Source organism: Molothrus ater, chromosome 1 (genome assembly GCF_012460135.2).
Source record: "Molothrus ater isolate BHLD 08-10-18 breed brown headed cowbird chromosome 1, BPBGC_Mater_1.1, whole genome shotgun sequence".
Classification (NCBI taxonomy): domain Eukaryota; kingdom Metazoa; phylum Chordata; class Aves; order Passeriformes; family Icteridae; genus Molothrus; species Molothrus ater.
The window spans coordinates 136,077,302-136,321,094 of NC_050478.2; the positions used below are offsets into that span (position 1 = coordinate 136,077,302).

General features: G+C 41.1%; 1 protein-coding gene and 1 long non-coding RNA gene across 2 annotated transcripts; one reads left to right on the forward strand and one right to left on the reverse strand.

Annotated features, from left to right (window-relative positions):
- Nucleotides 1-32,134: 32,134 nt before the first annotated feature.
- Nucleotides 32,135-35,316, reverse strand: LOC129046610 (uncharacterized). Its single transcript, XR_008508229.1, has 3 exons — nucleotides 35,141-35,316; nucleotides 33,471-35,035; nucleotides 32,135-32,456 (listed from the first exon to the last, which is right to left on the reverse strand). It is a non-coding gene; the product is annotated as an uncharacterized LOC129046610 (long non-coding RNA).
- Nucleotides 35,317-62,176: 26,860 nt separating this feature from the next.
- SAMD12 (sterile alpha motif domain containing 12) lies at nucleotides 62,177-237,429 on the forward strand. The gene is made up of 5 exons (XM_036398564.2): nucleotides 62,177-62,293; nucleotides 80,117-80,292; nucleotides 106,381-106,510; nucleotides 143,887-144,027; nucleotides 228,514-237,429. Exons 1-5 carry the CDS (start codon nucleotides 62,281-62,283, stop codon nucleotides 228,534-228,536), a joined length of 483 nt encoding a protein of 160 aa, XP_036254457.1. The 5' UTR covers nucleotides 62,177-62,280; the 3' UTR covers nucleotides 228,537-237,429.
- Nucleotides 237,430-243,793: the final 6,364 nt, after the last annotated feature.

Genomic DNA, 243,793 nt, shown 5'->3' on the forward strand with positions numbered 1-243,793 from the left:
GAGGGGTCTTTTTTGAACACTAGTGTAAATTGTATTTTCCAGATCAACTTTTGTGCATCTTGCCTTCAGGCTGTACTATTCCAGTTACTGACAAACTGCTGGTTTTCCCCTCACCAAATCTGTGATTTAGAAAGACAGAAGCACTTCTGATTCCCCTCCACATGAAGAAATGTCTTGTTTCAAGAAGTCAGGAGTGAGTTATGAGCCTGTGGAGTTTTGCAGCCACTGTGTATTAGAAATAACAACTAATTACAAAACTGAAAAGCGAAACATAATTACTAAGGAAGAGTATTTAAATGTCACCATAGTTTATTTTGACAGATGAGCCTGTCTTGAAAAGAAGGGATTTCCCAGAGGAGAAATAAAGATTCTCAGGTTATTTTTTGATCTAAAGGCAATTTCTATACTTTTCTTTTCATCATCTCCTTTAAAAGGAACCATGATGCAGCGAGGCACAGAGTTAGGGGTGGAATGAACATTAAAGGCTCTTGTCACTGCAACAAGACACTGGAAACCTATGATTTTTTTTGCTGTTTTTCCTGGCAATAGTGTGATAGGATTGAAAGCAAATTTGGGCCCTGATGGATGACAACTGCGGCTCCAAGAGAAAAAATAGGGATGATTTCAGAAAGCCTTTCTATAACATCAAGCAAGGACTACATACACCAGGGTTCAGGGGTGCACTTCCAAGTATTCTGACTAAGAGGGAAAAAAAAGGAAAAAAAATGGAAACAAGAAAGCCATCACTGTGCAGTACCTGGGAGATGTTAGTCACCCTGGCTACTTCTTGTACATGAAAGTGAAGGTAACAACTTTGCTTTGGTGATGTCTGCAGTCATTTCTGTAGCTGAAATATGTGCTTTCGCATGTGTCTATCTGATGCTGGCTGCGTGAGTTATTCAAGTTTTTATGAAATGCAGGTGATCACTCCCAGCTGTGTGCTGTGCCCCTAACTTCAATGCTTTTCTGGGAAATGATCTTGAAATGACACTCAACCATAAACACACAGCATTTATTTAATTATTTTAGGGACCTGAAGTTGTTTATAGGCCGTTTCATGTCTTGGTTAAACTAGTATGTGTTGCAACACTAAAGTCATCTGATTGAAATATCCATCCTTAAACACCCACCAAAACAGAACTATCTGCCACTCCTAGATGCCACAGAGCAGCTCTCCCAAGACAGTTCACAGAAGTAAAGCTGGTAATTTCATATATGCTTCATAAATCCTCTCATATATCTTGCTCAAGTTAATAAGAATATTTCTGACACTCTCTAAGCATTGTCCTTCCTTCTCTCTCCCTTTCTCTTTTTTTTAACTTTCAAGTTTCTCTCCTTTTACAGTCTTATTTTGGTTGCAGGCACCCATTTCCTTCATGTTCAATTTAGGTACGGGCCACTTTCCCAGAACTAAAATGAAGGCATGAGTCAGGAAAATGGCATGCAGAATGTGAGCACTGGTGAGGAGTTGACACTCTCCATGACTACAAGTGAAGCCTTTATTATCACCATGACAAGCCAGTTCAGATTTACCATTAAGGCAGCTTTATTTTGGCATAGGAGAAAATAATCAGTCAGTTCTTAAATTGAGTTCAACTTTATAGACTAACACAGTGAGTAAAAAAATTGTCTCTTCATTTGGGCCAGACATGGAAGGACCATTCATCTGGGTAGTACAGGTCTCTTATAGAGCCTTGTTTAACTTTTAGGCTTCCTTCAGAACATCTGGAAATTTGTGGGATTGACTTCAGCACTGTTTTCAGCCTCAGGACAAATGAGGCCATTTTCCTTGCATGAGGCTACCTCACATGATATTCACCTCTGCTGCCTGGATGAGTTCATTGCCCAGTCTCCAAAGCCAGAGCAGCAGAGAAGTGTGCACCCATATTTCATCCTACTGCACAAAGAAGAGAACCTGGCATGCTTTAAAAGTACCATTGGTTCTGCATCCCACAAGTATCCTCCTCTGGTGATTTGTTTTCTCTGTGGGATATTTTTATTTTTCTTGCATTAACCATATCACTGGGTCCAACATGGGCCTGATGGCCATTTCTGTGAAGTGCAGTAGTGGCAAATGTTGGAATTATATCAATGAAACAAAACTGCAATTTCTAAGGAAGCTGAGAAATGTGTGCATGCAAGTGCTTAGGGGCTGAACTGCTTTTTCAACCCATCATGGAGTAATATGTATCCCATTGAAATTCAATTACAAGGAGTGAGCATACATTTTAAAAAAATAAAAGAAAACCTAATTCTTTTTCCAAATCCATTTGCTTATTTACTAAAACAAATGGGTAAAACTATCATCAGGAAAACACTGCTACATGACCATTGCCTGAAGTGTATTCTTACCACTGTATCATAATTCCCTTTCTTTCCATTCCTTAAAAGTTCATTCAGTTCTAACTTCTACAGTAATGTTTATCTAGGGTACCTAATTATATAGTGCAACCTGCATCTGGAGTGCTGGTTCAAGGTTATTATAGTTCTCCACAGACATAACAAAAATATTATTTTAAACTTATCCATTGAGGAAAAATGGCTGCATTTTACCACTGATAGGAGTATATGAATGTAAAATAAAATCATTGGTACATAACAGTGTTGTCTGTTCAGATTAATTTTCTCCATGACACTTGCTGTCACAAAGTATCTCCTTTTTGTTTCTGCTGCAGACATAAGATCTTTTAAACTAAACTTAAAATAAATAAATTAGATGTATAAAATGATGGATTATAGTGATAGGCAAATAAGAAAGGTGAATTTTTTGGATGCTTGTCAGTACATATTCCTTGTTGGGTAGATTTGATAAGATTAATGAAATATGAATAATGGAGTAGAATAATAATTTGATAGTTTCTCAGTACTCAGTATCTGAAAAAGAACTTCTATTTGATCTATACCATACTGATTATATGCAGAGCACCATTACTTTTACTACAAAGAAGAAAACTTTCTTTGGCAACAGTAGAAGGAAAGTGGGTAGATAAAACAAACTCTTTAATTCATATGTCCTTACTCATAGGTTTCCCGTCAAGCATGGTTTCTTCTTTATTTAGAATCAATACTAAGTAAGGAAAGGATAAATATATAAATCGCAAAACTCTTTCTGTGGGTGTATTGGTAGCCAAAGTAAATTGCCTGAGGTTTGGAGAGACCATGGGCTTGTTCTGTATTTGCTCTAAAATTCAGAAGTAATGAAGAAATATTTTGCTTCAATCCCTAGAATGAGGCCCACGAGCTCTGCTGGAGCACTGGCCATGTTTATAACATGCAGCATTCCCGACAGCAATGCTCACTCCCATAGCATCCATGGCCTCTGTGGAAAGGGTGAGGTCTCACACACAGCCAAAAATGGGAAGTCACGAGGCTTTGGCTGGAGCCCAGATATCATTTCTGCCATGCCAAGCATGTGCAAGGCAGGAACACTATAGGACCATCTCCTAAGGGGTTTAGAGTGTGGAAGTCTCATCTTGCTACCTCAGGTAGCTATTCAAGTGCAAAGGTAAAAATAGTCCTTTAAAGCCAGCAATGACTTTAGATAAGGAATGTGATTAAAGTTCTTTTACTGACAGTGGACTGAATTAATTGTACTCATACCAGCCCCCCCCCAACGCCACCAAAAAAAAATCACTGCTACCAGGAAAGTCACTTCTATTTTGTCCATGTCAGTGCCCTTATGTGAAATGGATGCAGTAAAAAGCCCAGGTGATGATGTGATAGAGTTGTGAAAATTCAGATTTTTGGCATATCCTAAGAACTCCAGAAAAAAAGTTAAGCAAGAAGTATAGAAACTCTGATATTTTAAATAATGCTTCTGGTTAGTTGCTCAGGTAAGGCAGTCTTCAGATAATGAAGTCAGTTGGGAGAAATCATAAGTTTATTAAAGGTATGATTTAATGCTACTTGAAAGCTCCTGGGGCTTTATATGTGTGCCAATATTTTTTATTCCTCTTAATGATCAGAAAGAACTTTCACTTTTATTTGGGTAAAAATAGTATCAATATTAAAATAAGTTTGGGAACATGGAATTGATACTTCAAGGTATTTGAAGTAAAGTACGTTTAAAAAATAAGGAAGTATGAAATACATGTGTATGACATAGCTACTCCTCCCTTCCTTTAAAATCAGGCATGTTCACTCAACCATTCATGCAGATAAGCCAGGTCAAGTCACTGCAGAAAACTCCTTCACCATTCATAAAAGGTTTTAACACGAGAGGTTAAATATCACTTCAAAACATCTCAGTGTAGCCATCTGACTGGTTGCTTAGCAAAAATTGTCAGAAATGGATCAGTATCCTAAAGAATTATTGCTTGCATTATGTTAATGTACTGTTTGATCAGTCTTCCTTCCTTCCTTCCTTCCTTCCTTCCTTCCTTCCTTCCTTCCTTCCTTCCTTCCTTCCTTCCTTCCTTCCTTCCTTCCTTCCTTCCTTCCTTCCTTCCTTCCTTCCTTCCTTCCTTCCTTCCTTCCTTCCTTCCTTCCTTCCTTCCTTCCTTCCTTCCTTCCTTCCTTCCTTCCTTCCTTCCTTCCTTCCTTCCTTCCTTCCTTCCTTCCTTCCTTCCTTCCTTCCTTCCTTCCTTCCTTCCTTCCTTCCTTCCTCCCTCCCTCCCTCCCTCCCTCCCTCCCTCCCTCCCTCCCTCCCTCCCTTCCTTCCTTCCTTCCTTCCTTCTTGCATTCTGAAAATGGTAGAAAAATCATCTGAGCACTCAGGATGACCATGAGGCTTTACGGGGTCAGCTCCAAAGGAAATCAAATTGCTTTGAAGAACTTTCAAATTTTGGATAAAATTACCTGGATGCCAACCTACATGTTTAGATGTGGGGCAGATGAAAATTACTGTCACAGGAGATGTGAAAGGTCAAACAATGAGACAATGCACTCCTTGTGCTTGTGTCCAACAATGACAAAAACAGGTAACATAAAGGGGATTATCTGGGATTACAGGCTGCCAGCACCGATGAAGTGTTTTTGTTGCATATCTATCCATAACTAAAAACATAGTTCAATTTTCATAAAGTTGGTCCTTATGCATGTACAAAACATTCAAATAAACGTATTTCTGGAGTCATTTGGTTTCAGGGGAACTAACACTGAATTCACAGAATAATTTCTTTAGGAGAAAAAATGTGAGTATTAGAATGGAGACGACATGAAAGCAGTATTAGGGGTAGCTGGGACAGAGAAGTGAGTGGCTCAGATCTTAGGTGACAAACGTTCAACAATTTGATTGCAAGATTTTGGAAGAAGGTTGCAAAAAAATCTCAGCCAAGATATCTTATGGAACAAACACAAGAAAAAAAAAGGTCATCATTCTAGAGTGGAAATTCTGAAAGATGGTGACATATCCAATCTTGTTTTCATTGTTTATTTCAACCTTTAGAAATATTCTAAGTATTTACACTACAGCCCACTGTACACAGAACAGGGCAAATAATAAGTATGACCATGTTTAGTCTAAAATAATACTAAGAGGGGTCTCTTTTTTGACATTTAAGACCACCCCCCAACCCCTTAAAAGCCCCACGGGTCATAAGAACAAAAAACAAAGAGAAAAGTAGGAAGAGTTTGCAGCAGCAAGATTGGCAGGCAAAGGGAAGGTGCTGGCATGGGTCTCTTCAAGCCTGGGACAGAGTAAGTGGATTTCTTGGAGCTGAGGAAGTGCCTTATTAGAAATGCCAGGAAAGGAAAGAAATGTTGCAGCCCAGACACAGAGAATGGCTCGTGGACACAGGCCAGACTGGAGCAGATAGGATGCAGGAGCTAGGGATGAATTTGTGAGTGTGAAGTGATACATGAAAGAAAACATTTCAGGCTGTTAGTCAGAAAAAGGTGGGAGAATTTCACCCCCGCCAAATAAATCATAGGAGACCTTGCGGTGAGATCATTATTTACCTAGAGGGTGTGGAAGGACCTCAACCAAGCAGGGTGCTTTCAGCCTGGGGCTCCATCCACAGAAAGACTGCCACAAAGTTGAGCGGTGAAAGCAGCCAAGCTGAGGCCAGACAGGTTCAAATTTGATAAAATTGCTTAAATCCAGAGATACCCCGCTTTTTTTCCAGACTTTCAACAAAGCTATTACAGAGGTGATTGTGAGAACTGGCAAACTGCTGCTATGACATGAAACTCTTGCTGAGCCCAAGTGAAAGGAAAATAGCAATTAAAATTTTTTAAAATCCTTTCTTCCACTCACGGTAGAGAAATAAGGGAAAGCTGAAGTAATCAATCCAATGCAGTACAATATCAAGAGTTCCTCTTAGTCTGAGAGAAAGCTCTACAATTCGTACACTGCATAGCCATCAGGATTTTTTAAATTACAAGGAAAATGGTTTTTCATATAAGATTTGCACATGAGATAAATGTTCACATGACATCAAAATACTCCCAACTACACTGGAAGGCTAAAATTAATTGCTTATTGTCTGAGCTCACAGAGCTTTTCCAGGCCTTCCTGCCATGCCAGCAGAGTGCAATAGATATAATTTTTTTTTTTTTTGAGAGTTGCACTTCGTTGTCTGTCTGGCAGGTTTTAGAGTGCATTCCCTTATTGTCCTTTTCACACCTACCATCAAAAGCTCCTGAAGACCATCACTGAACTCCAGTGAGAACAAAGGAAAAAGAAAAAAAGGAAAGGGATGAAATACCAGCCTTTTGTTTTCTGTGTTTTTCTATTTCCAATAATATCAAAATATGTGAGAATCATTTGTTCCAAAGAAGAAGTAATGTAAATGATTAATTTTGTTCTACTTCAAGCTAGAGGACAATGGGATTACCGTGGAAAATTTGTCCCAGTTCTTTGTTTTTTCTTGAGTTCCACTAGCAAAAACTAAAAACATATTGGAATTTGGTTTTTTCAATTTCAAATGCTTGAGAAGTTTTCACTCAGAAAACACAACTCAAACCATAAAGCATGTGGGTACACTGGCAACCTGTTTGGGTTTTAATGAGCATTGTGTATATTTTTACTGGGGACAAAGAAGTTCCTGTGTTTTTTTTCCAATATACCATGGCTTTAGTGGGATTCAAATGTGAAATGAAACCATAGTGTTAACCAAGAGGATACTAAGATGATAGTGTTCTTCGGTTGTTCCCAGCACTAATACCCACTTGAAAGCAGTTAGGAGACCTTATTTCCTTTTCAGGGGGTTTATTTTAGCATTTGAAATATGGTAGATAGCATAATTGGATTTTAAATATCTGATCCAAATTTATTTCAGGGGACTGAGTCAAAACAAATACAAATTCAAGTTTGTGCAGTGTATCTAAAAACTGGCAGCACATGCGTTTCAGGACCACACCAATTACAGCACTTCACTTATTTCTGAAATAGTTGACTGCAGATTATTTCTATCTGAAACCTGGTCCCACACTCTCAGGCTTAGTTGCGGATTTGTGTTTGTTCTATTATTCAATCATATTATAAAATGAACCACATTTTCCAATAGCTACTTCATGTTCCCTATTTAATTTTTAATTGTGGCGTTTCTTCAAACATCAGTTCTCCCACAGGATTTCGGTTCTGGACTTTTGCAAGCCACTAAAAATTAGGAATTCTTGAAGTTTGTAATCTGAGCTCTCTTTAAGTCCACATACCAAATTCTTATCCAAAACCATGTCAAAGAAGCCAGAACCAACCATACCACTTCCTAGGTCTGAGTTGCATAACAAATAGGTCTGAACTCTCCCAAAAAATAACATAGGTCTCCTGGGTGACTGTGTTTTTAACACACAGAGAGTTATCTCAATATCCAAAGAAGTATCTATTGTCTTACATCATGTAAAGATGAGCCTTTTGTCAATGTATCTGGTTTTTACTCCTGTATTTTAAATAATCTGACTTCCTGTGATCTGATGGCTTTATTTGTCCCTCAAATACAGAAAGAAAAAGATTTTTGTGATGACTGACAGGGTCGTTTTCGTCAGCTAAACCACCTTTTAATCTTTGTTTTAATTTCTGAGTGTCCAAAACTACTATGGGAGGATGCTTCTCCTCCCATACCCATACACAGTCTTAAGGACCCTCCTCTGCCCTGTGTTGCAACCTCTAAGACATCCTACGCTCTCTCAGAGAAGTATATGGGTCTTTCAATGTGGTCCTAAAGAATTCGCAGAAATACCTCAGGCTAGTAATTCAGCTTTCTGAGGAAAAAGACAGATCATTATTACATGCGAAGAGAACAATCAATCATCATTTTCTGGTGGAATAAGAAAAAAACTGCTGGTGAGGATGAGGTTGCTGCCATACGACTTATGGTGGCTGGGATCCAAGCAATCACCACATCTCAAGCAGGTTAAAAAGTACAGGCACCTCAGCTACACCTTCCATCACCATTCGGTTTGTAGCTTCTTGATGCACCACTAAAAATATAAAATTTTATTTTTCTTCTTTGTTGTAAAACACTTTGAGTAGAAATAGTTCTTTTCCCTAAAGTCTCCTGAAGGCTTTTTGTTCTGGGACCAAGGTAATGAGGCTGTCACTGGGTTGCATTTCAAATTGACTCCAGACTAAGATGCAAAGCCAGCCTCAGGTGCTGCTGGAGACGCAGCAGACAGATCACAGAGTCACAGAATACACTAGGCTGGAAAAAAACCTTTGGGATCACCAAGTCCAACCTATGACCTAACACCTCCTCATCAATTAAACCATGGCACTGAGTGCCATGTCCAGCCTTTTTTGAAACAGGTCCAGGGACAGTGACTGCACCACCTCCCTGGACAGATGACTCCAGTGCCCAATCAGTCTTTCAGTGAAGAATTTTTTTCCTGATATGAGATAAGAAGCTGCAGCCTCTTCCAACTGCCACCAACCACTGTTGGTTCAAGGGTCCTGTAACCCACTGAGCAGCATGTGGAGGCATGTAAGGAGCTCTGAGGTGGTGGCAGTGCTGCCCATCTCCAGTGTCTTTGAGCCTACTGTTCTGCATGTTTCTGCCAGGTTCTTGCCATAATCCCTGCTGTGTCATGCATGGAGCCCATGTTTTGGTGATATCCCCTGCATCCAGGTTGGGCAGTACTCGTGAACACTTAAAGAAGAGAAACTGGGGAGATTTGATGAAGCTCTAATATCCATCTAACCTGGTCCATATTGCAAAACAAAAGCAAGCTCAGTTTTTGCTGAGCAAACTGAGTTTGCAGTTCATGTTTCCATACAGCACTTGAAACCCTTAGTCTGTATCTCCACTACTTTCCTATATTACAGTTACAGGCATCTTAAATTTCCCTTCTGTCACACAGTTGCTCACAAAGCTTGCCTCCCAACAGTACAGATCATTCCTGCCTCTATTAGGCCAGGAATCCTCAGATCTTTCAGGAAGGTCAGTCAGAGCAAGATGAGACTGTGTGTTTTGCTTTCATGTCCAGTAAAAGGCCAGGTGCATTTCTTCCTACACTGTAATGAAGAATCTGGTATCTAAAGGAAAGGCCTGGGATAAATACCTTTTTTTCCCATTGAAAAATATCTCTTTTGGGATCTGTAGTCCACAAACAGCAGGTGAATAAATGTGTCTATAAGGCATGAATGAAACATCTCAGAATATAAAAAAATTCTATGTCCATTAATCTCAGCAGCAAGAAAACCCATTTGCATGTCCTGCTCCCTCAGACAGGAATCTGTAGAGTCCCTTGGCTTGGGAGGGTCATATGAAAAGTTTGTAAATGGAAGAAGTACAAAGGAAAAGCAAGAAAACTGCTGAGTATAGAGAAACACAGTTAAGGGTAGACGTACACTCTGGTTCAGCAGTTAGTTCATAAGCTTTTAATACATAGCTCCATTCAAGCCTCAGCAGTCTTCACAATCTTCAGTATATTTATGACTCCTCATCAGAAGAGTATTACAGCAACCTCCTTTTGGGTGGCCAAAATGTTGATTATTGTTACAGGTTTGCATCTGGCAGAAAAAGTCCTATGTACTTTGACATGACCATAAAAATTGGTTCTGGACCGAGTTACTCCTGGAGAGTCCAGGTATGCAGCTGGAATATGATGAATGCTGTATTTCACCATGCTACAAGAGTCAGCTATGCTTTCTCAAGGAGGAGTGCTGGTAAATTCTGCCAACCCTTCTGGCTGCCTTCCCTATTCAATTCCTCCTATCTGGCATGAGTTGTGAGACCTCAGCCAAGGCTTAAGCTTCTCAAAGTGGTCTATCACTCATCATCCATGTCAGAAATGACAGTGATGTAGGAACTAAAAGTCATCAGTGAATTGGATACACCAAAGTCAACATCCCTTCATAATCTGTCATATAAATGTCTTCACACAAAAGCTAAGCTAGAAACAACAGGAAATAAGTTAATTGGGGAATACAAATTATATAGGTCCCAGCTAATCTCCTCTCCCAAAAGAAAGACTGGAGCTGCAGACCATTATCACAGGTACTTTCCTAAGATTTCCTTATGTTTACAGATAGTCACAGTAATTCTGTGTGAGCTTCCAAACACTGGTACAATGCCACACACTATAATAGGACAGTATAAACTAGTGCTTAGTAAGATTGTTCCACCATGGAGTGCACCAGACACAGCATCTGGGCTGTGTCCAGATGGGCAAGGGAGGGATTGTCCTGCTTTGCTCCTCACTGCGGCAGCCTCACCTTGAGTCCTGGGCACAGTTTTGGGCACCACATTATTGAAAAGACTTTAAAGTATTGGAGAGCATCCTGAGAAGGGCCACGAGGGTGGTGAAGGGTCTTGAGGGGAAGCCTTATCAGGGGCAGCTGCCGTCACTTTGCTCAGCCTGGAGAAGAGGAGACTGAGGGGAGACCTCATTGTGATCTTCAACATCTCATCAGGTGAAGGTCAGGTACTGATGCCTTCACTCTCATAACCAGTGACAGGATCCAAGGGAATGGCATGCAGTTATATCATAGGGAAGTTTAAGTTAGATATTAGGAGAAGTTTTTTCACCCAGAGAGTGGCTGAGCACTGAAACAGGCTCCCCAGGGAAGTGGTCACAGCATCGAGCCTGCCAGATTTCAACAAGTGAATTCTTGGGGTGTTCTGTGCAGGACCAGGAGCTGAACTCAATGATCCTAATGGGTCCCTTTCCAACTTAGAATACTCTATGATTCTTTGGTTATTCTCTTTTTAATTATCTACAGTTCCTGATGATTTCTATGTACATATCTATATCTGGTTGAAAATGTAGAAAATGAAAGCAGGAAAGTGGATTCCAAGTAGAGCCATTCTGCAAGCAGCTACACAGAAGCACATTAAATTATGATTACAGCTGGTATCTGTAATTTTGATGCTTCTTAGCCTCTAATAAGCTGTCTTGCAGCAAGCTTTCTTTATATGAAGGCGGGGGTATGGTGTTTGCAATTTTTAAGGTTCTTTGAAAATCCAGCAAAATCCTCTCCTCTATTCCTATATGTGGAATCTTATTGATAGCATGGACCATTGGCAGGGCTGATACTTCTACCCAGAGAAAGTAAGACCAGACAGTCACCTTCTGAGTGGGCCAGCTTTCTAAGGGAGCATGAGATACAGCCTGAAATTTACAGATACTTTTGACATGAAGACAGACCAAGTCTCAGCTATTGGGTGTATTTCAAGTCTTCATGGTCACAAATCATGTGTGCCAATTTACAAGTCTTTCCTTTCTTGTTTTTCTTTTCTCCCTTCACACATTCATGACCTTTTTTGCTTTATTCCCTCTAATCCTTTCTTATTACAAAGCTTCTTTTTCCTGTCTGTCTGCATGGGAAGTCCCATACACAAACATTATTCAGCATAACACTAAACCTCTGTTCCCATCCACTCTCCCCTGTTTCTGCTTCTTCTTCCAATTTCATTATTCTTTTCTTCTCTGTGCATGAACCTGGCTCTACACCCAGCCTCACCAAATTAGATTTGAATCTAGTGAATCTGCTTTCCACTCACTTTTTTCATCACCTAGAGTTCTGTTTTCAATCTTTCCCTTCCTCCAACCAGTTCTCACAAACTGCCATTCCTAATACTCTCTTTAGGCTGCTCAGTCATCTCTCCCTAAGTCTCTCTTCATACAGACTGATTTCTCATCTGCTTTGCTCTCTTTTGTAACTGGCTCTTCATTCCTACAGTGTCTAAAGGTGACCTATGTCCTTGCACTTACTTTTCTTTATGGCCTTTCAGATGGACAGCAGAAATGTCTTTATCCCTGTCTTTGTTCTGTTCTGATATTGCCAGTCTTACCAGTTTTTTATATAGCCCATTCCTTCTTACTGGTTTTAGATTATGGTCTCCTTATCCAACAAGTTTATCCATTTATTTTCTTTTTAACAAAGTCTACCAGCTTTTATGCTTTTCCAGCTTAAACTCTTTGTCTTCCCTGGACATATATCTGAGATCTTGGTCTTTTCTCACCTGGACTGAAGAGAGATGGTCTCTTGCTCTCTGTGGACCTGGCAGTGCATGGGCACAGGAGGCACCAGTCACAAGCCTTGCTGCAACTTTTAAAAGCATCTGCAAGGAAATTCTGGGTTGGTTAGAATGCAGAAGGCATAAATTACTCTGTGGAGATAATGCAGTTGGCCTGCAAAAGGTAGCACATGCTCAGGACAGACAGAAATTTTGAGAAATTCATCTGCCAAAGTCTGCCATATTACTAAAGAATAGGGTTTAAAACTCAGCCAAATATGGGCAAGTGCTTATGTGTCTGGCACCAGGGGGCCTCCAGCCTGCCAGCCTCCAAGTCAAAGCCTGGAGTGGCTAGCATTTCCAAAAAGGAATTCTTACAACCAATTCATTAACATTGGCAAAACAATGTCTTTTTTCATAATCTTTTTTCTGGGAAATAGTATAACCATTTTTGTTGAAACTTTCCAAAAAAAATTGAAACATAGGCAGACACCCAGCATAAAAATTCACAAAGTTATAAATAACCAGAATAGGAATTTATAATTAAAAGCATTGAACAAATTTGCAGTATTGGGTAGCATAGTATGGATAACAATTATTTTCACCAAAAATGCTGCTCAGGGAGCACAGCTAAAATGCATGCAAACATGGAACAGGGATATGTCTGCAATATTGTGTTTCCAAAGGGTTTATAACCCAAATTTTAGACAACAGAACACAAATAGATCCAGAGACATGGAGAGTGCAGAAAAACAATAAGAAAATCCTACTCAGTGTGACTGGCAAGTCATCCCAAGTTACCATCAGTCTATGTATTTCCCACTTACCATTTGGAAAAATAAGAGCCTTTAAAGAAAGTGAGGCTTGATCAGAGGACAATGAGGTAGTTCTGAAGATACTTACAGAGGCATAGGGTCAGGATAGGAAGAAGTATGGAAGAATTTAAGTGATAGTTCTCAGTCATGCTGAGGACGTGTGGGACAATGACATCCAGCAGTAAGAAAGAGCCAGTAGGTAGAGGGACAGGGGACTGAAAAACAAACTAGTCAAGGATGGCACCCAAGGACTCATCCTAATTATTGGGATTTCCACATGGGAGCATCCCTGTGACTAGAGGGGATTGTATGACTTAAGGACTATAATTTCTCTTTCACTTTCTTGTGAGGGAACTGTCTGCTTCCCTCTGAAGATCCTATTTCTTTGTCCCTCAAGGGAGATTGGTTGGAGGTAAAATAAAGCCCGTCTGTAGCTCTAATTAAAGTGGGTTCTTTTGGGATAGAAGTGACCTTATCAGCTTGCCTCCGAAGCCATCCTAACCCATGCTGTTCAGCAGGGCTGCCGCGGCGCTCAGCTCGGCCCTTAGCGGCGGGGGCCGGCGGCGGGTGCCGATGTTGGACCGGCAGGGACGCCGGGCCGGGTCACGCTGCGAGCGGCCCTCGGGCCAGCGGGAGCGGCCCGGACACCGGCAGGCTGCAACGGGGAAGCCGAACGGAGCGCGGGGAGAATCCTGCGGGAAAGATCCGGCGGGACCGAGGGGAGCGCGGTGAGGATCGTGACGGACGGGACCGAGGGGAGCGCGGGGAGGATCCTGAGGGACGGGACCGCGCTGAAGCGGGAGCGCGCGGCGCGAGCGCCATCTGCTGGGCGGGGGGCGGCGCGCGGGGGCTCTGCGCCGCCTTAACGTGGGCCTGACACCGCCTGCCCTGTGACATGTGCCCGACACAGCCCCAAAACGTGTGCCTGACACCGCCTGCCCTGTGACATGTGCCCGACACCGCCCCAAAACATGTGCCTGACACCGCCTGCCCTGTGACATGTGCCCGACACAGCCCCAAAACGTGTGCCTGACACCGCCTGCCCTGTGACATGTGCCCAACACCGCCCCAAAACATGTGCCTGACACCGCCTGCCCTGTGACATGTGCCCGACACAGCCCCAAAACGTGTGCCTGACACCGCCTGCCCTGTGACATGTGCCCGACACCGCCCCAAAACGTGTGCCTGACACCGCCTGCCCTGTGACATGTGCCCGACACCGCCCCAAAATGTGTGCCTGACACCGCCTGCCCTGTGACATGTGCCCAACACTGCCCTGTGCCATGTGCCTGACACCGCCTGCCCTGTGACATGTGCCCAACACCGCTACCTAGCATGTGCCTGGAACATTGTTGGAATAATGATGCACACTCGTGGGATTTGCAATCTTTGTACTAGATTGATTTCAGACTAAAGTTGCACCAAAAAAAAAAAAAAAAAGGAAAGGAAAGGAAAAGTTGGCAAGTGGTAAAATATCCCACTGAGATTTTAAAGACTCTTACCCATGATTAACTACTTTCTTAAAGCCATTCAATGGCTCACTTCTGAAACCTTACCCTTCAGTTCCTTCTCCATACAGAAGACAAGTACCCAAACATCCACTTGCAATCCTCTTTGAAGCACCTTTTGGATGATACATGAATGGTGGTTTCAGACCATTTGTAATGATCTTGCTCTTCATCAGAGTCTCTGGATGCATCCTTCCACCATACTTTGAGATAAAATTGTGTTGCAGATCACTGGCAAAAAGAAACCAAGACAGCAGAGATGAAACTGGGAGCTTAAGGCAAAGGATAAAAACTGGTCCTCACCTTGGTGCGACATTCCTTCTCAGTAATAGAAATTAAAGCCAGCATGTAAAAGCTTCCTTTTTCTGTTTTACTCTGCTTTTTGTTTTGTTTTAAATAACGAGGTAGCCATTATGGCTACAGCTAACACAGTCAGGGGTTAGGGTTGGCAGAGTATGAACACTGTCACTAACTGCCTGCTCTGGGTCTGCCCATTTCCAACTTCAGTAATGCAGTTTGAACTGCCTACACTCTGGGTCCTAGCAGCAATATCCCTACCTTTAGTGAGTCTGCACACCTAGAAATATGAAGGTTGGAAACCTTTCAAATGGATGTAAAAATTCACCCTGTTTCACCCTGAAACACAAGGTTGCTCTTCTCTTTCAAAACATGTCCTTCTGAAATCTTACATGGAAGGCATTATCCAAATGATAAACAGGGTGAATTAACCTAGACTTCATCCTTGGAGAGAACCAGATCAATTATTTCTTGTTAGGAATAGAATGTTTTCTTGCATTTGTCCAGCTGCTCAGTGGTTTTGTCAACTTTGCTATGTTTAGCCCAAGGCTATGGGCATAGGTGAGTGTAGGGGCAGCAGTGCACTGCTTGGTTCAGTTGAGTGCACTCTGACCTGCTAACTAGGTACAAGGACACTCTCTACAGATACTTGCAAGGCCAGTTTTGAAGATAAAACCCTACTCAGAAAAATAAAAAACTGCCACTAATCTCTATGAGACTGTGTCTCCTCAACACTGGTGCAATCAACTAATTCGAATTTCTTCATTGCTGAGAACATTTTAATATTGTCCTGTAGGGAGAATGATATTTCTACTCTACATCTTGCTTGCACTTCTCCTTAAGAAATAATTGATCTGTCTCTTCCTTCTCTTCCCCTTTCTTCCCTTTTCTGTGTGTGTTAAGGTAGTCTACCAAGTTTATTGTGAATTACCATAAATAGTAATGTTATAGGAACCTTTCTAATTGTCTTAATCCTGGTGCCCAGGACTCCCTGTATGCACTCAGCACATACATTGACCCAAAGAGATTAGTCTAAACTGGATGTAGTGCATCTTTCAACATTTTTTTTATTAAAAACACCACAAGCTATTGTGGACCATTCCTGGAGCTGACAGGGGTGGCTTTGGGTGGTAACTCCTACCACGGTAAGGAGAAATCTGGGAGGAAGAAGCCATCCTGATGCTCAATGCTCTGCATTTTTGACTACTTTGAAGCATTAAGCAACCTGACAGCTTGTCCATAATTAAAGGATTTACTAAGATAGGTCTGTGATCGAGTGACTGCAATGATGAGATGCAGCAGCACTTTTTCTTTCTGCTATCATTTATATTAACTCCCCGAGGAAAATCACTCGTGCTAATTAGGACTTGTAAGTCTAAATGCCAATATGTAACTGCAAGGTAGAGAGGAAGAAGCTCTTCAGGAATGATTTCTTTCCTGTACAGAAGAACACACAGCAAAACATTTATGTAAAAGGTTAGTCAGGAGACAACGAAAGGCAGGAAACATTAATCATTTTTAAAATATATTTGATAACATTTATCTGTTGCAGAATAAATTTTAGACATTGCCTCTTCTTGAATAAACATTTGTTATTTGTTCATTTCAAAATATCCTGCAGTACAGCTGAGTCGCTGTTGTTGATATCAATGGAGAAGGGAAAGCAAAAGAAGAAGGTAGAAGACATTTTGACTAATTCCAATGCTAAAGGTTGGACATTCAAGAAGACAGAGATTTGCTTTTTTTAATCTCCCTGAACTCTTACCTTTCCATGCAACTGAGATATAAAATAAATTACTTAAGAATAGTGAGATAAAAATAATTTCCAGTAAACTGCATTTTCATTAAGTGGTTGGTTAGATATTGATGTTTAAACAACTGTAGAAAGAAAATCAATAATGAATGCAGCAGTTTTGAGGAAAGTTTTTAAAAATAGCATTTCCTTTAATGTCCATGGTGAAGGAAAAAAAATCAGTGATATTATTACCTGTCTAAAATAGCCAACCTATAGCTAATTTCTTTCGTTTGATTAAATATGATCTTGAACAAGTTATTTTTTACTTTGTTTGATATGACATAGCTTCAAATCAGTATTTATAGAGTGTGACAGCCAAGAATTGGATGTACTGATTAAAACCAGCAGCAACTTAGGCCCAGGAAACAGGGTGAACTATAAAGTGCACAGACCCCTAAAAGCTATGCAACACAATATTATCCTACAGATTTGGAAAAAACTGAGACCTGCAGATTACTTGCAACATTTTAATGCAAAGACTCATGCAACTAGAACAAATGTTCCTTTAGTGTTATGAAAATTGGGATATAGCTTTCTTGAAACATACCTGACATCCATGAGTCTGTTCCTCATGCCCACCCTTCACTGCCCACTGAATCCAGGCTCTCACCTGGGTTAGTCTTAGCCATTAATTTTCTCCAGTCAAGCATACAAAACCCACTGACCCCAGCTTGGATATGCTTTAACTCAAGATAAATTTAACACAGGGAAGAACCTGCTGATATAGTTATAGAGACTGGGAAAATCCTAGTGTGTCTCAGCAGATAACACACTTGGACACTCAAGGAATGCAAAGCCAGCCAGGTAATAGTAATATATGTTGTACTTAGTTGTCCATTTTAATGCGGGTTAAACTAGATTCTCAAAACTAGGTATCTGTCATACAAGGAAGAGCTAAAGCTTGCTCTCATCTTCTGCCTGAAAATCATGCATTGTGCAACACTGCAAGAAAGGACTATGTTAGGAGATTTGATTCTCAAGAAAAATACAGGTTTGAGGACTGTATATATTTGTAGCTATGACCTAACAAACCTATAACTTGCCAGATAGGAGTTTGTAATAACAATTTGGGCCCTAGCAAAGTGGTAACTTCCAGTTGAAACTATTTAGTAACAAATATTTTCTTGGCAAAATCAAAGCATTTTATGGTAAAAATAACAACTCCATGAAAAATAGAATTGTTTTTCTACTGAGGAGAAATGAAAATGAAGTATTTGGTTTCAGGTTTACTTGGATAAAATTGTTTTGTTCACCAACAGCATGTTCCAGCATCCATGCCCAGGACTCACAGCTGCCAAAGTGCAAGCAGCAGTTCTGGTCATGGATGCCAGAACTCTGTCCCAGAGCAGAAGGGAGGTGTTTAATTCCACAGAGCAAGCACAGTGTTGAACATGGTGTTCTCAATGTTGTTCCTGTTGTCTAGCTTGTGGTCTCTCAACCTCCTTCCTCCTCTATCCCATGCTAACAATCCTGTTCTGGGATTTTGTGCTCTTCCCAGCCCAAGTGCTCCAGCAACGCCCTTGGGTTTCTGAATTCCTCCCAGTGAACGGGGCTTTCCTTCCCAGTTTGCATCCAAATCCCCTGATCTTTCCATTCTGTTTACTTACCCCAGGTTTTAATCTAACATTTTTTTCTCTTGCTCAATTTCCTGCTTGCACTTCTCCTCTTTCCTTGGCTGGTGCTCTATTCAGTGCCCTCTGGGCATAGTTATTTCCTCATTCTACTGACTAATCCTGCACCCATCTTTGTGCCACTGGAGAGCTTCACCCCGTGTATGTATGCACATGCCTTCTTCCAGGTCATCACTACACACTGAAGGCAGTCTAGCTGGAAATACTAATTCTGGGTAACTGAAGCTGGGGTTCAGTCTATCAGAACTTACAGGACAGAAGAGTCCTGTAAGAGAGACTCTTAAAGAGAGAGCTGATAGCAGGAAAGGGAAAGACCGGAGAACAAAATATCTCTCAAAAATACAGAGGAGAAAAAGTTGGAAAAACAGTAGTGAGAAAATAATCCGTTTCAAACTGACTTTGAAACAATGGCATGAAAATTCAAAGTAAAAAAAAATACTTCCAACTTCCAAAATGACAAGACCTTTTCTACTGGAGAGCCCATTGGTCTTTAGGATGTACACCCTTTTAATTAGCTTGAGAGTCCCTGTTTTAGGAAGACATTAAAGATTTCTGAAGGTCTTTCTGTGCTCACATAAAGTTATTGTTGCCAAAATAATATCTTATATACAAACTATTGTCAGCAGGAGAATTTTCAGCCTGCAGCAAATGTGGAAAATTTAATCTAGTTTAACCCTCTGCACTGGGACTGGCCTAATTCCAGTGGCTATGCATTTGTGGTGGGTTAAAATGCACACACAGCTGCTGTGATGAGGATGACATGGAGTGCATCACCCCATGATTTACCATTTCCAGGGATGTGTTTCAGAGAGTCTACAGGCACCTTGTCCAGGCCTTCTAGACTCAGTGGTAACTTTTTCCTTCATGTGATTAGTCCTCAGGATCAGTCCCTGCAATGACAAAAGAGGCCACTTTCTGTCTAATTATCCCCTTGCCAAAATATACTTAATATCTTCTCATTGCAAATGTGAAATCACTGGGAAGGGAGATTGCTTCCAGTGCTGAGGTGATTGATATCACTAAATGATTTCTGCACACTTGCACTCTGCAGCACTGTGCTGTCGATACAGGTCAATAACAGACTTATCACAAAATAAATAAATGATATGTGCCTGTGATAAGCTGCAGCTCCAGTCTTAAGTGGAGCAAGTAATTACAGAGGAAAACAATTTCTCCTTTTGATGGTTTTTAAGAGCACAAAGGATAAGTCAACTTTGGCACTGCTGATTTAGCAGGAATCTGGTGGACCTCAGTAGAGGAGAAATATTATCCCTCCTGCCTCGGGGTTGGTGGTAGAATTTTAACAAGGAGTTCCTAAGAGACACCTCAAAGCACATCACTGCATGTAATTCATTAGCTCAGCTGCACCTGAGGTCTTGGATTTTCTGGACAAGGTGGGCTTCTGCAAAATGACTATAAAAAAATAGAGACCAGGTTCAAGCACAGATCTCCAGAGAAGTCCAGATGGCTATTGTAAAAATGCAATCAAAAAAGGCCTCTGGCCTTGATCATTTGTAGACTGATTTTAATAAGAATTATCAGAGCATTTTCTCTTCCAAATTGTGAGAGGATTTTTCAGTACAAAAATAACAATCTGTCACTCAATTAAAATTTGTTTATGCCACAAACCACAGGGAACTCGGATGATGAAAGACAGAAAGGTTGTCATTGACAACCCAATTTGTCAATTTTATTCTTTTGGATTAGTTTATTCTCTTATCTTTTCTCTAGCATCTTTTAAAATATTTGTCTAAATATTACAATAGCTGTGGGAAGGTTGGAGAAAGAATAAGTTTAACTAGATTTGAGGAAGTCAGGTCTGAGCAATCAACAGTTCAGTCGTGGTTGGCCAAAGATACAATTTCAAAAATCTTAGCAGGTGCAAAGTGATGCTACATGGGGAGGTGGTACAAGTCTATTGCAAGTCTGAACGCTTCCTAATGAGCACACGGGTAAAATTTGGAGGATATCAAGTAACAAGTGTAGGCATATCTTTTGAGAAAAAGTTGCACAGGAGATTATTTTCTAAGGCTTGGGCACACTGTGGCCAGCAAGAACACTCTTAACCAAAATAAAAGGATTAATAATTAATGTCTTATCTTTCACAATGTATAATTAAACTGTGACACTCATTTTTACAAAATATTGAGACCAAGAGTTTAACGGCATTAAAAGAAAGATTCTATCTTGCAAGGATAATACTAAATCAAATGGGGTGGAAAAAAATTCAGGTAATACACAACCTCCCTGCTGCAGGCAGAGACATCTACTAATTAATAATAAGACAAATATTCCTCTTGGTAGGTTATTCTGTAAGTGATCACCACCATGAGGAGATTCCTGATACCCTCTCTTTCTGCCAAGAGCAAACTCCCTGAGACAATGACCACACCAGCAAACCACCAGTGCATGCCTGGGTGCCCACTACTTGAAAGGACTTCATCTAAAGAAGGGCCCATCAAAATTACTGTGACTTTAAGAGAAGAACACTGTCTCAAGCATGACCAGGAAATTACCTTCAGTTCTTGAATTGCCTGTTTTGTCTGAAAAACTAACATTTTATTCTAAAAAGGACCAAACAAGATGGGTAACCACTGTTAGGGGAATGGGATAAACAGTGCAAGGGATCTTGCCTCTACAAGGGGGCTAGCACAGAAAGAGACAGAGTACTCAAGTCTCTGAAGTGTTAATTCAGACACACACACATACAGACAAATTGTTCTTTAGCTTCTTCCACTGTCACCCATAAGAAATTTGAGGTCATCTGAAAAGGCAGTGTTTTGCTTCAGATTGTCATAAAACATTCATTCTATGGGAACAAAGAAATTATCAGTGAAATTTTATGTACAGAAAGCATTGTGCAAAGGTGGACTCCCACAAACAATGGCAAAGGGAGAAGAAAACAGTCACAGTACATAAAATTGTGCTTTTGTTAAAAGCATCTTATTCTGAAAACCAAAATAGCAGACCAAAACATAATTTATTCAGGCATAAAAAAATTAAACAAAATTTAAAATGGAAAATTCCAGTGAAATATTTCCTTTAGCTCTGTGCACAGTTATGCTCCCACATAAGGGGACTAGTAATGAAGACTACAAAGGAACATGCTGAGCAGGATGCATCAAATCAGTCTATGAGACCTGGTCTCATTTGCTACTCTTGATCCATTGACTTCTCACATGAATACAACTCCTCCCTGATGCCCAGGATCCTATCATGCTTCTAATTTACTTAGACTCCAGTTTCATATTTCCCCTATGATAACAGCATTATACTAAATCCCAGGGATTGCAGTTTTAGCACGAGGCTCACTGTGGAGCTGCCTGGGAGATGAAATTGTGACAAGTAGGGCAGGAAGCTTCACTGAAGGATGAGACACTGCAGGTGAGAATAAAAGCAAGGCCAGCAGCTACAGCTGGGAGGAGGACATTCAATGGGCCACAGAGCATCATAGGTGAGGGTGTTAAATTGGTTGCTAAGTGGGTTAAGAGAGAAACTCCCCTCTCCCATCCAGCACAGCCAAGGTGGAAGAATGAAGCAGCTGCCTACCAAAGACTGCTTTCCTCAGAGGCTTTCAGCACTGCCCATGAGAAAGGCAGGAGTGTGGGCTTGCTGCAGTGTCCAGTGCCATCCAGCCCCAAGTTCAGAGGAAATACAGCTGTCTTTTCAGGATGTGCAGAGTTTGGGTTACATCCATCAGCTCCATGCAGATATCTCACATCCATCCCTGATGTTCAGGCACCCAGACTGAGCCCTGAAATCCATCGACTGAAATAGGAGCTCAGACACCTAAATTTAGATGCAAATGTCATTTTCTAGAGATGCAACTGGAACCTTTAATGTGTTATCTGTGGCTGAGTGTTAACTGCTCTGTGATTAGAGGATATATGATGGTAACATAGTAAATCCTTGCAAACCAGAGTGCAGGATCTCAAATGTCTTCACATTTTTGTGAAGAGGAACTGTAAATATTTGGTCTGTAAATGAGATTCTGGAAAAAGAAATTACAGTGCTGCTAAATATATCCTTTTAATCTTATCCTGTGAATCTCAGAAGACCTGAGTTGGCAGCGTTTTCTCAGTCAGAATTTCCTCTGCTGTTCAAGGGATGATGTACCATGGCTGCGAGTACCAGTGTGGGCAGAGTGGGAAGGAGAGGTGAGCTCTTCCCATAGGCATGGAGCAAACCCAATGAGCATGACATTCCATCCATGCAATGATCTGGGCCTCCCTGCTCCCTTTGGTCAAGGGGAATCTGCTCCCACCCTACAATGCTGCAGAGCCAAACTTTTTCTGCATCCTCTTCACAAGTTAATGGAGCACAAGGAATTGTATTACATTAACCTCTGTGCTCATACAAGGGAGAAGGAAAGACTTGCTTCGTTCTTCCTGGCTGCACAGGTCCAATGACATCCTTGCCCTGGGGTGCTGTCTTGGCTTGAATAAACCCTGAATAAGCATGGACAGATCCGACTCAAACTACTACTACTTAAAACATTTTTTAAAGGGTTAATCAACAGTCTGAAAATCCCACATCAAAGACATAAGGCTATACATATGGAATAATGCAGAATGTTTCATTTTCAGATGGATTTGCTCCGTTCTATTTAAATTCTGTGACCTTCAGGAAATCAAGTTAGTTCTAGCTTTTAGTTTATAGATTTTGTGTTTGGTATTCAAGGTTAACTTCTTGCTTGATTAGACACAGGCGAATTCTTGCTACTGCAGAACTATAGTGGAAATGTAGCCCTATACTGTATTTAGTCAGAAATGTCAAGAACCTAGTAGTTATCTACAAAGAACTCATTTTGTCTTCCATTAGCAGCATTAAAGTAAATTTAGTACTGGTTTTTTTTCATGTTGCAGAACATAAAATTGTCATAAAGTGGAACACATGAGATGATTTGAAGATCACCATCCCTATTTACACAAGGAGTACCATTCTATTGTTAATTCATTATCACTATCAGTACAGAAAGAGCAAATGAAAGTTCAAGCAATTTGGAAAAATATTTGCCAGCTAAAGGAGCCCTGCAAACTATCCTGGTAACACTGTAAACATATGCTAAAAATCCCAGAAGCTTGAACAAAATAAAATTCATACTATGTGGCGCACAAAAACAAAAGAAAATAATCCAAATGCACAGGAGAAAGTCAGGTTCAGAAAAATGGTGTTGTGTTTGCCCTTGATTAGTTGCTTAAGATGCACTGGTGCTGGCAGAAGCTGGCTTGTCCAGACAGCTGCCTGTGCCTGCACAGAGTCTTGTAGGGACATGGCACATGTCCTTTGGCCACCTAATAGCTGCCATGGTTTGTGAGACACCTTTTGCAAATGCAGTGTCAGACACAAGTCTGCACCTCCTGAGATTATGAGGTGCTCCAGATGAGAGCTGCTGTACCTGAAGCTGGCTGCTCCCAGGGGCTGCCAAAGCTGAAAGTAGTCTCAGGTCCAGTTTAAGAAAGTAAATGCTCAAGGCTGTTTTCAGGATGCTTCAGATCTCATTTGCCTTGGTAGCAGGGTGTGACAGGGCTCTCTCTTCTAGGAGAGGGCCATTGCTGTGTCTGCTGATGGGCAGTGACATGAAGCCAGGCCAGAAGAAATGGGTGAAGGTGTTGGGCCAGGCAGTGAGTGCCACCCATGGGCTGGGAGGGCAGCCCTTGAAGAGGGTCTAGTATTGCCCTGGCAGGTATCATTACCTTGCCCTAGAAACATTTCCCAAGACCTTGCCTATGAATTGGTCTCCATTGTATAATTGTGTCAGCATTTCCAGGGAAGTATTACTGTTATACAGCTGTTTCATGCTCCCAGCTCCAGTGTGAGCATCAGCTTCAAGTCAGACCTTTGCCTTACAATGTTTGATTTACAAATATTACTGACTTTATATCTGAGTGAAGAGAGACAAATTTAGTTTGCAGTCAAAGTAAACACCTTTGAAATGACCTTGGCTAGTGCATGGCTGTTATGCATCAGTTTGAAGTGAGCTTGACAAGAGAATACACACTGGCTGCTTCTTTTGATGCACAGTTCAAGTGAAGACTTGAGAGCTTGTTGACTGGGAACATTCAGATATGGATCAGGGAAAGAATGTTTTCACATGCAGTTTCCTCCTTCACCTTTTCTTTACTTCCTTTAATATCATTTCCAGCTATTTCCCCAAGACATTGGCAATAGTACTTGCTACATGGCAAAGAAACCCTATTTAGAGTTTTTACAAGCCATTCTAGACACATATTCAGAAGGTACTTTGATGCTACAGGAATACTACTATTTTTCTTCACTTACTAAGTCAGGATTCAACCAGCTCTTTTATTTTTAGAAGTTGCCAGTGCAAAAGAATAAAGAAATATAGTTTAATGCCTTGGTATTTGAAGATATCTGATCTTGCAGCATTGCTGCTTAGGTATATAGTGTGCTGAAATTTCAGCAAGATAGATAAAAAGTATTCTTTGTAGGGAAGGTCCTAAAATTGTCATCAGAATTTCAACAGCCCTCATAGCTGTCTGTTTGGGCATGCAAGGGATCTTGAGACTCACTTTGCTTTTTGAGGAAGATAAGGAAGGAAAATGTCATGTAGAACTCCATTGTGGTGTGGCTGTCCAGAAAATATCTGTAGCTCAAAATTGTCTGCAAGTGTCAGGGGGACCAAATAACATGCTTTTGATACCATATCTGAGACTGTCCTGCACCCACTGGAGGTGGTCATCAGTGGGGTTGGGTAGGCTGTAGGCTCTGAGATGTGAAGTACATTGCTCTCCTAAGACTTGTTCTGCCACTGTCTGTGGACACACCTGGTGCAACTGTTCCCTTTTCCTTGTACTACCTTGCCCAACAATGCCCTTCCCATCACTAAAGATATGATTATCTCTCAACTGTGGTGATTGAGGGATTTTTCCCCATTCTGGGGACTGAAGGTCTGCTAGATGAGATCCACCCTTGCAAGCACCAGGAAGCACAGGCTGCTCCAGAGCAGATTGCAGAGGAAATGTAACCTGGTTATGTTGTACCCTGGATAAAGTTAACTTAGTGTTGCTTCTGGGCTACTGTAACCAGCATTGGCCTCCTCACAATGCCCAGGAAAGCTGAACCTGCCTGTATTAAATCACTGTGCTGCTCTTGGAGGTGGGCACAGCTTGTGCTCTGCTGAAAGCTGACAGCATGAATGGGGCCCTGACTGGGAGGGAGTGTTTGCACAAACTCCTGTAGGGCTGGCTGGGCCTCATGGCACTACATTTGGTGAGCAAAACGTACAGTCCTGCTGCTGAATTGCAGCAGGGAGTAGTCCTCTAGAGCACTGTGAAGATCCAGCAGAAGAAATACACCAAAACCCCTTGAGATGTGGAGGCTTCTCCCACTGGGCCATATTTATCATTACCTGTTGAAGGACCATCTCCCCATCATGGAGGGTTGTCTTCTCCCCTGGGCAGCTGTCATGCACAAAGAACAGCCACCTTCCTCCTGCCTGCCCATGACTCCCTTCTGAAAGCAGTATCATACACAGTAGTTTGCAAGCAAATAAATCAAATCATTCTTTCATTGTAATCGGTGACAACTGTGTTGAACATGCCAGTATTGCAGGTAAAACAAAGCATCAGCTTCCTATCTTAGAGCTGTCTTAAATGATGGGCAGGTGCTTTCAACCAGCATCAGCACAAGCTCATGCCACCATTCAGAACTGAGGGACACTCAAAATAGGAACATGTGTGTTGGTGATCCTAAAGAAGAAATATCTGAGTAAAGAGAGGACTAGGAGTAAAAAAGCTCAAAGTGATACAGTATGCACAAGAAAGTCCAGACACAGAGTCAGGATTAAATGCCTGGATTTCTGAAAAGCCTAAAGAAGGACCAAGATTTGGGGCTAAAAGCTAACAAAAAAGGAGCACAAGAAGACACATTATGCTGTATCATTTAATCCTTTTGGGAAAAGAAGCAGGATTCTGAGATCAAATTTGCCAATGAGAATATTTCATGGCATTGCCTAATCCATTGACCAAAACTTTTTGGAGCATTAGCTTACAGTTGGTGGCCTATCATGTATGTTTCCTGGATGGCCCAATCTACTAATTTTATGCCTGGGAGCTCAATTGCATCCTGTTTAAAACATGACACTCAGCTCTTAGATCCAAGTGATTACTGGATGATTCATATAAATGTTAACATGTATATAGAGGTGAGGGCTTTCCTTTCCCCACAGAAGGCTGCAAAATAAATCATAGATGCTAATATCGATGCCTTGGAAATGAAAGCTAAAGTAAACTGTCAATGAGACTTATGTAATTGGTTCCAATAATTTTGTTTTGAAGAGAACTCAACTCAAACTCTTAGCATCAGCCAGCTGGCATGCAAAAAGTCTGTAAATATTAAAAGTTTTCTTTGGCAAGAATACCAAAATATTACTGGTATCTCTGGCATGTAATTCAAATAAAAATGAAGTCAACTGTAAATGTTAACAAACCTTAAATAGCCCTGATATCTACTAAATGGAGAGTTTCATTATGCCAGGCTGACATGGCCTCAAGTAGTGCTTGAATCATAAGGACTGTGTTGGGTGATTCCTGGGTAGGTGCATGAAGTGTTTAATGAGGCATGTTTTCTTAGGCAGCTTGGTACCTTGCCTTTTATGTGGCTGGCTCTGCAGTGATAATCCCCCTCCCCTCTGGCTCCTTCTGCAGCAAGCCCCAGGCTGGACTGCTGCATAGCCTAGTGAGGTTCTCCTCTTTCTGGTCCTTGATATTTGAGACATCTCGAGCCTTTTGCATAAGACTAAAAGCACATGTGCCTTCAGAGAAGGTCAGCACAGCAGCACTTGCACTGAATGCTGATGCTGTGGACGCACTGAGGATTTCTGGACATGCAGTGGCCCTTGATGGACATGTCCAGCCTGATCTATGAGCACTTGTGCGACTCCTTAGTGCACGGGAAGAGGCCCAGACATTCAGGGAAGGATTTCAATTAGAAATCCTGTAGAAATACAGCAGTTGCTAAATTATGTGTGGAGAAGAATTGAGAAAGATATTTCTGGAGGAGGCTGACTACCCAGTAGCCTTATCCATTCCTGATTCCTGGAAAACATGTCTCATGCAGCCAAGTAAGGATGTTGTGCTGGTTACCTTCACTTGTATTGATTAGGCCTGCTATGTTTGCAAAGATGGCAGGTGGCCCATTAATGCACAGGTCATTTGTCTAGTCTGAACTTTAGAACAAGCTTCAAAACACTTCTTGAAGCTTGTTTCCCAAAGATCCCTGCCAGTGGGAAGGAAAACCAGGAAATCTGATGGCTGCTGGCAGCCTGGGCTGTGATGTGCATTTCCTCATCAGCCCCAAATCTGCCAAATTATTTGGAATTGCCCCTTGGGTCAGCTGGGATCAGCTGTCTTGGCTGTGTCCCCTCCCAACTCCTTCTGCACCCTCAGCCTCCTCACTGGTGGGGTGGGATGAGAGGCAGAAAAGATTTAATGCTGTGTAAGCCCTGCTCAGCAGTAACAAACACATCCCTGAACTATCAACACTCTTTTCAGCACAAATCCAAAGCATAGCCTCATACCAGCTACTATGAAGAAAATCAACTCTATCCCTGCCAAAACAGAACAGTCTGGAACTGAGAACCATCGAGCTAATAAAAGCATGGAGATGCCCCTTTGTTAGTGAGCCCAGAGACTGTGGCACTGTGGCTCATTGCATATGCTCCAACACACAAGCAGCTACATCTGTGCAGCAACCTGGCAAACCCCAGCAGAACTCCCCATGGCACAGCACTTAGCCTGGGAAGACCAAGACCTGCAGGATCTTTAATTTAATTTTTACAGCTCTGTGGCATGGAATGATGAATCCAGCAGAAATTGCAATTTTGTATTGTTGAAAAATAAAAAAAAATACCCATTAAGCAGAAAGAATACATTGTCAGGCACAATTATTTTTGGATAAAAAGCAACAGGAGTTGGTGTAAGAAGTACATTTTTCCCGTCTTTTCAACTTGGCAAAGGGTTAGGTATATATAATACAATATTCCATGGTTCTGGAGAACAACCTGAGCAGTATGGCATCATATTTTTCAAGGCTATATAATGAAAGAGGCCAAAACTGTGTCTAGATTATTTTTCTGCAAGTGAGTAATGTGGAAGATAATAAAATATTTATGTTACATAACGGGAACCCTCTGGTTATGCTTTATTTTTGGAAATGTTAAAAAAAAAAAAGCCAGGGTTTCTCTGAAATGAGCATTTACTAACTTAATGGGAAATGCAGTGTGGATTTAGCAGAAGCCATGAGCAAAGCAGCAGACTGAAGTATCAAGTGGAGTGCTCTGGAGTTCTCTTGCATTGTACTTGCTGCAAGCCCCTGTCACATGGAGGATTATATGCTTACCACATTTGCCAGGAGGGCAGTTTTTCTCTGTGTCTCCACACAAATGTGTGTCTCATGTATGCTCCTAAGGCTTTTGACTGAGATGGGGTGTGTTTCCAGCCTGCATTACCAGTGAGTAGTTTACATCTGCCAGGGAGCAATACAAGAGAGGGAAACCAAGCTCTGAGCTACTGGAGATGCCCACACTTTCCAAACAGGGTTGGAGGCTGGTTTTGTTGAACTGCTGCAAATGAGGAGGTGCAGGATCACCTGCTGCTGGTGATGTTGAGTGCTTGTCTCTCCCATAGTTAACCCTCTGAGTGCAAAATAGGTTTTGAAATGTTCTCTGATAACACCACATCTTTGCAGGCATACTTGGCCTTTTCCAAAATGATGCAAAAATACCACAGAAAGATAAATACAATACCATACCATGCCATTATCTACCTCTAGACAGGATATTTTCCTAGGTAAGAGCTCAGGCATCCTGCTGATAAATTTGACAAGTGAACAAATGCAGAAAAAAAAAAAAGAAGGAAGGACCTCTTAGTGGAGAAAAGGTTGGTAGAGAGCCTGAGCCGCAAAATTGCAACTCTGTTGGTGATCAGGTTAGGGAGATTGGACAGGCCTGTGTCATGTTACTGATCTTATTTATTCAATTAACAGTACTGAAATCAAAACAGCCTAATTATTTGTTACAAAAAAGGCTATGTGAGACTCAGTGTTTTTAGCACTGGCAGGATTTTTTCACCCCTACTTTAGCAACTGTTTGTCTGAGGACTGCTTGCGCCAGCCTGTGACTGGCCACACTGGCGCTGGTCATTCGGAAATTCAGATTTTGCATCTTCATCTTGCCAAGTCTGTCATGCTGGGTACTGATAGCCAGGCTGTGCAGAGCTGCTTTCAGGGACAAAATTGGATAATGGTGAATAGACAAGGATCGTTGGTGACTGCTCAAGATTTATATTAGGTTTTCCTCCCATTCATCTGTGAAAATGTGTTCCCCAAAGCTGATGGAGACAATGTGGTTTCTTCTACAGCTCCTGTGTTAGAATTCAAAATATGGGGAAGAAGAGTGATTGGGGCAGGAGGTTTTTATGGAGCCCTACAGAGTTTGTGCTCACTATCATCTGGAGAAGGTGCTGTTGATTTTCTGCTTATTCTCTGAGATCTGGGAGAAGGAAAAATGTCTGCTGTAACGCAGTGTTACACAAGCAACACAATACAAAGCGAACATCAGCTTGGATCAGGACAGTATGAGGTTCCCTGAGTCCATGAGGAGCAGTAAGATCAATATCATTATCTGCTATTGCAGATGAACTATTATTAGAGATGAAACTCAGAAAATTCACTGCCCCTGGCTGTTGGCAGATGGAGGGTGTGTGGCAGTACGGGGACAGAGATAAGCCAGGACAGGACAGGGATAAGCCATCAGCTGCTCTGCTGATGGGAGCCATCACCCCACATACCCTCACTTCAGTGCAGTTACTGAACTCACTGTGGCAGTGTCCCATGCAAATGTTTCAAAGGCTGGTGGAACAAAAAAAACCCCAAGTATTTGACAAGGACAGAGGCACAGGGAGGAATGGAAAATTCTTACTAACATATCAGGATGCCACAAATCATGCAACAATTGAAAAGTTGGGGGGGCAAGCTGCAAAAGTGATTAGTAGCATACAGAGTACAAGGGTATTTAACTGTTAGATTCAGCTTTCTAAACAGTTCAAAGGCTGCTAGGCATCTGTGTGGCCATGACTATGTTGTTTTCTGATAAGGATATCAGTGTTTGAAGAAGGATTAAGGAAATGTGATAGCAAGATCCTACTTTGCATCTGCTACTACAATTCTGGGCTGTTGAGGAGAGAGCCCCACTCTATCCAAATACATAGTGCACCACATGTAGGAAACATATACTTAATTGGCAGGTAAGAGACAACTCAAAAGATCTCCAAGCAGCTGAATTTCCTTCTAGAATTTCCAAACAATGCAAAATCAGAACAGCTTGGGCATGTTCTATCCTTTCCCCAGCTTTCTGCCCATTGCCAGTGCTTTCTATTTAAGACCATTCATGTCCCAGTTCAGCCAGGGCTCTCTGTGCTCCTGTATCAGCAATGTGCCAGTGTATGGCTTGAGCTTTACACAATTAAAAGTTTAAGAGGTTTGTGATACAGAAGGCAAGTTCCTAAATCAAATGAAATATTCTTCATTTGCTTCAGACTGTACAATAATTTGTTCCAAATTTCATGCTCTCCATTGGTCCAATTTACACAAACTCACAGTAATTAGCTGAAGAGATTCTTTTAAATTTACAAAAGCAATCATTCTCTGCGTTAGCTTGATGCTATGCCCAACTCCCTCTGAATAGACTTTAATGACACAGTAACCATGGTTACAGAATATAAAATATGCAGCCACGAAGTAAGGAAATGTAACAGTGTAATACAATTTTCTCTGGAAAATAAAGGGGTTTGGCATATTTGCATTAATTAGGACATCACATTAAGTATTTCATGTTTGCATTCTTTATGAAAATAAAAGTCATAACAGGCAAAGTGATTTTTGAATTCTATTCAGTGGCATACAGTACCGTTGGGAAAGCATTTTCCCCAATAAAATGGGACAATTTAATTGGACATCTATAAGTGCCATTCTGGTAAATTGAAGTTATAGCCTGTTGGAAACAAGCTGAGAGATCCACTGCAACTGGAGCAGCCATATGTCACAGAGCTCAGGCTTTTAATCTGAGTGGCCACTGGGAGGAAGCAGCTAAACCCCTCACCTGCAGAGCCCAGCAGGTAACAGGAAATCTGTGAAGCAGCACAGGAAACCAGCAGTGGCTGCATTGTGTTTCCAGGCATTCTGCTTTCCTGCTGCTATTTGCTATTGCATCTGCTTAACTGGTATAAAATAATCTATAGCACACAAATCAAGACTGCTGCTAAATGATAATCTGTATATTTGAAAGCTGCAGCCCCTGCCATCAATGCTTCATGTATCACACGACCCTCTTGCATGGGGCTGAGGATCCTGAGATCTCTCTTCTCCTGACAATATGCCTCTGCAGCAGACTTCTCTGTACTGGTGGGCTAGATATAATCTACAGCATTTTATCCCTCCAACTCACACCTTCAACATCTCTATTTGGAAAAGGGGGGAGGATGGCCATCTCAGAGCAAAGGGAGAGGCAAATGCAGCCCTGCTCTATGTTTTGCTCTAGCTGTGTTTCATGCTACCATATGCATGAAAAATGTTACAGGTTGGGCGCATCCTCCATCTCTAGTTTGAAATTGTGGAGATAATTTGAACCAACTTAGCTGGTTAGCTGTGACTGAAACTCAAAATTTTACTTCCAACTGAGATGCTACCTGCTGCTCTGTCCTGTCCAGGGGACAACTTCAGAGTGGTCCTAATGAGCCCATTTCTTTCGTTGTAGTTTCAGCAGAGATGCCATAATGACTGGCAAACAGCCTTGAAGTGACAGTTTTTATCAATACAAAGACAGTTACTTTATTTTTTCTTGAAGCATTCATCAAATGACATTAGATTAATATATTTATGTAATCTGGTCTCTTCATGACAAACTGATTGCAAGAGAAAAGATTAAATTAATTGAGAAACATTGATTATGAGCAGGTCATTTAGTTCTTGCCTCAAGCAAACCTCTTCCTTATGAGCTAGGCATGGAAAGATGCTCTGAGTTCAGCTGTACCTCTTGTTCTCCCAGCTGCAGCCTAGTGAAGGAATCACAAAGGAAGGAAGATTAACCTTAGAAAATATAAAAGGATGAAAGGTTGGTGAAAATCCTTCAGTTCCATTTAGGTCAGGCTGGCATTCAGCAACTACTTCTGTCCAATTAGGCAACTGGAGCGAATCTGCTTTTTGTCCCCATATTGTGCAACGTTATTGCAGAAACAGAAGTGGAAGATAACATTTTTATTTCAGTTTCAAAATACAGATATAATGAGATTCCATTTAGGGAAATGACACTAGGTCTCTCCTTTTTTTTGCTAGCATTTTATCTTTTTTTGTTTGTCTTTGATTATTTTCCCACCATCCAGAGAAGATCACATAGAAAATGCAATTAAGATTGACATGTATATGTTCTTTAAAATCTTGGACTCAATTTCTGAGATATATATTTTGTTGGTGCAGAAGGGACAAAAAGAGCAGGACTCCTTTCTGAATCTTCTGTGTGTTGAAAGGATTAATGAAATAGAGTCACAGGATGGTTTGGGTTGGAAGGAACCTTAAAGATCATCTACTTCCAACATCCCTGACATGGGCAGGTGTACCCTTCTCTAGACCAGGTTACTCAGAGCCCCATCCAACCAGGCCTTGAACATGTCAGGGGATGGGGCATCTACCACTTCTCTGGAAAACTTGTTCCAATATCTCACCATCCTCACAGGAAAGAATATCTTCTTTATTTCCAAACTAAATATACCCTCTTTCAGTTTAAAGCTATTCCCCCTGTTTGATCACAATATGTGCTCATAAAAAGTCCCTCTCCTGCTTTCTTGTAGCCCCTTGCTGTACTAGAAGCACTGGAAGGTGCTGTAAGTTCTCCCAGAACCTTCTCTTCTCCATGCTGAACAGCCCAAATTTTATGAGCCTGCCTTCAAAGGAGAGGTGCTCCAGCCCTTTGATCATACTTGTAGCCCTCCTCAGGACGTTTTCCAACAGGTACAAGTCCTTCTTACATTTGGGACCCTGGAACTGGATGAGTGCTGCAGGTGGGAACTCACCAGAATGGAGTAGAGGGGCAGAATCCCCTCCCTTGTCCTGCTGGTCACACTGCTTTTGATGAAGCTGGGGACACAATTGGCTTTCCGGGCTACAGGTGCACATCATGATGAGTTTCTCATTCACCAGCATCCCCAAGTCCTTATCTTCAGGGCTGTTCTCAATACACTCTCTTCCCAGCCTGTATTTGTGCTTGAGATTGCTCTGATGCAAGTGCAGCACCTTGTACTTGGACTTGTTGAACTTCATGAGGTTCACACAGCCCCAGCTCTCAAGCCTGCCCAGGTCCCTCTGGATTTCTCCTCACAGCACAGTGCATCTCCTTAAGATATTTGCAAAGCACTTGTCCCTGTGGGATCAAAATTAAACATCAGAAGAGCAAATGAATAACTATTTTCTACTGTATACTTCCAAAGAAAAAGAAGGACTAAGTAGAGCACCAGTTCCAAACTTCATTCTAGGTTTGAGCTCATTTCTAGCAAAAAGCACTATGGACAACCATCTTCCTTCCTCCCTTTCTTTAATTAACATTAAATCATCAAAGAAATCAAAGGACATTATTTGAGAAAGTAATGACTGTGTCCTGGTCTACCTAGTGTCATTTTGATAAAAAGCATGGTAAAATCCTAATCTTCATTGAGTCAATGCAAATATTAGCATTGATTTAAATGTTTTTCTTTTCATGTGAAACACAGACTCAACACTCTCTTCAACACTGACACTTGACATAAGTACTCCCTGACTACTGGTCAGCCAGCCAGAACTGTCAGAGGACCAGAGCTCATGGTGGTCAGGAGTTCATGGCCCTTCTGAAGTCTCAGTGACACCCTGATGGTGGTTTCTGCCCTGTCAGTTCTGTGTCCACCTGTCCTGGTTCAGTTCTGCATCTTGTAGAGAGTGGTGGCAGACACCTCCCACCCCTGTCTTATCCAGACACAGCACTGACATGCCCTGCTCACTGAACAACGTGTCCTCAAACCTCATTCTGGTGTTCCCAATAATTCAAACCTACTAAAAATAGATGTCATTTTAAAGAGTAATTACACACCATTATGATCCTTTGAAACTGAATAAGTATATCAAATTATAGCAAAAAAGGGCAAAGATATAGAACTGTGAGCCCCTTCTTATTTTTTACTGCTATATTTTTGAGCTATACATTTCTGTATGCACTGACTTCTGTACCCAATGGCAACTTATGGTATCATATGGTACCATGGTTTCTTCTCCAGTCCCACTTCCATGCAAAAATGTCAGCTAGACACATCTCAGAAGCTGGCTGAAGACTAGTACATGTTGTTTGATCACAATAATGTATGATACCTGTGTTTTATGGTCAAAACCAGTACTGACCTGATCCAGGAACATCTCCTGATTTAGGGCTGCCCCACAGGAACTGACCCATGGCATTACTGGGGAGAACCTGAGAAGATCAGCTGATGCAGTATATACATCACATCCAGACCTGCAGTGGTGCTTAGGTTCTCCCTCTTCCCCAGCTCATGTTAACTGTGTTTATGCTTTTCTGGGTTTTTAAATAACTGTGCTGGTAGATCTTTTTCAGTTGCTTGGAATAAAGAAAGTCTTTGCTTAAAATTGCTGCATTGCAACATCGCTACTCCCAGCTATTAAACATCCCACGGCACGAAACGCCGAGTCCACACAGGCCTACCTCAGCAAGTGTTCCAGTCAAGCACAACATGAGTCATCTTCTGAGCTTCAGCTGGATGACTTGGGAGGAATTTGCAGGTGTGTGTTTGTTTGGATTACAAGGAGACTTATTTCAAGTAGAGACAGAATGTTTCACTCCTGCTCCTCAGTCTCAAATGCACAATTATATTTGTCACTCCTGTCAACAAACATTTGTAAACTAAAAATAATGAGTTAAATATATGCACTTTATTACACTGCTCTGGAAGCCATTTCTGCTTACAACTTGAATTTCAGTTCTTGGCTGTCTCCTTTCTTTGGGAGACAGCACTCTCACTGTGCCATTGGAAAGAAAGATCTGTCCTTCTCCCCCCACCCATTTTCAGTTTATGCACCCTTACTTTCAAACTTCATATTCAGAGAAGAGCAACATCTTCTAAAAGTCCAAAGAGTTTGTAGACAGCCTTGGGAAAACTGGCTTGGGCAGTTTTTCAGGGCAAATTTGTGAGACCTCATTTTCCACCAGTGGAAGTTACATGCAAGCAAATGACAGCCTAACCAGGACCCTGTCAGGTTAAACAAACATGCTCATCCTTTCCAGCACAGGCTTTCTGTTTGCTCTGTGTCTGTTTTGCTGGACAGCTCAGACTCTTCTGAAATAATTGTCTCATTATGTATACAGGATACAATTTGTAAACTGCATTCTGTCATCTCACAAGTAAATTATCCCCAAACAGCTACTGAACAGTGAGTGAGAACACAGTCTGGCACATCTATTTTGCATGATTTTTGGAACAAGCAGTATCTACATGTAATCGTTGCCATTCAGGTAGTAAGGTCAAGGTCAAATCCTTTGCATTGCCTGATCTCTTCCAAAGGCTGTGCAGAAGGGGTGCAATCATTATTCAGCATCACCTAACAAGGCATCCAAATATTTTTATGAAAATCAGATCAGATCTGATTATTTACAAGATCTCTCCAGTGGCCTTTCACATGGTGCATGTGAGACAGGTAAAAAGAGAGGTGAAATGGGCAAAGTAGGAAAAGTGTCTATAGAAAACAAGGCCAAATAAGAAGGAAAAAAAGATAATTAGGTGAATGTTAACTAAGGATTCAAAATGGCATAAATATATAAAAATTCAAGTGAAAAAAATAGAAGTGAACAAGCACAGGATGCAAATATCATAAATTAAATAATCTCAGATGATTGTTATTATAGACAGCTGTCTTCTCTTCAGCAGATGCTGCAAGAATTTTCCTTCTGAAATTGGCTGACTGCAATTTAATTATACTTCAAGCATACAACAAAGTGTCACAAGTGGAAATAGAATATACAATTATTTTCATTTTTCTTAATTAAAGCAAAATTGCATTCGATTTATACTCTTTTTTCTTTTCTGTAACACTTACAAAAAAGATAGTCAAAATGATTGGACCTTTTTGTCTTTCATTGTATCTTCCCTTCTCAAAGAAGATAATTTGCCCCTAGGTGATTTAAGTGTTTGATCGATTAGGAATCCAAGATGTAAAAACACACAAGAACTTCATTAACAGAACAGAATGAAAATGAAGGAATTTAGTTATGATTTTTCTGAAATGGACAGTGCTAGCAAGTGGTTCACAGGCTGTAGCAGGAGTGCTGCATCTTTAATAAATGACAGCTGTACAATCTCAGGAGTCATACAGGAATATATCATTTTGCTCTGAGACACTGGTTCCACCTATCCAATTTTCTTAATGGCTCTGATAAGCCATTAAGACCTTCCCCCCATCCAGTCCTGCTCATCAAAAAATGTCACTGAGCTCCCATCACACACTACAACATGGCATGGGAAAATGTGTGGGCATCCTCTGCTCTTCTCTCATGGTGCCTAAGGCAGATATACTCTGATTGTGCGACTTGTCACCAGCTCAGTGCACATGTCACTGTTGGGAGGAAAGGGTTAAAACCAGAAGATTTGACAAAGAGGATGTAATAGCTTCTCTCAAACTGACCTTGCAGCTGGGAATGCTAAGAATGTCAGTGTGAGAAAACTCTGTTTTATGGCTAGTATTGTTCTTCCTCTGCCTGTTTTGAGAGGTGGAATTCCTGTGTGGAGATAAGTCTCAGAGATACACTTGAGCTTCCTGCTGGGGCTGGGGAAGGGGAGAAAGAGAGAGGGAGAGAGAAGAAAGAGAGAGGGATCCTAAAGACAGAGCCTTGTGGTAAATAGTGCGTGTGAGAAGCCCTTTGGAGCAGGCAGTACCAACGCCTCTGCTCCACTGCTGTGTGCAAGGATGAACTGAGCCTCCCCACGTGTCTCTGCTGTCCAACGCTGTTAGCCAGGTAATGAAAAACCCCAATCTTTGTATCTCAGCTGCAGTTCGGGGTCACCGTGGTTACCTGGGTGGTTGATTCACACAGTCACACTGGCACCGGGTGCCCATTAAAATTAAACTCTCAAGGGAAAGTAATTTTAATTTGTTGTTTCTTTTTGCCTTTACTTGCTTTCTTAACACTTTTTTTTTTCTTAGGACATATCCGTTTAGGATAGCACTAATGGTTCTTGATTCTATCTAGACCACTGCTGTTGAAGAAAGGGGTTTTTTGACAAACTAGAAGGCTAGGGTGAATCTCCTGCTACTTTGAGGGCTGTGCACATTGCAAAGCCATGGTGAAAGTGTTCTGGCTCTCACAGGTGCTGCCAACAAGAGCAATGTGCAGCTGCAGAGATGCTTGAGTGATGCTCTTCATTACAGCCCGTGCTACAAAAGCCAAACTCCTGTTGCTGAATCTCTGAATCTGCTGAATCTCTGCCATGGAGCTATTAGGGGTAATGATAAGAAAATTTTTTCTTTTCTTTTACTTTTCTTGATATCCCTCCACCATCCTGAGATATTTCTGATCAAGGATGGTATGTAGGAGGAATAAAAGGAGAAAGCTCAGGAAATCTTTTTGTACCAAGCACCACTAGAAAAACACTTGCAGAAGATAATTTCTTTCAGCAGAAGACACATGATCTAGAAATAATGATTTGTGGTGCAGACTGTGCGCATAGTTATGCAGAAAGAAAGAAAATTTTACAAATGAAGGAATGAAACTCTACTACTGTGGGAATAATGGAAAACTCCAAGGAGACATTAACTCTGCCTGCAAGAGGTGGCAGACACTTAGCATGCTGAAAAGCATTTCTATATTATTCTAAAGGAGCAGCAAAAATACTGAAAAAATAAGCAAAGGGAATTGAAGATTAACTTTGACATGCAATATTCATAGCCAGAGAAAATAGCTATTATTATTTATGTAGGAAAGATAGACAATATAGGATTCTTGTGGACATCCAGCAATTTGTCTAATAATGAGAACTAATTTCAATCTTGTTCTAATCATAGACAAAATAAATCCAAATATTTCTAATACTCAGATGAAAAAAAATTGAGCAAACAACAGAACAACCTATTTCACACATATACACCTCCTTCTGTATCCTTGTCTCCAAGGACTGAAAAGATTTTGGTTTGTGACCCAGCAATCCAGCTGTATTTGGAGCTGTCCCTGGAGAGAGCCTGAGCAGCCTGGGGTCACCCAAGGTCACCCCAGGCTGAGCACTCCATCCTGCCAGGCTCCTCTCGGGCACTGTGGAGCCAGCAGGCTGGAGATCAGTGCTGGAGGGGCACAGCTCAACCAAGGAGTCTGGATCACAGAGAAGCAGCAGAAAGAAGATGGCTAGAGTCTAGATTCCTGGGTCATTCTGTTTAATGTCCACAGTCTTTTTTTTCTTTTCTTAAGAATTTGGAGTTGAAAATTGGCTGAAGCCACTTGCATTATTCCTCTTCGGTGTTGGTTTTTTATTCTGTTTTTTGTTTGGTTGTTTTGTTGGGGTTTTTTTTGCAACATCAGTATTTTCATTTAGAGAGAAATCTTTACCTGGTGAACCCTAATTAAATGTGAAAGTTGGTTTATTTGGATGAGTAATCAATACAGATGCAGGAATCTGGGAGTGTTGCAGATGATCACACCATGAGGCAGCTTTGGGAATCCCAACTGCTCAGGATGATGTAGTTTTAGGATAGTGCTAATCCTGTGATCAACAATTCCTACCTTTGTGCAATTTGCATGCTTCTAAAAATCAATATTGTTGTTGAGGGACATTGTTTCCTTGAGGGAGACATGCCAGGTATGTGGCTGAGATGCTAAAAGGTGCTGGTGTTTTGCATCTGGGTGACAGGACATGATGTACACTTCAGCACTCACATAGGTAAAGAGATGCCAAAGATGAAAAATTTAGGGCTGGATGAACTCCTATCAGAAAGTTGATTTGTACCTGAAATTGTTTTTCCACTCTTCCATGGAAATATTCAGTGACAAGCATTGGTTGGACAGCAGAAGGAATACAAAATGTGGAGAGATCAGAGATATCAATATTAAATATGTGTCTTCTGTGTATCAGGAATTGAAATTAACTAGTTCTGCTCAAAGGGAGGGAGTAAATCACCATTTCTGTTTGGGGTTTTATTAAATGCAATTTAAGGCCACAATGAAAACTCTTGAACGCTAGAAATGAAGACTGGCAAAGGCACACTTCGTAGGTAAAGACTGTCCCTGCTGCACTCATGCTGGCCCTTGGGTGAGCCGCTGAGAGTGAAGCTCTTGTGAAAATCAAGTCACTTTGTTGGGTGCTTGAAACAAAGTTTTCCTTTCAAATCTTCGTTTTATGCCTAAGTGTGTGATAGATGAGAATATGGCTAAACATCCTTCCCATATAAGGACTCTCTGAAAACATGCCAGAGGGGTTCAGGCAATTTTTTAATAGATTGGTATCTATATCACAAAAACCACAAAAAAAGTTTGATCATTTGATTTACTTAGAGCAACATGACTATGTAGTAAAATGGCTACTCCATCTGAAACCATTTGTTACTAGAGAAGGCCATCTATCCTGAAATGAAGAGATACTGTGAGAGTGAAAAATTTACAGAAAAATTTTAATAGAAAATGCACAGTATTTTATAATAAAAATCACAGGTGATAGCATTTTATGCCAAACAAAACCCAATATTTATGTTAAAGCTTGAGAAAAAATCTACTTAGTAAGCCCTTTTGTTATATGTGCTACAAAATTAAACACTGACTATTGTACAACAAACTAATACAGGCTTATAGCAACAGCAGGGCTAGAAAAGTTCTCTAAAATTAGTGACATTTTGACTGTAAAAAGACAATAATGCAAGGCTATGGTTAAGCCAGAATATCTTTGGGAAAACCTCTGTGGTAGAGGAAGCACTACAAATACAGGATAAGAAAGGATAAGGGATTTCCTTTGAAAAGGCATTTTTAAACAACAGTATCAATTAAGTTATTTATAAAACAACAAGTGAAATAACTAATAGTGCAAATTGTATCAAATTCTTGACTTTCCCAACATCAGTTGATTGGAAACTACTAGCAAAGGTTAGAACAGGGTAGAACACTGATTTCTTTGATAAATGTTCCATGAAGGACCAGGAAGCAGTGGTGATATGGACTCTATTTCAGTGGGTGTGAAGCTCTTGTAGAAAATGTGGCTGTAAAAATAACTATGGATAGGTTACGTTCTTCATGTTAAATTGCAATATGAACAAATGCAAATTCGTAACTAAATTAGAGAACCAGGCTTTCCAATGGAAAAAAACCCACCATATGACATAATAAAACTTAGGATGTAGGAAATTACTGTTCCACACCACTTAAAGGACTGGAATGTCAACTGGCAAGTCCAGTTGAAGGCACTTGGTGAAACCATAAATGTTGTCTGAGAGGCTGCAAATGTAGTACAGATATCTTCAGAGAAGGACAAAAACATGATTCTGAGCAACACCAGGCCTTTCAATGTAACTTTTACTGTGCAAAATTTTAGAACAGATTTTGGAGGAATGCATAAGGAAGAGCAGATTGGCAATACAAAGTAGACTAAATTGCAGCATAATTTTGTTAAAGATAACTCAAGACAGATTAATATTTTTATTTCATTTAATGTCAAATCAGTGAGTTACTACATAGAAGTGTACAGCAGATATAATCTAGATAGGTTTATGTGTTCATTACAACACTTTTTAAGTTGAAGAAATGGGGGATTAATGTGAAATGGATAAAGAGCTGTTTAAGGGGAAAAAATTGCCCTAAATCATATTTTGGAAGGAGTTATTAGGCTGACAGTGGTTACTAACTCAATGTTCAGTATTGGGAGCTATGCTCGTCATATTAATGGCCAAGGAGACAGAATCAAATTATTTGCTAATGGAATTTACAGATGACACAAAGTTGGGAGATATTATGAACAGCAAGAGAGTCACACAAGAAAACCTTTCTGCAGAAGACACTGAAATACTTTGGAATATAGTGTTCTATTCTCACCTATGCTGAAGAAAAGAAAAGCAAAGCAAAACAAAACCAAACTAAATTGGAATAAGAACACAGAAGGCTTTGGAAAATGGAGTTTTCATTTTATAGGGAAAAATGAAGATTAGGGTTTATTTAGTTTAGGCAAATGAAAGTTTGAAGAGGATTGACAGTTCCTTATAATCAGGGGAAATTGTTAAAAAGGGAGAAGAAGTCCTTACATGAATTAAAAATGCTGGTCTAATATCAAAGGTATAAAACAATAATGGGTATTTATTAGCCAAGAAATTTAGAAGATGACTTCTAAACATTCAAAAAATTAAATTCAGGAGGAGTTTTCAAAAATAAAAAGGTGGTGAGAGCCAGAGTCTGAATTTATTTTAAGATGGAACCTGGCAAATGAATGGAACTGTTGTTTGGCAGTCTAAGATGCCTCACTAAAAACTGAAGTCTTTGGTATATATGTATTAATATTTGGTACTGGAATTTTGGGATCTTCAAGAGACTATGAAGGATGGCTTGCTGGTTGCTTGCATCATATTTACACTGTATCTGCACGACATACATGTTTTTCTATATTTAGATTTAGATTATTTAGATTTAGATTTATTAATATTTTATTTATTTATGAGGGTCATTCTTAGCAGAAGAAAGGAAAATGCTGTTATCCTTGATAAATATCATCCAACTTCTGCAGTAGAATGAATGGGAAATGCGATTATTTCATGTTTTCATGAAACTCTGGATGTTGAACAATCTAAGAGAACGTAAATGGAAGACAGTGGTGGTTCTAGTGTCATTAAATTCTTAGGTGATTGATTGATATATTCTGTTCCAATCCTCAGTGGTAAAACAAATGTCAGATTTGGAGTCATAGTGGTGGTCTAGGGAAATTGAAGTATTGCTCTTTCTTTTGTTTTCTCTGCAACATATGGTAGTAGAACACTTCCTAGTATAAAGTAAGAATTTTATTTACTATTTGCCTTCCAGGGACACTGATGAGTTCTTGGAATTCTTCCATTTCTCCTATGGTCCATTATAATGGAGCTCATTCTTTCTCTAATATAGGCTTAAAGTTTAAGATGCTGGGATGCATTCTTATACTTAGGCTATAGCCTGATGCAGATTAGGAATTTCACAAATTAACCGCTGTTACATGGTTTTCCCAACTGGAAAAAACAGAACTGAATGACCCCTGTGGGTCATTATTATTATTATTATTATTATTATTATTATTATTATTATTATTATTATTATTATTATTATTATTATTATTATTATTATTATTATTATTATTTTCTTATTCTTTATTATTATTAATTCTTATAAATTATTATTATATTTGTTTCTTTGCCCACTTCTGTAATTGGACAGATGTTCAGTCAATAATAAGGGGGACAGGTAGATGGGTTAATCACTTTTGTTGCCCTCTGCTGGATTTTCTCCAAGAGCTCTGTGTCTCTCAAGTCCTGAGGAAACCAGAACTGGAGACAGCTCTCCAGAAGTGCCTCACCAGAGCTGGGTTGAGGGTCAGGACCACCTCCCCTGACCGGCTGGCAATGCTCATCCTGATGCATCCCAGGATAGCATTGGCTGGCCCATGGACAGCTGGTTGTCCAGCAGGACCCCCAGGTCCTTCTCCTCAGAGCTGCTTCCAGCAGATCAGCCTTTGGGCTGCTCTTGTGCCTGGGGTTATTCCTCCCAGAGAAGCATCCTGCAGCTGTGTTTGTTGAATTTCAGACAGTTCTTCTCTGCCCATCTCCCCAGCCTGTCAAGATCTTCTGAAGGGTTCACAGCACTCTGGGGTATTGGCCACTCCTCCCAGATTTGTGTCACCAGTGAACTTGCTGAGGAACCATCTGCCCCTTCATTAAAGTCATTGATAAATAACTTGAAGGATACTAGGCCCAGTATTGAACTTTGGGGGAAACCACTATTGAGAGGCCTCCAAATAGACCCTGCATCACTGATTACAATTGAAACAAAGTAAAATATAATAATAATAATAATAATGATGATTATAATAATAATAATACCAGTAGTAGTGATAATACTACTAATAATAATTGTGATTAAGAGGAGATGGAGATAGGGAGAGAAACCCCAAGAAATGTAAATGATGCACAATATGGTTGCTCACCCCTCCTCCCACCTGATGCCCAGCCTGTCCCCCAGAAGCAACTGGCCCCTTCCAGGTAATTCCCCCAGTTTATACACTGGGCAAGACATTCTGCAATATGGACTATCCCTTTGGCCAGTTTAGGTCAGCAGTCCAGGCCATGCTCCCTCCCAGCTTCTGGTGCAGCTCCTCACAGGCAGAGCATGACACACTGAAAAGTCCTTGACTCAGGACTCGGCAACAACCAAAACATCAGGGTGTTATCAACACTCTCCCACTGAATCCAAAACACAGCCCTGTACCAGCTACTACAAAACAATGATATCTATCCCAGCTGAGACCAGGACAGCTTGCCACACTAGGCACTTTCCATTCTGTATTTTCAGATACAGTCTCCAGTTGTTCTTTGTCCCCAGACCTGTAATCATCAGTGCTCTTAGCATGAAACCCACAGCCACAGGCCAGATGGGTGTGGTGAGATGGGGACCATTGAGCCTAGTTGCACGCCAAGACTCTTCACAGCTTTAATTACTACTGTATATAGGCTATATCCATGCAGATATTTGCTGATATGATTAGTGAGAAAAACAATAATAGAAAGGTTAACAAAACTGGTCATGATGCTCATGTTATTATTATTGAAGTGGACAATTGAGAGGACAGATGTCCCAGTCCTACTTATCTTAGAAATTGTTAATAGCTGCTGGCAGTATTTCAGGACCAACCAGCTGAACAAAATTCAGTATCTTTGCCCTCCTATCATATTTTATACTCCCAAATATTTGTTCCAGTAAACAAATTATTGGGTTTTACAAACATCTATTTTATAGAATAGGTCGTCTTCTGCCCACAGGAGAAGGAGGTGAACTTTGTGCTTCCCTAAGAGTCCATGAAGATTTTTGCTGGAGAAGTCAGGAGCATAGTTTCTCTGAATTTTACACTATTTTTATCAGCAGGAGATGATATGCTCTGCCAAACCCATTTTCATGTAAATCCAAAAGCCTAAAGGCAGAGATTTACAGGGGACTCTGTGAAAGCAACTTTGCAATACTTGCCTGGTTCTGTACTTTATTAGCTTCTGCAGGAAATGCAGCTCATAGGTACTGCAGTACTAAACTAAATAATGGACTTAATAACATAGCAAAATATATTCAGAGCTTTATGATGCAAAATATATAAGATTATTTCAAAGACAGGACAATCTGAGTCTCTGGAGAAAACCAAATGTAATTAAAATTATTTCTACTCCAAAAATTCACCCCTCATTACAAAAGTTGTCATGGACTATTCCCAATGTAATTTTTATTCACAGTTAGAGATATTAGCCTTCCTGAAAACTGTGTTATCTTATAGCATAGTGTAGGCCTTGCCTTGAGTGAAAGACAAATAGGAAGTAGATGCTAGATTGTGTCAGGTGACTTTCAGTCTCCACATTTTCATGTTCTTGGCAGGAAAATGTAGTATTTGCTGATGCAGAGATGAGAGACAATCCCATGTGTCTTCAGAGTGCAATTATTTGGTATTTAAGGAAGTTATTAAACATATGTGGAAAACACTATGTAAGAAACAAAGGAATCTAGTCATTAAAAGTGATGTCTGCTAAACAAAATCCTCAGATTTCTTACCTAAATGGGAACGCTTTATGGTGTGGAATCAGGGCCAACAACAGCAGGCCCTTTTATTTGACCTTTCATTCATTTACATTTTATTTTCTTAATTTAAATATTCAGAGAAAATGAGAATTAATTTAGTAGATTCATAGGGAATGTGAAAATAAAATATATAAAAGTATATGCTTTTCGCTGTTATAATGAAAGACTTTTGCTGAGGAAGAAATGTGTGTATACCTTTTACTTGGGCAGGTTACTTAGCCAGCAGTAGGTAGAGACACCACATGATACAAAAATACAGCTTTACAAACACTCACTCCTCCACAAATAATACATTGAAAATGCTTCCTCTGGGTGACAGGAACAAGATCATGATTTATCTAAAAGGGGACTAGAAAAGGAGATGTTGATACAGCAGGGAAGAGCTACAAGGCAATAATTACAAAACAGTTGATACAACTATAATTGATATATTTAAAAATACTTCGCCTCAGGGAACTCTGAATAAGCTTGAGATAGACATATGGCTGTCTCTAAAAAACAAAACAAAAAAGTCAAGTTTGTTATTTCTAGAAAAGGCCAACAGGTTTAGGTTTTTGATGCATAGCTGAAAAAGTGAACTATATCCAAATGTACTAAAAATACAGTATATTAATGCAGAGTGATGTCACAGAGCTCCTCGATGGCAACTCACTGAAGAACTGGCAACAATCCAGCAGCAAATGTAAATGTAGACATTAGCAAAAAGATTTGGCAGAGATCAAACGGGATTTCTATTTTCTTGTTCCCCAGCCAATCCTGTCCTGCCAACCACCTGCTCTCAAATTCTGCATTTCCTGACCATTGTCATTTCACTGCTAAGTAATGAGTAAGCACTGTTTGCAACCACCTGTACAATTTTTCAGTGAAACCCACAAAATTGCTTCCCCCTTTCCACTTCTCCCTCATTCTCCACAGAACAATATGAAAAGACACTCCATCACCTGTACTGACAAATGACTCTCACAGACACTGCAGCCCAGTAAGCACTTTGTGCTTCTACACTCCCAGTACTTCCATCCTCTTCTCCTTTTTGGAGGAAGAGTGTGAGTGTGAAAGAATAGCAAATGAGAGCCCTCCACTATGATTAGAATCAGCTGCCTTCACTAACAAGCAGCATCCTTCAGATCAAAAGGATGGAAGCAAATGTTGTCTGGGCTCATTCAGCTTCTTGTGGAGAGCCAAACATCCTCTTGCAGGAGGATCAGAGCCTATGTTACTTTGTGTTTTACTGTAGCCTTCTAATAACTGCCACTGGACATACAAATCAGATAATCTAGGAAGAGAAGATAGCCCAGCAGTTTCAGTTCTATGAGATGGAAAATACTCATCTACCAAAAAAAGATGCAGTTGGTGTTCCCCTTGTGAAGGGCATTGATCAGGCACCCCTGGGCAGCAAGGGAAGGAAAGACCCTTCCTCCTGACTGCCCTGTCTCTGGGTGCTTATTGTTAGACTTCTTCTGTCATGCAATTGCTGTGACCATGCTACATCATACTTTTATACATTTAGAAGAAACACTGTAAAACCTGGACAAGATGCCCAATGATTTAGAAAAAACATCAGAGCACATGCACCATTTCTCCAAAGTCTGAGAAATTCTTGGATTTGTGAACATTTGAAAAATAGATACTTACAATACATAACATTAATCTTTCAACAGAGAAAAAGACACATTCTCTTTGTGCATTAAGCTGGAATGAAGGAAAGAGGCTTCAATCCCTTTTCTTGGTGATGAATGTGATTTGGTATTGGGGCTGTTAGAGAACCTGCTGCTTCATGCATTGCTGCTTCTATGGCAAGTGGGTACAGGTGAGCTTGCAAATGTGGCACATGAAACACTGAAAGATCTGCTTGCAGAAGAGTGTCTCAGCTTTGCTGCAGAGAGCTCATACTGCCTGAACAAGATGTGACATGAAAGAACACCAGAGTCATTGCCATCCAGAGCAAACTGATGACAGCACAACTAAGTGGGCAGGTGATTCACAGCTCACACTGTTCAAGCTGTAAGAACAGTACATGTTCTTACATGTAAGCAGTAAGGCTTACAGCATGGCCAAGAGAAAATCATAATACTGCAGACACAGCCCCCAAGCTCTGGGGAAAACAGAGGCACAGCAGGAACCAGAATGCTGCCAGCATCTCAGAAAATCTTCTTTGCATGACTTCACATTCTTATGAAGAAAATTTAATGGTAACACTGCAAAAAACTGGTACTGACATGCTTGGGTGACACATCAGTTAATGTCTGGCATTAGCACAGAAGCAAACTCAAATGCAATGAAGACACAACACCATGCCAGCGTTTCTGTTGTCATCAGGCAGACAAGAGGTCTATTTAATTAACATTGGAATTGCTTACTTGGAAATATCTAAGACTTGCTCAGTTTGTGTGTAGTTTGTTGCCTGAAGATGAAATTCCCAAGTGTGGTTGTTTGCACGTAGATGTGCTGGTGGGTGTGATTTGGGTGCCTGCTGAATTCTCTACTAGAAAAGCACATAGGTATAGGTCCAGGACTACCACAATAAATATGCAAACATGTAACAGGAACTGCACTTCTTCACCATGAGATGTTAATGCAATGCAGAGCCCAGTTATTCATTATGAGCCACAGATGAAGGAAATTCTGCTGAAGGTTTTGTACACAGACATAAAATTTAGCCTAATCAGATACCATATGACAGAAGTTACTTTAACAATAGGTTACAGCAAGAGATGATCAATCAGAAAGACTTGTGAATAACAAAATACGATCTGCAATGACAACAAAGTCATAGAGCGCCTGAGGCTCTATGATGAGGCCTCTGTGAAACAGGGTTTTGGTCTGCAGAGCTTGCAGGCCTGAGAGGGTTATTTAGGAAACTCTATGGTACAAAAATATATTTCAAATTGAATGAGTAAAGCCAAAATATAATGGTGTTCATGGCAAAGGGCTCCAGATGCTGCTGCTTCACCATACACTCTCACAAGCACCAGACAGAACCCAGGGTTTTGAGAGACAGTGGAAGGGTAAAATCAGGAAAAAGAGTAGGAACTGGAAAGTGTCTGTATAACAATTTAAACTGTATAAAATCATCATTATCATCACTATTATCACCATTGTCACCATTATCACTATTGACAATTCCTTTCTGTGTAAAATAATTTTTTAGTAGTTTTTCCTTTTTTTGCAATACTTAAATCTGAGCCATTAGTGATTCTTAAATGAATCTATTAAGATTTCTATTGTAAAAACATACATTCCTGACTTTACATAAAAGGTGTGTTTCCTCTTTGTCCGTAGACAAGCATTTAAATTTAACTGCACAGCCTTCCGGGACAATTGTTTGAATGCTTCTCAGAAATGGTGTCTATGTTTTTCCTTAAATTGTCTAGAATCCAGTACTACTTCGATGCAATTTTAATTTTATTGTATTTTATTTTATTTCTTTAATTTACTCAGAAGGAATACAGAAGAACAAGCAGTAGAGGCACCAATCACTTTGTCCTGCACCAACTCAGCATTATAGAAGATGAACTTTGCCAGATAACACTTCAGATGGAGAGAGTCATCTTTTCTTACGAATATAATTTTTCCAGCAGGACAAGAATTAAACCTTGACATTACAAATAGTTTGCAGTATCAAAGTTTAGAACTGCCAGAAAAATAGCAGGCAAACTGTTTTTCAGGCTTATTTCTTCCATATTGTTAAAGAAACTTTGTCCTTAACTCTGCAGCACAACACTCATTTCATTTTGTGCTACTGCAGCTCTGATTCCTGACGCCTCATACTATGAAGTCAGAGCTCTGCTCACTTGAGCCCTTTGGGATAATAGTAAGGCCACTATATTTGATGCAAGAATACTTAATAAAACCAAGAGAGAGCATATTGCTCTTGAAAGACTCGTGTACATAAAAATAGAGAAACTGCCCCTCAAGCCATAGATGTGAACAGCATACAGATTATTTTCTTCTGAGAACAATAGAGGGATTCAAATGAACAGAGATATAAAATAGCTAATGGTCAGTGAGATGACTTGGATTTACAGGCATAAATGCAGATCTTCACTGAAATAAAAAGCCCCTCAGAAACTGAACACAGGACAGATGTTTCACCCATCTTTATTTTTACTAGGTCTCTGAACAATGAAACCTAATTGTTGACAGAACTGGCATTGCTATCGCAATTATTTGAAAGAGAGTCCTTATCACATCTGATTCCACAGAAGTTAAGTGGCTTTCTGGCAATAAGATAGCTTAGCAACCTAAACATTATCATTAAATTGATACACAGAATATCTACAGTTGGCTCATGCTACACCTCAACTCATTTTCAGAAGAAAAACCTGACAGTGGAGCGTGTATTGGATTCTCCATTTGAATGAATATGAAATATTTAATTACTTACAGAGTTCCTAAGAAGCCAATAGTGACCAATATGCCCCTTTTATGGTGTGACTGACTTAAAATGTTCATCAAGGCATGGTTAACATGATGGGCCTATGAGCTGATGCACCACTGAAATGTGGCTCTGCTCTCCTCTGGGTAGGAAAGGACCAGAAATGGCTCTAAGGTCACAGGACACACCTGCTACCACAGCTCACTTTTCTTTCTGCTGTTTTCAGCCAGGAAGAAAATCTCAGAGAATCAACATCTGACCAAGGAACAGAAGTCACCATCTTAGGATGTGAATTTCTTCTAAAGGAAGGAAAGCATGATGCAGGGGCACCATTGGAAGCTTACATTCAGGAACCCAGAGAACCTGAGAATGTCAGTAGAATTTGGAAAGAAATTATTTTCAGGAAAGCAGGAAGGTCTTCACTGGAGACTTTCTAAAAGCTTTTTATGGCATAATGGCAAGAGGCATGTTAAGATGTGGCTTGCCAAACATTTTTGAAAGACCTATTCAGCCCTCAGTCAGTGAAAGAGTCGTTCCTTCTGACATGGGGTGAACTCTCCATGGGGCTGAAGGTCACCACAGGGCAGCACTGATAGCTCTTTTGGAGACCCTATTGTTGTGCATGGCTTGCACAACAAAAGGGTAGTTTTAATTTTGTGGAAAATGCCATGTATTTGCTCATTGGTGAGAGCTGCAGTACTTTTCTCACACCATATTGCTGTGTACTGCATTTTCTTTCTGATACAGTGTCATCAGATAAGAAAAGAGATTTGTAAAACAGATACACCAGTGAGCATCACCCATGTTGTAGTAGGAATCTTGCATCTACATTCTGCAGCTAATAGGTATTTAGCTCTAAAGGCTTTTTAGTGTAGTTCTGGTATAGGCAGAGGTGAAATACAGAATAAAGGCCTTAAAATTTGAATTAAAAAGACTTAAGAATTCACTTGGAGTATAAACTGCAGCAGCAACAGAGGAGCAGTTCAGAGCACAAAGGAAAAATGAAGCAGTCTTATGATAGAAACAGAAGGAGGCAGATGGCAATTAGGTGTCAGTAAGTTCTCATTAAAAGTGGATGGTTTCCAGACTCAGTTAAAAGAAAACTCTTTGAAAACATTTTTTGGAGCAGTAGAAATAAAAAAGAAATATTAAACCTCTTACAAGGCGGTTGTGTATTACAAAATATTTTGTTTTCATTTTTATTTGGGAAAAGAGTGAAAAAGTTATCTGTGGAATCTGTAGTTCTGTCACATAACTCAGGTGTGTTCAAATTAGTAGAAAAAAGGCAATAAAGTGGAAAAATAAGAGCATAACTAAAAGATTGTTCTTTGCTTTCTTCCTGTGTCTTAAAAATAATGAAGTCATTATAACTGACATTCCTAAAAATAACCTGAAGTAGCAATCTTGTAGAGAAAACACAGATTTCTCACCTGAAAGACATAAAGCTAAAGACTCCTATTATCCTCAACAAATAATGCTGTGAGAGCTGTTAGGCTCAGAGCATGGTTGCTTACTGTCCTCAAAAATCACATCAGTAATGTGACACCAGCTCAGGCTACTATTCCTTCAGCTACGTGAGTTGAACCAAGAGCATCCACATGGCTGGCTGCAGTTTGTTCCTGGTCTGCACACAGAATGTGCTCATCAGGGCTGAGCACGGCTCAGAACTGTGTCCCTGTGCACTGTGACCTCCAGTGGGTCTGGCTGTGGCCCCACTGAATGCAGGCTGGGCACTGCATGGCCTGCAGCTCCCCTGTCCTGTGTGCTGGGAGGGGCACGGGGTGACGGGCTGAAGGCTACCAGAACCTTCTGAGGGCTACCAGCAGCTTCTGAAGGCCACCAGCACCTCCCACAGGGGGTGAAGGAGGAGAGAACTGAGCAGTTCCCAGCCCTCTGTTGTTCCTGGCAGGCATTTCTGTGCAGCTGGGACAACAAACAGCAAGTACAGAACACTGGGCATAGCCTGTGCCCCAGGGCCCAGGAGGACAGTCACACAGCCTCTGCTGCTCAGTAGGACACTGGACTGTGATGGAAAAGTCTACCACAATGCCATAGTCTGTAGTCATAGATGTCACTGAAAGAATCTCAAAGGACACCAAACACTTGTGTTTAGACAGCTGAGTTGATGCTGGAACCTCTGCGCACTAGAGTCACAAACACCACTTGAATTTCTGGGCTTACTGCATGTTTCAGAGCTTCTCCATTGCAATGTGTCAGAGAAGGGCACTTGGGGACACCTTCTGGCTTTGGTACAGCTGCATAATGTCTGCAAGGGCACTTAAGCAGTGTACTCAGCCTGCAGTGCTGCTTGGCACTGCTGTCTTCCATGATCTCCCTTGTCCTCTCCCCCAAGGCTTTTCAGCAGCTCACACAAAGCCACTTGCCAAGAGGGGCACAAAATAACTTAAAACTTATTTTCTACTTATCTTTAGGATGGCAAAATCCAACTTTACAATAGAATGGAGTTTTGCAGTTACTATAAAATGCTGGGCTAAGGAAGCAAAATGTCAGGGATTGCAGGAGGTTTCACAGTCATACAGATGGAAATGGAAGAACTTCATGTTCTCTCACTAATTACACTGAAGGAACCTCCTCCCCTGTCCCCAAATAGACCCTGTTCACCTCCAAATAACCTTGAGGACAGAAAGAGACAGCGGGCATCTTTGGGCACAGGGAATCTGGGGCCCAGAGAGCTGGAGGGACAGCTCCAAAGGGCCTTGGTGATCTGGGTTTGTTGCTTCTGCTGCTGGGCAATAATGGGAAAGGTGCATTTCCTCCCAGAAACCAACACCTCTCACATCCCAATTCCTGCTCGGACAGCAGCAGTGCCTAAGCTGCTCACATGGCCATGTGCTGTTCCCCAATCCAGTCTTTTCTCCTGCTAGAACAGGGAAATGAGTATCACTAGGCATTATTTGGGCTATTTATATGACCCCAGCAGTCTGTGACCTATCCTTGGAACTGACAGCAAGACCCATGTACAGCCAATTCAGCCAGTGTGAACAGAGATTTCTGTTCTCCTGAGCTGTGGGTCAACTAACCTGTTCTGGATACTTCACTTGAATCCTCCTCTACCTTCTATGCCAACCTAATCTAAATCAACTCCATCTACTTTCCTGGAATAATGCTTTGTGTATGTGAGAAAGTAGGAATTGAGGACTTGGCACTCTGAAAGATTGTCTTCATTTGCAATCATTAGTTCAACTTAATACACCTGAATGACTTCATTTGTACTTAGCCTAGCTTTAGGGAGCACTGGCATTCAGGAAGCACCACTCCAGCTACTGGAGTGATTTGATTAGCAGTGCTGAGTGATTAGATTAGCAGAGTGCCTGGACAGACTGTTAATTACTTATTGTCATTCCAGCTGATGTATCCCCACAGCACCAGCAGCTCATGTATTTGCATAGACAAAACCTGAGCATGCTTATACTCCATGGTTTGTAATTCACTGCCTTGCCTGCAGCCAGTGCTTCTGGTCCCTCAGCTTACATATCAGAGGTCTGTACCAGCTGCAAACTTTATTGTTAGCCTGGACTGGGATCATTGCATGGTGTCAGCAAGAGAAACTATTGGTTCTTTGTCATCACTCCAGCAGAGGCCTATTTCAGATTCTCTGGGTAATGCTGTTTCTGGAGTGATGTTTCTTGGCATGCAAAAGTGCCTCATTGCAGAATACTATAGTTTTTTTGATGCTGTTACAAATGGTAGTTTTTACCATCTCTGAAGTTCTCCTATATTCCAATTATGGCAAAAAAAGCTTCCTAGGAAATAACCCTAGCTTTAAGTTTGGGGTTCCAGAGACATATGTGCTCACATTCTATTTGTGATCATTTCTCTTCAAGGAAAAATGAAAATAAAGTGAGTAGGAAGTGAAAGTAAGATTTCTCTCTGTGAACCTGGTCTCCTGTTTAAGCTCATTGGTCACCTGGGCTGCTGAAGGCAAGCAAATTCAAAAGGCAGCATTCAAAAAAATGCTGCTTTTCCTCCCTTTGGTGTCTTCTAGGAAATGCAGCCTGAGTGCTTGATGCTTTTGTAACTAAAGTTCAGTGAGATGGAAACAGACCTATGCTGCTGCTCCTCTGCCAAGAAATAGCAGACATTATGTTTCTCCATATGGAGCAGCGCTCTGAATTATTGTGGAATTCCCTTTCTATTAAAAAGCAAACCAAAATAGCCTGTTCAGAAATAATTGAAAGATTTTTAGGAATGTGGAAGAGGTGTTTTCCAAGATGCCAAAGACAATTTAATGTTCTATTAGATTATTATAAATTCCCTTGTCCCTACAGGTAGTAAAAGCATTTAATGTACAAAGGTAAAACATAAAGTAATGCTCTCATAAGGAAAAGTAGCATAAGAAAAAGTAGCTTTGCCCTGCTCCTAGCAGCTGATTTTTGCACAGTAAAAGCATAAAATCCTGCAATACTGGACCTACACCTCCTCTGCACTGGGAATTTCACTATATGAGGTGTGAGGCAATGAAAAATCAGGGCCATAATATCCTACTGAGCTTCTGAGTCATCTTATTGCACTGAAGTAAAAGCACTTTAGAAAATACAAGCCATCTGTGATGTTAAATGCAATTATCTGATTTGCCTTAATAAATGCTCAGAAATCACTGCCATCCACTTCAATTTTTCAACACCATTCTGAGTCATCCATAAACAGGTAAAGGTCATTGTGCTCAGACCTTATCAACTCTGATTATTATTAAGTTATTATTTTCTGCAATAACACAACTGCTTCCCTCCAAATCCAGCACATAAGAGACCTTAAAAGGAGATGTAATTTTTTTAGCTCTGTCCTGGTTTCAGCTTCAGCCATGACAGCTCTGACATTCAGAGGCTCACACTAGGTATATTACATTGAAATCAACACAGTATTGGCTATTTCTTATAGCTTCTTTCTACTGGCATCAAGGTAAGTGACAAACATTACTGTTGTTAAAGGTCAGAGCCCAAGCTCTGTATTTCAGATTCCTCATGACTGGAGCTTCTGTACATCAGAAATTATCCAGATATTTCCCTCTTCTATTTGCACAATAATCCTGCCCAAGTGTGAAAGGGGCACTGTGATTGAACCAATTATATATTCTGGTTATAAGAGCCTAATGCTCAGGATGTGGCAGCCCCATTGGGCACACACAGATCATGATCTAGGCAGGCTCTGTACAGATGCACCAGTCCCACACTGCACAGGTTCATGTATTTCTTGTCAGGTAGACCTAGAAGAGCTATGGTGCTACCTAAAGCTTTACTTCTTAGAAGTTATTTACACCTGCAACAAAAGTCACAAGTATGAATTTAAAAGCTATGCTGCATAAGTGTAAAAGTTTACAACTGGTGATCAAGAAAAGCTGCATGTGTTACCCAAATCTGAGCACACTGAGCACAAACATCAGTGTACACCTTATCAGTGTCTAATATGTGAGTGTAGCAGGAGTGGTTTGAATGCTCAACCAGTAAAAAACATTATAGTAGCTCCACTGCAGACCTTGTCCAGGTTCCTCAAAACAGCAGAGAAGAAAATTGCTATAACCAGCAGGAGATGCTGCCCAAGCATGCAGAGGTGGTGTTAGAAATACCAAAGCCCACCTGGGGATTTATCTGCATGAAGGACAACAAGAAGAGCTCTACATCTATGTTAAGAGGAAGACTGGGGAAAAATATAGGCCTCCTACTGAACAGGTAACAGGCTATAGTGACCAAGTACATCAAAAAAGCCAATGTACTCAATGCCTTCTTCACTTCATCTTTACTTGTAGGACCAGCCTTCAGGAATGACAAGACCCTAGGAGCTGTGAGAACTGGCACAAGGAACACAGATCCTGGGGTGGATGAGGAATAAGTCAGGGAACATTTAAACATACTGGATTTATATAAACTCACAGGGCTTGATGGTTTGCACCTGTCAAGTGCTGAGGGAGCTGGCAAACACCAGAGCAAGATGACTCCCAATTATCTTTGAAAGCTCATGGCAATTTGGGAAGATTCCTGATGACTGGAACAGAGCAAATCTGGACAACTACAGGTCAGTTGGCCTTGCCTTGATCCCTGTGAAGGAGAAACTAATATGGGAAACCATTTCCTGTATTTAGGACAGGAATGCCACTGTACTGGAATCCATGGTCAAAAATAGATTTGCACAAGGGAAATCAAGCCTGACTTGACATTCCTGACCTGACAGCCTCCTATGAAGAAATGACTGGCTTTCAGTTCTGTGTCCAATAACACTGTCTTAGAAAACTGATAAAGTACAGGCTAGGTAAGTGGTTGGTGAAGTGGCCCAGAACTGGCTGATAGGCTGAGCTCAGAGGATTGTGATCAGCAGCACAAAGCCCATTGGGAAGGCAGACATGAGTGGTCTACTTCAGGCGTTCATACTGGAGCCATTACAGTTCTGTCATTAATGAACTGGGATGATGGAACAGTGGGCACCTTCACCAAGAGTGATGATATTCTCAAACTGCGAAGAGTGGCTGATACACAGGATGGTTATGCTGCCATTCAGAGGAGTCTGGACATGCTGGAGAGTGTCCACTGAGGACCATGAAGATGATTAAGTAGTACCATCTTCAGGAGTACCTCTTATTCAAGAAGAGGCTAGGAGAGAGGGGCCTATTCAGTTCATAGAGGAAAAGTCTTTGGGGGCATCTTATAACTGTGTATAAATACCTGATGGTGGGGAGTAAAGAATGTGGAAACAGATTCCTCTCAGCAGTGTCTCAGAAACAAGGCAATGGCCACAAACTGAAATACAGAAAATTCCATTTAAATGAGAAAAAGAAACTGAGGAGAGATCAAACACTGGAGCTAGTTGCCCAGAAAGGCTGTGCAGTATCCACCCTTGGCAACACTCAAACCAAAATAGACATGACCCTGAGCAACCTGCTCTAGTTTCCCCTGCTCTGAGCACAGGTTTAAATTAGATGAGCCCTAGAGCTGCCTTCCACCACCAATGGCTCTGTTATTCAGTACTTGCAGGTTACTTACACCACTGAATTGTTCCAGGCCACATCAAGTTGCAGTTCAGCAAACAACAGCATTAGTCAGGAGTGTTTAAACAAGTTACTCAACTGTTTGCCAACTGGTCACATGGACCTGCTATAGTAGACTGCTCCTCTAGTTCTTTTTAAATACACATCCTCTATTAAGTATGGTTCTTCCATTTTTTATGAGGAACTCTTATGTGGTAGGGTTCAGTGATTCACACTCTCCAATCATGAGCAAGGAGGGCACTCAATGTGTTACTTTTCTCTGCAGGAAAGGGACACAAACACTTTTCAGGAGAGCACAAATCTCATTCACTGCATTTAGATCTCCAGTACCAACTAACATGTCTGAGGCTATCACTGAAACAGCCAAACTCTGCATCAGTGACACAAGCCTCTCTTGCTCCCACCTCACACCACGCAATTCCTCGTGCTACCACACTGTTTGGGCAGCCACCGGTGAATAAGAACAGGGAACTCATGGGTGTAGCACTCAACAGGCTTTGCACTAGATTTTAGAAGAAAGGAAGGCTTTCGAGGGTAATGATAGCAGGAAGGTAAATCCACCACTTTAGATAGAAGTGCTAGTCCAGGGCAGCTAAAGGCATTCATGAGATCACAGCATGATTCAGGGTAAAAGGAAGCACAAGAGGTCTGTAGCCCAATCTCCTGCTCCAAGCAGGATCAGGTGCAAGATCCGAGCAGGTTGTTTATGGCTTTGTGCCCGTGGGGGCTTGGGAATCACCAAGGATGGTGGCTGCAAAGCTTTTCTGACCACCAACCTGCTCCTAAAAATTACTGTCCACCAGGTGAAAAAGGGTTTCCTTATACACAGCCTGAACCTCTTTTTTCAGTCCATGCCCAGTTTCTCCCAGCCTTGCCCCATACATGAGTGGAAAAGCCTGACTCAAAAAGCTGCCATGTGAGGCAGTCACAGCTGTGGTCTCTGCCTGCAGCCCTGCTGCTGCTTTTGGACTCTACTGCTGGGAGAGTTGTCACAAACTTGCTTTGAGAGGAGAATCTGTGGCATGTTTCCGCATTTGTATAAAAATTATCTGTAGTTTACCATAAAGCAATGAATGGAATAACCCATCAAAATATTTGATGATAGCAAAAGTCAGTACCATTCTTTGTGCATAAGACATAGGTATTATTGAAAAGTGGAATTAACTTAACACTTATAACAGGAGTGACTTTTTTATATAGTGCTCTCTGCCTCAGACATGTACAGATCATATTAACTCACCCACTTCCCTTCCCTGATCTTCTATCAAATGAAATGAAACACAAAAAATTCTATGAATCTTCTGGGTATTTTAACATTCACATACCATTTTTTCCTTGAAATTGAGGGCAGGGAACATGATTCTTGAAGAATATTTTAATTTATTTTAAAAAAATAAATTATTAACTGAAAAAAAAATCAGAGAAAACACCAGATAATGCTACAGTAATGATAAAACACACCTTCCAGACATCTTGTGATTTTTTTCAGTCTCCTACAAATCCCTACATGCACTTTCTGTAGTATTATGGATTATCATGCAAAATATTTTTGACAATTAGGAAATGTAGATGTGTAATATTAGCAATACTCAAAGTATATTCCAGCAACAGTATAAACAAAGAATATTAATTATGTAATTAGACTATTACACTAGTAAAACCTGAATTTCATTGCCTTAGTACATATTACATATAGTTTAAACATGTTCATCTATATTTTCCTTGCCTAATAGCTCTTCTGAAGTCATTCTCAGACACCAGAACACTCCTTCTGAACATTAACCCTTACACTTTGATATCTACCATACCTTGGGTCATTTTGTGGTAGTAAGCCTGGATCTACGCTAGCATAAGAATCTGTTTCCATGGATCAGAGCATGGGACTTACACCAAAAGTCTATTTCTTCCCTTTTCTCAGTATATGCTTACATGGTTAAAAAATTTAATTAAAAAACCAAACAAACCTAACACCTATGCACCCAACATTTTCTCCCTGTGCCTTTCATGTATTTGCATGAGTCTCAGCAGGTTTCTTAGGAAATGCCACTTCCTAGAGAAAAAAAGAGAATCCAGAGAAACCCCACACCCTCCTCCTTTCATTTCAGATCTGACACCCATTATTCCCCAGGCTCTTTTTTTCAGCTATGTGGCTGACTCTGTCAAAGGAAAGGGAATCAGAAGGGAATTTTCTACTCACTGCTTCCACACCTGAATTTCCACCTACCCCCTTCACTGTGGTGCCCACAAAACTTTCTTGTTTTTCATTAGCAAACAAGTGCAGCTCCTGGCCTAGGGTGTGTGCTGAGAGTGTGTGTGAACCATCTACAGCCCTTCCCTTTTCTTGTTCCCTCCACCTACAGCCCTCCGTACTGGCAGAGGCACTGCAGTGGAAAGCCCCACTTCTCCTTCCCCATCAGTATCAAACCTGTGTAGTCCTACACATGTTCCTCCCACACCTTCTCCCTATCTCAACATACTTCTCATCAGTTACCTTTGAAATACACACCCATTTCGATGTATTCCTTCCCAGGAATATGCAAGGCAATATAAGAGTCCAGTTACTCAAATTTTAGGCAGATGGTGTGGTCCTGTTTCTGTCATACTTGAGTTTGATGACAAACTTTGAATGGTTTTTATCTCACCATCACAGTTTAGGCCCACTCAGCTAAGCAAATCACAGCCAAAAATATTCAGACACGGCTGTGCTGCTCTTCACTGCCAGAGACACGTGGTGCCTGACTCGGGGTCAACGATTTTCAGATGTTTCTTAAACAGTTCTCTGTGCGTGTGGTTTGGGCACCAAAAATAATCATGTTTTAAAATCTTGGGGCACAATGATGTGGCAGAAGTACCTCATTAACAAGATCATCAGATGAAGATGAGTGAGAATTTCAGTGTTTTACAGAATAGACTTGGGAGTACAAGGGGTTGCCTAAAGATAAATGACTGTTGAATTCCTGAAAGGTGAAAGGGGAATAAAGAGAGAAAAATGAAGATGGATGATGTGAAGTGTACAAGTCTAACATCTCGTTTAGACTTCAGAACTCTTGCAGTAGGGCAATGCTGTTGATGGACATTCATCAACTCTACTTTCATCTGATGTTAGCTGGCAGAAGTCCTATTCAGAAATAATTAGAATGGCTAAGGAGCCTCTGGTCAGTATTGCTTTTTCATCTGGTGACCCAGGGCAAAGTACACAGCAAACTGACTGTGGCTGTGACAAACCAAGTCTGTTTAAAGGAAGTTTGCTACACTTATAAGAGAAAGTTTAGAAGAAATCTCTCTGAAGTGAGGCAAGGTAAAATGAGAAGCAAGGAAACAAGGCAGAGACAGCAAGAAACAGCTCTTTCTGAGCCAAGAAATACAGTCTTTTTCTACAGTATAATTTAGCAGGGTGTTTTAAGAAAGTTAGCTCACTCTCACCTCATGCTTCTGAAAGCTCTTCTCAAAACATATTGTACTTTACCATAGATTAATTAAATCAATTCACGCACCCCCTTGAATCAATTCACAGGCTCTTTTTTCTAATGAACAACATACACTAAATTACAATTTGTCTAGTTTTGACCAGAATTTGTTAAGTTTCTGATGGTTTTAGTTACTGTTAAATATTACATTTCACTAGCTATGAGGTACCACACACTACACCTTTTAACATCTGTCATGCCTTATTTGCTATCTAGTCACAGCCATAATTTTGCTGTTCTTCAGCAGGCATGAAGTTGTAATTAAAGACTACAGGACTGTTTAAAGGGCTTAGTAAAATTGATTAAATGATCCCCCATCACCGGGGATGTCCTCTGGGTCCAGAGCTGAAATGTAGTTACCAGTCAGAAATTCAGCATACTAATGGGGATAGGACTCCAGTGCTCCATGTCCATGCCACATTTAGTTCTGAGCCTTGATTTATTCCCTCTATGGCTCCCAACTCATTCCACACAAGAAAGCACTGCTTCACATATGCATTAGCCAGGTAATTACTCCAACATATCTCCAGATATTGTCACAGTCAAATAAATGACGAATATTTGAATACATGAGCTTAATACAAAATGTTATCAAAAATCACAGAAGCTTATTATGCATTGAAGGCTGTACGTGTGTATTACATATATTTGAAAACTGGGATATCTATGAATAAAAAACTGGGATATCCTATTTTCTCCACAGAAAGCATGTGAACATCAGTCTATTCTGCCAGCATATGGATCAGGTGTGTGACTGTACTGCACTCGGGAGCACCAGCATATCCTCTCAATTGTTTTACTTCTAATGCACTGTGAATGTGCCTATCACTTTGCAAACACATGAACAACAAGGCTGCTGCTCCAGGACACTTGCACAACATCTGGACTCATGTTCAACACAAATGCTCATAGTTCAGGTGTTTATGAGAGCAAACAACAAGTCAGGTCTTCAGGGCAAAGTTGGTAATTAGAAGGCTTATGGAAAAAGTTGGGCTTCAAGACATTTCTTATAGGCTCTGAGTTTCCTTCATAAAATAAATGAAGACCCAATTTTTAATTAATTTAAATATTTCAAAGATGTCAAAATTCCTGGGGTTTGTGCTCATATTATGAATATACAACATGCATATTCCCTTGCATATTGTATATTCTTGCACTCTTAATTTGAGGTTTGTTTTGCAAAAATAACCTGTCACAAATAACACTTATTAGCCACAATAGCCACTACTAACAAAAAGAACATGTAGCACTGTTTTCATGCTCTGTCTGGGTTTGCCCTTTTATACTCAGTCCCTTTGCTGTTATTCTCTTGATTTTAATGATGTAACTTTGGTGAGTAGAGTAACTCACAGACTGTTTCTGAGTAGTTAATATTTACTGATACACTTAAAATGAAAAAATGTCAACTTCTGAATGGAAAAAAAAATCTTCAAAATCTTTCTGATATCTCAAACTAAAACTGAGAAGTGCACAAGCCCACAGCTGTCTCCCAGGACAGATCCCGAGGACGGCAGGCTGTCTGGTGTAAGATTTCTGGGCACCTGAAGCAATGGCTCTGCTACTGTGTCCCTGATCTCCTTCGTTTTTGGGATTTGTTGTAGGACCTGTCAGAGTGGGTAAGATGGACAAAAGCTGAGGGCCTGACTCGAGGCTGAGGTGCTGACCGATAGCTCCCGGTGCTGTGTGCGCCTTTTTCTTTCCCTGCGGACAAACTCCTCCGGCCGGCCAGGGAGTGCGGTGGGGTGGGACGGGGACAGGTCGGGCTTATCCTGCAGCCGTCAGCCTGTCTGAGATCCTGAAATCCTGGAGAGAAACATCCCGGAGCTGTGAAATGAAGCTTCCTGGGGCAGGGTGCCCTCGCTGTCCCTCTCCCCCACAAGCCCCGTGGGGGTCCGCAGCCCCGCCGCCTCTCTCAGCCCACGGCCGGCCCCCGTGCTGCCCTCCGTGCCGCCGGGGACAGGGGAGGCGCCCCGGGGCCCCGCCGGCGGCAGGGAACGCGGGTGCCTGGCCGGGCGCCCGTTTCCCGGGACTACGTTTCCCAGAGATCCGCGGCGCGGCCCCGCCCGCTGTCAGCGAGCGCTGCAGGTTGATCGCCGCGGCTGCAGATGAGCGGAGCCCGCGCGGGCGGGGGGGCGGCCGGGGCAGCGCCGCCGGGGCCGGGTCGGCGGCCGGCGCACTATGCGAGGCCGGGAGGATGGCGGTGGAAGGTAAGGGCTTCGCGTCCCCTGCCCGCCGCCCCCGGGGTCCCTCCCCTGTCTCCTCCCCCGGGCACTCACCTGCGCCGTGGCGGGGCCGCCCCGGCCCGGCCGGGTCCGGCGGGACAGCGGCGTCCGCCGGCGGGGCCACTGTGCCGCCCGCTGCCTCGGCCTCGCCGCGGGGCATCCCCGGCCCCCGCGCACCTCGGCCCGCCCGCCCGCAGCGCCGCGGCTGCCCCGGGCCAGGTGCCGTGGAGCCGGGCCGCGGCTGCCGCCCCCGCCCGCGGAGGAGTGGGCGGCAGGGGCTGCCCGGAGGCTTCGCTCGGCAACTTCCCGCCGGGCCCGGAGGTGCCGCCTCTCCCGGCAAGGGCGGCCGACCTGCGCCGCCTCGCTCCGGAGCGGCCCCGGCCCCGCGCTCAGCCCGGGCGCCTCCCCCGCCCCGCCGCCGGTCGCTCTCCCGCGGGCGCCGAGGCGCCGCCGTCCCTCGCTGCTGTCCGGATCCCCGAAGTGCCCCCAGACCGCGATGCCCACGAAGCTCCAGCGTGCCCCGCATGGGCGCAGAGCTGTGCTCGGCCCCTCCTTCCCTGAGAGGGATGGAGAAGCCAAAGGGCCGAGATGCTCAGCTCCTGGGCAGCCGGGAGCTGTGAGGTGTTCACGAGGTGCCTGGCTCCTGGGGAAGTACCCCGGTAAATGAGGCGATAGCTACCAAGCCCTTGACAGGTGGATGCTTTGCTAGGTCTTCAGTAAATGCTGGGCTCCCCTCAGCCTTCTAACACTGGCTGTGTGTTCCCTTTCCATTGGATCTTTTGGGAAGTTGGAGAAGACAGGTGTATGAGAAAAGGCAAATCTGCCTTCCTGCTGTCTGCTTCCAAGATTCACTCGGTGTTCTAGTGCTTTAGACTGAGGCAGTGACAGTCCTGGGTTTGCGCCTCATCTTGTTTTATTCGGCGCCCTTGAGAAAATTTAAGAATCCTGTGTAAAACCAGCCATCTGACCTCTTCTCCTGTGCTTAATTTAGTGTCTCCTGTGCTTAATTTAGTGTATGACAGTATTTTTGTGTGTTCATCTTGTGACTACCATGAGTTTTGTTTCTCAGTTATGCTGAAATCTTCAGTTCCATCAGATACGCTTGCTTTATTGCTGAAAATCATGCTGTAGCTGTCTTTTGCTGAATACCCAAGTGAGCAGTACAAAAGATGGTCCAGCAAAAACTTAAACGTCCTGGAAGCAATGGGGAGCTTAACATCCCTGAAAAACAGCTTCCTGTGCAAATTCAAATAAAGATAAGCAAGACCACTGTGTCTCAAAAGGTGTCTGTCAACATCCCAAATTGTTCATCCTAAGTGCAAACCTCTCCCTAAGGCAAGCATTTGTTAGGCACAAGCTGCTTTACTGAATGGCAGTTTTGAAGACTGGAATGATACAAAGAAGGAATGTAGTGGTCCTGAATAAAAGCATTGCTTTGGTGGCAAAAGCATAATGACATGAACTGGGCATGCGTGCCCGGTAGTGGGTAAGTAAGTAAATGAAATGGACTGCCATGCACCAGATGGTTCATATGCCAGCAGCAACCCCTGTTTCAGTGTGCTCACTAATGTCATCCTACTTTATTTACTTGAAGTCTTTCTCAGTCTGTTTGCTAGATCTTTTCAGGTCTGTAATAATTCCTGTCATATCTGCAGTGCCCTCCATCTGAGAATCTCTAAAAGCTTTGTAAATATTAATGAAGGAAAGCTCTGCTAAAGCTTTGGGAAGCAGTGCCTTTCCCTTCTCCTGAGATGGAATTTTTTCTTTAACTCCTTCTTCCCATTTCCTTCCCCCAGGATGCATCCTGCTGTGGTGTGTCAGAACAGGCATTCTTGTCTCTGTGTTCTGCATTCCTCCCATTTTGTTTTTTTCTCCCTCAACTTTCTTGCCTTTGCATGATTCTGTTGCCCTCACACTAACACAGCACTCTGACTATTTCAGCACAAGTAGCCATGTGGCTGTGACTGCTTTGTGTGTTTATAGTGCATTCACATTTCAGGCCTTTTATTATCCATCATTTTATGTTGGAGCCATGTTTCCTTGTGTGATTGTGCTTAAAAGCTTGCTTTTCTCTTAATGCACCTAGGGCCTTGTTGGAGCCCTAGGTGTGAGCTGTGTTCTGTTCCTGAACTGTGACTTTTGGCAAGGAACATTATGAAGCTGTGGCATTACAGCTTCTGTTTGGAAAGCTGAGAGGTTACATGTTCCTCATGACTCCAGTCATCACATTGTACAGACCCTGCTTTAGTCTAAAGTAGAGTTGCCATTGAATCTTCTAAATAGATACTTTGGAGAAAAATGTCCTGGACTCAGGAAGAGCAGACACTTGGGATTTTTTTGTTTTCTGTTTGTTTGATTTGTTTGTTTTCTTTGGAAGCATGCCTTCCTGGTTTGCAGCTTGTGATCTTGAGAATATAACCTGCTGTACAACAGTTTTGGAAGCTTGGAAATAAGGTTTAAACTGAGGTTGTCTGGCCTTCCAGTCTCTGCAGTAGTCAGCTGGGAGCCTGGCTAGGATGGACTTCCTGGGCTTTCTTTATAGAGTGATGCAAGGCCTTTGAATGGTTGGGCCAGCTGGCTTCTTGTGCAGACTTGGGGGTGGCTCTGGGATGCAGCTGGGGGAGTGGGAAGGTCTCTGGGGCACAGGGGAGGCAGGGATTCTGCAGCACGGGAGTTCCTGGCTGGAGCCAACATCCTGCCCCACCAGCTCCACCAGGGCTATTGTTCTATGGAAACTGCCTGTTTGTCAGCTTCAGCCATGAACCCAGAGTCTTTGTTTTGTTTTTCCTTTCAGAAATGCTCTGCGTGGCTAAGGTGAAAATATTTTGCAGCTTACACTTTTTGGAAAGTCTTTGAAAAATTTATTATATCTAAAAATGCTGAAATCTTCCTCAAATCTGATTATTTTAAAGCTGTCTTAGCATGGTGTGCTGGGGTTTAGCAATGTCAACAAATGTCCATCTGTTTACTTCAGGAAAATACCCAAACTTTTTTACTGGGATAGCTGACAGTGGTAGACTTGCATATATGAAGTAGGAATTTGGAGAATACTGCAGTTCTTTGCCAGTTATATATAATATATTCTTTAGTGTCCCAAAAGAGTTTATGGGGACTGGGAGGTCCTTTGGGCTGTATAATGCCAGTGCTTCCAGACTGATGAAAGGGTTGGTGTGTGTGTATGAGGAAAGTGAGTTTGCACTCCTTAATATGAGCCCGTTGAGATGGCAGCACTGCCAAGGTAAGTCTATTTTTAGACTCAACAGTTTTGACAATGTTCCTTTAAGTGTTTTTTCTCCTTCTAGTAAGAATGAAAGAACTAGGTCAGAGCCAGTAGAAAAAGGCTTTTGATCTCTGCAACAGTGTTCTCTTTTTTTTTTTCCTTTTCAGTTTGCTCTTGTGCAGCAGAGGTAAAGGGGAAAAGAGAGAAATGGTGATTTCTTCCCCCCCCCCCCCCCCCCCCCCAGTGTTTATTGCACAGGAAGGTGAGAGACTGACAGCACCCATCAGATGATGTCTACATGCAGGTGATCCCACACAGTTCTGTTGGATCCCCTGCAGCTCTGATCTGTGGTGTTTTTGAGATTCCTTTGCAAAGAAAAGTGCTAATTATTTCATGGAGTTCTTTCATGGTAAGTGTTTAATGAAATTTGGTCTAACACCTTTCTTGCTGTGTATAGGCTTTGGAAAGTGCCACATAGATTTGTTGCAGGTTTCCTCCTGGAAGTTTATGTAAACTTCCAGTCTCCTATGGCTCTGGATCTTCCTATGGGATAGTAGGTTTTACTAAGAAGTGGAGCCTTGCTGACATAAAATGACAATGACTGGCCTTACCCCTTGGTAATCCTTAAGGAGACTAAGACTCAAAGGAGGTTAGGGTGTTCTGTGGAATGGCATCCAGGTTGACTGCTGCAGACCTGGAGTTATTTGCAGCTTGTAACCAACTTCTATCAGAGTGATCCTGTGGATTTCAACTATGTGGTGTACCTTGGTTGAACGCCTGCAGTGCCTAGCAACTCCATGGATATTGAATGCTGCCATGTGTTTCTTCAGAGACTTGAAATATGGTGAGCTCATAGATGTGCTATGCTAACTCTGCCAAGAATGTCAAAGCAAGTTCAGGATCACCCAGAGGACAGCTTTGAAGCAGCTTTCAGTGTAGGTACCTATCATGCTGTTCCAGGGCGTGCCCAAAAGTACAACTCTTCTGACAGGTATTCAGTTACTCAACTTCGCCTTATTCCTACACCCACTTTGAGCTCAGACTGGATATGTCTCCATATCTGAGTTTCCAGGGAATGTGATCCAGTAGATGGTGTTTCAGCACACTTACTTGCCTATGGAGTAAAGAAGTAACAAGCCCTGTGATTCAAAAATAGCACATGTTTCTGTCATGTTTTTGGTATCTTCGGTAATTTCTAACCACTTCTTAGCCTGAGGGATTCAGACATGTGGCTTGGAAATAGCTGCCAGTTGGAAGCAGGACTGAGAGAGACAACTCATTTCAACTCTCCAGGTGAAACAGTCACATTGGGTCATAGTAGAGGAGATAGATAACACCAATGCTGGAGGTGTATTGGACAGTGAGGCATGAGATCTGAACATCAGCCTTTAGTCTTGAGTTCTGTGTGTCACTTTCTGACCATTTTTTGCAAAAATGCATCAGCAATTATGGGATGCTAAAATGGAAGATACATCTCTCATCCACATTCAAGTGGCAGCCTCCTTGTTGGGCTGTAGCATCTACCCCTTTATTTCTTGCTCAACAACAGCTCTACCTCCCACCCACCTCCACATTGTGCATACAGCTTCGTGGCTGCGTGTGCTTCTCTGCTTTGAACCACTGTTTAGAGCTTTCCAGTCTCTGTTGCTGCATTTGAAGGGGGGACTGTGAGCTGAAGTTCAGAAGGTGCACTCCATTGTGGGGGTTGGAGGCCCCAAAATGAAGCTGTAGCAACAAAGAATCGCCCTGCAATGGAGGGTCTTTGTGTGTATTCAGCTTGAGCGAAGGGTGGATATTATGGAACTTATGGGATCATTTTACCCTCCCTGAATCAAGGTACCAAGTATAGACTTGATGTGATGCTTTGTTCCTTTGGATGAAATTTGGTTGTAGGATAAGAGTGTTTCTTGAAACTCAGAAGTACTTCATATCATCCAGTTTAGATACAGTTCCTTGAGTGTTTGACCTTACCCTTTAAAGTACATGGAAGACTTAGAAGCTCAAGGAGGACATTGATTAATATAAATTTACTGGTTCAGTACAATTGAATACCATCCTAAGGTTAAAACTTGTCCAGTGGTGGCAATATGAATGCAAATGGAAGGAGTTATGCTTTGAAAGTTTGTGTGCTTTCTCCACCAAGAAGGGAATGCAAGTGAGCAAATGACAAGAGTTAGACTTTGGATGCATTTCCTAATGTACTACTGGAAAGTATTGACAAAACCTGTAGTGACATTGTAAGAGCTCATGTTTACTGCTTAATTGGAAACTGTAAAGTAGAACTTTTCTTAAGGGTTTTTGGAGGGTTTTTTTTTGTTCTTCTGTTATGTCCAAGCATGGCAGGCAACATCCAAGGAGGTTGTGTAGCTTTATTCCTCTTGTGTACAGCTAAGTGTGTGAGGCCAAGACAAGCTGCTCAGAGCCAGTCTCTGGTGCTTCCCAGTATTGCTGTGTCACAAGGGCTGTGGCAGGAGAACAGCAGGGACAGGCTCAGAGCAAGGCACTGCAGCTGGATGGTGTCAGAGTTGCAGGCTGGTGCTGGTTGTTGAGTTGATAAGCATGGAGAGCTTTCTGTCCAAAGCATCTTCTGTGCAGGCTTGCTGGTGGGTGCAGAACTCGGTGTCTGTAGAGCACTGTAAGTTTTACTTTTGCCCATTGGTCTCTGAAAGTAATACAGCTAGTTTGCAGAGGTAGTAGAGCTGTTAAAAGGCTGCTTTTCAGTTCACTCAGTATTGAGTCTGTGGGTCTGTTAGGATAGTGTGCCTGGTTTTGGAGCCAATTTTCTCTGTTGTCCTGACTGAGACAGCTTTACCTTCTTGTGCCCTGTTTTGTCTCTTGACTTGTCTCTTCTTATGTCCAGACTGTGTGATCTCTAATGCAATGCTCCTTTCTGTGAGCAAGAGATACTCAGAGTTTAAAACTGAGCAATGATGTTGTTGGGTATTTCTCATGAAAGCTGTAGCCTTTGAATGGGTACAGGTATTTACCCTTGCAGATTAACAATTGAACAGCTCAGCCCTCAATTATCTGCTCAAAACATGCAGAGAATGTAGAGGGAGTAGTTCTGGAAGGTGCCAAAGGCAAAAGAGCTAAAAAATGGAGTAATTTTGAGGACTTCTGAAACTGTCTGGTTGGTGCTGGTCAAAATAGCAAATAAGATCTCAAGAACTATGAGGAGAGCTCTGAACAAGGCAAGGAGAGCTCTGAACAATGTTTCTGTATCATTGCATATTGCTCTTGTATTGTCAATGCTCCCTGCAGCTTTTGCTTGCCACACCCTAAAAGAAGGAGAGGACTGGAAAAATAGGGAAAAAACAAGTCAGCTGGTCAGAGACATGGTGTGTTCTCTGAAGGCAGGTTACAGATACTATCATTCTTTAGCTTGGAAAAGAATGGGCAGGTTACAAAGAATCTGAATCTTTAGCTTGGAAAAGAGATGACCATGGAGAGAATCCTTAGGTCTTGATGAATGGTGTGGAGAAGGTGGAAAAAGGAACTAGGTCACAAGGCAGAACAATGAAGCTGTGGGGTTTTGTGCTTTAAATTAAAAAAGGAAATAGTTTTTCATATAATACAAGAGTTCCCCAAGTGCACTTTTAACCTTGGGGGTCATTCCTAATGTGCCAAGGCTGGATCACTTCATGTACGCCCTGCTCTCAGGCTGTTCCTTAAGCAGTGGCATAAAGGGCTAAACTTCTAGTCTGACCCAACTTGATGACTTTTATGACAAAGTCATAAAGGACACACATCTGCTGTGTGTCCAGAACAATTCTACTCATCACAAGAATTTGATTTGCATTGAGTAGTTGAGAGGGAAATTTGGTCAGGACAATCCAGAAACAGAGGAGATGGGGAATTAGGCACTGAGTTATAAAAAATATTAACAAGCAGGATCATGATGCATAAGATATGTCACTTTCTTTTTCTTAGTTTATAAGAACTGATACTGCTCTGGAAGAGGAACTGTGTGCCATGTCTGGTCAATGGGATTTGGGGAAGGAGAGGCCTGGTATTAGGCTACAACTGTAGAAATGCCATCTGGAAAATACTGATTCTCCACAGCAGGTAGGGTTGGAAACACCTGTACTGACCTCTCTAAATGAGGTGAAATATGGTCTGAGAGAGACATTCAGGAAAACCTGAAGCAGATTAGTTCTGCAGATGTCAGCCTTAGTGGCTTCTGCCTTGAGTAGGTTTTATGTTCCCTTACCTTTGCAAAGGATTGTCCTTCTCTCTCCAGAAGTGTCCAGTTGCAAAAGGACTACAGAAGGAGTGAGGCAGTTGCTGTGAATAGCTGCATGTTCTGTGTGCAGCATAAGGTAAAGTCGGCATTAAAGAGCAGCTTCATTACCCGAAACAGTAAGAATTCAGCCTAGTTTGTGCTCCTGGATGAAACAAGGAGGTGTGCAGGGTCTGAACTTGGGCTGAAGTGAACCCTGCATTCAATTACAGGATCTAATATACTTGCAGGGAGTATGTGATTGACAGAAATAAGAGTGTGAGGAAGACAGTGTGGATTTTAGCTGGTCTTTAGTGCAGCCCTATCCATCTCTATATGATGTGCTAGCTCCTGTTCTTCAGCTGAACATTCAGGTTATTACTTCCCTCCTTTCCTCCACTCATTTGCTCACCTCTGCCCTGTCTTTGTGGCTCTTTTTAACAAAAAAAATATTTTCTTCCCCCAGAGGGGATTTTGCTTGAGTTGATTTTTTTCTCTGCAAATAACCTAGTAAAAAGCAAGAAAGAGACTTTTAATAATGCTGTTTCATAAACATAAAGAAAGAGAATTGTAATGTGCATCAATAGAGGCTTTCTCTCAGATTGTCCTCTGCATGCTCTTGGCTGATGGTTTGTTGCTACACAAATCATCTGGGGTACTAGAGTGAGTAGGATACAGTGGTATGAGCAAGCAGTAGGAGGTGAAGAATTTTACTGGGGGAAGGAAAGAAGGCATTTCCAGGCTCTTCAGTTAAGTGTACCAAGGAAGGGATATCCTTGAACAGTAATAAAGGAGGTAACTTTTAGGCAGTTGAGAGAAAGCCAGGACTGAGAACAGAAGTCAACTGCCAGATTTCAAACTAGTTATGCTAGTGAGGATGAATAAAGATATTTTCCTTTGCATTTTGTTGACTGTGCCTCATTCATGGGACAAGAAATAAAGCCCAGATCCACAGCTAAATTGCAGCCATTTTTGTGCCACATGTTCAGCAGACACCGGCTTTCATGAGTAGGGCAAAGGCAGAGATCTGTGCTGCATGTGTGGGACAGTGCATCTCTGATGCCATAATAAGGACTTAACCTGTTTGTCTCTGAGCTGTTCTTTGTGTGCTGGATAGGCTTGTTAGCATTTAAAAACGTTTTTTGATGTCATGTTGGCTGAGTACAGAATTGAACAGTAGTGTTGTTAGGACTTGAGAAGAGGCAGTCTCAGAAATGTAGCTTGTGGTGAAGCGTGACTATCCAGCTTCCTAATCAGTGACTACAAGACAAGTTTATTCCAAGATCAGTGGCACTAATGCAGACTCATTGCATACCCAGGTGTGTTATTACTCTTTTTTATCTCTCCATTTTCTCTGCAAAATCCTTAGGGCAACAGTGGTACCTGGTTTGGAGTTTGCCTAAGTTGGTTGCTGACTGACAGTTGTAATAACATGATGAATTCTTTTCTTTGTGAGAGAAAATTATTCAAGGTCTCTGCCTCTCTATCTACGAACAGATTTTCTTTGTTTTTCGTTCATACAATCCTTATCTGTTATAGAACCCTCTTTAATGCAACTTTGTGCAACTCACAATCTTGAAATCCAGACTTTCTTACTATTAAAGAGAATCTCTGTAGATGCTTGCACAAGCCTTCTTATTGACTTACTAGTTTGCAAAACAAATGACCAACTATTTTGTATTTTAATCCCTTGCTTAAATGGTTTTCTCGTGTGCAGGTGAAACATATTACTTACTGACCTTTACTACATTGTTCACTAAGATCCATTTTGCTCTAAGTTAATTGCATAGTTCTCTTAGTCCCCTTATGTGTCAGTATTCTCCTGTTCATCTATACCTGTACAGGATTTGTGGTAACCTGGCCTTATTTATTCACTAGATAGGTTCATTTTTCAATGAGTCTCCTTTGCTAGCGTGAATTCAAGAGCTGCTTGTACCAAGTGTACTTTTATTAAAATGAGAAAATGCTTCAGAAATAATTTTGCTCTCCAGTCACTGTGTCAGCTTTTTATAATGAAATCTTGTTGCTGTTATAAAGGCTGAACTTGCATTACTGAGACACCAAGGTCTGTCTAGCATAGCGATGACATGCAGTCTGCCTCCTGAAGAGCAGGTGTAAAAGAAACTGTTTACAGCATTTGCTAAAGTCTGTAAGATAAGAGATGGTAAGTGGATATTACCATACATAAAATAAATAGTTTCCAGTAGGAAAACTGTAAAAAAAGGAATAAGGAAGTTTTTTAGCTGAAGAAACTTAATTACATACCTATCCTGGTTGGGTGAGGGTCCCAGAAGGCAAACTCAACCCATAGAAGAAGAGAATTTCTTATTCTGGGCTTAGTGTTTCGGTTTTTTAAAGAGCTAAGGGGTCTCTTCTCTCTACACTCGAGATTTTTTTTGGCCTTCAATCGAATTATGAGTTTAGTTTGATTCTAGATATGAAAGTGCTGAGTTACTCATTTGGATTTCTTGATATATTTCTATCATTGTACAATACTTTATACCATCTTACAGCTAAAGTTTGTTAGAGAGATATATGTGTAGTAGCTTGTCTCTGAAAACATACTTTTTCTGTGTTCTTCCTTGGCTTTAGTTTTGTGTATTTTTTAATTATTTCTGGAGAGAGTGAGTGGCTTAGAGTAGTAATTGGCTTGATACCATGGGATGACTACCCCATTGTTCAGCTAGAGATGTTCAGGGATAGTTGGCTCAGGAATGCCATTACCTTAAGTTTTCTTGCTAATAATAATTCTAAAGAGGTAAAAAGGCAAAAGCCTGACAAGTCACAGTTAAAAATCAAAATGGATGCTTTTCCTCTGAACACTTTATCCACTTCTGCCTCTATCCACTTTTTACACCTGTGTCCCCTTTGCTCTGCCCTTCCTGCCCTCTTGATCTGGCTCAATGTCCACTCCTTGCTGCTGAGCTGTCACCCATCCTGCCCAGCTGTTGGGCATGTCCCACTGCTTTAACAAAGACTTGGTTGTAAAATCCATATCTTGTAAGAAGCTGGGTTTTTGTTTAATTGATTAATGATTAGTAGTCATTATAACAAGAGGCTAGAAAGACAAGTAGCTCCCTGGAGGGACCTGCAGGTACAGGTGTGTGTCTGTCTGCCAAGCCTTGCTGCCTGTGTCTGTCTCAGCTTTGTGTGCAGAGCTCCAGGTACAGCTCATCAGCAGCAGCAGTTCACAGTGCTATATACTGGCCCCAGCTCAATACTGGCCTCCCTTTTGGCACAGCCTGTTTGGAATTGCTTGATGCTGCTTTTTGATGCTGACCAGCAGAAGCAGATAGCTAGACCCTAATATTACTTCAGTTAAGTACTTTGGGATTTCAGCCTTACAGGAGGTTTGTGATAAATTCATGCGACCTGTACTGAAGTAGAAAAGGTCCTGACTGATTTGCTGGGCTTCTTTGCTCTGTGTGAGTGCTGCTGATTTGGTGGCCATTAGACAGACAGGTTTGAAGAACAGAGTGGGCAAAATCTTGAATTTACTTGCTCAGCAGGTTGCCAGCAGTATTTACTAGGCTGCAACATGAGCAGCAGATTGTATTTATGTGAAACTTTGCATTTTCAGCTGGTTCCAAGTGATGTGTTGGGGGAACTGTGCAAATTTACATTAGGTGAAGAGAGGACTATATGGAGAAGTACTTCTGGTAGGCAAAAGCCAGACAGTTTCTTAAAACTAGAAGCTGATTGATGAGGCAGATGAACCATCCATAGGAGTTACAGAAACTCATTACTATGGAAAAAATTTCTGCTAGACAAAGTAGTCAAAATAGTCTTAAATTTTATAGTAAAAATTAAAGCCATCTTTATTTGCTGTTTTTAATCTTGTTTGTTACTATTGTAGAAGTAGTAGTAACTGCTCAGGTCAGATATTTTGAAAATAATTCCATGTTTGCTAGGGATATGCAGAGCTGCTAATGAAGTATAAGCTTCTTGAAATACAAGAAGGGCTTTGCAGTGCAGATCCATCTTGCTCATTTGGTCAGTGTGAGGAGGCATCTCAATCTGAGCAAGACTTCAGTGTTTTCAGTGTGAATATCTCCTCTCTGATCAATCCAGGTAAAGCAGGTTGTGAGTAAAGGCAAGCAAAAAGCCTCAGGGATTCTGTCTGACTGCTCTGGATTGAAAAGCCTCTGGAAGTGTATAGAACTCTCATTGAAAATGCTGACTGCAAAATTTGATGTGATTGGAGGTTTGATTTACTTTTGACAAAGAAATGGGCAGCGATGGAAGGAACAAGTCCAGTGAGAGCTGTTGTCCAAAGGTGTTTTTCCCTAGAAATACTTGATAAATCTTTGTGACTACTGAAATGACTGAAAAGATATTTGGACCCTTTCTATAAGGTCCCTGCTATGTCCAACCCGAGTTTGTTAATGTTCAAGCTGTGGAATGGATGAACTTTTGTCTGTCCTTTTCAACAATGTGACATTTTATGGTGGGAGTAGTAGGTGGATTGTATGGACTTACCTCTTAGCATTGTGCAGCTAGTCCGTGGAATGAATACATAAAATGGAGCTTGCAAGGTTGCCAGTATTTGACACATGAAAGTTTTGTAAGGATTGTTAGAGCTTGGGTGGGTATCTCCTGTGCCTGCTTTTTGTCTCTGAATAGCAAAAGCTAGCATATGACTATGATGCACACAGAACAGGGCACATGAGTAAGAAGATGCTATTTTTACTCGATCACTTTTTAGAATAGAACAATTGTTATTGCATGTAACTCAAGTACTTGCCAAATATGCTTTAATGTAGCCTTAATTGATCTGCTTAAAGTTTTAAGCAGCCAGCAGTATTCCCACTGAAACACATAGTTATGAAAGGTTTGACACAGTAGGCAGTGAGTGCACAGAGGTAGTGATTGATCATAGATTTATCTGCTAAGCCTTGAGCCTACAGATGGAGAGACAAAGACTTTCCATCTGCCCATGCAAAACTTTGGATATATCAAGGCTGTGTTCTGAAGAGTGCCTTCAGGCTTTTTTCCAGACAGGATTCACAGAGTACCCTCTAGGAAAAGACAAGGCTTGCCCCAGATGCCAGTAACTTGCGATGGCTCTTGGTGACTTCTGTGTACCATCAAGCATGCTCAGACAAGCTGTCTCTTGGCTGCTTGCCATCTGGGAGGCAGGCAGGCATGGGAGGAAGGTAGCTGGGGGGGCAGAGCATTCTTACTGCCCTGTGAGCTCTTTTTTGAAACTGCGTGTGCACCCTGGAGAGATCTGTGTGGGCATGGAACTGGCTCACGTGTATGGGCCAGCTTCTGCAGGGCAACAAATTATCTTGCTCTGTATACATGGAAAAGACTTGAGTTTGTCTTCCACCATATATAAAAAGTACTTAGTGTATTGCATCCTAGTTTTTTAGGACAGATGTAGGGTAGTTTTTTCCATTTTAGATGCTCTGCTAACTCTTTTTCTCACAGAGCTTTTCACTCTCATAAGTTGGAAGATCTCAGCAGTCTTTTTAGATGCTGAAAAAGTGGATATTAGATTCAGCTTTACCATTCAGTTAGGAGTACAAGAGCACTTAAGTACCTTTGTTTTAAATAATAGTTTGTTTCATAAATGTAATCTTTGGATCTATGTTATTGTGTCTGCCAGCACCATTCATTATGTGCTTGTTGTTGTGCAGTCAGAGCTCTACAGAACATCCACCCTCCTTCCTCAAAAGGAAACAAGTTCCCACCACAGAAAGCTTTCAATACAAGTTGAACAGTTGTTGGGGGATCATGAAGAGAGAATAATCAGCTGAGGTGGGGTTTTCAGCAGGGAAAGGAGAATATAAGTGATCTGAATCTGGATGAAGGGTTGTATTACTGAGATATAGATGATATATGAACATTGAGATTGTATGGAAGAATATTGGAAGAAGTTCTGTTTCAAAATCTAATGATACTGCTGATAGTGGTATTAGGCTGATACTGTGAGCTGATTTAGAGGGTGTTTGTTGTCTTGATGTACTGTTAAAATTTGGGACTGATCAGGTGGATGCAGTTTGGTGGAATGAAGAGGTGCTGAGGCAGCAGGGATATTGTCAAAGGAGCAGTGTGGGAGAATGGTCTGAAAGCAGAGGGCAGGATGAGCTAGTGTTAGCCAGTACCAGAGTAAAGAGGAGTAATGGTCTGAACAATATTTTAGCCAGAAACTACTTTGTCTGGAGAAAGATTTTTTTCCAGATGAATGCCATTAAGTCCTAAAAGAAATTTAAGATGTGTCAGCTAAGAGTCAGAGAGCATGGGCTGTGGTGAAGTTAGTGATTTGTGATTATTTTCTAAGAGCTGTTTTGACTCAGCTCTATGGGGTGTTAACTCTGGGTGCTGTCAGCCCACCAAGCCCCATTAGGTTTGATAGTTGGTCCTGGGTTTTGAGCTGACCTTATCTAGATAAAATTATATAAGATGTAGATTTAAGAAGAGAATAAATTATTGACCAAACATTGACCTCTTTCGCTGCCTTTAACAAATCCTGAAAGGGAACCATTTTGATTTGTATTGACATTTAAAAGGAGGCAAGAACTCCACCTGTCTGCCACAAAGATGGATCTATGTACTCTGTGTGGTAACAGGAAATAACAGACCCACACAAGGAAATATTCCTTGCTCCTATTCTCTGTGTAGCTGAGGGTTGGAGGTAGCACTAGAAGAAAATAATAGAGCTGGCTACCTAAAGATGTATTGTGATAAAGAAAGAGAAACTTGGCCAAGTGACTGAGATACTTATTCTTCTTAAGAGATAAATACCCCTAGAAAAAAGTTCTCTTTCCCCACTTCCCTCCCCCACCCTTCAATATTAGCAACTCTGGAAAAGTCCCCTAGGACAGCCTGTGTTTCTTTTAACCACAGGTTAAATTCTTTTTCTTTTAACCAGGTCAATTCTTTTCAATTAAAAGGCAGTGGGCATCTCTGTTATTGCTAGCAGCCTCTTCCATTTTTTCTCTTTTGTATCCTGAAGGAGCCCAGTAAAAGGCATTGCTGAAAAAGCACTAGCATTCATTACTCTTGAATGCATGATGGGCTAAGAGTCAAGCAGCATCTTGCCAAGTGACTTATTTCATTTTTAAGCCATCCAGGTGCTTATAGATTTATAAAACCATTGAAGTTGGAAAAGAGCTTTAAAATCAAGTCCTGCCCTTAACCCAGTGCTGACAAGTCCACCACTAAACCATGTCCTCAAGTGCCATGTCTAAATGTTTTTTAAAATACTTTCAAGGATGTTGACTGCCCCACTTCTGTGGGCAGCCTGTTCCAATGCCTGACAACCATTTCTTCCATGAAGAAATCTTTCCTAATACCTGATCTAAACTTCCCCTAGCCCAGCTTGAGGACTTTTCCTCTGATCCTGTCACTGTTACCTGGGGGAAGAGACCAACCCCACCTGGCTGCAGCCTCCTTTCAGGGAGCTGGAGAGAGTGACAAGGTCTCCCCTGGGCCTCCTTTTCTTCAGGCCAAACACCCCCAGCTCCCTCAGCTGCTCCTCCTCAGACTTGTGCTCCAGACCCTTCCCCAGCTCTGTTGCCCTTCTCTGGACACACTCCAGCCCCTCAATGTCCTTCTGGTACTGGGGCCCAGAACTGGACACAGCACTTGAGGTGTGGCCTCACCAGTGCTGAGTACAGGGGGACAATCTCTGTCCTGGTCCTGCTGGCCACACTGTTTCTGATCCAGGCCAGGATGCCATTGGCCCTCTTGGCCACCTGGGCACACACTGGCTCATGTTCAGTCACTGCTGACCAGCATCCCCAGGTCCTTTCCCAAGGGCAGCTCTCCAGCCACTGTTCCCCAGCCTGCAGGGCTACATGGGGTTGCTGTGACCCAAGTGCAGGACCCAGCACTTGGCCTTGTTGAACCTCACACCACTGGCCTTGGACCGACACTCCTGACTGTCCAGATCCCTCTGTAGAGCCCTCCTACCTTCCAGCAGTGTGATCAGCACTCCCGACCAACTTGGTGTCATCTGCAAACTTTCTGAGGGTACCATTGATCCCCTCATCCAGACTGGTGATAGATATTAAATAGAACTGGCTGTGGGGAACACCACTTGTGACCAGTCACCAGCTTGATATAACTCCATTCACTACCACTCTCTGGGCCTGGCCGCTCAGCCAGGTTTTTGCCCAGTGAACAGTACCCCAATCCAAGCCATGAAAAGCCATTTCTCCAAGAGAAGGCTGTGGGAGACAGTATCAAAGTCGAGGTAGACAATGTCCACAGCCTTTCCCTCATCCACCAAGTGTGTCATGTGGCTGTACATAGGAGGAGGTAAGGTTAGTCATCATGCTGCCTGTTATCAAAACCTGTATCATTTGCTGCCTCTAATGCATGGTAAATTAGTGCCATAACCCAGAAGGGTCTCCTTGTTGATGCCATGCAACCCTTCTCCCTAATCTCTATTGTTTGGGAGCATTTGGAAGGGAGGAGTTGCAATTCACAGGAGACTTGCTGCTGGCATTGTTCTTCCAGACAGTTTTAAGTTCTACTGCGCTACCTAATTTCTTTTTGGTGAGCACTGGAACTGGGCTGACAGCCAAAAACTGCCTGCTTCTGAATGTTGCTGTAGTGTATTAGGGTTTCAAAGATGTCTCTAGGAGTTTTCCTATTCAGCTAGGGAAGATCCTGGCAGAAGACAGTTGGAGGATTTTTATGGATTGCATCCGATACCAAATGTGTTTTTACTGCTGGTCAGCCCTTGCTGGAGCAGGGTGTGCTAGGAGGGGAGTACTTTAACAGGTCGGTTATGATACATTTACATTTTTTGTACAGGGGGGAATTAATTAGGTTACTAACAGAACAGTTTTTATTCTCAGTGTGCTGTGAAAATAGTCTTGGTGGATCACATCTATCTTTCTGTGGTCTGGAGGACAGGCAGAGTTGTTAGTAGTTGTTTCCTTTGGGTAGGTTAATATGATCTAGAGGAGCTAGATAATAGTAGGTGGATATAATCTAGGAGAGAGAATTTTTTTGGTGTCTTGAGGCACACTGATGTAAATGTAAACCACAGAATCAAATTTCTTTTTCAGTTCCCACAGGAGGTGTTCCTGTCCTTGGCTTGCAGATGTAGGTATTGTAGTAGTTGCAGAGATCACTTATCTTTTAGAAATATTTGGATGTTTTTAAAGATCTCAAGGCAAAATGGTCAACATTTTGGCCTCTGCTTTAATTCTGTACCAATGAATTCTTGTAATTTAGACTCAAAGTTTTCAATTAAGACTCTAGGATTTAAGCTGAAGAGATTTTCAAAAGGTGCTGAAGTTAAATAATCCTTTGCTTTCACAGGCAGCTTGAGCCAGTTTCCTGTGAGAGGCCTTCAAGGGCTGATCTGTAGCTGGTAGAAACTGGTAGTTCTTCCCCAGCTCCCCATCCTTTGCTTCTAAGTCAAGCAAGAGTAAAAGGGCAGCTTTTGTTTTGGCTGTACATTGTAGTTTAGGTTTCTATTCAGATCTGTCAAACATTGCACCACAGTATCTGAGCAAAGTTCTTTTGTACACAGGGGAAGTTGGGACCATTAATTACAAGTAGTGCTAAAAGTAGCCCAGTTGTGCAGGAACATAAATGCAAAAGTCAGTCACATAAAGGGGAAGTTATCTGAGTATCCACACATTTTTAAAATCACTACTATATGTGTGAGTGCTGAAACTGTGAAAATTTGGGCAGAAAGCAAGCTACTGCCATAGTTCTAAAAGGGCATTTCTTTTGTATGGTTTACATTTGTTTTATTTTTTTTCTCTGGATGCTTTCCTTATTCTGCTGTCGTTAGTCCCTACCTCATTATATACTCCTAGGGAGTACATCTCTCTTGCTTGTTAGGATGGTGTAGGTGGTAACTTGCAGTGGTACAAAGGACTGAAGGAGAAATAATCAGCTGGATAAGTCATTACTCTGTGCAGAGACTGACTTGCTGATTTTTTTGTGCATGGCTTACTTATCCCACATTCTTCAAGACCTAGAATGTTGTAGGAATTGAAAATGTAATAGAAAAACTTCAACTTGTTTGCCTAGAACAGAATAAAATGTATGGTTGGATGATGAACATTTAATAAAAGCTCTAAGTTGAGGGTCTTGGATGCTCCAGTGAATTCAGCAGAGCACCGTTCTGCATGGTAGCCTGCACTAAATAAATTTATACAGTGCTGCATTCCTCTCTTTTTCTTTCTCAAATATCTCACCTTGAATCCACATCAAAGTACAGATGGTTCATTTGCTGTGGTCTGACACAGCTCTGGTTACCGCATGGCACTTCTCAGTAGTTCGTGCTAAATGTTTGAACCGTTGGGTTCTTCTTTCCTAAAGCAATGTTTCCTAAAGCAACGTTTCTCATCTTTTTTCCCAGCTCTAAAACAATGTTTCTCCTATTTTTTCCCAGCTATCCATTGCAATCTGAATCCAAATGGTATTGATCACCCTGTCCCCACAGAAGGCATCAACCTGCAGCTTGAAGGCGAAGGAGTTGATTCGCTGGCGGTTAAGAACACCGGTACTCCCAAAGGGCCCGACTCAAAAGACACACCCAAGAGACAAGTGGAGCCAGAAATATCTAAGGTAGGTAGAATTGCCTTCTTATTTATTTTGGTGAGTCTTTAAGAATCCAGGCTTCTTGAAGTCCTGGTGTCTGCTTAAAAAGCATTTTTCATCCTGTTAAAGACATATAAAGGTGTAAAAATAGCAGTCAGTCTGAGGAAGTGGGTGTTAGAGAAGCAAGGTACTGCTGTGGAGTTGTAGCATACACACATCTTGGATATTCCACTATTCTGTTTTTCTCTAAATGAAGATAATTAAAGTAATGGGATCTCTCTTTTTCAGACACTGTGGAGACTTTTTCCAAATGACTTGGGTAACAAGCAGAAGGGGCACAGAAATGTTTTTCTTGAGGTTATTTTTTAGTTTGTTTGTTTGCATATTTTTTTTTCTCGAGTCAGGTAAAGGAGGAGAAAAGTTCTATGGATATATGAATAAGTGGATTTTTATATGGGTGACTGATTTTAATAATCTGTCAACTCATTTTAGGTAAAATACCAGGCCAGTTCTTCCATGTCTGATATGACAGTGAGCAAACGTAGTTTAGAGATGAGTTCCTGAAAACAAACATATCTGTTCTTACTCATAAGCTTTTACTTCTTGTATGAGTGCAGCAGACATGACTACCAAGTGCAAGTGAATGTGTGTACTCAAGATACTTTGGTATAGGACAGTAATTTGTCATATTAGATACATTTTTAACTGGAATCACAGAATATTCTGAGTTGGAAAGGATCCCACAAGGATCATCAAATCCAGCTCCTAAGTGGATGGCCCGTACAGGGATTGAACCCACAAGCTTGGCATTACTAGCACTAGGCTCTAACCAAGGAAGCTCAGAGTCAAAAGACAGATAAGAGAATGTTATAAAATAATTGGGAAACATTCTTTAAAAGCCTTATCAGTATTTTTGATTCTTAAAGGCCTAAAACCAGGAGTTTGGGGGTAATTTCTGCAGAGTGGAAAATTGAGTCTTTATTGAATCTGACACTTTGAGAGTTATTAGAGCAAATAAAATGAGTGTCTTTTTTTCTAACAGGTTCAAAAAGGCAATAGAAATTATTTCAATGACTGAACAAATAGGAGTATTTCCTACTGCCAACAGTAGAATAAACTTAAAAAATAATACACATATGATTGTGATGTATGTCACTTTTGGAATAAAATAGTATTAAATGTTTTGAGCTATTTCCTTGACAATTAAGGTTTGGTATGAATTCTCCATTCTATTTTTTATCTAAAATATCTAGTTTAAAGTTATTACAACTTAACTCATTTCATTCTGACTTAATGCATCAAACTAGATCCTTCATTACAGGCTTGCAGCAATTAAAAAACCTCTGCTACCTGCAATCTGTTTGGTGGCCATTTATCAACCACCTTGCTGATTTGTCATGAACCCTTGGAGAACAGGTTTGTGGTTACTGATTTGAAATACCCATTTGGTAACAAGACCACCAGATTTTGGATGGGTTTTGAGACAAAGCTCAGCAAATAAGGCATTTGCCCAGCTGTTCACAAAGGCAAGCTAACCCTGCTCATGTTTCAACATCAGCAGATGAAAATCTGCCCTGTATTGAAGGCTGAGGAGGTGTGGTAAACTTGGAAACCATACAAGCTTGGGAGTGAAGAAACTAAATGGTGCAGTAGGGCTCCCAACTGAGAATGGGCTTGTGTGTAGCTGACATGGAATACAGTCATATCAAAGTTGTCTTTGCTTGCAAAAAACTTATCCTAATGAAAAATCAGAGTGAAATACATCAGTGACTTAATGTAAGCAAGCCTGCTGTCACTGTCTGAGCTGTGATTGTTGGACTGATGAATATAAAACAGGCTGTCCTTGCTGGAGATGGCTGGGGAAGAGGGGAAGTGTGGTGCTCTCAAAGTACTGAAATCCAGTATTTGTTTTCCACATATGATTGCAGTAGCTTTATTTAGAAAACTGGGCATGATTCAGATTTAAAAACAAACAAACAAACTGATTTTTTGCTTAATGGAATAAGCTTAACATAGTAGCATCAAGCAAATGGATTGGACTATTTTTCTAAATTTATTGCTGCCTTGTTAGTAACTTTGTCTTTTATGTGTGTATTAATTTAGTGATGTTTTTCATCTGGATTCATGTTATAGCTTGAGGTGACCTGTCTTTTCTGGCTTGCTCTGCCTTAAATTTAAATATTGGTTTGCTTTGTCCTCTAAAATGTGAGTATGGAGTTGACTTCAGCTTGTGTAGCTTTAAGAGTTAAATTAAGCTGCCATTAGGAAACTTCATCCATGCAATCATATATGTACAGTGGAAAGAGGAGCAGGAATTCAGGAAAGTTTTGTAAATAAAACATTGTGAACAGAGCCATTTGTTTTATATTTCCATTGCACAGTTGTTTTTAAAAGGATTTCTTTGCAGTCCTGTATATTCAAATAATATCAACACACACCTCATATTCACAGTAGTGAGACCTGTGTTGCACAAAGCAGTGCAATGTATTGAATATAATTTAAGATGCCTCCTAGGCTCTTGTTCCTGCTTTCAGCTTTCTAATTTGTCATCAAGATCACTTCCAGCACTTTAAACATCTGGTTTTGCTGTCCAAAGAAACAAACAAAATCTCCTTTCTAATGAAGTGTGTCCTTTCTTTTCTGTCCTCAGCTATGGAATTAAAGAACAGTAGTAACTTGTGGCTTACAGACAGATTTAAAGTTCCTTTTTATGCAGCTACTGTAATGTAAATATGGGAGTACAAGTGTTTGTTTCTATATTTGGGATGCACACAACAGAAAGCATAGCTCCAGTGAAGGATCACTCATTTATAAGTTCCTGATGAATATGGAATTTAGTATTTATAGGCTGACTGAGGTAAAATTATAATGGAAAATGGAACAATGATCTTAGTCTCCCTCAGCTGGTTCCCTAAGGAACCACCTTGTTACAAATATGAGCAAGTCCAAAACTAGCAAGATTATTCATAGCTAAACTAATGCCTATAATCTAGTCAGACTCTGATAATCTTCAGGATAGAATACAAATTAAGGAACAGATATTAACTGTAAAAATGCTTCATTTTTTATTTATATATCAATATACATATTTTCTTGGTCAGTAACTGATTTTTCAGCATTCCTGGTATATAAAAACAATTCAGGCAGTTGAGTGGTCACTTTCACAGAGCAGTAAAAGCCACTGGAGAAAGCAAGGATGGTTTTTAATATGCATTTTAAAATATAAATTATTTCTTTACCACCTATGTTTAAGCACTGTTATGTGTGTTTTCTGGAATTCTTACCTTTTTCATTGAAATGTTACTTCTGGCTCTTATGTCTCATCTGTTTGGTTTTAATTCCATAGTCACAGAGCAGAGTTCTGTTAAAAACAAGCTAACAAAGGTTTTGCTATACTTTTGGAATCCTGTACTTCTCTGAGTATAGGCAGCTTTTTTAAGGAGATTCAGAAAATGATCTCTTAAACCAGTATTGACTTTTATCAAGTCCTCCCCCATGATGCACTCACAAAGCCTTGTTGATGGTGGGTGTGAGACTCAAATCTGGGCTCTTGCTCATTAGGAGGTTATTTATTCAGGGAGTTTTCTTTCCTGAGTAAGGTGTGCATACCTGGTGACACATTTTGTCTCATTATGTAGTAGCAGCAATTGCAAATAATAAAGGCTTTTTAATGGCAACTACTGCTGTTAGGCTTTTTATGTTGTGTTAGCAATTGCAGTTTTTTTTTTTTTATTTGACTCGAGAGAAATTAACAGTCCTTTAAAATGGTCACGAAAACTATGAAAAGAAACTGGTAAAAGAAGTGAGAAGCTTTTATCTTGTCTTCTGTTGATAAGTGCTATATAGACATCAGTAGACTATGTTTTGTTGCAGTGTAGCTCATTAGTTCTTTTGGTTGCTTCTGCTTTCTAAAAAAAAAACCCTTTTTTAAAAATTATATAGAACAACACTGAAGGGCTGACTGAACTCAGTACCAAGAGGATAAGAATTCATCTCAGCTTACTGGGCTCAGTTCAGGACTGACTGGGGTAGAAACAGCTCCTCTGGCTTCCCTGGCAGGGATATGCTCTGCTCAGCAAGTGGGAGGGGTGGAGGGTGTCAAATGTGTGGTGAAAAGTTGAAGCACAGAAGAGTAAGGATTTTAAGTAATAAAGGTGTTACAGAATTCCTAGAAATATTAAAATTTTGTCAGTTATTTAAATAAAAAAAAAAAGTCTTGGTACTGTTCTCTAAAAAGAGACTAGGAAAAGTAATTTTCCAGAAGAATTCTCCAGTTTTTAAATCCGTGGCTTCTGCTTCACAGTGTTTATCCCTTTTGGTCAAGCTTATCAAATGGGTTGGATGAGAAAGACCATGTTAGGCCAGTCTGGGTGAGGCTCTAAGCAATCTGATCCTGTGCCAGGGGGCTGGAACTGGATCATAATGGTCCCTTCCAACCCAAACCATTCTATATCCCCTCCCCACACTTTTTTTTTTAACCTTTATTTGCAGTTGAGAAACACCAATGCCCACTGAACTGGGGCAATGAGGTTTTACCATTTTGAGTTGTCTTCCTATTATCTTCCCCTTTGAAGAAGATAATAGGAAGTCTCTTGTGAGACTTCTGGTGGCCACAGGATATGGGAAAAAGAACCAGATTAGACTGATTGAAGCAACATTTTTCTGTTGAAGTGAAGGTTCAGCAAAACCCCAGCTGGGCTGTTCAGTTCATCCAGATTTTACTTTAAAATTTTATGTCAGGGCGTTTGAATTACAGATCTCTGTGTGTTTCTGAGTAAGGTACTGACCCTGGATTGGGAAATGTTACTTTACTGATAGATAGTTTGCTTTTCTTAGCTTACTTTTGTGGAGAAGCAGTTAACAGATTTCCACTGTCCACATCAGACCACCACAATGAAAGTCAATTTTTTCCCTCTCCCACTCTGACTGTGATAGTGACAAAACACCACTTACTGCATTGGGTCTTCTTTACGACTAACAAAAATGGGCACAGAATCTCAGTGTAGAATATATCTGAAGTGGGCTTAAAAACATTTGGTAAATGTTACTATCACATAGCTGAAATAATACACTTCAGGATAATGTGCCTTTCTAGTGTCTCATTCTGTGATTATTAGTAGTACACAATAATTACTGTGCCTGCTTCTATCTTAATATTCAATGCACTTTTCATGTGTTGCATTGTTATAAGTATGCATGTAAATTGGGGGCTGAAATGTTTGATGTGTATGCATCCCTTCCTCTCTCAGCCTGTCATTCACAATTGTGACCTCTGGCTGATGCCTGAAGTTTCAGAACCATGCAGTGAGCAAGCCTCTGATCCTGAGCTGTGAAACAGCAGTGCTGGGTGACTTTGTGCATTTCAAGTCACTGAGAGTGATATTTTGTTTATCATTCTGGGATTTCACTGGAGAGAATGAAGTGCTGAGGTAACCCTACCTGTACTGCAAAATACAGCTGCTTAGTTCAGAATCCACACTCTCACAACCAAGAAAAACAAGAAACATCTCTCTCTGTTGGGGTCCTCTAAGCCAGCTTACCACAGGAGGACAAATGTCTGATTCAAAATCCCAGTACATTCTTGTTGTAGCATGATTTTTGCCATTGCTGTATCATCCATTCTTGCTATAAATAGTTTAATTTGAAGGCCCACATTTTTACAGCAAGGTTTCTCCATTCAGCATAAAAGATCTGGTTTCTCCTGTTCATTCTGTTCACAATGATTGCATGCCTGGGGATTCTGAAAAATGTCATCTCCTCTGCTGACAGCATCCATTTGGAAGTTGGAGATCTTGACAAGTTAGTGGGTTGTGCTCTGTCCAGGACAGTGAGGGAAGGGCAGGTGGAAAGGACCATTTGTGTCCTTCTCCTTTGCCCCTCATCTCAAAGTGGGACTGTTTTCCTATTGGTTTTCTCCCCACAGGAAATCAAAATAATAAACTCAGACTAATTCTTAGCTCTTAGGTGATATAAGAACAGGTGAAGTTTATTCACAAAGACACTGTTGATTGACCTTCTGAACAAAAGGCCTTTATGAAGTTCACCTGTACAAGCACACTCCCTTTACGACTTCAGTCCATCAGGCTATACTAGGAAGAAGAATTTGTTAGGATTTTACAGCTGGATTTTTTAACAGCTGGACTGCTACTTTCAGAAACAAATCAAGGATGAAAACATTTTGGATAGTTGCATGCACACAGGTGCTTGCACGTGGAGGACATCGAGGTGTTGGCCCCTGGGAAGCGCTGCAGTCTGTGACCCTGAGGTGTGCTCGGGGCTGCACAAGCACTCAGCAAGGAGGTGGCTGCTGCTGCAGAGACACAGTCCTTGTACAGGGCTGCCTTGAGCAGATGGTTACAAAGAGGCAGCTGACAGAGCATAAGGAGGGAAGTGTAGTCTGATCTGGCTCCTGTTGTCCTGTGAAAACTATCAATGTGAAATTTGTGTTCTTTCCCATTGCACTAGTGTGAAAAGGAGCAGCAATTGCAGTACATATTAGCAAACATAAGCAGTAAAAAGCTGTGGTAGTGCTCTAGAAATAAGTGGGATGTTTAATACTAGAGACACATGTAGATACAGACACCTTATTTAAAACAACTCCACTTCGGGGAAAAAGAAATGTAGATAAAAAGATGGAGTGGCTTTTAGAGGAAAAAGCCATTCCATACAGCATGTGGATGCATATTGTACTTACAGTGCCAGTTCTGCTGCTTGCCTCATTGTGAAGCTGTTTCACAAGCCATCCAAACCCTCTGCTTCCACTTTGAAGCTACTTTAAGGGCTTCAAAAATAAAGCAGTATTTTAATGACACAGCTGCCTTGTTGGGGATGGAAAATATAGAACTCCCTGGTCAAGAAAATAATAGCATTATGATTAGAGGGATTACAAAATGTACTATGGAAGCAATTTAGCCTTTAAAATGGAAAATGCTCCACTGCTGACACTACAGGTCTGTGAATGGTGTATTTCACCTGAGTTATAACTCATAAATATAATATAATAAAATAAGATATTTTATTAATCTGCCTCATGTGTTTGCTGGCAGTTGCTGTAGTCACTAGAGAATCATAGAACCATTTGTTTTGGAAGCAACCATAAAGATGATCTTGTTCCAGCCACCCTGGCATGGGAAGGGACACCTTTCACTGGACCAGGTTGCTCAGAGCTCCATCCAGCCTGGCCTTGAACGCTTCCAGAGATGGGGCATCCACAGCTTCTCTGGGTAACCTGTGCCAGTGCCTCATCACCCTCACAGTCAGGAATTTTTTCTAATATCTAAACCTATTTTTCTTTCAGTTGGAAGCCATTCTTCCTTCTCCTGTCACTACATGTCCTTCTAAAAAGTGTCCTCCATCTTCCTTGGAGGCTCCTTTCAGATACTGGAAAGCTGCAATTAGGTCACCCAGAGCCTTTTCTTCAGGCTGAATAATCCCAATTCTCCCAGCCTTTCCTCACAGGAGAGGTGCTCCATCCTGCTAATCATCTTGGTGACCTCCTCTGGGCTCACTTCAACTGCTCCATGTCCTTCTGTGCTGGGGACCCCAGAGCTGGATGCTGCACTGCAGGTGGGGCCTCACTAGAGTGGAGTAGAGGGGGAGAGACACCTCCAGCGTCCTCTACAAGTGGGAATTTTTGTCCTTTCCATTTCAAAAAATAACATAATTGTGGAGAACTGGGAGTGAGAAGTGTCATAGTCACAAAAGGAGTGTGGGACTGCAGTAGTCTTGATAATGTGTGGAAGGAGTTTCTTGGGTTATCACCACCAAGAAGGGGAAGAATGTCATTAGAAGAGCCTGGAAAAGGGTGGCCTGGGGCAGCATGAGGTCTGTCTTTCCCTGAGTTTCTGTGGGTAGAGTTCAGTTTGCTGATGAAGGCAAATTAAATTACATGTCTGTGTGTAAGCTAGGTATGTAAACTCCTCCTACATTTGGTGCAATCTAGTCAGCATGCTCACAGGAGCAAGAGAGGGATCAGGCTCAGTCTGAAGTGAGTGCTGCTCACCTGAAGCTGTCTGCATTTTGGGGATTGTTTTGACACTTGAGTTTAGGTGTTTGGATCTCAAACTTGGTTCTTTCCTCTCCCTTACTGTCTAACCAGCTTTGCATTTGCTATTGCAGTGGTTATCCATGTCTGATGGTATAGTAGAGGAAATGTATTGTACTTGAATATCTGTATAGAGGCTTTGCCCCGGGAGGTCCCGGTTGTCCTTGATGGGCTGCAGCTGTGACCAATGAAGATAACTGGGATAAAAGAGGGTGGGTTAGCAGGTCAGGGAGAGGCTTGGAGGAGCTCTGAACTAAGAAAGAGGCTGTGCAGTGAAGATCTGCAGCCATAAGAACACACCAAGGAGGTATGGGACTTTAGAAATTTGATAACAACAGTATGGGACTCTAGAAATAGAACAGCAACATGATGGAGGTGTAACCTTGTGCTGGGAGAAGCTGTTTCAGAAGCTGCACTTACCTCGAAAATCATACTTGGAACAATTAGAATAGACTGCTCACATATATATGGTTGTGTTCAAAATTATATTCTGGCAAGCAAATACCATGTAATCTGAAAAAAGCGTCTTACCTTTTAGATTAAAAACAAATTATTGGAGTGTGTGTGTTTCATTTTTACCCTCTTAGTTTAATTGGTCTTGGACTTTTAGAAGGCTGTTGCTCCTCTCTAGAAGTGAAGCTCTTGCTGTCTGGCTCAGTTTACCCAAATATAGAAGAATGTTGATAACTAGGACTAGTTAAAACTATTGTTTCAGTAGAAATCTGAGATATGGACTGAATTTTCTAACAAAATTTCAAACCTGATATATGGAATAAATTTGCTAACAAAATTTTGTCTTGTACATGTACATTTGATTTATTGTTCAGGTCAGGCTATCTGAGAGTAACAAATGCAGCAGCACATTTGCTGCTGTTCCCGTTCTTCTCCATGGGACAGATTCTCAAGCTGTTTTCCATGGTGGGTAGTGTTAGAGGCTTGCACTGGTGCTTTCTCATGCCTCTGGTTTTGACTGGAAGTATTTGGTGGATGGAGACTGAAGTAAACTGGTGTTTTGCTCTGAGGGGCCTCTAGGCACTGCACAAATGCCAACAGTAATGACCTCTGATGTCAAGGGAGGATTTTCAATATTCTCTCGTGTCATACTTTTCAAATACCAGGGTTTTTTTAGGTGTTTATGAATGTGGACTTCATTCAGAAGTGTTTTGGTTTTATCTGAATTCTACAGTCAGCTGCAGATTATTGTGTTGCTGCTGTACCACTGCAGGGAGCAGGGAAACAACTCTCAAAGTTTAAAGCGTGCATTTTCTATAATGCTGTGTACCATCCGTGGGGCAAGCAGAAGATAAGATAAATGTTGTGTTTAATGAGATTCTTCCCTTTTTAGTTTTTTTTACCAACTCATTTGTAAATAGCATGGGGTTTCCTTGGTTGTAATGCCATTAAGTGAAACTTTGATACAGTGATTCAGCCTGGGGATGGCCTGAAGTGCCTGTGTCCTACTTCCAGCACTTTTGTGCTTCTAGTAATGTTGATGGTGTGCTTTTACATTGTCATTAGCTGCTCTTGGAATTCGCAGGGTTAGTTCAAAAATGAGAATGATGTCCAAGTATGACAGAGTCTTGAACTGAAAGAAGCATTGCAACTGCTCAGTGAGAGGGCAGCTGGAGTGAGGAAGCAGTACAATAGCATGTTTCTTTGAATTTGGGAGGTGCTAATGTGCAACTGAGACCTTTGGCACTTTTGGTGAGGAAATTTTCTTGTCTGACCATCCAAGAGCCACTCTGGGAGTCACACTAGCACGACCTGGGCTGGGTCTGAGGCCCCTTCCCAGCCGCTGAGATGGTCAGACCAGGTTTCCTTACTGCCTCTACCCTGTCTTTTCCACAGTAGAATCTCAGACATGTGGATACTTAAAATAATTTCATCATTGTGCAATAACAAAATAACAACTTGAGCTGCTGCCTCTTAGGAAGGAGCCCGAACAAAGGAAACCCTGGGCTTCTGTATCCTTATGATACAGAGGAAGGTCTGGGCTCTTCCTGCTGAGTCACTGGCTCCTGCTGTGGCTCTGAGTCACCTGGCTGGTGCCACAGGTCCCTGGGCCCTTTGCTATGCAAAGGGTGGGTGCCAGGTCTCAGCCTCTCTCCTGCCACCCAGAGCTCAGTCTGCAGCTCTCACTGCAGCTGCTCACCAAGCTACCTGTACTGAGTGTATTCCTGAGCACTTGGAAAAGACAAATACTGTTGGTGATAGTGGCATGAAACATCACAAGTAAATTTCCTTTTGGAGATTAGGGCATGTGTATCCAATTCTATCAACAAATCAACAGTTTAAGAAGAGAAAAGAGATTACATTTTAGGTTTTTTACTTACTTTAGCTTTTGAACTGTCTCTTGTTCTGTTTTTGCAAAGCTGTGATGCTTTCCTATTCTCTGAATATTCCAGCTGCCCTCTTCAGTCTGCCACCCCTGTCACACTGTACAGATTGACACATAGCCATCTCCTGCCTGCCACTTCAGTCTCCACTTTACCTGCTGATTCTGTCACCCCTAAAGCCTTGATGAGGAATGTCTTTCCCCTCCCTAGCTGATGAGTGTCTTTTGTCAGGGTTAGATACAGCAGTTAAGGCTAATGTAATACTCAGTTTTGCTTTGCAAACTGTTGCCTGAAATGGGAGATGCTGATCCTCATCCCTGTGGTGCAGTGCTACTGAGCCCCACCACCTATGCCTGATTCAGAATGAATAACCAGCAGAATGTGTTGGGGCTTCCCAGCTGTCTGTGAGTGTGCAGTGGGAGAGGCTCAGCGTGGGTTCCGAGAGACAGCTGTGCCCATCTCATGTCCCTCAGCAGCTCTCAGATGTGACCCTTCTTGCAATCTCAAGAGCTGCAACAGTAGGAGCAGTGAGAGTGTGCAGCCCTGGCTGCTGGGAACTCTTTGGGTTACAGGAAGTGGTTATATAGTAGCCATTTTTGCTAATGTAAATATTTAATTTCCTGCTTACACAACTGCTAGCAGTCACTAAATGGTCTGGAACATCAATTCTTCCATCTCCCTTACCTCCTAGTTCTTTACCCAGAGATCAGAGTTATTACTGGTAGGGGCTGTTGCCAGAAGATTTACTTGGTAGAATGAATATTTCGAATTCTACCAATGTGTAGGAATTAATATTGTGATGAGGCATCAAGCTGCACTTCTGGGGTTAAATGTGTCTTTAATATGCATATCTAAATATAGAAAACCTTCAGCACTGAACAAGGTAGAGATACTGCATATCTTGAGGCCTTTTTTCTATCTTTAACAAAGAAAATCTCGTAAGTGGGTATTATGTTCTGCCAATTTTCCTTTTTCCTCTAATGTCTGTAAGTGCATCCATCAACTTTGCTGACCTAGACACCCTCTACTTTTTTTTGCCTTTTTTTCCTTGCTTTAAACAGAAGCATGACAATAGAGTCTGTACCTAATGGTTTTAGAACTGCTATTAATCCATCTTTCATTCAAGGCTGATTGCTTTCATTCTTAGCAGCATGCTTTAGATTGTGAAAGATGTTGTGAATGTCTTTTCATTATTAAAGGGCAGATGTGATTCAACTTCAGCACACCTATGCTGAAAATACAGTCTTCTATCTAAATAAAGCTTGTAATAGGTTTGAAGATGTCTTTTTAAATAAACAATATTCTTATTGTTCATTTAAAAATACATCTTCAAACCTAGAGTAGAAAAAGATTTTCTGGAGGTAAAGGCTATCACAACAGTATGTTCTCCTTTAGATATGACTGTCTCAAACTTACTTTTCTTTTAGTAAGTTGGAACTTTTGCATTTTTTTTAGGTTTGTCCTGAAGAGCAAATAGCTTGTCAGATTTGTCAACGTTTCAGCATTAGGTGGTAATATGTGAAGTCGATGAGGAAAACTGAGACAGGATGAAAAATGAGCTAACCTGCAAGTGTACTAAACCTTCCTGAAGCCTTTATTGTTGGCTGTAGAAGAAGATTCTGAAGTGCTTGTTAAGGTTTATGCTTATTTAACTGTCACCATGGATTTCTTTTTCTGTGGGGAAGGCTACTTTGTGGCTTGCAAACTGTAGTTAATGGTCCATAGTGACTGGTAGCAGATAATTTTGGAAAGTTTTTTTGCCTGAATAATTATCAGCTCTGTTTTTCCTATTTCATGTTCCCTTACTCTCTCCTGAAATAATTTAGTATTGGAAGGTCTTAAGTTTTAAAGAATATTTTCTAATAGGAAGAAAAAAAAAAAAAGAGCAGTGCCAAATAAAATGCTTAGATCAGGTAAGTGTTCAGCATGCTGATTAAACTGTCAAATTCAGATGAAATTCAGTTAGTTGTGTACATCCATTGTACCTACTGTGCCTTCTGCTTTTTGCTGTGTAGAAAACAGTATAAGATAGTACCTACCTGATAGTACCTGTTTGGTTTTAGTTGTGACTTTGTTTTGGTTTGGATTTTTTCCTGTTGATCTTTTATTCCCTTTGTGGGAAAAAACCCCACACCAGAGTGCATGCTATTATTGCTCTACAATATTTTATGCAAAATGTGATTTCTGAAACCACAAAATAAACTGAACAGATGAAATTGAATTTAAAAATTAAGCTAGCTTCTCTATGTGAGGCACAGTGATGACAAAACTGGGTCATTGTTGATGAAATTCTTATTTAACTCCTTTCTGCATGTTCATCACCTTCTTCCTCTCAGAACCGTCTCCCCTGGTTAGGTTTTTGTTCTGGATTTGTGGATTGTTGTGTTGTCATGTGTTGCCACAAACCCGCTTCCCTTCAGCATCTAACAAAGGCTTCTACAAGACTGGAGAGGAGACATCATGCACAGGAAGTGTGTCCTAGCTGAACTAAGCTGATGATGGAGCACCCCATTTAATGATGTAGCACATTTCAGTCCCCAGCCCCTACTGTCTCTCATTTTACTGAGTTGGCAGCTCAGTTCTGACTTCAGTGAGTTGATCAGTTTTTCACCCACCTGAATGATCAGTGAATTTTGGTAGAAAAGTTACTCTGATTTCCTATTTTTATGCTCTTGAAGCATATATATATAAAGGATTTAGCTCTCAGACTGTTGCGGTGCAAATCTCACATGGTAATTGCAACACTGCTAGCAAGTACTTTCAAATGATGTGCCAGAGTACTTCAGTGCATCTTTACTGTGTTTTATGCCTGTGTTTAGAAGTGATCAAGATGTTAGATAGCATTCCTAGAGGTTATTTCTGAGAATATTAGCCAAGAGAGTTTTTTGAAATTGATAATATTTTCTTGTCTGTCAGGAAACGGCCTTTTCCTATGTGCATCTGCTAATATTTTTGTGTAATAAAATAATAAAAGGTTGTAGTACTGTGTTTAAAGAAATAAAACAGCAGCAGGATAAAAGTGAGGAAGAAACATCCATCTCCATGTAATCTTCTCCATGAGAACATAGAAGGATATTTCATTGCATGAAGTAAGCCTTTAAAGGAGGTTGTTGCTTCTCCTCCAGGGACAGTTCAAATGTTTTTGACTTAAGTGTGGAAAACCCTTGTTGACTAAGGAGGTTTTGGAAATGTCCTCATAAACAGCTGGTGATAACATGTTAATTTATAATTGTAAGGTGGTGATATAGCAGCTGTGTACAAGAGGTGATCATCTCCATGTGGGAATCTTCAATCACAAGGTGAAATGGGAAAGAAATGGGAAAGTGTGCTACTGCATCTTGGAGCAGTTGGGCTCTGGTGAGCCACGAGCAGGAGAACAGCTTAAATGTATTAGGGGAGACAGGGCAGGTGAGAAAATGTGAAAAGTACTGACACACCTGTAAGAGAAAGGTGAATTCCTAAAAGCTGAAACACAATGGAATGCAGTGCCTTGCAGAACTCCCTGGGGCTGTCAAAGTGCTGCCTGTCAGTAGATGGTGCTCTTTATATCAGCTATTTACTGTTGCTGCCTGTGTTTGGCCATGTTTTCATCTAAAAGGTCTGATAACATTCTTTAACAGTTCATTTCTCTGAATTCTGATGCATGGGAGATTAGAAAATTGAGTCTTTTGAGGGACTGCCAAAACAAATAAAATTAAAAAAGTGTTTTCTAGGTGACTTTGAAGCATCCTCCATCCTTGAATTTTTTCAACGACTTTTGCTTGTGTTTGTGTACTGTTTTGAATTTGGACAAATTCAGAAGCTTTCAGCATAAAACCCTTGAACAGACATTGTGGATTCGAGAATATATAGCAGACTAATTCAATTTGGCAACTGACCTGTAAAACACTGCAATAACATGGTCTAAAATAAAATTGCAAAGCAGATTTGTCAAGCCATTTGCGATTTTTAAGTTTTCTTTTGCATGTTTACTTTGTAGTTTTACCTGCTGTTTCTGGATAGATAGGAATAAGTTTATTTTTAAATGTAATGCTTCTTAGAAGGGTCTTAAATGAATCAGTGCAACTGAGAGTTTTACCTGGAGTCATTTATGCATCAGTAATTGGATGGATATAAAAACCTGCATAAAAATGAAGTTTCCTTATTAATGTGGTTGGAGTATTATTGGACCTGTCTGTATATTTTATTATTCAGAAAATATGCCAGCTTTGAAGGAAAATATGTTAAATGTGTTAATTGTTCAAAAATATCACTTGTCAAAGGCTGCTGTTGAGACAAAAGCCCTGATCTGGGCAGCAGAACAGCATGGCAGACCTAATGGAAAATTTGTAATGTTTAAAGTTGTGTGTCTTTATGCTGTTGTCTTACAGAACATCAGCTACTTAGCCAAGAGTTAAATTCTGGCTTATGAGATGTATTTGCCCCTGGAGTGAGTCTTGAGAACTGCCTGCTGTTCACTGCCTGAGCTACTGGTCTTTGTGCAAACAGAAACTGAAGGATTAGTGTGAATTTTTCATGTAATCTTAAATTGCGATCAAATGGTCCAGGAAAGAGAAGGGAACTCAGTTTCTTTCAGAAATCTAATTAAAATACTTCCAGTTCTTATTTAGGGCAAGTTTGTCCTCCCTGGACATTAATTTAGTTATCCCTTCACAATCTCTCTCCAGAAAAGATACATATGCAGTCAACACATTACAGCAGATGAATATTGTTCCTTATTATGCTTAAGCTACCTTCCTTTAGCCCTTGTCTCAATTTCACCTCCTTATGACATAAGTTCCTCATATTGCGGTCAGGTGGGCATAATGTTTTTATTAAAAACCGTAGTGCCACATTTCTGTGTTGTCACATCTCACAGGTGTCTTCTCCAGGAAGATGTTGCTGGGACATATTTGGGATATTTTGGGCATATTTGGGTTTTATTTTTTAATGATACCTGAAACTGAAAATGCAGATCTTCACTGGCATTCCTGATCTGCTTAGTCTCCATGTGGTGCCTGCTGGATGTTCCTGGGAACATCCCATTTTCCCATGTGGGCTCATTTTAACACCAGAGGAAGTCAAACTCCAGATGAGCCATTCCCCATCCAGTAAAAGAGGGGCACAAAAGGAGAGACCATGGGTCTCCTACAGCAATTTGCTAAAAGCCCAAAGCAATGGAATTAGACATGCACAGTAACAACAGTATTAATAGCAAAAGGGCCTGGGCTTTGTAGATCCCAGTGTGGGGGTAAAAGGGTATTGTAGTGCTAAAGTTATTTTTTGTGAATATAGGACTTCATAAGGATGATAAGTGAATACAGGAATTCCCTTTTTAGGGATAGAAGATTAGTTTCTCAAAAGTAATTAGCAATAAATTACATTGACATCAGAAGTGCTCTGCTTCTTTTGAAAAATAAGTGATGGATCTGCCTTGTAGATAATTTATTTGAGAAATCCATTATGACCTTCTATACACAGGCATTGCAATGCTCTTGCATGAATCAGATGGTTGGGCTAATCTGACTCTTCTGTCAACATCTGCCTTTTTTCCTCCTATTTTTGCTGGATGTCTTCTTGGGGAAGCAAGAGATTGACCTGTCAAGTCAGGCTCAGACCTTTTCCTACTTGTACTTATGTGCTATAAAGTTGTTCTCCTCAAAATGTATTTGGCTCAAGAAAACATAGTTAAGAGTCAACTGGCAAAGATACCTAGAAAACTTTGATTGCCGCTAGGGTCTAAAATGCCTTGGCTGCTGCACCTGCCTTCTGCATATGAATGAGCCTATCCATAAAGACTGGAAGTTGGCATGGAAAGGTTATCCTGCTTCTTACAGTGCAAGCCTCTTAATTGGCACATCTGCTGGAAGCAAAGGTGCCAAAAATGTGATTCACTTGGAAGGAGTAGGCCTTGTAAGAAAGCCTGTCATTTAATAGGGATTAAGATCCTCTCAGGATACTGGATGTTCTTCTTGTACAAATGTAGTGTTGTTGAGCTAATGGTGGAATTAACCTCACTACTTGCTAACACTGAAGTAACAGCTCTTATAGCTCTTCTCTTATAGAAATGCTTCACGGTGTGTTTAAGATGAAAAAATGGACCATATACCTCTGATATACAGCAGCTGTTAAAAAATGCACAGTGTTGAGTATCTTCTCAACAGAATACTGTAATTATAAATGGCAGGAATGAGGTGTGGCCAGTGCTGCCCAGATTCATTATGCCAGGGAAATTCCATTAGTAAATCCCCCAAATAAAAAATAATAAAAATTGCCAGTATTATTAATGACAGCTCCCCAGAGAAAGGTAATACTGCCTCAGCAAAAGCAATATTATGCCACTGATGTGTAATTCTTTTATAAGCATGTCACCAAAAACAACATAACCCCTACTGACACTCTTAACTACATGTTTCTGAGGTCAGGCTTAGCCTGTATTTGAACCATCTTTTGATTTGAATACCCTGAACATTTTGTTTCTACCAATGTTACCTGAAATCTCTGGAAAAACTAGGGTACTGCTCTGTACAACCTCTTTTTTCCCCTCCCCCCATTACAGACCTATTTGTATTGTAGTTGAATCCCTAGTAAAGAAAATTATTTTTATAAGTCTTAGAAAATTCTGCTATTAATCTACACATAATAATTTTAATTGCCACATTTCAGTTCATAGTCATGATAATATGGATTATGTGAATATGAAACAAGTGCATTTAAGACTGTCATGGTCCTGTCTAATTCTTCTCATTTCAGGGCAGCTTGTTTTGTGATTTGTACTGCTAACAATTGGTCATTCAGCTGTGCTTGAAAGGGTACAGATAAATGACTGAAGAACTGTAGATAAGGTATCATCAAATACATGTGCTTATTAGTCAGATGTAGCCTTATGATTTACAAAACAAATACAGGCTGACCAGCTGCCTTTACTCTTTTTGCTGAATTTACAAGTGTAAATTCAGGACTTTTTTCTGTCCTTCAGATCTCTACATTTTTAGCTCTTGGTTTTAGCTGCTTATTTTTCTATAAGTAAGTAAGTCTATAAGGCAATAAGATTTTCGTGTATTATCTCTAAGTTTGTGCTAATTAAAAATTTTCCAATCAAGTTTGGCCAGTGTATTTTGTATTTTAGGTAATAAATTCTTCTGTGTGACCATCTTTAAATAAGTGTGTGAGAAATTCTGAGAAAATCAGTGTACCTACTTATATACTTGTTTTGTATTTATTTTAATAGAATTCCTGATCAGCAGTCTTGGTTTAGTTCAACTGTCGATACAGCTGCCTAAGCTGTAACTTGCAGAGGTGCCAGAATTGGTTTAAAAAAAGAAAAAAGTGGGAATGGAGACTCATTTGTAATTGTCAATTTTGTAGTACAGGTAGATTTTGTGTAGTTTCATTTCTTTTAATTTTTATTTTAATCTAGACATGGAGAAAATATTTTTTACAAGTACTGAACTTCCTCAGAATTGGAATTTCAGTTGCTGTGAAAGTATTTCAGGATTTAGGAGAATCTGTTGCGAAATAGGGAGCTACATTTTATCACCATTTTATTTATTACATATTCCTGTTTGCTTTCCAGTATGTATCTGAATGGATTTGAACTTACAGCTCCATCAAGATGGGGCACTCCCCTGTGGCTAATCTATGTCTGAAGAGAATATTCTGTGATGAAAACTTATGCCATGATTCTTCTTCACAGTGTGTGTAGTTCTTAGTCCTTGAGGCAGGATAAAAAATGAGCTGACCTGCAAGTTGTGTGTGCCATGTGGAGGACGAATGCCTCAAATTTTTATTTTTTGCTGAGGTGGAAGGTCAAGTGCAGTAAAAAACATGTGCTAGTAGTAAAGTTATTTACTTGTTGTAAATTACTATTAATCCAACACCACTAACTAAGATTCATTCTGTTTCTTCTTTGGCTGAATAGTTTTAGCAAACAGGCTAGAGAAGGTCAAGGAGGAACCTTTTTTCTTTATAGCTGTACAAGGCTGGTTAGTTGGGCACCTGCAGTGGAAGCAGAAATTGTCTGTTCTCCAGATCTGTGCAGGATACAGAGTAAGTTTCTGTTTGTAAAACAAGAAGGATTTGTATTTATTTGTGAAGACTCTAATCTGTTCTATAAGATAGTGGTGGTCAGAGCCAGATTTGGACAGGTTTGAATGGTCTGAGGTAGAGAAGGGGAATCAGAACCACATGAAAGAAATGTCAAAGAACTGACATACCTGTGAGGTAGCAACGCTCACCTCAACAGAGCAACTCTTCCTCTCTTCCTTTTTTGTTTTCTCAGCAAATATCCAAAAGCAAATATTTAATTTTTGGACTGGAAGGAATCCACTGTGGTGAGTGAAAGGCTCTTAAATTTGACAAGATTAAAAATACAGGTTTTTTTACATGAAGTGAATTTTAAAACATTATATGCTTTGATTTGGATTTGGAGGTCAAAACCTAAAATTGATGGTGCTCCTGCTCCTACTTTTGATTTTATTGTTGGCCTGTCTGTCCCAGTTGTGGCTTTCAGGATTTTTGATAGCAATTAGAATGATGTTAGGCTTTTGACAATGCTGAGGAGTGCTCAGTCTTCTCCTTTTTCATTCTGACATTTCAGTTCTTCACAGTTTGCTGATAGTGCCACTGCCATTTATATCAACACCTGCATCTGCCAGTCATGATTCTTGCTTTCAGAGTGGGATATTTCATGGAAAGAGAGAGCTCTCAGGGGAAATGTGTCACATTGTTTTTCTTTGCCTGTTGTTTTGGTTCTGTCTTTATCCAGATCAGGATAAAGCTCAGTGATATTATTTGGACACCTTTAGCATTTCCTATTGGTGGTTATACATGCAACAGCCTTCAGAGGGACTTCACTCCCTCTTACCAACTCCTCACTTTTCAGATGAGTCTCATATTTCATAATTTGTTTCTCCTCTCCTCTCTGTTTGTAGTACACCTGTTTGTGGCACTGGTACAGAAGGTGCTGGATTGGGTCAGTCCTGCTGCTGCTTGAAAGCCAGGGAAAGCCTCCCTCTTTGTTCAGTCTTTGAACAAGTGGTGGTGCTACATGGATTTGGGTTTCTGCTTGTGCAGAGCTGACTTCAAACACCACCAGGGGATTGTCTTGGCAGGGACAGCCCTTTATAGTCTACTGGAGGCAATAAAAAGCAGCTGCTGAGTGAGTTGGGCCTTGGTGGTGTGCAAAGATGGAGAGACTCAGGAAGAGACAGCAGGCAGTGAACCGCTGCCTGCTCATGTAGGAGGGAGCCTTGTAGCAGTGGCATTTTTTCTCTCCTTTTCCTTCAGGAAGAGGAAGGATAGGAACAGAAAATCTACTTTACAGTACTTTTTACACTTTTCTCCTACCTTCCATGAGTTCCCTGCCAGTCTCCAGTCTTTCCCCTATGTGATCCTTTCTGGAGATGGCTGTCCTGGTCCTGTTCACAGCTCAGAGCCCTGAGCTGCTGCTGCCCCAGTGTCCTCATCTCCTTCTCTAACTTTCTTCTTTCCCCCCCAGTACCAGAAGACTGTCACCATCTGTTCAGTGTCTGGATTTCGGATCCAATTCAAGTTTTATACATTCAGTCTTTTATCAGCAATCTTTTTAACATTCAATCTTATAAAAGACAAGCTGTCTTACAGTATTTTTGTAGTTTGTTTGTTTTGTAAAAAACACATTTCCTTTGGTTTGTTGTTTTCATGTCTTCTTAGTATTAAAATTCTCGGCAACATAGATGGGAACCCAATACAATGGATATTTCAGTGGTTTTATGGCATTTCTTATTACTGTAATTTTCTTCTGTCTTTGCTGGAAAAATCTGTAAGTATAAACTATCTGACTTTCTGAGAAAGTGTATTTCTAAACCAAAATGTACCCTTTCCAGATTTTTCAATATTTTAAGATAACACATTCACAAGTGTGGTTCATTTTTTTTCCTGGATGTAAAGCCACATTTATGTTAGCCATTGATTCTGAATTCTGTATAAGCAGTTTAATGTTGGAGAAGTAATTTGGAATACATGATATTTTCTCAGCTTTAGAAATATAACTCAAGCATGTTTCAAAAGAAAATCATGTTTTTGAAGTTCTTACTTGGCATTGCTGTTCCTGCTGCTTCTTGTCATAAAATGATGAAGATTATGCTGTTAGCCTTGCTTCTGGAGCAGCCTGAAAGATTTCATAACTTAGATCACTCCTGGAGCTGTGTAGTAAAGTTCCCTGCTTTATGTATCTGTGTCAGATAAACATAAAATTTTTATTTTTATAATTTTTAAATATATCATTGACCATTTGTAGTTTGCTTGCAGGAGGCATTATGTTTTGGTTTAAGAAAATTCTCTACTTGATGTATGAAACAATCCCATTTCTTTTCTTCCAGTCTCTTCCTCTGAGCACAGACATGTCAATGGTTTTCTGACCCATTTTAATGTTTCCTGCCCCAGCTGACTCTCTATTATTCTTGTGACAGCCACCCATACTGCTCTCTCTGTCCCTGCTAGGTCACAATGACCTTACTGCTTCTTTCTTTTGCCTGTCTCATATTGCCCCTCACAACCGAGTCCCCTTTTCCCTCAAACTGCCTGACTGGGCTGACATAATGGTTCAGCATTGAGCAGTTGTGTCTGAAGCACAGCTGGAAGAACCCACACTGCTGGTCTAGTAACTTGTGGTGCTTCTCCTTGTAGCCTTGCCTTGCTTGTGTTCTGTCGTATTTTCACCTGGAATAGACTTGATTTTCTTCTTGGTCACTGGTACAGTGCTGTGTTTTGGATTCAGTAAGAGAATAATGTTGATAACACATGGATGTTCTGGTAGTTGCTAAGCTGTGCTTGCCCTGAGTCAAGGACTCTTCAGTGTTTCATTCCTTGCCTATGAGAAGCTGTAGCAGAAGCTGGGGGAGAGCATGGCCAGGACAGGAGACCCAAACTGGTACGTTCCATAGGATATCCTTTGTTACCATGAAAACCTGGATTTTCATTTTTTTGTGATTTTTCATAGGAAAACCTGGATGGGTGTTGGCCAGCATGCTGGTTTCATCTAGGGTAGAGTTCATTTTCTTCACAGTGGCTAGTATGGGGCTATGTTTTGGATTTGTGCTGAACACAAAGTTGATAATATAGAGATGTTTTTGTTATTGCTTAGCAGGGCTTGCACAGAGCTAAGGCCTTTTCTACTTTTCATATGGTCATGGTGGTGAGGAAATTGGGGGAGGCTGGGAGGTGACACAGCCAGAGCAGGTGACCCAAACTGGCCTAAGGGAAATTCCAGACCATATGACATCATGCTCAGGATATAAAGTGGGGGGAAGAAAGGACAAGGGAGGATTTTTGGAGTGATGGTGTTTGTCTTCCTAAGTCTCTGTTACATGTGATGGGGCCCTGATCTCCTGGAGATGGCTGAACACCTGCCTGCTAGTGGGAAGCAGTGAAATTAATTCCTTGTTTTCCTTTGCTCATGTGTGTGGCTTTTGTTTTCCCTATTCAATTGTCTTTATCTCAACCCATGAGTTTTCTGGCTTTTACCCTTCTGATTCTGTCCCTGACCCCACTGATGGGAGAGGGAGTGAGCAGCTGCCTGGGGCTTGGCTACTGGCTGGGGTTAACCCATGACAGCCAGAAGGAGCCAAGCCCTGGGGATGGGCTGGGTATTGCTGAGCAGGTGGTGAGCAGCTGTACTGGGCATCACTTGTTTTACTGTGGGGTTATTTTCTTTCTCTTTCTTCCCTTCCTTTTAATCACTATCACTAGTATCATCATTATTATCATTGCTACTATAAACATTAGTACAATTATATTTTACTTTGTTTTACTTATTAAACTCTTCTTATACCAGCCCATGAGTTTAACTTTTTTAATCTGGTTCTTCTCCCCATCCCACTGGGGGAGCAAGTGAGTGAGCAGCTGTGTGTTATTTACCTGCTGGCAGAGTCTAAACCATTGCAGTCCTTTGGCCAACACGGCTGTAACAAAATTGGTTCTGCTTTGTCTTTTTCTAGTTAAACTGAAAACCCCAGAGCAGAATCTCTCAACATGTATATTGGAGCAGAATCTGCTCCAATAATGCTTTCAGCAGTGCCTTTTTTATCCATCTGTTTCATAAAAGAAACAGTGGGGTCTGACTTTGGGTAAATTTGAATGTAAATACGCATTGACCATGCTTACGTGTCAGGATCAGTATGTTGGCAAACCAGATGTTACAAACAGTATGAGACAGCCTTATTCCAGTGAACCTGCAGCCCTGTTTGACTGGGCACCCTCATCTCCACAATCCCTGACTTTTGTAATCTGAGCAGGTTTGTAAATACACAACATGTTAGAGTTGGAGAAGCACTTTCAGATAGCTTGTCTCAAAGTATGTGGGGTAGTTTAAATTATGAGATTGAATCCTTCATCACTCAAAAATACAGAGGCCCTTTCTTTCTGGAGTAAAATATGATAAATAAAGACAAAGAAATTCTGGTGAATAAATTGACCTTCAAAGCTGGCAGGCTTGGTAAATTGCACCTGGAAGGCTGAAGAGATAACTTGTCCATCATTGCTTAGGAAGAGCAGGGCTTGGTAGCTGATGCTATTCTGAATACTAAAATACACTCTCTAGTAATGCACAGGCTGTAAGTTTTAGTTGTTTATTTATTTATTCTTGAGTTAGTTATGTTGAGTACTGTCTTCCCTGCACCATGGAACAAAGAGAGCATGAAATTTTGTCAAGTAGTAAATATGTTTTTTTCTTCTTCTTGGCAGTCATTTTTATATTTTGCAGATACACGTAACAAAAGCTGGGGTTGGGCAGTCTAGAAGAAAAAGTTTGTCACAAAATCCTGAAGAAACAGGTTTTCCTTCAAATATACAAGAAAAGACCAAAATACTGTAGACTTTTATTCTCATTACATCTATATCTGGCACAAGACTTGGCATAGCATTTGGCAAGATGAAAACTATTACAGAGTTGCCAGCAAAGGGTGATCTTAGGATTAGTTTATGTCAGGAAAATTAAAAGGAAGGCCAGATCAAAGGTATTTTTTAAAATACATTATTTTATTTTAATAAATTTGGGCCTATTCTTTGACTGAGCTAAGAAACAGAAATACAGTAAAACATACTATGTTTTTCACCTGTCTGGGTAGTTCATACGTAGTTAATGGCAGGGGTATCTTTTAGTAGGCATGCTTTGGGTACGGGTAATTTTCTTTGGTTTACTGGGAGGTTTTTTGTATGAGATCTAGCCTTCAGAGCAGGAAAGAAACTAAGAAATGAATTTTGTGGGAGGAAGGTGTATTTTTAGGAGCCTTTCATTTGGAGCATCTGGTTAGAAAATATTTTGGGTATGATGTTCCAAAAATGAAAGTGAAGACATACTTTTGCACCATTCCTTTAAACCCCCTTTATTCCTCTAACTCATCAAGTCCTTCAAAATTTGACAATAAAAAATGTTAGGTTTCATTTTCTATGTAAAAATGTCCTCTTTGGACTGTAGTTGTAAGTTTAAATGTTTCTAACACAGTTCCAAACATTGAAGAAGTCAGCATGTATGCTTTCTGTGCAGGGATCTGTATTGGCATGGCATAAAAGCTACATTTGAAACCATCTTTCAGTTCTGTAGGCACAGAGGGATGTGTTAAATTTGTACTGTAATTGTTAATAACTTGGATAATATTGCTGAACTGAAAAGAACAGCCTCTTGATTTAAACAAACAATGGCACTGCTTGTGTACTTTCAGCTAGGAATAAATAAATTTTAAGTCCATAGCTAGCTGTATATATTTGTATACAAATATTTATCATTTAAGTATTTTTGGAATGTACCAAAAATCTATTAACCATTTATTTTCAAGGGCTGACAGACTTTTCTCTAGTCTTCAAAAATTCTAATGCAAAAAAAAAAAAAATCTTTAAGCAGTAACACATATAAAGATAAGACAGTGAAGTTTTGAGCCTGTAGCTCAGGGATTTCTATGGATCAGACAGACTGCTTGTGTCACATGGCTAATTTTGCTTTTTTATTTCTTTGATGTAATTTGAGGAGGACACCCATTTATATCTGCGTGTAACAAAAATTCAGCAAACTGTTTGCTTAATATTGGACTCTTCATTGAAACTCAGTTAAATAGCAGTGATGAGAAGACCAGAGAAGTTTGAGGGCCCTTTGATCTCTTGGGTTGCATGAGGAGCTGGGAGTTCTGGGGCAGCTGCTCTCCTTGCAGAGGCTGTGCCTTCTCCAGACCAGTGTGGGCTCCTGTGTGTGTAGAAGACTGATGAGCTGCTCAGAAAGGGCAGTGCTAGGGCAAGTGCTGTCCTGGTTTTTGTGCACCCTCAGCACCTCTGGAAGTTTCTGTTTCTGTGAAGACTAAGTCTGTCAGTCAAGCTTCTGTATTTTGGTGGGTGGCAGCAGCAGCAGAGACTGATTCTTTGGGGTGGTTCTGTGCATTATTATTATACCTCTAAATATGGATGATGCCTATTAGCATGTTTGAAACAGGATTCATGTTTCTGATGAGTTTATTTTTCTTCAGACCGAAAAAGGCTGAGCTAGGGGATGTGCATTGTATTATATATTCAATCATGATTTTCCTACTGTTTCTTCAACTTTTACACAGGCAATAAAAAGGAGATAGGGACAACTGGGCATGAGAAATTCAAGGCACATTTGCCTGCTGGATTTTTAGGTCTGCCATAATCCCTGGCCCTAACTTACTATCTTTGCATGACGTACTTTATGGACTTAATAGGACATGCAAAGCAGTAGCTTAAAATTGCTTTGGTATTTCGGGCTTCTAGTAATGAAAAATTTGAAAGCAACTTTGTGAAAGTCTGTCTGACAAAGTGCATCTGAGCAAATGCTGGGATAAACCCTGCCTGGTGACATTGAGGGAGTCTGCAATGAGTCCTAATGGAGAAGATGGGTTGAGATGACATTCCCCTTCACCTCAAATTTGTGCAGAGAAACTTCTCTTGAAACTTTTTCACCACCAGGGAGCTAGCTGGAGGATAGTATTCTGCATGCATAGCATTGAAACAGACACTTTGATTTTATTCCCTAGACTCATTCCTTGACAAAATACGAAGTAAATGTATACATTGATGTTCACATCCACTTACATCAGCAGTGTCCAGTGAAACATTTATTGTTGGTAATACATGGTGATTGTAGAAAAGTTAAAGTTATAAAGGAAACAGAAAAACTATAGCTGCTTGTGAACATCATTAAAATTAGGAATTTTGTCAGCTGAAATGTTCAGTATGAATCAATATCACCAGCTCCATGTCCATTGGTGTGTAGTCTCCTCTTCTCAGACAAAGCAGTCTTCAGGCTTGTTGGCACTACAGGCCTTTGTTGCAAGATCTTCTGTCGTTTGGTTGAGGACCATGCCTGGCCAGAGGGTACTCCTGGTCTTCTGTGATTATATCCAAACTGGGGCACAAATGTGCAGCTCTCCTGTGAGTTTGAACTATTCAAATTGTGCATCTGTTATCTTTTGGCTGTAGTCATTGGTCACTCTTAACACTATTTATTGAAGTGCAGTATGGTTCTGTGATGCAAGGAATATGAAGCAATGGAAAGTAATGTTAAAGAACCTTCCACTGTGTGTGATTCCTGTGTGATGTATTTGAACAGCAGGGTCTTGTGGAATGGGCTGGCTATTACTGGACATCTGTCAGAGCAGCTCCTGTTTTGCATTTAGTATTTTAATATCATAAATGGAAATGACAGATTAATATTTCTGAAATTTGTGTGCAGACTAAACATCATTTCTGTTCTTCATTCTTTGCCCCTAGTCTGGAACTGTGAAGCTGACTAAGCCTGTGGCGTTATGGACCCAGCAGGATGTCTGCAAATGGCTGAAGAAACATTGCCCTAATCAGTATCAAATCTACAGTGAGTCATTCAAACAGCATGACATAACTGGTAAAGTATGCATTATCAGCAATATTTTACTGACTTAAAACGTGGGGAATTGTTTTACTTTGCTGTTAATAGATTGTAACTGTGCACTGAGGGCTTTTTGTTGAATGTGTGACTAGAGAGTTACACGGTTTAGAGCCAAGGGAGTATTCCAGCTTTCATAGGATATGGTAAGTGATATCCTCATTTCTTTAAAAGACAGTTTCAGATAATTCAGGGTCAATATAATAAGGAAAGAAATCAGTCTGTATGTAAGTAAAGGCCTCACCCTGTTCACTCAAAATAAAAAAAACAAAACCTGACCATAAAGAAACATCCTATGAGGCAAATGTAATTTATGTAAATTTTCTCTTTCATTGAGATGTTTGACCTTGAATACATATTCTTCTTTTTTGTGCCTCTGCCCACTCTTTAAAAAAAAAAAAAAAAAATCTTTGTGTTCCTAATATGTAGGGTAGGAAGTGATCCCAACTGAGCCCCTCCCTTAGCCTGAAGCAGGATCAGTACAGCAAGTTCATTTCTGACAGATGTTTGTCTAGCTTTGTTCTGGAAATCTTGCAATGAAGCAGATTTTCGCATCTCTCTATTCCAGTATTTTATGGTTCTTAAAGTCAGTATTTTCCTAGGATCAATCTAAAATCAATCTGAACTATTATTTCCAGCCAAAACCCCTGATTTCTGTCCAAAATGTGCCTTGAGTACAGCCAGCCACTCTTTTGTACAGTCTTTCCTTCGCTGTATAGGGTGCTGCTTCTCAGCTGCACGTACTTTCCTTGCCTAGTCTAAAAAATATGTCTTTATTCTATCATGGTTACTCAACAAATACACATAGGACCTCCAAACCTTCAAAACCGGGTCTCTTTTCTTAAAAGAATATATTGAATGCAAAATTGTATTGTCTTCTTATTTACTTTAGAATTGATATCGATCCTGTTGATCTGCTTGACTTGTTAACTCCTACTCAGTTTGCTGTAGTTGTCTTTTGGCTGTTCACTTTAATTGGCATGAGTTTAGCAAATATAACTTGGGAGTTAAATAGCATTTTTGCTCATATACCAAATAGCAATTAATCTGTAATTAATTGTAAGTTTAATATGGAACACTGATTTGCTCTCTGCAGTGGTGGTATACAAAACTGGAAATTGGCATTCTGCCATTTAATGTTAAGCAGGAATTTGAGTTTCACATACAAATCTCAGTCTTAACAATGTGTTGTTAACTGATGTGTGTTTCAGTCACTGTCTGATCACATACACATGTACTTGTGTTGTTTCCAATTTTGCCTTCATTCCTGTTGCTATTTTCTTATAATGTGTGAATGATTGCAAATATGAGAAACTGCCCATAGTTGTTTACTATGTAGCCATGAGTACATGTACACAAATGTAAGAGGTGGTTTGCTAAGTGTTAAGGTTTCGTACATGACCATTGTGCCCATTTCCTCTCAGTCACCATCTGTTGAATGCAGTCTGTGTCTCCACCCATGTGTACAGAGCTGACTGCATCCAGAGCACTACCAGAGGAAAATGAAGCTATTTTAAAATATTTTCTAGTACTGCTTTACTATATTCTCTTTCTAGAATTAAGGCACTGTGAAATGAAGTTGAAAGGAAGACATTTTCATTTCAGCATAAACACTGATGGAGACTGTGGAATTGCATTGCAGAGGTGCAAAACTTTGAACTTTATAGACCTCTATGAAAAAGAGGAATTGAGATCACTCTTTCTTACTTTACACAAAAGAGGTATAAGGGAAAATATTGGTATGAGTGTTAGAAAATAAATCTGCAGGAAAGAACTTCAATTCAGCAACTACCAAAGAAAAAACACAATCAATATCTGTACAGATTTTATAAAAGTATATTGTGATAATATTGTGAGTGGAATCATTAACTCAGGAGGATATTTCCAGTGCTGTTGGTCCCCATGACTCTGATTATTTGAAATCTAATAAAGGGAAAGAACAGAGGATTTGTGGCTCAGAAAAAGTAGAGCATAGAAGGACCATGGAAACTAATGTGAAGATTAAGCCAAGGTAGTGTAACTGTTCCCAGATATGGCTGTGGAAAATTGATGTGATTGATGAAAATCTCAGGAATTAATGTGACTTTACAGGCTGTTTTGATATGGAAAAATATGATGGAAAAGTTCTTGAAGAAAGTGACACAAAAATGATATTTAAACTTTATTTGAAGATAAAATCTAAGGCATGGTCATAAGCCAGGAAAATAATCTTGAGCAAACATATCTAACAGTTGTTAATATAGATATTGAGAAGTGTGGCTTGTACTTGAGACTCTTGCTGATTAAAGTTTATTGAGTTGTGGACAAAGATGAAACCAAAACTATCATTTCCTTTGTGGAGATTTATACCTTTTTACTACTTCTGACAAAGAGCAGCTGCAGATGTAAAAGAAAAAAATCTTCATCTGGAAACTTACCTAATAAGAAAAAAGATCTTCATATTAACAGTGATGTGGAGGACATCATGGGGTGGGCAGAGTGTACTCTCATCAGATTTGCAGATGACAGCAAATGGTGGGTACCAGTCTATAGATTCAAGCAGGGACAATCCATAGGGATCTAGGCATGGGGACCAGACACTGGCAGGAATGCATCAGTAGGACCCTTATGAAATTCAACAAGGACAATTGTAAAGTTGTGCTGCTGGGAAGGCTGAGGCTCTTGCACCCTGCTGAAACTGGAGCTGACTGGCTGGGAAGTGGCTCTAGTGAAGAGGACCTTGATAGTCAGGGAGACAAAATGAGCCAGTGTTGTCCCTTGCAGCAAAGAATGCTGTCACTATCAACAGGAACATAGTAACCTGATCAAGAGTAGTCATTATTCCCTTTACTCTGTACTTCTTAGACTACAGTTCTTAGATCTCCGGTGCAAGTCAGGGTGAGGGCTGCAAAGATGCCCAGGGCTGGAGCTCTTGCTGTGCGACCAGTGGATTGAAGGAGCTGGGCTTGTTCAGTCTGGGGGAGAGGCAGCTTGCCAGCATGGGATGGGGGCACTAGCAGCAGCTCCCACTATACAGGAGGATTTGTCAAAAAGATGGAACCCTGACCCTTTGCAGTGATGTATGAGAGATATGAGGCTGAGGCTGAAAATAAGGAGAAGCTTTCTTCCCCTTTTAGGACTTGGAAGCTTTGGAATGGGTTGCTCAGATTCTGTTCTGGGAAGGTTTCAAGCCCCAGCTAGGTAAAACCTTGAGAAACCCAATTTGATCTCATAGCTGACCTTGTTTTAAGCTGGAGGTTGGACTAGAAATCTGCTGGGGTCCCTTCCAATCTGAATTCTTCTATGGTCCTGTGATTTGCTTACTGAGTGCTTATTGAGCACCAGCAGTGAAATGCATTTTGCAGCCAGTTAGGGTAAATTAAATATGGAATAGTCTAATAAGAAATGGTAAGACTTTTTAATACATGAAGTCCTTGGATTCAGGGAGTGGAGCATTGACTTACTCAGCAACAGGTGAGATGTATTTTAAGGTGCTGAACCCAAAGACAGAGCAGAAAGAATATGAAGCAGTAATACTGAGCAAGATCTAAGGGCACCTGGCAGGAATCAGCAGTGGTGGGAAAAATAAGAAAAGGGAAGAAAAAAAAATGATGGTGGCCTGTACAACAAAGAAGGCAATGCCGTGGTAGGGTCATGTCACTAGAGGCTCTACAACAGGTGTTGGCATTTACAACAGTATGAGGAGACATAAAAAGTTGCATTGACCTGCCAGTTTTTATACTGGTATATTCCTGGAGATAAAAATGAGAAATAGACCTGGCTCTGTGTGCATTTGTGACTTTGAATTTGCTGGGCAGCAGTACTTTTAGATGACTGGTGAATTCTAGAGAGATGAGTTCTTTGATGGTCTTGTCCCATACCATTGAAGCAAATAAGGATTTTTCCAATGTCTCAGCATTAAAGCATTAATAGGAACAAGACTGGGCGTAGAATGATTAAGGAATAACTATTTGGGGATAAATAACTATGGGGGGGGGGGGGGGGGGGAGGAAGGAAGGGAGGGAGGGAGGGAAGAAAGAAGGAAGGCCTGCCTCATGTTTTGGTTTTACACCATGTTCCTCAGTGTGCAACTGCACGTCTTCAGAGTAAGAGTTTTTAATGCTATGATCATTAAACAAACCTCATTCTGTCAAAGTAATGCCCAAGAGGTACCTTGGTCCAATTGAAGAAATTTGATAGGAGATACTTGAAAGGACTCAAACCTTTTAAAATTAAAATTTTAAGAAGGAAAGGAACAGCACTCAAGAAAATCTCATTTTAGTTTTAGAAGAGACCAGAACTTCTGAATATTCATTAAATACCAAATGGCACCTTAGAAAATGAAATATGAATTGATACTGAAAACCTGCTGCAAATAGTCTTAAAATCTGCTAATTTTAGATCTTCTAAAGATGCTTGCATTAAATGAGCTTTATTGACATAAATAAGCTTTATGCCATGAAATTCATATAAAAATCATGCTTTCAAAATTAGCATTGATTAATTTTTTTCGCTTCAGTAATATATTTATAGATGTTAGTGTTTATCATATCAGATGAAATGTTCAAGTTATTTAGTGTTTTAATGAAGAGATAGTCTCATGGTTTAAGATACTACACTGGAATTTGGAGATATCGTGTCTCTATTTCAGTTTACTCTGGAAATACACTGGAAGTTTACTTAGGGAGCATACTGAATCCTCAGGGTCTAAATTATTCTCTCTCTGTAGAGAGAAAGGGTTTTTTTAAATTAAATTGTTCCCAGATATCTTTCCAATTTTTAGAACACATATAATATATTTCTGCCCTTTATTTCATGGGCCTCAGGTGAGATGAAAGGTATACAGTGGACTGCAGGGGGCCCGTGTTTCGTTCCTGGCTCCAGGGCAGGAAGGGTGACCAAAAGTAGGTGGGTTTACTCACTGTGGTGAGACCTCATGAATATATTCATCCTTTGCCATATGTTTTGGTTGATGTACAACAGAGATAAAGATTCCAGTGTTGTTAAATCTGTTGTGATATGTGTATAAAAGATACTATTTGAGTCAATAGTAAGCCTTCCTCTTAACAGGTCTGTTCAATTTGGACCAACTTCTGCTCACTTCCTGACCTTCCCTGGGCAAGTGATTCCAACATTATCTTTCATCCTTCCATTATTGATGAGTATTACACTCACTCAAAATATCTCTTGTGCCAATGACACAACACACTTCATGTGAGGCCTGATGCAAGAAGCCAAATGAGGTCTTCTGTAAAGTGGCCTTTTAGGTGTCCCCCAGCTGTTTCCTGACACCAGTCCCTCGAGTCTTCTCACAGATCCTGCTGTTGTTACACTGCAGAAGACTACATAAACCAGCACCTTTTCTTAGATTATCTTATTGGACATTGTTTTATTGTCCCTTAAAACTGTCACAGCCTACCCTTTAGGTTGTTATTGCTAGAGGTGTGTTTATGATCAGGTGTGGGGCTGATACCAAGAAGAGAAGGTCCTGGGTCAATGTGTTGTAGGAAAAGTACTCAAGCCTCCTTTAAAATATTTTTAAGTTTCTCTTTGCTTGGTTCCAAACTGTAGCAAGTTTTGAGCATTCTTCAGCACTGTCATATATCTCAGAAAGAACTTTCATTGTGTCTAAATTGAGGGTATTTCCAATAAAGTATTAGTTACCTTTCTTGTTTTGCGTGTGACAGTCTCTTCAGCACAACAGATGTCTTCTGCCAAGCAGTGTTAGTCTGATGGTGGAGAGCAGAAGCAACTTTCATCTCCAGCCATCTCTGGGCAGCCCTTCCCTTCTCTGTGGTGCAAAGTGTAAACCAGCCTTACCCTCAGTCCTTATTTATGCCACTTTTCCATGCTCTTTTTGTGAGGTCTTAACACCAGTGTTGGTTGGTGGGCTGTCAAATCAATCCTGACTACATCCATCTGCAGTTTAAAAAATAAAATTAAATCATGGCTTCACCCTGGAGAGAGCTTTTATTCTGCTGTCTTGGTAAGGTCAGGCCTATTTGCAGCATTCTTTGTGGAGCTGTGATGCTTGTGTTGGAAAATGTGAGGGACTGTAGAGTTTTCCCTGTTTCATACTTGGCTGCTCTCAAATTTTTAACATGTGGAACACATCAAAGAGTGAGTGTCGGGATAAGGCTTCTGTTTGCATAATATATGGCAACTGTTCTTTTTGCATGGAAGATATCAGAAATATATTAATGTGCTGCTGTGTTTATATAGCATAGAATTGAAAAGTTGGAAAAGTAGAAATCTTTTTCAATATTCAGCCTCCTACTGACATAGAAAATTTTGTGTGAAAGTAATCTTTTCTCATGTCTCAGCAGTGGTTTCTGGGTCTGTCTTTTCAGTCAGGTGTTAGCTCATAAAACATACAGCAAAATTCCACAGCATGAGACAAAGCTGTGGTGGCTGCTGAGAGATCTGGTTTGGCCAGGAAGGCTCACCTACAGTTGAGAAGGGGGCAGTGAGGCATTCAAACACTTCATGGGAATTGTAATTTAAGTATTAATATAGTTGATTATTTTCTGATCAATTGTCTTTTCTGTGATAAATAATCTGTAGAGTTCATCAATTAGTAATGAAATAGATATTTTTTTCGCCTCTGTGCACAAACCAGTGGGGGGGGAGTGTTTGGTGCTCTTATTTGTTACATAAAATTCTGTGTGGAAGAAGTGATAATATAATCTGTTCTGTTTGGTAGAAAAGGGAACTTGATAAAGGGCAATGGAAGCATTTTTGGCCTTGTTTGTCAATGATGTTAAATTCCATGTCTGCTAAATTCAGAATGAAGTTTCCATGCTCCTAGTCCATTATCAGATGTGAGATCTGCTGTGCAAGTAGCTGATGAATGTTTTGCACAGTTTCCTGTCTTAGTGGATATTTTTTGGGTCAAGCAGCTTTTCTTTAGTATGCTCTATCCACTTTACCTGGAAGATCTCTGATGGTCTCAGTAAAGAGTTGCTCTACAGCATATTCAGAAGTGAATTTTATTCTAGCTGCCCCTTTTCCATCCCTTCAGTATTCAGTAAAGCTGTGCTAGCCAGATTTGCTGTAGCTGTTACTCCTGCCTGATGTAGAACACAGAATCCAAATCATTTTTGAACTGAAAAGCATAATTCCAGTCCTTCAGCTTCAGATCTGAAATTCCCTGTCAATTTAGCACAGATGAGTTCTTCTGTACTCTTAGAGTATGAACATTTAGGAGAGAGAAGAAAAAGGTATCTTGCTCTTCATTTGAAGCAGTGTTTAATTGTTCCTTGGTACTTACTCTTCATATGCTGTCAGATGGGGAATTAATGTTTCTTAATTATACATGCAATGATAATGGGATTATTCCTTCCCTCTAACACAAGGGTTTTCTCATTTTTAATTTAATCTTGTTATATTTACTTTAGGTTTTGTTTCTAACTAGAGATCATACCATGTTTTACTGTACTCCTTGGAAAGATCTTTGTGGTACAGTCTTATAAACCTGATCCACTGTATTCTCTACAGAACACTGATTCACATCAATATCATGTACAATGCACTGCCAAAAACTCTCACCATGGCAGCCAGTTTCAAAATCAATTTCTGTTCCTTACTCAGAAGAGATCTAAAAATGTGAATTAGGGTGAGATATGGAAAAGTGTATCAAATGTCTTAGCAAAACCTATTTCAGGAATTCTCAAACTATATTGTAAAGCTTTGTGATATTTCCTAGTTTGCTGATAAGGCTGCACAGTGTATCTACAAGAAGAACTGAACACTGATTGTGATCCACTGACAGAGCCAAAAAGCTTAAGAGCCGCTGATGTAGCCTTTGGGTGCTTACCCATCTATCTTAGGTAAGTCAGGCATCCACCTTCAGTGGGATTTGTAAAACCAAGGGTAAGAGGGTGAATTACTGAAGTAGTAAGTGGAGAGGAAATTATTACCTTCAAGCAGATGAGTTTAGTGGACTTAATATAGCTAAGAGAAGATGTTATGAAAACAACCCTTCTATGTTCACCTTATTTCCTTTGTTCATCTTTTGTTTTGTGACCCTTCTCATGCTCTTCATGAAGCCTGCTTTTTATCAACTATTTTGTCTTTAGCTGCTTTACAGGAATATTGATTACTTTATTAGAAGTTCTAACATTTTGGCCAATATCAAAGCTCTAGCTTCTTATTTTATTTCTTAGGATGTTTTTTTCTATGTTTTTGGATCTATCACTAACTGTTAGTTAGAATTCTCATTTCCCATCAAGCCAGGCTTCTCTGCAACACTTCAGAAGTTTTAGATCCCATTCTGGTGTACTAGGAAAAGAAATGGGAGATATTGCAGGGTCTCCTTTCAGTCCTTTCAGGTAACTTTTGCTATTGTTTAGGAAGAAATATTTCTTGCTTTTGCTGTGCAACTGTGACATCAATTTTATGGCTCAGTTGTAGGTAAGGAAAACTTAGATGAGGTAAACTAAACTGATTAAGTGGAGGAGTTGTTAGAAGACCATACAGTTCTCATTTTGAAAAAGTGAATTAATTTGCTGCTTAGTGGGTGTGTGTTTGTGATATCAGTGAGCAGCTAGAGCTGATTCTTTCTATTTCAGCTTGTTACTTGCCAGCGTGAACTATTCACGATACAGGGATTTAGTTTTAGTGTAGTCTTATAATTATTTGGTAGTGTTCCTCAGTCTGATAACACATGCAGCCTAACGGTGAAATGCAGAAGGAAGCTCCTGATATCTGAACCTGGATGAAGCCATGGCTGAGAGTTTGACTTCTATTTTGAACAAGGAAGAATTTCTTCACTGAAAGGGGGTGGTCTGCCATTGGAATAAGCTGTGCAGGGAGGTGTTGGAATCCACCCCCAGAAACGTCCAAGAAATGTCTGGACATGACATTTAGTGCTGAATGGTTTCGTTGACATGGTGGTGTTGTTTGGCCAAAGACTGGACTTGATCTTGGAGGTCTTTTCCAGCCTTAATGATTCTGTGATTCTAAGTGTGTATTTAATCTCTCTCATCCAGTTGGTCTGCAATATCCTGTGTTCCTTCTCTCACCTCTGACTTGCTGTTGCCTCCAGATGCCCTCCACCAATTATGCTGTGATTTCAGCTTCTCATTGGTCTCTGGTTTATAATATATATGTAGACAATGACTCTGCTCTTGCACCGAGTCTGTGACAACTGGATTAACCACCTCTGTCCCAGCCCTATGTTCTCAGCTGTGTTCGTTTCCTCTGCTGAGAGTCTAGGCACGGCCTGCAGGAATTGGGCTGGCTTCTGCAGCTGCCCTGTCCCGAGTTCCCCCGCTGTGGCTGGGCAAACAGCCCCTGCAGCCCTGGGGCCATCCCCGCAGTGCCTCAGCCCCTCGGAGCCCCTGCAGCCCTGGGGCCATCCGCGCAGCGCCTCAGCCCCTCGGAGCCCCTGCAGCCCTGGGGCCATCCCCGCAGTGCCTCAGCCCCTCGGAGCCCCTGCAGCCCTGGGGCCATCCCCGCAGTGCCTCAGCCCCTCGGAGCCCCTGCAGCCCTGGGGCCATCCCCGCAGTGCCTCAGCCCCTCGGAGCCCCTGCAGCCCTGGGGCCATCCCCGCAGTGCCTCAGCCCCTCGGAGCCCCTGCAGCCCTGGGGCCATCCCTGCAGTGCCTCAACCCCTCGGAGCCCCTGGGGCCATCCCCGCAGTGCCTCAGACCCTGGGCGGCTCCGGGCTGGTGTCGGACAGAGCTGGGGCTGCCCGTGGCGAAGCCGCGCCTTTCGCCTCTTGCCGTGCACGGCCCGCGACCGCCTGCAGGGGGCGCCTCCGCACCGGGAACGGCCCGCGCGGGCTCCGCAACGTGCGGGAGCTGAGGGAGCCGCGGCTCCGGCTCGATCCCGGGGCGGTCCTGGAGGAATCCGGCGTTCGTGCAGCCCCGCGCAGTCGTGACCGCTGCGCTCGGGAGGGTCCCCTCACCCGAAGCCTCCCCGCTCCGCTAATGAGCTTGTCAGCGCCTGGTTTGTCGTGTCCCTCCTTCATTCTGCTTCTGGAAATAGCCCAGCCAGCTGAGACTTTTGCAGAGAGCAAAGAGACTGGAGAAGAAAAGATTTCTTCCTTCTCTACCTCTCCCATATTACAATAAAAATAAAATCCAGAGGTGTTCTGGGTTTTTTTTTTTCTCTTTTCTTTTTGGTTGCTGAAGTGCTAAAGCAGCTGCCCTCTACTAGTTGGGGTTTGCCAAAGGAATAGCTTTCACTAAAAAGAAGTGCCTCTTGGTGCTCCAGTAGAAATTGTTTGATTTAATAAAGTTAATTGAACAGGTTGAAAGTCTGACAGGGTCCAGGGCGGTGCACCTGACCCCAAGCTTCATCCTTGTTATAGCAGAATGCACAGTGCAGGGAGGTCACAAATACCTGGCTCTTCAGTAAACATGTAAGGACCCAGCTCCAGAATTTTCCTGTAGAGTCTGTGAAAGAAGCGCTTTTCTTTTTGAAAAAAATATAAAATAAGGCTGGATTCCATCCAAGCCCTTTACTGTATTGATGAATTGATTTTCTTCCCTTCACCCAGCAAGGATCTGCACACCCTGAGAAGTGTTTATCTGATTCCTCAGGTCCTAGTGGTGACCAGCACTGAACTGATGCAGAAGAAGGCTTCCTGTCCTTCTGTGGGCATCCAGACAAATGCTTGCTGCTCAGAAAGAGGAATCCACTGTGAGAAACTTGTATCTTTTAATTGATTCTGTTACCTGTGAACCGAAACCCCACACTTGGAGATGTGAATCTACTGCCACACATAGCCTTATGATTGGTCTGAAGCATGTACATGTGGATTTAGCTGTGTACCTTTTTAACAAGGTGGACTAAAGACATGGCTCCTTAAGAAACCCACAACAGAGCACAGTCTTCTCTCCCCTGAGGTTTCATTAATGAGCCCTAAAGTACTTATTAGAGGCAAATTCTTGTTATACAGCAATCAACATTAAGTGTTTGGCCTCAGATAAAACTTGAGGCCTCCTATTCTGATGGCTTCTTGTTAACTACAGCTACTATCTAACTTAATCTAATGTATGAGTGCTTTTATTTGATAGCTGTGTTGCTGCTGAAAATCAGGCACTCTGTTCTTCAGTGGCTGCAGTCTGCTGTGGATTTTAGTCTTTCTTTAGTCTTGATTTTAGTCTTTTAAGCCTGCAGAAAAGGATGGGGGAAAAACCCACAAACAAACCCACAAAAATTAAAAGAAAAAAACCAACAAACCAAAGAAGACCAAAAATCATGTCAAAGCATGAGCTGTCCCACAGAATTTTTCGAATCTCAAGGGCCTGCAATCCATCAGGCTGTGCAGACCTTACCCTGCTTCCCAGTATTTCTGCTTGAAGCATGAGGAATTTGTGCCTGTCAGGTTGGTAAGAGAAGCCTCCAAGTTCCACAGACAAAAGTGTTGCTTCTTAATCACTGAATAAAAAACCCAAATGCTCTCCCAAGGGGAATTTGAGGTTTTGTTCAGTTTTGTGAAATGCTGAACAATGTTGCCCTTGAGGAAATGCGTATCTTTTGTCAGTGTGCCATGTGTTTGAGACAAGCTGTCAATGTAATCCCAGTGCTGTCAGCTGTACTGACAGGGCACCTGCATTGCACAGGGCCTGGTGACATTGTGCTGTGATTACAGGGAGGTCTTTTACTCAAATGTTTGATCCTCAAAAGAAGTTTATGTGTATAAACCCCAGTCAGTCTCTCTGCAGGTTCTGTTGGGTGCAGGGAATTGCCAAATTGAGATTATTTACCTGTTTGCGGGTCAAAATCACCAGACTCTGTAACTGTTTTGGTTAGAAGTGTCCTTTTGAAACCATCTAGTCCAACCCCCTTGCTCAAGCAGGTAAAACAAGAATAGATTGTCCAGGAGCGTGTCCAGTTGGGTTTTGTATGTTGGCACAGTTGTTCTATTTAATCAAGGTTTTCCTTGACTGCAACTTTGAAGGTACAATTTTTAATGTTTGTTTTTCATAGGTTATGTAGATTTTATCTTACATACTTGTTCTTGATCTAAATATAACATCTCAGAACCTGAAGATGGATTAATAAGATTATTCAAAAAACAGTGCCAAATGTGCAATGATCCCAAATGGCCTGTAAGGAAATGCTGTGTGTTCCAAATTTTTGCTGCTGTTTTAAGGTATAAACACTGTCTGGAGAAATGCCAGGAATGTGGCAATCTGTTATGAACATATCAAACCTATGAAGCACTGCAATCCAATCTGCTGTCAAGCTCTAGTTGAAGTGCCATGCAAAATTGCTCGTGTCCATTGGTTTATGGATGCTCTGTGCATATAGATAAAGCTTGTCATATATTGGCTTATCAAAAACAAACAAAAGACAGCTTGATTGTGATGAATGTCACCTGTAACCATTATCCTAGGCTAATCTACTGCTGAATTTGCCATCCACAGATGTGTGCAGCCCTTTTTTATGTCCCATTAAGCCATATGCAGACCCACCTCATAGTGACTCATTCTGAGTCTGTCTTATGGAGAAAGCTTCTTTCTGTTAATAAATGATGGTCTGTGATTTTTTTATTACTCTCAACACAAGGAGCTACAGACCTGTTAGCCTCTCGCCAGTTCTGCCAAAAGAATGGAACAGTTAATTTGGGTTTCTGTCAACAAAGAATTGCATTGTATAGGTAATACCAGTTATCTTGATGCTCAGCCTGTCAAACTAACCTGGCACATTTTTCTTTCTTTCTTTTGTTTTTTGGGTTTTTTTTTTCCATTGGCGAGGGTATAAGTTTAGTATTTAACAGCTACCATGCAGAATATATGCCTTTTTCTGCCCTGAAAACATACAGCTTAGGATCACATGACATCTTAATTAAACATGTGCCTTTAATTCTGTATGCTGCTTGCTGGAATGAGGCTGGTCCATTGACAGATGCCTGTACACAGTAGAGAGACACTAATGAAAAGGGCCTTTATTGGTGTCCCCTGGTTTGGCTGGTTGTGCAGCATTGTTCAGCCTTTCTGTGTTGGTTGCCTAAGTGTAGCAGTTGATGTGGCAGCAAACAATCAGCAGGGTGTGTTAATGGTACAGGTGTGGTATAAATAATCCAGCTAAATGGAAATCCCTTTATCCTGCAGGTACAGCCTCTTCTCCCTTGGAAAGCAGGCTGTCAAGGAAAAAAATGAGTTGGGAGTTAGTGTAGGTAGACAGATTATATGTACTCTAAATGAAAAGCTAATGGGACTGATGTAATCTCTTGTTATAAAAGTTGAATTGAATAGCAGGGATTGTTGTAATGTACACAGGTCAGGCTGCCTAAATCTACAAGGATGCTGTGTCCAGTTGTGATGTTTTAATTCTAAGAGTAGCATAGAAGTAGATAGAAAGCAGAGCACAGCCTTTTCCCAAGCCTGGAAGGTGAGCCTTGTCATGTTACAGGAGATGAAGCTGCTGAAAGGAAGGTTGATAGGTGACTTGATAACTGGATATAGGGGCTTAGCAGGACAACAGTCTGTGTTCAAAAGCTGAAATTGGAAGCTTGAGTGATTCAGTAATCGGAAGATGAATCCTGGCTTTGCAGGTCATTCAGCACTGGAAGTACTTATTAGGAAAAAGGGTGGACTTTGACAAATTCAAGTTTTCAAAAGGTGAGAAAGGTGGGTGGAAAAATACATGGTAAGCATGTGTATGTGCAGTACCCAGGCTGCATGGTTACAGGGACCCTTCAGAAGAAGTATCAGCAATCTCTAGATTCCATTAGACTCTGCAACCTCATTTTGTGAATTTGGGTTGAGGATGGTTTGTATTTGCAGTTTTATTTTTCTGTTTCTTGTGAGTCTATGCCTTTAGAAGCAAACACCTCTCTGAAGCTCACATGAGCCTTGAATTAGACACCCAACATAGCAGAAGAAACTAGTTAGCAAACTACAGGTAAAACAATCTACCAATTGTTCTTTCTGTGCTCTACACATGTTTTTTCCTCCTTGTTCAATCAGTATGTCAGACTAGGTCTAGGGTAAAACATCTGATACACAAGCACTTCAGGCTGAATGTGAGCAGTCCTGCATGCTCCTGGATACAGCCCTGTTGTAACCATCACGTTTGGAGTAGGTACTTGTACTTAGGGAGCTGTGTGGTATTTTCCTGACAGCTCTCTCCTATGGTTTAAATCTCTTATATTTTTCTGTGTTTGTCCAGAGAGCAAGCTGGGCTAGATACACATACTTTGGAAAATCCAAATCTGAGATTTGAGGTTCTTGTCTGTCTTCTCTTTGAATTCCCCTGTGACTTGCATTTGCAAATATATCAGATGTGATGTGCAAAGATGATGCCTGTAAACAGTCTTATGAACCCAGCTGGATGCTGATGCATGCTCACATACCTGCCATTCCTTTAATTCTCTGCTTAGGCATCATTTCTGTACAAGCTTGTTAATACCATCTGTTTTCCATATCTATGTACACATTATTCTTAGAGCAAGAATAATGTGTACATAGTTTTGCTGAAGCTGCATGTGATGCTCTTTTGCTAGGACAGGTACCAGAACTTGCAGTCTGGTAGGAGACTCTGACTTCTTGAGCTGTTGCTTAGGAATTTCTTTACATTTGTCACTTTAGAAGTGACACTTGGACTGTCCTAAAAAAGGATAATGAAAAATAACTATTGAAGACCATTTCTTCTGAAAGCACAACCCTTTGAGTATGTTTTCTGATTCAGAAATGTGTGGCCATCAAATAATGTAGATCAGATCGACAGAAGGATTTTAGCCATGGAACTATCTTTGACCTCCATATGCTACATGCAGTATTGCCATACTGTGTTGCTGGGATGGGACTTAGAGCTGCAAAGTGCAGACATCAAATCAATCTGACAGAAAGCAAGGTTCACACTGGCTGTGTATGTTACATTTTTAGGCAAGAGTATATTCTCCTTGTGCAAATGCTTTTGCTTTTTTTTCTGGGTTCACAGCTTCTTTTGGTTTAAATAGAGTATATAATCTCAGGGTTTGAGATTTTGCAAAAGCTCTTGAGGTGTTCAGATTGTGAAGTTTGGGTGTTCTCTGATGTCTGTTCAGAATAGTTCAATGACTGTATGCTTCCAAGAGATTTTACTTTGGTGTGTCAATTTTCTTTAACAAAAGCAGAAACAGTTACCTACTCAGGTCAGAGAATCATCCATAAAACTGTCCAAGATTTTTTCTTGGTGATAAGGCTAAATCTTAAACTACTGCATAAATTGTTCAAGGAGAAATGGAATCATCTGAGAGTCTGATTTCCTGGACCTCGTAATTTTACATCTGCACTACTGCAGCATGGCACAGCTTTGCCTGAGCCCAGCTCTCAGGCAGGAAGGATCACATGGAGTATTCATGAGCAGTCTTCTCTCTGGGCTGTGAGTGAGGTGGAGCTTTGAGGCAGTGGTCTGTGATACTGCACTGGAGAATACATTCTTCAATGCTGGTGCACCTGCAGACTGCAGCTTCAACTTAAAATGTTGAACTGCATCGATTCCCACATTGCTCATTATCAGAGCTGAATTCGCTGGAGCTGTCCCTGACTGCTTACAGTGATTACAGATGTAGGTGATGGTTTCCAGTCTTCTACAGGGACCAGTCACTGGAGGGCAATGAGGGCTTTATTTTGCTAATGAATTTCACAGCAATTGGCTGACAGTAGAGGAAGTATTGAGAGTCTTCTGTTTCAGATACTGATTAATATCTATTTAAAGCTCTGAAAATTCAGGGTCTAACTGGGACCTTCCAGTGGTTTTTTTTTGTCCTAGACTTAGGGTTTTTTTTTTTTTTTTCTGTTTTGACACTTTCTGTCCTTCTGTTGAACAATCTTCCTTTCCAGTAGTGGGAACCTTTAGAAGTACAGACACGACAGTTCTCTCATTGTATCCAGCTCCACAAAGGCACTACCTGGCTTGGATGACTCTGTTCCTAAGCTTGGGGCTGGAGCTTGCACAGTCTCTTGAAATGACTCTTTGAGTGGGTCTGTTGAGTGGTTGCAGACTGAAATGCTTTGAAGGTTCTAACATGAGCAAATTTACATTGATCTTGTGCTGAAGACAGCACATTGGCACAAAGGCTTACTATCACGTTGTACTTTCCAGTTTGAAACTGTGGGGTATTTTTCTTCTTCCCAATAGTTACTTAATTCTTTTAACTGAACTGCAAGTATTTTCCCTGACCTTGTATTGAAAATCATTGAAATTTTGGTAACAATAATTAAGCCTTAAAAAATCAGTTTGGTACAAATAACTGACATGGAAATTTTCAGCCTCAGTGGTTGAAGTTCAGCAACACTTGATGATTATGAATGGTGTCAAGCAGCTATAATCATAGTCATCAACACCTGTGCTGTATGTGTGTACCAAAACATATATTTGGTCTCCTTTGTAAGGAATATATGTAGTGGCTCATTGTTGCAAGTCTTTCTATTTGGCTGCATTGCACATTTCTGTCTGTAAAGGGAATGTGTGTTTAGAGAGACTTGCTATTCTGTGGATCAAGTGTATACTTTTATGGAAGCTTTCATTTTCTTCTCATATTGCTGTATTTAACACTGAGTTTTTCAAACTAGAAATGCACTATCATTCCTTATGTAGAAAATAATTAGCAGTAAATTGTATTTCTTATGCATAACATGTTGTATATGCATGTTTTTCTGTGCAATGATTTTCATGGATTCTCTCTCAAAACGAAGCGTACATGGGTTTTCAAATCTGTTCCATCTGCATCTTTAAAGCAGTGGCGTAGCTGTAGGTATGAGTGTGCTACATCAGGCTGAGGATGTATCTAGAGTAGAATCTTCTCTGTCCAAAGGTAATGCTTATGAAGGAGTGTGAGTATGGGGCAAGCATATTTCCTGCTAATACCCTCCTGCTTTCCAACAGTTTGAACACATTATTAATTTGAACACATTATGCTTCGAACCTCTATGGTAATATGTATGAGTTAAGGACATGGAACCTGGAAGCTGACATTTCCTGATTGCTGAGATCTGAGCAGTGCAGCCTTCACATTGACTTTGTTTGTGCTGGTGGTGATGTTATGTACTAGAAGAGAGGAATATTTAAAGATGCAAGGGAGTAATAAGAGTATTAAAAAAAATGCAAACTAAACACAAAAACAAACAAAAACCCACCAGGCTGATGAATTAGAAAACTGTGTGCCCCTTGAGCTTGTTGTTTTCGTTGCTATTTAGTCAGTATTTAAGTTTAAAATTTTATTTTCTGGATTCGTTGGTGGCACATATACTCTTATGTCCAGAAAATTCCCTGAACGAGCTAAAAATGCAATGAAAATGCTCCTGTGAATCTCTTTCACTTTTCATACATGATCCAGGTTTGTGGTGCTTGATTCATAAAATAGTTTTGGTTGCAAGAGTCCCTTAAAGGTCATCCCATAAGGATCCCAAAAGTCCAACCCTCCCTGCCATGGCCAGGGACACCCTCAACTAGATGAGGTTGGTCAATGCCCTGTCTCCCTTGACCTTGAATGTTTCCAGGAATGGGGCATCTCTCTGGGCAACCTGTTCCACTGTTTCACCACCCTCACTGAAAAAATGTCCTCCTTATATCTAGTCTGAATCTATCCTCCTTTAGGTTAAAAACCAGGCCTCACTAAAAAGTTTGACCCTGTCTTTCTTATAGGCTCCCTTTAAGTACTGAAAGGCAGCAATAAGGTCTCCCTGGAGCCTTCTCTTCTACAGTCTGAGCAACCACAGATTGAGATATTTCTGTCAGCATTGATGGAAGTTAGCTTTGAAGAACTTGCAGTATTTACTTACAGATCCCTACTGCTGCAATACAGTTCTGACCTTCAGAGACACCACTTCTGAAGAGCTCACAGAGCCTTTTTATTTTGTTGAATTTGATGAATGATGCCTGGCTTTCATTTCCCTGACAGACTGTTTATTTTCACCAGGTGTGTGCTTCAGGGCTGACTGTTTGTTTTTCTCCTTTATTAGAGAGATAGTTAGTTGTCAGTAAAATAACAATTACAGTATCTGCCCATTTATTGCCTGTTCTGGAATGCCAGATGTCAGAATACATCTTACAGAAAGAAGATGGAAACTTTATCTCTTTTTAGTCATAGTAGTCTTGAAAATATAAGGCAAAGTAGAATATGGCTTTTTTACATTCCATCTGAGTGAATCCTTCAGTAGTAAGCAACTATTTGCATACTCTTTATGTAAGCAAGCTCTAGCTAAACAGCCTCCACTAAATCTTGTGCAGTCTATTGCTGACTTGCAAGAATTGCTGGGAACTGTTACACCAATATGATCATCCATCTGGCAGAAAAACGCTGTAAACTGCAGTGCCATTAACACTTTTGTATAGCAAAAGCTTTGATGTGCTGGATCCATTCTGTACCTCAATGAATTATCCACAGTAAAAGAACAGTATGAGCAATTGTAGTCTGAAACACTCTCTTGTACAAACCTGCAGTTATAATTGGTAGTGAGAGACTGTGGGAAGCAGTATCTTTCAATGCTATCTCTCAAAAATATATCAAAATGATTAAACTAATTTCCCAAAGAATTTGAGGACTTGCTAATACTAGACCAATATTTGATTTAAAAAAAAAAAAACAAGCATGCAGCTTGCTGGTTTTCAATAATTAATGGCTTTCTTGAGTGCAGAAAAGTGAATTTGCCAAATTTGACCTTGGACCAAAATCAAAACTAGACTATTGAACTTGTTTTGTTTTATGTAAACCAGAGCGACGAGTCATGTAATTGTCCTCTGTAGGAGGTTATTGAGAAGTCCTTAAATTTTTTGCAATTGCAGTGGCCCAACATGGACAACAAATTAATTTAACTCAACTTCAAATTGTTTTGCACTAGCAAGCCCTGTGACTAAACTTTGAGTGTCATCTGGTTGTCAGCCCACACTGGAAGTGGATTAACTTGGACGTGGGTTGGATTTGCCCTCCACAAAGTAGGCGTGGATGCCCTTGTGTCCTCTTGCAATTCTTGCAAGCATACTAAGTGTTCTGAGTAGCTCCTTACAACTCACACAGCCAGGAATGCAGTAGCTCAGTGCAGACTGTTGTGCTCTCTCCTGCACCAGGGGCATCAAGGCAGGATTTCATCTCCACTTTTAAATATTGTTGTACAACTGTGGCCATCCCATGCAATTCAAGTTTGTGGGGAGGTAACATGTCTTTGTGCTTATTGGTCCCAGTCATGCCTCAGACAACTGTATTGTGGTCATGTACTGGAAATGCTCAGTGTAACTGACCCCTGGAGAGGGGAACTTTATCTTTACCAGGTGTCAGGCAGAAGTTTAACAGAGCTATAAAGTCAGGAGTCAGGCAGGTTCTGAACAAGGAGGCAGCCAGGGCTCTCTGCCTTTGTAAAATGGAATAGCTGTGGTCACACTGTATTGACTATTGCCTCTCAACAATACAGGGAGAGGTGTGATGCTCTAACATAAAAATCTTCTGCATCTCTTGTTAGAGGTGCCATATTAATTTCAAACCTTGTGGTAGTGTGAATAATATAACTCTTAGGCAAACCCATGTGCTGCTGCAATGTGGAGTCATAGAAATCTTTAGTGAGCCCAAGTTAGAGCAAGAAAAGCTTGGACTGCAGCTCTCTACCTCAACCAATAATGCTTCCAATTCCTGTAAGTATTTAAGACTATGTAGAAATAGAACTTAATGGAAGGAGAAATTATGTACTTAGAGCCTTCCTGCCACACCCCTGCTGGACTGAATGTATCATTTAGAGGTGATACAAATTCTTTATTCTTCTTTTAGAGTGATAAGAAAGCTCAGAAAAGTTATACTTGTCTTTCCACTGTGTGGGTTTTTACCACAGTCCAAAAATAATAATAAAGGATAAAAAATAACAGTATCACCTGATTGAAAGATTCTTAAGAAAGGTACTGGAGACAGCTCATGTGCTTTTTTTTTTTTGTTGTAGAGTCAGTGTGAGAATATAGAAATGCAATTGATGGAGAAATAATTTAGCCTCCTTAAGCAAATGCTGTTCCAGCTTTGGACAGCCTTAGGACTCTGCAATAAAAATGTTTTAATGTGAACAACTGTGGTATTCACAACTATTGAGGTTTTATTATTAAAAATAATAAGTAATATACTAACCTGTCATTTTATTTGTCATTTGATGGTTTTATACTCTTCTCTTTCTATTTTGAAGCACAACTGTCATAATATCCAAGCAGGCCCTATAACAAAAAAGAGAATAATTATGTGAAAATAACTTTGTACATCAGAGTTCATTAAAGTTGAAGCTGTACAATATGAATGAGAGAGTGAATGCCTCAGTTACGAGTAACACTTTGTATGAGTTCATACTCAGGTGGGTAAGTGTTGTCCTGGTTTTGGCTGGGATAAAGTTAATTTCCTTTTTCACTGGTATATTGCTATGATTTTGTTTCATGTGTGGGTAATGTTGGTTACACACTGATGTTTTGGTTGTTGCTTAGCAATGCATGCCCAGAGTCAAGGACTTTTGAGGGGCTCAAGCTCTGCCCTTGAGGATTTGCACAGTGAGATGGGAGGGAGCATGGCCAGGACAGCCATGAACTGGCCATAGGGATATTCCATACCATAGCACATCATGCCCAGTATATAAAGTGGGGAAATTGGCCAGGAGGGGCCAATTGCTGCTGGGCAATGAGGTGGGGGGGATTGGTCAGCGAGTGGGGAGCAACTGCAGTGAGCATCACCTGTTTTCCTGTTACAATTACTGTCATCAGTAGTAGTAGTAGTAGTATATTTTACTATTATTAGTATTATTAGATTTTACTTTGTTTAAATTATTAAATCATTGTTGTCTAAACCTGTGAGGCTTTTTCCTTTTCCTGCCATACCACAGCTGTGTGGTGCTGAGCTGCCAGCTGGGGTTAAACCATGACAGTGTATATGGAGCAACATTTTACTTTATCACACAAGTAAAATTTCTTATCTAAGAACATGGATTTCCCATTAACCCCTCCTGGATTTGAAATAGCAGTCTCTCTCTCTCTCTTTTTAAAATCACTTCATTTCATAGTGCCTGTTTCATGTAACTGAGATGATCTGATACTGCTTGTTGAAGTGCAGGTCTCTCGCTTTCAGAAAACTCTTGATTGCATTGCTGAAGTCAGCCATAGCAAGAAACATTTCTATGTTAAGAGTCTGGTTAGCTGCTCTCTAAAAAGCCATTTTCTCTAATTGTTCTGGGACTTCTTAAGGCAGACTTGAATTGATTCTCTTTTCTGGCCAAGGGTTCAGTGGAAGGTTTTGCAAACTTGGGGAGTGCATTGAATGCCTGGCAGTCCCGAAATGCTGCAAGTCCATACTGATCTCAGGAGATGTTCCTCTCTCTGTAGATGCAAATGTTCTTCTTGTCAGCATGTCTGTGGGTGTAAGTCAGGATCTTTAAAAAGTCCCAGCATTGTGGTACTTTTTAACCTCTTTCATCACCTCTCCAGGTGATCAGTGTTGCTTTAAATCTTATGAAAATATCTGTGGTGAATCTAAAAACTTTGAGTGGAAAAAGGCAACATTTCTTATTAACAGCTTTGTACCATTTAGGAGCACTGAGAGAACAAACCATTAGGAGCTGTCTTTGTATTTACCACTTTTGTGACAACAGAGTAGTTTTACTGTCACTTACAGCAGTCCTGTAGCAGGTTTGCTGTTACCCAGCCACTCTGTAACAGGAGGAGGCTCTTGGCTGGCAAAGAGGAGGTTCTTTCCAGTACTGGGGAAGTTACTTAGCAGAAAGTATTCAGTCTGCAGGGTTGTAGGAAGGTGATTAACTTTGATTATATAGTGTTTATCCCAAGACTGGAAGGATATCCCAATAATTACTGTGCTTAGGTAAAGACCAAAACCTGGTGACTGTCTCTAGAAGTAACAGATTTTTGTCAGTCTTCCTTTCCCAGACCTTTTACTGTCCTTGCTGAAAAGCTGTTCCTGTAGAGACTGTGCCAGTGATATAATTGTACTTATGGGTGGGAGGAAACCAATGGCATTTTTCCATGTGTCCTGACAGTGCTTGAGAAACAGTGCTGGCTTAGAGGTCAGGATTGCAGAAGACATTAAGGGTGTTCCAAGAATTATGAGTGAACTGACATAGGCACACCCTACAACTATAATTAATGATCCCTGTGAATCAGGCAGGATATATGTGTAAAAATCCTTGACAGCTCTTCTGACTTGTGCAATGTAATATGCAGCATGTCGCCCTTCAGAAGTAATCCAAAATTGGACCTGACATTACTGTTTTTTGGGCTCTTTTTCACACATTGTCTCTTACAGGACTTCACAGAAGTAGCATTCCTTGAAGAAATGTTGCTTTCTTCAAACACAGTATCCCAGTCATTTACGCCTCTTCTCTTTCTCCCTCTCATTTCCGGTATTTGAAAATGTTGGAACAACTTTTTAATAAGTAAGATCTGACACAAGGCCTAAAGCCAGAAGAATTCTTAAAATGCCTAGAGGTGAAAATTAAATCTAAATAAAATTGCTACCATCATAAAAAACTTAACCAGACATCTCTTTTCCAGTGCTTTTCATCATTTTCCCTGTTGAGAGAACCAAGTCATTTAAAAGCTTAGAACAGGTAGAAAGAAAAGGTGAAAAACAGCAGAGGAAATCCTTTCCAACTGCTCTGGCTTGTGCCAATGGACACATAGAATTCATGAGGAAGGAGGTAGTTTTGTCTCTCCTCTGACCTCTGATTTCTGAGAAATCAGTTTATACTTGTACTTTTCAGGAAGACTGAATCCTGGAAGTCTTCTTGTCTTTTAAGATTGAACAAACCCTTATGCAGCAGATGTACTATTTTAGTAGAGCTGGTTGGGTTTTGACAAGAGAACTTCTGGCTCTGTAATGTTGCCATGTTCATGTCAGTGGGGTTTCTCAAACATCATTTGACACTGAGGCTAATAATAAGCAATTACAACAACTTGTGCCCATGCTGCTAGAGGTTCTTACTCCTAAGGATAGGATGGTTGTGTTATGCCATTTGTGGAAAATAGCCCCCAGTCTCTGCTCATTCCTGAAATATACCTGGAAGTTTCTGAGGAACTGTTAGGTGGCCCAGGTCAGTGGGCCATGAAATCTCAGGGGTGATTTGATAGTACAAACAACTGAGTTCCAGCAGCTGAACCTTGGTGGCAGTGGTTAATTTAATGGTGTGGACAGCAGTGGAGAATGGATGTTCTTGGAACCACATGCAGTCCTCTTTTCAGAATGGGTGACATGAGATGACCTTCAAAGGGCTGAAAAATCCCACGTTTTACAAGCCAAATAGACTCCATCCTTCTGCTCTTCTAAACTTGCTACTTACAGCATTTTCTTGAGAGAAATCCAATATCTGGATGCTGCTGCTGAGGGATTCTGTAGGTGGTGTACACTTGTATCTAAACAATTTTGAGGGTAGGTAGGTATTTTTTCACCTGACTCCTTGGTTTGCACATTTCAATTGAATACATCGATACACAAAGTATGTAAGACTCTTGGATTCAGTACCTGCTAGTTGTGACCTTGCTAACTCTCTCGAAGTTCGGGCTGCCTGATTTGCTGCTCTGTACCTTCATGGAATAGAATCACAGTCACTGTGGTTAGAAGGGGCTCTGAAGGTCATCTTCCCAACTCCTGCTCAAAGCAGGGCCCACTAGAGCAGATTGTCCAGAGCTGTGTCCTGTCAGCTGTATCTCCAAGAATGGAAACTCAGCAACTTTTCAGAACCTTTGTTCCAGTGTTCAAGCACACTCAAAAAAGGTTCTTTACAATTAAATGGAATTTCCTTTGTTTCAGTTTGCGGCCATTGTCTCTTTATTCCTTCTATTAGGTGTTTACATATGTTGGAAGGCTCTCCCTGAGCCTTCTCTCTTCCTGTCTGAGCAATCTCAACTCTCTCAGCCTTTCCTTACCTTACAAATGCCCCAATCTATTAATCATCTTTGTGGTCTTTTGTTGATCTTGCTCCAGTATGTCTGTGTCTCTCTTATACTGGGGATTCCAGAACAGGACAAAGCATTCCAGGTGTGGCCTCATCAGGGTCATGTTGAAGCTAAGGATCACCTCCTTGGACCTGCTGGAAATACTATGTCCTACTGCAGCCCAGGAAAGTCTAGAATTCTCAGTAACCAGGGTTCCAACAGCTGACCTTCTTGGCTGAAAGGGCACATTTCTGGCTTACATACAGCTTGGTATTCACCAGGATCCCAGGTCTTTTCTTGCTCACTGAATAAAGAAAATGTTTCTTACACCATTATGAATGGATCTTATGTGATCTGATCCTTATCATTTAAGTAGAACACGGCTGCTGAGACCAGATACAAGGTCCTGAGGCCATGACTGGGAGTACCTATGTCTTGCTGTATGATGCAGAAAGAATCTTGGCTTGCCCATTTTCAAAGGTCATCAGAAAATAGCTTGGGAGTAGACAGGAAATAACTTGATTTAGATCAGCTTCTTATGCAACTGTGCCAAAGGATTTGTAATTGATACTTCAATCTATAGACAGCTGTGATCCTACATACCATCCAGCTGATTTAATTCAGGGGTATTTACAGGAATTCATACTGTCAGTGCTCACATGTGTCTTACCAGGGGAGCTTTGTAGTTGAGAAAAGTGCAGGAAAGAACTTGTTTCAGTGGGAAGAAAACAGAAAAAAGCTGGTGAGGAAAACCAAGCAAAATGGGTATCACAAAGGTGACACAAAGGAGAACATTACAAAGAAATATAAGTGAATTGAGTGAAGAGTATTTACATATCTGGATATTTGATTTATAATTTTAATTATGCACTGGAAGATGAAGTAAGTTATTTAATAATATCTGTTGTCACTTTTTTGGTTTATATTGATGCTCTTCAGCTCTTGATATCTGAATATTGTTACATGCTGGAGTTTCACAAGACGTGTCTACAACCCAGGAAAGAGAGTTAAGCCTAAATGTTTATTTATAACAAAGAAACAAGAAATTGTCTTTTGTGCATAATCAAAATCACATTTGAAACTAACCCTAAAATGATTTGGCTTTTGTATTGAAGACTGAGTGCAAGCTAATGAATGGAGATGAAGATAAACAATTTAGTACTTGACTGAGGATTCAATTTGTGGCTCAGTACTCAAAAAACATTCTCTAGACTCTTGTGGTTTAGGAAAGTTTTTCCAGGCTGGAAATGATGTTTTCCTCCTCTGTTTTCTTTGTATGTGTGTGTGTAAACCAGTGGAAAAATTATGATGTATAATTGTGTCTGAGCACTGATACGAGTGACAGCACCTTCATTCAACCTGTCGGAATAGTCCCTCTCTGCATGAGTAAAGCATCTCACCCTGCGCTTAACCAGTGTGTCACTGGTTCCTAGTGCATATTCTGTGAGTGAAAGAACTGTGCTTAAACACTGTGACATCTGCTCAGGGTGTGTGAGGGTGAGATCTGCTCATCTCCTGGGTGAGGGTTAGTCTGCAGTGTTACTGTAGGAAATTTCCATGATGATCGTTTCCAGAATTCTCCTCTATAAAAATTAACACCGGCAAATTGCCAATAAGGGTTATAATACATTCACTAGCCACAGTTGTTGCTTTTTCTCTAATCTGATTTTATAGGTTGATTAGTGTTTGTTCAACTCAGTGCCTCTTTAAAGAAAGACTTAAAGGTGGATCATGTCATGCATTCAAATGTGTCCTCTCCATTTATTCTTTCTGAAAACAAGGTGTAACTGAAGATTCATACATAATACAGTGATTTAATGTTTGCTGTTCTGTCTGAAAGGAAAAATTTAATTTATAGTAGAAATAAAACCCACTGAAGCTATCAGAAAGCCAATATAATATAAAGCAGAAAAACACCCCATATTACCTGAGGTTTGGGAATTTACTGGTACTTGTTTGATTTATATAAATTTCCTTGTCTTCCTTCTACTTTTTCCCACGCTTTTTTCCCAAGGCCTTTTTGAACGGTAGATCTCATGCAGAGATAAAGAGCTCTCCACTACTGCTGCCTCCCTCTTGTACAGACACCAATAAACTGAGCTCCTCTGAATACTCTCTTCCAAAAACTCCATTTCAAGACCACAAGGACCTGAGAATCACCCATTTCACTGCTAGGCGGTTCTGATTGTGAATTAGCTTCATCTTTTAACTAGTGTTTCATTTTAATTAGTTTGGGTTTACCTTGCAGCACTTTTTTCTTGTTTTGCCCCTTCCTGCTAAATCAAATCACATTGGAAATGGCAGAATTTTCTGCCATTTTAAAATGTTGATGAAATTCCTATCACAAGCAGCTCTAAGTATTGCTATAGTCACTGGAAGCCATCCACTGACCTTAGGCTCAGCTGTAGCTAAAATTAGTCAACTTTGTTTTTGTTAATTAGTTGCTAAATCACAAGCTTTTGGGGAATGAGAGAGTATTTTGTCCCAAGCTCTTTTTTAGACATCTGCTGCTGGACAGCCAGTGAGTGACACACACAGATCCCCTTATGCCTAACTCAGGTCCTAGGTGTGATGCTCTGGATGGAAAAATGAACTCCTAAAATATGATCCAGATTAGTCCCTTTTGTGGTTTCTGAAAAAGCCTGGAGGCACCTGACCATCTTGTTTCCCTTTTTATTTTAGCCATGGATTTACCTCAGTGCCTGCAGCTGATTCTTTATGCATGCCCAACATTTTCCCAATCTGAGCAGGAAAGCAGAAGGGAAAATAAGTCTGGCTTCCCCTTTAGACTGAGGGCTTTCAAATCCTCCTCCAAACCATCCACCTGCCAGGGCAGTTGGCCCTTTCTCTAGCATGTAGGAAAGGGAGGGCTGGGGTGGGTTCTCTGTGTCTGGTCTTGGAAAGAGGCAGGGAGCTGGCAGAGCTTGGAGCCCTTGCACCCTGCACAGAGATTGCCAAGTGCATCACAGGAAGGTCAGTGCAGCCCCACCTCAGCAGGACCTGGGCCAGCCCCCTGCCTGGAGCAGGAGCTGGGCATGTTCTGCTGGAAGTTTGAAGATGACCTGTCTCCATCTTTTTGGAAGAGCTCCCTTGCTCCTAGCTATAGCAGTTATTTTATTTAAAAAGTTCCCACAACATTTTCCCGCACTTTGTAGTGGAAAACAAGCTTTTATTTTGCTTGGGAGAATGAGACCCAAAGCTAGAGCCAGGGGCTGGGCTGCATGTTCCTTCTGGGCCACAGTGCTGGGCTGCAGCCTCTGGTAAGGCTCCTGCACATTAGTTTTGGATCATTATTATTAATATTATTGTTGAGCCAGATTCTGGAGGTACAGAATACAGAGTTTAAAAAATAAGGTCTGGCTTCTGTTACAGGGATGAGTTGCTTAAAAAGTAGCTACAATCATTTGTTGCTTAGGTATCTGGGTTTTTTTTCTGATCCAAAATGACTGTCTCACAGTGTTCTACAGGTCAAGTGTAACTATTAAATAGGAGGAATACACCAGCCAAATAAAATCCTTATGTCCTGATTCTCCTCACAGCTACAGTAATAAAAGCTGGAAGAAATGCAAAGTTTGGTGTACTACTGAGCCAGCAGTGCAACAACAGGTTAGTGCCTGTGTCTGTAAGACTGTGCATATAATTGAGTAGAGGTAACTTTTACAAGTGGAAATGTATTTTTCCCTAGGTTATAAAATGGGCAGTATAGACAGTAAGTTCAAGGCATATCAGAGGTGATGTGTGCCACCTGACGTGTGCCAGGCTTCTAATTCAAGTCCCCAAAGAGCAATGCTAGAGCAAAACATGCATCTGGAGAGATGTGGCTGGTTCCTCCTTCAGGTTAGGAGAGTTGAAACAGTCTACAGTGCTTAACCTGCATGTTGCTTTTAATTTTCCATTTTTATTAGTATGAATTATTAACCACATGAATATTAACAAAAAAACTTTCTCAATTTTATTTTTATTTTAAAAATGAGGGATTAAGCTGGTATGGGTGTGGAAGACAGCATCACTGCAAGCTGCTTGGAGATAACATTGTGGAACAGGAGAGACCTAGGGATAGAGACTGGGAAGTGTTTTAATACTGTATGTACCTCAGCATTGGGATATGAAATCTTATTTTAATATTTAATAACATTTTAATTTTTCTCTTTTTCTTTTAAACAAAGCAGTGATTAGAAAATCTTATTAGCAAATGTAAGTTCTCAAATTCTGGAGTGCTGCTGGAGCTTTGATGGCCCACAGACCTTCTGCAATGCAGTACAGTAAGCTGTCTGCTCACATTATGTCGGTCCTCTGTGCTTCCCACTAGTTTGGCATTAAAAGAAACTCAGAAAATGAATTAAACATGTTTCAAAGACTTCTTCTTTGTGTAGGTTTTTGCCTAAATGCTGTGTGGCAGTTAGAGTAATCAGGAGGAAGAGGGGCTGGCTGTCCCCAGCAGAATGAGTCAGATGGTCCCCAAGACCGCCTTGCGAGGCGTGACTGTGGTGGGTTGATCTTCACCTGACACCAGGTGCCCCCCAAGTCTCTCCTCTCCTCCCCTCAGCAAGGCGGGGGAAGGAAATAAGATGGAAAAAACCTCGTAGGCTGAGATACAGGCAGTTTACTAAAATAAAATGTGACACTCAGGCAAAGGAAAAACCCCAAAGATTTAATTCTCTACATCCCATCAGGAAGTGATGTCTGGTGACTTCCTGGGAAGCAGGACTTCAGCACATGTAGGGGTTGTTCTGGAAGGCAAACATATTGAAATAATGAAGATACTCCTTTCCTCTTCTTATTTCTTAGCTTTTATGTCTGAGCATATGTCATGTGATATGGAATATCACTTTACTCAGTTTGTGTCAGCTGTCCTGGTTTTGTCCTTTCCCAAGATTTTGCCCATCCCATGCCTGCTGGTGTGGGGGGAGATGTTGGAAAGGCAGCGTGGATGCTGTGGGAGGGAGCACTGCTCAGCAATAGCCAAAACACTGTGTTCTCAGTGGCTTCCCAGCTGCTGCCACAAAGCACAGGCTCTGAGGGCTGCTGAGGGGAAAATGAGCTCTGCCTCAGCCAGACCCAATGCTTGAAAACAATGAAGGATTTTGCTTATAAATGGATTGTCTTCTGTGTGATGTCAGGGATTTCCCAATTCCACTTGGGCTAGTCACTTCAAGAATGAGTGTTGGGGTCTTTTAGTGTGTATGTTTGTTTATGGTTTTCTTGTGGTAATAAATGATCCCTTTTTTCTGCAAGAAATCTGAATTTTGTAAGGTCTGCTATTAGGAGTTACAGCAAAAGTTCTTGTTTGAGTTTGCTTTAAAGACTTCAGTCAAAGTCTAATGCTTTCCAAATCATCTTTCTCTTTCCTAATCTGTTCTGTGTAGAAGCTGTACATTATAATATAGGAATGTATGTTTACTCCTGAATAAATTTACAAGACTCTTGCCAGCAAGAATGATCTAATGTGATTTTTAAAAAATTAATAAAGAAAGGGGATATATAGTGCATAATGTGATGCACAGGGAGCAACATTATATTAACAAGGAATTGAAGAACTGCATGTCCTGCTGATGCTGAACAAAACCAAATGTGTTGACAGATTCACTCACTCCATCATGAACAGGAAAGACCTTGGGGATGTTTATTTGAATAGGGGCACCATAAATCTAGCACACAGGTACCAACAAACAATAGTCCTAGGGTTTTTTCCTAAAATATACGATGTGCAATATAATAAAAGCTCATTATTATATGTCAGTATTATGTCTGTATATAGCTGTCGATAATATATAATTTTGTATGTTCAGGAAGTAGGGTGGCAGATGTATGTACAACAAGCAATGTTGATTTACAGACTGCCTGCTAAAGGTTTACATTTATCCTTAATTTACTTTGTGGGTCCTATTGGGTCCTTCCTGAGAGCACTAAAAATGGTTGTCTCACATTTTACAGTATGCTTGAAAAGTGCTGTAATATGATTTGTGCCTGAATTTATATTTCAGAAGGGAATTCAAGTTATTACTATTTCCTCCTATTAAAATCATCAGGTGCTGAATATGTTCATCTGAAAAACAGGACCATCTAATAGTCTTTTACTCAAGACTTGTAAGAAATCAATATAGTTCCCATCAGTACAGTAAATTACCAACTGAACCACTTCCAGTAATCATGATACACAGTCTCTCATTAACCCTTTCCCTTCTCTGTAATGAGATTTTTATTCTAATATTGTTTTAGAATAAAGATATTTTTAATATATCTGTAAATCATTAGACACTAGAGTAATTAATACATTAATTTAAAAAAAAATATAACTAAGGCTCTTAAGTATCTCTAGCAGTTCTGCTTAAGACTTTCATTGATGATCTGGACAAAAGGACTGAGGGCATTTTTGGTAAGTTTGCAGACAACACCAGGTTGGGTGGGAGTGTTGATCTGCTGGTGGGCAGGAAGGCTCTACAGAGGGATCTGGACAGGCTGGGTTGGTGCCCCAAGCCCAAATGTATGGTTCAACAAGGCAGAGTGCCAGGTCCTGCACATGGGTTACAACAACCCTAGCAGAGAAGATTTATATTGGATATTAGGAAAAGCTTCTTGCCAAAAATCCCTGGAATAGGCTGCCTAGGGAAGTGGTGGAGTCACCAACCCTGGAGGTATTTAAGAGGCATGTGGCTGTGCCTCTTAGGGCATGGTTTAGGGTTGGTCTTGACAGTGATGGGTTAATAGTTGATCTGAAAGGCTTTTTCCAGCCTAAATGACTCTGTGATATAAGGATGTGTGATCCCACGGTGTATGCAATTAAAAACTTATTGGAAATGTGTGGGTAAGTCAAGGAGCAGGAATTGCTTGCTTTCGTTATGGCAGGAGTTGGGAGTCAGGAGAATTTCACTTCTGGAGAAGGATGGTTGTCTTCAGTTAATTTTCAACCTGGACTCTTGAGCTACTTGGCTGGAAGTACCAGGGACAAAGAAGGATACTTTTAAATTGCAGTTCCTAAATTGAATATTCCAGGTCCATGCTCTGTTAACTCACTGTCTTTCAGTATTCTTACATGACTTCACCATTACTGCAGGTTTTTTGGTTTTGCTCAGTAGCATAAATCCAGTGTGGTTGTGACTGAGCTGATGGATGTGCCTGAGCCTGTGTCAGGAGCACAGCAGCCTCAGAGAGAGGCCTGGGGAGAAGCAGCTGGGGGCAGCTACCTGGGAGACATCCCTGGGAAGAGGCAAGGAGGACTGAGTGTCAGAAAGACATCTCCTAATTGAAATTTCAGAGGCCGTCGTTGAACAGGAGATACATAGCAAAAAGGACTGTATCAGAATTAAGAGAATAGAAAATGACAGTGGTAGATGGTAGAATATAGAGGGAATTGGGAAAGGCAGCACCAAGGTGAGAGGAAGTTACATCAAACTAAGTAATCTGAATTAAATACCACACCAGGTTGGGTGGGAGTGTTGATCTGCTGGTGGGCAGGAAGGCTCTACAGAGAGATCTGGACAGGCTGGGTTGGTGCCCCAAGCCCAAATGTATGGTTCAACAAGGCAACATGCAACACTTGACACATGCAACACTGACATCTTAGTAAGTTTGTCAGAAATAAATTTAGAAAGAAAGCCATGTTTTGGCTGTTGCTAGTTTTATATTTGATAATGCAGCTAAGTTAAAGATTCTGTTGAGTTACTTTTCTTTCATATTCTGTTCATTCTTGTGGTTCGGAAGTGTGGAGGAAGGAAAGATGGGATGGTGCAAAAAACTGAGACCTGAGAAGGGCTTTATGGAAATAAACTTGTTTCATTGTAGATTTATTGGCAGAAATAAAAATAGTCATTACTTCATCTTGTCAGAAGTATAAACAGACATCATGTTGAAACAAGGGATGCAGATAATATTCAGAAAGTGCCTTTGTTTACATAGCTGCTTCTTTGAGTTTGATCAGATGTTTATTGACCAATATTACAGTGTTTTCATTGAGAAACTCTATTATAGAATGGGTGTCATCCAGATCCAGCAAATAATGAGTGAGAAAGAGACAGAGAATCATCTTTGATGGTACTAACAAATAAAAGTGGGTCCAAAGCTAGTTTGATACATGAGCAAATTGACACCTGAGCCTTCCTGTAGCCAGGTTTCCTGTGCTTCCCCTGTAGATAAACTGGAGACATGGGCTTCTTCCATTCATGTGTCTTACAAGAAGGTAATTCCTATGGCCTCATGGAGGTTTACTGATTTTGTTAACAGGATGAGAAAGTACAAGAATGCTGGCTCAGATGTTGGAGAACTTCCTCAGCAGGAGATCTTTAATATTCTTCAAGGTTAAATAGTCTTCTCTGCTTCTCCTAGTCCCTATCATTAGAAACTATTGTTCCTTCTTCTTTATTTCTGTACCAGAATAGTTTGTGTCTCCTGTCTATTTTAGCTGGTCTCCAGCTGAGATTCTTTCATCACATCAGAAGTACCAGTAGGTGCCAGTGGCAATTTTGGGAGCTGCTTAGGCTGGCAGCTGCTCTTATGCTAGCAGGTAGATCAATGAGGTGTTTGCTGCTATGGTAAGTCTGATGAAAAATGAATCCATTTTTACTTTTAAAGCAAGTAAGTCTTCCCTGATTGGTGACATATTAGATACCTGAAGGGGGACAAAGAGGATGGTAATGCAAGTTGCAGTTTACCAAGAGTCTGCATTAGTCTTAGGGCTAAAATGATTAGTAAGACAAATCAGATCTAGCTGCCTTTGCAGGAAGAGCTGTAGTTTTGCCACAAGGCATTGATGACAAAGTGGCTAATGTGTCTGGTTGACTAGTGATGAGACAGGCATGAGAAGGAGAGACGGGGTCTTAAATTCTCATGGGAAAAGCAGAAAATGTGGGACTGTAGAAGATCTGATAGGTTATCCAGAGAAGCATCATGAAGTTATACAAAGTTTGCTCTGAAAATTTGATTGATTTCTGGTTTGTGCTGTTTCTTTTGAAAGATATTTCTGAACTCAGCATCTTCAGTTGTAATCACACCCATTTGTTCTCTTTTCAAATCAGTTCCCTAATATAGTCAGGGATTATATGTATTTTATATATATAGTATATATATTCAGTCTAATAGTTCTTCTCTTTTCCCAGTGTTCATCTCCCCCCACTGCCATCATGAGGCTAGTCTCATTCTGTAGATGATTATTCTATTTCTGCCTCCTCTCACAATTTTGCCATTCCTCACTATGAAATCATAGCCTCTGTCTCTGCCCATTCTTGTTTGCATTCTTTCCTGAGTATATAATGAGAGTTTTATACTTGTGTCTCACCAGCACCTGAACAATGATGTTTATGCCTGTGTCTCTGTCATGGAAATTTCTTACGAGATATGTCCAAGGCAGTCAAGAGAAGCCAACAATCACCCTGTTTAAGCAAGAGGAAAGCTGTGATCAGACTATTTCATGTAAACACAAAAGCACCACGTTTGAAAAACTAGAGAAACACACTGTTATCTATTAACTAAGAATAAAATGGCATTTACAGCATTTAAGTATAAACTTGAAACATTTTTCATCTTACATAATTAGGGGCTTAGTAAATCTCATTTCCCTGTTTTTTCAGGTTTTACAAGTAAGTAAAGTGAACATCTTGTCTTGATGTTCAGTATAGGTACAAGATCAAGATCAGGTATACCTTTCATACTGTACTTGGAAGACAAGGTCACCTGTCTTGGCCATATTTCACACCATCATTTGTTCCCACTTGTGGTTTATTATTTTCATCAGCTTTAAATTACTCATAGTTTTCATCAGGGTTTTGTGTCATATCAGCCTCTCACTGCTTTCTGCTCTTGTTTCCCTGTATTTCTTCAGTTCTTTCCACTTGTTAAATAAGCCCTTTCTTACCTGGCCCTTTGCCTCCATTGCAAGTGTTCTTTCAAGGCTTCTTGTGAGGTGTCCCTCTGTGTGTCTGTACACTGGCACTTGGGGGAAGAGCAGTAGGATATAGCAGTGCAGGGAGGGCTGAGCATTTCTCATTAGGTACAGCAGTGTGTGCTGCCTTCCTTGCTCAAGGGCCAATGCCAGCCCCATTGGACCAGTGCTTATACTCATGCTAATGTTCTGTGGCATGCAATGTTTCTCCCTCCATTCAGATTTTCATCTAATCCCAGCTTGATTCAATGAGATCTGTAGCAGCTAAGTCATATTAGAAAAAATTAGGCCATCAATCTATTATTAAGCTGGAAAGTGTTTTATATTTTGTGTTTGCCCTCAGGGTAGCTCAGAACCTTCCACGGCAGATCTGCCCTGAGTATGAGAGGGCTGGGGTTTAGGTGTTAAAAGACGTGTGCAGATACTGAGGGAGTTGTGGAGTTTTGTTTAAAACATTTGGTTTCCAGCCTTCCAGCTAGCCTGAACCACGGCCTAGGTGTTTGTCACTGGGACCCTTATGGTTCTCTTAGTTTAGGTGCTTTTGAAAAAAATGTTCTGTTTGAAAAAAATGTTCCTGCTGGGCAGGTAACTATTACATCTAAGAGGTAGTGTCTGTTCTGTAGTGTTGGGAAATTTTCCTGCAATGGTAGTTAAGTTTATTCTACTTGTGTCTGAGCAAAGATCAGTGTATACTCTTAGAAATATTCTGCTTTTGATAATATATCTGCACTCTGAAAATTAAAAATCTACCCCCAATTTTTACTGTATAGCTGTCTCTCTGTTTAACCATGTTGATAAAATGCTTGATAAAATGGCCATCTTTTGTGTATTCTTAATAATTTCCTTTGTTAATCTCAGCTTTTTAAAAGAAAATAGGTATTTAGATCAAGATCCTTCATGCAGGTTAGTTCACAGAACAGATGATGTTGGAAGGCATCACTGGCAATCATCTACTCAAAGCAGGGACAAGTCCAGCTCAGGACCCTGTCAAACAGATTTTGAATGCTTCCAAAGACAGAGACTCCACAAATTCTCTGGACAGTTGGCTTCAATGTTCAATAACACAGAGTTCTTAGCACAAAATGATTACTCTTTCAGATATGCATAATACACAAAGCAAGACAGGGAAGCATCCAAAAGCATTAGCTGATTGTCAGGATCTTGGCCTTAGTGACTAATTGGCTTTAGTGACTGGTCCAGGCACTAAAAATATCTTTTCAAAGGCATGATTTAGTGTCAGAATGAAAATTATTCCACTTGTGACTTGGATGTTGTTCTTCTAAGTGTTGAGGGGGGAGAAGGTATGAGAAGGATTGAATTTTCACGATCAGGTCCCTTAGTGCATTCTTGAAATGCCACATTTGGATGTTTGCTTTCTCACCTCATCACTGCCTGAACATGTCACTTTGGATTTGGTGTAAGAAAGAGTTAATTTAAGGCAATTTGTGCAAGCTGCTACAGAGAGTATGAGTCAATAGCATCATGCTTTGAGCCTAAGCAGCAGAAGAGCTGACATGCCAAGAGTTGAAAAGAGACATTTCTGTTTTGTGCACACTCAACTTCCAAAGGCAGTGGCTGGGGTAGAAAAACGATTTGAATATGAACTAAAGAGTTGCCCAGAGGAAGGAAAGAGTAATGACTGTATCTATGGCCAAAAAGAGGTGGAGGGCACTGGATGAGATGCATGGTCTCTGTCTGTCCTTTCATATTACTGTTGCTGACTCACTGCCCTAAGATGACAGGTGTTGGCACTCTTTAAACTGGTTTCTTGTGTTTTTATTTGCTTTCAGTTGCTAATTTGACATTACAGACCATACTCTTGAACTGTTGTACATCCTCTATAAATTGCTTTAAGATATTTTAGCGTGATAAGACAATATAAAAATTGAAGTCATTATTGCTGCCTTTATCACCAGGAGAATTGGACAGCTGGCATTGATCTGCAAGAGACTTAATTTCAATAGTTTGTAATTACATTAACCCTTAGAATTCTTCTTGTCTGTGATTTCAAAGAAAGGTTTCCTAGTCAAAAGGTCATCCTTTGTAGTGTGTAGTGTTTGAGAGATGCAGAAGGGCTGAACATCTATGAATGCTGTCATTTTTATCTGATCAATAAGATCTTGCTTTATTAATAGTAATATCCCAGTATTTTACATTGTGTTATATCAAGATCCTGTGGAACTGCTTGTGAGTGAAATATAGCAGTTTGTGAAAGGCATGCTGCTAACTCCTTGGTTTAGGGCAGATATTCTGTGCCCCTTTAAATTTTTGGCATTTATCTTAAATTTTTTAATTAAAATAATTAGAAAAATTCTCTACTCCTTGCTAGTTTGCAAGGAAAGACATTGAATAAGGGCCTTATCTTGCTGTGTTGAGTAACACTTTCTAATGAGCTAAATTGTACCATTCATCCAAAAGCCACAGTAATGGTAGCACAGAGGCTGCTGTGTTGCAGAGGGAATAACTTGTTCTTTGCTATCTTCTCCTGGTTTCAGAATAAGGCCTGAGAAGTCAAAGAAGGGGTTTTTCATAATTAAAAAACAGAGGAGGTAAAAAGTTGAACCTGTTTAAAAAAGTGAACCAAACAGGTCATTTTCAAGGTAGTATCCATGTAGCTCCAGTTTGATTTGTTTTCATTGGCCAGGGCACCTTTAGATAGCAAATGTGCACAGTGGTAATCAAGAGTCAGTAGGGGGCTGCACAACACTCCTCCCTGTACTGCCCCACAGCAGTGGGCAAGACCAAAGAAAGTAAGTTTTCATTTTCTTCCTAGGGCAAAATTCTGCTTGATGCTTTGGTTCTCTGCTTGGTTCAAATAATTCCTTACTGTTGGCTCAGCCAGTGTACAGCCTTGCTCCTGTTTATTTATAGCATAGCCATGCCCAAAAGATGGAGTCAGAGTTCCACTAGCAAAATCGTAGATTGTTTGATTTTTTTTAACATCTACAATCTGCCTGGGGCTGTGTTTCAACATTAACCTAACACTAAAGATAAGTCACAAACTGGGAGTGAATGCCTGCAAAGACCATAGGCAGATGGTTTTTATAGTCAGACAAAATATTTTTTGGGAGTGTTTTAGATATAATTGATAGAAATCTCTGGGGGTTTTTTTTCCAATTTTGCTGTGATAGTTTGCTGTTAAGAGGGATTTGGAAGGCTGAACCATGTAGTACAGAACCATCCTGGGAAATGGTGCTGATAAACTATAGACATATCTGAATTGCAACAATATTTGTCCCTGATAAAACTTAAATTGATTTAATTTGTAAAACCCACAGTCATTGGTTTTCACTCATTTCTTGACATGATGTTTGAAAATAGCTGAGAGTCTATTTAGGCACCTATGTCAGTTGTAGATTTACAGGGGTTGTCCTACCCATGGGAAAACAACTGGCCCTTAAGAACAGCAACTGGCTGTCTAAAATGGCACAAGATTCCTCTATCTCACAAAGTACCAAAACAATACAGAAAAACAATAGAAAAAGGAGGAATAGCACATAGGTCTCTAACAGTAAGGGAGTACCTAACAGATGGAACAATGTCTGCTCAGAATAAGGTATTTCAGGGCTGAGAATTTTTTTCTGTAGTGAATTACCATGTCAGAATGAGCTTATTGCACTAATGGAAATTCTTGGGTGATTTTTGTTCTTGGCTTTTTCTTCCAGGCCGTGCTTTGCTGAGACTTACTGACAAAAAGCTTGAACGAATGGGCATTGCCCAGGAAAGCCTGAGACAGCACATTCTGCAGCAAGTCCTTCAGCTGAAGGTGAGAGAAGAAGTCCGAAACCTCCAGCTGCTTACACAAGGTATGGAAAATATGGACAGTTACTGAGATCACATTGGGGAAGTTTGCCTGAGGGCAAAAAAGGTGACTTGATGTTCTTCTACAAGAAATGATGCATGAAAATGTCTCATAGATTCCACATGCTTTCCAAGGGGGGATCAAAAAGTAAAATAATGCATAAATAAATAGAGATGGTCAGCTGCCTGTTTTGTGTGATGAATAGGCTCCATCTACAATCTGATGGTGGTCCTTCCTAAGTGTCTGCTTACTAAGATGAAAATAATTATGTATAAAGGGCATAGATGGAAGACTTTATTGTCTTTAAAAGCATTGTCCAATTTGCATTAATTGTTTACTTTCAGTGTTAGATGAAACACAGTGTTAGGTGAAACAGTGTCATTTCTGTCACCTGTTTTATGGTAAGAGCTGTCAGTGGAAAATTACCTGTTAGACTGTTTTTTGCAGATGGCTGATTCCTTCTTCATGTTGAAATAATTGTATTGACTTGAATAGAGTTGCTTCTAATTTTTGCTGCTAAGAAAAAACAAAGCTGGGTTTAATATTAAGTCTAGATTAGAAGACAGAGAAGAAGGAGTAACAAAAAAGGTTACATATATTTTCCAAATGAGGTTTAGATGTTTGATGATGACTTTTGGTGTTAGCTCTCTAGTAATGGCTGTGCTAACATGAAAGAAAAGCAGTTATTGTGGCAATACTGTAAAGGAACATTTAGACATCCTCTACTATATATCTGCAATACTTTATGTTAAATGTTGTTTGGTAGTCCAATGGGATAGCATAAACCACATACTTCTGTGGTGTTTTGGTTCAGTGCCTGTTGTATGTCACACTGTATGAAAAAAGCAGAGTTCCTCAGTACATGCAGTGTATTTTTAACAAAATGTCCTTCACACATTACATTATGTTCCTAATTAAGCCTTGCTCACTGTGCTCACAGGGAAAACTTTGATTAGTTGAATAAGCTGCATTTTATCTCAAAGAGCTGAAGTCTCAACTGAATTGTTTCTTCAGGCTTGGTGTCTTGTGGATTGTGATGCAGTTTTAGGGTTCCTTTGTTTTTCCATGAGCTGTTAATAGAAGCTCACCTCATCTTCTGTCATGTCATGCTGAAGCATGAATGTCTTCCCCAGATGTTAAGAACTCTTCTTTTTCCCTTTATCCACTCATCCATTATTCCTACATCCTTTTCTTCAGTGTGGGCCAGGTTCTCTCTTCCACTGCATCTAGAATATTACTTGAGAGTTTGATGGACTGTGAAGTTCTGGTCATCCCCCATCACTGTTATGGGCCTGCTTATGGAAGTTGGGATTTGATTGATACGGGATGGAGACAATGAAGACAATGAAGACACATTAGCTATAAATTTGGATCAGTTGATCACTGCTGTCCAGAGAGATTCCTGCATAGACTTGTATGTGACATTGAGAACTATATATTTCCTGTGATGTAAATTGCTTCTCTCTGGTTCCCCTCTGGACACGTAACTGATGTATGACTTGAGCTCACTCAGGCAGCAGTGACTCCCATTTCAAGGAATTCAGGGCAGCATCCTTTGAGGCTGCATTCTTTGCCCATGCAGTTGAGGATGCAAATTTGGACTTTGGTAAGAGAAGGAATAAACATGTGCTGGGCTGTGAAGGGCAGATCAGCCCTGGATGCATGGATGTGGTTTAATGCAGTGTCTGTGTAGAGGGAATGTTCTCACGTACTCTGATCCCATAAAGGCAGGACATCTTGTGCTTTGTGAAAGGCAGCACAGGCTTGACAAAAAGCTGGAGGTCTGCAGCTCTGGCTGTCTTCCCCACAAAGGTGTTGACCATTGTGCTGCACTTCAGAGCCACTCCAATATATCCTTGGGGAAATGGCTCAGTCTGAGAACTTCTGTCAGAAGAGTTTATTCCTTGCTTTGCTGGGGTCTGTACAGTGTAACCATGTGAGCCAGTGCCCACTGATGGTGCTAGGGTGGGTCAGATCACAGGGACAAAACAGGCTGCATTCAAAGCTGTGGTTTTTAGGGTTGGGTGGCCACTGGTGTGACCACCAGCCACAACAGCTTGTGGTTGCCCTGAGTTCCAGAGCTCAGCTGGGAATGGCTGTGTGAGGGAGCAAGAGCTCTCTGTCCTTGCAGGGAAGAAAACAGTGACACTAATCCAAACTCATATCAGTAAAACAATACACAAATACCATTTTAATAAACAAATCTGTGAATGGACCTGATGGACTGTAAAACCTCTTGTCTCAAAGCCAATGATCTTCATATGCTATTGGTCCACCAAGGATAATATGAAAACAGCTATCTCCCAGGTGAATAAAAACAGAGTGCTTAAGCAGACTCTTTCTTTTAAAAAGCTTGGGGAACCAAAACTGTTTACTTTCATCTTCTTAAATGGAGCTGAAGTTAGGAGCAGAACAACAGTTTATAAGAACATTCCCCTGTGAAGCAAGGCTGTGTTAATTGTTTGATTCCAGGGTGGGGGAACAGTGAGTGACAGGATGACAGCAGTACTCTCGTCTCTTATCACTTATTTACACCAAGCTGGAGTGTGTGTCCACTGAAAGTTCTTGATGGAAGTACAAAGGTTAAGATATTATTTCTCAACCACAGTACAACTTGTAAAGCTCTTGGTATGTCAGTTGTTCTCCAAAAGTGGTTCTGTCCCCTTTCCCAGTTTCTCCAAACTGTGTCCACTCATATTCTTATTATGATTTATATGTTCCTAATCCAAGTTGTTACTGGAATAGCTTTCTGTAACTGTTTTTTTTGTTTTGTTTAACACTTAGGGAACATTTTCCTGTGAAAAGCTGTTTCTGCCTTTTGGAAATTGCACTCACAAAGTTCAGATCACACTGTAGCTATTACTATGCTGTGCCTTGCTGTCCTCCAGAAAGAGGGGGAAAAAAGCCCTCTGTCTCTCAGTGCACAGCTCAGGAGATTGTTAGGTGAAAGAATCTGTTAAAACCCATTTCTGAATTAATGTAGCACACAAGCTGGGTTGCAAGAAATGAGGTCCTAATTCAGAACCCATTGATGTCAGCAAAAAGACTTCCACTGACTTTAGTACATACCCCAGTTGAAGCTGGATCGAACAGGGAAAGTTTTAAAAAAGCATTATATAATAGTTACAAGATATTTTAAGTGGCTTTGTGTCCTGTTGTCTGCAGAGAAAGTTAACCTCATTTTAAAAACTCAATAGCATTCTTTTCTACTTCTGTTTCAGAAAGTGACTTAAAACCATTTCATTCTTCTTCATTCAAGACACACCATCCAGTCTCTTAAAGCCAGAATAGTACGTGATTTTGTAATTGAAGTCTTGTCTTGAGTTTTAGGAAGACTTTTCTTTGGAGCAAGAGCTGCTTGATTGCCTGATTGAGGCTATTATTGGTAGAAACACTATTCCAGCCTCCACTAGGATAGAAGGGCACAGGCCCAACTACTGATTTGTGCTTTTTTCCCAGACTTAGTGATGTTGAGGAACTAATTTGACGAAATATCTTCCAACGTTTCTTGGGGAGAGCTGCACACTGTTGGAAACACCATTATTATACTGTTATCACTGTAAGCCTGAGTTGAAAGATCATTTTTTTATAAAAAGCCTTACATAACTACACAGAAAAGGAAGAAGTTATTCTGAGATTTTTCAATGTGAGTCCTGCTTTGGGCTAGCAGAGAAGAGACTGTCCTCAAAGTGGTACAACAGTGCTCCGTGTGTTTCTCTGCAAAGTATCCACAGACAGCAATCTGCTCATAGGGCTGAGCTTGAGAAGCATTTTTGGATTTGGATTAAATGATAAGCTGCATTTACAATGATGTTAGGCCCCTTTCTAAGTTCCTCTCTGAGTTTCATATAGGACAGAAGTGCTACTTGAATATACTGCCAGGACAGTATTTCTCCTCCTAGCAAAACATGTTAGAATGAATCTTTGTGCTTCATTCAAAATCATCTCAGCAGTTGATACCCATTGAAATTATTTCTTGACTAAGTTTTCTGCTCATCCTGCACTGACGCTCAGTTACTGAAATACAAATGTGCCCAATGGGAGTCACAGTAACACTGATTCCCTCCCTCCCTCCCTCCCTCCCTCCCTCCCTCCCTCCCTCCCTCCCTCCCTCCCATTTCCAACATAGTCCTATTCAATACCTGTTAAGGTACCCTAGCACTGTATTCTTCCAGGAGGGATATTAGAGGGCCTTCAGAGTTGCATCTCATCTGCATCTAAATTCGGGAGTGATGTATCCTAACAATAAAGAAATCAGGCAAAAAATGCCATAAGGCTTCCATGGATAAATGAGGAGCTCCTGGGCAAACTCAAACACAAAAAGGAAGCCTTACAGAGACTAGAAGCAAGAACAGGTTGCCTGGGAGAAATGCAGAGAAAGAGAGAAGCAGGAATCAGGTTAGGAAAGCTGAATCTCTGATAGAATTAAAGCTGGCCAGAGATATCAGCAGCAACAGGAAAATCTTCTATAGGTGCACCAGTGATAAAAGGAAGACTAGGGTGAATGTGAGTCTTCTCTGGAAGAATATGGGAGATATGGTTACCCAGGACATGGAGAAAGCTGAGGTACTCAACAAATTTTTTGCCTCAATTTTCACTGGCAAGTTCTCCAGCCATAGAGGGCAAAGGCAGGGGCTGGGAGAATGAAAAACCAGTTGTAGGAGATCAGGATCAAGTACATCTAAGGACCCTGAAGGTGCACAAGTCTATGGGACCTGATGAGGTGTATCCACAGGTCCCAAAGGACAGATGAAGTGGCAGTGCCACTATCCATTGTATTTGAGAAGTTGTGGCAGTCCAGTCAAGTTCCAGTGATGGGAACCTTAATTTTTAAAAACGGAATAAAGGAAGACTGGGGAAACTACTGGGTGGTCAGTCTCACCTCTGTGCCCAGCAAGATCATGGAACAGATGTTAAAGAAACTTTTCTGTCTGACCATTCTCAGGCAGTCCCACTCTTGCTACCAGAGATTTCAGGGCTGGAAGCAAAGCCCCTCCACAGTGGCTGGCTCCAGGCTGATGTGTGCACAGCTTGACTCCCTACACACACACACACCACTCTCACAGGCAAACAAGGTTTGCTTACCAGCTCAGCCCAGGGTTTCCCATAGCAGAGTCTCAGACCTCAGAATTCTTTAAATAGCTTTATCATGGTGCAGCAACAAAATAACAGCTCAAGCTGCTGCTTTGGAACAAAGGAAACCCTGGGCTTCTGTATCCTTATGATACAGAGGAAGGTCTGGGCTCTTCCTGCTGAGTCACTGGCTCCTGCTGTGGCTCTGAGTCACCTGGCTGGTGCCACAGGTTCCTGGGCCCTTTGCTATGCAAAGGGTGGGTGCCAGGTCTCAGCCTCTCTCCTGCCACCCAGAGCTCAGTCTGCAGCTCTCACTGCAGCAGCTCACCAAGCTACCTGTACTGAGTGTATTCCTGAGCACAGATCCTTCTAGAAACTGTGCTGAGGCACACAGGAGGTAAGCAGGTTTGATGGCCTTCTATGATGGGGTTGCAGGGCTGATGGGTAAGGAAAGTGCAACTGGTATATCTAACTGGACTTGTGCAAAGCATTTGAGACTGTCCCACATGACATCCTTTTCTTTAAATTGGAGAGACATAGGATGGATGGATGGATGGATGGATGGATGGATGGATGGATGGATGGATGGATGGATGGATGGATGGATGGATGGATGGATGGACATGGTTTTGATGGGTTACTCAGATAGATAAGGAATTGGCTGGATGGTTACACTGAAAGATAAGTGGTCAATGGCTCAATGTCCCAAGTGGAGACCAGTGGTGAGTGTCATTCATCAGGGCTTGGCATTGGGACTGGCACTGTTTGACATCTTTGTCAGTGGCATGGACAGTGGGATCCAGTGCACCCTCAGCCATAGGCACCAAGCTATGTGGTGCTGTTGGCACTCTGGAGGGAAGGGATGCCATCTAGGGAGGCCTGGTCAGGGTGGAAAGGTGGGCCCATGCAATCCTCATGATGTTCAGTGAGGCCAAATGCAAGGTCCTGCACCTGGGTTGGGACAATCCAAAGCATAAATGCAGGTTGGGAGGAGCATGGATTGGAAGCAACCCTGGGGAGAAGGGCTTGGAGTGTTGGTTAATGAGATGCCCAACGTGAACTGGCAATGTGTACTTGTGGCCCAGAGAGCCAAACATGTCCTGGGCTGCATCAAAAGCAGTGTGACCAGCAGGCCAAGGAAGGTGATTCTGTCCTCTGCTTTGCTCTCATGAGACCCCACCTGCAGTGCTGCATCCAGCTCTGGGGCCCTGGAGAAGAAGGACATGGACCCGTTGGAGTGAGTACAGATGAGGACCATGCAGATGATCAGAGGGATGGAGCACCTCTTCTGTGGAGACAGGCTGTGAGAGTTGGGATTGCTCAGCCTGGAAAGGTTCTGGGGAGACACGACCTTACAGCAGCCTTCTATAGTACCTAAAGGTGACCTACAAGGAGTTGGAGAGGGACTTTTCAAAGGATGGGACAAGGAGTAGTGGCTTCAAACTGAAAGATGGTAGGTTTAGATAGGATATAAGGAAGAAATTCTTTATGTGTAGGTGGTGAGGCACTGGAACAGGCTGCCCCGAGAAGCTGTGGCTGCCTCATCCCTGGAAGTGTTCAATGCCAGATTGGAACCTGGTCTAGTGCAAGTTGTCCCTGCCTATGTCAGGAGTGTTGGAACTGGATGACCTTTAAGGTTCCTTCAAATCTAAAATATTCTGTGATTCTATAACTGAGCTAACTAACAAGTGATCTAGTGTTGGGTCATTGGCTGGGTTTTAGAGGATCTTTGTAACAGAAACATTGCCTTCAGAATGTGCGTGGTGAGTAAGTCAGGACCATGAAACCCTCCTTAAAGAAGTGTCTAACTAGGATTTTGACAGCATTATCAGCCTGTTAGTACTAAAGGCAGGCTTGATGAAAATATGGCATGGAACCCTCCCAGTCTATCAGAAACATGATGCCACTTCCTTTTCTCCCTATCTTCTTTGTCCATATGGATATCAAACCTGGGAGGAACCTGAGCACTGTCATACCAGGTTTCATCACTACATGTGAGATTTATTGTCATTTTCCATAATCAAAACTTTAAAGTACTAGACTCAGTCCTATCTTCTGATTTCCCACATAATAAGACCTTTCCTTTCCTGCTGTGGTGGCTCCAGTAAACAGCATGAATGATTTGGAGTTACACAACTGGCTGAAAAGGGGCTTGAGTGGTCAGAAATTTTGAGAACTTGCCAAGCACAGGACTAGAAGGTCAACAAGTTAAGAGAAAGCAATTGCAGCTTGCTGTCCCCCTCCTGTAGACTTTATGGATCCTGTGGTATCTGAACTGTTATTGCCTACTGTCCTTCAGGTTCCTTGAAGAAATGTTACTTGAGATCAGCACATTTCTTTGTCCCCCCTGCAAAGAAGTGCATTCTGTGTAGTACATTCTGGACTCAAGGTTTTGGCATCCAAGGAACCTTGGTTTCATACACCTGTGGTGTTTCAAGGCTTGCAGCATTTGAAATCTTGACTGTCTATCTTCTTACCAGACATCACTTCTTTTGTTTTCATTTTTCTGATCTTATCTTTTTCTTTCACCTAACCCTTAAGCTTCCAGCTAGTCAGGAAGGGCCTTTCTTCCTGAAGCACAGCGTACTATGCAACTGTTTCTTGCATATGCTGAATACATGGCATCTGTCTAAGGCACATAAAAAAATACTTGCTCTTTCAGAAGAGCTCCAGCAAGCTTAATTCCCAGCCAGTTTCCTTTGGTCTGCACTCCTAGTATGCTCCAAAATGTCTGAGAGACCTTGTGAGTTGAGCACAAAGTGTATCATGAAAGCACTGTCAGAAATTACCCAATAACAGTAGTTTATCCCTTGTCAGAGCAAGAAAACTGTGTTCCAGAACTCAGCATGCTAAATTGCCTGATTACAGGTAAAGAAATCTTAACCTTCTTCTCAATATGGGTTTATTTTCACTAAATGTCCATATCCCTTTTACTCCTTTCTATTGTATGTCCTTTTTTCCTGTACAATTGTAGGAATCATTGCACTTGTTCTTAACACTGCTTTTCAAGACTGTAAAACGACTTTGCCACCCATTAGACTACAAAAGAGCAGTCTTTGTTGTATTTTTCCCATTCCAGGCAAGGACAGTTTCATCACTTAACAGAGGATGTAGCTCTGGAATCAGAAGCCGTGGTTGTTCATGAGAGGCTTTTCAGACTTTAGGCACTGTAAAGATGTCTGAAAATATTTTTTTCACGTTACAAGTGTGCACTGAAGGGTTCTGTATGGTTTTCATTTGTTTTAGCTGAAACACAATATTGTATGTGGAATGTATATCTGAGCAAAGATAAAATATCTAATATACATGCATCAGTGGTGATAAATATCAAGTTCCATCTATAGTTTAGTTACTTGAATTTCAAGTATCTGGCTTCTAGCCTGAAGAGTATACTTTGCAATGCAGTCAATGGTCCCTGGAAGATCATTGTATTGCTGTGGGACTGTTAGTTACCTTTAAGCTATTGCTGTGATGCTAATATATATTCATATCAAATAACCAAGTGATTCAGCTGACAGGTAAAATAAGTTCCAATACACTGGACAATACATTGTAATGCACTGTGGATAGGTTTAGCACAATTGTCCTTCAATATGTGTAGTATATTAGTTTGGAATATGAATAAAGAAACATAGGACCTATGAAATTTGTATTGATGAACTTGTCTGGCAAGATTTTAGCTGTATAATATTATGATGTGCTTGCATTTTTATGTGTTTCTATAAATAGTATTGCATCTCAGTCTACTGGTAATATAGCATTAGCTGCTTTGTATGGCTGCAAGATCATGATTGCAATTGTCTGCTTTTCTTATTATTTTTTTGATGTTGATGTGGTTTTTTTCATTCCTGCTTTACAAATTTCTCAGAAGTCAGCCTACTGGTCGGTTTGGTCTGGAATGTTTAGTCCTGCTGAACTAATGCATACCCAATAGTGTCTTAAATTTTTGGTGAATAAATATATTACATATATATATATATATATATATATATATATATATATATATATATATAAACATACATACATATATATATATACACATATATATGTATGTATTTTCTCACTCATGTGTAAATTGGAAAGAGAAAAAACATTTTTTCTCAAAGTTTATTAAAAAAAAGTAAATTATTGCTGTTTGTACTGCAGCCAGACATGAAAGACTTTTAACTAAATAGGAAAGCTTTCAGCAGTCAGTCTGTTATTTAACAACAGCTGTTTGTGATCAGTGCCAGTGGAAATCACTTGTTTTCACCCATTCACAAGAAACAGGCTGGTAAAAGGGATTCCAGGAATAGGTACAGTCTTTCACACAAAGTTTAAATAAACCATATTGTAAGATGGTGCCATTTACAATGTAACATAATTATGATTTCTAATGAGATTTTTCCAGAAATCAGACATAGAATAAAATTAGGATTTATCATAGAATTGTCTGGTTGGAAGGGACCTTAAGACCATCTAGGTCCAACCCTCCTGCCACCTTCCACTAGCCCAGGTTTCTCAGAGCCCCATCCACTGTGGCCCTGAATAACTCCAGGGATGGGGCATTCACAGCTTCTCTAAGCAACTTGTTCCAGTGCCTCACCACCCTCACAGTAAAGAATTTCTTCCTGATGTTCAATCTAAAGCTACCCTCTTTTCAGTCTGAAGCCACTACCCCCTGTCCTGTTGCTTCATGCCTTTGATAGATTTTTATAAAAGAACTGAGGGAATCAGAGCCCTAACTATACTTCTGACCCCTCAGAAAGTACATGGAAATTTTCACTGTTTTGCTTCTGTTTCAATCCTGACTGTCTTCATCAATTAACCCTTTTTTTGTGTGAAACTGAGTGTATAGCATTGGAAACAAGCAGACAAGAAATGCCATTCTCAGTTGGATCCAGTATCCCTCTGTCCCACTACTCGGCATCTAACAGTAGTAGGTGATGTTTAGGCAGATCCCCAGATCCTATTCCCTCTCTGTGGTCCCATTTCCTTGGGCTCTCCAGCATTCAGAATTGGTGCATTTGGAAGAGTATTGCCTTGCCTAATTCTTTAGTATCCATTGAGAACCTGTCTCACAGTCTTAAGAAGCAAGTAATTCACAAGAAGTTTTTTACAAACGAAAATATCGTCACTGGCAACCTCAGTGGTGACAAAAGTGCCAAAGCCTAACTTGGCATGCCTTCAGTTGGGTGCTTCTGCCTTCCACAGAGACTCTAAGCAATCCTACTATCATGTGCATGCAGCAGTAGCTGCACATCTTCTGTATTTGAGATCCAGCAGTCACATCTCAGACACAACAGATGAATTACACCTGTTGCTCTCTATCGATTATTACAGACACTTGGAATGGTTGGCAGATATATTTGTCTACACAGTAGATGACTGAATGTGGATCAGATAAATTCCCACTTGCTAAGCCTAGATGTAAACTCCCATGCTAAGAAAAAATTGGTCTGAAAGCTGGATGAATTGCCCTCTTCACTCAGATGGGTTTTGGTAACATCATCTTGCTGATTTTATGAAACTGGTATTGCTGTGCCTACATGAATGTGTCCTGTTTGTAAAGTGCTTCACAATACTGGCAATTCCAACAAACATGAAAGTCACTTAAAGCTTTTTTGAAAATGTAGAATAAAGTTTTGCTGTTTTGAGTCCCTGAAGGTGAGTGTTGCCAAAGAGTTCAAAAGCATTTTTCTTCCTGTTGTTACTAGCATTTATGGCCCATGCAATAAAAATTTCTAATTACTGGAAAAATTCAGGGGAGGCAGGAAAAAACCCTCTCCTTTTTATGCATTTGTGAAGTTGCTTTTCTGTGTTGTGTAAAAAGAACCTGTTTTATTTCAAAGCTTCTCTTTTTCTTCATTCACATTCTTTAAAAGCTTTTCTGTATTGTAATTTTAAAAATGAATGTGGTTCTATTCAAATAAAAGTTTACTCTTAATGGCATTTATGCTTCATATGATAGAGCACCTTCATTTAGTTAGTTATACATAGGCAGTCAGCAGTGTTATGAACTGTTTCTTTTTTACTAAGCAGTATGCAGATCTCTGGCATATTCCACAAAGGAAAGGGTGGGTTATTTTAAAGCCTTTATTTGACTTGATCATAAAGCATGGGTACTAGCCTAGTGTTTTATGACATGCTCAAGTATGATTAATAATTTTAACTATGCTGGTTCCCCCATAAGATCAATATTATAGAATTTTTCCACTCACCATTTCAATGGATTTTAATTGAAATTGATTTCCTATAAAATAATAACTTGAAGCTGATTAACAATGGTCTTATGGTCCTTGACATTCAAGTTCTGACTTCTAACAAAATTCTGAACAGATTTTAAAAAACACATTATTTACCTCTACAGAGTATAAGTATTCATGAAGCACCTGTAATTTTTTGGTGTTAATTCCAGTAGATGACAGCATAAATACAGCAGCCTTAATTTGAAACAGGAATGCGAATGAAAATGTGGCAGAGAATTGTTGTTTTTAAAACAACTTATTTCTCTGTCGGCAGTTCAACTACAGCTCTATTGTATGATCTTAAAATTGAAAAATATTTTTATCAGTAAAAGTGCATGCCAGTCACATGAATTATTAGAAGTTACCTATACAAAGAAAAGATACATTGAGAAAATCTGCAGTGAGCAGCTCTGTAAGAACTTCTGTTTTTCCAAAGGTATCACCTGGAGGGCATTGAGTCAATCTTGATTATTTTTCTCAGGGTCAGAGTGATAAGTTGAGTTTTAGGCAGTGTGTACTTGGCAGTACCACAGTTCTGAAGCTCCTCAATCCCACTAAATTTTCATCCACATCTTAGAGCTTATTCTTGGTTAAGTTTATCCACATTGTTGGAATAGTTTGTTTATGTACATTTGGCTTAATCAGTGGCTTCCACCTGAAGACAACCAGATTAGGAAATACTCAGGGTCAGGATTGGCACAGTGTGTTATATCCAGCCAGCCTGGTATAACATGTCAGGACTCTGACTTGGCATACTCGTTCAGCTACACAAGAAGGCTGGATCTCTTTCCTCAGGAACTGTAGAGATAAGCAAGTTAGAGACTTTTGTATGTGAGCAAAAAGACATGTCAAGGTTCCCTTGCAAACTTGAGCACAGTCTGAAGGCATCTACATTGCCATGGTCTTGGAGTCCTCTCCACTAGAGAGAGGATTCACATCTTCCCAGTCTATTTGTCTTGCACACCCAGCTGCCATCAGCTGGCAGTTCATGAAATGAGATGGAGTTGAAGCAGCTCCAGCACCTGGACCTGGAAACAAGTAATTTTGTCATATTCTTTCTTGAGTGAGACCAGTTAAGAGGCTTACTTCTGGTAGCATCAGTCAGCAGACTCTTGCTTTTCCACATTGAAAGTGCACTGTTGTGTAGGACTTTCAGGAGCTGGATTTTGAGAGAAAGATCTTAAAGAAAAAAGGTCTTGCACAGCAAAAGGAGGAGATTCTTACTGATTTTGCCTTCTTCAGTGATGCAAAGCTTCTGTTCTTAAAGTTTATTCTCCAAAGTCCTCTAAGTCCACCAAAGTCCTGTGTTTTTTGTTTTCTTTCCACTTTGGCATATGTCAGAGGTAGAGATGGGGAGAGAATGGTGATCACGTTTCCTTCATTCTTTCAAGTGTTAGGTAATTCCAGTCTTTCTTAGGAATAAAGAGGAAAGCCTTCTTTCTTACTCTATTTCTTTTGGTTTTCATTCCTTTAAGAACTCCTGAGGAACTGAGGATTGTTGTTAAAGTTGGACCAAGAAATTAATATCTCCTGCTCTAGTTTTATTTTATTTATTTTCCCGTAGTCTAAATGTTTAGAGGGCTGGTTAGACTACAGTTGTCTGCTGAAGACTTTCTTTACAGAGAGTGTAGCTATGTGAAACACTTTTCAGCAGTTCCTTGTCGTTTTCTGTCATAGGGTGCCAGGATAGTGCAGCTGTATTTTATGAGTATTTAAAGAATGTTGGATGGTGGAAGGAGCAATCATCTTAGACAATGGAGCAGCTTTTAAAAGTATCAGGCAATTAAGGATGCAGATAAACCTTTGAAAATTCTCTACACTGATCACTCCCAGTATCACAACAGTTACAATTCTCAGTTTAAACTTGAAAGACTTGGAAGCAAACAAACTGTATTTCAGATGAAAGAGATAGGAAAGAGGAAGGGAAGGATACTTCTACCTCTAAAGCTCCACTGATAAATCAGTTGTCACCTGGGTAGGTTCTGACCAGATCTTTCTCTAGATTCCAGAGCTGCTTTAATGCCCATCTGCCTGGCTCCCATCCATGCTGTTACAGCAGTTGACTGTGACAATAACTACTGACAGTGTTGACTTTTGTATGTCTGTGCTAAAACCTGGAAAGTTCTGAGGGTCATCAAAAGACAGCCAGCCCTCACAGCCCATCAAGGTAATGAATGTCTTTTTGCTAGGATGGATCTTCATACATTGAGACACATTTGAGCTTTTTTATCTTTTTCTAGAAATGTTTCCTTTAGGTGTGGAGGTTTATCTCAGATTGAATAATAAAAATTGTGGTTTATTTTCTTCTAATCCTAATAAGCTCTTTCCCAGTGAATTATTATTTTTTACTGATACTTGCTTGCTAGATTTGTTTGTTGGTAAGTTTTCTCTCTCCCTTCTTAAACATCAGCTGCTGTGATAAGCACTAAAATGCGTGACTGTTGCTTTGTCAGCAACTCATGTTTTCCTCTATTATACTGTTACTGCTGTTCTTGACAACTTTTTGGTTCTCTCTAGGAATGGAAATGTCACTGTGGGAATTTTACTTTACTTCTACGTGGCTTAGCTGACCACAGGATAACCTGGTGTCCAAATATGTGTTTTACAGATTTCTTTACAATTTTCTTTTGATCCAGATTCTCAGAACCCAGGCTATTTAAGTGAGGAAGGAAAATAGATGCTGGGACAAGAAGAAAACTCCTTTTATCAGAGATGTCTCTAGAAATTAGGAGCACCTAAAAATAGTATCTTCCTTAAGTTTCTACTGCTTATAATTAATTTGACAAGAGTCTTTGGGAAAGTCTTTAGCTGACTTAAAACTGACCCTTACTCTTTGTGCATTTATTCTGTACCAATTCCAACACAGTAAACAAATAACAAGAGTAGCTTCTCTAGTAAGAAGGATCTAAATTTATGTCTACCACCAGCTATGATTTGTTTTTATCCCAGTTGTCTCCCTTTGAAAATTGCAGATCTCAACTTTGCTCTTGGTTCTGTGTGGGCAAATGAAAGAGTAATGCTCCATTGATTGTAGAGAAATTGAAGCTAGTGAAAATGAGAACAGGATCAACCCCATTTTTCCTCTACAGCATGAGACTGTAAAGCCCATTCAAATCAATGAAGGGTACCAATGACTTTGTTGACCTTTGGATCAAATCCATAAACCTTTTCATAACTTAAAACCACAAATACAGAAACATAAGGGTTCTACTTTCTAACCCAGCATAGGTCTTTGTCAAATTGAAAAATACAATTTCTTCCCAGTTTTACTGTATCAAAAATACAGTTTTGGTATTTTATTATATTTAGAAGTTTTTTCTTAACTATATAAGACATGTTTTTTACTTGGTCTCAAAAACTCCTTTGACGATGTGCACTGCCTATGTTATTTGCAATCCTAATTTCATAATCACTGCTGGAAATGAAAGTAAAAGCTGCACTTTTATCTTATACTTTATAGTCATGCTCAATGCTAAAATGCCATAATCAAAGATAAAAACTATTATATTGTCTTTTAGCTGAAGCAGTTTGAAGAGTCTTTGTCACATCTTGCCTTATCCAGCTAAAACTTTAGTGTCCAGTTGAACTCATTGTTCACATTCCTCAAAAAATCAGCAAAGAACAAAACCCACCCCCAGAGATAATCTGTGCCCTTCTAAAACAGGTGCATGTGATAGGTGCAATATATTGCCCTCTGGAACTTCCTGCCTCTGTAAGATGGAGGACTTGCCATTTAATTCAGGACACCTAAATTTAATAGAGGAAAAGTAGGCAGTAGCTTTTCCTACTTGATGCTTTTCAGAATCAAGAGTGTAACAAAGTGATGTTCCCACAGCTAATTTGACAGCAAACTTGCACTGCCTTAGTATAGTAATTTTATTTCTTTATCTGTATCTCTTAGCAAAATCTGGTAATGCTATGCCTTTAAATTGCACTTTTTTCTGAAAGTGATAACATCATCTTTCATATTCTATTACTTTTTATTAACTTTTTTTTAATTAAGCCTAATTACTGTTCACTGGTAGTAGAATTAAAGCAACACTTAGGTGTTCATAGGTGAGCATTTAAGGAGTTGCACATTCTGGGTTAAGGGGTTGGGGTTTTTTTTCAGTTGTTATTTAAATAATTCTTTAGTCAGAAGCAGACATGGATGCATTTTATATATTGTCTTGAGATAGGTTTATAACTTACCTTCACTTCAGCAATTTTTCTCAGACATGAATGCTTTAATAAGTGCAGTTAGACAGATCTTAGTCCTCTGAGTTCTTTCATCTGGATATGGTTGAGCCTGATATAAATATTAAATAAGGGTTTTTTTGTTTGTTTGTGGATTTGTTGCCTCTGTGGAGCTGATCCAGTCTTAGACAGGAAGGCCAGGACCAGGCTGAGAGCCCCATATGGAATGCCCACTAGGAACTGAACTTTTACCTTATCATTCAGAAAACTTACTGAAAACAACTTCTGTTTCATATGATTAATTAGGACACAGTTTCAATTAAATAGAGAAGCCAGTAAAACCTATCAAAAATGGGATAGTGATACAGAAGGGTGACTGAAAAAAACAAGCTTCTTCATATGTCTTTTGTTTGGGCTTTCTTTGTCTCCTTTAAAGCTCTCTTGCATTCTCATGCAGCTCATTCTTTTTATTGAATACTAAAGCCTTTACCATCTGCCAAAAGGTTTTATTTTGGGGTTTCCTCTTATGTGGGAGGGTGATTTCCTCCTTCCCTTCATGCTAGTTTCATTGCTATCTTTAGGACTCGGAGCCTACTGGAGACCTTCCTGTCTCCTTTTTATGTCACAGTCTCCTCCTTCCGCGCTGCAAGTTCCTGCTCCCAGGGGCAGAGAAGAAAACAAGAGCTGAAGCTGTCTTTTTGAGCTGCCTGGCTGATGCCAACAGCTTTGGTCTTAAACACAGGAGTGCAGTTCCTGGAGTGCAGGGCTGCAGGGACTCCTCACCCACGTTCCGGGCTGGGTGTTTTTAGGAACAGTTCCTGGGCAAAGGCCATGTGCAACCTCCCTGTGCTTTGGCTGCAGAGTGCAGTGGCTTCTGAAAAAGGGTGCTGTAATCTGTAGCATTTACTCTAAAAGCAGTTTATCCCTCTCTATTTGTTAGTCTTTTACCTCAGCACATTAATCCAACCTGTTCTGCCATTGTTAAGACATCTATAGCCAGAGCCCTGCAGTTTCTTCCTCTTATGGGAACTTTAGATGTTTATTTTTTCTATGAACGTATTGATTTCCTATCTTTACCTTCTTTGTGCTGCAGAGAAAAAGAAGTGAAATTGAAGGTATTATGTTTGCAGAGGGATAGAATTACATCTTTCTTTTTTTTTTTTTTTAATTTCTGAGAGCAAAATAAAGCAGATGGCAGTGTGGGTTTTTCAGCATAGCCCTCAAGGCTGCAGGGAATACATACAGCTGTGGTGGGATGTGAGTATCCAGGTGTTGAGCCATGAGCACAGGAGAAGAAGGCTGTGAGCCCTGGTCATGTAGCTCCATTTAAACCTTTGCTGTGGAGCTCTTCAAAGTACCTGCCATCCTCTCTCCTTGAAGGAGATGCTACATGGGAGAAACAAAGGCTCCTGCCTTTTCTCTTCAGCCTCTGCCTGCTGGGACTGAGAGCAGTCTCTGTCTGAGGATTGTGCAGTCCTGTTGCTGCCTGTCCTAATTTGCTGTACAGCTGAGCCTGTGACTGGAGGCAGTGTGAATGTGGAAAGCACAGGGAGTTGTGCTGGGTGTCAGATCACCTCCTGAGGGCTCTGCCAGGATCCATATCAACCAAATTATGCCTCTTTTTGAGTGCATTTCTGGCACTCCTTTTTTGATATTTTAGTTAATCACTGGCATTACACCAAGCAGCATGTCAGGTAGTAATAATAATGTAATATAATTTTATTTGTGATTAGCTCATCTCTTGGGCTCTGAGATGTTCTAATCTCTGTCCTTCCATCATCACCCATGTTTCTTTGGAGCTCTGTCGTTTGGTTTATTTACTCTCCCTCTGTAATTGAAAACTTTATTCTGTGGATCACCATGAAAAACTTTCAGGGCTTAAAAATAAATGGTCCATTTTCTATCCCTTCAGTGTATCTAGTTTTTCTGACTGCAGGAATCTTAATACAAGGTTGAAATGTGGATGAGGAGGATGAGGGTGACCCAGGCTGCTACCTAAATGCCTGATCTACAGATAAAAAGCAATGCTGGGATTTCTGTTCAGGAAAGTGCCAGAAAAACTGCCTAGTTCTTAGCACTGCCTGTTTTAATGACATTCAGTTCCAAACTCCAGGTACAGCATTGCACAGAGAGGTCAGTGGTGCCCATTTCTAACAGCAGAATGGTGCAACATAACAGCCTGAGATGACATTCTCCTGGAAAATAAGAGGGATGTGTGAAAAAATTTCAAGCAGGAGACACATGTATCTCGTCATTTAGAGAGCAAGGCTTTGTGCTTCTGATTAAATGCAGGTTTCCATGTTCTCCCTGTCACAGATGCACACACATGCACATACTCTAATTGGATAAAACTGTAAACAGTAAATTAAGGATATGATTAAAAATTAAACAGCCACTGCAGAAACCATCAGTAGTAAATGCTTATTAACTTACACATAACAGCATGCTGGTGTGATAGCTTCAAATTGCCTGCTGAAACTGATTTGCAGCAAATAAGGCCAGCTTTCTAAAAGATATTTCTGGGTTTCAGTAATCAGACCCTCAGCTCTGATTGCTTGGTTTTTTCCTTCACAATTTTTGCCAGCCTTTTTTAAGCAACTGATAATGTGCTTGACTTTCTTTAACTTCAGTGGGTGATGTACTTAATCCTTTGCTTCTGCTGCTTAGTGGAACGAGTCAGTATGGGTCTGATCCAGCTTTGTCCTCTCTCATGCATTGCAAGACTTCTGTGGTTTGCCTGTGGTTTTATAGGGCTTCACCAGAGCCTCTGTCCATTCTAGAACCCACCTTGCTGGCTGTTTATGTGCATGCTGCATGATGAGCTGGAGGGAAAAGTGGATTTATACAAATTCACTTGCCCTTCTGTACTAGTTTGAAAACAAACCCCTGGGAGATTCCAAGTAAGAACTACAGTTAAGTAGGAAAATTAAAATAAAGGCAGAAAACACTGGCTTAAAGTGACAGACTCAGGATACAACCTGACACCCTGTTTGTCAGGGTGATAGTAGCTGTCCAACTAAATGATGGCTGCAGACCTGTTGAAGTGATAGATGTGGTTCTGTTGAAGCAGTGATCCTTTAGAAGGTCTGGTCTTCCTCTGAAGGTTCACTGGTGGTTATGTAGCTCTTGTCCTCTGGGAATCCAGTCAGTAAGGCTGCTCATGGTGTTCCAAGCCGTAGATTATAACCAGGAAGGAATGCTTGGTTCCTCCCTCTGGGCAGAGCATCTCACAATGGGATGATGTAATTTCATGAGTCATGCAGTAAGACTCAATGGCCCATTAGCAGAAGATACCCCTCCAATGGAGTTATCAGGGATAGGTCATGGAAGAGATAAAGAACACTGCCCCTGTTAAAACCTGGTTTTAACAGCTTATGAAGATCATGATAGAATACATATGTTTGGTTACATCTGACATCGTAACTAAGACACCGTCCAAGTGCCACATCCACGCGTGCACATCTGGGATCTCCAGACCAGCTCCACCTGGCAATGCGTGGCAGAGGCTGCAGTTTCTGGAAGGGGCATCCTTCCAGCTCTATGGGCCCTTTCCATCTCATCTCAAACATATATGGCCTACTCTTGTGTGTCCCGCACGTGGAGTCCATTGTGTTGGACAACAGGTTGTTTGGCCACCCTCCTTTGTGAGAATTAGCATGTTTCCAGCCAGAGCAAGGGATTCTCACGAGACCTTTTACACCCTTTGTCGAACACAAGCAGCTCAATGCTAGCTTTAAGTGTTTAGGGGAAAGTTGAAACAAGGTTTAAAAACCTCTTAAAATTGGGACTAATCTGGAGGGGCAGAAAAAAGCAAAATCTTTTCCAGTGAGCTGTGACTTCTTGATTATTTGCTTTTCAGGTGGGCTCTGTAATATGGATATTTAACTAGTATATGGTATAAAGCAGCCTTTGCATACTTATTTCTTACATTCATATGGCCAAAACTGAGGGCTGCTCTCTCCAGAAAGCAGCTGAACTTTTTGCGTTTTATCTGGGGCTCCTGTGTTCATTTAGGCTGGAGACCTACTTCCCTCTTTTTTCCTGTCAGTCAAAATCAAGAAATGAATGGGTGTTTCTTGAGTGAAAGATAATTATAGTCTGCCCAGTATCAGAGGTTTGTATATATCCTGTAAAAAAAACTTTAATTCTACCTTCCTATGAGAAAGTAGCACATCCCCTGAATCACTGCCAAACCCCTTGAATGTGGCTGCAGGTGGCTGAAATGTGACTTTTGTTAAAGCACTGCTGGAAGATGATTTCTGTCATTAACACCTCAGCCCTCTCAACTGTTTCTGTTCTTGTTCTGCTCCAGCTGGTGTGGTCCATATTGGAGCCATGCAGTGGGTGGCTCTTTGGTATCTGCCAGAGTTGTAGCTCTGCATTGACTGCAGACACACTCTGGTGAGCTGGGCAAATGGTGGCACACACTGGAGCAGCTGTTATCTACTCAGGGTTGCCTTCAGTTGTTTAGACCACTGACTGTGTTTTGAGGATATACAGGCTCCCCTGACAGTAAATTTACAGTGTGTCTGCAAGTAGAAGGAAAATAGTGTGAGAAGGGATGCTGTGGCTCTGAAAAAGGGGAGGACACAAGGAGTGCACACCAGGTCTGGGATGCAGAGTGAGGTACCTGCAGCTGCACAGTGCCACAGCAGGAGCCAGGATCCTAGGTGAGGTAGCTTCAGTATTGGCTTCACTCTCATTTGCTGGGTTTTGCTTCTTCACTTTGCAAGGCCTTTCCAGTATAGTTACATCCTTGTCCCAGCACCCAATTCTCACAAGGGAGAGCAAGCCACAGGTATACAATGTGCCCAGGTGGAACACAGGGAGCAAGGTTGGAAACCCACTGGCTTAGGCTGGTGGAGCTGAATTGCTGTCAGCAGCAGAGGGAAACCTCTCCAGAGTGGTCTCAAGTGTACAGAATACCACAGGGAGCCATCCTTTTTCTTCTCCATGTCCTGAAGAACAGATGGATCTGACATGTTTATTGCCGTAAGCTGTCTTGTTTTATCAGCACGTCAGATCTAGGTACTTGACAGATGTGCCAAACAGAAAATAAAATCCATCCATGCCCAGAGTTATGTATTTTAGCATCTGTGTTTTCTATTCTGAACTGTTCTCTTTATTGTCCAATTCAGCCTGTGCAAAATTAGGAGGAATTTTCATTTATAATTAAGGGAAGATAGAGACAAATAAACTATTACAAGTACACACCAATTTGTGAGCTTTAAAAGCATTGTTTGGCACATTCAGCTTTTTGGTTCAGAGCTGTGTCTGAGATAGCAAAAATGTCAGATTTGATGCAAAGAGACCAGGTTGAACCATACTTGCAGTAGTGAAGCAAGATGTATATGTTACAGATTGAATAGCTTGGTATTTTAAAACCTGTGTAACAATTGCAAAAACATGAAATAAAAGCTTTTGAAGCCAGCATCATGTTTGCTCAAAAGTTATTTCAATATAGTTCTGAATATTGAAAGATGATTTTATTCACAGCTACCCCATTAGTGTTTCTTGCCCTCAGCATGCACTTGGATTCTTTGGGGGATGAGGAAGCAAGTGCTTCTCTGTCTTTTTTCGCCGCATTCACAGCAAGTTCTCTGTCATGGGTTAGTTTTTTTCTTCCTCTTCAAAAAAAAAAAGGGGAATAAAAATTGTGTTAACATGCTGTGGTATTTCCAACATTTGCAAACTGTGCAGTGCAAAGTGGGTATGGAATATTTAATGTGATTTTAAATTAAAACTGTGCTACATATTTACTTTTTTAAGGAAAAGTACATTGGATTTATTTGAACTTCAGACAGCAGAGTGAAGTTAGATCATACAGATTCTTGTAATTACTTAAATTTCTATTTATCCATGTATAGCAGTGGCTGCTGCTGAAACACAACGGAAGTCAGACAGCAGGTTTGGTGAAAGGCACTGGTTAAACAACTGTTGTTGAAGAACTGAAGTTTTTCTACTTCTGCAGGTGCAGAGATAATATCTTTTTCATGTTTGTTCAGCTATTTCAGTTCAGTGACTGGTTCATTCAAAAATAAGAAACCACTTGGGAGGAGAAAAAAAAAAGCTGAAAAGCTTGTTTTCCTCTTTGAGTCTATAAACAAAATCTGTGTGGTAGAGGATGAGATCTGCCAGTTCTGTGCTCTTGAGAAATGTGGCAACCAGAACTGACATGCAGCTCACCAAGGTTTTTTGGTTTCTTCCTTGCTTAATGAGACTGGTCACTTAAGAGTTTAATGATAAACTTATTTTTGCTTTGATTTTGTAGCTTATTTGGTAAATACTATTCTTCAGCATTTTTATTGGATTTCACTTTTATACTAACATCTGGTTTATAACTAGGACTTAACATGAATCCCAAGTAATAAAAAAATTACCTAGAATAATCTATCATTGCCCATGTCCAAATATAACGAAACTGTAAGGAATGGAAATTAATCAAAAGTTGTGTGTGAAAGTGCAAATCATGTAAATAAATATGTGTGGGTTGTATTAACTGAATAAGAAATGCCATGCATATTTATACATGCTGTCTTTATATCAACAAGCTGAAACATTCACTAACATTTGTTTCCTGCTGCCCACAAGCTTAGGACAAGTCAGTCACAGTCAGCATGGTGTCATGAAAGGAAAGTCCTTCTTGTGAAACCTGATTTCCTTCTAGGCCAGGGTAATAATCCACCTAGCTGATCTAGGAAAGCCAGTAAAATGTAATTTATTTTTTAAAAGGCAAAACTTTTGGATACTGTCTCTCACAGGATCCTTGTGGACAAAATGTCCAGCACACATCAGAACAATCATGTTATGTGGTGGGTGGCTCGTGGGTCAGGCTCAAAGGGTTACAAGTGAATTGGGGTCACATCACACTGGCAACCTGTCACTAGTGGGGTTCCATGGCACTCTTTCCTTGGCCCTGTGCTCTTCAGCATCTTCGTTAATGACCTGGATGGAGGACTGGAAGGAATATCAAGCAAGGTTATTGAAAATATTGATTTGGGAGGAGCTGTCGACTCTCTTGAGGGTAGAGAGGCCCTGCAGAGAGACCCTGACAAATTCAAGGGCTGGGCAATCACCATCTGTGAAGTTTAACAAGGGCAAGTGCTGGATTCTGCACCTGGGATGGGGCAGCCCTGGCTGTGTGAGAGGCTGGAGAGCAGCAGTAGGGAAAGGGGCCTGGGTGTACTGGTTGATGGAAAGATGAACCAGCAGTGCCCTGGCAGCCAGGAGGGCCAACCCTGTCCTGGGGGCATCAGGCCCAGCATCACCAGCTGGGCAAGGGAGGGGATTGTCCTGCTCTGCTCTGCTCTGCTCTGCTCTGCTCTGCCCTGGGGTGGCCTCACCTCAAGTCCTGGCTACAGATTTGGTCACCACAATATAAAAAAGGCATTAAGATGTTGGGTAGTGCTTTGCTGGAAAATACCTTGGGGTCTTGATAAACAACAGCTTAAATACAAACAAGCAGTGTCCTCACTGCAAAAGGGGACAAGAACTTCCTGGGCTGTACAAGCAGCAGTGTAGTCAGCAGGTCAAGGGAACTGATCATTCCATTCCATTTGGCACTAACCTGATGGCATCTTGAGCAGTGTGTGCAGTTCTGTGCTCTGCACAGGAATGACAATGACAAACTGGAGTGGGTCCATGGAATCGGTCCCCAAGGCAGTCAGGGTCTGGAGCACATGATGAAAGAAAAGAGGGTGAAGGCTGGATTTGTTCAGTGTGAGGACAAGGTTCTGGAGGGAGTCTTATATCTGCAGCAGTCTGTTGGGAGAGTGGTAAAAAGGCAGAACCAGACTCTTCCCAGATGCACACAAGACCAGAACAAGAGGTAATGGACCCAAATTGTAACACAGAAAATTCTAACTGAATATAAGGTGGGGAGTGATGGAACAGTGGATTGGACCCAGGGAAGGTGTTGATTTCCATCCTTGTAGACATTTTAAACTCAACTGGACACAGCCCAGTCCAGTCTGCTCTAGCACTACTCCTGCTTGGAGTTGGACTGGACACCTCCAGAGGTCCCTTCACTCCAGCACAGTTCTGTGATTGATAGGTGCCAGTGTGTGAGCCTATTGCCCACTGTGGGTCACTCTTGGAAAAATATGAACCATTTGAGATGTTTCATATGATTTTCTTTAGGCATTTACTACACTGTAAGTTGAATCTCAGTCTGGGGGGCTGGTCTCTTCTCTGGGGTGACAAGCTGAATACATGATTCACTTGGTCAAGTGAATCTTGTCCAGGCTGTCTAACAAGAGTTAAAATCTAAAGAGGTTTACTTTTGTTTCTGAGGGTAAAGGAAATTAGTGAAAAATTTACTTTATGCTTTATTCGGAGTCATAAGAAGAAAGTGTCTGAGAATTTGAAGGCAGAAGACAATGTGACTGAAAATGATCACAAAAGGGTTTCTGATCTGGAGGAAAGGAAGGAATGAGTAAAAGAAGCTGAATAATATCAAAGGACTTTAAAAGAGCTTGTTTCTTTGAACTTTGGAATTGATAGGTAAGGGCTAGGAAGGGAGGGCAAAGAAAGTTCAAAGGAACTGGCAGATGTTTAGAAGGCAAGATCTACAGACATGGCAGCAGACTGTCCCACTGAAGAAGGAAAACACAAAATATCACAAGTACTTCAGGCCCTCTGCAGTTACTTGAAAATCAGGAATTCTCTAACTAATGACAACAAGATAATGCACTGGTAAAGGAAAAATTTAAAAAGTAACACTAACAGCTAGTTCAATGAGTGACAACTACAAAGAAAAAATTGAGGTGTTCCAGTGCTATAGAAATAAGGGAAAGCTGTTGGAAGTTAGAGTTCTGCTACTTTGTGGGCAATGAGAGGAAAGCTGGTCACAAAGTAGAGGGTGAACACCAGCCTTTCCTGGATTCAATTTTCCCAAACAGACTAATTGCCATGGGGTGCTTGGAACAGTTTAGGTTAATTTATGCTGAGGGAAAGGAACACAAGCTAGAATGGGAGACAGAGATGAAATAGTGGAGGCAAGCTGGACACAATCAGAGTGCTTCTTGACACACAATCATCAGAGTCTCTTGAAAATGTCCCTTGTGTGGCTCAAATGAGACCATCCGTGAACTTTAGCTTTTAACAACTTGTGAAGGATGAGGAAGGGCAAATTTAAACATGAAAATGAGGAAGCCTGTCAGCTTAACTTTGATACATGGTGAAATGCTCCTGAAAATTATTAATCAATTTGTAAACACCTTGGGGGTAATAAGCTGATGGAAAAACAGTCAATGTGGATTTATTACAAAAAAAAAATGTGTCAAAACTTTCTAATTTCCTTTTTGAGTAGAATAAGAGGTGTAGGAGATAGAAATAGTAGGTATGTCTTTAGTACAGCTTTTGCCAGTGTTGTGGAAAACTGTGTAGCCTTCCAACAATTAAACAGGTTAAAAAATAGTCCAGGTGAAATGATTGTGAGGCAAGTGAAGGACTCCTTGAAGTACTGTGTCCAAGGAACAGTTGTTGTTCGTTTGGCAGACGGGGAGGCAGCCTGAAGTGTAGAGCTGCTGTTGTTACATTCTGCCCCAGGTTGGTGCTGCTCATGGTTTTCATTATTGTCTTGAACAATGGGCTGGAGAGAGAGTGTGCAAGGGACTAAAAGCTCCAGTAGGCTTTGGATATTGTGGAGGTCAGATTTAGAGTCCTGAGTGGTCTTCATAAAATGCAGAAAGGGTAAAATTACTAAGATGGGAATTCAGCAAATAAAAGTAAGGCGTTCAGTGGAGTGTTTTCCCATAAAGGGAAAACAAACGTGTGTATGCAGACTAGGGATATCTGAGTAAGTAACAGTGAGAGACCATGTGATGTTGGGATATCACAAGCTGAATATGAGTCATGCTATGATATGGCTGGCAGAGAAAATGGGGAAGAAACCAGACTCTAATCTAAGTCACAGTCTTGTATGTAAGCCCTAGGACATCCTTCAGCCTTTTCTGCTGACTGGCTGTCGCTCTGCTGGGATAGTGTCCAGAGCTGGCTTCACACCATGGAACAGTATAGACTCACTGGAGAATGCCAGAAAAAGAGCAGTAGGAGTGAGCAGAGATTTAGAAAAGACCAGTGAGAAAATATTGAAAGAGTTGGGTCCAGGATGCAAGGACAAAGATGGAAAGAGAGACAATCTTTGAAGTATATTAAAGGCTTTTTAATATTAAATCATAGGGTGTTTTGCCATACCATCTCCACTAACCAAAGGTAAGAGGAGAAGCAATTAGTTCAGTTTGCCCCTAAAGAGATTTAGTTTGGGTATTAGAAACTTGGCATAAGCATATTATAATGGAGTAATTGGGGGAACTGGAGCAGAGTGGTAGGTGTGAGGAATAAGAGTCCCCTGTGTGGATATTTGTCTTTGCCTCAAGTCAAGGGGTAGACTAGGTAAGTTATTTGAAATCCATTTCAGTTCTCTTTTGTGATTCAGTCCACTAAAGGAATATACAGATTAAAAATGTAAAATGAGTAAAATTGATTTAAACCAAGGGTATCTTTGTGTTAATTTGAACTGTGATTATATTGAGCATTTCAAATATTCCTGGTTTAAATTAATCCCTTATGTTCCAGTGTTAGTATCATCTCTTTATGGAGGTCTTTTACAATGCCTTTTTATTTATTAAAAAATACTCCTTGGTGTGATAATCTCTTTGAGTATGAGTTATACAAGTAATGATGAAGACACTATAGTGTTCTTAAAATTGTTCTCAGGTATCTGGTGAATGCCCTAGTATTTCAGTAAATTGGCTGAATCCATCCTGTAAAAACTAGACATCTTGTAAGACAATATGTACAAATAAATGCCAATTTCTTAAACATATAAAACTTGAATAAAGAAGTATCTGCCCCCTAAAAATGATCTGCTCTCAAAAACCACTCAGCTCATCCAGTAGCCTTATATATCTTCCTTTATCCACTGTTGTACTGGTGACATTAATTCAATGAGGAGACCAAAATGGAAGCATGATAGTTATTTTTCATGTTTGATTTTCTTCTCTATGAATTTAACATAAAGATATTGATATTAAGCTAATTATACCTCGCCTTTTTGTTTTCTGCTGCTGGATGAAATCATGTAGAAGGATTATTTTTTCCCCTTTTCCCTGAAGAATAGAACATTCAACCACAGATGCCATTTTTTACATTAGATAGAGAACCTTGCTGTCTATTACTGCAAGTGATTTATTAGTACATAGGTCACTCTGAGGAGCAGTGACTAGCCAACAGGGCACAGAAATCACACCACACAATGCCTGCAGAATCTAATTATGTTTGATGTTTAATATTAACCCAAACTGTAAAATAAGACTTAAACAAACAAAAATCCTAAAAAAAAAGGAAAGCCCAAAAGAAAACAGAAACCAGAGAATTTCTGGGATAAATTTTCTTCTTACAGGAAATCAATGCTGAGCAGAGTGTCCAAAGCAAGGGAAGAGCTGCTTTTTGCCCTTCTGCATTCTGCTGCACCCAGCTGTCCTGCTTCCTCTGTCTCTCTCTCTGCACATATGTGCCACCCACCTAAGGAAACAAATAGAAATAACTGGTCCCAGTGTGGCACTTCAGTCTTTCAAGTTGATTCTGGCCAGGAAGATTTCTTGTGTATAATAATAGTTTATTCACACCCCCAAAGCTTCTCTCAGTGTGGGGGGCTCATGCTCACCTGCTGGCACAGGAGCCCTGTCATCCACTGAGCTCCATTTAGGCAGATGCCAAGCACCATTCATCTGGGAAAAAGGATCTTAACAGCCACAGCTAAGAATGTGACTGACTCAGATAATGTATTAAAAGCAGGGATGAAAGAGTTAATTCATTTTTCCATCCATAATTTTTTTTCTTTGTAGAACTGATTTGACACAGTCTAGCAGGGCGCTGTTACTGAAAAATTGAAGCACCAGGTGTGATTAAATAAGACCACACGTTTCATTCCCTCTTTAATTTCACATCATCCTTCAGCAGCTGTACCCTTTGCTTTCTGATGGTTGGAGAGCACATTGCTTTTACAGCAGGCAGCTTGCTGCATTGGTAGTGTGTACCATGGGGCTGTTGTGAATCAAATCTGTTTGTGCACACAAATTATTTATTGTTTGATGGACCAAACTTATTAATCTGTTTATTTCTCAAGTAGAAAATACAGAGTGCATTTGGGTAATGGAGACAAGCTAGCTTGGCTGCTTGGTATGTCCTGAGGTTCATCCATGCAGCAGAATGTGTCATTCCACTGTAAAGACACAAAGGAAAAGTGTAAAGACAGTGGTGGACTTGAGATCTTTCTTCTGTTTCTACGAATCAAAGCTCTGCAGGATCTGATGAAGTCACCTGCTTTGTTGAGATTCTGTGGCCTGAATCTCAGGCTACAAGAAGGCTGAATCACTGCTCTCCTGGCCACTGCAGGGCAGTTGTACTGGCACAGTGCAGAAATTGTACCCTTGTCCCTTTGCTGCTGCATCAGAAAGGTGGCACTGAGGCCACAATGGCTATTAGTGGTTAGAACATGATGCCACAAAAAGAAAACAGTAATGTTTTTAACTGTCCTTTGCTTCAGAATAGTGTTCCTATGTAAAACTGAATTGGATCCTTACAATATTGCTGGTAGTTATTCCAGGCAATGTTTCCACTTAGAAACTTTGGCTGGTCTCACTTGTCAGCCAAGAGCAGCTCAAAACAAAAACATGTATCTTTTAATTTTTTTAATTCCTCAAAGGAATAGGGATTTTTCTGTAATACTGTGACACTGTTGCCTGCAGTAAAAAAAAAAAAGGTTGTGCAGAAGTGGCAGTGGCTTGCTCTGAGGTGTTCCAGTGCAGCTCTGCCATAACTAATGCAAAGAACAGAGGTCTGTGCTCTGTTGTGCATCAGTTGGATCTGATGTATTGTTGTCCTGTGGTGTCAGCTCCAAGGCCTACAATTCACAGGAACATAGGTGTGGGTGTTTCTGAAGAGGCCTGCTGCTGTACCTTTGGCTCTGTTCTCCTCCTGCGTCTCTGGGTCTGCACTCCATTTATTTCCTGCTGCACTCAGTGGTGATATTTATACAGCTATGCTACTGTGCTGTTCCTGATAAAATGTGCTGGCCCATCTCAGCAAGTTTGAGCAGCATTTGGCTGTTGCCTGTTTTAAATGTGACTGTGCAGCAGTCTTGCCTGTCCTCCAGCACCCTTAGTCCCCTGTGTAAACCAGCCAGTTTTGCTTTCTGAGGACTTGTCAAAAATGCATCCATCAAAATTAAACAGATGAGTTAAACAAGTAAAAAACAGATGAGTTAAACAAGTAAAAGGGTGCCTGAGTGCTATAGTTCTTTTATTCCCAAGTAAACAGGGTTTTGAATGCTGTAGCATTATTCCAACATGAAAGAAAAAAGATGCCAGGGGACAGTGACAGAAGGAGTTTATAGGTTCTAGAGATGCATCTGGTCCTGTGTTTCAGTATAAATAATGCCTATGAACACCTGTCCCTTCTTAAGTTTGATCTTGGAAGCAGCATTGGGACCAGCTCATTTGATGTCATCTCTTTTTTTAAATTGAGCTCTGCAGATAAAACTGGCTGCCTGTAAATGCAAGGGTGTCCTTAAAAGTGAGCTGGCATTTATGCAAAGTTGACTTAAGTTACACAGGAGAAGATACTCTTTAATCTGTGAGAGAACAAAAATTAAAACTCCATTGAACTCCAAAGGAAATATTTTTTTTTCTTTTCATTAGTAGACCAGTCTTCATGGAGAATGGTGCCCTGACCTTTGATCCCCTTTGTGATAGAGCATCACTGTTTCATCCTAAGTCTGAGTTGTCTAAAGTTTACTGGTGTTAACACAAACATTATTATTTCTTCACTGTGTAGTCACATATATACAAAGGAAGTGTTTCAAAAGGGGAAATTATATTCAAATAATTGTTTCTTGTTATGCTGAGGAATGTTTAAAATTATTTTCTGAGGTCATGATGAAGGGCTTAGGGAATCTTTCAGATTGTGAAAGTTACCTAGTAATGTCAACCTAAAGTATTTAAAAATACAGTATTGACCCCCTTCAGAAATAATGAGGTTTAAAAGAACCCACATTTTGCTCTGGATGTTTTGGGAGGTGGAGTCTATAGTCTATTCTTGGTTTGAGGCTGAAGCATTAAACCTTTTATAAACCCAAAGTAAACATTTTTGTGCCATTCCCCGTTTTGCAGAGCTTTAAGGGAAATGCCAGATTAATACTGGGAAAGTCAGCAGTAGCCCTTGCTCCTCTTGCCAAAGCAAAGCAAGGTGTTATTATTGTCCCTACTGCTTTCTCCATATCCCTTCTTTTCTTTAGGGGAATGAACTTCTTTCTCTACCTCAAAAAAACCCGAATGCTTTTGCCATCAGTGCTGCTTTTCCATCAAAGTCCTTTAATGCAGCTCTTTTCCTCTCCACACGCAAAGCAGCCTTCACTCACACCTGCTCTGTGATAGGATCCTTCTCCCTGAGGAGAGCACAACATCTGTTTTGTTTCCTCCATGGAGAAAGAGAGACACACTCAAGAAATTCTTCTCCTTTCCTGCTTGCTAGCAACAACAGAGATTTTTAAAGCATTTGGTGTTTGTGGAAAGAGGAAAAGACAGTAGAGTACTAGACAGGAAAAAACAGCCTTGGAAAAATAAATTTGAACATAATTTCAGCTATAATTAAAGGTCTTAAAAAGAAGTCAAACTGCAAATTTTCTTGCCAGAAATTTTCTTTTCTGGAAAGAAAAATGAGCATCTTGAAATGAAGTACCTTTGTGGAAGAATGTGCTTGGGGTTATAGTGTAGGACTGCTCTTTGGGACATTTTGACTCTAAATCTGCTCTGAGCTTCTTGGGTGATACCAGACCAGAAACTTAACCCTTTTTTTTTTTTTGATGGTCCATATGTAAAATGTGGTGGAATTGTGACTTTTGGTGTTTTGTAGTGCTCGAAAGCACAAGGAAATGAAGTTTCCTGAATAGAAGCAGCTGTGCCATTGCAACGATGGCAGTTTTTTGTGTATGATACTAAAAAGGGTTTATATCCTTTAAAGTGTGGGAAGCACTGTCAAACAGTGTGTAACTGCATCCCTGGGGAATCAGTTTGTTGTTAGCATAGTGGGACTGCAGCTTCAGTAAGGGGCCTACTTGAGGATGAGTTAAAAGGTGTAAAGTGAAAGAGCTTCACAGAAGGGCCCTGTGCTCTGCCTGCTCACGCTGTCCCTGCTCGCTGCACAGATTTTGGAAGCAGTGGGTTTTGTTGCATACAATCTCCCTGCTAGTTAGAAGCCACACTGAAACCAAAGGCTCTGAGCTGAGCTGTTTGTGGGCTGGACTGGGGAAGATTTCACATCTCTGCAGGTGCTTCTGCTGTGGCACATAATAAGAAGCTGTGATCAGTGGGCGATAGGGTACTCTGGCTGCTGCCTGGAAAATCCACATCTGCAGCTTTAAGCTACTAAATAAACATTGCAACTTAGCAAAGCTCCTGCTTGTAATATGGTTAGAGCTGGTGTCATACAGATGACTAGATCCATCATTCTTAAATTCTTAAAAAAATTAAAAGATTTTTATCTTTTAAAGTTGACCCACAACTCCTTAAACTCTCTTTTATGTTTACAGTTTAATACTTCAGCCCCTGACAACATTACCAATTTGAACCCAGCACATCTGGATTTTTTAAGACTAATGAAAAGTCTATAATGTGCTGCAACTTGCTCCTGCAGTACCAATCAAAAGAAACCAAAGATACTCTGTTTTTACGACTGATATCAAAACTGTCTCCAAATCGGTATGGAAATGTGTTTGGAGGACAAGTAAGATGTGTATTTCAGTGGCATCCTGGTTTAATCTTTTTATAGCTACATTAGCAAAAATGCCCATTCCTTGGTGGTTATTGTGTGTTTGAAGGGCCAGTACAAATAATATTTTCAGAGGTGTCAGAGTAGGAGGAAGTTGTTAGTAGTGTTTCAGGACCCTCTTAATTCACCAAGCATATTCTTTGTATGTATTTCTGCAGATCAGTTAAAATAGTCTTCTGTGTTTAAAAATTCACCTACCAATATCACAACTTAAAAGCAATCTTGCAACATGGTATTTGTCCTTATCTGATGAATTTGGGACATGCTGTGGTTTAAAATAGTCAGGCTTTTAGGTCCATTTGCTGTAACATTTCCAGAGCGTAACATTCAGGCCAGTGGTGGCAGTTCTGTCCTCTCTCCAGTGCTTGTTGTGATGTCCGTGTACATTTCCCAAACCTGCCATTCACTTCCATTGTTGGTTGTGTTTGTTACTAGGGGAAGCCACCAGATTTCCACCATCACCACCTGCATGTCCATCACTGAGGACAGTATAGCTTGTGCATAACCAACAAAAAACAGGGGAGCAGAAACACTTGATAAAAAGAGAAAGTAACAAGCAAAGAAATTCTGACTGCTGGAAAGAGAAGATTGGTTGAGTTGTAGCAGAAGTAATGAAGTGTGAAATGTGCTATTCCCAACCAGTATGCCATGCTGCTTTAATTTACAGAATATATAATTATACAACATTAACATTCTGGTACATCAGTCTTTGACAAAAATTGAAATGAAAACAGCAAAATGCATGAGTCTATTTTTAAGACAATTATTGTAATAATGGTGGATAAGGCTACAAACTTAAATAATTTTCCTGATTTTAAGATTATGTCTTTAAGATTCTTTGATTTTGTGCCCTGGTAAATCTTTGAATACTGTTAAAAAAACACTTAGTTTATAAACCTTTACTGAATACTTGTGGAAGTCCTTCCAGCATACATTGAACTTCCCCTCCCAAGAAGATGTGTTTTAAAAATCAGATTAACTTTTATCTTTCTAGTACTTGATAATGATTTATACTAAGCCCATAGGCAGCCTAGAGCATACAGAGTGCATATGCACAGACCTGGTTGGGTCAAGAGCTGACCTTTCTGAGCTGCTGTCTCCAGAGGAAGGAGCATTGTTTAGTCACTGAGATGCCAACAAGGCAGTGCTGAGAGACAAACTAATTTTGGTAGCTTCATGCAGAAAAAAAAGCCCCTCTGAAACTTAATGACCTTCTGTAGGGGGAAAAGGCTTTAGGCATGAAGATACAAGCAGAAATCAACAAGGCAGTCATCTGGGAGAGAATACAGAAAAAGAAACAACTGGAATGCACTGTATGTTCTAGTTTAAGTTACTATTTTGACATAGGAGCACAGTTGACAGAGTAGGTAAGGTACAAAACCATCACTGTATTTAAAACACAGCTCTTGATCTTTTACAAGGAATAAAGTGGGATTTTTATTAATGAATGCCCAATGTCTAGATGTGTTGTGTGCACATCATCAAAGGCAGCACTAAATTCTCAGAATCATGAAATAACATATTATATGCAGGAGGAACCTGGGGAGCATATTTAGAGGTTTTACTAAATTTGGGGAAGAAGTATGTTCCTGTTCTGACAGGAACAACAAGAAACTCCTGTTATTGAGTTTATTTTCAGTTACATAGCCAGACTTCTATGTTTTTGGGCATATAATACTCAAAGAGGCAAATTGTTAAGAACAGCTGTTCTAAAAGTGTTTAGAACATTTTTATGAAGAAATAGCTTTCTTACATGTTCATACTATGTCAGCACTCATACAAGAGTGGATGACAGCATGGCATGGGGATGTTTCTTAGGAAAAATGCCTAGAAAACAGATATCCAGGTTTTATGGGCCATGTAGTCCATCGCTTTGCAGTGAAACAAAATCAATGCATAGAATTTGTAATTCTGGCTGGAAAGTAGAATTAATTTTAGTTGGCAATATTAATGGTTTGATAGCATATCACAAATGTCAGTTACACAATTACAATACTAAGTGATCATGTCATGTAGCAACCACACAGTTGTTGAAGGACATGGTAATGGGCTGGCAACTTACTCAAATTAATTTGTAGGTCACCAACCCCTGGCCATACACTCTGATGGTGACCAAGAGAAATAAGTTCTTTCTTACAGCAATGACAATACTGAAAGAATACAAATCTTTGTGCTGATCCAGGGTATGTGACTCAATGACATTTTTCTTATACCACCGGGGGGGACTCTGGTACTGGAAGCTGTCTAAATGCAGAGATTGGGATATTGTGCCAAAGCTGTGACTCAGAGAATGAGTTGCTGTGGGACTTCTCTAGCTGGTATTCCACATTAGACAGGTGGTGCTGGTCTCGCTGAAACTCCCACTGTGCAAAAGACTGACAAATGCTTTGGACTGACACAACAATAATACCAATTTTTTGTGGTACATGTACCATAGGAATTCAACATATCCCTGAACTAGCTCAAGTCTTTCTATGTTCTGTTTGAGGGATATTGACAAAATGGGCCACATTATCACTCAAGTGATTAATATGTGAGCTATAAAAGGACCTGGACAAAAAGAATAAATAAAGGAAAAACTCTAAACCAAACCTATTTTCTGCTCCTATGCTCCTACTGCTGGTTATGCAGAAGCAGTAAACAAGCCCTATTCCCAAAGCTGTGCTGACAGCACTGATGATGGTGGTGCACAAATTAGGAGGTAAACAAAAAGCCGTGTTAATTTCAAGCTCCATTAGAAACACAGGCGGTTAAAAAAATCAATGTCTCCCAAACAGAAAAGGTCAAAATTGGTAGGGAAAGAAAGTTGGTTTTCCGGTAGGTGTAAGGCTTTTTAATTATTATTATTATTAATTTTAAATTGTGTGTAAGCAAGAAGAAACCACTGGTCAGTGTCACATTAATGAGTAGAACACTGAAAATAAACAACTAGCAAACTTTAATTTTTTTTAGAAAAATATACTCATCTTTGGCTCAGGTTGAAATTCTTGTATTTAAAGGCTGGTTTCTATTTTAAATTTTGCCTGTAGGTTCTGTGGATATTCAGTTACATTTATAATCTTGGCATGACACATTTGAAGGATCATTCTTTTGAAAAGTGTAATCATCAGATTTCACTGTTTTCTCTTGGCGTGGTATATTCTTGGATCCAAATCCTTGGGGCCTGTTAATTTAAATTTTAGGTTTTGTTGTGCATCCAGATTAAGTCTGGAAATACATGTGTGTCATTTTGTTATCAAGTTGTCTAGCAGAGGATGACAGGAAGAACAAATACTGCTTTGTATGTTTTTGTTTTATGGTAGTGTGTCACCTTCAACTCCACTCACATTAAATCTGTATCACTTCATGTGATCTTTGCTTTGCATATTAAACTAAGTTTCATATGGCCATGTTAAATTATGTATGGAGATAGAGTTGTGTGGTATGGTGTTGGGAACCATTTCTTCAAACAGCAATGCATATGTAAACACCTTGGAATATTAACACGACAGAGTTTGACCTTACAGAGACAAGTTGCTCACTAAGTGTTTAAGGAACTGGTGGCCTTACCATGGCCACAGATTTTCTGAAAATTGTTATTCTTACACTTATAATTTATAGAACTGCTATAGTTATATGTATTTAGTGCAACCTCTTTTGGTCAAAAGGAATGTTGTCAACAAGGCTCCTAATGCTTCATCCTTCTGCATTACCAGCTAGTCACAGCATTTTTCTAACACAAATGTCCCTGTGTAGTGGGCAGTAATCTGCTCTACAGAATAGGATCAAAATGCAGGGAGTTCAAAAACCGTGGTTTATGTACAAAAATGTATTCATGTGATAGATATTTAGATTGGTTTTAAACCATTTTCCACAGCCAATATTTTTGTAGTAGAGTCGGGATCTCTGGAAGAGACCAAAGGTAAGATCCCAACTTAACCCAGTTTGCTTCCAAACAGCTTCATCTCCTCATTGTCTTTTCAGCTCATTCTTAAGACACAGCTTGCTCTTCTAATTGTCATTCTCTTCAGTGAACATTAGCATACTTGTTAAATTGGCCATTTGTGTCCCAGAAATCCCCTGCCTGTCCGGTGACTCATTCAGACCTGCATTTTGCACACCCTGGGGAGGCATGGAACAAGTCATCTCAGTGCTTTTAGCTCCAGCTCCTGAAATTGTTGAGCATCAAATTCAGTCCTCCCTTTTTGCTTCATTAACTGTCGTTGTTGTTAGGGGAAAAGAGGCTGTTAAAGAGGAAGAAGTCTGAAAGAAGTCCTAAAAGGACTCTCTCCTATGGATTGTTTCAACATCTTCTTTGGGGATTCTTGTTTTTACAAATTACCAAGGACCTTCTTCCTCTCTGGCTGCGCTGTCCTGCCAACCTTATCTGCCTGCCTCATGTTTCTTAACATAATCACCACCAAAAGAGACCTACTCTGTCTGGTGGTGTTGCAATTCAGGCATGAAGGTGGCATGTAGAAGTCATGAAGGTGGCATGTAGAAGTCAGTTTGCCCATCGATGGTTACTGGGAATGTATCCCTAACAGCAGTCAAATCTTGTTTAGCCAGGAAAGGAAGCAGTAGTGGTTTGAGACTGTGTAGAAAGCTGGTATGTTCAGTGCCAGCTTTTAAAAGTTGCCATGATCTGTTTATTTTCATGTTCATTTTAGCTCCTCAAGTTAATGATCGCTCATTTTGAGAATGGGACATTTGTAATTGTTTCAGAGAATGATTTTTTTTTCTAGAGACAGTGTTGTCTTTCATCAAAACTTTACACACAGCCTCCCATTCACATGTCTGAGGTCAAATGCTGCCCCTTGGAATACTCAGAAGCTAATGCCAGTGAATCTTGGGGTTGCTGGCTGGCTTTTGTGCCTGTCTGAAAATAAATTAACATCATGTTGAAGACTTTGTGAAACTACCCTTCATGAAATCTAAGAAGTAATGACTTCAGTGAAGCTTGAGGGCAAAGTGCTCACCGTTTACTACTGCAGTAATTCTTTCACAAGGCTTTCCTCTCTTGCAGCACAATTAATTTTACATTTCATTTACTGACATTGGCATGCACTTAGCTTTATAATATTAGTTAAAATTGGTTTATGATGTCGGTTTTATTTTTAGCACATTGAAAGCAGGGGAATAATTGAAGTGTGCTATTGTACAATTTAGGGCTTGTGGTGGACTTGGAGAGGTGAGGATTGCCATTCCTGCTTCAACTGACCTAGAGGGAATAACTCTTCTCTTTAACATTTCATTGTAATCTTTCTGATGATACCTCAAAATGTCAGCTTGTGCCTTATGGCTTAAGTAAAGGTCCCAAAATAACTTGTAATGGACCTCAGAAGTTTAAAAATTAAGTCTCAGTGATACATACCAATGATATTTTATTATGAAAGGCAGTTGAAGTTCAGTGTATAATTTATTTTGGTTTAGTTATTTTTTTCAGTTCAAAGTTGTCTCTTGGAACTTAAGTTATAAGTTGTCTCCTGTATGTTAATGCCAGCGAGTTGGCTTTATGGTCTGTCACAGGGCACTCTGCTGGTCAAGCTGAAAAGCTGTACCAGGCTGAATTCTAATGAAGTCTTAGTAACTTTCTGGGATGAAAGGGAATTAAAACATATTTGGTCTGGAGTTTTCTTGGTTGTTTTACAGCACAGTGCTTTGGTTCTAAAATGCCAGTTTTTCTAATTCAAGTAATTTTAAGCTTTTCTATGAAGAAATTAATGCATTAGGAGGTCAGTCAAATACTGATTAAAATCTGGTTTGGGGCTCGTACTGGCTTCTACAACCTTCCTTAATTCTTGACCTGGAAAAAGGGACATTCATAAATGTTTCCTATAAGGAGTGATGTTTCATCAGGAGTTTGAAGAAGGAAGAATACTCTGAGACATCTCCATGTGAGTGGCATCCTACTTGAGTTGCCTTCAGGGAAAATAATACGTATAGATCATAAGGTTGGTCCTGTCTTCGGAGTTTATGGAACATTTGCCACTGTGTTTGCTTTTCCCCATGAGATAAAGCAATCACTGGAAAGCATTGAAATTCAGTGTGTTAAGAATCCACAACACACAGAGCTTGAAGAACAGCAAGACCTTCATCAGCCGAGCAAGGCAGTCTGCGTGCTGACCTGACCTTGCTCCTACTTTTTCTCTTAGGAGAGTGGGTTATTTGCCAGTCATTCTGAACTCTCACTATGAAACACAGTTTTTCTGCTGTGCTTGTATCTAAAACCTATCTACTTTTATTGCTGTCCCCATCTGAAATATTTCAGGCTAATGAAACAATGTGATTGTTTTTATCTCCAGAGTACTTCATTTGTACTGACGAATGTCATACACAAGAACTCAAATCTCCATCTGAGTGGTTATCTCTGCTAAGCTGCTTTTAAAAAATGAATTAGCTTAGTAAAAAGCTGGCAAATACATGCCAAACGTTTTGTGAGGATCGCTGATGGTGAAGTTTTGTTAAACTGTGCTTTTTCCAAGCAAGCACAAAAATAGCAGCTTTGGAAAACATGAAGCTGAGTCTTTTGGACAACTAATGCTATTATGAGACTGCAGGTAGCTTTCTTTTTCCCTCTTTTCCCCTTTGAAAGCTGAACCTCCTCTCGGAGGTGTGAGAGAGAAGTAAGGTTGATTTATGCTTAATGTGACTGACTGCTCAAGAAATAGGTACTATTTGCTATTTTGAGCATTAGCCAGTAATTAGGATCTGCAGCACTGAATCTCATTCTCTTGTCATTAACGAGGTCGTTAACAAAGACATGATACAGTCTTTTCCTCCTGTTAGCTATGTAACTGATATAAGTGAAAACTTCAAATATTTTGAGGCCAGTGTTACACTTTTTATGAACCTGCTTCTGTGATGCCTGTCAGCACAAGCAAAGTGAACTTCTGTAATTCTTGGGAAACTGCCCCCCAGAGCCATTGGGAATCATTTTCACACCTGACTCTTACATATTAAACACAAGATGCTTCTCTTCTATTCCGGCCCTTCTTGGGCTCTGTCCTTCCCTAGCAGCTTATGGATTAGTGAGGTCATTCCCCATTGCTACAATTCCACCTCCCCCCGGCCATGAAGGAATGATGATATCACCTATGCTGTTCCTTGGGAAGAACTCCCAACCACAAAGTCACCCCAATCTCCTCAGACCCTACCTGATGACTGTGTCTTGCTGGCTGAAAGTTTGCCAGCCTTGAGCTACTGAAGAGTGCTGACTACCTGCTGCCTTGCCAACCTGTATCTCACTGTTTTCTTGTGTCTCTGCATCTGCTGTTTGTCTTGTCTTTGGGTATGTCTGTACTGCCTTCTGCAGTATGTCATGAAGAAAGATTACCCAGCCAGGCAGCTTGGAGGAGCCTACCTGCAGGAGGGAAAGCTTTGTGCTCTGCCTTTGTAGCTCCTTTTCTTGAGCCAGCTCATTTAGATTTGCATCACTCTACTCTACATGAAACTCTAGAGCACAAACTCTCTGTTTTGCAGTGGGAATGCACTTGACATAAGGAGTAAGGGAATAGTTCCGTTATTAATAGATAAATATGTTTTCATATGAATTGGACAAGCAATATATTTCTATAAATTACAGATATGCACTATAATGACAGGAAAAAACATAGAATCAAGAATAACAGGTTGGAAGAGACCTCAAGGATCATTGGTCTAACCTTTCTTGGCAAAAGCATGGTCTAGACAAAATGACCCAGCAGCCTGCTCAGCTGAGTCTTAAATGTGTCTGATGTTGTAGAATTCACCACTTCCCTGGAGAGCTTATTCCAGCAGCTGATTGTTCTCATTGTGAAATATTTTCCTCTTGTGTCCAGTTGGAATGTCCCCAGGAGTAACATGTATCCATTACCTTTCCTGTTTTCCCTGTGACTTCTTGTAAAAAGCTAGTCTCCATTTTCTTTATAGCCATCCTTTAAATACTGACACACAGTATTAAGGTTTCCCCTAAGCCTTCTTATCTCAAGGCTGAACAAACACTTATCTCAGCCTTCTTGTGGCCCTTCTCTGGACCCTCTCCAGCCTGTCCACATCTTTTTTGTACAGCAGGGACTGAAAGTGAAAGCAATATTCCAGGAGTGGCCTGAAAAGCACTGAGTAGGGCAGGATAGTGACTTCTGCACCTCTCCCGGGGATGCATGGGTTGAAGCCCTGCATTCTGTGGGCTTTCTTTGCCACAGCAGCACACTGTTCACTCATCTTGAGCTTATTGTCCACCAGGACCCCCAAGTCCCTTTCCACAGAGCTGCTCCCCAGACAGACCTGTCCTTGTTTAACTTCATAAGGTTCTTGTTAGTATTCCAGCCTCTGCAGTCTTCCTGCAGGCTGGCTCTCCCTTTCAGAGTGTCCACCTCCCACTCAGTTTGGTATCATCAACAAACTTCATTGGGGCACAATTTGTCCCATCATCCAGATCTCTTATGAAGGTATTAAGCATTGAAATGCCCTGCCCCCCCCTGCCCCCCCCCCCCTTCCCCCACTGGTGTGCTTCTTGTGTCTTATCTGATTTGCCTTGCCAGTCTTCAGGACACCCATAGTTTATTGTAAGTGTAGCTTTCTGTCAGCCTCCCATATCTTACAATAATACAGTTATTAAGAGTATGATGTAAGAATTTTAATTTCTGATGTTGCTGCCCAAAGACCAGTACAGACTGAAATCTTAAGGAAACAGCTTGTTTGGTGGTTCCCTATCTTTGTGTGTTTTAATAAATGTGTTATTATGGAGTACATTTCCACTTTTTTTCCCTTTGATGCTGTTCACATTGGACCTAAGAAATTCCAAACTGCTCTGCAAAGTTATTTTTTCTTACTAGCTGGCTAGAAAAGTGAGAGGGAAGGACAGAATACAACAACTTGACATTTGAAGGTATTTTCCAGCTCTTTTAGCTAGTATTATTTTGTATTATATTAGTTAGTATTATATATATTATTATATGTATTAGTATTTTGCTATTATTTTGTATATATTATTTGTATTATACTTGCCACCCCCTGGTGAGAATGGCTGCATATGCATGGTAGAAGGCAGTGGCTGTCCTGCAGAGCTTGCCTACTCACCAGGGCAAATGGTAGGAAGTGTCACCTGAGGGTTGCTCTGTGGAGGATGAGGCACAGAGGCACCAAACCAAAGGCTTTAGGTGCTGGAATCAGAACAGAATGGCAGCTCAAGGTTCCTCCAACCTCCATTTCTGAGGAAAAATCCTTTTCTGGAGGATTTTCAAAACCCCATCAGTGAAACCAATTCTCTGACAGTCCATATGTGCGAAAGCAAGAGCAGTGCCAAGCCCAGTAGTGGCTCCCTTGTTACCTCTGCACTGCTTGCAGGAGCCCTAATGAGACCTACCAGCCTTTTTCATCCAACCTATCCACTGAAGACTGGAGGAAGATGTGATTTATTAGCTAGGACCAGGATGGATGGCATCATAAATCTCCTCTAGACAGCAACAATTAAAGTTGCCAGGGCTCTCTGCATTGCCACGTGGAGTCCAGGCAACTCTGTCCAGATTTGACTGGCTTATTTTGCTAAATGAGGGTGTTGAAATGACCGTCTGGATTTTATTAATAAGTGTATAAATCTGAACTATAAGGAGAAAGAAGATGAACTGGTGCTAGTATATCTGTGACATATACTTAATAATAAAACTTAAACTCTTATACAGCCTGATACAAATTACTCGCTCTACTGCGCCAGTTCTGCCACAGCTACACATTTCATTTTTGTGATATGCTCGGCGACTGCTCCACTAGTAAGTGCTGAGAAGGGAGAGAAATAGAAAGATAGATGCATTTGGTATTTATAGAGGACTGTTTTAATGGTGCTAAAAAACTGATGTGCTCAGCATTCCTTGCAGCTGCAGTTGCGTTCGTGTCAGTAATCGTATCAGGAGGGTTGCTGGTTTCCAGAGTAATTAGAACCCTGAAGCAAATAAGCAGCAAATGAATTCTCTTCTTTTGAAGTTATCTTCTTTTTACCCCTCTTTTAAATAGCCCTTCTCTGCTATAATTATGTACCAGTCATTATAGCATTAAAAATAATTTTAAGTGAATGAGTGCTATTTTTATTGTTGTTTTTCATTGCTAATTATTATGAACTAATTGTAATTTAGGATAGTCTTCTGAAAATCTCATTTCATTAGAGAATGGCTACTGACTTAAATTGTTTCCTGCCTTGATCCCAGGGAGAGGCAGGAGCTCCAAGCTGGGTTCATCTAAGCTGTGCTGGTGGCTTACAGCACATGTGGGTAGAACACAAGTTGTTGCTCAAAGCCTTTTTGATAAACTTCTGCTCTTCTAGCACTTAAGCCATAGGTTAAATATAAATTCAGAATACTGTATGCTTGCCACGAGGGAAGTGATGACAGAGATACTACATGATAATATAGGGAGGTAATAGCCTTCCTATCTGGCTTTTTGTGACTTTGTCTGGGATAATACATTGTGCCCCAAGCACTCGTTCCTGAAAAGATCCTGGCAGGAGTTCAGAGGACACTAACAAGCCATGTCGTTGTCTAGGGAGGGTTTGACTCTACACAGTGGTATCTTCACCATTTATCTGGGTTATTAATTTTGCAACATTTGTGGCTTTAGTCAGATGTTTTCTATTTGTGCTCATGTATGCTGAGTTACGGGGAATGGGCACTGGGTCATCCTTGTGTAAACTCTGTAGTCTGGGTTGCATGTTTTGGCTCTTGATTTCTAACCAGTTTCAAGATTAAAAAACAGAATAATAAGGATTACTTACAGCTGCATAAGCAGTATATATTAATTGATGTTTCCTGGTAATGAGTTATGAGAATGAAAAGCCCACCCCACCTTTCAGATCCCAGCTTGAGTTTTTAAGATGGCTGTTAGAAGAAAAATGTCTTTGTACTCACAAATTGCACACATTCAGCCCAGAGTTACTAGCACATAATAAACATGGAAACATCTAGTGACACTTTCTTTAATGGACTCATTCTTTAGACTAGAACCACAGCTTTTATAACTCAGATTCTTAAAATGCCTTTATAATATTGTTTCTTAAACAGCCTTAGCTTCTGTTGTCCTGTAATGGCAATTCTTTCCTACCACGAGGACCAGGACAGCTCAGTGCTCTGGCTGTAACCTGGCAAGTTCACAGAGATACCTGAGAAAGATGATGGGGAGACTAAAGCTTCTGGAAGTTGAAATATTTCTAAACTTCAGTTCAAATTGGAGTTCAGGAGATATTTCTATAGCATTGACTGTGCTTTGGACTTCCTTCCTTTCCTCACCCTTCCTGCAGTTATTTTTGGGTGAGAGATTTATAGCAACAGAGCAAATTGCCATGTTAAATCTGAGCTCAACTTTCAAATCAGTGGACACTGAGCAGGACCATGTATACCCAAATACATAGGGGAAAGATAGGCCAAATCTGCTAATGCTTTAAGTCAATGCATCTGTGATAGAGCTCATAAAATTCTCTAAGGAGAATTATGATGTTGAGAGTTACAACTACTTTATGCTTGAATGAAAGCATCCCCTAGTTGGTTTGAGGGACACAACCTCCTACACAGTGAATTCTTTCTTTAGGGTGATTTATCTTAATTTCCCTCAGTGTTTCCATATTTTGAATTGGAGTTCATGTTTGCTGAATTATAGTGTATAGACCTTGGGTCATCTTTTTCTGAACCCTATATTTTATCATGCCTTTTTTACCTCTTGGCTTTGAAAGGCATTGCCAGAGGAAATAATGTAGTTTTGTGCTTGTGATACATCTCAGAGGCTGTTTAGATAATGGTTTCTTGACAAGGAGGTGCTTATGTTTTGGGGTTTTTTTTGCTAAGTGTTTTTATTCCAATTGTGATAAATTTGTGATGTATAACAGTGCAAATAAACCCCCCATAGTTTCTTTTGAAATGAGCTTAGGAGTGTGCCATCCAAATGCCTCATGCTGTCAGAGAAACCCTTAACACCTACTGTTGCTGACACTTCTGCTGATCCGGGAGTTTCTAAGCCAGGAAAGCAAGATTCTTCACAGATGTGTATCAGCCCTAAAATGAAGAGGGGATACATTTAGATGAGAAAATTTTCTCTGAAGAAAGAAAATGAAATTACTGCAGAAAGTCTTACAATCTTGTGGTGGTCTGCCAGGCAGCAAATCCCAGAAAGATACCTGATGACAAATGGCACTGTATGTCTGGTACAGGCTTCTGATTGATATTTCAGTCAGCTAGATAAGAGTGAAGATAGAAGTGAAGCAGAGGTAAGGAATCTAATCATTCAAAAAACACGTGCTCACACAACATTATCTCTCTTCTGAGGGAAAATGAACACAGCAGCTCACTTAGACCCACGGCAGGCACGAGTAGGTAGTTTCCTAGTTCAGAGAAAAGTTAACAGTGTAGAAAAATATACTCTTAATTAATTTTTACTCTTAACAACACATTAGAATTTGAACAATTTAGATGCAATTAATGGGACAAGAAAATAATTGTTAAAACATAAACAAGACTGTGATATTGTGCTCCTTGCAATTATTTTTAATGCTAAATAAACACACTGGTGAGAAAATTGTAATTTGTAGTTATTGCACAGTACTAAAAAAGAGCAGTGTGATAGCCAGTGCCAGGTAAGCCCTCAATGAATAAACCAGTTTTTTATTGCATTCTGAAATGCTGCATTCTGACAGTGTATAAAAGGAGTGAATTTCAGTGGTGATGTAGGTTCAATAAAAGACAATCATGGCAACCTGTTCTGTTCTGGTTTTTGGAAGATGGAGAAAGGGGAGGGGAGGGATAGCAATGTCTGTCACAGAGAAAAAAGGCAATGAAATGTGACCCTCTTTTAATTAAAGGGTCCCACAAAGTAATTTCCCCCTTTAACTTGTGATAATATGGTTTTGGCAGGAAGAGTAATGTGAACAAAACACTTTTCTTTAGAAGCAAAATCAAGGAGGGCAGGCAAATTGTATTCAGTAGCAATTTGTTGGGGAATTTGTCATTTGTTTTTGAAGAGTGCTTGGAAATGGACAGCAGGAGTGGGGTGTTTTGCTTGTGCCTTGTGAATGGCAGCAGCAGTGGGGTTTGAAAAGCTTTTAGAGAAGTCAGGGGATATTTTCCCATGGGAAATTATAGAAAATACCTGTCAGTTGTAATGGTAACTCATCATTCCAAAAGGAGACTAATGTGCTCTTTGGAAAGATATTTTATCAGCTCAAAGTCCTCTTTGTGGTAACATAAAATAAGGTAAATATAGTCAAGGCAGTGAAATCTTATAAACATCTTTTCAGCTTGGGGAATTTAAAGAAAGAGCTATACAGGTTCCCACTGGATTTTTGAACAGGTTGTAAATAAGTACAAAAATCGTCTTTTTTTCCCCCCATTTTGATAATGTCTGATCTATCTATTCCTTATTTTCTGCCCATTTATGACCAGACTGAGTCAATATGCTTTATTTCCTATTTTCCAGCCTAACAGTGCTTTCCTTGTGAGAGGACTATTAAGAACATATGGCCAGAAGAGGTGGGGGCCCTTGCTTTTCCCCCACTGGTTAGTTACACTTTGGTCTGTATCCTTAGAGCTTCTGGAGAAGTGCACCATTCTTTTATATGGGGTATAAGAAAAAATACAGCTGATGTAACTTAATTAGTATCTCATGTCTCTCATTGTAGGGTCTGGCCTAGGAGGGTTTTTTTTTTTATTAAGGGGAAATGCAGCATCTTTTTGAGCAAAGAGGCTGAATGACCCTGAAGTGGGTCTGCAATTAGTGAGCCACAGACAGGAGAAACTGTGCTGCCTCTGACACACAACACTGTGTTTTCCAGCCAGGAGAGACACATGCACAGTGCTAGGGAACAGCTGACAGCAAGCCTTTCTGGAAGAACAAGCTGTAACACAGCAAAACTTAATCAGTGCTGTCCTCCCTCTTTCCTGCTCTGTATGTCTTTATTTCTGCCTTGTGCATCTGCTGCTTCTATTGAAGACATTATTTTAGACATTAATGTCTAAACCAGGAATCCTACAGAGGAGTCTTGCAGGGTGATGGGTTTAGGTGGAGGCAGTAGGCTTTAGGAAATGGCCAGAGGTTAGTGATGCAATAGTTGTTGTTACTGACAAATCTGTTAGAACCAGGGGGAAGTGGGAATGTAAAGACATGAAGAAAGGCTAAGTGCTCATACCAGATTCTGCTATCCTAATGATAACGGCAGGGTTAGGTTCAAATTGCCTACCTTGAAATAAGTGGCAGCAGAGTCCTTTCCTTTGATCTGCAGATCCATTTTGGCCCATTTTCTTGAATAATCTCACCATTAAAACAAAAATAAAATATAAATCATCCTGCTCTTAATCTATCCGTTCCAAAGCAGGTGAGTCGCTGTCACTGTGCTTGTCCTGCTGCCAGCTCAGGGAAGCAGCACACACTCACTCACATGTGTGAAAAGAGGGGCAGAGGAAGGCTGCTTCTGACAGCAGCTGTAATTAAACCACATCATCTTCCTGAGCCATAGCTCCAGCAATAACACAGCAGTGGCTGTGTCCCACAGTAATAGCAGCTGGGCTTTTCTCTAGTGCTCTAGACAGATTTTCTCTGCAGAGATGCTCTTCTCTAGCACAGCTCAAGTGAGAGTGGCCCCTGTGCAGACAAAAAATGAGCTGTTGTGTCCATATTGTAACTGGGGTCACACAAAAGCATCCTTCATGCTACTTACTGAGTAAATACTCAGATAACCCTGATGGAAGATGCACAATGCTGTCTTGTTTGCATGTGTCACAAGATGATGGTAGGGATTGTGTTACATTTTTAGGGACTGCTGCAGTTCCAGAAGTCTCCAGTGTCAGCTCTTTAGTTTCCAGAGGACACTCAGTCACACTGCCAGACTGAACTGTGGAAGGGGCACTAAGGCAGAGGTTGATGCCCTTTTTTAGAGATTCTCCCTCTTCCTGGCCCTCCAAATGCACTCAGTCTGGCAGTGAGGTGGCTGATATTGGTGAGTGTGAAGCAACCCTGAAGGACCTCTTCAGGCAACAGTTGCTGCTGCTTTCAGTGCTGCCCTAAGCCCTTTGTGAATCTTTAATACTGATCCACAGTACTCAGGGTTGTTTGGGCTTTTTCTGTTGCATCAAGACATACTCTGACCCTTCTTCCCTTTCAAGGGAAGAGAGGACAGGGAGCAGCTATCCCATCTGAACCTTCTTCCCCTTTGCTGCCTGTAGCTCTCTCACCCTACAACAGCTGGATTCTGGCCTGGTGCCTTTGACTGCCTCATCATCTGAAGCTGTTGCCTGATTCTAAGTCAGGATTACCATGTCCATCAGCCAGCATTTCCCATATTTTTTCCCACTTTTAAGTATGTTTGGCTTGCATCTGTTTTTTGAAAGGTGTTTCTGTTCTGCTGTTTATTCATATTTAAAATGTTCCTGTTACTGTTTCTTTTCACAAGTCCACTGGTTCCTTTGACAAGGGCAGAGGCATTTTTGGCTATCTAGAAATACCAGAGGAGAAAGGACAGTGGTATCTTTGCCTCCTGAACATCATCTAGCAAATTATAAAATTTAATAGCAGGTGTTCCATTACTACTACTATTATTTTTTAATTATTTTATAATGTTTATTATATTTATTTATTTATTTAGTTTGTTAGTTATTTTATTTTATGAGTCTCGTTACACCTAATTTGTTTCAGTTTTTGTGAGCCACCATATGGCATCTGTGGAAACCTGGTGAAAATGTATTTATCCTCTCACAAAACATATATAAAAATGTCAAACACATAATTAAATTAGAAGAAGTCATTCTCTTTAAGATATAATCTTACCAATTAGTCATTGGGAGCTTCTGGACCAAGTCTTATCAGCTGTCTGACAGGGGATGTAGTGAAGATCTGTGTCACGAGTCAGGATGAGGTAAAGGAACTGTAAAAGTAGTGCTATTTCAGGTATCACAAAACAGTTCTGGGTTTTTGAAGATCTTGAGCAAAGTATTTCATTCTTATGGATTTCTTAGGAAAATCTCTCTTGGAATAGAGGAGCAAATGAGGCTCTATGGAGAACTTGTTTTCTTGGTGCACAGCCATGGCATAGTACAGCCTGGGTATCTCCCACCAGACTTGCATCTGGAGTTGGGAGTCAAGAAACCTCTTTTAATCCACTGATTCAGATAGGCTTCCAGAGGGCAGTTCACATTTGAGGCAGTATTATTCCTCCAGTACATATAAAGTAATCAGGTTCTAAATTTATGAAGTAATTTATTTAAATGTTTTCAGTTTCGTGGGATGAAGCCAGCCTGTGAGATCTGTCTCTGCAGCCTGGCTGAATTTGCTTGGACAAGAATTTGGCTTCCAGGGAGTGAAGAGTTTATGGAGAAGGCAGGGAGAGCCTCGTTAGAAGCCTCTTTAGAAGAGGAGAGCTTGCTCCACAGCTCTAACTTTATGAAAGTGTGTGGTACCACTACTCCTTTGCCCAATACTTAGGTCAGTCATTTTTCTGGTTAAACACTCTTCCTAAAAGTCAATTGCATCATTAATTCTCCATGCATTAAATAGGAAAGTAATAAATTTATTTTTTGTTTCCTTTGCTGTGAATGTTACATAAATTCATCTCTAAAGCCAGGCTTGGAGCAGGTCTAGTCAGCATCTGCTTTCAAGTGCTTTGCCCCTTCTGCTGTAGACATGTCTATGGTGGCAGCAAATCCTCATCACAACTTTCCATCTAACACAACAATGGGAATATTTAGTAGATTGGTTCCATTTTTGAGGTGTTTCTGTAGCAGTTTAATGTCATCTGGTGGACACTGCTCCAGCTTGTCCATCCCAGCTTCTGGCAGGTTTCTAACTCCTCTTTTGTGACTCACACAGCAGTGTGGAGAACTAGCTTAATGTGTTGATCTAGGCAGAAAATAGCCACTGTAAAGACTAATGACTACTGAAGCATTAGGGAGATTGTGTACTGAAACATTTATCATTACCAAGCTTTGCATCATGCAAGTGTGTTCTCACCTCCTTCATGCACACAGGTTTGTGCATGTTCCATTTGGAGTGTGGGACTGTAGGGATTCTGGTCCATGTTCCCACCTTCCTCTGAGAGACAGTACTGCCAAAAGCAGAAGGACCTGTACTTTTTGAAAGGTGGCACCTTCTGTATTTGAGCTTGCAGGAATAGCTGCTGTGGTCTGTTTCCAGATCACCCTGCTCCATGTACAGTGTATTTGTGTGGGAATGGTGCATGCTGAAGTTGGCCTTCTTTGAAAATCTGCACCAAAATACTTGCTGTCAAACTGATCCAGACTCCAGTGGTGGAGTTGCTTACCCCTGTAACAGCAGCAGCACTGCCACTTCAGTTTGCTTCCCCAGGGTGCACAGTATCCTGTTGTTCCTGAGGCAGACAGGGTGGATCAGCTGCAGGTTCTGTCTATGATGGAGCAGGTGTTGGTCTCTTCCCAGAGGAAGGATGGGCAGTTCAGTGGTTTCCTCCATCCACAGATGGCTCTGTCAGGTCGTGGGGATGAGAAAGGGGCAAGTGGGCAGGAGTGATGGGATAACCCTGGGGCAGGTCACCAGACATCACAGACCTCACCTTCATGTGGGCCTCTTTTTGCACTCGGAAGATAAATAGGCAAAAGCTCATTCTTTGTATATTTAGCAGTTGTTTGGTGGTGGTAAGAGGGCAGTTTAGGGAGGGGGCTGCTTTCCTGGACCCATCCCCCTCATACCAAAGCTCTCCCCATGACTCTAGTAATGGCTATTCACTGTTAAAAAGTGCCTTTCTTCTTTTGTGATGTTATTTAGCACAGGCTTCAATTAAAAGCAAGCCCAGGGAAAATAAGGGGTGGTTGCCTAGTAACCAATTGCCTTGGGATCTGGAAAGCTACAGCAGAAATAAGGGTTAATTTTTGCAGGTGAAAGTAGGAATGTCCAGGGATGTGGGTGGTGGAAGTTGTAAGCTAAAAAGATCGAGGATATGGTTCAGAGAAGCAGAATTCCCTTTGGGTTCTCTCTCCAAATAACAACAGAAGATGAACGGTGTTTGTTTAGTGAGAATCCACACCCATGGAAAGTTAGAGAGAACACAAGCTCACTCTTTGAGGGTGCTTCCTTGTGTGTTTTATTTACATAATGTGCCATGGTATTGCAAGGTTTTCTATCTCTGCATCTCATTCACAGTTCAAACAAAGGTTTGCCTTAAATAAGCAGCTGCACATGGCCACACAGCCTCAAAAAATAGTGACTGCTTTTGTACACATGTTCCCTGGGGTAGCCTGGTTTCCCCAAGGCACCCACAGGTGTCAAAAGATCAGTGTTAAATACTTTAGGTTTATTTTGAGAGAGTCAAGGCCTGCAAAGAGCCTCTGGAGGCTTCATATCTCTGAAAATCAAGAAGCAACCACGCTTCTTCAAAACTTCCTACTCTGCTTATTTTCCCTTCTTTCATATATTTTAGGTCATTTTAGAATAGGATAGATAGAGAAGAGAGATGGTTGTGTGACAGTGCTTGCCACTCATGAAAATATCCTTGACCTATGTGTCCAAACAATCTTGAACTGAAGAGCATGAATCCAGGTGTGAAGCTGAGTGACCTTTTGGGATGTCTGTGTCCCCAAGCCCAGTGGAGAGAGCTGAAGTGAAGGAGCTGAAATGCAGCAAATCAGATGTGAAGGTACCTAACTGTGCTTCAGCTTGGACTCTCTGATGGTGTCATCATGAGGTGTGAAACTCCTCTGCATCTCCTCAGATATGCAGCTGATTCCCTGTGAAGGTAGTCAGGCATCCTGGGAAATCCTTTGCACATTAATGGTACATGTGCAATATGCAGTGGTTATTTTGTCTGGATATTAGAGTCCTCTTTTTCTCACTGATGAAATCAGAAGGTAAAATGAATCCTTTTCACATGCTGTTGTTATTTCTTTGTGCTTATTTATATTAGGACAGCATTTTAGAAGCCCTCCTTGTGGGCCCTCCCTGCTGCACTCAGTGCTTTATGGGTATGGACTGCAAAGACTGCAAAAGATTGCATGCTAACTATGTCAGAAAGCAGCAGATAAATACAACAAATAGATATGAGAGAAGAAAAAGACAGTAGCTCTCTCTTAAAGTAAGTCATGATCCCAGCAAATCTGTCGGGTTTTATGTAGACATCATGCTAAAGGGAAATCTTTCTAGATTTCTTCCAAGATTTTTCAAGAAGACATTAAGTTGTGGCCTCACAGGTGTTATGAACAAACTTTGCCCAGAAGTGGGAGCCTCTCGGGAGAAAATCTGATTGCCTGATTGAGATTTCTTTGACTGGGTAGCAGAGGCAGGTATCTCTATCAGAGTTAGGATCAATAGCTTGGTAACAAGAAATTATGGATAAAGATGGATTCCACTCAGAGGGACCATGAGAGTCTTCAGACATTTCTGAGTCTGCTGTTGCAAATATGAATCCATTATTATCAAAACAAGGAAACAGAAAATAGTCTCTGTGGCAGCATTTTGCATGGAGGGAAAGCAGGACCAGGAGAATATGTGAAGTGCTACAACACGCAGTCGATGAACTGTTTCTCAAGATAGCCATAAGCTTGGACAAATCTCCATTTGGAAATGAAAAATACTGTAAGGCTAAGAGGGAAATACTGCCAAGACTTAAATATGTTTTTAATCTGCACAAGATTGCCCAGGTCCTTGGCAGAGCACTGTTTGAACTGTTAAACTGATGACTGCATTGTTGTTATCAGATTTTACATCCTTTGGGCCAGGTAGTATTTATCTAAAGACATCCTACTGCAACAAGCTTCATGTTAGGTGCACCCTGGAGAAGAGGAATGTATGTGTTTGGGATTTTTTTCAGTGTTTTATAGTAAAATCCTTCGGAGTATAATTTAAAATATGGTATCCCTTCACTCCTCAGAGAAGGATATGTGTGCTGGGCTTTCGTGTGGTATCCCACTTACACCACAACAGCCACTCTGTAGAGGAGAGCTATCCTGTGGGACAGCTGCATTTTGCATTGAGATTTACCACTGGACTATCCTGTGGGACAGCTGGATTTTGCATTGAGATTTACCAGTGGCAAAGCATTTCCCTGTTTCCCCATTTCCAGTAATTGAGGTTTATAAGTAATCAGCTTGTTCCTGAGCAAAGAAGCAACTTTGTTCATGATCATATGAGCTCCTAAGCACAAGGTGTGCTCAATGTGTTTATGAAGGAGCTACAGGCAATAAGTTTTTTTAATTAAATTACTTTGACCTAGAATGAGATTTAATTAAATACTATATTAAACAGACTTAAACAAAGAGGCATTTAGTAAACCACTATGCAAATTTAAAGGTAATTAAAATTTCAAATCTGTCAACTTTACATTATCTCTATAATTGATGCTAAATGTGAACAGATCAAATACACTTTTTTATTATTGTTTCTTTTTAAAATTTTTTTGTGCGAGCTAAGATTGCTACTGATTCCTTTGCATTATTTCTGTATCTATCTGATCTGTTGGATTCATCATTAGAGTGGGTTTCTTTGGGGTTGGTAGTTACTGGTTGGTTTGGATGGACCAAAGAAGTCTTGCATAATACAGAAGTGACAGGGCACTCATTAGAGAAAATAAGCTAAAGTATTAACTGAAGACAATAATGAAGAAAGCACTTCTAACCAGAAATTTTGACTAGTGACTCTGCAAGTTAGGCTGAAAAGAGAGGCTCAAATGTAAAAAGTACATGAAAACAATAAAATAGATAAACATCCTCCAAGAGTTTCTAGAGTTGGAACTGGACCAACTCCACTAGAGCAGGATTGTGTTCAGTCGACCAAGACAGATGACTAACGTGATTCTCAAGACTAAGGTCAAGAAAGCATTGAGCAATATTCATCATTTTCTAGCCAAGAGTGACCGACCCTTGCTTTGAGAGATAAATAAGCAGTATGCATACATCAAAAGCCTTTAATAAATGCCTGCAGCTAGGCAATATGCTCCCAGACGCTGAGAAAACTGGTTCTGCTGTTTGAACCCGTAGATAAAATGAGTGGTGAAGGGAGTCCCTCTCCACTCAGTCCTCACAGGAGTCAGAAGTGAGCGTGACATGTGGGCCCAGCCTGTGTCTGCCTCTGTAAAAGCCGAGGCTTAACTAAGCCGACATATTTCTGTACTGGTGACATCTGTTCCTGCTGCTCTGCAGCAGCTGATGTGACCCAGCTGTGGATCAGCATTTATGAAGGAGCTGAGGATTATGTGCTCAATATCTTTTCAATACATCCTGCTGCAAACTCCGCTGATTTCCAGGGCAACCTCTGGAGAGCAATCCAAATGTTCAGAAAGCTGCCAGCTCTCCCTCTTGCTGTCCTCTGCATTGTCCTCCTCTCCTGCTCCCCCGCCTGGCCCCCCTTACCTTGGGAATTCATCCATCCCCAACCACCTCAAGAATGCTCAAGAAATGATTGTGGTTTTTGCTTTCAGAATTGCAGGCGTGTGTCTCAGAAAATCATAAAATACCCACTGCCAGTTGAACAGGCAGGATTTAAGATGACCTGCAAAAATCTGGGGAGAATAGACTATAACCATAGATAAAAATTAAAATTAAACTTATATTTTCTGAAAGAGAAAAACCGCACAAAACAATGGGCTCTCCCATTTACCGTCCAGATTACAAGGTAACAGAAATCAGTTCTTATTGTATTGAGTCCTTAAAAAAGATCTGCCTTTCTCAGCGTATTTATAAATTAGTCTGACTTTGAAATCGTGGCATGTGAATGGTTTCAGAGGTGAAAAGATGAGCATTATTTGCATAATAAAATCACAAAAAGAGTGAGTATGCAAAATGTAATTTATTTAAAATTTGCCCATCCAACATGCTGGGCACAGGTGCAGAAGATTAATAACAAAAATAGTTACCTTCTGCATATAAATTAATGGCAATGTGCAGAACTAAGAGCTTCCACACTCAGAAAAACATTTGGAGAAAGGATATTCAGCATGATCTGACTGTGATAGGTCCTTTTAGAGCAGGGAGGGTGAGGGCAGGCAGTCCCATGCTCCCCTGTGCCAGCAGCAGATTTTCTGAATACTCCATGGGGTTCTGGCTATAAGCTGCCATGGGCCAGGGTAGCCAAACAAGCAGGCCTGAGTGGCAGCAGTGCCTCTGTCAAATGAAGCACATTATAAGTGTTTTAAAGGATCTGCTCTTGTGTTCCAGAGACATAAGTTTGTCCCTTTTTTTTTTCCTTAATCAATGTCTGTGCAGTTGGTTGATGCAAAATGGGATGACTGGAGGGTATCTGGTGATTCCAGGATCTTGTAAAAATAACTTCTTTTTTCTATTACAAGCAAAGGTGACTGTAATGGTTGCAACAATGACACTACATTTCTGACAAGAACTTGATGAAGAGATTGGGTTTTATTACAGTTTTGTGTTACGTGGTTAGTGATGCGTTACACAAGAAAAGCCCAGGCAGAGACAGCCTGAATTCTTCCTGCATGCCCTGTATTTTCTAGTAAATGGTTTCTGAAGCTCTTACCCCCAGGGACTACTTGGCCAAGGCACAGGGAAGGATATTTGAGCTTGGATTTGATAAAGAATAAGTCTGAGCTCTTCTCTCCTAACTTTAGACCTAATGATGTGACCTACATCTTGCCTAGTTTAAATGTCTACCTCCAGATGGAATGAGATGAGCTACACACTAGAAATGTCTGTTGCTCTCTATTGTGGAAGAAAGGGAGGTAGCCACTGACCTCTTGGCTGTTCTGCTCTGTGGAATGCTGCTGCTGGCTAAATGAAACCTTTCCTAAGGGGATTGAATGGTGGCCTGGAAATGGTCAGTAAATAACTGTTCATGGTATTGGATGTAAATCTGTAAGGGCATGTCCTAGGAGGCTTCATAGCAGAGATGAAAGCATCTGAATATCAAAGAGTATGGGAAGAACAAAGACTACTGTTAGATTTTTAATGGGTTTATGGTTTGAATATATGATTTGCAAATATTATTGGATTTATTTCAGCTGAGTTTTTTAAATCAAGCCCATGGCGAAAAGCACATTTGAAAACTCCACAAGCAGCTTGAAATAAACAGGGGTTGTCTGTTAATCACTGTTTTGCTTATTCTACTGCTGTATGATCCATTGCTATGACCCTCTCTGCTCACTAATAACATTGGTGGTATCCATACTGCATCTATACTGTGGGATCCAGTGCTGCTTTTCAGCACTTGGGTCTAGCTACTTCTCAGCTCCACAGTGGTGGAAGGCTCTCATTTCCTTCTTTCTGTAGACCCCTAAACTTTAGTTTACATATAGAGAAAGCCCAACTAGCAGAGCATCACAGGACACTCCATGGACCCCCAGGTTGGCCATCAGAGGGGAATAATTATAGAATCATAGGATTGTTTAGGTTGAAAAAAATTTTTTTGTCAAGTTCTACCCTTAACTCAGCACTGCCCAGTCTACCACTAAACCATGTCCCTAAGTGCCACATCCACACATCTTTAAACACCTCTAGGGATGGTCACTCCACCACTGCCCTGTAAAGCCTGTTCCAGTGCTTGAGAGCCCTTTCTGTGAAGAAACTTTTCCTAATATCCAGTCTAAACCCCCCCCAGTGCAACTTGAGACTGTTTCCTCTTGCCCCATTGCTTGTTTTTTGGAAGAGACTGACCCCCACCTGGCTACAGCCTCCATTCAGGTGGTTTTAGAGAGAGATAAGGTCATCCCTGCCTTCTTTCTCCAGGCTAAACACCCCCAGCTCCCGCAGCTGCTCCGCGTAAAGCCCGTGCTCCAGCCCCCTCACCAGCTCCCTTGTTCTCCTCTGGACAAGCTCCAACCCATCCATGTCTTTCTTGTAGTAAGGGGCCCAAAACTGAGCACTGGGTAATTGTGGCCCAGGTGCATTTTATAACACATTTCTGCCCTGTATGGTAAACTGAGCCATGGTGATACAGTTCATCTGAGCCTAGATCAACACAAAGGATGGTGCTAATTTAATGCTTGCCTTTGCTCCCAAAGTCCATTGTTCAAAGGTTTATAGAACAAATCAGCAAAAGTTTTGTTATGATAGATAACATGATAAATTTTCTTCCTGCTTTGCTTTCTTCACCCTTCCATTTCTTGTCCCTCTTCTGAACTGGTCCATATTGTCTCTTTCTGCTCTGCTTCCAGTTCTCCCCAGAGTGCACAAATGCCACGTAGGTGTCAGCTGTCCTTTCTTCGATAGTAGGGGGAGCTGCTACACAGCAGGTGTAGATGCAAAGGTGTTTGCAGCACCAGTCCAGGGGCTCTTAGCCTCAGTACTGACAAATCAGTAGATGGCAGCTGAGGTGAGTCTGCAGCTTGAAGGGAATCAGGTGAATGAGAACTGGGGAAAGAAGAGTTGTACCCTGGACGTTGTACTCTGTGTGGAGTTGCTCCACCCAGAGACCTACTCAGAAGCAGCAACCAAAGAAGTGGCAGTTACCATCTCCTGGCTATTATTAAATGGTAGTGATCCACAGGAGTGATGGCTAATGCTAAAAAAAGCCCTGGTGTTGGGCAGCTGTAGGTGCTCTCTCCATTCAGACCATGAGTTTCTAACTGGGGGACAAGCAAGCCAGGATAAAATGAATGTGTTCAAGTTGACAGATCTCTTCTAGGCACATTTTGCCTAGGTCAGAAGGGCATCTCCATGTGGGAAAGTCAGAGACAGGCTGAGGTGCTGAGCTACGAGGGCGGAGCTGTCAGAGGTATATAAAGATGATGGCCCCCACAGCCACATTTGGAGTGCAGAAGAAAATCACTGGGCAGTAGGAGTGGAAGAGGAGCAGGTGGCAGGCAGAAAATGCATGATGTGGTCAGAGAGTGAAGGATAAATTTCAGTGTTGACAGCATATGGATAAATGGATCAGCAGGATCTGCGCTGATAAAACTGACACCAAATGCTGTCACTAGGAGAGCTGCACAACTAAACAAGAATTTAAGAAGGGAGGCAGCAGTAGGAAGAACTGACAGAGCAGCACACAGGTAAAATGAGGCAGAGAGAGATCATTCAGCTTCATTCCTCTGCCTTTGCTATCTTCCTTCTACACCCAGAAAAAAACCCTTAAGGAATGAGACAGGAACGAAAACAATTACCATAATTTGCCATAAATCTACTTTTGGCCCTACTTTCTCTTTCCTATGCCAGTGGCATAATGTGAGGTCATCTCCTGAGAGCATTTCCTCTACCAGGTTTTTAGAAGGTGCAGAACAAATATGTTCACTGTGAAGGATGAAATGTGGCTGATGTCCTTTATGAAGGAAAATTGTTAAGGGTAGATTGGAGCTTTAGTAGTGCTGGTAATACATAGCATGTGATGCTGTCCAGATGTGGAGAATGGCTTCTTATTTATTCTTGATGGCAAAAGTATGAAAGATACTAAATACTGCCTGCTTCTGAAGAGATTTGTGGCATGAGCTTAATGTGAGCTTCTCAAGAAGGTATGTGAGGAGAACATAAAATGAAACATGGCTGTTTATAATTGAAGAACATTCTCCCCAGGGGATCATATCACCATTTTTTTAATGAAAATTCAGTCAACTAGATATTTAGTTAGCCCAAGGAAATGTTTTCAGTTATCAATTAAAGGAAGTATGGGTGTTCTGTTGCTTGAAGATGCCATGTCTTAAAATGAATCAGGATGCTGGATAATTATCATTTTACTCCTTATTAAATTGCTTATTTTTCCTCCAGCAGTGGCTGTAGCAGCTGTTTAGCCACATTCATTACATTTGTAGAGTAAAGGTTTTTATTTTAACCACAAATACTAGGACTAACATTAGTTTTTTAAAGTTAGTTTTCCAGCTGATAGTTGAATACTGAATCTTTTGGAATTTAGTCGATTTACTGTTTAAGTATCATTTAATATAAAGGCAAATTTCTAAATGTGAGTTGAGTTTGGAAAGGACTTAATTATGCAGTTGCTTTTAGTGCTATTGTAAAGATCTGCATTTTTTAGAGTTTACATTAAACATGCAAAATTAGTTGCTTTTTAAAGTGAATTAGAAAAAAGGATTTGTACATGAAAGATGCTTTTTCGTGAACATTAATAAGGCATGGATGAAAAAAAAAATTACTGAGCATTCACTCAGAATTTAAGCCAAAGTACAATTCTGCTATAGATGAGAAGATGTTTCAGTGCACTGGTCAAGGTGGGATTTCATTGATACTCACAATTGCAGGATGTTTCAAAACTTGGTGGTCATGGAGTAGTGCACTGAAATAGTGCTGCAGAAGTGAGGAGCTACATAGCAGGCACAAGAAAAAGCACTTAACTGTAACATTGGTGAGTATCTCTGTGTGATAAGGACTGAAACAAATTTGTATGCACAGTTCCAGTCACATTCGCACGCCGACTCTTGGCCTTCTTTGTCTTAGGTCTTGTCCTAAGCCTCCTATGGGTCTCTCAGGGTTTGTAAGTTCTCTTTCTGAATTTTATCTGAAGACATTTATTAGCAGTTTCAGATCTGTAGACTGAGGACAAGATGTTGAATTGGATGACTACACACCTTAGATGATGAAGCGGAAGGATGATATGCAAATATGGACTTGAGGAAACTGTGCAACCGTAAGCGCACAATAGGGTACCTTACGGTTTGAGTTTGCATTAAATGCATTTCTGCTTTAGTCCTAAACTCTCACACTGTTTTACTTAGAAAATTAGAGACTTTTGAGTAAAGTACAGCTACAAATCATAAACTACTTTGCATCATCGGAAAAACCAATTGCAAACAAGAATAGCTGAGGTGGGAATGGATCTCTTGAGATTCTCTAGTGCAAGCCCCCTGCACAAAACATGGTCATCTAGAGCAGAGTTCTCAGGACTATGCCCATTCATGTATTAAATCTTTCCAAGCATACAGACTCCATAACCACTTCGGACAATCTGTTCCAGTGTTTGATTATCAGCACAGTGAAAAGCTCTCTTATGTTTAAATAGAATTTCCCCCTGTCAGATTCAAGCCCATTGCCTTTTGACCTGTCACTGGGTGCTGCCTAAAGGAGCCTGACTCCATCTTCTTCCCTTCTTCCATCAGATGTTTACACACAGGCACATGTTCCCCCAAGCCTTCTCTTCACCAGAGCTGAACAGGCACAGCTCTTGGTCTCTCCTCGTATGACAGAAGCTCCAGCCCCTTCATCATCTTTGTAGCCTTTTGCTGGACTTGCTCCACAAAGTCCCTGTCCCTCTTGTACTGGGGAGCCCAGCACTGGACACAGCACTCCTGACCTCTGTGTGTCACTGGTGCTGGGCAAAAGGAAGGATGACCTGCCTTGCCCTGCTGGCAGTGCTGCCCTGTGCAGCCTGGGAAGCTGCTGGCCCCCTTCACTGCAAGGGCCTGATGCTGGCTCATGGTCAGCTTGGTGTCCACCAGGACTCCCAGGGCCATTTTTGCAAGGCTGCTTTGCTGCATTTGCCTGAATTGTGTCATGGTGCCTGGGTTATTCCTCCCTGGAGGCAGGATTTCGTGCTTCCCTTTGCTGAAGTTCATGGGACTGACATGAAAACAACAGATTGTGGGACTCACTGGAACTAGTTTGTTTCCTAAGGAGAGGTGGACAGAATACATTGAATATTAGATAAAATGGTAGGATTAAACCTTGTCATTCCTTAGACTGGCAGACCAGGAACTCGTTTCCTGAACTGCCAGCATTTGGCTCTCACAGTCAGATGGAATATTCTGATTAAGAAGCCTAAGCCTGCAAATGCTGGAAGTCTGTGGGTGCCATTCCATGAGGTGGAATGTGGGAGTGATCCATCTTTGTTAATGCTGGGTCATTTTTAGATGCAAAAATAGTGTGGTTGGGTACCTAGCTTTCACCTCCTCTTTCTGCAAGCTTTTTCTTTCAAAAAACTTAAAGAACACTTTTTGACTGATACATGTTCATATCCAGATAAGCCAAATGTACTGCAGCTTTCCCAAAAACTGCAATCTCGACGTTACAGCTTTCCTGGCATTCACAGGCAGTGCTTGAAGGCAGTCTGACATGTTCAGTCCAAGTGAAGGTGTTGTGCATACAATGAAAGACCTCTCATTGTTTTTAACCTTAACTGCAAAATAGCATCGAGCAAGTGCAGGCAGGTTTTTCTTTGTGTGTTTTCAGCTTAACTGTAGTTTGAAAACAGATGAACTGAATTGCAATGTAGAGGAGAAGATTAAAAAAAAATGAAAAAGAGAAAATAAATGAATAAGCATCTGCTCAATATTTAAGATTGTTATTATGAAAAATATCAAGATACATAGGCATTGTATGCTATTAAAGATTTAAATGTGTTAGGTCATAGTTGGACCAAATATTTTTCTGAGAATATCTGCTCTCCAAGAAAACTGTTTGGCAAGACTGAACGGTGTCCCTTCTTCAGACTTGCCCAAAGGCACTCAGTAGTTTGCCTTCTGAAACTGTGATGAAGGAATGCCTTCTACTTAAGGAAACTCTCATAATGAAATGGCTCAAAATCACTCAAACTACCAGTAAGCCTTCCTTTTAGCTAGAAGTTAATCTAGGATGATGGCATGATGCATCATGAAGAGCTTTCTTTTGCCTGTCCTGAATAATTTCAGTTAAAATCAGGTTTCTATCTTATGTCACCTTCTGTTTACATTCCTCCCAAAAATTGCACAGCAAGTCCATTGCTGTGTTGACAAGCCAGTTGTGTTTTCTGTTGGGTCTCCTTGAAACCAAATCTATGATAAATCTTTGTGTATCAAGTCTTTTGTAAATGAAAGAATGCATGCACTGCTCACTGTCCCAGGACCAGTGTTGCTGTATGTTGTTTTGAAATGTAACACAAAGCCCAAAGAATAGAGATTTCTTGGCATGATAATATATATTCAGAAAAATGTTGCTGGTGTCAGGACTTGTTTGGAAGTGTTTGGAAGGGGCTCAGGGAAGGAGACGGGGAGCATACGGGGGATGGCTATCTTTTCCAGACAGTTGACTGATGCTGTGAAAAACCCAGTTCACGCACAGGAGGCACGACTTCACAGCTCTGCTTTTCACATGTCGCTGTCAGCAAGTCTTTCAGAAAGGATCAGTACAGAAATAGGCAGGTTTGGTGCCCGCCACCCATCCCACCCTAACACCATCTGGTGAAAACAAGAAACCCTGGGAGCAGTTTGTGCAAGTGGGTTTGGCAAATGGCAAATAACCTCACCTGCACTGCCTGGGAAATGCTGCCTGGTGTCATTTTGTCAAAGGATAATGAAGAAAGGGGAAATATCTTGATACTACATAAAGTAAATTCTTGTGCAAATGTGCAACATCATATTTAGATCAAGCTTTTCTTATGCTCTGAGTTTTTAATTAAGTGAGTTACTCAATCCCTAGGCAGAAGCAACTGAGTATTTTCTTTCAAGTTTGAAATTTTATGGGGTTTAGCATTTATTTTGTTTAACTTCATTTCTGTTCACTGAAATAGAGAAAATATTTTAGATTCTATTAGGAAGAAATTCTTGGCTGTGAGGATGGTGAGACACTGGAACAGGTTGTCCAGAGAAGTTTTGGATGCTCCAACCCTGAAAGTGTCCAAGGCCAGGCTGGATGCAGCTATGAGCAACCTGGTCCAGGGGAAGATGCCCTGCCCATAGCAGGAGGCTGAACTTCTAAAATCCTTTCCAACCCAAACCATTCAGTGATTCTTTGATTGTCTTAGGATTGAGATCAATATGCTTCAGACACCCTTTGCCCTTTTTGGCCAGACCTGGCACGGGCTGTGGAGAATTGAATGCGTCTGAAATTCTTTATTGAATGTTTTTCCGTCTTTTGTTGTTCCTGGAATTGCAGTCTGCAGAACAGGTGTTTGAATGCATTACTTCCTATGTAAAAGAATGTAAAGTCGTTGGTGCATTTCAGGAAACAGGGCCTTTATATAATCATAAAACAGGTTTTAGCAAAAACTTTTTAATAATTAGATATTTAATGTTTTCTAAAATTTCATAATCATATTTTGCTTAACAGAGCACACACTGGGAGATATATAGTGATATTCTTCTACTTTTTCTTTGAGATGAGAAATTAATCTTTGGACATTAGTTGTGGTTTTATTTTTCTGCTTTCAGATCTACTGATTAATCCAAGCTTAGCTGTAAATGAACATATGACTCATTCTCTTAGATAGCAGTTTGGAAGTGGAGTCTTTACATGCCTAGCTTGTTATTGTTTCACTTCCTTTTAATATTGTAAATTCTGCCTTCAATATTAAAACAGACTGTAAGGGAAACATGGTACTTTTTCAGAACCAGTCTTTACCCTAAAAATCATTTTTGTAAACAGAAGTGTCTGCTGATCTTTTAGAAGTATTGACATTTTTTGTAAATTCTGCATTGCATAATCATGGGAATGGCTCTTTCTGTTTTCATATTGCAAATCTTTTGTCAAAATTGTCACTTTGTGAGTGGAAATGTTTAAAAGTTCAAGAAAATCAGTAGGCTGGAAAACAGTAGAAAAAGCCCTAGAGGGCAAGTAGAAGGGGTTTAATTTTTTTTAGTTCTAAATACCTGATATTGCTGTGTTACTTTCCTGAATCAGTCATATATTACAGTTGAAGAAAAATTAAGCCAAGTGCTTTTGAAAGTAATCCCCCTACTCTCCACAAAATTTAAACCCTCTAATCAGAACAGCAGTTTAAACATTGTAAAGTTTACTGACTTAATCATAAAATGTTGCAATACAGTAGCAAATGCAATCAAGAACCAGGAAATACATCTGATTCCATGGGAGAGCATGGGATATCAGATGCATTACTTCCTCCAAGAGAAGTCTCCTACCTGAAAATATTTCTACATGTACTGGGTAAAAGCAGGTGAATTTAAAAATAAATTGTGATTGCTGCATTCCCTGCAGAAAAGTTTATAAAGTATCCATGCAGTATTGAAGTTCTTTATAGAATCACAATATTCTCTCTTTTGTCCTATGAAAAAATTATTTTCCAGATTTTTTTACATCTCTTGCCTTGCTTAAAAATCTGTCTGCATGACTTACTTCTGAAGGTAGCACTTCAACCCTTGAAATCTTAAAACTGTGACCAATTGTATGGTTTATTGTGACTGTGACAATATTTGTTATTTCTCTTTGAGCCACTGCTTCTGAAGTCATGTGAAATTATGAGTTTTCAGCTTTCATTAAGCAATAAAAAAGAAGTTTCTGGCCCTTCATGGTCTGGAGAGAACAGCTTGGAAATGTGACTTGTAACAAGTGAAAAATCAGAAAGCAGGTCAATCTCTCAGATTGATTTTTCACCCAGCCTTATGTTTCTGTGGAGGGGAGTCTGACTCTCATCTTCTGCTAAGGCTGACAATATTGTCAATATTCTGTGATCTCTGACAGTGTATTTTATCATGTGTATCATCAAGATCAGAGTTTCAAATTTTATACAAAGATAAAATTGTTGATAGACAAAGTGATGGTAGAAATATGGAAAAAATGGAGTACTTTGAAAAGCAATTTTGTGTGTGCAAGAGCTTCTGTTTTTAAATGTGCCTTGGAAGTTCCTTTTCTTCTGGGTTATTTATCTCTGCATATGTAATTGTGGGTGTACCTATAAGCATGCATTATACACATATATAAATAATAATACATATACATATATATATGTATGTATGTGTGTGGTTGTATGCACCACTGGTCTTGCAAGAGACAAACTTGCACAGTCCTGGATAAGGCTCTGTGGACTTGAACTCAAGACCTTTGATTGCTCAGACACTTTGAGATTCCTGTCCTTCATCTTGGTTTCTCAGAATACATCCAAACTTGTCTCCTCCAGCCAGGAGAGAAAAGTACAGGGCAAAGTTTTGCTATAATTATAGCTGTAATAAAGCATTTTTATATTTCTTCAGGAGCAGTTAACTGAGAACACCCAAAAGCTTAGATCCAGCAATCTACTATTTTAAGATTGCCCAGAACAAGTTAATGTTAGGTTTAGTGCTTTGTAATTTAACTATAGAAGTGTACCTAAAATTTTTAGATTGAGTTTTGCTGAACTTAAGAAGATTTGCTTCTCTATTTGTATTTATATTAAAGTGTGTTTAATAATTTGCTGTTAGGTGCACAAAACTACAGCTAGAGTCCCAGGTAATAGTAGTTGACAGTGTCTTTGTTTTTTCTCTGGGCTTTAGAGAGAAGCCTTTTTCTCCAGGTTTTAGAGATTCTGTACTGCAATCTTAGCTTGATCTCAATGAGATCCAGCCAGGAGTGAAGAGAGCACTATCCCCTGCATGCATACACCCACCCTCCAGAAGTACTGATGTGGTTGTTCTATTACTCAAAGCAGGGACTTGGGAAGCTGCTGCAGCCTCTGGGAGCTGGGGTTTGTTGTGGGGGCTGGTGAGAGGTAACCAGGACAAGACTGACTGTGGCCACCAGGCTTCAGGCTACAAACCAAAGTGGGCTAAAAACCTGAGCTTTCAGCTAAATCTAGAGGAAAACATCTGTCCATGGTGCAAGACTGATCTGATAGTCCCCACCAGTAACAACCCTGCTTCAGCCCTGGCTTGAGAGGACTCAGTCCTGCTCCTAGAGGAAGGATCCCACCTGTGGAAGCAAACAGCCCTGATACATCCACAGCTGCCTCACCTTATACAACAGAGGTGTAAGTTATGTAATAAATAATCACTGAATTGCATTTATTTGCACATGGGAGGAGAGCAGAAGGAGAGACAGGGGAGCATTAACTGTTATGTTTTTTGCTGTAAAAGGCACAGAAACATGAGTCACACCTGAGCAGCTCATTCATGAGGCTGCTCTCAGTTTGATGTGGACATTCAGCTGGTTTGAGCTGAGGGCTATCCCACAGCCAGCCTCCAGCTGTTAAATTTAACTCTCCTGCTTGGAAACCTGCTTATCTGAAAGTGTCTTTCTACACAAGAGGCTCAGGCTGGACAGAGTGCATAGCATAAACTTGCTTCATCTGCCTGTGGGTGCCCTTCAGACACGTGACATTGAAGAGGAAACTGGTTTCCACAGATCCAGGGAGGCAAAAAAAAATGGAAAGAATGAATGAACTCAGGATGAAGGCCTGAGTGTCTTTGACTACATCTTACTGTATTAAGTAGAGAAGAGTTTATACCACTAAAAAACCAACCCAAAACCAAAACTTAAAAAAAAATCCCAAAAGCAAACAAACAAAACCAAAACCAAAAAACCCCAAAGAAGAAGTAGAAGGAAACATGTTTGAACAGCTAAGGTGAGTCAGCATACTGGAAGCTAATGCACATGACTGATGAGATTATCTGTAAATCTCTTTTTCCACTTTCCCCCTCTTTCCCTAAATTACAGTTTAATGACTCTGCTTTTTAAAGCTTGTTGCTTTCCTGAAGCCCAAAATCTCCCTCTGTCCTGCAGAGAGGTCAGCTCCCTTCTCCTGCACAGCACAGAGCTACATGCCCAAAGACTGGGGGCATGTTTTTAAGCCCCAAACACATGTTAAAGCTCATCTGCTAATTATTAGCTTCAGGAGAGAATAATTTTGATTTCACTTTAAGTATTTTCAAGGCCATTTTTTTAACCTTGCACAGGAAGGATATTCAGTACCTTCAATCATGAGTGTGTGTGAGAAGATAATACTGCAGGGCCTGGATTTGTAGCATCTGCTGAGGCACCAAATGCCAAGGATAACCACACTTCTAATTGAGAAGCGCCATCATTAAGTCAGGTATCTCATGTAATTAAGGGTAATTAATAATCATCATTAGTTAAGGTATAAATTAGGTGGGGTGAATGCAACAGTAAGGTTAGGCTCCAGTGGATCTGATTTCTCTGTGTAATGGAGGAAAGGAGTCTCTAGAAGTTCTCCAGCTGCCATCCAAAGATCTCTGTAATGTACCTTGTGCAGTTACCAATGCCTGAACCCCTCACAGGCCCCACACATCCCTAACTCAGGCTGTTAGTCCTGTTAGCATCTTTCACAATTGTTCATCTTTTACTGGGGACGTGGGGGCTGGGATTTTGGGGTTTTTGTTCCTTGCTTCTTCAGAATAGCAATAATTGCCAGCATGGCTGGGAGCACATGCACTGGCAAGCCCGGTGTGCTAATCCCCATGGGATGCCCAGCTCCTCATTTCCTGAGTACATGCTGTTCATCAGCGTGGGCTGATGTGATGCAACTCCAGCCAACACCCTCAGTGTTTCACAGTCTTGACATAACTTGATTGCAGGAATGACTAGAGCCAAATCTGCTTTAACTTTTCTCCTTCCTCATGTGCACTTACTTCAATTTTGTGCCTGTGATCCAAGTTTGTAAATTCAAACCACTGCTCAGGAGAGGAAGGTGTGGCTTTCTGCTTTGTTCCTCCAGATAGCTTTGAAACAGGAACAGGGAGAAGGCAAAGTTTCTCTTCCTTTAAAGAAATGTGCTAATTCAAAGCTAGGGTCTTGCTAATGTTCAAATAAAGCTCCTATGACTGCCTTCACGTTTAGAACCTTGTTCCTGGGCACCAATGAAAATTTCCAGTGAGAGATGCCTAGTACCACATTATTAAGCCTTTAAATAAGGTGCTTAAATGAGTGGCCACAGTTCTATGAGCCCTCCAGCTTCAGTATAAATGTTTGAAACAGTGGTAGCTGCTGTAGGTTTAGCATTGTGTCAAACAAAAAAAAACAAAACCCAAGAACCACCTCAACTGCCCTTTTCTGAAACCCTGTTTGTGCCTGCAAGGCACAAAATGCTGGTTTCTGTTCACCTCCAAGCAAAGGGTAATAGTGGATGTTGTGTTACTCTAATCTCACTGATGACTATTTTTACAAAACAGGCTACAGTACATTTACTAGTACATGATGGAAGGGCATAAATAATTTAAATAACAGTTGTCAAAATAAATGAGCAAAGTGCATTTTGTGATAAATTACACTTGCTTTTTTAATGTGTTTCTCACTTAGTTGGAAAATTCAGTAATTTGCAGTGGATCTCCCAGTCCTTAAAGTGAATTAGCAAGCCTCTACTCTCTTAGCCATAATTTTAACCTTAACTAGAAAGGAATTATTTAGTATAACTTTGGCAAGGGTTCCTCCTTAATATTCTTTTACAGCCATAGCCTTACAGTGTAATGTAAGTTATGTATATATCCCAGGGACTTAGATTTTAGAGCTGAAAGCTGACTGTGGACATAAAGAATTTCAGCTAGCATAAATATATAATTGTACTAAATAGAATTTTAACAACAATTCATATCACTGACTGCTTCGTTCCTCCATTGGCATGCAGATGCCAACCAAATTCATAGTGGCTTAAGGAGTGTGTAATGGGAAGTTACTTTTTAGATGTGCAATACCAACATTAATGTATACTCAGAGCATACATTTTCTTAATTTGTCTACTTGTGTGTTTTTAGGTAAACATAAATGATGGACCTCTGTTGTCACCAGTCTATTTTTTAATGTTTGTATTCAGCTCTGCTTGATCTCCTTTACATTTGGGGTTGTTTTTTTCACTTCCTCTCTCCTGAAACTAAAGGAGGCTGACACAGTTGAGCATCTCTGCAAATCAGAAATTAAATCCTTTTTCACTACCATTCTGTGGGTGCCTGTGCTGGATTTTGTTTTGAGACTAGCTTTAAAGAGAAAAAGTGGCAGACAACCTAAAAAAAATGGCAGTAGGTTTCAGGTGCACTAGTAACAACCAAAGTACTTTTTTAAAGCATTTACCTTGCATAGGCTGGTTAGGGAGATGAGAATATGTTTTTAAATAAATCATCCCTGATTAAGTATTACTGTGATTCCATTTTAGTCTTACCTTGAAATCAAAGAGCAAATTTCCTATGTGTTACTCAGACAAAACAGAAGGACTTAAATACAGACTTTCAGAGGTAAGTCTGGCATGCATCGTGACACACCAAGGATAAGCTGGAACAGTTAAAAAATATTTTTGTTTGGATCTGCTGACAAGGTGGGTGTACACAGTAATCAGTGCCAACACAGAGAGACAAGATAAAATTTGATATCCAGACAGATAGACAGGTGTCAATAAGAGGCAGATTTGATTGTCTATACAAAGTGCAGTCTTCATGCCATAGGCCCAGATGTCATGTTCAGAGCTATTTTTGTCCTTTTCTGGACCTTCCGTCTTGGCCATCAGTGACTCAAATTTGGGCAAATCATCAGCATTAAAAAGACCTTTGTTTGAGGGAATAAACCTCTACAAGTACAAAAGGAATATTCCCCAGTCTAGATATCCTACCTTGAATTTGAATTTACTGTTTCTACTGGAATGAGATTGGCTGTTTACATAATTTGATTTCACATTCAATATTAACTTTGCAGACAGTTCCAAATGTGTAACGTGGGGAAAGAAACCAGCTTCTGGCTGCTCTCTGATGCTGCACAGTTACAGGGGATGCTTTTAGATCCCCCAGGGCTGCTGGAGAATTTGCTCTATCCTCATTCATAGTGTCTGCATGTGTACTGATGCCTTGTGAAGGCTGATCTAGAACAGAGGCTAGACTGAGCTAAAGAATAAAGTAGGGATTTAATAGAAGGCCTCAATGGATATGTCTTGGGCAGCACAAGAGCCCAGCCAGGGCTGCAGCCAAGATGAACCCAAAATGGTCACAAAAAATGGATGACCAGTCACACAGAGTCTCACACTTTTATAAGTTCTGGTCCATTTGCATATTGGAGTTAATTGTCCAATTACAGCTTTAGCACATGAAGTCCCATCCTTCTTGTTTTTCTCTCTTCAGTCCACGTTGTTTATGTTGAGCTCTCAGGATCCAAGTCATTTGTCCTTGGGTCCCCAGCTAGAGAAGGAATTGTTTTGTCTCCCTATTTTGTGAAGAGAGCTTACTATCCCCTAATATGAAACCCAGGCCCACACACTAAAGCAGCACAGAATCTGAAAAATATAAAAGCTAAAACCTGAGGCATCAGTACAAACACAGTTCTGTGTGTTCATTTTGTCCCTTACATTAAGCAAGTGCTATGACATGGGGAGATTGTGAGTCCAATACTACAAAGTCCAAAAAACTAAGAGGATTGAGAGCTGCTCTCTGTTTAGGATGGATGTGCTTCTGGGTGAAGAAAGCTCCATCAGTACCAGTCAGACTAGAATGAGGTAATTTGCTGTGCAGTCATAACAGGACATGTAACTGCTGACAGATAGCCGGTATCAGACCTTCACAGATTTTTATGTAGAGAAAAGAGAGGTCCAGCAATCAAGGAACCTGTATGGTATTAATGGGGAAACTGGTCAACAGGGCACAACTTCTATTCCAGTCTTCCAAATCCTTTGTCTGGTCCTTAAAATCTCAAATAAAATGTTACCACAATTTGTAGCCAGCACTAGAGTTAGCAGTGATTTATTATATCTGGTATTTAAGCAGGGTGTCTTGGTCATTCCCAACAATGTCAGTAATTCTGCTCCCAGGCAGGGATGCAAGCACCAAGCAAGCTACTATCAGAAACCTCCATTTCAGGGAGACAGTTTTTCACCTGTGTAGTGGTTGTCATGGTCTTCAAAAGGCAAAGTTCCCAAACAAGTTCTGTCTCTCACAGTAACTCCTATAAAACATTTTTAGAGTGTGCTATTATACATCAGTATGTAAGAATGGCACTGTGTTACTCAAAAAAATCTGTTCTGTGTGTCTTCAGATCCATGCATCTGGTTAACTGGAATAGTATTGTTACTTTTTCCCCCTCAGCTCTGTAGATGTGCTGTGAGCAGCACAGCTCACAGTTCATTTTCTCAAGTGTTAACTGAGATTATGGTTGGACAGGTAAAGCCATTGGATTAGATGATCACTGTAAGTCCCCCCCAACTAAACTATGCTTTCAGTGAAAACCTTGCTCTTCTGCATCACTAAATCAAATTTTGAGGTTCCATCTCTCTGCAGGTATGTCCCAGATTTCTTGGTGTTCCCACTGCAGCCAGCAATAAGAATCTCCTGAGAGCAATCAGGTTTAGTGCTGGGGACCAGAGGCAGGGCCTGGCTCTGCACTGTGTAGACAGTCTGCAGACATAAATAGTTAACAGCAGGAGGTATCTAAAAATAGTTGAATGAATCTGGGCCACACTTTCATTTGCAAGACCTTTGCTGGTACAGCAGCCCAAAAATACCAAGTGTGGTAGGTAGACTTTGAGTTGCATGTCTTACATAATATAAGTAACTAATGTTGTGTAATGGGGAACAGATATTTTAAACAATCAACTGCTGTGACCTTTAGTGGTGCTTCTCTCTCCTGAGCTTTGGTTTCAGAATTGATCCAGATCCCTACCTCAGATTTTAAAGACCATTTGGAGAAATCCAATTGAACTTTTGGCTGTCAGAACTCCTTAGTTTTAGCAGAAAAGGTTATCAAGCTTTCCAAAAGCCTCTTAGAGGCGGCTGCAAATGTTTTGGAAGCCGAGTGTCGGAATAGGGGGCAAAAACATGGTCTCAAAACAGTTTTTCATGTTGGATCAGGTGAACTGGAGTTGTGTAAAGATATTAGCCACTCAGTCCTGAGCTAATATCCTGGTCACTTGTCCTGCAGGCAGTCTGCCCTGGCAATAGGGGTCCTCTTCTTTAAAGGTCATTGCAAATGATATCTTGGCATGGTGGTATGGATGAGTTACTGGATTTGTAGAATGTAGGTATTTAGTCCTAATCACTTGTGGTTATTTTATATATATGTAGTCATGATCAGTAGATTTTATGTGATATATGTGTGTGTATATATATGTTTCTTGTGATATTTTAGCTAGAGATACTGTAGACATGTAGCCTGTCTAGATTCTAGACACAGAACCTGTCTGTATTTAGCATTATTGTGCAAAAGTGTTCTAAAAGTGCTGTGCATGCTTCTGAGCACCCCATGCTGTCACAGCAGAGATGATGGCTGTCTAGTGATAGACACAGTGAACTCCTTTGTTCATGGGCAAATGAGAATGTGGTTGTGCAGTTGGTTTGTAAAGCACACCTGGATGAACAGCACTTGATAGAAGCAAGATAATCACTGTTCATTAAAATTCGTTTTAAGGTCATGTACATATATAGACTTTCATTTCTGTGTATTCTACTCCAAATCAGTATCATTAATGAAACTGAATAATTTGCTGTTAGCTGGCAATGTGTTTTCTGAGTAGCTAATTTTAAATATCAGGACTGTAACTGCAGTGCATATTTTTCCCACATAGTTTCTTTAGAAATGGCATATGCCCCATTTGTCTAATCTCTACTTCTGTGGTTACAGAATAGCCAGGTTACATAAGAACAACTAAATTACATATTTGCATATAATACTGCTGTGGCTCTGCAGAAGCCATTTTGGGCTGTTCAATGCTTACAGTTTCTTTCATTGAAAGGGCTTGTTATTTCACCAGCAGCACTGCAGAGTTGTTCCAGTCTTTGCTTGGAAACATTTTTTTCACCTTTCTGCTCCAACTGCTGCAAACGAAGTAAATAATATTTAGTAAAATAAGTAATAAAATACAATAAACCAAAGTACTGCTAGTCTAGTTCTTTCTGCCATTTAAACCTATGGGATTTTTGTGAGTTGGATTTCAGAATCTTTGGGCAGAAACCAGCCTTTATTTAAGTGTTTGAATAGCACAGTGGGACCCCAATTCATGGCTGTGCATTGACAAAGTAACACTACTAAAAATAGTTTGCAGAGTTGGGCCCTCCAGTAGCAAAAGAAAAGTCAGAGAATGCATAATTTGAAGAAATGCTCTGGCTGTTGCCAGTGGGTCTGCTGTCCCTATTGTTATTTAAAACCAGAATTAGCTGTGCCTGTTATCTGCAGCACAGTCTATCCATTTGCAGCCTGCTGGCTTCATTTTTTATTACCTTTCTAAATCTAGTTAAAAATGTATGGTTTTTGAGAGACCATAGTCAGCATTTGGGGAGACACAAGCCAGGACTCCACGTTCTGAAGACTCCGGTGGCAGGGCTGGCTCAGAGGCTCTGCTGATGCCCTGGCCATTCCTCCCACTCCCTGCCAGGACCACTGGAGCCATGGTGGAGCTCTGAGGCAGATCTGGGAAGTAAATTGGTTTAAAGCCTTGGTCTGGCTTTTCTGATAGGTTTATTTCACAGGTCCATTGTATTGTGCAGCAGCGTTGGGCCAGCAGGAGGGCGGTGGAGGAAGGGGAGGAAAGACTGGAGAACTGTCTCTGCCACTGAGTGATTCTTCACATGGAGCTGTGCTCCCAGCATTGTGTGCATGCTGGAAGCACAGCCATGGTCTTCAGCCCACAGAGGGAAGGCAAATCTCTTTCCATTGCTTTAAGGTTATTAAAAAGAAAGCTGGTTTAGCAGTGAACGGAATGACTCCCATCAGGCACCCCCAAGGAACACTGAATGTGCACACTCTTAACAGCAGAGACACCAAAATGCCATGAGGAGTTTGCATAGGTAGGGATATTCCTTGTTTTGGCATTGCATAAACCGTGTTCTTTAGCATGAAAAGCTAGAACACACATAAAAACTTGTTTTCTAGGAGAGAAGGGTAGCTATTGGATCACCTTTTTTAAATACCAGATTCAGAAATCTTACCTCTTTACCAGTGATTTCACAGGCTATTTCCTGGTGAAATTCTTAAGACTGAATCAGAAGCAAAAAGGCTTTTTTAAAAGCTTTTTTTTTTTCTTTCTACATAAAGCAATTAGTATCTGCAGGAGGAAAAGCTGGGGTGGATTTGTAGCAGGGGATTTAGAAGTGCTTACTGGAGTGGCCTGGTCTGTGTAATAGCAATGAACAATTGTCATTTGCAATGAAGAAATAAATACCTTTTATCTATGTCAGAAGATGTAATTTCCTGAGACATTAGGATGACTTTCTCATTTGGAATCTGGGCCCGGAGGTTAGACAAAAGTTCTTGTTGGCAGGCAGTGCCCAATGATCACAGAGAGTCTCCTGGATGCTCCACAAAGGCCACAGATACAGTAATCTCATAGCATTCTCTAACCAGAGAAAACTGGAAAAAACAGGGAGACCTGAGCTGCAGCAGCATGTTGTAGTTACACCCTAGTGAGGTGAGATCATTTCTCTTTGTAATCTCAGAATGGAAAGCAGAAGCTGAATGACAGTCTCATTAAGAAGTTGACATTTAACACATTTACAGCTCTCCCAGTTCCCATACCCTTCAGGACCAAATTCCAGAATCCTCAAATCTGAGACTTTTCCAGAAAAAAACTCTTTTATTAGTGGGGCAAACTGGCTGTTCCTGAACATCTCACACTGGTTTTCTGAAAAGTTTTCTGTTCAGTTTTGGAGTCTCTGCAACATCACAGCTTCCTTTTTATGTCCCTTTAGGCATTTTATGTGTGCAGTGTGTAAATAGTGGCTCTTCAGGAACCTAGGGCATGGATCCTCCTAGCTGAACTCTTAGCCAACCAGTCCCAGCCTCTATTTCTTCATGATTCACCCAGCCTTGTCCAGCCTTAGTGGGGATGAGCACCAAATAAAAAATCCTTGAAGGGTGTGTGTTAGAGGTGATGGAGAACAAGTTAAAAAATGGCTTAGCAAAAGATGTTCTGTTTGTGTTTACTGGGCAGTGTGTGATGGTGGCTGGGCTTGTGAAACAAATCTGACAGTGTGGCTACCTGAGCCAGGGGACAGTGAGGCCACTGGAGATGGCCATTCTCTCATGAATGCTGAGCACGTGGTGCTTGCTCCTCTCCACTGGCAGTGCACTGCCCTGTTTGCCATGGGGAGAGGGCACAGCAGAGCAGCTGTTCTGCTGCACATCTACTGTGCTCACAGAGGCATGCCCTTAATTACCCTAAAGAGACAAATGCATGATGCAGACTGAAAATTCCAGACATATGGACATGCCAGAAGTTTTGTGTCTCCTGTGGGTGAGGCTTTAGAAATGTCTTGAGGGGTTACCAAAACTTGTTGCTATCCCAGATCTGCTTTTGAATGATGTGTCAGCACTTGTTTAAGGTAAATATTGAAAGACTTGTAGGCATCATCAGAGAAAATTTGCACAAGTAACTTGGAAATCAAAGTCTTGCTGGCTTTAATAAGACTTTGGTGTGCAAATTACTTGGGGGTTTTTGAATATCTTGTCCATCTTTTTTCTAGCCAAAATCTGTTTTATGCTCCAGTGGCAAAAATCCTTCCTTCCCGTCTTCCTTCCTCAAAGCACAAATTTAATTGGGATTCTTACTGTTCTGGCACTGAGGGAGAACTACCACAGCCCATTACATATTTTTCCCTGATTTCTGAGGCACGAAAATTTGTCTGCACATGAATTGTGATAAACTGTTTGGCCTGAGATAAAATGGTAGAACTTTTCCAGTTACAAGTGCTTGCCAACCTAATTTCCTACCACAGCTAAAACATTAAAGGTGTTTAATAACAAACAAACCACTATTTCTGTTTACTCAAATTTTATTTACTTATGTGAATTTCTCTTCATTTGTTCATATATTTGAAGTGGAAATGAAAAGAAATCAGTGGCAAATCGAAACAATTTGGCAGCATAGGCACAATAAATTATCTGGCTACAAAATGATACCAATAGTGCTGAGTAAATAATTCCTCTACAAAACTTTGGTACTTTGTGGATTTTTTGCAGGAAACATCTCATTATCTCAGTTATGTGTATGAATTTTTAAGAAGATTATTTGGTGTAATTTCCTTGTCAAATTCCAATATCCAAGGCCTCAAAGGAATTTAGGGCTCTTATCCCTCACCAGAATCTATATTATTCTTGATATCAGTAGAAATGTAAGCATGAAACATGCTAATCCTGAACATTGTGGTACCTACACTTCACATGCTAATTGGAAATTGTAGCAGTCAAATTGGGCATGAAGTTGCAAATTCTGTCACCTCTTGTTTGCCATTAAATTGGTGGATAACTACTCTGAGCTCATCATTCAGCTTTCTAGGTAATCAGAGAAGAGAGGAGCTGCCAAGGAATCGTTTATCCAATATGACAAGTAGGTAGGTGGGTCACTCTAGGAAGGGCCCTGTCTTTCTCCACTGCTTGTGGAAGAAGCTCAGATAACAGTGTAGGCTGGTTGCCTCTCTAGGACACGTGGAATGAGTTTGTTCAGCCACCACACAAACTTCAGAGCCAAGTGAGCTGGTGCTCTGCACAGCAAATTGCTTCTCATAGCTCAGCACAGGCAGGGATGGACTCTCCCATCCCAGTCCTGTCTGTGTTTTGTATTTATCTGGGGTTCCAGTCTGCAATTATGCGTGGAAATACCCAGCTGGCTTTAATCAGACTATCTGCAGAAGTTAAAGTGAATCATCTCAGAAAAACACACAAGCTTTATTTATTTACATCTCTAACCTTAAAGACAAGCTTCCAGGTGGCAGAGAGATATGCTGTATGTCTTTTTTTTATGCCATCCCAGTTTGTGCAGAACAATTACGTATTTATTACACTAGACAGCAAAGGGAAGTCTAGTGATCTGTGATATGGCAGATAAGGCCTTGTCTTAACCACTGAGATGCTGCTCTGCTGCATATTTCACTTTCTTGCATCTATCAGTGAGTGCTGTTATGTTCTACAAGCAAAGAATCTGAATGAGGAATGAAAGTCTTTTTCCTGATACAACATTTAACCCCAAACCCTTATCTTTAAAGTGTAGCAGTGCCCTTCTGTCTGGCATCTAAAGGTCTGTTTCTACCTGGAGTTGAATTATTTTCTGCCACCGAGTACATTGGTCCCATCCTTGATTTACACTGGGCATGCTCTGCTGCAGCACCTGAGAGCATGTCCCAGCCCTGGGCACTGGATGCCAGCCTGGCCAGTGATGGTGGCACATGAGGGTGAGGGTGGGGGTGATCATCTTCCTGGGCTTGGGCTTCCTTGGGAAGGCAGACAGGGCAATGTGGAGAATTCCAGCAGGTCCTGCAAACTGTCCCACAGGACATGGTTGACACCACTTTGTTTGGCAAAGGGACAGATTACACAGCATTTTGCTTGAGATGGCAGCAACCACACAGAGCATCATCTCCACAGCATATGGTGTGGTCTGTCACCATTTGTATCCATTTCTGTGCAATCGGCTTTTCAGGAACATGTTCAGGATTCAGAAAGAGACAGAAGAATATGCAGGTGCTTTGGATAGCCTCCAAATTAAAATGATAGGAAATGGGCAAATCAGAGTGAAGCACAACTTGCAGCCAGTCAAATAATCCCTGTGCTGAACAGGAACTCCCCAAAACCCTGAAAGACTGAATAGCTCATGCACTCTGAACATTGAATTGCTTTGTTTTATACCTGTCAGGTTTCCATGACTCACTTCTCTGCTTGGCTCTGTGGTCAGTACAGCCTACATAATTTCAGTACTTAGACTTCATGCATGACTTGAGAACCTCTTTGATGCAAACTGCCCATCCTTTGTTTATCAAGCCCTTCTGCCAAGGCAGCCTTACTAGTATTTAGGATCTCCTTTGGGAATACATCTAGATACAGTCTTAGTAATCACCTAGGGGACTCTTCAAATATGGTAACTCATTTTGATCACTGTAGTTCACTTTCCAGCTGTTTAGACAGAGAGATGAAGCCCAGTGTGCAGAGGGAGAGCCCTCTCTGTTGCCTTGACACAGCATCAGTCATGGGGTAGAAGAGGATCCCTGTCTTGGATAGAACCTGCCCTCGCTGCAGCTCTCCCTGAGCTTGGTCCTGCAGCTGGGAGAAGGAGACCAGGTGCCTTCTATTTGATTTTATTTTTAAAACAGTAGTGGCATATGCAACATGCTAATTGTTGTGTAGACCTTTCTGAGGATGCCTGGCAAGACTTGGTCACAATCAGATTGATAAGATACATGGCCCTGTACAACCCAGTGGTTGTGGAGGTTCATGATGGATTCTTAACATTGAAGGTCCAGCAACTTCACTTTCAGATGACAATCAGTAAAGTACTGTTTTGAGATAAAATCAGGCTTTGGGCCAGATTAGGAGAGGCATCATTGGTGTTCTGGAGTATGTATTCCAGAAGCTCCTCAAACCCCCTTTCCTCAGGAGCCCCACATGGCTCTGACAGCCTGAAGCACTTGTTGCTGGAGACAGGAGCTGGGCAGACAGCACCAGTGCAGCCTTGTAACTCTCTTTGTACTGAACTAGGAGCTGTAAAATAAGGCCATGTCTTCTCACTGAGGTATTTTGAAATTCAGGCCTTTTTTGGTGACATGTTTAGACACTGTGTCCATGGGAATAGCAGTAATTATTTTCCAGATGGAGGTTGGACATTGTGCATTAAATGAGATGGTGGGGCACATGCTGAACTGCAAGAGTAAAGCAAGCACCAAATGGTACCAAAATGCTCTTTGTCTGCATTCTGTCTGTCTGGTGCTCAGAACAGTGCAAGGGTCCTGGAGAAAACAGTGATAACACAATGTGATAATACAGGTAAAGGGTATATATTGATTAATTCCTGCAAAAAGCTAAACAAATCTACTTGTTCAGCTAACTAAAGAGTGGGGACTGGTTTTGTAGGTTTCATGAGGCAGTTTTGTTTTATTGTGTGGTAAATGTGTGTGTGCACGTGTGCAGTCCTTTGGTGGTTTTTGTAGGTATAATTTCCCTTTTTGCTTGGTTAGTCACAGAAAGGAAATTTTCATTTCAGGGAATCTCACAGTGAATATCTCCCTAAAGGTGGGTAGTTTGTTCCACCTATTAATCCTACATAAGCTCTGCATAACCAGTGAGGGAGTTGTAGCTCCAGAAAGTTTCCAAACCCTTTTGCTATAATACTTCCATTTTTCCAGTGAAATCTTTAGTTTCATCTGATTGTGTTTCTTAATGTATATTTCATTGAGAATCCTAAATCAAGTAATAGGATGATATAATGCACAGAACTAATAATGCACAGAATAATTCCCAAATGCTGCTGCATGCATCTGAGCAGGGTAGACTTGAAAGTGAGCTATAGAATCTGCAGAATAAATGCAAATACAGGTTCCAGCTGGTGATCAGGGCAGCCACCAAACCACTGGGGGCTCTGTGGTTAAGCACCTTACATGCATGCTGAAGATCCCACTAAAGGCTGTGTCTTCTTTGAGTTCACTGAGTCTGTGCAGTTCCTGGATGCTCATTTTAAAGCCCAGTCTCTGGAGGGGAAAGCAGCAGATGTGCAAAGGCTCACAGTGCAGTGCCCATGGCTGCACAGAGCCACAGCCTGGGAGTGCCATTCTTCTGGGACAGCCTTGTCACTTCCTGCAGAGCACCCCAGCACAACTTGGGAGACCAAGAACTGATTACAGCCAGGCAGTGAGAGAGATGCATGATAAGGCACAAAGTCAGCAATCTCATATGCATTTTCGGTTTCAGACAACACCAGATAAGACTATTGGACTCCTTAGGCATCACATTCCTTTAAATCTTTGCTTGCTACAATTTGAGTTTCTTGGGCAGAATGCTTCAGGACAGCCAGTTCACTGTTCACGGTGATAGATAGGGAGGTGTGCAGTAGATCAAGAGACTTCTTTGAAAGAGCCCATAAGCATTAAGGAAGCAGTTGCATATAATTTTTCAAAATATTTTAACTGCTTGTTAGTTCAAGGATATCATCATAATCTGTTGAATGCAAGTGCTTTTCTGTTTTCTTTGAATGTTTGCAGCAGCAGGTGGGTGGTGGGGTGTATGAAGCATCTTGAGTTGAGATGAATGAACCACTTCGAAAGAAGAAAGAATCTCTCCTGGGATTTTTCCTGATTTTTGAACGAAACTTCTAAGCTTGGCAAATTTTCACAAGCTGGGCTTGTTAGGCACAGGCATAGAAAGGACATAATTTGTTGGGACAGATTTTTGTCCCAAGGTTTTCAGATTACACTGTAAAATCAAGTTCAGAAGATGTAAAAGTCTTTTAAGATACTTTTCAAAACAAGGCTAGAGTGTGAGCTCAAGCACTTTAGAGTGTTGTCCACCAAGAACTCTGATTTTTGAAGGAAAGGGCAAAGAACCAAAATTTCTGCATAAATCATCTGTACACAGAATCAACATGTGTCCTCATTTTGTTTAACCTAGTAAAGTTGCTGAGGGATCTGCTTTGGTAAAGAAGCTGGGGTTGTGTGTGACTCACGAAGAGACTTTTGGCTAATCAGACTATTTTGATGGCTTTGAATAGCTTAGCAAAACACATTTTGGACAACTACATTTTCAACAGAGCAGCTGCAATAACCTCTGACTAATTGTCTTTTCAGAAGGTTACCTGCTGAGAGCATCTGCCACGACATGCATTCTCCCAGAAATGTTCCATCTCAGAAGTGCCTGATGCAGGCTGGAGAGCCCAGCATCACAGGCAGGAAGGGAGTTACCTCTTGAGACACAGCACAGAGGATGGGATTTGCCTGACCTTGTTGAATGTTCATCATTAAAACTCTGAGCATCCTGTCTAAACTGCCTTGGAAGGCTCCCTGAAGCTTCCTTGAGCTGAGATGTGCTGTTGATCTGGACAGCACATCTGGAAGTGAGCCAGGATCCCACACACCCTCGTACTCACCGTGCAGGCTGTGCTAAGCTGTGCTCTAGCTGCCCCCTCCAAGCCCTTGTCTGGGCCCTGGACACTCAGTGAGCAGTGCAGCAATACATAAATAACACCAAGGAGTTTATTGCTTGTAATGCCATTCTCTTCCCCAGATCTCATGCAGGAATATTTATTCAGGAGCGTATTTATGGTGATGCTATCAACAGATATTAAAGCTCTATCCAGGAGGATTAAGAGTACCTGCTTATGGGAGCAAGTTGTCCAGAAGAAGAAAAAGAAACCTTGAATTTATCCTTGCAGAAATAGCAATTTATATGTCAGCTGCTGTTTGTTTTAAGGACTCTGCTCTTGGAGTCTTGTGATGATACATCGATGTCCCCAATCATTTCAACATTAAATGTCTTGTTTCCTGGTTGGGTTTTATAGTTAATGACAAACATGTCTTAACTGTCCCCTAAAAAGTAGGTGTGAAGGGAAGACAACATTTGATTCTATGTATTTTTTGCTTTTACAGTTATTTTGCATGGACTCATTAAAGAATATCAAATGCTTGGGATTAGGATTACTATGTTAGATGCTCTAGGTGTTGTGCTCACAGACCCACTTTTTCTGTCAAAGGTACTCCAAATTCAAAATCTTGGTTTCTTGCTTGGCAACCAAATTAAAAAATCCGAGTAAGAAGATACTTCCTTCCTTTCCTCATTGGTATTTTCCCACCATTTGACAACTGCATTTGACAACATTATATTACCTCCAAGACTGTATCAGCTACTAGTTTTTAGTAATGAGGGGAAAGTCAGGCAAGTCAGACCAAGACATGATTGGTTGGGAATCAAAACAAAATTGGCACTTTTATCAAAAAGCATCCACGTGTTTGTATTCTCTTGGCTGCTGGGTGTTGCACAGTCCCTAGATTAAAGTGCCCCTGTTTAGCAGAGGCTGCAGGGCTGTGGCACTCTCTGAGCCCTAAGGCTTGACCCGCAGCCTGTGCTGGATGACAGGAGGGTGGGGGTGGATGGAGCAGGCTGGGGCTGTGCTTTGCCACCCTCTGGCTGCTGGCTCCAGCTGGCTCCACACAGGCAATGGTTTGAGGTAACCTTGGATCTCTGGCACTGTTGACTCTGGTTATCAGCGACCTGTTACGAAAGGAGGATGTGCAGCAGCAGCTGCCTTCACCTGCAGGTTAAAAGAACCAGAAACTGCTGTTCTTCACCCACTGCAGGAATGGGATGGCTTTGTCATAGACTGAAACCAAATGCCAGTACAACTTCATTGGCAAAGTACAGGGGAAAGTGGTTCCTGTCCCTGCCAAGGCTGCCCCATGGCAGCCCTTCCCAGCCCCTGCCAGTTCTCCTTCCACCCTGGTGGCTGACTGGGATCAGCAGCTCCCCAAGAAGGAAAGTTCTTTTTACATGAACTGCCATGAGCCTTAGAGAGACACCTCCTTCTCTCATACCTCAGTGCTAATAACAATTCAATGCAGAGTAAAGAAAAAGGGTAAATCTGTGAGTGGGCTGCCAGGCATTTTCTTTTATCAGTGTCCAGAACTCTTCAATGGTAGTGGTATCTGTTGGGGGCCCCAGACTGGACACACACACCATCTGTGCTATGCCCAGCTATGGAGTCCCCAGTACAAGAAGGACATGGACCTGTTGGAATGAGTTCAGAGGAGTCCAGAATCACTCAATTGATCATGGGGCTGAAACACCTTCCCATGAAGACAGGCTGAGCTGGGGCTGTTCAACCTGGCAAAGAAGAGGCTCCAGGGAGACCTTATAGCACCTTCCCCTTGCCTTAAAGGGGGCTACAGCGAGCCTAGAGAGAGAATTTCCACAATGGTGTGACAGGACAAGGAGCCTTACACTGAAAGGTTTAGATAAGGTTTTAGGAAGATGCTCTGTACTGTGAGGGGGGTGAGGCCCTGGCAGGGTTGCCCAGAAAAGCTGTGGATGCCCCACCCGTGGCAGGGTCCAAGGCCAGGCTGGATGGGGCTCTGAGCAGCCTGGTCCAGTGGAAGGCTCCCTGCCCATGGCAGGGGAGGTGGAGCCAGGTGATCTTCAAGGTCTCTCCCATCCCCAATAATTGGACAGTTTTATGAACTCTAATTAGTTAATAGCCAGATGCAACAAGTCTGCAGTAATGTACAGCATATTAAAATGTCTCAAGTGACATGAGACACATGAAGTGAAATACCTATGTCCTTTCTAACACAGAAAAAATATTTCTAAATGAAGCCAAATGCAGTTTTTCACAGACTCCACGGAATAGATGGTAGAAAGATGTTTGGAAATAGACATTTTTCATTATAATCCTGTGTTTGAAATGTGCTGACTTTAGAAATTTAGTATAAAATTAGTTCCAGGAGAGTAAACCTAGCAAAGATAATGGATGCTTGTTTTCTTTATCAGAATCCCTCAATTATGGAAATGTGGCAAATAGGTAATACCTCTAGGTTGAGTTGAATTAACATGTGTTAAAAATGAATCTAAAATATGTCCCTTTCTCAGACAAAAATCACACAGCACAGATACTCAAAAACTGAAATACATCTCTGGCTTTGAAATGATTGTTGTTTTTCTGCATCAGCTTCTTGAAAATGTCATGTGAGATTAGATCTGTTCACTGTTGTGTTGGTAAGCATATACACCCCCTGCAAAGGGCTGTCTTTGTTTACTGTCTCAGGCTGGGTTTTCAAAGGCAACTGCTCATTTGTGATACCTTTTATAAAGATCTTTACTTTCAGTAAACACTGGATATGAACTGTTACAAAACCAGGGTCCTTAGAGGACCCTCCAGCTGGGCACGAAAAATGATGAGGTAATGAGGAAGAATAAGTGCTTCTAAAACCCTGTCCTCAAAAGACAAAGTGAGAAGAAACAGGCTAGATGACCACTAAAGCCTGACTTTGCTTGCTCTAAATGCAGAGCTGGACAGAGCTACTACTGTCTGCTTGCTCAGTGTTGGCAGTTGTGTCCAGAGCCTCTGATGGCTCAAAGTGGTTGTGCTCCCTCTGTGGGGTGGATGGAGCTCAGGTTGGCATCAGTTGCATTTCTCCTCATTGATGGGTTTCTGTCTGAAGGGCCAGCTGGCTCATTTCAAACTGAAGTACAAGGACAAGCTAATGACTGAGACAATGGGGATGATTGGGGAATTTCAGCACGAGTGCAGTCCTGAGGCCTGACCTGATATAATTAGCCAGTTTGCCCATTTTATTTTAGTCCTCCAGCTCTGTGGCTAAGGAAGGTATTTTCCACTGCTTGGGAGAGCTTTTGAAATTTTCCTTTCTTTGCAGCAGATGAGCTCAAAGAGAGAGAGACAGGTCTTTGTGAGATAGGCTTATCTCCACTGATACTACACAGATGGGAGACACCCTCTAATTCACCTGAAATAAAATACTTTTGAGATTAAGTACCTGTTTGCCGCTCTCCAATTTTAAAACCTCCCCATAGATTTGCCCTTTGTCTTCAAAATTGCTTATGTCACCAATGCTTTCTTTCTGTCTTGGGGGATGCAGTCAGTTGTATCTCTATCTGTCTACACCAGCTGAAGGCTCAGAACCTTCCTGTATGTTCTTCCATGATGTGAAACCAGTTGCTGGGTCTGAAATGTGCATCTTTCTCAGGCCACTACTGATGTGGGCATCTCATGTAGTAGATGACAGTAGGTGGTGTTGGGAACATTGCCCTAGAGAACCTGGAGGATAACAGCAAAGCAGCTATAAAAACAAATCAAGAGTGGCACTGTAATCAGGTAAATATGCCCACATAAGGAGGGAAATAATTAAGGAAACTGGTTTTTACTGTTCCTCTATTTCATAGGGCATATTTACACTCAGGGGTCAAGTGCTCATGGCAGGGAGTGGGTGGATTTTTTTTGGTCTTGTGCAATACCTACTGATTTATCATCCCATCCTTTCTCTGTTCAATCAGACCTTCATGTCCATTGCTACAAGAGCTTGGGGTTGGTAGAGGCAAATATGGGCAAAGTGACAGCTTGGCAGAGCCAGTCAGCCCACACCCCACAGAGAAGAGCCTACCAGGAATGATTTTGAAGGAGTGAGAAGCAGGAATCCACTGCCAGCCTGAGTTTCAGCTGATGTAAATGCTGCCTTGGCAGCATCAGTATCCTGTTAGCTTCACAGTTAGGAACCTGGCCCAAAACCCCAACAGTGCAGCTCTTCCCACACCTACAGATACATGCATTCATGAACTAAGCAGGATGTCAGCTGGAAAAGGTGCAAAGCCCATCCTGATGAGTCCCATCCCAGCACTGCTGTGGTCAGAGATCTGGTCTGTAAAACACGTGATGGGTGAGGGCTGGGTGATGGACAAAGCTGCATCCCAAAGCATTTTAGTGGTGGCCTTGGCAGTGATGGGTTAACACTTTGACTCAATGATCATAAAGGCCTTTTCCAACCTAAATGATTCTGTGATTCCATGAAATAATATGGTGAGCTTGTCTCTGCATGGCTCCTCTGTAGTAGGCAAGAGACAGGCATTCGGAAGATTTCGGGCTGTGACAGAAAATTACAGGAATCCTTCTGCCCCCCTCCCCATAGATTAGGATCACCCTTGGAATGTAGCCAAACGTGTAGCCCCCCTAACCTATGGATGCCAGTAACTTTCCACTCCATACTAACCCTAGAAAGAATAGCCAAACCCCTGTCTGACGTAGAGAAACCCCTTAGTCCATAAATACCCTTGAGACCCCTCAATAAACGCCTTTAACCGTCCACCACATTGGTGTCAGCATCTGTTATTGGCCCCGAGGGATCCCAAGGAGGAGATCGCCGTGCTGGACTCTGAAACCAGGTCACCGTGGCCTTCCCAAGAAGGCAACACTCCTCAGCCCCAGAAGCTTGAGCCTGTGATGGGTTTACAGGCATTTATGTGCTACACGCTGAATTAACAACTGACTGTGCTTCAGTGTGAGCAGTTCTGCACAGGCACTCATCTCCTGTTCAGAAAGGCAGAACAAGGAGCACAAATCCCCTTCAGAAAATGTGCAAGCTTAAAAATATTTAGGTTGGAAGAGGCTTCAGGAGATGGTTCCAGTAAACTCTGCTGGAACCAGGGCCACATCAGGTTGTGTGGAGACTCATCTGGTTGAGCTGCAGATTTCTCTGTAGGTGGAGGCCCCACAGCCTGGTCAGGAACTTGGTCCAAAACGTAACCACCCTCACTTGGAAGAGTTTTTTTCCTTGCCTCCAACTGGAATATCTCTTGTTGCTTCTGGTGTCCATTGCCTCTTGTCCTTTTGCTGTGCTTCTCAAAGACAAGTTTGGGTGAAGGGGAAGTTACAAGTGGCCTCCACTGTGGTATGATGGCTGTACACCTCTGCAAGGGCAGCTCTGAGTGTGCTGTACTGCTTAGCAGGGGAAAGAGAAACTCTGCAACCTCCTCGTTATCTTATGGGGTCTGAAGGGGGGAAGGATGTGGGTGAGCTGTTTTCACATCTATGCACCAATGGCCAGTTCTCACCATCTTAGCCAGCAGAAAGGGTGTGGGAACAGCAGATACTACTTGGGCATTTGGCAGAGCCTTTCCAGTTTTTGGCTATCAAGCCTTCAGTAGTTAATGCAAATCCAACCAAACAGAAGAGCCCTGCTCTCTGGAACTCAGACTACAGGAAGAATAAACTGTGCTTTCACATGAGGCAATAAAATTCAAGTAGGATTTGTTAAATCATGCAAATGATTTCTGGTCTGCACTTTATCTAAGGAATGGATTAAGAGTTTTTTGATTGGTGAGAAAAGTTGATTAAAAAAAGTTCTAGGGTCACAATATATATTCTACAAGTACATTTACTAAGCTCAAACCTGACATTTTTCATTTTAGTTGAAATCATTATAATTTCTTTGCTTTGTTCTATACTTACAGTCTGGTTTTGGATTTCTGTTTTGTTTCTCACAGCCCCAGCAGAGAGCTCTCCATAAACATTTCCAGCCTCTAAAGCTGCTGTCCTGCCACTTGATATGAAAGTGAACTTTCCTTCATGAAGAAATGACAATAAATGGCGCTGCCAGAAGATGACCATGGAGGATTGAAGACAAACTTGAAGTAAAATCAGCCCGCTCAGCTGATACATTCTGGGGAGACCTGGTTTGCTGTGGAGTAAATATGTGGTGCAAAATATCCAAAATATCTAATTTGTTGAAAATGGTCATTGACAGACCTTTAGCTGGAAAATTTCTTCCAGTCTTCATCACTGTGCATAACTTTTGAGTTCCCTTTAGGGGACTGTCTATGCCCTTCACTAGAAGTCCTGTTTTAGCATGGCAACTACTGGATTCTTTTATTATGTATGCAGATGGCATGATGTTTTAGGAAAAACTTACAACAGTTCTCCAATCTCAGTGGATATGTTCACAATATTACACCCTGGTAGGAATGTAAACGTCTTGTATGTGTTAGTTTTGCAGTCTAATGGTATTCTGTTAAACAATATCAGCACTTCATATGTGCTTTTCTCACAGAACTAGCACAGTCCATATATATATAATGGTCCTTTTTTAAAATACTGAGGATATGTTTCAGTGTTTGTGCTGAGACTGCATCCAAACTAAGCCCAGTACTAGCATCCCTTCACTGATTCACAGTAGGTTGTGTAGATAGATTTGCACGTGGCAGAGATGTGACTTCTTTTATCAAGACTTAGAGAAGAGCTGTCACAGAGGTAGCCAAAACCAGGGTAGTCTGAAGGAGCTGTAGGATACTGTGTGTGCTCTCCCTCTCACCCACCAAATATCAAAGGGTCCTGTTTCTGGTGTGCCAGTCTGTTTTCTAACTCAGTGAGGGAGAGGCAAGGGAGAGAGCCTTTCTCAGACATGTATGTGACCCTGGGTTTGGTCTGCAATAAAACCAGAATAAACTGGAAGAATTCAGGTTCTTTATGCTGGCCACCACTTATGTTTTGGGCAGGGCTGGGAAATTGTAGTCCAAACCAAACTCTCTAAAAAGGTAAAGTGTAAGATTATACTTCTAGGGAGCAAGACACTCCCTTTGGAGAGGGCAGATTTCTTCATTAACTTTTTCCACTTTCTACTCAAAACAGTATTTTGGTAGGAACTGGGAATAAGCAAATGGTTCCAATAAGCCTTTCAATATACTGTAGCAGGCTCATGACTGTTGCATTCAATCTGAACGTTGTTTTTTGTTCAGTCTCTGAATGGCTGACCTCATCACTGGTTGTATCACAGCTGGCTGTGGTGCTCTTTCTTCCATGGGGACTCAGTGGAATTAGTGTCTGTCCCTTACATCAGGACCTTCTCAGCACAGTCTTTATAATGAACTGATGTCATCAACATTCTGAGGGGGCTCACCTCTTTTTTCCTTCTTTCTTTAAAATCAAAGGTAGCTTTTTTGTGTACTTAAAGACTGTCACTCTCTCCAGCCTGATAGAGTTGCTGTTAGCATTAATTCCAAACTCTGCATGAGACAATGCTGTGTGAAGATGCAGTGATGGAGAGAATGTGCAGTTAGAGTAAGTCACAGGCACCTTTCTGGAGGAAGCTCCTGTGTTATAATTCTTAAAAATTGTTGTGCAGTTCATTGCTAGAGAATGGAAGGTCAACCACTGAGGGTGCCTGTACAACAAACAGATAATTATCTTCAGGGTTTAATTTTTTTAGATGGTTATGGGCTTAGGTTTCAGCTCTCCACCCATCTCAGATTCAGCATAGTGGATACTTCTATAGCACTCAGTGCAAAAGCAAAATATTTTTACTGGTGACAAAGATTCTCAGAAGTTGCTGGTGATTTTTAATGTTTTGGGTCTTTCCATGGATTCTCAAATGGAGCTCCCAAGAATTACAGAGTAGTAAGCTTCTACATTCTCTTTCTGAAAATCCTGGTCCCTAATTTCAAATTAATTGGTGTAAAATTCTCCTTAAAACATAAGGATCTTTGCCAATTGCAACATTTGCACTTTTTAGAGCTTTTCATAGGGTTGCAGGTTGGAATCGGATACCAATAGAGCCAGCCATGTGCATGGCACAGGTCCACTGTAAGCTTCAGCAAATTTTACAGCTCTTTCTGCTACAGGTTTTAAAAATGCACTCTGACAACTGACATCAATTTCATGTTGATAAAGTAATTAAAAACAAACTACTTTGATTGATATGTTAAATTAAAAAGAGAATGCTATACTTCTACAGTAGGAGTTCTCTTATTTTACTACCCGGTGAAAAAAATCCAGAATAATTTGAATGATAAAAGAAGAGTTTATCAAAGAGTGTTATCTTTAAAGGGTGTGTGAGAAGAAGTTGGGTTAGGCAGAGAGCCACTAGAAGCTTTTTTTGTATCAATTTTAGTTTTGACCATCTTCCAGTATATGGGCATGAATTTAGATGTGTGCACTTAACCTGTTAAAACAGTTTGTTTTAAAAGCTTCCCAGGATTTTAGCTATGGTGACCTAGAAAAGCAGTGTTATAGGCCCTGAGAAATGTGAAAATCAAGTCCAGACGCTTCAGTAGCCAGACTCTGAGAGATGTCTGCTGTAGGTGCCTGTTGGACAAACCTCCCCTGAAGCTGGTGTGGTCTCCATCCTGCAGCCAGCCTATGCATGTGGACAACTGCAAGCATAGCCCCCCCGAGCCCCGTGACACTTCTCACGTGTGTGACTGTCTGCCAGAGCCATAAGGAAATAACTGTACTTTTTGGCTTGTATTTAACTATTCATTGTGTTTGGATTTTTTTAATCACTGTTATTCTCCCAAAGTAGGCCATGCTTCCTCAGGGATATTTATGAAATTGTTCTACATCTCCTGAACAACTATCTGGATCCCAGCATATTCTTCTGAAAACTTTTTAATATAAATAAACATGTGGGAGAGGTTTTTGTTCTTATGAATGGGGGCAGGTACTGTGTTCTCGGAAAGGCTGTTGAGTGCAGACAATCAAGTCTATTGCATTTTTTATGCTGAACACCTTATTAATACCAGACATATCCGCTTTTGCCTGGGTCGCAGGAACAGTTCAGGGGAAAGAATGCTTTATCTCTAGTCAATAAATCATTTATGTCGAGAGTGCCAAAGACCAAGTCAACATGAAAGGGAGCAAATAAGTTATTCCGGCAAAGGAAGTGAATTTAAATATGCTCAGAGCCATTAGTTCGCTGCAAAAGAGTGGAAGACTAATGCTGTTTTCATAAAGCAGCCATTATCAGCCAGTGGAGATAGATAAATTCATACAGGCTGTGCTGCTGTTACAGTGATCACCAGTTCTTATCTCTGAGACAAGGCAGGGTTGTCACCAGGACCCTGTTCCCGTGCAGACCTGCAGCCTTCCTCCCAGCCCGGAGCCTCCCCCTGCTGCCACGCTCCCCTGGCTTCCCTGTGCCCAGGTTCAGCATCAGATCCCTCCAGGAATCCCTGTCAGAGCTCAGCCATCCCAAGTGCTTTGCTCTGTGAGACAACCTCCACCAGAAACCTGAAGGAATTGCTCACCCCAGAGGGCACACTGCAGCTGAGATCATCCTTTGCACTGTTTCGTTCCTCATTTCTTTTTCAGCTGGGTGGCTTTCTGTGCCTCAACACCTGCCATTTATTCTGTTAAGGGAAAGCCAGCCTTCCAGAAGGGGAGTTTGGAAAAGCTCCATGAGCTCTTTGGTTTTGCTTGTCCAGATGCATGGCAGTGAGTCCACCCCTCCTTGTCTCTTCCTGAGGGTAAGTGTTGTCACTCAACTGCAGCTGCAATGTCATTGAGGAAATTAAACCATTAAAAATTACAAAATTCTGGGTTTGCCCTGAATTTTCAGAAGACCCCACGGCAGACCCTGGCAGACCTCCATTGGCACTACTCCATCACAGGCTCCAGAGATATGTTGACTAGTGCCAGCCAAGGAGCCAGCATCAAGGTGGCATTTTTTTGTGATCACTGAAATGAACCTCCTCCACCTGCCACAAGGCCAAAAGATCTGCATTATTCAAAATAAAGCAAAGTGAAACCCTGCATCTTTCACATTGGTCCCCTTAACAGTTACCATCTCTGCCATCAGAGTCTCCTTGAACAGCTCTGCTGCAGGACTGCAATTAACCCTGGTATATATAGGCTGTCAATAAGATTTTAATTTAAAAAGAGAAGGTCCTTTGGTATAATTAAAATTGATGGGTGAGGGGAAAATATGACCAGCATTACCTGCAACCTCTTATAGTAAAATTCAGGAAAGTAATCTGGAGGGCAAAAAAAACCCACCAACATAATGTATGGGTGATTAGGCAGGCTCATGAGGATAAATCAGCAAGTAAGGAAAGTAGATGCTTAATGAAGGAAGCCAAAAATGTATGGGAGGTCAGTGGCAAATAGGTTCGGGCTGGTTACACCAAAGACTTTACATATATCCTAATAAATACTGCCATAGCAAAGCTAAGTGTGATGTTAGACAGGCCCAGCACAGAGATTGCTCACACTACATTGGAAACCCAACAAACAGTCTTGTTTTGTATTTGAAAGCAGTGGAAGGAGAGAGTCAGATTACACATTAAAATGTAATTCCTCCTGCTCCATCAGTAGTTACAGGTAATATTAAGCAGTAACTATCCAAACATAATTTTAAATTTGTAGAACCATTACCTGAATCCAAAAGTGAAGGAAAAGTTTACTAGGACTCCTCAGAACCAGAAAGCATAAAGGAAGCTTCAAATGACACCAGACCGACAATAATGCAAAAGAATGAGTGGTTTGATACAGAAAACTATAGAACTCATTAGCTTCCTATCAGTCTTAGGCAAAATCATGGAAAAGTTGATATGGTGTAATCATTAGAGTAATTAAAAATTGATAAAATCGTTCATATTATTTTTATAGAACTGTATTATGCCAAATAAACTTGCTATGATTTTTGTGGTATCAAAGGATTGTTGAGAAAAGAAGCTCTGCTGGAATACTATACTTAGCCTCCTATAGAGCATTTGATTCTGATAAAGAACAAAATAGCACAATGCAAAATCAATATCACCCATATTTAATGGATTAAAAATGGATTACAGGCTGATCACAAAAAATAGCTGTAAATATGAATTATCCTCACTGAGTCTATTTCTGATGAGCTCCTCCCAAGGTTTGCTCTATTTTCAATATACCCCCCAGGGAAAGAGAAAATTACTGTTGGCAACAGCAGAGATGACAAAAACAGGGGCACAATAAATAATGATCTGAGCAGGTCAGTAGTGGAGAATAACCTGGAGGACAGAAAAGTTAAAAATCCAGGAGAGATGGCAGCAAGTCCAACTTAGTAGCATGGGGAGTATGCAATAACACAGTGGCTGTGAAGGTGTCATAAATTATCTGTTCAGCATCAGCCCCAGAGATGCCTCTGCCAGCTGGGATGTAGGACCTGGCAACAGTGATGCCATTCCAGTCTTTCAAGAAAGGTATCAACAACCTGGGAAGATTATTTTCAATAGTTCCCAGTGTCATTCAAGGGCAGGAAAACAGGTCTTATTATAGTGTCAAACTAATGAAGCTCAAGCTATTAATTTATCTCAGAAGCAATTTGAAGCGGTGACTTGATCTCCATCTGCAATCACAATCTTCTACCTGGGCAGGGAAGCACTGTCTGAAGGCAGGTAGCTCTTCTGTTTGGAGGAAAAGGGAATGATGTGCTCTGCTGGTTGGAAACTGATTTCATGCTAGAAATTAGTGCAAATACTCAACGGGGAGGATGATCACCAGTGGAGACAACTTACTCAGTTACCTGGTATGTTCTCCATCACGTAAAGTCTTTAAATGTGTGCAGAGTATTTTTCCAAGTCAAAAAGCTCTACCTCAAACTGAAATCCAGGCTCAGTGCAGCAATTACTGGATGAAGTTATTGGGCATGTGTTATGCAAGGATTAGACTAGATCATCAGATGTAAACTGAATTAAAAATATCCTGAAGTTTCCAATATTACAGGAAGGCAGGGCGATCTATATCCTCTTTTTTTTCTCTCCCCCACAAAATGGTATTAATTTAAACAGCTTCTGTGGAAAGCTGTGCATTTGGTATGAGCATCATGAGTATGCTCAAGTTGTAAGGTTCTGCTGCATATATTTAGAGGAAGAGAACTGGACAAGGAAGGACAACAAAACCCTTGGACATACCAAGAGTCTGTAGCTTTTCAGTGATGGCAGCCTGGGACAAAATGCTGCATGCAAATGATGGGGCCATGTGGATATGTAGTCAAAGCAAGGCATAACAGCTGTGGGTTTGCCTCTTAAGGAGGCAGCATCTTGCTGGCAAGAAACAGATTGTTGTGCCTGCAACAAGCAGCAGAGAAGCTGCAGTGCTGATGGAGAGGGTGATTGTATCACTGTGCAGCTGGGCACAGTACACAGGTTCCTTGCTTCAAAGACAGCAAACTTCTGCTCTCTTGAGGAGCCCCACTGGAGCTGGTTAATAAAGCCCTGCAAGTGAAATTACATCAGTGGGATTACCCAGAGACATGACAGCTGCTCCCAGCAGTGGGTTTTTGCCAGACTGGGTCCTGTTACCATTGGCTGGATTGAATGTTGTGCTTCAGAAATAAGCAAAGGAGTACTTGGTGTCTGATTCAGATCTCACAAAACCACTGTTGATATGCACAAGGCAAGTGTGAACCACTGGAGTCATCTTCCATGTGCTTCATCAACTGTGGGGAAAGCATGAACTGGGATGTACAGTCTAAAGAGTAAACAGCTCACACAAACAAGGGAAACTATAAAAGCAATATTTACTGCAGATTGATATGGACACCTTGCAGCTCTGGAGGAGAGTGTTCTGTGACAGGCATGGCTGGGGCCAGCTGGGCAGGGGCAAAGCTGGACTGGCACGTGACTCTAACATCTGCTTCTGCCCTAAGGGTAGGACTGACAGCATTATCACAGCTCAAGCTCAGACCAGGCTCAGGCTAAGAAGGAAATGAAAAGCTCCTTTCTGGTATTAATTCCAAATATATCTAAATAGTTTCTCAGAAAATAAAAATCCTCTGTAGTTGTTACACCTCTAATCACATTCCTTCTATTAAGCATTTGCCTTGAATTTATCTATTTAATATCATGAGTCATCAAATTAAATAGCAAAACACAGGGTTTTTTAATAGCAGAGAGATTGGTATTGCAGCAAAACTGCATGTAAGCAATAAGAAGCTGAGCAGGGAAGGAAAAAAACCTCAGATTGTCCCATTAGATGCTTATGGGACTTATAAGTTGGTTGGGTTTTTTTCAATATTGAGAGGGCAGCTTTACATCTAGGCAGGAGTTTTCCTTACCGAGCCAGGTTTTGGTCTCAAGATAAAGAAATGTTTTGAGTCCTTTTAGCACTTTGTCTGCTTCCCTTGTATGTAAGAGGTTCCTTCTCTGCACTTCTGAGAAAGGTGGAAAAGAGATTAAGTGACAGTAGAAAAAGCACAGAGGGACAGGAGCTTCCAGCCTATGCAAAGCATCTCAGCATGAGAATCACATCTCGTCCTTCTCCCCTGAATCCAACCCCACTGACCAAGGGGAGGAATGGAGCCATGCTGGGCTACCCCACAGGCAGAGAGCAGTGTTCTGTCTGTGCTGAGAAGCTCCTGCAGCCACAGCAGGAGACATTTCCTGGCAGGACTGGACAATCCCCTGGTAGTGGGAATGACCAGCATTTCCCCAAAGGGGATGTGTCCTCTCAGGAGTAGACTCCTTTGCTTTGCACTAAGCTGCAGGGATGCTTGGCAAGGCTAAGATGTGTATTTTTAAATTTCTCACAGATATTGCAGAATCTGAAGGTGGCAGGACAGTACTTTGGGACATGCTGGGCTTTGCATTCAGTTTCTTGTAGGGGCTGCAGCTACCTGGACCTGCCTCAAAATTATTGTTTCTTTTTCACTGTCTGGGTAAGATGGGAGGAATGCCTGCCTGGCTCTGCACACCATAAACCAGCAAAGAGGGCTCTAAATTTGGGGTCCTCTGCTTTGGGGAGTTGAATTTAAGGTTGTTTGAACATGACCCTGAGGATGTCAGGCAGCTGGAATTGCAGTTGCACCTGAGTTGTCTCCAAAGGCTGCTTCCCAAAAAGGAGCCCATGGACAGAATCCGCTACCAGGCTGTGCTAGTGCATCCACATTGGCCCTGATGATGGACATGAGCTGCAGGGAGTGACAGGGAGGCTGGGATCAAGGTCCTGGGAGATCTGGTCACCTGCTGCAGGACATGGGATGCAGAAAGGCTGACTGCAAGCCCTTGGCAATGGTCAAAGCAGTCACTTGAAGCCAGCAAGCCGTGTCTGGTCCTGCTGCCTTGGGACTCAGTTCTGGTTTAGATCCACTAAGGAAATACTCTAAGCCAATGATCTCCTTTTAATGTTAACTTGGTTGATAATCTAGTAAGATGCCAGCACTCTAATGCTTATAAAGTGACACACTGTTATTCCCAGTACATCTATGGCTGAACTTTTTAATGATGCAGCCAAATGAGGTGGCATGAGACAAAAGTGTGCCTTTTTGTTTGATGTACACTGCGTTTCCCCAGGCATCCAAGGTGTTCAGCTGCACAGCAGTGCTTTTTTCCCAAAACAAAACTTATCATGCAAACTAATTTTTAGTATACAAAGTGGCCATCACTTAATTCCAACTTACAGCTTTTATATTCAGTCTTGTCTTCCTTCTGTTTTCAAAAATCAGCAAAAATAAAGCCCGGGCGGGAGGGAGGAATATTCTTTTAAAGAATAAAATTAAAACCAATATCAAGTTTTTGGTATCTTTGGGCATGATCTCTGGAAGCTTTGGGTATCTGCTTTATCATTTTGTATATTTGACAATTTTGTACTCTGCATTGTTTGACTTCATTTGTGCATGGCAATGTATTAAAACATGGAATTTTTATTATACAGTAAAAGTATTTTGTTTGATTTAAATAAGATCAAGCTTGATCCAGGTCATGAACAGGAGGGGAAAAAACTCCAGATTTTTCTCTAGCAACAACTCTTACCTGGCAGTCTGAGCATTCTCATTCAGGTTGTTTCCAGCACCTGAAGGTGGGCAGAGCTTTTTGCCCACCCTCAAGTCTCCTTCCCCAGTGGCAGTGCCTGGGTCTGTGCATGAATTGCTGCACGGGTGCAGGGGTTGCCTAAATGCAGCACAGCACAGCTGTACCTGAGCAAAGGGCTCTGCTCTGCTGGGCAGGGCTTGGCTGTGAATCCAGACCAGCTCTTCTGGTTTTGCTTTAGTGCAGTGCAACAGTGAGCAGACACTGAACACAGTGAGGAAGAATTCTCCTTTCACTGCCCTTATTTCTCAAGGCTTGGGGGATGCCCTTGTCAGCAGTGAAGCATCCTCCAAGGGGACCAAACTGCAAAAGAAGCAGGTACTAGACTGTTTATGCTGTGAGGCATTTCACTTCCATCCCACCCGCCCCATTTATTCTCCGTATTTATGGCATGCAAGCAATTTAAAAGTCAATGGATTAGGTAGCTTTCACAAAAATGCTGAAATGATGAAATTCCAGCATGATATTATGCTCTTCCATATATGTGGGTTTTTCTTTTCAGCCATAATTCTGAATATTCTCACATTTGTAAGGCAGAGACTGATGACATGTTTTGGTCAAACACAAAACACTGGATTAATACAAAATAGTAAAACAAAAGTATATAGTGTAAGCTATAACTGACATAGACAAGATAATTTGTCATCTAAAAAAAATCATAAATCATGTTTTTTATTTTAGCATCTCATGATGGGACTGCAATTTACTAAATTCTGTTTATATCTTTAAAAAGCTTTTTACTCCATAAACCTTGTCAGTGAGAAGACTGTGTTAGCAGAGAAAGCTCTGCTTTTGAACAGATCTGTGCACATTACTTCTTGGGCTGAGGGAAATTGCAACAAGAAAGAGAAAGTTGCTATGTCACATACCCTTTTCACCATCAGAGTCTCCCTAGGGGTTACAGCGGTGCCGTATTATTACAACTCTGTGTGCTGCACACCAGGATTTTTTCCATTATAAACAATATGCCACCTAAACCAGATCTGCTTTATAATGAAACAGCAGCTGTCATGATCAGGAAATATTTCTCCCTGGTGACACAGAAAATATTAGTTGAAGCTGTGGGCAAGGTGATTCCATTTGTGCCCATACGGGTTTGGTGTTACAAATCTTGGGGATGGGGTTGCAGTTTCTCTACACACAGTTTGTCAGAAGCCATCAATGGAGCAACCAATTGTACATTTCATTCTTCCTGCTCATTTTCCTTCCAGTGACAATCAGTCCTTGATGAAACTTGCATGACCTTGTGTTATACCCATGTACATCCTGTGGATCCATCAAAGCTTATCTTACCCTGAGCACCTGTCAGGGGTTACAGGCCCAAGTTATGCTGCTTGGAAAAAAATTGTATTCTTGAACTAAGATTGTGTTAGCTGAGCAGATCTGTGCTCATTTGAGCAAAGATTTCTGATGTGAGCACATATCCTGAGTCCATAGTGAAGTCCAGAGAATGAAGTCCAACCCTAGAAACACACAGGATATTCCCAGTCCCACTGCTGACCTGTTGCTTGTGAAAGGACAGAAGGACACGTTCCCTCACATCACCTCTTCATGTCCCATCTCCTTACTGTACAACTGGAACTGCATTTACCTGTCACTGCTAAACCTTGGAAGTCAACAGAGGAGCTGCAAGTCTTCCAAGAAGACTGTGTTACCAGCTGGATTGTTTTGAACAGGCTGGGCACTGTGGTACAAAAGAGACACCTTATCTGAGAGACAAGAAGATGCCATCCACAGCTCCTGCTTCTCCCATGCTGCCTCTCCTGCCCCCAGGTGCTGATCTGTGTGTGCAGTGACACTGCCACGGGTGAGGTGTCACATTGTCCTGCTCGTGGCTGTCTGAGGTCTGCTCCTCTTTTATGCACTCCTTTGTCTCATTCATGTCACTGCCTTGTCATTGCCTTCTTGCTTTTCTGCACCTGATGGGATTTTTTTGCCTTCTACTCTTATTAGCATCACATGGGAAATACATTGAATTATTGCATGTGAGAAACACACTGTCAAAAAGGAGAGTATTCCTTTTAAAGAATGCCACCAAGGCCTTGGCCTCGGGAGGAGATAAAGCAGAGAATAAATTGCTACAGGGTTTTTTTTGGGAGACACAGGGATTAACCTCATCTCCATGTCAGTAATGGAACAACAGACTAAAATAGCACATTGGACACTTTCTAGGAACAAAAACAACAACAGCAACAAAAAACCATCCTTTTTAGGAACAGGGATGCTGAAGCAGCTGCTTAAAAGGGATGGAGAATAGCTTTGAAAAGCATCCCTCAGCAATCCTGACCCTGTAGTACAACAGGACCAAGTTGTCTACCAAGATCTCTCAGTTTAATTTTCCTGCAGGTAAGACTTGAATGGGAAGCAAAGAGTTACTTCTGTTAATTATCATTACTTTACATTTCAAATGGAACTGCTACTGCATTTTCTACCTCTTCCAGGTGAAAACCTGCTACCATGTAGCTATGACTAATTCCAGCCTCATTTAAGTCAATACCTCTGGCTGTCAGCTGAGAAACTGGGACACGTCCCCTGCAGTGGCCAGTTCAGATGCAGAGCCAGAGCCTGGGGGGACAGCAGGGACCAGGCCCACCTTCCCATCCAAGCCACCATTCGTGTGCTGTGGGGTGACAAATGCAGCTCTCAGTGAGACCTGTGACACAAAATGGGGGCACCCTGCAGGATCAGGGTCAGCCCAGCTCTTTACATCCAGGCTTTCATCTGGTCTTTATTTGGCACCACCAGAAAATTAGGGACAGGTAGAGAAAAGCCTTGGAATTAGGGGTTAAAACAAACAAACAAAATTATATTGAGCCCAGTTGTGAGCTGAAGAGAGGCAGCATTTTATAGCCTTGAGAGCTTCAGCCATCCATTACAGAGGACAGGCTGAGGGAGTGTGCGTGGCCACCTCCAGCCTCCACCAACAGCTCTAGGCAGATTAGGAAAACTGCTTTCCCTTCACTGGGGAGCTTTACTGCAGAGAAATGAAGCACTTCAGGGCACATCATAAGTCTCAGCTTGAACACTCTGCCCTGGCACTTCCCAGGCGAGACGGGAGAGCCGGGTTGGTGCTGAGCGCCGGATGCTCAGCCTGAGGGGTGCTTTGGCTCTGCTCCGTGCTGTGAAATGGGACAGAGCAGACTATGTGGGAGGCAAATTGTTTCATGGAAAATATTGGAAACCATTGTACTAAGCTGATTAACTCATTTTAACCATTTTACTTAGCTGCAACAGTTGCCCCACATGAAAAGTGCAGCTGCAAGGATTTGCACAACAGAAACACTCCCACATGCAGGAAAGCCAGATAAGCCCCTGCCTGTCGTCATTACAGCAGGAAATTTTAGTACTTTGGGGACATTTCAGGGGTATTTCTGCCTCTGTTTAAGTTTTAATCCAGAGCATGGAGGGTACTCTTATGCTGACTGATTTTGTCCACATCCCTTAGGTCCCAGACTCAGCCTGATTTTGGCAATTCTTGGCAGGTAAAACTTTTGTCAGGAACATGAGAAATTGTGGGATTCAGGGCTCCCACTGTCTAATTCCTCCTGGGGACAACAGCTGCTTGTTTTACTCTTAGGCAGCTTCTCCTCTGCCCTCCTCCACTTCCACAAGTGAGTTGTACAGTATTACGCTGGGGAAATTAGGCTTTCTTCATGCTTCCCCTCTTTCTCTATGTTATTAGTCCCATAACAAGCTGCCTCTTAATCTCAAAATATGAACCTTTTGGACAATGTTCTGCCAGTCCCACGAGGGACTTGGCAACCAACAGGAAAACCAAGATTGTCTGGAATATTATCCAAACACGTCGGACCAAGGACCACCCTCAGCCTTCAGCATTTCTCTTGGGTCACCAGTCACACCCCCCTCCCTGTTAAATGAAAACCACTCTAAAAACAGTGTGGTTTTAAACACTAGCAGCAGGGCATTTATATGGAATTTTCAGACTGATACTTCTCCACGGGCAAGTTTGAGACCTCCTGAGAGGAGGATATTGTCTCAAAAATCCTGAAAACCATCAAGAAGCATTGGTATCTAAGCACATCAGGAGCAGTTCTGCCATCTCTGCAAGCATTAGCTGCAAATCCATTTTACCCTCTCTAGATGCTTCAGAGCTCATGGCTGGTGCTTTTGCTCCAATTTCCTATGCTTCCAATTATAGATTTGAAGCAGCAGCAGACCTCCAGCAGAAACAGGAGCTGGGGTGGCTGCACGCTCCCTCAGTGCCAGCCAAGGCACAGAGCTGCTGGAGGGAACCAGAAGCTGTGGGCATGCATCTCCACAGAAACAGGTCCTTGGGAAGATCAGAGCCGTGCTGGGGCTTGCATTCTGCCATTCAGTTTGTTCTGAATGGTAGCACTGTAAAAATCAATATGGCACTTTTAAAATGGATTATGAGGCAGTTAAATGACAAGTCTCCAACGAGGAGTTGCAAATGAAGGGGGATCCCATGGGAGTTTTTATAGAGGGAATATTCAGGAAGCTGTTCTTGGCTGTTTACCTAAGAGGTCACAACAGATAAGCAATTGAATACAAGTTCCATGTGTGATGCTCTTGTTAAAGGGGCCAATATGACCCTAGGATGTATAAAGGGGAATATTGAGCAGTAGGGGAAACTTATTAGCTCTATACATGACATTAATGAGACAAAATGAGTCTGGTTCAGCTGTCAACACTTAAAAATCATGTTGTAACACTGAGGAAGGTTGGGTGAAGAGCTGTAAGGCTGATTGAAAGTATATCTTACAATGACCCAAAGGAGCACAATCCATTTATATTATCCAAGAGGAATATGAGGGATGAATTGATCTGTAAGTATCTATACATGGAGAAGGAATACAGTACCAGAGACTACTTAACCTCACAGACAAAGGCATAAAAACCAGGAAGAGTGGAGCTAAAAAAAATGCAGTTGAAAATGAGGCACATTTTTTCTCCTTAATGGTCTTGTAATTAACCACTGGAGGAGCTGACATGGGATATGGTAGGTTCTCCATCATCCCAACAGATACTTGAATTAAGCATGGATGTCTTTGTACATGATGTAGCTCATGTATTGGTGTGGGAATTACTGGGCAAAACTCCATGCTCTGCATTATGCAGGAGGGCAGAGGAAACCACCATGGTGGTGCCTTCTGGCTGTGAAATCTATGACACTATCAAAGTGATGACATCTGTATATCACATCCTGGCAGCATCCTGCCTATTTATGCAACACATGTTATGAAAAGAGTCTTTTAAGGATATTTAGAGAGCTTTAAATATTTTATTAGAGGTTTTTTAATATACTCTACCTGTAAAACCAGGTAGATGAAATAAACCTTAAAAAATAATAAAAAATATCCTGAAATAGATTTTCTATACTCCCAAATCCCAGTCTTAAAGCCAATATCTCAGGATATTCTGGGCTTTCAGTATGATGCTCCAAGGACTCAGGCCTTTATTGTGGTTTAAAGCTTCTATTTCACAGATTTATAGATGCTAAACTCAGGAGAGACTACTGTGAATATCTAATTTGACCTTGTACATAACAGAGGCCACAGGGCAACCCTCAATTGCCTCCAGGCCACACTGAAGCCTTCCAGATTCTTCTTCAGGCCATTGCCAAGACACAGCCTTCCCCCCCACCCTCACAGACAAAGTTCAGATCATCTCACATCTCACCACAGCATCCTTCCTTCTGCCCCTGACAAATGAAATCTTTCCTGGCACATGTCCATTCAAATTGCTGCCGCAAAGATCATTTGCCATTCCTATATCTCCTTGCTGGCCCTCCCTTTTGCCTTTTCACCAACACATCTGCTCCTCCTAGTCCCTACCTCTGCCTCTTCGTCCCATTTGGTATCAGCTCACTCCAACCTCTCATGGCCCCCTTTGCTACCTTTTCTTTCATATCCCTTCCTTTTTTCCTGAACAAGCCTCATGTGGTGCAGCACCAATTGATGTGGGAGGACCCTAACTCACATCAGTGCTGCTCAAGGAGAAGATTCTCAGAGCATTCCCAGCCACCAGGGGACAGGGAATGGGCCTGTGGTCAGTTCATTACACGTTGTCTCTGCCACTCCTTCCTCTTCAGGAGGACAGATCACACTCCTCCCCTTCTCCCTCCAGTGTGGGGTAGTTCCATGGGACACAGCTCTCCACAAACTCACAGCATGAGTCCTTCCTATGGGCCTCACTTTTCCACAGACTGCTCTAGTGTGGGTCCCTCCTGTGG

Excerpts from the sequence above, each read along its gene's own strand:
- SAMD12 (XM_036398564.2), top strand. Across the intron at positions 106,511-143,886 it reads CAAACAGCATGACATAACTG|GCCGTGCTTTGCTGAGACTT; the intron begins GTAAAGTATGCA and ends TTTTTCTTCCAG. Across the intron at positions 144,028-228,513 it reads CCTCCAGCTGCTTACACAAG|CCCCAGCAGAGAGCTCTCCA; the intron begins GTATGGAAAATA and ends TGTTTCTCACAG.